At 45.8% G+C, this 288,358-nt stretch overlaps 2 protein-coding genes and 1 long non-coding RNA gene across 3 annotated transcripts; 2 read left to right on the forward strand and 1 right to left on the reverse strand.

Moving 5' to 3' along the window:
* Positions 1 to 269: 269 nt before the first annotated feature.
* On the reverse strand, positions 270 to 210,570 carry B4GALNT4 (beta-1,4-N-acetyl-galactosaminyltransferase 4). Its single transcript, XM_084828719.1, has 20 exons — positions 210,379 to 210,570; positions 102,566 to 102,681; positions 65,393 to 65,503; positions 56,513 to 56,608; positions 55,763 to 55,853; positions 55,156 to 55,256; positions 51,134 to 51,201; positions 42,894 to 42,972; positions 36,448 to 36,514; positions 25,580 to 25,723; positions 24,223 to 24,332; positions 22,100 to 22,200; positions 21,100 to 21,182; positions 17,269 to 18,559; positions 15,793 to 16,106; positions 13,684 to 13,837; positions 10,532 to 10,604; positions 10,277 to 10,430; positions 6,430 to 6,556; positions 270 to 2,247 (listed from the first exon to the last, which is right to left on the reverse strand). The coding sequence occupies exons 1-20, from the start codon at positions 210,527 to 210,529 to the stop codon at positions 2,133 to 2,135; spliced, it is 3,546 nt and encodes a 1,181-aa protein (XP_084684845.1). The 5' UTR covers positions 210,530 to 210,570; the 3' UTR covers positions 270 to 2,132.
* On the forward strand, positions 124,151 to 160,808 carry LOC146357888 (uncharacterized). The gene is made up of 3 exons (XR_014786923.1): positions 124,151 to 124,359; positions 154,809 to 154,994; positions 158,838 to 160,808. It is a non-coding gene; the product is annotated as an uncharacterized LOC146357888 (long non-coding RNA).
* Positions 210,571 to 276,231: 65,661 nt separating the features above from the next.
* Positions 276,232 to 282,017, forward strand: LOC146357889 (interferon-induced transmembrane protein 1-like). The gene is made up of 2 exons (XM_084858259.1): positions 276,232 to 276,548; positions 279,496 to 282,017. The coding sequence occupies exons 1-2, from the start codon at positions 276,291 to 276,293 to the stop codon at positions 279,658 to 279,660; spliced, it is 423 nt and encodes a 140-aa protein (XP_084714385.1). The 5' UTR covers positions 276,232 to 276,290; the 3' UTR covers positions 279,661 to 282,017.
* The last annotated feature ends 6,341 nt before the right edge of the window (positions 282,018 to 288,358 follow it).

The raw sequence follows: 288,358 nt of genomic DNA on the forward strand, positions 1-288,358 counted from the left end.
TGGAAGTAAATTCCATTGCATTCAATGAGGCTTACTCCCAGATAAGTGGGTACAGGATTGCAGCCTAAACCTGCAGAACATGTGGTACAGCACTTCGTTCTGGGGTAAGGTCATCCTCGTCATCTATGCGAGGCCATGGCTGAGCGTGCCAGTACTGGCACAGCACAATTCAGCTATACTGCTGCAAGCATGGCTAGGTGGGAAACAGCACGTGCTGCCACTATGATGCCTTCAAATGCATTTGCAAACCACCAGAATGGAAACCTGGGAAAATCAGAACCAAGATGTTTACTTTATTTTTTAATAACAATATCAATAAAAATAAAAAAACAAAACCAGACGTAACTTTCTGAAAACAGCTTTCTACCTCATAATTTCACAGAAATTAGCTTGGAAATATTGTTTTTGCCCTCCCCTCATTTGATTCCTGCATCATTCCTTTATGATACTTCAACTCACAGCAGACTGAAGATGAAACTGGAGAGTAGTGAAATCTCACCTATTCTCCATGCTTGGGGTGTTTGTGTGTAAAGGGAGGAGGTTGCTCCAGAAATAGCCATGGTTGGGAAAAAACATGAGCAGCTTCCCGATGAGTCCATTAATTCAGCCCCTGCCCTGCATTACCTCGGTGCCCTCTCCCCAAACTCAGTGACAGGGCTTATTTTTGGGTGGTGGCAATGCTCACAGCATAAAGATGTGGCTGCCTTTCTCCCATTGGCATAGCCAGGTGAGTGGTGAAGGGTGGGCAGGAACAACTACCTTAGGCTCACTTAGCAACTACACATTCATGGGTTCAAGGGTTTTCTCATTAGTTCCTGCCTCTTCTCTGCTGACAGTTATGTTGAAACTCATCCATTCTCTCCCCCACTGTGGCCATTTCAACCACTCCTGTTCCACACTTTTCAAAAAACAAACAAGCACCAAACAACAGATGAAGAAAGAAAGGGGATGGGGAGGGTATAGCTGATTCAGATGCGATAATCTTACGGAGGGGAGAGGAAGTCAAAATGCCTCGTGCTTCCTGTTCCTCTGCCGTTTCTATTGTGTCTGAAAGAGAACTGCAGTAACTGCCCCAACTGGGAGATGTCCTCCCGTTGGGAGACTGCGCATATCCCAGACAGGGCTGAGGGGCGAGTTCTGTTTCAGATGAGATGTGGAAGAACAGGATGCACAAGACACCTGCGCTCCCAGTTCCCTTGGTAAGGTAACTGCATATGACGCAGCTGGGATCTGAGAACTGTGAAGGGCACTTTCACGACCATTCCCCCTCCCTTTTCAGGGGAACATATTTTCAGGGTACTCCCTTTTCACGGGAACATATTTTCCACACTATGGGAAATGGCTGTTTTCAGCTCTTCCATCAGCCATAGAAGCAGGTATATGTAAGAATATCACAAGGTCCTGAATCTGGGGCTGCGTCCGCCAGAGGTGGGATACAGCTGCAGGGCTGGACCAGCAAAACAAGCAGAGTTAGCATGGACCATAAATCCAAAATTGGATTGGGAAGGCTGAAATGCCCTCCCCCGCCCCACTTTAACCTCTCCTTTTGAAATCCTCTCCAGACACTGAATTCTCCTGAGCTCCCCTCTTGACACCAACGTGTGCAGGGACTCAGGTACCTCAGGAGTGAACGGCGCTCGTCACACTGAAGAGTCTACCTTCTGCTTCAGGGGCTAAAGCTGGGAGACCCCACTATGAGGCAAGTGAGCCACAGAACCACCATGACCTTTCCCTGGCAGTAGCATGAACTTTGGGTTAGCTGCCCCAGCTCCTTCCTGGCTGGCAGTAATACTGGAGGGCATGTCCCACTCTCCCTTTAGCAGGAATCCTCACTTTTCAGCACTACTGAGTTAATAAATGTAATTTCTGACTAAGAAATTAGATCCCTTAAGAAAAGTCACAAAAAATCCCAAAGTAAACATGGTTTGCTCTTTAAGTAGTTCTGTAGAAACCCTCAACTCCAAGTGCCCTTGTGTAAGGCTGGCTGACGCTGGGCCCGGAAGCGCCCCTGCAGCAGCGTGGAAGCTGTGCCGAGTCACGCTAGCAAAACCAAGGTGGCTGCTGCTATGCTCCTCCTCTTCACCTCCCAAGGAGGGCCAGGAGTGGGGTTCCGTTGATGGCGGGGCTGGCGTCTAGTCTTTGGGTGTCTTCTTGCTGCGTGAGTTCCACATGCCGCGTTTGGAATGGTAGTAATGGTAAAAGTTCCTGAGTCGCAAACGTTCCACCTCCAGCCCGCTCTGAAGCACCCTGGAACAACAGAAGTGAACAAGACAAACAGAAGGAAATCAAGAGAAAGATACAGGCCATTTAATTGAGCCCTCCAACTAAAATCTGTTAGGGACTTAGACCATTTCCCCATATGACGCTAAAACACATGTTGGCTCTCACACACTATTTGTGCCACATGTGGATGTCGCTAATGTAGGATGTATATAATATGAAAGAGAAATGGAGTCTACCTTCAAGGCAATCTAGGTTTTACGTTTGTTCTGTTCAGTGGCTGAAGTACAAGCCCCTTTGAAGTGGTGGGTCATGTGTTAAAACACCCTTTAAAGCAGGAGTGGGCAATGTGTGGCCCTCCAGATGCTTTGTCCTACAACACCCATCATCTTTCACCATTGGAGATGCTGGCTAGGGCTGATGGGAGTTATAGTCCAAAACATCTGGAGGGCCACAAATTTTCCAACCCCATTTTAGAATGATGAATGCCTACTGAATGATGAATGCCTTTACATCTCTAAGAGCACACTCTTGAAATGACCAGTACATCAAATGCAAGCATCTAAGTGTGCAATCCTATGCATATTCAGACAGAAAAAAAAGGTCCTACAACTCCCAGCATTCCCCAGCCAGCCATGGCTGGCTGGGGAATGCTGGGAGTTGTAGGACCTTTTTTCTGTCTGAATATGCATAGGATTGTGCCCTAAGGCTATAAGCCTATGCACACTTACTCAGAAGCAAATCTTATTAAACTTTGTGGGACTTACTTCTGAGTAAACCTGTTGCGCTGCATGGTATTTAGGGAGGTATTCTCACTGGCTATTCCAAGCTTCTGCAACTTCTTTTCTCAAGGTTTGCCAAAGCCTGAATGTGAACCAGAGGGCAAAGTAAATTCTTTTGTCAGTTAATACCCAAGGATAGGCAGGAGTTTGTTGTTACTAGCATATTTCAGTCATATGTTTTTCAGATTGCAAGTGTGTTCATATAAATTGGTTTGGTCACAGACTGCAAAAATAAAGAACTCTAATTACAAACCAGCGCTGCCTTCTTCATCCTTCGCCATCAGGACCGGCCTCCAGATGGCAGCTAAGTCAAACATGCTGACTTAGGATGCTGCTGGTACTGTGCCGGCAAGTGGCCCATCTTCATAAGCAGCATCACATCAGAAGAGCAAACATACATAAGGCCATGGCTCTTCTGTGCATACCAAAGCTGCAACCTGCCATTGTTCGGGTTACAGAAGGTAACAGTGTGATCTCTTATGAGCTTGGCCTTCTGACCTAACACGGATTGCAAGAGGAGAACCTCAAACCGTGTGAACTGTTATGGGTGTGTGCGTGTTAGCCAGTTGTATTAACAGCTACACCAGCTTTCAAAGAGCCTGGCAAATGCAAGCAACATGGATGTCCTTAGGCTGTTCGCTATTTACCCAATAGGCCCTGGAGAAGCAGGACCACCCTGGGGCCAAATCAAAAACAGCAATTGTGGTATGGTGGTGCTTCCCCCAGCCAACTTCCAGGCTGACCCAGCCATACATGACCTTTCCATATAGACACAGCCAGCAAGTGCTGCTTTTTGCTCTTCTATTCCTCTCTGGTACTGGGGGACGCTACCACAGGACAAGTACATAGTTGCCTGGGTCAGTTCTGCAGGGCAGATAAACTTTAACAGACAGTTTGGGAAACTTCATTTGGTACAGAAGGCAGTAGGAATAATGCTAGTAGCAGCTAAGCATTACAACTCTGTACCAGTTACACTGGCTGCCGATTTGTTTCCAGGCCTAATTTAAAGTGCTGATCTTCACTTTTAAACCCCTAAATGGTTTGGGACCAGCCTATCTGAAGGACCGCTTACAGCTGTATAAGCCTGTCCAGGCTTTATGATCAGCTACTAGGTCCTTGCTCTCTGATCCATTGATAACAGATGTTGGGTGATGAGCACCAGGGAATCGGGATGTTGGAGAAATTCGCAGTAGATTCCAATGACTTCAGATTTCTATGAATCTGACCTGCGGATTCTGCTGAGGACTGTTTTTTTGCCAAATCGTGCAGCTTCCATAGACTTGCAGACTGGTTTTTAACTTTGGGTGGTGATGGTGGTGGATTTGCCCAAGTCCACACTTGCGCAAATGTGCATTAGAGCAAGCGTGCATTTGCACAAGTGCAAACAGGAATGAAATTCTTATGCATCCTTTAAAATAATCCGATTTCATCAATGAGTGGATGACGGAATGAAAGACGCCTAACAATCTGCGAAACACAGACAGAATGGATTTAACAAAACCCATACATCCCTACCAGGATAGGCCTTTCTGGTGGTGGCACCATACCTATTGAACTCCCTCCTCCAGGAAATGTGTATGCCCCAATCTTGGAAATATTAAAGAAATTTTAAAAAATCATTCCACTTTTTAAACTAATTACTGGGATTGCTTCTCCTCAGTTTGCATATTCTGGTTTTAATTTGATGGTTATATTTTATGATTATTTATACTTTAATGAAATTGTGTACACTGCCTTGGGAGGGGAATCATGCCCTGAAAGGTGGTTTATAAATGAATGTATGCACGAATAAGTAAAATTCAGCAAATGAGGACTGAGGAAGAAGAAAAAATTATCAACATTCCTGTTCTTTAAGACTCTCTGTGGCAGAACAGAAGGGACCAAAACAAATTGGCATGGTAAAGGCATCTGTCACTGACCAATGGTAACATTGGCAAAGGGATCTTTGGAAGCCATTGAGCGCCATGACTCACTTCCTGGCATGGAAGCTTGCTAATCCATTTGGGCTGCAATCCTATGATCCTTGGGAGGGTGTCCCAGGGACCATAGGATGGTGTGCATCTTCCTCTCTGCCTGCAAAGAGGGAGATCCAACCTCAGAAGCCTCTTCCTTGCAGGGATGGAAACTGCTGCCGCCTTGCTGTTGGTAACAGCAGAAAGGAGTCGTTTGGGGGGTATATCCTGTTTTCCAACATACCCATGGAAAAGTGGGGAAGGTATGTCAGCCCTGCAGTTGGAATACTTATTGTCCCTCCAGCTGTCCCCCAATCCCACCTTACACTCTCCAGAAGGACTTTGGATTTGACTTTTCTTCCACCTTGGATTTTCTTTGGCTTGCTCTCTTATTCTGCTAAAGCAGCATCATTAAGTTGCCAGATAAATTTTGACCACTGGACAGTTCTATCAATTTGGTTGAAAGGCAGCATAGAAATAAATTATAGATACTTAGAAACCTAGGTTTTGGCTCTTTTGCTGTTCTTGGAAATAAATGGTGTGAAGTAATGAGAGGATGACATATTCAATGACTGAGGAAGATCTGTGAAAATTTCACCCCTCCCAGTGCAAGGCAGGGACAGAAAGACTTTCTAGGATTCCTGCTGCAAAGCCCTGCTGCAAAAGATTGGCTTCCACTTTATTAAGCAGAGGTTAAAATCAAGGGTGAATGCAGTATTCTAGCCCTTTGTGCCCTACAACAAGGAGCTGGAAAATGGTGTATGCCTCTTGAAAAGAAAATCTTCAAGTAGACTGACAGCCTAAGGGCATTTCTGCATAGTCACAGCAGGCTCCAATCACATTTCAGATTTTGCATGAAAGCCCCGGGCCTTTTCAAAGTCAATTGCACAATATCCTGTCCACATATTATAGATGGAGGCGGTATAGCCTTGCTTTGGAGAGCAGGGGAGAGCTGTACTGCAGTTTGCCCTTCTCCATGAAAAGGGGAGCTAGATGTGTGCTTTAGAACAATAGCAGAAGAACACACAACCTCCAAAGAATGTAATTACAAAATGACAGGGCATTGTTATTAGGAATGGAAAAGGTTAACCTTGTTGCTGTTTGCTACTTTTTCTTTTCTTTTTTAAGAAAGACAGGGGCTAGATTAGGGTTGCTGGAAAATTCCATTCGCTTCCCTGAACAGTTTGGTCCTAAATACACCACACGTATGCAGGAGTATTTAAAGCCGGTTTACCAAACTTTTCTGCATGGTGCTGATTAGTTCTTCCCTGCTACCATCTCCTCCCTGCGATGACTCTGCACAGACAACAGCAGGGTACAGTGAGACCTCTAGACACATCTCTCCTTCAAATACTCCCAGCTATCTGACCAGATTGAGACATCTGCCTTGTCCTGCTGCAACAGACAGAATTCTGACATCTCCTAAGCAGGAAAGGGAATTTGGGGCTCCAAGCCATTACATACAGCAGCCTCACCTGTCCAACAGCTCCCAGTCTTCCCCACCCCAGCGGTCCCGGAACTCTTCTGTGTTCATTCCCCCAATGCGATCGAAGTCAGACTTGTAGATCCCAAAGAGGCCAAAGCCATTCACCTCCCAGTAGCCTGAGAAAAAAATGAACCAAGAGTAATTCCTAGACCTTGACATGGAAGCAAGGCAAAGTTTCAAAGCCTATTCAGTCCTGGTCCTCGACTCATTTTGCTACCCCTAGAAGCCACTGTGTCATCTGTTGGCAGCAAATAATATTATCTTGTGCAGATTACAAAAAAGATGTGGAGATAACTTTTATTGGACCTATTCAGGTGGTGAAAGGGGTATGAAAGCTTTCCACTTGCAGGGAACTTCTCATGAAATGAAATCTCCTCCCCTGCTTTGTTTTCTGACCCCTCTGAATGAATCAGTTCCCCATTACTACACGAGTATAGTTCAGCAATATAACTTTTTCTCTTCCTTGTGGGCACATGAATGAGTGCAGTCTTGCAGGTGTGTTTGTGTTTGTTTCCATTCAGAGTAATTGAGTAGCGGGCCTCTGAAGTGTTCCTTTGCAGCAAGCAAGGTGACCACCTCTGCTAACATGACGTTGGATTAGGTGGAACCAGTTATGGGTATGCACCAACACCTTACCAAACTGTAAGTGGGTCAGGAGAGAGTAAAGAAGCTGAAAGCCATAGGGAGTGGTTTGCTCTGTAATGCATTCTCCTTGCAGCTACCTCCACAGTGGAGGAGATAAGTTCTCCCTAACATTTTAAAAGTTAAATGTCAGCACAAAGCAAGAGCTCTGGCAATAAGAAAACATCAGTACAGTTGGGGGGGTGAGGGAGAACCCAGAGCTTTATGTAAAATATTTGTAAACCACTTTTTTTAGGATCAAACCCGCCCAGACGAACTTCAGTAGTTTCCTCTGCAGTTCAGATCAAGGTTCCACCCAAGAGTCTCCAACAGTGATCAGCCAGATACCTCTGGGAAGCTTTCACAAATGAAGCACGATGCAGACAGTCATGCCTTTTGGCCTTCAATCAGGAAGGTCGGAAAGGAGCTGAGGACACTCTAGGCCAGGGCTGGGCAAATTATGCCCCCCCCCCCGGGTTTTGGCCTATAATTCCCATGATCCCTCATCATTGACTATGCTGCCTAGGGCTGATGAGACTTGTAGGCCAAAACAACTGGAGGGCCATAAGTTGCCCACCCATGCTCTTGGCCATACACTTTGAATATACCCAATTTCATGAAAGCTGAGCAGGATCAGGCCTGGTTAGTTAGTACTGCTATGGGAAACAGCCTGAGAATAGCTGAGAGCTACAGGCTTGGAAATAGGGATATCTGTTGTGGGAAAATCTGGCCCTTTTAGGGCCTGACAGATTCCTGCGATGCCCCCAGCCTGGCTTGCCTTATAGTTACAAAGAAAGGTTTGAAAACATTTAGGCAATGCCTTGGGAGCCAAAAGGAGTGTGTGTGTGTGTGTGTGTGTGTGTGTGTGTGTCAGGGGCGGGGGAGAGATCCGAGGACTTTCAGGGATCATGCATTGGGGCTTTGGTGTCCTTGTGTCTCTCCTAAAAACTGCTGTGACTAAATAAATCCTCTCTGCCTAAAAGAAACTCAGTAGCCTGGTTGCTATGGCATAGGCATGGGATTGACACCACCACTAGAGACCTTTTCTTCTTCTTAAGGTGCCATCTCCTATCGGAGGTTAGCTATCATTACAGCTATTTTTGTTTTTGATGCTGCTGCTCTGAATAGTTGTATAGAAGTACAGCTGAACCATTCCCTCAGATTCTTTAACCACGATGTTAATCTTCTTCCTATTGATCTTTTTCCTTCCATTTTCCCTTGTATAGTAAGTTGGAGCATAGCGTATTTTTGCCTCGGATAATAATGACCAAGGTATTGTAACTTTATTTTTTTGATGGTCTTTCCCAATTCTTTTTGTTTGTTTACTCTGTAGAGTACGTTCTCATGTGTTACTCCATCAGTTCACAGTATTTTCAGCCTGCGTCGGTATATCCACATTTTGAATGATTCGATTTTCCTCAGATTGTTCTTTTTAAGTGTCCAAACCTCCACTTGGTAAAATAATATTGAGAACATGTATTATTTAAAAATGAACAAAAAGTAAGATATTTGTTAAGGGGAATTATTTACAAAAGGGAATAAAGTCTCACTTCAAATAGTTGGTTGAGATGCTTCGATTAAATATGCTTGGTTAGGTTACCATTCCTAATAAGTAAGAGAGACTTCCCCAGATAAATAAGCTCTTGATAGCTTTTCCTTCAGACCAGATTTCCCTAAAGTCCACCCCAATCAATTCCTCACAAACAGGAACAGACACTGTACACCAGCCTTCCTCTGCTTCCAGCTCTTCTGGCTTCTTCTGGCTTCTAGGGTGATTCATAGGTTTCAGGGAGTACTTGTTGAAGTTCCCGCTGGTCAGACATAAGATAGAAATCTAAACTGTATTATGTAGAACTTGGTTTGCTCATAAAATTATCACATTCGATATATTAAAATTATAGTTTATTCAGACAGTAATTACAAATTTACTAGGATTACTTTTAAATGTTTTTAATTTTAATCATTATTTTATGAACAAGCTGTTATACATATCACATTTTACATTCCTAAGGGTGCAATCCTATGTATGTTTAGACAGGGTAAAGTCTGTAGAACAATCGTATGATTGCGCCCTAAAGTAACCTTGGATCAGTAAAAAGCACTAAAAAGTACTGTAATTTTTTTTCAGTTTCCCCCCCAATTTTTGGTCTTTTGAAGGAAATTTTTTTTCCCCTTATGTCTTCAAAATTTAAGAAAATTGTACGTCTCCACTCTTGCCTCGTGTGGCAAAGTATGTGTGGATGAACAGGGAACTGGTATTTGGAAAAATCTCCTTAGCCACTCTCAGTCTGCGTCTTCCCCATGTTGTCTCCCCAGCTGGGAAAAGTCGATGGCACTCACTCTGCTGTCCACCCACCATCCCTACTCAGTGCAATTCTACTTCATGTTTTCAACACATTGGTCAAAAATATGGAACAAATTTCAGGTGATGAATGATTGGCAGAAAGGGAATGCCTACTGCACAAATCTCATGTATCTTGAAGACCTCAGAGAATAAGCGTATGGTTCCATTGATACAATAAAAAGGAATGGCAACGCGACATATTAAAAATAGTCATCTCAGTGTACACTTTCTCTCTCATCCCTATTGCTTTCCACTAAAAAATCCACATACAGGCTGAGACACTCCCCTTTCCCACTCAGCAGCCCCACTTGGCAGTGTTACCATTTAGGGCTTGTCATGTCAAAACCATTTACATAAGAGCAGCAAAGCCGGGTTTCCCAGCAGGGAAGCTGGAGCCAAGACTCCTGGGTTCTATTCTGAACTTGCTGTGCAGCCCTCAGACAAATTGTTTGGCCTTTCTCTGCTGGATTGTGGGGACACAACGCCTTCCTGACAGGGGCTATGTTAAGCCTGAGCTGACGTAGACTAAACAGCTTCGTGAAAAGATGCAGGAGATCCGCTGTGCATTAGTTCTGCTCTTGCATAAGAGCACCGAGTTGTGAGTCATGCCACTTTGCAGAGCAGAAGAAAGTGAACTTGAAGGAGGGTTTCAGGTCAGAGGTTTCGTGTCTGCAAGAGCAAGGGCCGCAGGATTCCCATGAGAGAGCTAGATGGGGCCCAGAGCACAATAGCGGAACCAGCAGGTCTGCCATTTCACCTGCTCCAGCTGCACAACGCCAGCTAGCTGCACGAGGGGTCCAGCCATGCCGCCTCATGCGCCAGCAGCCCCCGCCGTCCAGCCCGGCTTTCCCCAGCAGCGGATGCGCCTTACCGTTGGGTTCTTGCGGAGAGCTCCCGCAGCCCAGCCTCATGACGATGGGCGCGTAGGCCAGCTTCCCCTCCACGCAATGCTTCCGGATGCTGTCAAGGATGTTGAGGGGGAAGTGGATGTGCAGGTCGCACAGGAACACGATGCTGCTGGCATCCTGAGGGGTCAAAGAGCAGCACAGACAGGCCGTGACTGTGTGGCCGACCAGACGCTGAGCAGTTCTCTGGGAAGAGTGGCCCCTTTCCCCTCCGTCCTCACCTCTACGGAGTCCACCCCGACCTGCAGTCCTGCAGAGCGCTCAAAGTTCCCTGTGCGCTTCAAGTATCGGAACCTGCGGGGAAGATACACAGCAGTAACAGCTGGAGGGAAGGAGGCGGGCAGAGATGGCTGGGGGATGGCGAAGCTGGCAAAGGGCAAAGCTCTATGTGGTTATAAGTTGGCTCGGCCGCGCGGAAGCTTCCCAATATCAGGAAGGTGGAAACAGATACAGGTACACCGGCTGAATGAGACCGTTTAGCCATCATCTAGGCCAGGTAGAGGCAAGGAAGAATTAGGGCTGTTCACCAACAAAATCATTTTTAGTTGATTAACTACCTGCCTTTTCAGTCAAGTAAGCTTAAATAAATTTGCATACTACCCAAACCTCACTATAGATATCTTTCTGAGCTATTAGAAAAGGTATGATAACTCACAATTTAATGAACAAAATTAAAGTATTGCTCATTTTTAGAAGCAAAGGCCATCATTCACATTTTCTTGTTCCATTACCTATTTCAACAATTTGCCTGAACCCCAAGACAAAATTGTAAAGTAAGTACCTATCCCTTAATTCACAGCCCCACCAATTAAGATGGACCCTTACTGATTAATCAGCAAGGGCTGCAGGCTTAACAGGGAATAAGTCTCACTGGACTCAGTAGGATTATTCCCAGGTAGACGTACACAGGACCTTGTTACAATTTTAAGTCAATTATAGGCCGCTCCATCAGCTCTGCTGAGAGACCGGCTCCATTTGGCTCCTCCTCTCTCTGAAGGGTTTCCATTCCAACTGGTCATTATAATTTCCCTCTTCCCTCCTCGTCCCTTTTCCCTATTGTGTTGTGCCTTTTCAGCTGTAAGCCTGGGTACAAAGACTGTCTCCTGTGTTATTACGATGGCAGTAGGGGAGCAGGGCAAGGGGCTGCTCTGACTTTTTCTGACACCTGAGATCAACATCAGGCCTTGTGAGTGGCTGAGGCTATGGTGCTGCCCCCCCCCCCCGAACCTGGAGAAAGTGCACCATGCGCACCTTGCGACGTCCTCCAGGCTGGGCTATAAAGTCACAGCCACTGCTGGAGGTGCTGCTTGCTTGCTGGGAGCGCAGCATCTGCTGCCTCCTCTTTCTTCTGTCTCTGTATTAACCTGTGATGAGACAGCAGGTTTGACATGAGGGGACTGAGGAGTATGGTGGCTCTTTGTATCCTGTGGTTGAATCCAACAGTGTCCTTCTGACAGAGGAATGGATGCTGCTGCTAGATTGAATTTCTGCTCCCCTCTGCAGCCAGGGATGTCGGAGACATCTACAAGGGATTCAAATGAGTTCGGATTTCTATGAATCTGACCTGCGGGTTCCGCAGCGGACCGGCTTTTGCTGAGTTGTGTGGACTTGTGGACTGTTTTTAAACTTTTGGGGAGCATTTGCACAAATGTGGACTTGCACTAATGCGCATTGGTGCAAGTGTGCATTTGCACAAGTGCAAACAGGAACACAATTCTCATACGTCCCCCCACCCCCACACAATCCATTTCCATCAGTGAGTGGACAACGAAATGAAAGATACCTGACAATCCATGAAACACAGACAGAACGAATTCAACAAAATCCGTACATTCCTACCTGCAGCCCCTGGTGGATCAGAACTGTTGTGCGTGTGTGCGGGGGGGGGGTTGAAGGGGGCAGGAGGGGGAGGGAAACTCCCACTGGGGGGGCTGCAGGGGGGAGGGAAGCTCCCGCTGTGCAAGGAGACATCCACTTGGGTACCGTTGGAATTAGCCCACTTTATAATCAGGAGTGCCAATGCTTCACTTGGCTTCTGCTGGCCCTGGGGTGGCTTTGTTTCCTTGAACAGTGCGTCTGCATGGCTAGTATACTGGCTGCCGGGATAGGGGTATAAGTGTATATATATTTGGTTAAAACATTGGATGTATTTTCTTATTCCCTTGTTTATTGATATATTGTTTGCTTTGGGCTTCTTTATGGATGAATCAGGGCACCCTTTCAGCAGAAGAATGGGGAGTGGGGGGAACACTATAAATAAACACACACACACACACACACACACAGTGCAATCCTATGCATGCTTACACAGAAGCAAGTTCCCCTGTGTTCAGTGGGGTGTACTTTCTAGTAAGCGTGTTTAGGGTTGCAGCCTTAATCCACCAATTAAAATGATGGGGAGAGCAATCCTATGGCCACTAGACATCTAGACAGCCATAGGATATTTTTGGTTTCTGGAAACTGAGGTCGTCTGATCTTGGTTTCCCCACCCTGTCGTAGCCAGCATGGTTCTTTCCGTGCTGCCGCCATCTCCGCGTTCAGAAATGGAGTGCGGAGGTGGGGTAAAGAGGGCGATCCTGGGGGCAGGGAGGGGAGGAGACTGTGGATGCTGCTTTAGACAGCTTCCTATCAGGTCTCCAGGCCTGTTCCCTCCCCCTCCCCGAAGCTGCGGCTATCCACAAATGCAGGGTGGGCAAGGTGTGGAGGAGGGGATCCCCTCCGTGCTCTGTCCACCCTGCATTGGATAGTCAGTAGCCTCCAATTTCAGAGGCTACTATCTCAACAGGATTGCGCCCTTAAACTTGCAAACATAGGAATACGGTTTGCAGATTCAGTCATCTGCTTGGTATTTGGCAACAGCTCATTAAGCAAGGGTATCATCAAAACACAGATTGAATGAAGAAGTGGCTGTAGCTAGGTACACACACACATGCACGCACGCACGCACGCATGCACGCACACACTCATTGATTCACTCATGTGTGAGCACATATGCTTCATGTTTAATAGCGGATCTAGTTTCCATCCTATTGTTGGCTCCTCTTCTCATACACACATATGTACTGGGGCATTTCTAGTGTTACCTTTTGCTACTCAAGCCTCATTCGCACCCTCAGCAAAACACCCCCCAGGCTAGTCATGCATGATGCTGGGAAATCTGGAGAGGAAATCAAGCATTAGATTTTATTTAAGCAGCCTTAGTCATCTCCCTAGTGGCTATCTGTACCCAACTCTACAATGAAATGTGTTTGGATAGCATTAGTGGTCCAGCTCAGAAAGCAGACAGCTGGGCAGCGTCAAGACTGAGCTCTGTGCGCTTAGGAAAAACACCCGGTGAACAAGGCTCCAGAGCTGTCGTCATGGCTTAAGGTACCTGGGCAGGTGAGCCTCCTGCAGTGCCTTCTCCACATCCATGTCATCGCTATCGAAGTCCACCAGGATAACGTTGAAGTTGGCATCCTTGGTGTTCAAGTATAGGCTGGCCATGTCTGAGATGAACTGCTGCACCCAGCGGGCTTGGTTCTTCACTGCAAGACAGGAGCAGGGACCGTTAGCATTTCAACACACCTTCAGTGCGCCATTCATGGGGCAGCATCTCCATGATGAAGGGCTCGCATTATCGATATGGGCACACATCAGCGGGAGAATAAGCACTCTTCACGTGCGTGCGTGCCTTACATAGCCAAGACTTCAGAGGTATTCAGCCTGTGGCAATTCAGTATTCTACCAGCCGAAGGAGGAAATAATTATAGAGCGAGAGGATGCAAATGTAGAGTTAAGCACTAGTGTCATTTCCTTATCACCTATTGATCAGGATATATTTGACCCTTTCACATTCTCACCACAGAATATGGTTTCTGTATATGCAAATAGAAGCACATTCTTATAACTAATTTAGGTTGTGGAATTCATCTTTTTGGATACAGGACACGGCTTTTTCCTTCCCCTTTTCTCTTTTTGCATGGTATACGCAGCCATCCTTGTAGCATTAGCTTGCCCTGTTGGGTAACACAGCCACCGGGACTTTTACAGAGCAGGAGAAAAACCTTGGCCTCCTCCTGGCTTTATACTTGGAAAAAATTCTTGGCTGTGGCCATGTCAAGTGCCTGATTTCCCCATGTCTGCATTCCGTGTCGCCCTGATGACTTATGAAATGGGGAACTCTCGTTGCTGGGACAGATCTTAGTTCTGCACTACCTTCCCAACCTTTGTCATTTCGTATGTCACCATAGCACCAAAGGAAACAATGGGAAAGCTGCAGCCCAGCCACTTGGTTAACATATGAATTGGGCCAAGATCTCAATCAAAGCCCTTCTTGGCCTGGAGACAGACACCGAAGGCAGTATGAAGGAAGGCTCACTGCCTGCGGTATATATAATCTTCCCACTTTCTCCTCTGGCAAACAGGCTTTGCAGTTTGTTGTACTGTTAGAAAAATCAGCAAAACCTATTTGACCAGAAGTCACAGTTAGGGATGGTGTGAGTGTCTGGTTGGGGCTTGAAGCCCAGCGAGAAATCACTGGTTTGGTCCCTGGGACGCCATTTTGCGGACCTGAGCTCTTGCCTGACTTGCTGTGTGCTGAATCGGGCACGAGTGCAGGCGCCCGGTCCCTCAGCGAGCTGCCTGTCACTGAGAGAGAAAGAAGGGAGCACCCCCTTGCTACAGTGGCAGTGGCGTGGGATAGGCTGGTCGTTTTCCGTAAGTCTCTTACACTTACGTAGAACGGCCAGCCTGTCCCTCGCAGGAGCCACTGTAGCAAGGATGGGGGAAGGAGGAGAGGTGCTGCCTCCTTCCCCTCTTGTCCCCATGTCAGCAGCAACGAGGGACAGGCTGGTGGTTTTACGTAAGCGTAAGAGACGGAAAATGACCGGCTTGTCCCTTGCTGCCGCTGCTATAGCAGGTGGGGGTGGAGGGAAGAAGAAGGCACCTATCCTGTTCTCCCCCCCCCCCCCCCGCCACAGTGATGGCAGCAGCACTGAGGGACAAGCTGGTTGTTTTACATAAATCTCTTACACTTGCATAAAACAACCAGCCTGTCCCTTGCTGCTGCTGCTGCTGTAACAGGAGTGGGGGGAGAAGAAGGGAGCACCTCTCCCCCTCCCCCACTACAGTGGCGGCAGTGGCAGCAGGGATGCCCTGCAGCCGCCCAGGCCTCGATGCGAGCCCCCATCTTGCATACACATGGCTGCTTGCATCGAGGAGTTCTGGGACAGCTCATGCAGCCCCGCTTGTGGGGGTGGGCAGCAGCAGAGACTCTGCAGGTGCCTGCGCTCGGCAGGCACAAGCGAGTTCTCACATCCCTAGTCATGGCAGGATATAAGGAATGTATGTGCAAAGCAAGGAAAATGAAGCCTCTCCCAGACCATTTTCAACTCTCTCACGAAACGTGCTCCTGTGGGTCTCCAGCCGTGCTTTGCCTCCCCCGCCCCCACGCCTAGGAAAGCAGCCACTCCTTCCTGGGATGCAGAGCCCAGGCACTCACCTGGCACCACAAAATGCACCGTAACATCGTGCCTCCAGCTGAGCTGCAGAGGCCGGCACAGGATGGGCTTTCCGTAGAGCAGGCTCCAGGCACTAGGCGGTGGCTGAGATTCAGTGGACGCAGCTGCAGGCCCCTCCGGGTTGACTTCAGTGCTGTCCTCCGACTTGCCCTGGTGCAGCAGGACATAGATGTACTCCGAGAGCCGCACGGTCCTCTGGCCTCTCTCCATCAGCTCCAGCTCCACCAGGTAACGGTTGCCCCGGGCGGTGTCTCGCCGTTTCTCCACATTGATGATTCGCAGGAGGGTGTAGATGCTGTGGGTGGGGGAACATAGAGCAGTCACAGTCCTGGGCTAGGCCAAATCCCCTCTTCATAAGATGCTGCTTTAAGCCAGGTCAGATCCATTGTCCATTCAGCCCCACATTGCCCACTCTGATGGACAGCAGCTCTCAGCCAGAAAGGCCTCTCACATCATCTCCTACCTGACCCCTTTACCTGGCAATGACAGGTACTGAACCTAGGGCCTTCTGCATGCAGGAAATGCGCTCTGCCACAAAGCTACCATTCCTCCCTGCTCCAGAAACCCTCCTCCTCATTTCAGATCTTTAGGGGTGAATTCGGAGTGGCCCCGAAGTACGCAGAATGCTCCCAAGCAGCTGCTAGCGAAAGTGACAAGGACCTTTTTGTGCAGGCCCTGACCCAACATGTCCAGTCCTGAGGAGCTCACCAGGGGCAGGCAAGCCATGAAAGCAGTTACACAGTAACCTGACTTCTCATCACAGTGGAATTCTGCAGGCCAGCCTTCCCCAGCCTGGCACCCTCCAGACTGTTAGACTACAATTCCCAGCATTCCTGACCATTGGCCATGCTGGCTGGGGCTGATGGGAGTTGGTCCCAAACATCTGGAGGGCACCAGAGTGGGGGCAAGGCAGCTGTAGGCAGTCCCACAAATGGGTGAGGCCTTCCTTGAGCCAGCTGGCCTTTGTATGGTAGGACAAATCAAGGGCTTTGATTTGTCAGGAGTGGGACTGAGGAAGACCTGCTGGATGAAACTGGGGCTGACCACTGCCTTAGAGCAGAAAGGTTCGCTGTAAGTCTGGGTTGTCTGAGCCCTTCTGGAAAAACTGTGTTTTGTGGCAATTATCCCAAGATAGTTACTATGGGTTGTAGCCAATGTTAGTATAACTTAAGCCCTAATTTATTTCAGTGGGTCTACTCTAAGTAGGACTAATATTGGATACAACCCTATCTTCCCCTCTGCGTTCTAAAGTTAGTGGTAGTGCAGTTACGTTGGCAGATTTAGTTGGGTTACATTGCTGACTTATCCCTCACCATGTTTAGAAGCAGCTCCCAGCAGCCCAAAAGTAAATCCAGCATTTCACCAATGCACAGTTCCTGAGTGGAACTGAGGTGGGGGGGGGGAGTCTCATTCCAGCCCCTGCATATCGTCTCCCCTTCCCAATTCCCTCTCCCTACCCGCCATTCTTCTCGTTGAGTTTCTCCATATATTGGGCCACCACGTCCACCACCTCACTCTCACTCAGCTGCAGGTTTCCTGAGACGTTGCACCGCAGGTCGTTCCAGTCTGAGCGCAGCAGCTCGAAGTCCACGGCGCTGACGCTGAACGTCCTTTGCCAATTGATGGAGTCCTCCAGCCAGCTCTGCTGCAGCTCAGAGTTCTCATAGCTATAGTCAGACAACTCCTCCTCCACCTCCTCCTCCTGGGCCTTCTCTGGGCCCTTGACCTCCTCCTGCTGAGATTCTGTCATCTCTGACATCCGCAGGAAGGACGTCACTCGCACGCCTTCAGACAGCACCAGCTCTGAAGAATTGTAGTCTAGGGTAGTCCTTGCCGGGGTGGTGACCTCAAAAGTCTCTTTGCTGAACAGCCCTTCCTCAGGCAGCGTTGAGACACTGGGACGCATCCTCTGCTTACCCCTACCCTTGGGGGTCTCTCGATTGTACAGCTGATCCCATTTCCGGCTGGCCTGCTGGCTTTTCCTCTTAGAAGGATCAGTTTCCCTGGAGGCATTGCCAGTGAGCCAAGCTGTCCTATGACCAGGGACAGCATAGAGTTTGTTGGAGGGAGCGGGGTGCCGCTGAAGGATTCTGGAGTTCAAGTGCACCTTCCTGGGAGGCCTGGGATAGAGGAAGACTCCAGGGAAAACATCCTTTTGTGACGGGGCCTTCTTCTTGCTGGGCTGCAGCCGGGTCACATACACCTTCTCTGGAGGTTTCTTGGCCTCTTTCTTGGACTGCTTCTCCTCCTTCAGGCCCTGCTGCCTAGCCTTTCCAGCAAGGAAGGGCACAGGGAGGTGGGGCTGGAGGCCGAGGGAGCTGCCCTGCTTTGATGGTGACAGCAGCCCCAGCTCGCCCTCCTTCCTTCCCTTCTCCTCATCCTCCTCATTCCGTGCCCAGCTGAGGGACCGGCCATGGATCACCACCTGTTCTCCAAGAGGGGCTGCATTGTCATAGGCCTGGAAGCCCTTGGATGGAGTCACAGGACTCAGGCTAGGTCCACTGTTTGTGCCTGTGTGGACAGGCTGCCCTGTCAGAGCTCCCTCTTCTTTAAACCTCTTTTGCTTCTGGTAGATGGTATAGTAGTCCATGTTGTTCCCATAATCCTTTGTAGTTAAGGGCCTCTCTTTCCTCTTCACCCCAGGGAACACGTGTGGATCCAACACGCTGGGGCGCTTGTCCTTGGCATCAGGGAGTGGGTCGGTGGGCTCAGGGCTGTCAGCTCCTTCCTCCTCCTCTTCAAGAAAATCTAGAAAATAGTAATGGGAAAAGCAGATGTAATCTCAAGGTTTGTGTATGTGCTTGCTAGGGAGACTAGTAGGTGGGAAGGATATGGTGGACAGTGGAGCAAGGAAGGAAGCCTCGAGTTGGATGGGGCTATAAGAGGTGGTTGGGGAAGGAAGAGGCTGCAGGAGGCCTCAGGGAAAAAGTAGGAGAAAGGTATTCAGGGTGAGTGTAGGGCACTGGTAGGCAAAGCCTCTGTACCCCACCATATACTGGGATAAGCAACTACCATTGCTGTGACTATAAGGTGCTTAGTGATACACTGAAAAACTGTTTGCCTTAATCCAAGCTGATTCCTCTTCTGTAATTCTGCAAGCACAGAATTTTGTGCACAATCCAGATTTCCAAGGAACTTAACCCTTAAAAAAAAAGGTTCCTGGACTTTATGGTTTTGTAAATATATTTGAAAATATGCAGGCAATGTCTGTGAATGGCCCTAGCATTTAGGGGGTGAAGAATGTTTGTGCCCTGCAGGGCTACTTGTCTTTTTCCCAGGGCCTCAGTCATGTTCCCCAAGCTATATATCCCTATGACCTCCATTTATGTATAACTCTTCCTGTGCCTCTAATCTGACCCGGTCAGCAAATTCTGTGGAATCAAAGTTAAATATGATAACAAAATGACTTCATGCAAAATGTACTTATTTGCATAAATAGTTTTAAATGCAGAACATTGGTCTCTTTGGACAGAATTAGGATTCTGGGTAGCGTGGTCCTCCACGCAACTAGGGATGTACGAAACCCCTCTTACCTGGCTCCACCAGGTTCCGCTGGGGGGGGGGAGGCGCTCCATCCCTCCCCCTGGAATCCTGGCCGGCTGGCTCTGCTCCGCGGGGATTCCGCGGAGCCGCTGGTCAGCTCCACCAGCAGCCGGACATCTGGCCGCTGGCTAGCAGGGACGCAAATGGCAGCGGCCGTAGCTACTGGCGTTTGCGTCCCTGAATTCAGCCGTGATAGGCTGTGTAAAGACTTACGTAGCCTATCACGTCTGGGTTAAAAAAAAACAAAAAACCCCACATACGCAAATGGCGGTGGCTACAGCCGCCATTTGCGTTCCTTATTTTTGGCCATCTTAGTCTACGTAAATATTTACGTAGACTAAGACGAAGACAAGAAAGGGGAACGCAAATAGTGTAGCGGATGCTATTTGCGTTCCCCCTTATTTTCGCCGTCTTAGTCTACGTAAATATTTACGTAGACTAAGACGGCCAAAAATAAGGAACGCAAATGGCGGCGGCTGTAGCCGCTGCCATTTGCGTACGCGTTTGTTTTTTGTTTTTTAACCCAGACGTGATAGGCTACATAAGTCTTTACGTAGCTTATCATGAAGGGGGGGGGGGAACCAAAACAGACTGCAAATGGTGGCGGCAGCCAGTCGGAAGACCAGCCGCCGCCGCCACTGCTGCCAAAGCTGCTGCTGGAGCCGCCGCCGCCCGGAACATCTGCCCCAGGTAAGTCTCGTCCCGGGGGGGATCCGCGGGGGGGCGGGAGGGTGGCAGGCCGTTCCGCCACGGAGTTCGGGGGGCCGAATGCACTGGCATTCGGCCTCACCGAGATCCGTGGCGGAATTCTCTGACATCCCTACCCGCAACCTTCATACATTCCATTCAGATGAATCAAGAGAGAATTTTCCCCATACTAATGATCAAAGCCACATAAATTCACTGAGAAGAGTCAAGGCTGTATGCCAAAGGTGATGAAGGTCTAATATCCTTGCTGCTACAGACAAGATTTAGAGTGGTAAATGTATTGATTGCATTTTAAGGTAATCCCAAGGTTGTTCTCAGCACAAATTGACTCTGGACAATTTTGCCTTTGGACTGCAGAAGCTGCTTGCCTGGGTGAACTTTTGGAAACCTGTGGCAGAGCAGTAGCTAGGAGCAGAGAGACAAGAAGCTCCCCAAAGGATCAGATAGTCTTCTGCCCAGGCAAAGGATGGTGGGCGGGGGGAGGGGGGCTCTGTCCATGGCCTTCTTCAGGGAGGTAACCAGAAGAATGAGAGCAGCTAACAGGAACCGGTGAGGAAGGCTATTAAAAAGGAAGTATCCATGTAAATGCATTCAGAAGTCAGTCTAGTGTTGTGAATATATGAATGGTGCTCAATTGCAGGGAATGGCAGATACTACTTTAATCTGAACAACTGCTTGTGCCAAAAAGGGATGAAACTTAAGAATAGAGGCAGGAGGTCATTCTGTGCAGATCTAATTTGGAGGCAGCCCTGCTCTTGCAGAATGTTCAAAATTTCTTCTCCCTCCGTGTCTTTTCAGTTGCCTGCAGTTATCCTCCCTTTCTCACCCAGCAATCTGTTGAACAGCCCTGCCCAGAGACATAACCTGCCAGGGCTGGAAATGCAAGCCCCGCAAGCAGATGGCACAGCCAACTTCCACGTTGTTACACCAGCAAGAGGCACACTGGGTTCAAATGCTGCTCACAAAATGGACGGAGAGACGCTCCTGAGTGACTCTTTCCTAGCTAGAGGAAGCTGGATTTCCCAGGGACCACTTACTCTCAGGATTCAGGAAGAGAAAGGCTCTCTGGTGCGGATCCTCCTCCTCTTCATCCATCTTCATGTATTTGTAAAAGCCAAATCTGGAGGGGCAAGCAACGACATCTCAGATGCAAGACAAGCACACACAGGACTCCGTTGCCCCAGGATAGCTTGTGGCCTTTAGCTTAGGAGGGGATGGTAAGAGGCATTTAGACTGCTTTTCACAGAGGCAGATTCTAGAGGGGTCATCTACTGTAGTAAAAACAACAACGTTGCAGAAGCTTTTGAGGTCCAGAGCCTCTCGTGTGTGTGCGCGTGTGCGCGCACACAGACACACTGATGGATAGAGGCTTTGTTGAAACTGAGCTTTAGAGCACCCAAGTAGCAGAGGCCACGAATTCTGCCTTCACCATGCTTGCTATAGATGCACGTGGATGAAATATAATGGGATCAGGAAGCGGAGGAGAGGCAATAACTCAGACCTGCAATGCTAGTGCCACAGAGTTCAGAAGGAGGAATTTGCACCTGGCTTTGACCAATCCTGAGGAGCATGAAGATCAAGGGTGGCTGCACAAATATGGCTAGGAACAGTCTGGATATCTCGGAAAGGAAAGAGGGCCAAGGAACAAGAATGGCATTTCCCACCTGCCATTTCTAATCCATCAGTGATAGAAAGCTCCTGCTCTAGGCGGACTACTTGGTAGCCCCTGTAACATGTGGTAAAATGTGGCTGGATAGCCCTCTCTGCCCCATCCCCAATTAACAGTGTCCGTCCACATGACAGACAGAAGGTCAGCTTTGCCACTAGCCCTTCTACGGTCATACACAGCAGAGGGCCCAGGGCCAAATACGTGTTTGTCACACTCATCTTCTGCATTTCAGGTGTACGCTTCATCTGCCAGGAGAGGACAGTCTCCCCATCCCCAACACAAGCCACGTGACAGGTTGTCTACAGCTCTATGGTTCCCTTTGCAACAAGGAAGCTGGCTTCTTTATCACCCTCTCGCTTGACACTTACTTTTCCAGGTAGAGCGGGGACTCCCTGTAGAAGCATTTGTTCTCAGTCTCCATGTGTGTGAGCCGGGTGAAATCATTGGGGTAAACAAATGAGAGGTAGACCTGTGGGAGGGGCAACCTGGTGAGAAGAGTCACAGCAAAGGAGGTACGTTTTCCAGTGTCTACAGAGAGGGTGGAGGAGGAAGAGGGAAGGGAGGCATTATATGGAGCAGGGGCAGGGGCTCCTTCCTGGGGCACATCCTAGAATACATGTTGTCACATGGAGGCCATGTGCACAAGCTCTCCCAACTGGGGCTGAGAGTGGCTAGAATTACACCTGCCTGTGCATAATCAGAAGCAAGCTTCCACTACAGCATGTTGTGCCTGCTGAAGCACAGGAACCAAAAGAGGATTTCTAGTGCTCAGGTGGCACCCAGCACTACTCTGCATCCTTCCCTTTTTTGTCTCTGTACCCTTTCTTCCAATCTGGATTGCACCCTTCCCATCTTTCTCGGTTCACTAGTATTTCTCCCATCCCTGCTAAAACATTGTGATCTCGAATCATGGTGCTGGCCAGCAGGGACCCAGCCATTATGCCTTTTGGATTTGGTTTACAGAGCACTTCGGGAATAACCCCCTTCCCACAATGTACCAGTTTACAGATGCATACGGTCAGACAAAATGGGAGAACATCCGACATAACCCAATGGAATGAAGAGACCAAGTCTCAGGATGTTGAAAAAAGAAATATAGATTTATTCGCTGAAGTAGCCGACACGTTTTAGCCCTGCATGATATATATGGGCCTTCTTCAGTGGCTAAACCAGAAGCAGAAAGGGAGAAAAACACGCGGATATACATTTTAAAATAAAACACACAAGTGAAAAATCATTATCAATATCTCACTGCAATAATGCCTGTGTAATTTAGTATTTCTAAAATTCCCTGTAGAGATCTCTGAAAAAAATATGCCTCCAAGGTGACTCCCGCGACTGGTGACATGTCTGTGCTGAAACATTTCAGCTGTATTCTTCTGGTTATTGATTAGACTGAAGATCTCCCAATTTTGCACAAGCACCATATTCTTAGGGAGTGTCTCAAAAGTCCTGAGATTTTCAAAAGAGGCAGAAACTCTCATTCTTATTAAGGCTTCCAAGGGTCAATGTTTTCAAATCCATTCAAGGCCTTAAAAAAAAAGAAAAAAAAAGTAGGATTCTATTGTCATTTGTAGAAAGTTTTTGCAAAGCCCCAAACCTAGTACCTTTTGCAGGGTGGTTTTGCTCTACAAAATGTCCTACCAAAGGGGTGCCCTACTTCTTATTTCTAATATTGCACAGATGCTCTCCCATCTGCAATTTAAGAGCCCTGGTCATTTTTCCCACACAGAGTTTGTTAGAGGGGCTTCGGATGGCATAAACCACACAACCTGTAGTACAAGTGGTGAGTTGTTTCAGGGCATATTATTTTGGGTTAGTCAGGTCTTTGAATTCCGTCACCTTGCAAAAGTATTTACAGTATACACAATGCCCACATGGATGATGTCCTGTGGGAACCACAGCGCCTGGCAGGACATTGTAGCATCTCTGCTTAACACTCCCTAAATTCACTTCCTATTCGCATGTCCTTGATATTCCTTGTTCTTTTCAAGGGAATCATAGGCGTGTCTTGGCAACCACTAATGTCCTCTATAATGTGCCAATTCTTTTAAATGCTTCCCTGCAAAGTGTTTGTTGCATGATTAAATGTTAAACTATAGTTTCGCCAGCTAAAAGATGCTTCTTTCTGTTTCTTCAGAAGATCAGTGCATCTTGTTTGCCATGCTTTTTTAAATGCTGTCCGCCACACTCCTTGCATTATCTCAGTGTGTTTATTATTATAATGATTTTTGACCTGTTTTATTTTAAAAGGTATATTCATGTGTTTTTGTCCCTTTCTAGTTTTAGCCCCTGAAGAATGCCCATATCTATTATACAGGGTTAATACGCATTGGGCTACTTCAAGGAATAAAACTCCCCCGCCCCCCAATCCTGAGACTGTGTCTCTTCATTACATTGTACAGATGCATAGGGACAAACGATGGCAAAAAAGTGGAGATACCTCTCCACGGACAAAGAAGGGGGGTGCTACAGTCCATGGGACACTTACAAATTGCAGGCCCTGATAGCGGGCAATGGGGAAGTCCTTCACCACATATGTGGGGCTGTAAGCACAGGGCACCAACACATTCTCCACATGGGACGGCTCAATCTGGGGAGCTGAGATAAAGGCAGTTAAGTCAGAGGAAGCCACAGGATCAAGCCAAGAGACCTTCCCAGACCACACAAGGTTCCCAAGTCCACTCAAATTCAACTTGACTCATCACCTGCCCTAGACTGTTGTTATCTTGCATTCTATACGCTGGGTAAATACCAAAATATCCTTCTTCCTGGCTTCTAGCATTCTATGAGGAAACAGTTCTTTTTGTATGGCGGGAGGAGCACTCATTTTGTGAGCCCTTGCCTGCACTATGAAGCGCTATAGTCTGGACACAAATTTACTGTCTCATCTGCTGTTTGAGAGAAACAGGCCTAACATTTCCACTGACTGAGAGTGAGTTGGAAGGTGGGGGAACTTTGGTGCCCACAATAGCTCCTTGCTCCTCCCCAACACAGAATAAATTCGTGGAGCCTATTATTTCAAATAAGCAAATGTACACGATCTCTCTTAATTTGCAAAATTTTTACCGATAGCAGAATTCACTTGTTCTCTTCTTAGCACCTGGTCTAGGTTAGAGTCAACGCAGAGAGTACACACAGACCTGCAGATACTGGTGGCCTTGACTATGTGGTCTGCCATTCCAGACACTCTTCTGTTTTTGATCTAGACTGTGGGTCACCTTCTCCCTAAGAGGCTATGGCTGTGCAGCTAAAATTTACTGGAGATATAAAACATTTTTGGCCAAGAGGCCTTTTTTCAGGGCCAGATCCATCTCTAATATAATCCAGTCATGCAGGAACAGCCCCCCCCCATGCCTATTCCCCCAAATCTCAAGGGCCAACACAAAGGCAATCATTCCACTTCATGGTTTCAGATTATGTATAAATATCCTGCATAAATGCCACCTTCAGCTTATTGCTTAGCTCTCCTCCAAGTGCCTGCTCTTTTTATAATCTTTACAGCATAGTCAGGGGGCTGCACTGCTCTCCAGTTGCCAAGTGTGTTTCTCTCTTGGGCCAGGTTACTTCCTAACAAATGTGCTCCTTCCTGATCTCCACAGACACCTCAATGGAGAATACTGGGTAGGAGAGCGAGGTTAAGGGAAGCTAGAAGGCCTAAATTCTAAGGCCTTCTGGAGTCCAGTCTGGTGCTACTTATCCCCATAAGAAGGAAAAACACCCAACACACCTACAACTTTATACTGACAGAATCTCAAATGCTTTCGATTCCTCCCCAACACCTTCTTCACCGTTAAAACCCCCACGGCAAGCGAAAGGACTGCACCAGAAAGCCCCCTCCCACTTACTAAGGAAGAAAACATCCCGAGGGTCTGGCTTCAGCATGTCTGCTCCATGCTCATCCCTTTGTGCACCCCAGAGGTTGCTGCCAGTGTGGCTGGCAAGGGACTGAGGCACATGTTCCACCTCATTCATTTTCAGACCGGATTCATCTGAGGAGAAATGGGGAAAAAGAAGAAAGGAGGTGCGGTCGGTGAAGGGCAAGCTCATATGCAGGCAGTCTTGGACTTTTGCAAAGCCCAGGCAGCCAATGTCTCCTGGATTTCCCACATAAGTCAGATGTAGGTATGGAGCAAGGAAGTACCTCCTGGGAAGACTCCTAGTGCCCTCACGGCAACAGCTGATCCATCCTGCCGTCTCTCCTTCCCTGATCAAGAATGATTCATGGCCTCGATCTCTCAACAGGTTCCCCTCTTCCCACATTCCCTGTTATTAACTTCTTTCTCTGGCAGGATTTTTCCCTTCTGAGTAATCGTGGTCTGGTCTGGTGGTGCCCTGAACTTTGGCTTGATTCTCCTTGTGCCTGTTCAGCCATGGCTTCCTCCCTCTCCAGTATCCTAGAGCTCGGGGTGGTGGCAGTCACATGTGTGTGTGTGTTTGTGTGTACGTGTACATGCACATGCACACATATGCATGCAAATCTATGTATGCCCCAGCCCCATTTTAATTTGCCTATTCTTTAAGATGAATACCTGACTTTTGGGAGCATGACCGTGCCTGTGTTTTGGATTAGGCACCTGGCTTCTCCCAAGAGCCAAGCCTGGGGCTGAATAATTATACTACATCTAAGGTATAAAGCCTCATGATATGTAGCCACATCAGGGCCACTCCATGCTCCATGAAGAGACTCTTCAAGCACAGGCTTCACAACTTTCAGAAATGGCACGAAATCTCTACCCTGCCTCCCAATCTTGCCTCTGCTCCAGAGGGAAATTGCACCCTCCATTGTCCAAGAGACCCCTGCACCAGCTGTGCCTCTTATACTATCACAAAACCTTTACCAAGCAACAGTCAAAGCTGCTAATGCTGTACAAGGCCTGGCAGCTCACAGATGCCTCACACCCCACCACTTGCTTGGGATCTCATTCACCTACTTATAAATACTGCACCAGGGTTACTCTGAAAATATTTGATCTTCTGAACAAACAGAAAACAAAGCAAAGAATAATTTCTCCTGGGATGAAAGTGCTCAGAAAGGCAAAGCACAGCTCCTCCTCCCTCCCCACCCCCGAACCTGTAAGGCTGCCAGGAACGACATCATCGGTGTCTGGGAGGAACAAAATGCCATATCAATTAAGCGCTGGCTGCCTCCAATGTCATGTTTATTAGATGAGGCTGTCTGTTTTCACAGATCAGTACTAGGTAACTGAAGCAAGGCAAGCACAGAAGTGTAAGAAATTAGAAGTGCTGCCGTCCATTGCTCTCTCTCATCTGGCTTCCCACTCAATCCTAGTAAGTGGGATAGGGGGTGGGGAACACCTGACACGGCAGAGCTGGAGCACAAAAAAGGGCGTTGGCCAAAGGCTCCGCAACTGTAGCTATAACGGACGGCCCAGATGAGGCACTCATGGGAAACTTCCCATCAGCACTACAATTACATGAACAGAGGCAGTTTTGTGGCCGTGCAGCTTGCAGCTGTCATACAGGAAGATGGTATTCAGTTCTAGCCTGTCAAAGTCTTTCTGGAGAAACTCTTTCAAAACTAGTAAGCCACATGGTCTGCAGGCACGTCAGAACTAACATGACGACTGATTGCCTAGAAAGATGGGCGCTAGACTGGTGTGGTGAATAAAGCCAGGAGACATGTTGCACATTTAGGGAATCAGAATTGTCCTAAGAGGGATATTACGTTAATTAACAAGTAGTCAGTTTTCAAAAATTCAGCTCAGGGTGCATTCAGATCAATGTTTTTGTGACACTTCATTTTTATTTCCACACACTTTAAACTCAATGCAGCTTGCCAAAAATAGAGGAGGACAAATAATACGAACCGTGAGATGGGACTGTAAAACAACCTGGTTCTGAGATTGTGACAGAGTAAGGTATTGCTTCTGCTAGATGTCATTAGCTTAAGTCATTAACAAGGTATCTGTGATGACCGGATGAAATCGCACACATTCAGTATTTTTTTTTTAAAGACTTTGGCTTGGATTCTAAGGTAGGTTAACTAAAGGAAGTTACGGAAGGAAAGTTTTCCATCCCCTCCTCCCCTTGCACCTGCACCACCAAAAAGCCGCTCCAGAGGGTCTTGGGGACCATCCTCAACACTGTTTGGCTGCAGAGGAGAGGAGGGGACAGGAAACTTTCTTTCCATTAACATCTTTAAGGGCACAGTCCTAAGCATCTTTAGACAAAAAAAAAGTCCTACAACTCCCAGCATGCCCCAGCCAGTCATGGAAGTTGTAGGGCTTTTTCCTGTCTAAATATGCATAGGATTGTGCTGTAAGTTTATTCATCTTAGGATTCCAGCCCTATTTTGGACAATCTCCCCTTCCCCAGCAGTCCCTTATGCTCCATCTCACATTAGACTCATGGTGTTGGAGGAGGTCTTGTAGACCATATAGCTATTATGAATGTCCTAGATATGGCCATCTGGTCCACCCCCTGCTCAGGAAATCCAGAGCTAGAAGAACCCCAACAGATGACTGTTCATGAGGGGGCCCTGAACCTCCAGGTAAGTTTTTCAGCGGGTGCAGGTAGCTTCAGGGGGGAAGAGGGGCTAGAAAACTTTCCTTCTGTTAAGTTCCTTAAGTTAACTTATCTTAGGTTATACCTCTCTGCCTAAAAATATTATGAAGGAGGAAGGATGGGACAAGGACCAGGAAGATGGACAGTGTGGGACTTGTTGCAAGATCAATAATGGAAGAATCTGTACCTCTTTAAAGAGGCACCACTTTTGGTTTAGGGAAAAATCACCCCCCGGTCCCTCCCGCCCCCCAGCAGTGGAGTGCTGAACACTGATAGATTATGGGGTGCAGAGCAGGCAACACAATTTCCCCATGTGATGTTCTGAAGGAGTTCAGATGGAAAATTGCCAGTCTGGAAGAACTGTCGGCACCTATTGTAATTCCTCCTAAACAAGTGATGCAGGTTTCAGCCAGCACAGCAAACAGTCAGCTTGGCAGACTGGTTGACTCTCTCTCTCTCTCTCTGCAACAAAGACTGGGGGATTCGCATCTGGGCAGGGCAAAAGACAGGCCAGGCTCAAATCATTGCTTCATACTGAAAAGCCAAGGGAACGGACAGAGGCACTGTAGTCATATTGAATCCTCTGGATTCTGGTCTGGTTCTTTGCTTGGCCAATAAATAAGCCAAGCCTCTTCTTAAAAAAAGAAAAAAGAGGAAGAGAAAAGGAAGAACTATATAGCACACACTGGGGAAGTTAATTGCACTGTGTATCATTCCACTGAAAGAGCAACGGTTTGCTCACACAGCCCGGTTGCCTGGGAGGAGGGAGAGGAATTACAATGTTAACTTTCTTTTTTGTGTCAGCAAGAGCCTGTGCACGGCCTGCTGCAAGTCGGACAGAAGCCAGGCAGATGCACCCATCACTAAAGACAGGTGGTGCTCACCAGCTTGTGATTCTTTGAGGCCAAGACAGCCCGTGCTTAGAACACTGGCTCACCTCAGGTCTCCAGGAAGAGGGGCAAATGTGGTTGCCCTTGCAACAAAGATAATGAAAAATGCCTTAAGAGAATATCCTTCGTAGAAATAATGGTTTCTAAAAGTTGCTGTTACTAAACCATATGGCCAAAGGACTGATTATGGCATTTCTGACTGTTCAATGCAGGAGGGCAAGGAACGTTAGTAATTTTGACAAGTTTATTGTTGCTGCTTTGACCTATTTTTGAACCCTTTATGGGCCAAGTGGTATAAGCACTCACCTGCCTATTATTCTCACAACAGCCTTAGTCAAGGAGTCTATGCTATTTCCCATTTCACAGCTGGAGAACAGAGACTGACCTCTGCTTCCTACATAGTGCTCTAGGCTCATGAATGAAGTTGTTCAAGAAAACATGTGAGCACCTCCATGCAGAAGAATGTTACTTCAGAAAAAGGAAGCATCTCAAAAAGGTCCTCCAGGGACCAGCTGCTCATGGAAGCGGGGACAGAAACATTGCATGGATGAGTAATCAACACATAGCATTACTATGCAGAGTCTTGATTTCTTAAAAAAAAAAAAAATCTACAAGCATGGAACATTAGGTCGGAAGTGCTTGGAGAGAAGGTGACTTAGGGTCATTCAGCATGTCCCTAGTTGGTCAAAGCTTTAAAATCAGGTTCCCTTGGGCCATCTTCAGTAGTCTCTCTTCTAGACGATACTAGTCCAATGCGTTTAATAAAAGCAGCAGATGTCTACTTTTCCTGGAAGCCTGTTATCACAACTATTTTAGGAACAAAACTTTTATATCCTATGTTCACATTGAGAAAGTGAACCCTTCTGCTTGGTGCATAGTTCTACTCAGTGGAGGCTGGTGGCTCCAATTTTGGTGGGGCTGCAAATCCATTCTGGGTTTCAATCAGAACCAGCCAGAACTCTAAAGGAGCTATTCAAGGTGCTGAACCTATTGTGTTTTTGCATAAAAAGAGCAGGGCAGAAAGGGGAAATTTAGTGCATTCTTAGCTAACAAAGCCTATAGCTGACATCTATCTGCCTTGTAAACCAGTTTATACTGTTGACCAGAGATTCTGAAATAATGGGCTGGAACGATGGATGCTTGAGGAATGCAGTCATTCAAATTCTGATACAAACTGATCTGATCTGCACCTTCTGGCCTAAAGTGTGGATTGGAACTTAAGTTATTCACTGCCTTTCACACTTCCTGAATGGTCTCATGCCACTCTTGGCTCAAAAACTTTTTTTTATCAAAAAGCTAAAAAAAATGTAAATGCCTATTTTGAGACAAAATTCATTGAAAATTATGTCTTTGAATGTGAATTTTCATGCAGATTAAAATAAAAATATCAGACTAAGGTGGAAACAGTGTGGAATGGACATAGATGAACATATGCAAAAGTGACACAGACTGGAAAGAGACCAACTCATCCATCCCTGGTATGAGCACACAAACAGAATGTGGGGGGATTGTGGGTAGGTTGCCTGATTACTGATAGTGGGATGTTGGAGACACAAGAGCCAATGGATGGGCAGCTTCAGAAATCAAAGGGTGAGACCTTCAATCAGGTCCTCGTCAAAGGCAACATAATCTGGTTAAAACATCTCCTTGCTTGTATCTACAAACGTTTGCTCCTTTTTCTTCTTCAACATTGTTCCAAGGCTGCTAATAATAAGTTACCTGCAAGGCACTTCAGCCTTTGTAGCACAACGCTAAATTAAAAAAAAAAAATCAAATAAACATCATAATAAACTGGAACCATTCTGAAAATGTTAGACCCTTGCTGTGATTAAAGCTTTCCTAGCCATGGTGAGGGAAAAGATGCTTTTGACACAATGAAAGCAACTCCAGTCTCTAATTCCCCAGGTTGAATGCTGAAATAGAACCTCTAAAAAATGCTTAATATATCTCCACCCCTTTCCCTAGGCAGCCTGGAGTAAACAGGACACAAATATAAAACATACTTATTTTGTTTCTCCCCTTTGGGGCATTTGCCCTAAAATCTGCTAGGAAATATCACACAACCACTTAATGACACAAAAATAAAGGATGTGATATAAGAACTTTGATGCTATAACATGAGAGCAAAGTCTTCGCGCTTTGAAGCACTGAAAAGACAGCCATAAAGGTCACTTCACTCTTATTTATAAAACGTGCCTTGTAGATTTTCTAGCCACATCTGTTTAGCTCACTGACAGCGCAGGTTTTCACTCATGTCACTATGGAGCTGATACAGCTGCAGAAAAGCGAGAGGCGGCTTTGCCAGTCAGTCTCCCATGTCAACAACTTAGCCTGCTCAATTCTAATTCCGAGTTAACTGGAGGCACTTTCCAACATGACGAGGGAGGAAATGGACCTGAATTTGTAGAAATTCAAGATGAAGCTATCAAGGTGGCTTGTGAGAAGATTAATGCCACTGCGTGTTAGGCAAAGGACTTGGCAAGTACCATTAATGAACAAGTTAACTTAGTTTCAATCATTGGTCTGAGAAGTAAAGCTTCTCATTATTGGAAAAATGGCAAGCTTTTATTAGATTTTAGAACAAGGTAAGACTAAGAAAATATCAGGCAAGAAATACCAGTAATGATGTAAAGTATAAGGAAAGGACACCTTTGTTACATTTTTGTGTCATGTGAATTAATTGGATTTGGGGGGATTTTGAATTTATTTAATTAAGTAGAACATAAATAGAAGAATGAAAATAATGCTTTAAAGGTATTCTATGGATGATCAATTATTATCATTATGTTTTATGTTGGCTGTATGCACGTGCATTCTTTTTTTGAAGAAAAAATTAATACATTTTAAGCAATAAAAATAGAAGAGGAACCAGGCTTCCTCTGGGAATTGCTAAGGATGAAATTTTCACTTTTGCATGAAAAGTTAATACACAGGCTTTACGTGGGAGATTTGCTCTAAGGCAGCATTCCCCAACCAACTGTCTGGGGATTATCGGAGTTGTAGTCCAACACATATGGAGGGCACCACATTGGGGAAGGCTGCTTTTAGGCATTTTAGTAGCAGCTGCCCAAGCCATTTGCATCCAGGCCAGTTCTTTCCACCCACCATACAAGACCAGTCTAACTCTGCTCTGGCCACAGCTGCTTTCACCCATCCCTTCAGGCAGTATGTGGCACAATAAGACAGGCTGTCTCCTGCCCTGGCAAATGTGAGCCAGCTGTACAGAGTCCTCCTCAAACCATAATGAGCCATTCAATCCATCATTGCTGACCTTATGTGGACACATGTTAGGGAAAGTGCCATGTGGTAATGACCATGGTGCACGTCCCATGATCTGTGGCCCAGTCACACTGCTGATGTTCCCAAGGGAATCCCCTGTGATCAGCTGATTCATGTTTGTTGACTACCAACATAATTGTGTTGCTATATTCTGCACAGGTTAATACGCTGGCAGCTTGCTGACTGCCCAAGGCTGGAGACAGCAATTCTATATCTTTAAAAAGGGGATTCCAGATATGCAGATTAGTGCTTAGACTCCATGACTGAAACGTTGCAAACCATCTTGGGATTTCTAGAGTCCAGAAAGTAACTTTTTTTTTTTGCAAAGAAAATAAAGGATTGAGCAGTGGTAGAAAGGCAAGGAGGCAAGAGATTGGGTAGGTGAAACTTGGGTACGGAAAAGCAGAAAAGAGTAGATCACTGGGTCTTCTCCTGCTGCCCTGCCACTGGATTCCCAGTGCTCCTGCTGGGAAACAAGGTGGGCAGGGAGCATGCACGTTGTTTCCCAGCAAAATAGCACTACTTCCTGCCTGACAAACAGCTGTTTGGTGGTCTGGGGGGTGGATGCAATTCACCCCCCTGGGGAGCGTGCACCTTGTTTCTGCTGGGGAACAAGGTGCATCCTCCCCAGTCACCTTGTTTTCTAGCAGAAGTGCTGGGAATCTGGTCATGTGGCTACTTCTGGTAGTGGCAGTGTGTATGTGTGGCAGTGTGTATGGCTTGTGGTGAATTCCAGGGGGTAATGCAGCATCTCAGCCCATGGAATTTGCCCACCCCTGTCCTAAATGGACTAGGTCTGGAGTATCTCAGGAGACCCCTTCTTGGAGACCCCCTAGCCCAAGCTTTACCAAGGAAGCTCTACTCATGGTTCCATCTTTTAGTGAGGCAAGATTGGCATCTACTAGGAGCAGGTCCTTCTCAGTAGTTGCCTCAATAATATGGAATGCCCTCCCCTAAGAGGCATGTTCAACCTCATGATCTTTTGTAAAGCTAACAAAAACTGAATCTCTTCCATTTAGTCTTTGAGGTTGTTGGTTGATAAACTGCTGCTTGACTGATTCTATTTTCAGTTGTTTGTTAAATTGCTCTAATTATTGTATTATGTTGATACATTTCTTCACTAATTACTTTTGAAAAGTGGAATATAGGTGATGTAAAATAAATAAAATAAAATATTGCATGCAGGTGATGTACAACTGAGCCGCAGTGTAGATTGCATGGATTAGCTGCATGCACCAATGTGAAATCCATCTATGCACTTGTGGACACATCTTAAGAGTCCCTTTTGATATTGAAGAAAGATCATATGTTGATGATTATCTGTGCAGTGGCTGAAAATATATTAAGTGCTACGAGATCATCTTTTAGGCTTCCCTCAAAAGATGGCATGGAGTCTTGTAACTTCAAGTGCAATTACTCCCGCTTAACAACTGTCGCCCAACACAGGAAAGAGTCGCAGGCGGAGAGTGAGATAACAAGAAAATCACTCCTTGTGGGGTGCAAGCAGCAGATCAGAAGGTAGAGGAGAAAACTCACCATGACTGATGGATCCAGAAGGAAATATCCCCCCACAGCCCATCTGTCTTGCAGGCACTTCTGTCAATATCCCAATTGCCACTATCCTTCTCGTGCCAATCGAGCCCTCGTATGGCTGAATGGAAGAGGCTGACCTGCCCAACCCCTCCACCTTATCTACACCTTACACAGGATACTTAATTACAGGCGCCTTGTGTGTTGAGTGCCAGGCAGGGATCTATTCATCAAGTGCCTCCTGCTGCCAGGCCAGGTTATGAGGAAGGAAGTATAAGATCTATGGATTTAATTAAACTCAGCACTATCCATCCCTGCTTACAAGACAGGTCTTCATAACTCAGCTTTGAGAGCACCAGCTGATGGGCCTTTGCCAGGGGTGCTTTTGTGCCGGCCTCTTCCTTTTTGCTCTGAGGCAAAACAAGACTCAAGGTGAAAGGTCCGTGGGAACCCTTGGAAAAAGAAGAGCACGGCAGCTGCTTACACAGGGCACCAACAAAAACTGCTGCTTGTGTTATGCCCAGTAAAATCTATGCACACACACTCCTTAATCCCCATTGGCTTTTCGTGAAGGATCATGACTACATGCTATTTTATTTGTAGTTCTTTGGTTTGTTTGTTTTTCAAAGGCTGGGACTGCATGCCTTTCATGGCTCAGTTGCTTGATCCACCTGGCACTGTTTTATCAAGTGTATCCCCCACCCTACAAGCATGGAACAGTGGCCCAGCTCTTTGCTCATGCCCCACAATAAAGTGAGCATTCTGGGCTGCCAAAGGTGGTCAAGTAAAGATGGTCCAGCATAAAGGGTATTGGACTAAATGACTTCAAGAGGATTTCCAGTCTACCGGCAATATCCTATTCAACACTAGTGCTAACGTGATTTACGTTGTGCTAGCACAAGCGACCTCTAGCAGAATGCTAATAGCATTTGCTAGCGTGCCAGGTGTCCCCGGAAAACCCTCTTGGCATTGCACTAGAGGTTGCTTACACTAGCACAACATCATTTATGTTAGCACCAGTGTCAAATTGGATGCTGCCCCTACAAATGATTATTTCTCTCTTTTTCTTTTGAAAGAAATAAAACAAAACATATTTACATTTCAGTCTTATGTGTGTTCATCCAGAACTAATTCCCCTGGTGCTCAGTGAGGCTTACTCCCAAGTAAGTGTGCACAGGACTGCAGCTTTATTCACCCTGATGCCTCTGTACCTACCTAATTCTGTTCAGAAAAGCCAGAATTCACCCTCAACATGGATTGTAATAGTTGGCTCTGTGCCTGAAAGGCAGGTGATGTCCCAGGATGCTACAAATTTCTCAAGCTGCTGGTTGTGTTCTTCAGAGGGACTTGCAGCCAGAGAACTGTGGCAGGGTGGCACCGCCAGCAAAGCCCAAGAGTGGCAACTGTCAGCCTGGCCCAGTTCTCCCAGTTCTCTCTCTTGAAGAGTAGCAGCTAGCAGGACCCTAAGGCGGGCAGCAGGAGATGGGCTGAAAAGGCTGCAGTCCAGCTGGTGAGGCAATCAGAGGGTGATGTCTGGGGAAGGAGAAGGCCAATAAAGGCAGCTGGGAGAGCCCTGAAAAGACTCTCTGAGGGGGAGTTTATTTAATGAAATGAATGTATTTAAAGGATTTCTACCCCACCTTTTTACCAGAATGGCCTTCAGGACAGTTTATATATTCCATAAAGAGCCATGTTATTAAATAATAATAATAATAATAATAATAATAATAATAATAATAATAGAACCACAGCAGTTATATGATTAAAACAATAAAAGGCCAGAGAGCATAAACAGAAAACCAACAAAAACAAGCTAATCAAATCAAGCAGCAATAAAAACAGCAAGTAGTAAGACCAAACAAATTAAAGAACAGTATAAAAGAGAACATATCTATATCTATATGCCAATCAAATTTAAACACACACTCACACACACACACACACACACTCACAATAGTTAACTAATGAAACTACTAACTGCCAAAAGCTCAGGTTAGCACACTTTATCTGACTCCCAAAAGACAGCAAGACAAACGTAACTCGGGAGGAGTTCCTTAATCAGGCTACAACAAAGAGTTAAGCACCCTTTCTGGCTATTGTTATAGGTCATGGGAGGTAGTGGGTGTGGTAGATCTCCCCGTTTCTGAGGCAAGGGAGTGTTTGTGTGCGTGTGCGTGCTCGCGCATGTGTGAGTGTCTTTGCACTTCTATCCCACTTGTGGCAAGCCATGCTTCTTAAAACACATTATGCTAAAAAGGTGAGCCCCTCGCCTGGCACAATGGTGCTTCTTGGCATGAAAAAAGAGGGCTCAGTACAGGCAAGACAAATTAACAATGCTGAATCTTGCAGGCTATGCACACAAATGGCTCCTTATGCATGCTTCCTCTGTCTTTCCTTTACACACACATTAACAACACACACTGCAGTCCAACCTGCTGGTATGCAGGACGAATTGTGTAAGGCTGAAAAGCCTCAAGGAAAGAATTTACCTGTATAGAGTGAGATGTAGGGGGAATCAACCACCTCAAACTTGAAACTGGGAAGGAAAACCCGCCACTGAAAGAGACAGGAGAGCAGTAAATCAATCAATGTGCATATATTTGTATGCTCATGCATGTGGGGATAGGGAGTTTGGGAAGAGCAGCTGGCACGAATATGAAGAGGGAGGAATATAGGAGAGTCCAGAAGATAGTTGCTGAAGTTCCCACTCATTGCAAATTCACAATGGCGAGTGTTTTTCCCCCATGTGGCTCTTCATCTGTTCTCCAAAGTAATTCCTTGGGAGAATAAGCTGCATGAAGGAAATGTCTGTTCTACTCCCAACCTGTTGTTCTTGGACATTATTGACCAAGAATCAGGGTGCTTCCAGATGGACAGCTCAGAGTGCTACCAATCAAAAGATACTGTGCAGCTATTCCGTCTTTCCCTCCTTTACAGATTTTTTTGTGGGAAGAAAAAAGATGGAAGGCATGGGAAAACACAGAAGGGTTACAAATGGAATATGACATTGTCTGCCCACCCTCACTGTAACAGTACATGTTTGAGGCAGGGCAATTGCACAATAAAAGGTTTGTCTGAAAGCATCAGAGCTGGTAGCTTGACTAGGCAGATCTGCTCCAGTAAAAGCAGAGAAAGGAAGAAAGATACAGCACACAATTCAACGTTCTCCCTACTAGGTGTATGTCTTCTGATGGAGCTTCTGGCCTTCATAACTCAGGTGTGAATTTACACGCATATCAAATCAGTACAGCTTCCTTTGCTTTTTAGTAGTAGCAGCTAGCAAAACAAACAAAAAAGGCCTGGCCGCATCCTGGCACTGATAATGCAAGAGCATGCACTTCTATTGAATCAGCCTGGTAATTTTCCAGACAATATTCTTTTCAGTTATTGTTTCAACTTGCAGACAACTTGAGCAGCTGTTACTCAGCTGTTGCCAGGAATCCACTCAACTTTTAAATGTATTAGTTCTTTTGTTACAGGGATATTGTATTTTCTGAGCACTCAAGCTGCAACATTTTTTTTGCTAGAAAAATGAGGAGTGAGTGCTGTGTGCAATGTAGTTGCCTGTGTGTCACAGCTACCTATTGGATAGTGCCTGTGACATCACTGTGATGAATGCCTCCTTCACTGCCCAACACATGACATTTGGTGAACAGTTTTCTCCTGAAGGTGCAAGAGAAACAGGATTATTTTTGTAAGCAGGTTTAGCTTGTTTTCAGCATGTTTCCAGCTCCATGCAAATCTGTGTGCCATGTGCACAGACCTTGTAGGAGAAGAGAACCCCATCCTCAAAAATCATTTGGGTGATGTCTCTGTGCTCTTTTGACTTTCAGCAGAACCCTTGTTCCTTCTGGCATGCTGTTGCTTCCTATTAAAAAAGAAGCAAGCTAAGGGTGTCTACAGACACACTAAAAAGAACAGGAGTTGCAACCCATTTTCTACCAGTAGGGTGAGCCTGGCTTCCTCTTGCATTCAGAATGGAAATGCCAGATATTCTAATCAGTAAACCGAATACTGATTCAATTGACTGTACTGGCCTTCCCCTGATGCTCATGCAACTATCTACCTCCCCACCCCTCAAAGAACTGCATGCATGATTCTTGAATTCAACATATATTGCTGTTGTGGTTGTTATTATTACATTAACATAGTTGAAAAACTGCTCTGGGCAGGGGAAAGTGGTTACATAAGGTCACTGGCTCTAGCCGATCAGAACTCGGCATATCTAGCTTCTGCTGCCAACACACAGAACGAGTTTCTACTGGGCTTAATTTAGGAGAAAACAAGGTGTGTTTAACAAAATTATGCGCACCTATAGTGGGCTCACCACTGAAATTACATATGTCTGTATGCACCCTAAGGGAGAATGAGAGAGAGAGAGAGAGAGAGAGAGTGCTTACATGCCATCCTTGTGAGGAATATAATCCAGGATTTTAGCAGAACAGAGTCAAAGAGCTGCTATTCAGGCCCACTGCTAATGTTCTTATATCTGGGCTGAGCTATGGTGTTGCTGTGTTACAATTTGAAATGTCTGAACACAAAGCAGCACCAGCGACTTTGGGTTTGTAATAAAGGTGACTCCTTTTTCTCCCACTGTAGGCCAGAGATGTATTGTTAATCTGGGTCCCTGGAGGGCCTCAGTGATGACTGACAAGCTTCTGGACATTGCGCAAAATGACAAAAGCATTAATGTGTCAATGTTCATCTATATATTTTACACGCCTGCTTTTAGACAGGCCCATATGTTTCTCACCCCTTCATGGATCACTGCCTTGTTGTGGCGAAGGGGCTTGTGTAACTCAGTGAAGCCATAAGCTATGCCGTGCAGGGCCACCCAAGACGGACAGGTCATGGCGGAGAGTTCTGTGGTCCACTGCAGAGGGAAATGCCAACCCCCTCCAGTATTCTTGCCAAGAAAACCCCATGGAACCTATCACAAGGCTAAAAGAGATGACGCCGGAAGATGAGCCCCTCAGGTCGGAAGGTGTCCAATATACTACTGGGGAAGAGCAGAGGGAATTTCCAAGTAGCGCCAGACAGAGTGAAGCGGCTGGGCCAAAGGTAAAAGGACACTCAGCTGTGGATGTGTCTGGTGGTGAAAAGAAAGTCCAATGCTGTAAAGAACAATATTGTTTAGGAACCTGGAATGTAAGATTGAATCAAGGTAAGCTGGAGGTGGTCAAACATGAGATGGCAAGATTGAACATCGACATCTTGGGAATCAGCGAACTAAAATGGACTGGCATGGGTGAATTTAATTCAGGTGACCATCATATCTACTACTGTGGGCAAGAATCCCTTAGAAGAAATGGAGTAGCACTCATAGTCAACAAAAGGGTGGGAAAAGCAGTACTGGGGTACAATCTTAAAAACGATAGAATTATCTCAGTATAAATCCAAGGCAAACCATTCAACATCACAGTAATTCAAGTCTATGCTCCAACCACTGAGGCCGAAGAAGCTGAGGTTCTACGAAGACCTACAACACCTTCTAGAACTAACACCAAAAAAAGATGTCCTCTTCATCATAGGGGATTGGAATGCTAAAGTGGGAAGTCAAGAAATCACTGGGATAACAGGCATGCATGGCCTTGGTGTACAAAATGAAGCAGGACAAAGGCTAATAGAGTTTTGCCAAGAGAACACGCTGATCATTGCAAACACTCTTTTCCAACAGCACAAGAGGTTACTCTACACATGGACATCACCAGAAGGTCAATATCGAAATCAGATTGATTATGTCCTTTGCAGCCAAAGATGGAGAAGCTCTATACAGTCAGTAAAAACAAGACCTGGAGCTGACTGTGGCTCAGATCATGAGCTGCTTCTTGCAAAATTTCGGCTGAAATTGAAGAACGTAGGGAAAACCACTAAACCATTCAGGTATGACCTAAATCATATCCCTTATGAATATACAGTGGAGGTGAGGAATAGATTTCAGGGATTAGACCTGATAGACAGAGTGCCTGAGGAACTATGGATGGAGGTCCGTAACATTGTTCAGGAGGCAGCAACGAAATCCATCCCAAAGAAAAAGAAATGCAAGAAAGCAAAGTGGCTGTCTCATGAGGCTTTACAAGTAGCTGAGGAAAGAAGGGAAGCAAAAAGCAAGGGAGAAAGGGGAAGAGATATCCAACTGAATGCAGAGTCCCAGAGAATAGCAAGGAGAGACAAGAAGGCCTTCTTAAATGAACAATGCAAAGAAATCGAGGAAAACAATAGAATGGGAAAGACTAGAGATCTTCTCAAGAAAATTGGAGATCTCAAGGGAACGTTTTGTGCAAAGACGGGCATGATAAAGGACAAAGAAGGCAGGGACCTCACAGAAGCAGATGAGATTAAGAAGAGGTGGAAAGAATACGCAGAAGAACTACACAGGAAAGATCTCAATGTCCCTGATAGCCATGATAGTGCGGTCACTGAACTTGAGCCGGAGATCCTAGAGAGCGAAGTCAAGTGGGCCTTAGGAAGCATTAGTAACAACAAAGCTAGCGGAGATGACAATGTTCCAGCTGAGCTATTTAAAATCCTAAAAGATGATGCTGTTAAAAGTGCTGCACTCAATATGCCAACAAATTTGGAACACTCAACAGTGGCCACAAGACTGGAAAAGGTCAGTTTACATTCCAATTCCAAAGAAGGGCAATGCCAAAGAGCGTTCAAACTACCGTACAGTTGTGCTCATTTCATATGCCAGCAAGGTGATGCTCAAAATCCTACAAGCTAGGCTTCAGCAGTATGTGAACCGAGAACTACCGGAAGTACAAGCTGGGTTTTGAAGAGGCAGAGGAACTAGAGATCAAATCGCCAACATTCGCTGGATCATGGAGAAAGCAAGTGAATTCCAGAAAAACATATATTTCTGCTTCATTGACTACGCTAAAGCCTTTGATTGTGTGGATCACAATGAACTGTGGCAAATTCTTAAAGAGATGGGAGTACCAGACCACCTCACCTGTCTCCTGAGAAACCTGTACGAGGGAAAAGAAGCAAAAGTAAGAACCGGACATGGAACAACCGATTGGTTCAAAATTGGGAAACGAGTATGACAAGGCTGTATATTGTCACCCTGCTTATTTAATTTATATGCAGAGTACATCATGAGAAATGCCAGGTTGAATGAATGACAGGTCGGAATTAAGATTGCCGGGAGAATTATCAACAACCTCAGATACGCAGACGATACCACCCTAATGGCAGAAAGCGAAGAGGATCTAAAGAGCCTCTTGTTGAGGGTGAAAGACGAGAGTGCAAAAGCTGGTTTGAAACTCAACATTAAAAAAACAAAGATCATGGCATCTGGCCCCATCACTTCCTGGCATATAGAAGGGGAAGAAATGGAAGCAGTGACAGATTTTATTTTCTTGGGCTCCAAGATCACCACAGATGGTGACTGTAGCCATGAAATTAAAAGACGCTTGCTCCTTGGGAGGAAAGCTATGGCAAACCTAGACAGCATAGTAAGAAGCAGAGACATCACCTTGCCGACAAAGGTTTGTATAATCAAAGCTATGGTTTTCCCAGTAGCAACGTATGGCTGTGAGAGCTGGACTATAAGGAAGGCTGAGCGCCGAAGAATTGATGCTTTTGAACTGTGGTGCTGGAGAAGACTCTTACGAGTCCCCTGGACTGCAAGGAGGTCAAATCAGTTGATCCTAAAGGAAATCAACCCTGACTGCTCATTGGAAGGACAGATACTGAAGCTAAAGCTCAAATATTTTGGCTACCTAATGCGAAGAGAAAACTCCCTGGAAAAGACGCTGATGCTGGGAAAGATTGAAGGCAAAAGGAGAAGGGGACGGCAGAGGATGAGATGGCTAGATAGCATCACCGATGCAATGAATATGAATTTGAGCACACTCTGGGAGAGAGCGGAGGACAGGAAGGCCTGGCTTGCTATGGTCCATGGGGTCACGAAGAGTTGGACACTACTTAATGACTGAACAACTACAATATGTTTCTCATTCTGCAAATTTAGTATTTATACAGACATGCTAAGTAGCTGATGAGCAGGGAGAACAACCCTGCATGCGTATGTGCTTCTTACTCCCCAGAGCAGCCAAGTGATTGGCACATATTATCTTAAAGCAATGATAAGCCCATGCAGCGTTTTTCATATTTCCTGTGCTCAGGTGACCTAGAAACCTTTGGCAGGGACTTCACAGCAGGGACGAGCAGCCATTGGGAAGGAAGAGCATTTACACTGAGCAGCTCTTCTTCCTTTTAATTTAGAAGTGGGACGAATGGAGCTTCTTTAAAAGGACTAATATTTCACCTCCAGCAGCCCGCAGTGCAACAAAGGCTTCTGTAAAGGGAACACAGCCCCACTGAGAGGCACGGAAATTAGGCTATTTTAAAGTTTCTAGGAGATGTGAGACATTTTATCTTGAGAATAAAATAGTTTAAGAAATTACCAGCTAGGAAGTCCTGCTCACACACTCTCTGGCTCTTTCCCCAGAGAAGGACACAATTAATTTTAAGGAGAAAAGACATTCTCAAGCCCTGCAGCAGGAGAGAAAGGGCTTGGGGACTAATCTTCCTCTTTTCTTTCTCCTTCCCACTGTCCTCTCCTTTCTTGTAAAACTGATTAAGGAGGTTTTTTTTAAAAAAAAAACCACACGTTTCCTTCTGCTTGGTTTATCTGACAAACATGGACCATTGGGGCACCCCAGGGCCAGATACCTTTTTCTTATCAGGTAACCTGCAAATGAGCCCTGCATTAATAAGGGTCCAAGGATGAATTTCTGCTGAAAATGTCAGTTTGGCTCGAAAGTTTTCTTTGATGGACGTGGAAGATTTATTTGCTGTCAAGATTTTTTAGTCAGAGACAAGAAAATAGAAGGCCAGAGGTGTTTTCTAATTTTCAAACCCTGTTTAATTTTCCTAACAGGTGACTGTACCTGAAGGGGGAAACCATCCAAAGGGATTTACTCACACCAACTTCCACGTGGTCTGATCCACGGTCATCCTGCTTGTGGAGGAGCTCGAAGTAATAGCGCCTGGAGGAGAGGATGCTGCATGGGAAAGAAAGGAGATCATTAGAAAATAACAAGGGCAACTCCAGGGTTACAGGACTTCTAGGACTACCATGCTTTTATTCCTGGGGAGCCCTCAGCTGCAGGAGATGTGGGCGGGGGCAGGGGAAGGAGTAGAAACTTCATATGTGGGGATCTCATAAATAATACTAGTGAAACCAGTTGCCAACTTCACATTGACTCTCCGGCAATAAGCACTGTGTGTACCCAGAGACAGAAAAAGGCAGGTACGACAATGAAGCTATTTGCTGCTCACTTTGCAATCTCCTCACTCAGAAGCACTGAATAGGCTGTATCAACACAGGGAGCTTCAGTGTGATCCAGTTGGTACCAGAGAGAAATATATTTTTTAAAAGCATCTGTAGCCAACATCCTCCTCTTCCCAGTATCTCTCAGTTCTGCTGGGTCCTCTCAGTAGGCTAACCTGAAAGTGGCTGTGTTGGAAGCTGGCTCAAATGCATACTCCATACAAAATCCTGTACTCTCCCTCCCCTTGTCAATCTGTGCAAAGCATACCCAAATCCTCCACTCACAGATTAAATGGCACAGATGTGTGTAAAATCACACGGTCTGCATAACAGATTATCATGGGAACGTTCACATTTTCACAGAGTTACGAGTTCTTTGGCAATAGCTGGCGCGACAGGGACAAGAGGAAGGGATGGTGGTGCAGTGGCTAAATGACGGAGCTGTAATTTGCAAAGTCAGTGATTCAAAGGCCACCTCAGCCATACACTTGCCAGGTATCTTTAGCCAGGCCCCCCCCTCTCGGTCTCAGCTCCCTCCCGTTTCCCCTCTGCAATACAGGGCTATTGTAAAGATTACCAAAATGAAATGGGCAAAGTGCTTGAATATGTTGTATAAATGCTAAGGGTCAAACTAGACTTGGTCTTTAATCACATGCCTGCCCTATATAATGTATAAAGCAAGAGGTTGGGGGAAGTCTGTTTATAACTTCAAAAGAGGCATATGAGTGAAGGGAGTTGTACCCTTCCTCACTTTGTCTTTCTATGGTCCATCACCCCGGGCACTTTTTCCCAGCCCAGCTCCAATACTGAAGGTGAATTGCCTGAGGTAATGGGCTGTGGCAAGATAAAGTGGGCAAGGTTACTGATGTAGGTCTCTCCTGATGTTAAACGTCAGTCCCCCACTTTACATGTGAACAGGGCACTAATGAGATTCAACAAATGTGATGCCTACCTTGTTATGCCTACTTTGACCCTAACCAATATTCATATTATTACAGACAGCAGGAATTGGAGCAGGGATGGGGTGGGGGGAGAAAGCAAGATGCAGGGGACAGGGGACATGTGCCATAGAGAGAATGGGGAACAGACATGTGTAGCACACAGTAGAAGTCCTGAGTTCAGCCTTCTTTGGCACCACAGCCTGCACTAGACACTGCCCATACAGGTTCAATCCTTTGCCCGTTTAGGTTATACACAATTATGAGAGCTCTAAACATTTCTTCTTTCTCTCTCTCTCTCTTCCCTCAACTGAAGTCTGAATATCTTCAGATGTTAAATTTTGTGCCAGATTCCAAATCATGCCTAGGGTAACACACAGCCTTGATGATGGGTTCTCAACACAGGTACAAAGCAAAAATGGGATGGGCTATGGCAAACTTTCAAGCCTCTGGAAAGCAATCAACCTTGCTGAAAAGGAGAGGGCCTAAGTACGGAAGTAAAAGCTGGAAGGGTTTAAGGATAAAAGATGCCAAAGCGGAACATATACACAAAGAGAATGCTGTCAACAGTTCTGGAGATAATAGATGCCCACACCCAGTTGACAGAGTCAAGACACTGAAGCTGCAGTTGCAGCTGAGACCCTGCTGTTCTATCACTGCTGCCTGTCAGTCCTGATCAGTGAGAGCAGAGGGCTCCTAAAATCCTTCTCTCACACACTTGCTGACTTGGTGTGTTGCATGTCACTGCTGCCATGGAAACCATATCCATCTCTCACACAGTGAGACAGAAGGCTCTCTGCCTTAAGGTGCCCAAGACACCAAATGCTTTGGATGCTGGGCTCATTTCACAACAACACAAACTCCCCAGGGCTAAGAGAACTTTGGGACTTCATGTGCAAGGGGTTCTCAAGAAAATATGGTGAATGGGGAGGTGGTGGGTGGCTAAAGACTTTAGCTGGTGCCTGCTAACTCAACCACAACAGTGGCCTAAAGAACTGGTGGCACTTCAGGAGTCTTTCAGACCAGTGACGAGCAGAGATCCATACACCTAATGGCAAAGGTAATGGGCCATGTGGAATCTTGCTGGGAACATGGACTTTAGGGCGTAATCCTGCTGGCTGGGGAATGCTGGGAGTTGTAGGACTTCCTCTCTCTCTAAACATGCAAAGAATTGTACCCTTAGCGAGTCTACCTCCAACACGGTAGCAAGGAGAGTGTTCTAACTGCACCATTCTTTAGGGACTGAAAAGAGGGGCAGAAAACAGAACCCTTACTTCATACCATCTCTGCGATTCAGCAAATGACTGCTGGAAGCAGGTTAGATGCAAGACAAGTACTTCCAGAGGTACAGAAGATTACTGGCAGGACCTCTGAAGGGAGTTGTCTAGAAAAACTAAATTAATTCCATGAAACAATGTTTTCAGATATTTTGTAATGTTTTGATTATTTATTATTTTCTGGACTGCTATGTTGTTTTTAACTTGAACCGCATAGGGATTTTAATATATTAAGCGGTATAGAAGTATCTTAATTAATAAAAAAATAAAAAGCAAAAGGCAGCTGTTTTGGCCATAAGGAAAAAAAACACACCCAAACCCATAGTAGCATAACGCCTTTATTAGGCTAACCAAAAGATCACAAAAAATGTGCAAGTTTTCAAGCTCTCCAGATCTCTTCCTCAGGCAATATGTTACAAAAAGCAGAGGGGGGAGAGTGGTGAAGTCATGGTGTCTGTATGATGGAGCAGAAGGGTCTGCAGACATTCAAATAAGGCTCCAGCAGGTGATGTGATGGGTTCAGGTTTCACCTGGAGCTGGCCCTAGGACTGCTAGGAGGAAGCGAGGCTGCAGCATAGTAACAATTAAAAAAATTAACCCCCCCCCCAAACTAGGCATGTATACCTCTTTCCTATCATATTACATCCTATCATTTAGTGAGGAACATGAAAGAAATCTGATCTGTCCCTCTGACTGCCCCTTCTGCCATGTGTAATGTGTGTGCATTGCTATGTGTAACCAGGGCATGTAAACCAGGAACATCAAGGCCTGCTCACCGCAGCTTTAGTTCAATTGCGGAAGAGAGAGAGAGAAAAACCCGCTCCTTATTTCCCTTAGGAACCCCAGGACATATACCAGGCTTTTGCTATCTAAGCTGGCTAGGTTCCAATCAGCTGCATCATTGAACTGTGTATGGTGCGCCCAAACTATTCTCACCACCACCAACACTCCCCACCCTTCCCTCCCACTTTCTTTCACTAGCTCCCTGATTAGATTACCACACGTAATTGTCCCCAGCTAATCATCTGCAAGGGAATCTGCAGTGTATTAACACCCCACACTGAGCACTTTTAAATGTAACTCCACTCCCCCAGGGCGCCAGAAGTCTTGTAAGGCCCATGCATGCCTTCTTTGTCAACCAGTCACAAGCCTCTAGGAACCAGCTCCTCCTGTTTATAACAGCAGTTACAAGAAAACCTTGGGCTGGAATCCAACAAGGTTTAGATTGTGTCAAGTTATCCCCAAAAGGAATGAAAGGGAAAGAAATAGGGTAATTTTTAAAGGGCAAAGGAATCTTGGTTTTAGGCATATTATTTGGAATTCGTTTATAAAATAAGCTTCAGAATTTCAGAGAAAATGGCTTGCAGATTGATTCATGTTAAGAACCAGAATCTAGCCCTTCTCTGCTCTGCTCTTAATTTTCCTTGACTGGAAGGTCATTCTACCACATATGTCCATTTCAAAAGAAAGCTGTGTGTGTGTGTGTGTTTTAAAGGGTAGCCATTTTACTCTGCTTCATCAAACACAATAAAGAGTATTGTGGCACCAGTAAATGCCAACAGTCCTATTGTGGCATTCAAGCCACAGTATATGTATGAGCCATTTTGGTGCCACAAGACTCCTTTTTGCATTGTTTCTAAGACACCTCGTGGCAGATCTCAACAGGCACCACAACCTCGTGAGTGATTTGGCAGAAAAGGGGGAGGGGCTCTGAGTTAAGTGCTGTGGGGTTGCGGAGAGAAGATCCAACTCATGGCACACAGAATCCCCACCTTCAGGCCCAAAGAAATGGCCACCTCCTGTAATGGGAGACTAAGACCCCCTTTGATAAAACACAGTGCCCTCCAGACGTGTTGGACTACACCTCCCAGCATCTCCTAGCCTGGGAGTTGCTGTCTAACACATCTGGAGGACACCACACTGGGGAGGTTGCTCTAGAGCAAGGGTGGGGAACGGCCTTCCAGATGTTGTTGGACTCCAGCTGACATCACCCCTGACCATTGGTCATGCTGGCTGGGGCTGATGGGAGTCCAACAACATCTGGAGGACCACAGATTCCCCACTCTGAAGCTGCTCTAGAGAGAAGCTTCAGAGGGCTCTGTGTTATTGCAGAGGCCATGGGTGTGTTCCTTTCTTCAGGGCGGCAAAGGCCAAGGAGCAGTGGTTTCAGGCATGCCGCTGTGGACTTGGGCTCTGCTGGCATGTGGCGCACTGGAGAGAGAGATGCTGGTTCTGAGCTGGCCAGCCAACTCCCCTCTCCCTGACCAGGGTGGAAGGGAAGAATGATAGGCTGCTTGATTTTCTCTTCAGCTCTAGGCGAGGCAGCTGGCCAGCACAGCAGCTGTGTGTGACTCTCATGCTTTCCAGTGTTCCAGTTCAATGCATTGCTTCTTGGCTGGGCTGCTCTTCAGCCTTCCCCGTGTTTGCAGGGACAGGGGGACCAGTTGCAGGGGGAATGGAAATTTTCCAGTTGGACATTTCTACTCTTCACAGCTCATTTCCAACATTATTGCCACTGCTCCCCACAAGATGGAAACACCACCACCAGTCAAACGTGGTGGGTGGAAAAAACTGCCCTGAGCCATTATCCTTACTGCCCCCGCCCCACAGATGCACTCCTTCTTTGCCTTACTCCTCTTTCTGCATGATCCTCACATACTGCCATGCTCACCCCCATCTTGGAAGCATGCAGTTAGCCAACCCCATCCCCCAGTTACAAAGTTTTTGGGGTGACTGTAAGATACCAAAAAGGGACGACATTTGAAATGAATCACATATATTCAAATAACAGGCATATCTGTGTTCAGAAGTCTTCAATAGTCTTCTAAACACAAACCGAACCATTGGCAAGGCATGGGTGTATGTATGTATCCTTCATGAGGCAACTTTAAGAAAAGGTCACCTTGCAGTGGAAGAAAATGGTTGTGAGAATCAAGTGAAATGCTCATTTCTCGAACCATGATGCAAAAGCACAGCTCTGCAAAGTCTGTTCTTGACTTTGCTTTGGGATTCTCTGAGAAAAGCTAGGCAAGGCACCTCATTTTGCTCTGCTTCGCATCCCAAAAGGAAATTACATTAACAGTTCCACTTATGTGCTGGATTATGGTTAGGCTCAGTTCACTTCTGTCTCTAAAGTGCTTTGAGAACCTACAGCACACGTTATGGCTGCTCAGCAGAATGGGGCATAATGGGGGAGGGGGGAACTAACCTAAAAAACAGATGGGATTTGATTGCACCAAATTCCAGTGCTCTGTATGAGGTGCTTATGTTGCCGAATTCAAAGAAACCAGTGAGAGAAAAACAGTTAAACCCATTGCTTTTTTGAGCTGAAATGGGAAACTAAACTAGCCTTAGTCTCACCCTGTGCCTTTAACTGCCACACAGAGGTACACAGGACACAGCCCTCTGGATTCATTTATTGAACTGCTGAGCACCTCTATTAAGAAGGCAAAAGATTTCCCAGCATGCACTGGCTATTAACAAGTCCACTGCTTAAAGTTGTGCCATCTCACTGAAAAGACAGGGAGAGAAGCCTCATTTATTAGCTTTGCTGAGGCACTGGCATGATGACACTCATACTGGAAATCTGCCAGTATGCCCAGTAGTGAGATTTGGTTTCGGGCTTTCTATTAACTGGGCAGGTGTTTGCCCATTCATACTCCTTTGCATTTGGACAGCTTCCCTCATTTCTTTCCTCCAGCAGCTGGGGGAAGCAATAAGAATTCAGCACACATCTTCGCTATTATTTTGGAGCTCTTCATATCCTGACCCTAGCAAGAAAACTCTGCATGCCCCGTTCTTTGCAGTTGTCCTTCTGCCAGTCTGAGGGCATGGCACAGGATATATCACAGAGAAACAAGAGGCTATGCCAAAAGGTGCACACAAATATATTTATACAGGGCACATGACAAGAGTCCACAGGCCACCACCAGAAAGGGAGCAGTTCATAACCCTGAAGTATCTTTCTCAATGGCCTACTTGAATAGCACTGTCAGAAGCTCTGTTTACAACATGGAAGCTATGTGCTGAATAAACCTCATTGCTGGTGAAGGACAAAGTGGTCTACATGCGTGAAAAGAGCACGGGCTCAGTTGTTTACTGCACATGAAAACAATGCGCAATGGTTTAACGGAAGATAGGATAGGGCTGCCATGCAGAAGATGGAACAGATGTCTTCTCTGATGCTCCAGAGGGCAGGATTAGAACTAATGGATAGAAATTCCAAGGAACCAGATATTGGCTAAACATTAGGAGAACTTTCCTAATGGAAGCAGCTGTTTGACAGCAGAACAGACTGCCTCCAGATGTAGTGGACTCTTCTTCATTGGGGGTATTTATGCAAAGACTGGATGGTCCTTGACAGGAATGTTGTAGTTGCATCCTGCATTGTAGATCCTGTACTGAGCAGGGGATTGGCCTAGGCAACCTCCAAGGTCCCTTCCAACCCTAAAATGCTATGATTACAGCATCATATAATATAAAACAGGGAAAACATGACAGGGATGCAGAGTGGAAGGGAAAGAACACTGCTGCAAAGCACCAAGGAAGGTCCTGCTTGACAGTGAATTGATGGAGCAGGCAAAGACAGGCCAGCAGTGAGCTGCCAGCTCTGTCCAGTTCCTTCCAGGCAGAAAATGGCTTCAAACTGACAGGCCTCAAAAAAGGACACAGAGGTTGGAGGATGGAAGGGAGTGATGGAATGGGGAAGGAAGGAAGGAGGAAAGGGGAAAAGCCTATTGAAGGCAGATGTTTACAGAAGGAATGATCTGTCCCAAAGGATATACTTGGCCTTGGATTTGGGCAGCCTGGGTTCAAAGTTCACCATCTGCCAAGAACACAATGTGTGGTCTTAAGCAAGTCACCATCTTTCCGCCTCAGCCCTGATATATAGATAGACAGATATGGATATAGATATATAAATACAACCCAGTACGATAAAATCCTACTTTATACTAAAAAACCTCTATTATCTGATAAGGTGTCTGCTACACTGACTACCTTGATCCTTCCCATTTCTTTCGCCCAGGGTGTCCTTGTAGCTAAAGCATGCCAATCTGTAAAAAAGAGGACTTCTTGATTAGAACAGGCTGCTAATTACACCATACACGTTTCTTTTCCCCATAAGCTATGTTTGCTCTGGTGGAGGGCTACAAGGAAACCTGGAAAGGGAACAAGCCAACAGAGCAATCCTATCCCAGCTTCCAGCCCTGCCTACTGGAGGCTGGCTGAAGAGAGTTAGGATGGGGTGGAAGTGACCTTCGACCTGTGGGGCAGCACATCCAGTCCAGAGGCCCCCAGTACGCCTGCAGAAAGCTCCACAGGCACAGAGCTGCCACCCTCAGTTGTTCTCGTTAGTGGAAGGGGGCCAAACAGGGTATTCTGGGGGTGGGCATAGATCTGTTGGATTGAAAGCCCCCTGGCTTTCCTTACACAACCTTGAACTACGCCAACCTGAGTCTGGCTTAGTCATTTGCCCTCCCATTCAATGGTGGGGATAAAAAGATCTGCCAGGGGAAAAGCTGCTCCCTCACCTCCTGCCCTGGTTGCAGTGAGCTGGCAGGGATTTGGATGTGGTAGACTGTATGGCTTATAACTCCTCCTCTCCACCCCACCCACATGCTTAGGATTGCTGTTTCAGTTGTCATGAAGGATGGAAGGATGTGGCAGCAATACATACCGGATTGGCTTGGAGACTTGTGAGCTGAATTTTGTGAACTCTCCTGGGGCAGTCCACTCAGAGCCCAGCTAAAGAAAAACAGAAAGGATGTGAATATGGGTACCAAATTCAGTGTTTGACAAGGGCATATAAAATTCCCCCTCCCCACCACAAAAAGTAATGAAAATCCAAAATGGTGCTGGTTGAAGTTTATTAGAAAAACACGATCAAGATGGTTTGGAGCACAACCGGCTTGAAGATTATTCCCAACTACGAAGTCCTAGCCATATAGTAAGAAAAATATAGAAAAATCCTTAGCATAAGTCTATCAATCTTCAGCTGGTAGACCACAGTTCTTAAGGCTTTTCTCCCTGTTATTTTGTAATCTTATTTCCCACCTTCTGGTTTGTTTCTGATCTCGTCGGTTTTATCCCTAGTACTAAGAAGTGGGTGTTTTTTAAAAAACCATTGAGAGCAGAATCCAGTGGGATACTTACGCTCTACCGATTCTCTTGTGCCCTGCCAATTCCCATCTGCAAGTGGTGCCCATCAAGAAATGAGCATTTCCACTTGTTTCACGGCTTCCTCTTTGAAGTGTTACATCTCTGTTGCCAAAGCAGCGGGTCCCACTTTCACAACAGAACTGGCGGGACCCACCACTTGCACAACAGAATCTGCTGCAGCATAAGCACCCCATTGGATTCTGCCCTCAGGTTTTCTTAACAATCTCAATGGAAATTAATATCAGCTGTGCAAGAACTGAGCTGCTAGATCAAACAAGAATTCCTTGCAAGAGGTTACCCCTGAGATAATTAATGCAAGAAAGCTAAGCTTTGTCCCACAATGGGGTCTCCGTGACTAGACAGCTCTGTAATGGGTGGGTTAAATGGAGTTGCCACAGCCCCACAGGGGTTGTGACTCTTTCCCATTGTAAATGTATGAGATTTAGCCTAAATGAAATTTAGCCCTGTATGCCTTCATTGCAAATGCACAGAAGGCGTGAGCTACAGCGGTCCTGGAACCGGCAGCATTGCATTTCTGGACTGCGCATGTTGAACATTTCACTGTAAAGGAGGATGTAATTTTGTTGACTTTTATTTGTTAGCAGAAAAGCCAAAAGGGGAAGGTGGCAAGAGGAAAAAATTACGATCTTGGCACGGCAAGAGCCTTATCCACCAGTGGCTGCAGAGTCTCACTGCAGGCTACAAATCTATTTGGCACAGCCTGATGGTGACAACAGTTTCAGGTATCTGAAAGGCAGCCTTTGAAGAACATTGGGACTGGCAATGAAAATGTCCATAGAAAAAGAGAGCAGATGGGAAATCTGTACAATTTCACCCGGAAGGGCAGATGCTCACCATAGTAACTGAGAGTCTTCCTAGTGAGTATCTACTTCCTAATGCCTTTAGACATTATACACAGTTGCATGTTTCTTTCTTTCAATGGTTCCTCCCCTCCTTCCCCCACTGTCCTTTTTTTTTTTTTGGTAACTGAAAAGCAGATTTAGAGCACAATCCTATGTATGTTTAGAAGGAAAAAAGTCCTACAATTCCCAACATTCCCCAGCCAGCTATGCTATGCTGGCTGGGGAATGCTGGGAGTTGTAGGACATTTTTCTGTCTAAACATGCACAGGATTGCACCCTTAGAGTCTCTGATAAGGGGTGGAAGAGCAGTGGGGGAGGTGCAGCTTAACCCTTTCCCATCCCGCCACTTTGCTGCTCAAAATCATCCTGCCTGGGCTATTTCTCTCTTTGCAGGGAAAACAACATGGCTCTATATCTTTTCTTCTGCTAGTGGGAAAGCAAATAGGATTTGGGGCAAATGGCAGGAATGAGTTAAACAGCTCCTCCGCTTCACTGCCCTTCTCTTGATTGGACAAAGGGATTTAGGACTTGCCCATCCAGAGAGCCATTTCCTTGAGGGGTCTAGACTAAAGCACTCAGACATGATAGTCTGGGTCGTCATTTCTTTTGTACAAATAGTGAAGTACCTGGAAAAAGTGGCAACACCGTGGCAAAAAGGAGAAGTAAGGCTCAAAATACACATCATAACAGCAGGCCAATGTCTTTAAACTTGGGTCTGCCCTGAGAACATATTAAGCTGTGTCTGTGTGTGTGTGAATGTAAAGTGCCAAGGGGTAGAGAGGAGTGTGTGTGTATGGCTCGCAATTCCTCCCCTATCCTTCACTCACACACCCACAATCCATCCGCCAAAGTCCTCGTCTCCCTCCCAAGTTCTGATACCAGAACTGAACTTGGCTGGGAGAAAAACATTGGGGGATGTGGGGGGGGGGAGCTGTGGAGGGGAAAATTGCAGCTGTGTGGGGGGATGTTTCTGTATGCATACTTCTTTGGGCTTAAGTTGCACTCCACTCCTACCTTAGGCATGATTGGGGCAGACACAGACCTGCACTGGCATGTGATTTTTGGGCCTAAAGCCTATTGTTCTGGGGCAGGGGTAGGTAACCTGATGCTCTCTGGATGTTTTAGACCACAACTCCCACGATCCTTGACCACTGGCCATGCTTGCTGTGTCTTATGAGAGTTGTAGTCCGAAATCATTGAAGGACATCGGGCTGTCTACCCCTGGTCTAGGGGCATCATACTCAATTTGTGTGAGAGGTCCTGAGTTCAAATCAGATTAAGTCTGTGCATCTGGGCAACGGGAGATGTACTTTTAAAACACAATATGGAAGATAGTTGTTTCAGTGGCTGTTAGCTATAAGTCCTAAAAAATATACCCTCCAACATTTTACAGACAAAGATGCCCCCCGGTTTGTGAGTAGGTGGGGCTAAGAGAAAGGTTCAACAACCCAGCAGCTCAGCCTGGTGAATCATGAGAATGGTCAGATTCTTTACACACATGGGCACACAGGCATTTGCAATATATGCAGGCCCCACTAGCCTAGGAAGAATTGTTACAAAGGTATAACCTCGCACTCTGAAATCTTTTGCCGATTCCTTATCGCTGCCAGCATGCTGTTAGCATTAAACACAAGTGCACCACTAATATTGAGCAAGGGATACCCTGAGGCTTTGCTGTCCCTGTCAAAGAAGTAGATTTTGCTGAATGGCAAAAGAGCACTAAGGCCTTAGAAATCAAAACAGCCTGAGTATCTGCAACCGTTCTCTCTGTATCCATTATCTCCATTTCTGTGTCTATATATGGCAAAGGAATGCACTCTTCGCAGACTCAGAAAACTCGAAGCCCCAGGGCAACACCAGAGGGGATTGCAGACAACATAGATGAAGGAACACTTGCTGAGCAGCTTTCAAGCATTTTGAAGGCATCATACCAGAGAGAAGATTTAAAGGGAATTTCGAAAAACTGTTGAACTGTCTACCTGATACTATTTTCATTAGTTCCTAGCTTTAGTTCTTAGTCCATTTCTTCCCAGCTTAGCATGAGCCAAGTTTAATGTTTTAGATCCAAACCATTTTGCCAGCCATCAAACTGCAAAAGCCAACCCCTCCCTTATATGGCGAAAAGGGCTCCCTTTGTTTCCATGATTTCTTTATTCTCTAACCTCTCTGTAAACAGGCTCTCTCTGCACCCAATATGGAAATGACAGCTTTACCTTCCATTCAGAGCAAAATGGAGAAATATCCACCAAATCTGCACATAACCTCTAAATCAGTGTTAGTGAGCAAACCAGGTTGGTTCAGGTTGTGAACCACAGCTGCAGAAAAAGGGGCTTTAGCATAAAACATCACAATCACAACATGACAGCATTTGGAACGGACTCATACACACATATTTGTGTAATAGATCCAGGTTTTAATTATGCAGCCTCCAGATGTAAGGATCACAGCTGAGTTGGCTCGAGGTTTATATGGCTCCCAGTGGCAATACTATTGGTTCTATTTACATTTAACTACCCCAGCAAGGAACCAGGGAGAGAAAGCCAGACGGCATTGCCTGGAAGAAGACAACAAGAACCACATCCATCCATGGAAAGGTGCCACGAAGCCATTGTCATGAGTCTATGGGTCTTCTTATTACAATGCTAGGAGCTAAGAAAATGCAAAAGTCAATGCCCACCTTGCCCACAAATGCCACCAGATGTGCATTGGCTGGAGTCTCATCGGAGCTGAGCCAAAATTCAGAGTTATCATCCGAAGCTACCGAAAACTGGAAGTCCCCTACAAGACAAAGAAAACAACTGAGCTTTGAGAGGGACAGTAGTGCCACGTAAGAACAGGAGGGCAGACTGAGAGTGGAAAGTGTTTCCTATGCTGGTGGGGTGAGGCATGTGAGTTAGGCTGCCTTGGATGCATCTTTGCAAGTCACTGTGTCTAGTGTCCTTACGTGCAGTGGGTCTCAGAGTATCTGGAGTGATACTTGGTTATTTAAAAAAAAAACTGAGGGGAAGAGATTGTGTTTTCTCATATCATCACTCTAAACAGGGACAGCCAGCTGGAGGCTTTCTGAAGGCATAAAGCCTCCTGACTTAGGGAGGACAGTAAGGAGCAACTTGTGCTATACAGTAAATCCTGGCAGAGACTGGCTCCCTCTGCAGCTGCCCAGTATCTCCCATTGTGAGAGATGAGGGGGAACCATATGGGGACAGAGATATCCCTGCCTGAAGGGAGTAAGAGGGACCCCACAATCTTTGGAGGCAGAGTTAGGGGGTGGTAATTCTACTCACCATCTTTGAAAGGATGAATGTATCCAAATATGCGTAGCCCATAATTCTTCCACTTGGGTGACACGGCCAACTTCTTCACTGTTGTGCGGGTCTAAGGACCAGAAAAGAAGGGAAAGAGTATTTGCGTGTAACACTCCACAATGCAGATGTTGGGCAAACGCTGCCCAAATATTTTGTGCACATGCTTGCACACTGGAAAGCAGAGAATATTTTATCTACACCAAGCCTCCTCTTCAAATTCCCCCTCCTGCTCAGTGTATCTTTCAGGCGTGCATTCAAAGGTTACATGTATAGCATGACCCTTCAGCAGAGAGATCACCGGAAAAGTAAGGTACCATTAAAGGTGTACTTTGAAGCCGTGCTGACATGGGAGTAAGTTCCAATATCAGCTTCTGATTTTGTGAGAGCTCCCAGATGTAGTCTGTCTGAATCCACTGGGTTTCATAGATATGATAATAGGTATGGGATACCATACCGGGAGAGAGCGCAGGACAGGAAGGCCTGGCGTGCTATGGTCCATGGGGTCACGAAGAGTCGGACACGACTGAACGACTGAACAACAAATGGGATACCATACCAGTATGCTGCAATCAGTGGAAGGAATTCCACTTGTCAATTTAATTAGCAAATTGCAAATTCAGTGCAATAGTTGCTAAAAATATTTACTGCACAGAGAAATAAACAGAAACCGCCTTCCTGGAATTTATGCAGGAAATGGCATGTTCATCTTGCAGAACAGTTTGTACTCACATGAGGATAGAGGGGGAAATGCAGATTCTGCCTTAGATGTCCCACGGCTCCTCCACACCAGTCTTCAAATACGTGCAGGTTTGCTTTCCCTTTGTACTGCAGAACAAAATGGCAGCATTCAGGCTACATGTAAGCTCTCTGGTCATTCTTTAGTGTGCCTATATATACACAGGCACATACAAGGGTGTCTAAAGATGTGGGTATGTCTTCCACACTTTACATGTTTATTTTATTTATTTACTCAATTCCTATATTGCCCAGTAGTGGAAGCTCTCTGGGTGGTTCACACAATGAAGGTTAAAACCATAATACACATAAATATAATAAAAAATATAAGGTCTAAAACAGCCCACAGAATAAAACCACAGTAAAACCAGCAGAAGAGGACAGCAGCAGTGCATGGATCTAAAAAAGCACAAATATGTTTTCAAACTCAAAGACTAAAAAGCCTGGGATAATAAGAAGGTATTCAACAGGTATCAAAAAGACCATTATGTAGGCACCAAGTGAGCCTCTCTGGAGAAGGCATTCCACTTACCTGGGTGCCACCATGGAAAAGGCCCTCTCTCTAGTTGCCATCTGTCTCACTTCATACAGTGGCGACACTGGAGAAGGGCCTCAGAAGATAACCTTAGGGTCTGGGTATGTGCATACGGGAGGGGATGCTCCTTCAGGTAACTTGATCTCAAGCCATTTAGGTTAATACCAGCAATCTGAATTAGGCTTGGAAACGTACTGGAAGCCAGTGCAGGTCACAAAGGACTGGCATAATATGAGCATATCACCCAGTCCCAGATAACAGCCTTGCTACCCTGTTTTGGATAAGCTGAAGTTCCTACCAGAGTGTAGATGACCGTAGCAAGGCTCTCGCTGTCCAAATAGGGGTGCGGTTGGTGCTCTAAGCCATGGAGGCCACTTGTGCCTCCAGGAACAATGCTGGATCCAAGAGCACTCCCAAACGAAGAGCCTGATCCTTAGGGGGAGTGCAGCTCCCTCCAGATCAGGCTGAGCACCAGCCAGCCAGGCAGAGAAATGCACTGGTGGGGAAAAAGCATTATTTCTTTGCTACACCATCACTGCCACAGCATAGGCTTGATAACGAGCTCTAGTCTGTGTTCAGCCAGACTTGGCACGAGTCTTCCTCCACCATCTCCCTTCTTGCTTTGTTGGCCTCTTGCCTCAGGAGTATACCAAGGAACTGCCCAGGCTCTGCATAGAGGGAGAGGGCACTTTGGTGCAATAGGGTTAACTGCCTGGGTCATGTTCGTATCCCACAGAGTGCCCGGGGCATCAACAGTCATACCAGACAAAACTCCCCCAGAGCCCTCTGAAATCCTTAGGAATCCATTTGCCTCCGCAGGTAGACCATTTTCACAGGTTCTCCACGCTTGCAGAGGGAGAAGGACAATGAAAGTCTGAAGCTCACTAGGAAGTGATCTGACCTTGACAAGGGAATAGATGTTAAATGCCCCCCTGCCTGTGCTTTCAGATCACGAGTGGGCAGGGTTCTCCTCACCCAGGCAGCTCCCCCTTCCAGCTGAATTGTGGCAGTTTGCCACAGGGAATTTCAGTGGCACAGTGATGTACCCGCAGCAAAGGACTTAATTTATATAAAAATATATTTTTACCCCATGTCATGCCCAAGAGGGGCAGGGTGGTATATTTATACCACAGTAAAGAGCATCCTTGTGAAAGTATAAATCTTTCACTACAGCCTATCCTAAAGATATGTTTATTTCTTCATCCAGGTTTTCATCTAGTTCTTCTTCTCCATTACTAGCTCTCCAGTATTACTGTGTGTGTATACATACACAATATTTTAAAATATTGTGTGTACATACACACACAACATAAAATAACACAACTGAAAAACAACACTAACAAAAACATAATTGTAAATGAAAATAAAATATTTTTGTAACTGATTCAGATATTTGTAATCCATATTAGGAATACAGAGGACACTCAATACATAATAAACAACAGATCTCCGTGCTTCAAGCAGTGGAAGGCACCATGCAACAGAATCCTGTCATAATATTAACTGGCAGATTAACACATTCACACACTTTTCTAGGGGAACTATATGATCGCCCTGAGGGGGGGCTGAGGGACCATGAGATGCTGTGGACTTCTGTCTCTGCCTGCAGGGGTGGAGCTTTCTGCTGCTGTGGCCGCTGTTGCCAGTGGTGATCTTCTGGTAGGGAGTCAAAATGGGGCAGTTTCGGGTAGTGTCAGGGGCAGCAGGGTCCTAGGCCCCATCGATCCCCTGACAGCTGCTCCCCTATGCCAATCTAAAAGCTGGAGTAATAAATTTGCTCCCACTGGAGGCAATGGTGAGAGGGCTTGGGGGAAGAAAAGAAAATGGCCACTCTCCCTTCTGTCCTGGCTGGTGCAAGCTGACAAGACTTATTCATTTATTTTATTTATTTGTGATATTTACATACTGCTATAATAAAATCCCTAAGCAAGTTCACATATGAATATGAAAATCACATTTAAAATACATTATTAAAAATACAACATTAAAAACACATGCACACACACAAATATATTACAAGGAGCAGTACGAAGGAGCAGCATGATTAATTTAATTACAACCTGGGGGAAGCCCGGGTGAACAAGGGCATTTTTAGGAGGAGTTTGAAGGATGCCACATTTTCTGCCTCCCGAACTGCATGGGGGAGGGTTTTCCAAAAACTGGGTGCCATTACTGAGAAGGCCTGCCATCAAGACATTGCGTGGCAGAATTCAGTTAATTTCAGAATGACCAGGAAGATTTAGGAAGTGGCAATTCCTCTGCTACAAACTCCTGTGACCCATCCAACCTTAGAATTGCTCTATGAACCTTTCTTTTTCTGAGTTTGGATGATGCCTTCCAGTGTTTTGCAAATACCAGTCTCAGTGCAGTTAATATATACCTGTTTAACATGGCTGAAGAGGCACACTGTGTATTCTGGTACTAACTGTATTTCAGATTTCTCATTGATAACTCTTGCCACCATTTCTCAAAAACACATGGCCCCACTCTGAGTGCAAGCTATTGGGTTCTCATCTAGTTTTTCTTCCCTATAACTAGCTCTCCAGTGATAGCTGGCATTGAGTGTCATTTTGGGGGCACATCCTGTATTGTGTACACGCCTATGATGTAATCAGCACAACAGAAGCTGGGTCAAGGATGATATTTGGTCACATGGATCAATGCCAAGTCCTTAACTGCTGCAAAATGTTAGGTAGATGTTTCCTGGCAAGGCATAATCTGATTTAAAAATCAGAAAGGAAGGCTTCCTTCCCCACATGGCTCTTAACTGCTCACAGCCAGCACTTCAGCTGGCACTTGGGATTGTCATGGTCTCCTTCTATAAATAACAGTCACACACTGACAGTAGCTGTGCTTTGTCAACAATTGTGCCAATACTGGTACTAAGCTTAGCTGATAATCATGCCACACCATCTATGTCGATCAGGGCTCCTAAGGATGAATAGTGACTAGTCCACACCACTTTACTATGAAAATAAGCCTGCCCAGTTTCAGCTATGTCTAATCCACAAATATGTCCAGTGAATGCTGTCCATCCCCCAAACTGCCCCTACCAAAAATACCATTCCATTCGAAATAGCAGGCCTGATGTGGGTGACCTGTCTGTCCAGTTAAGTGGTATTTAACTAGTTCTGGTGGGGGCTGCACTCCCCCTAAAGGAGCAGGTTTGTAGTCTGGGATGCTCTTAGCTCCATGATTGCCACTAAAGGCAAAGGTGGCCTCAGTGGCTCAGAGCATTTTTTTATCAACTTAGGCCGATATACCAACTATGACCCTGTCTGGACAGAAATAATCTTGCAACAGTTATTCACGCTCTGGTAACCTCTCATTTGGATCACTGCAATGCTTTATATGTGGGGCTGCCTTTGAAAGTAGTCCAGAAACTTCAGTTAGGCCAAAATAGGGCTAGACCTAACTGGGGCTGGCTGATGTGATCATATTTATGCCAGTACTTCTCCATCTGCACTGGCTGCCAGTCTGTTTCTGGGCTAAATTCAAAGTGCTGGTTTTGACCTTTAAAGCCCTAAATGGCTTGGGCCCAGGTTACCCGAAGGAATGTCTCTCCCCACATGTACTTTAAGATCATTGTCTGAGTCCCTCATATAGGTGTCCCTGCCAAATGAGGTGGGTGGCCACAAAAAGAGGGTCTTTTCAATGGTGGCACCATGTTTGTGGAATAGTCTCCCTAGAAAAACTCACCTGATGCCTACTTTTTGGTGCCAGGTGAAGACGTTTTTATTCTCCCATACATTTGAAGAACTATTTTTAGTGCTTTCAGTACTTTATTCAACTGCTGGCTTTAATTTGATTTTGTATGCTGGACTGGTTTTATCTTTTGCTGCTTTTAATAAATCTTGATTTTATTGTGTTGTTTTTTATTTTCTGCATTAATGTTTGTATTTTTAATGTATTGCATACCACCTACAGAACTTTGGTTATTGGGATGTTTACAAGTACAATAAATAATTAAGTAAATATTGCCATATCAAACCAGAAACCATTATACTACAACCATACGTTGGTTTTATAACTGTTTAATTCTTATTGCAATTCTCAAAGACCTATGGGAATTGTAGTTTTGTTCAGATGCAGACAATATGCTGCTAGAGAATCCTAGCCCACACACAGATCTATAATTTCTGAGTTCCTTGGGGGGAAGCTGTGGCACTTTAATTGGTTTAGGTTTGTAGTGAATATATGTCCCAATTCTAGCAGGCTGCTTTTTTCTGCCAAAACCATGTCTCATTATTTTTTAATTTCTTTCTCATTTTTTCAACCCTCTGAAGTTTGTTCTATTGGTCAAGCACAATCACCTAATTAATTGACCATATACCCAATATACGTATTCTTTCATTGTTACTATTGGCTACCCTTTCTGCAGCATGAAACAAAACATGGGATTGGTTCACATAACATGGTTCACATGGAGGTATACTTGCACTACATTAGCAAGACTGCTGCAGTTTTGAATGGAAAGGTTTCCATCTTTGATGCCAAACCTGCACCAGGTCAAGGGGTTGTACTTTCTAGACTAAGTTGGTTTGAGACAACACTGTGCTTTGCCTCTGATCAAGCTATTGTATTCTGCGCTTCTCTTTGCACATTTGCAGTCCTCACGTGAAACGTACAATGCAGGAATAGTTAAGGAGATACAATGAATGATAACTGGCAGGCTGGGGCATTTATTCAGGAGCAGGTCTTCTACTGGGTAGTTGCTCCAGTCTGCTTCTCGAAACTGTAGGCTGGGCCCTTAGTTACAATTAAATGTGCTTGTGGGCAGGCCAGCTTGCCTATGGAAACACAAAGCTGGAGCACATATTTGTGAGTTCATGTGCCCCTCATAGTGCATCAAAGAGAACTCTAGTACAAAATAATACTTTGTGACATGCTGGCTTTGTAAAGACAAGGGGAATCTGACATAGGGACTCGGCTACTGAGGTGATACACCTTGTGAACTAGAACTCCACCATGGGCAGCCACATATGCATGTACCAGCGTCACATGAGCAAGAAATGTTGACATCAGAAATGGCCATTTGTTATTCTGAGTATGTTCCAAACCATCTAGTCCACTGGTGGTGGAACAGATAAGGTACACTTTTGGTATGGCCTATGGCACAGCACCATCTGCAGGCATCAATATCCCAGCTCATGCTACTTAGGCATCCATTTACAGAAGGTGGAAAGAAGGCAGACATCCAAGCTAGAGACTCAGAGCAAGCTTGCTGGGAGTTGCAGGCCTTTTTTTCTGTCTAAACATGCATAGGATTTCCCTCTTAACTTGTGACCATATGAACTGAGGTTCCCCGTATTGGCCCTCTTGTTCTATCACTTTTAAATTTAAAATTTCTAAGCCACCCATTTGCCCATAACGACTCCTCAAGACAACTTACACCAGTAAAGCATACAAAACCTCCCCAAGGAGTGGTTCAGCAGTTAAAACATCTAAAAACCCAACTAAAAAATATCATCCAGTGTCTCATAGATAACAGCAGCATCATAAAATTATTTATAAAACCGAATAATCAAATTAAATGAGTCAACTGCTCCAAATGCCTTGGGTAGCATAGAAAGTTCTGGAGCAGCTTTTTAAAAATCATAGTGAACTGTTCAGCTTCTTCTGGAGGAGAAGAAGGATTGGTGCCAACTCAGAGAAGGTCCTGCTTCTTATGGTAACCAGTTTTACCTCTAAAGGCAAAGGTGGCAAAGCAGGGCCTCCAAGATGATTGCTGTGAATGTGGAGGGTTATACAAGAGAAGAGTTTCTTTAAGTATCCCACATCCAGTCTGTGTATAGAGATGGATCTAGTGGGAGAGCAGAGCCAGCCCTACCATAAGGTAGGGTGAAACAATAGCCTTAGGCAGCAGATGCTAGGAGGCAGACAGTGGCCGTGAAGCATTGGCGGAGAGAGCTGTGTGCGCCCCATGGCCTTCATTGTGCCTCCTAAGCTAGCCTACTTCTTTCAGGTGCAGTAGAGGACACTGTCCTGTCACCAGGGTTGACGTAAGATTCAATTGTCAGTCCAGTCATCTTTGGTGTATGGAATGGGGGTGGGGTGGGGGAGAGACACCCTCTTGTCCTTTGCTGCCTGAGGCAGCAAAATGTCTTGTGCTAGCCTTGTAGGAGAGTCCTTTTCCTGCTTTCCTCCATACTCCTGGCACAGAACGAGCTGCTGTGCCACCCATGTCTCCCCTCCACTGCACGGGATGGCTAACACTTTATTCCAAAAATTCCGGCACCGTATGCCGAGTGTCAAACCCAGGTACCACTACAGTTATGGAAGCGGGGGGGGGGGGTCATTAAGGGAGTAAGATGTGAGCCATCCTATAGTGGTTCCTGAATCTGCATCCTTCTGGGATGCTGACAAGGACCTCCCCTCTCAATCTTCCTCTTGTAATCACAACACGGTTCCCATCCAAACAGTGATTAATGGCCTGGCCTGCTTCCCAGATTCAGGTCTGTGGAATACAACTCGGCACATCTTGGCTGCCACTCTCTAGGCATTATTGTGACGCTTAGAACAGTGGCTGGATCATCAGCTGGTGCAGATATGTTGCTTCGGTAAGTCAATGGTGCTTAACTAATCCACAGGAGCTGAGGATCTGGGAACAAAAGAAGCTGCTGGGAAGGATATCAAGGTGAGGACCACCCCACCCCCTCTCACAAAGCTATCATGTAGCCCCATCAGTATGCATTGCGCCAGGCTGTAGTAAAGGACATTCCCCACAGGCACCAGGGAAACTACCCCTCTTTGGGAACGGGAGCTAAATGTTCTAGGACCGATTCTTCAATAGGTGTTATGTGCATCAGGCTTGTTACTTTCCACAAAGCCACTGTGGGATGCTGACAAGCCTCCCGTGAAACCTCACAGATAATGAGACCTAAGCACTTGACAAATCAATGAACAAAGCCTATTATGCACTGCAGCATGTCCCAGACTTCTTCTGCCCAGTTGCTGATGCTGCTTACTGATCTGTAGGATTTGCTCATTTGTGATGCAACTCCCAGGTCTGGCTCTGTGATCAAACTACTTCCTTCTCCCTTGAGCATCACTCAGCACCACCCCTCCCACTCTCCCAGCCATCTGAATGCATTCTGCTCACAACCTTGCTTCTCCGCCACAACACTAGTTCTCCAGGGGCTTCCCCGTGCCTGTCATGGTCGCAGCCCAAATGCTGGCTGAATAATGCATGAGTTCATTAAGCAAGCAAGTGCCTGGGCACAGGCATCCAGCTATCTGGGGTGCAATCCTAGGCTTTACCCCCAAACTGAGTACAATAAAACTCTGCTGGGGAATCAGTGGGAAGTGGGCTGGACCAAAGATGACGGAGTAGGATGGATTAAATGGTAATTGATCTCTGATCTGCCTGGATACCTGGGCAAATTGTGGGTTTCTGAAAAGTCCTCTATATCAAGAACGAAGACCTGCATCCAACCATTATGAGAATGAAGTTCAGGAAGGAGTCAAATACTGTCTGTGAGAGGGGAACTGCTTATTAAAGTTCCATCAGATCATAAGATATGAGTGGACCCAGTGGATCATTCAGTCACATCTCCTGTCCTTAAACTGGATCTCCTCTGTTTAAAACAACAGTGGGCAACATGTGGACTGAGGGCTGCACATGTCCCCACCCATTTCAGGGATATATTTTTTTAATGGCATCTCTAGTGGCGAAGAAGTGCCAAAACTGTCAAATGTAGCTTGCAAACAAGCTAATTTTGATCCTTTTGCCAGTCTGTAGCCACTTCGAACACCATCTTTTTATTTTTTTGCAGCCGTGGGGAGGGTGTTGGGGTTCTGGCCCACAGCAGCAGGGGCCAAAAATGGCCCGCAGACCTTCCACAGTTGCCCACCCAGTTTAAAGCATCCTTGGTAGGTGTGCTGTTTTGCGGGGGTGGGCAAAGCAGAATTGAAGTCAAAGGACAAAATCAGTTGTGTTTGGTGAAAATACCACTGAAATGAATGGGAATGGTGAAAGAGGTCTGTATTTTTCTTACACAGCTCTCATTCATTGCACTGCAACTTAAAAAAGACTGCCAAGTACAGCCTTCCCCAATCTGGTGTTCAACAGATGGTTTGAACTACAACTCCCAGGATTCCTTGCCACTGGCCATGCTGGCTAGGGCTGACGGAAGTTGGAGTCCAAAACATCTGGAGGGCACCAGGTTGGGGGTGGGGGCTGGCCCACTGAATTGTGTCTAAAATGCTCAGTGATTTCACCTTTGTGTAAAACCAGTAAGTGAACAGCTAGTCTTTGAACAGCTTTCCAAATGCTCTCCCTGGAACTCACCACCTGCAGATTATCTTCCTTCCTTGCAGATGTGGCTTGTCCAGCTTACCTGTTCGGTCCATGGCAAAACATGTCTGGTTATGTTTGGTTTTGGGGGTCTTCCAGCTTGGTCAAGGCCACGTCTTTTTGCAAACCACCCATCAACCTCTTGCTCCTCTACCTGTAAGAAGAAGAAACAACCACAAATGAAGTACTAATAAGTGGGATACAGTATATCTCATTAAGGTGCAAGGTGAGAGAGCAATACAGAAAGTACCAATGTCATTGCTATTATTAGCCTTTGCCAGAACAACATGCTCTCCACTTGACAGGATCAATTATCTACTGCAGTAAATTGCTGGGTGTTCGCTGAAGTCATCCCAACACCCAATATATCACTTCATGTATTGATGTCAAATAGAACACGTCCCCCGGTCCAGGGTAGAACACTGCAATTACATAAAATTATCCCAGCCCAGTATGTTGGGGCAGGAAGGGCTGGGGGATTTTATATCTAAACAAAGATGAGGAGAATACAATTACCAAATGGCCATATAATCAGAACACTATTAAGACCAGCACAGGTTCTGCTACACCAAGGTACTTTACCACATATGAGATGAGATGATGAGCAAAATACAACAAATTGGAGATTATACTGGTCAATATGATAAGCAGTGTTTTAAATTCCCTTTTTCCTCCCATGATATAATAGGAGAGTATAATGATGTGCACCAAGGGCATTGTGTGTTTGTGTGTGTATTTCATTGCTTCCAAGGATTATGTTTGGGGGAGCGGAGGCAGTGGGGTCTTACGACCATCCTACATATTACTGAGGAAAAGGTGGAGAAAAAATGGATAGGTGGAGAAAGGTTGAGCACCTCACTCCCCCACTGCTTTCCCACCCCCAATTGCCCCTCCCCGAAGCAGTTTCCCCTATTAATAAGGGGAGGGGAGATAGGTGTCAGGAGCACCCTAGCTGCCTCTTGCAGTCCCCACCAATAGCCAACTCAGGACACAGACGATGAGGATTCTTTCCAAGGCTTTATGCCTTTATTACTTTATGACTCTTACAGATACTAATCACTAGCGACAAAGCAAGGAACAGCACTGGGGAAAGATAGCAGAGTAGCCTATGCTCCAGGTAAGGCAGTTGGTCCCCGTTTGAAGGAGAACCGCGGGAAGACTCTGAACTTATGGGCTATGGAGAGATCCTCCCTCTTTCCCTTGGGTCCTCGGGACGCGACCGTTGTTTGAGCGCCAAACGAGCAGAACGCCTCCTCTCGGCGCCCTCCATCTGTTGTTGTTCCCTGCATCTGCACCGAGCGTCCAGCAAGCCCCCCTCCAGCGCTCTCTCACTGCCAGGGTCACTATCTATCCCAGGAATGATGGCAGGGGGAATCTCTGCCAGCTTCTGTGCCTGTGAGGGATGAGCTGGCTCCTCTTCCACGGATTGCTGTTCCTCTTCAGAATCAGAACTGCTCTGGGGCTCTGTGGGCTCAATTTCCACCCTGACATCATCCCCACTCCCATGAGGCCTCCCCTCCTGCTCCTCCCCTGGGGCCCTGGGTTTGTGGGGGTACAGCTGGTGGAAACACCTCAGCAGCAACGGAGCATGCACATTTTCTGCAGGTTCCCAGGATCGCTCATCTGGCCCATACCCCTTCCAGTCCACCAGATATTGCAGGCGGCCGCGAGAAAGGCGGGAGTCCAGAATCTCCGTGACCTCAAACTCCTCCTCCCCCTCCACCAGCACTGGCGGCAGGGGGGAGCCAGCCAAGCAATGAGGGACGCCAGAAACCAGGGGGGACAGCAAGGACCGATGAAAAACAGGATGGATCTTCATGGAGGGGGGGAGAACCAGGCGAAAAGCAACAGGGTTAATTTGGGCCGTAATCTGGAAAGGCCCCGTGCGGCAAGGCGCGAGCTTCTTTGCAGGCGAGTGAGAGGGGAGGTATTGGGTGGACAATCAAACCCAGTCCCCCAGTTGCAGAGACAGACCCGACTGACGCCGCCAGTCCGCAGAGGCCTTGTAGGCTGTCTTGGCTTGCTCGAGGGAGTCCTGTAAGAGGTGGTGTACCGCTCGCAACTCTTCTAAAAACTCATGGGCCGCCGGCACCAAAGAGGGAGCTAAGGTGGATGGGAAAGCCTTGGGGTGGTAACCAAAATTGGCAAAAAATGGAGTTTGGCAGGTGGAAGCATGGCAGGCATTGTTATAAGCAAATTCTGTGAGAGGCAGCAAGGAAAACCAGTCATCTTGCTGGTAATGGACATAACAGTGCAAATATTGCTCCAGAGTTGCATTGGTGTGCTCGGTCTGACTGTCCGTCTGTGGATGGTGGGCAGAGGACAGACGGGGTGTCACATGGAGAAGCCCAAGTAGCTCCCTCCAGAAACAGGCAGTGAATTGGGCCCCCCTATCCAAAATGAGACCCTCGGGCCATCCGTGGAGCCAGAAAACTTGCACCAAAAAAAGCTCCGCCATCTCCCTGGCTGTGGGCAACCCAGAGCAAGGGATGAAATGGGCCATCTTAGAAAACAAATCCACCACCACCAGAATAGTGGTCTTACCATGTGAGCGAGGCAAATCAGTGATGAAGTCAAGGGAGAGCTGTTTCCAAGGTCCTGAGGGGGTAGGCAGGGAGTGAAGCAAGTCTGTGGGCTTGCCTGAGGGCGCCTTCGCCCACTGGCAGGTTGGGCAGGAGGCGACATAGGTCTTGACGTCCTGACACACATGAGGCCACCAAAAATCCCGCGTCACTCCGTGCAGGGTCTTGGCAAAGCCAAAATGCCCAGCGGTGGGGGAATCGTGGCACTGACGGAGGACCTTCTCGCCGAGGGGTCTAGAAGGCACACAGACCTGACCGGAATGGAAAAGCAGGCCACCTCGCAAAGAGAAGGGGGTAGACTGGGGGGGGCAGAGGCTAGCCCCAATTCCTTCACTTTTGTGCAGACAAAGACATCCTGAGCCTGTTCAGAGTGAAGGAGCTCCTCCCAAGAGTGAAGTACCGCAGCTGCCGCCAGGCTCTGGGGGGGAAGAATCAGAGGGGGGGGGATTTCTCTCATCCCCTGACTGGAGGTCAGGCTTATGAGAAAGAGCATCTGCTTGTAGGTTGTTGGAGGCTTTCACATGGCAAATCTTAAGGTGAAACCGGGGGGAAAAAAGCGACCACCTAATCTGCCGCTGGTTTAGGGCATGGGCTGTCTGAAGATGTTCCAGGTTGTGATGGCTGGTTCTAACTTCAACTGGGTGCTGTGCCCCCTCCAGAAGATGACGCCAGGTCTCCAAAGCGGACTTGATGGCCAACAGTTCCTTCTCCCTGATGGTATAATTCCTCTCAGACATGTTCAACTTCCTGGAGTGGTAGGTGCAGGGTTGCAACCCGCCGCCCGCCTGATCTTGCTGAAAAAGCACCGCCCCCACCACAAAGTCAGAGGCATCAGTTTGCACTACAAAAGGCTTCCTTGGGTCGGGATGTACCAGGATCGGCTCAGAACTAAAAAGCTTCTTAAGTTCCTTGAAAGCCTGTTGGGTAGATGCCGTCCAATGAAAAGGAGATTTCCTGCCCTTAAGGAGGTCCATGAGAGGAGATGTCAGCCAAGCAAAGCTGGGCAGGAACTTTCTGTAAACATTTGCAAAACCCAGAAAACATTGCAAGTCCTTCTTGGTGGATGGAGCCTGCCAGGAGAGGACAGCCTGGACCTTTGCAGGATCCATCCTGATACTGTCAGCTGAGATAATGTAGCCGAGATAGTCCAAAGAGGTTAGGTCAAACGCACATTTCTCCAGCTTGGCATAAAGATGGTGCTCGCGGAGGTGCTGGAGGACGGCAGAGACATGGTGCTGATGGGCGTGGGGGTCCTCAGAAAATATAAGTAAATCATTGAGATAAACAATGAGGAAAGTGTCCAAATAGTTCTGGAAAATGGCATTCATAAAACGCAAAAACGTGGGGGGGGGCACAGGCGAGCCCAAAGGGCATCACTAGGTATTCATACGCTCCGTACCGGGTGCCGAAACAGGTCTTCCACTCATCCCCTTCCCGGATGAGAATCAGATTGTAGGCGCCACGCAGGTCCAACTTTGTGAAAATCTTGGCTCGCCCCAGGCGCTCCAGCATCTTCGGTATGAGGGGGAGGGGATACTTGTCGGGGATCGAGACTGAATTCAACTCTCGGAAGTCATGCACCAGGTGGAGTTCTCCCCATTTTTTGTGCACAAACATGGTAGGTGCGCAGGCGGGGGAGGAGGAGGGGCGAGTGAAGCCATGGCTGAGGTTTGTGTCCAAAAACTCCTGCAGAGCAAAAAGTTCCGGCTTGGATATCAAATACAGCCGGCCGGCGGGGATGGTCGCCCCAGGAATGAGGTTAATGGCGCAGTCAAAAGGGTGGTGAGGGGGGAGCTGGTCGGCCTCTTTCTTGTCGAAAACATCCCAAAAAGCCGCATACTTCTCTGGGAGGATCATGGTAGCTGAAGAACTACCAGAAGCAGACAAGGACGGGGAGGAAAGGGTTAAGGCCTGCGCTGGGACTGACACCTTGGTTGGGAGGCAATGCTCCTGGCAGTAGGGAGACGAGACCTCCACTTGCTGAAGCCCCCAAGAAATCTGAGGATTATGCTTAGAGAGCCAGGAAACACCCAGCACGATTGGGTATTGGGGAACCTTGGCCAAATGAAACTGAATCTACTCAATGTGGGACTGGGCGCGCAGAGTGAGTGGAGCTGTAATCCGGGTCACCGCGCCCGAAGAAAGAGCACACCTATCGATGGTCTCCACTGCCAAGGGGGCAGGAAGAGGCTGGGTAGGAATCTTGTGGAGGTGAGTGAACGTTTCATCCATGAAACTGGTCGTAGCCCCAGAGTCCACTAAAGCTAGGGCTTCCACCCCACCCCACTGGGAGGAGCGGAGGTGAACATGCAATAGCAGATGGGAGGGTGGGGGGGTTGCGGAAGGCACCCACCTGGTGGGGAACTGACCCCCACACTGGAGACCCCCAGCAGGCTTGGGGAGCAGTCTAGTCAGGCCTGGGGGTGAGGAGGAGGAGGAGGAAGGAGAGGAGGAAGAGACAGTGGGGCTGCGGGTCTGGCGCGGCAGGTTTTGGCGAAATGTCCCAGTGAACATTTTCTGCACTGACAGCATCGGTGCTCCACGTGCCGCCGCTCTGGTTCCTCCAGTGGCAGCGGGGCTCGGGTAGCTCCCAGCTGAATCGAGGTCTCCTCCGCCCCCACCACAGGGGTGGGGGAGGGGGAGGGGGCAGGAAACGTGGGGGAATTGGAGGGGGAAATCTCGGCCCCCGGCACCCCGCCGGGTCTGCCGGTGCCCCTCCAGCCGACTATCTATCCGGAGGCAGGTCTGGATGAGGTCCTCCAAAGTAGGCAGGCTAGGCGTACGTGCCAACTCATCCAAGATCTTGTCGTTCAAACCATCCAAAAACTGAGCCACCAGCGCGGCATCATTCCACTGTAAATCCTGCATCAGCAAGCAAAAAGTTGTTGTGTAGCTGGAAACTGAGTCCTTGCCCTGCCTGAGGCGGCGAATCTCCTGAGAAGCCGTCTGCGTGCACAGGGGGTCACCGAAAAATCTGGCCATCGCTGTCATGAAACCTTGATAGTCCCCGAGCAGGGGGTCACCAAAAGATCTGGCCATCGCTGTCATGAAACCTTGATAGTCCCAAGCAGGGGGTCATTTGTGAGAAGAAGTCCTGAAGCCCATTTAGCTGCCACGCCTGAAAGTAGGTTAATGATAAAGCCCACATGAACCTGTTCTGTCAGGAAATCCTCAGGTCGAAGGCGCATGTACAGCTCTGATTGGTCACGGAAAATCTGAAAAAGTCCTTTCTCACCAGAAAACGACACTGGCAGAGCCACCGGGCACTTGCGGCAGTGGGGGGGAATTGGGGGTGGTGGGGGTTGATCCGCAGCTTGCAGAGCCTGTACAGCAGTTGTCAGTTGAGCCACTTGATCACGAAGAGGTTCTCTTGCACGAGAGCTTGCACCGCCGGGTCCATGCCACCCTCCAGAAGCAGTAGAAGCAGAGAAAAAAAAAGAGGAACGGGGACCAAGCTGACAGGAGTGCCCTAGCTGCCTCTTGCAGTCCCCCCCCCCATAGCCAACTCAGGACACAGATGACCAGGATTCTTTCCAAGGCTTTATTCCATTATGATTCTTACAGATACTAATCACTAGTGACTAAGCAAGGAACTGCACTGGGGAAAGATAGCAGAGTAGCCTAAGCTCCAGGTAAGGCAGTTGGTCCCCATTTGAAGGGGAACCGCGGGAAGACCCTGAACTTATGGGCTAGGGAGAGATCCTCCCTCTTTCCCTTGGGTCCTCGGGATGTGACCGTTGTTTGCGCGCCAAACGAGCGCTACACCTCCTTTCCGCGCCCTCCATCTGTCGTCGCTCCCTGCGTCTGTGCCGAGCGTCCAGCAAGCCCCCCTCCAGCGCTCTCTCACTGCCAGGGTCACTATCTATCCCAGGAATGCTGGCAGGGGGAATCTCTGCCAGCTGCTGTGCCTGTGAGAGATGAGCTGGCTCCTCTCCCACGGATTGCTGATCCTCCTCAGAATCAGAACTGCTCTGGGGCTCTATGGGCTCAGTTTCCACCACGACAATAGGGTATCATTACAGGTGGTGGCATGTAACATGGACTTTGGCCTTTAGAAGATGTGCTGCTCTGTGTCTAGTCTGATGATTACTATTTTGTGCAGCTAGATCTCCAGTGTGGCTTGGGCTTTTGCTTCATGTCAAGCTGTGAGCTGGCACAAGCTTTTCAGGTTCAAAGTGCAGGGACCAAGGAAGATTCTATCAGCCATTTACCACCCAACGCCAAAACAGATGGAGAGCTGTTTATAAACAAACAGTATTTGGGGAGGGATTGGCCATTGGACTGGTCCTTCTTTTCATTGTCATCTGGGAACACTAAGGATCAAGGATCACATATTGGAAATAGAGGGTATGAGACAGAGGTAATACAGAAAGAGAGCTCATGACTTTTGCCGGGATGCTTCCTCCTATCTTCACAGTTTGAATTACAGACATACATACCATGCTTTAGATGGGCTGCCGATTCTTAAAACATGTTTTCAAATGCCACCGGTATGCCTATGGGTGTATGCATTTATCCATTCATCCACTACTTTATTAATAAGAGAAAATAAATGAATGTGAAACTGCCCTAGGACTTTGGAGGGGGTTCTTGGTGACATCCCAGGGTGTTAGCAAATCTGCACTGAACAAACTCAGCTTCTGCTATGCACTTACAGAACCACCTTTTTCAGAGTTCAAGATAGAGAGGAAAACTATGGTTGGACTCAACATAGTGAGAGCATTTCCATATTGGGCTCACTACTCCAAAATTTTATGTCTGTTTTTAGCCTGTGGGTACAAGACTATGCACAAATTTGGAAGTAAACCCTATTGAAATCATTGGGATGTATTTCTGAGTAAACATGCATAAGCTTGTGTGACATGGCTGTGATCCTAAGCTTATTTATTTGAAAGTAAATTTGTGCTGGAAAAAATGGAACTTGCTTCAAATAAATACATTTAGGATTGAGCTTTAAGGCGGTTTCTTATGCAATTCCCACATTTGTCAGAGGGAATGCCTAGAACAAAAGACAGATATACATCATTGGTGGGGCTGTGGAAAATGGGAGTTGTAGTCCAATACATCTGGAGGTCACCAGGTTGGTGAAGGCTATGTTACAGACCACAGTCACTTCTGAAAATACCTTACCTTGCAAGATTTCCCCCACTATCTCAGCTGGACACTTTGTATCCTATCCTGTTTCATAATACATTGTAAATGCTTGTTTCTGAACTTCAGTGACATACAGGACTGGTTCACCTATAATGCTAACCCATGATTTGGCTTGTTGAATTCTGAGTTATCATGATGTGTGAATGCAGCCATGCTAACAAATCATCATTTGTTAGCCACAGAAGACAACAACATGGTTTGTTGTTGGGCTGCAAACTCTGGATTGTTTAAACCATGGGTTCTCGTTGTTCAAGGGTTGTTTCCCCAGACTACAGAGGAGTGGGGCAGGAGTGGTAAAAAAAAAAACGCAGCCGCTTTACATGCCAGTACTACAGTTGCGAAGAGAAAACTCTCTGGAAAAGACCCTGATGCTGGGAAAGACTGAAGGCAAAAGGAGAAGGGACAGCAGAGGATGAGATGGCTAGATAGCATCACTGATGCAATAAATATGGACTTGAGCACACTCTGAGAGAAAGCGCAGGACAGGAAGGCCTGGCATGCTATGGTCCATGGGGTCACGAAGAGTCGAACACGACTGAGCGACTGAACAACTACAGTTCCACAAAGTCATCTGCAATACAGGAAGCGGCCGAAGGAAAAGGGAAACAAATAACCCAGGGATTGACAAACAAACCACAGTTTGTTTGACTATCTGCCAGACAAGCCCTTGGTAGGGCAACAGACTGCGGGTTAAATAAACCATGGATTAGCATTATGTGCAAACCAGGCCATGGAGTCAAGTCAATTGGAAGCATGTAGAGCTAGAGCCAGAGACCCCAGGCTCAGGAGTGGGCTTCAGGACAAGAGTGAAGAGAACCTGACTTGGCAGAATAAGGCTCATCAGGGAAAACAAACAACATTCTGAATCAAGGGCCAGCACAAAGGTGCACATTTGGCATTTATGCATACAGATCAAATAAGGAGGATACACAAAAATTGCTGGAGAACATGTGTGGAAAGAATGATACAGAGTGCCCTCATGCTCTCTTGGGCCTATTTGCGTGCATACTACTGTCATTCCTAAGACTCCAGCACGGAGGAGGCCAACAGGAAATGAGTCAGGCCTGCCCAAATCAGGTTGTGCCATCCATTCCTCATTATGGAGAGACAAATTACTCAGGCGATTAGGGTACTCAAAAAAGGAAACAAAAGCCTTAGCCTGTGATAAATGACTCCTTGTCAAATTCCTCCTCTGGCAGAATTAATTCTCAGCCAGCTGCAACTAGTGAAGAGAGGAAGCCTAAACTACCTCTGGAGCTTTGAGAGCAGCAGGGTGCCACATGGCCTTCTCCCCAATGCCGGACTGCACTTGAGCGTAAACTGCACAAGGATGTTACTGGCATACAAAAAGAACAAGAGACTGGAATGAAAAAGAATCCTGCTGCAATCAGAATGCTCAGTGACTGCCGTGCAATTCATGCCAACATGTCGCATGACTTTGAGAAGGTCTGTGTCCCTCAGAAACAGCCTGTTTCCCTCACATTCCCTACATCTGAAGAATGGGGACAACATTAAGCCCCCCTCCCTTTTCTCCCTTTGAGAAAGTTGCCATACGTTGGTGGAATATCGGTATGCTGTGTCCTTTGTCCCAACCTCAAGGTCTCTCTGTACACGTCTCATCCCTGCCGTTATCTGGCAGCAAGATGGCTCCAATAGCCTCTGCTTCTCAGCATGTCTCTTGGCTGCACACTGTGAGCTTTCCCCAAAATATTGCTCTGCATCCTCCCTCTTGGTCTCAAGTGTGCGATTAAACCTCCAAAAGAGAAATCTTCACACATGCAGGCAGTAGAGATTATTATGTCATCATCCAGCCAGGGCAAGGAACAAAAAAGCCTTTGATGGCAGCCGCATCTAATACTATTATTTCTGAGCTGACTTCCACTTAGTTCAGACATCTCAGAAGCAAGCAAGAAGCCGCCTCTTATGCAGAGGCCAAAGACATTTTTCCCTGGGAACTGATATGACACAGGTCTTGGAGTGGGTGGCAATGGGGATTAATATGAAAATGTCCCATTTCATGATTTCCACTCTTGAACAGAGACAGGCCTCATTCCAATGCAACAAAACCCTCTGCTCTTTAAACAGCATTCTAACATCATTTCGCTTTGAAAGCAGGTAGCCATTCTCAGGGTAAACATGCATGGCAACTATGTACACACTCCTGAATATTTACACATTTGGGAAACCTAGACAGGGCAGAGAAGAAAAGTGGTCTGGTGTGAAAGAATGGCAGGAAGAAAAGGGCACCTCAGGGTGTTCTCTCAAGCACTGAGACTGTGGATGGCTGCGACACAATCCGCCCCCCCGACACAGCTGCAGTCACTAATGTTACACCAGCAAACTGTGACTCATGGTCCCAGCACAGGAACCCGATGAGGATTTCATAGTCATCAGTTGAAATACTTTGACAGACACTGGGATTCTCAAGAGTGACACAAATCTAGGTCTCAATGACTGTCTTAACAAGCAGTATCAGAACGTGTGATTACTGAATGCTCTTGCCACAGCTTCTCCCAGGCAACCAATGGGGAAAGCACTGGACAGTATCACTGTCTAATGGCTTTCTTGTACATGCAGGTGACAGTCAGACCATCTAGGTTCTAGTTAGTTACCACTGTTGTTGTTTTAATCTCAAAGATCTTTATTGCAGCTATACAGCAGATGTAAGGGCCATTCTTTCATCACAACCACAGACACATACCAAAGCCCTTCACAGCCCATGTTGGTCCAACTTGCCTGGTTCTAATTGTTGAGTTGGATTTTAAACAAACTCAGAATTCAACTCATTAGGCCTACAAAGGTGGATGTAACCCAAACAACTGTGGACAGGACCCAGCCCTAATTCTCAAAACAAGATTATACATTTATTATGTTATATCCTGCTTCTCCTACAATGAGCTCAAGGTGGCTACATGGTTATTTCTCCCACCCCCATTTTATCCCAACAACCCTGTGAGGTAGGCTAGGCTTACTGACTGGCCCACAGTCACCCAATGAGGTTCATAGCTGAGTGGAGAACTGAACCTCGGTCACCCCAGTCCTTGAATGCTCCTCCATATGAAAAAAAAGTCTTACACATAGAAAAGTAGCATGGCAGAGAGAAGGCTTGACCAAACCTCTTTTCCCTGCCATCTAATATTCTCTGTGAAGCAATTAAAAAAACATTCAATCCTTACAGTCTGCAGTCTTGAAGCATTCAATCCATACACTCTGCAGTCTGAACTGGTACAGCCCAGGAACAGGTAAACCACTTCATCTTGGAACTAAGTTTGAATTGGTCTGAGTTTCTCCCTCATCATATGTAGTTAGGCAAGAAAACTGAGGCTCATGCATGACTCCCATTTCAAGTGTTCAAGCATCAGCTGTTCTGCTTTCATTTCCTTAATAAGCAAAGCGAAAGGGGGGGGGAGAGCATTTGATTGTTTTTTCCTTGATAGATTAGGACCACCCACCCACTCTAAGAACTCTCTATTCCTATCATTCATGAAGACTAGTGCCAGGAGACCTTAGAAGAATATGGTCTTGGAAGACTGTTAGAATATATATCAGCACCTACTCCATTCTAACAGTGGTCATATTCTAGGAAAGAACAAAGGCTCTTGTACAATACTCTTAAGGCTGTTTCACTTCTATGAAGGAAACAGCATGTGCCCCACATATACAAATCACATAAACCAGCTGCAAGAACCCAGTGCTAATTGGTTTTTCATCACATGTACATGCAACAGAACAGGCACACATGTTTGTCACATGTGACAGTGTACATGTCATTTTGTCCTTTTAGTACTGTGTACACCATTTAGTGATATAACTTTTTAAATTATTTCCTATATAGAAACAAAAATTCATGATATGAAAAGTGGCACTGGGATTAGAGGGGAAAAGTGGCAGCCTTCTCTCTTCGCAAATCAAAACATAAGCTGTTGTGAAGTGAAAACAACTGCTGATTTTTTTTTAGTTCAGAGTTAAAATAATCACCCATTTCAATAGTTGCAATGAGCTGAGAAAAATTATCATCTCCATAAAGGTTGAAAGCTATAGAAGACAGGGTAATAATGGTTATCTATTTCAGGTCGGATCCAGGATCTGCCTTCTGTGAGAGGAAGGGACCTTTTGCAAGAGGAAAAGCTCCACTTGCGAAGGTCCCTCTCTGCCCAATTGGGGGGATGTCCTGCTCCCCCTCACCTCATCTCACCCCATTCACCAGGGTCTCCTGTCTCTCTGTGTAGCATTTTCAGGGGAATGGAGTAGCTGCCGTGGGAAGAAAGGGTTGGGGAAGTTATTTCCATCAGTGCAGTTGATCTGGCTTAAAACTGGATTCAACTCAGTATCTGTAGCACCAAAAACATGCACCCTCCTGCATTAACAAGGGCAGGAACTTGTTGGAATCAAGAAAATTCACTAAGATGCTTCGTTCACTCACATTTTATAGTGGGCGTACATGACATCTTCATGCATTTGTAATCCTGTTTTCCCAGTGATTCTTCCATCTTTTCCCCTACCACTGAAAATTCTACTTCCCACAGGTGTGAATGGTCCTTCACTTGTTGGATTCTAACAGCAGCAAATATGACTGGGCCTTTACAGCAGAGGCAATGGATTTCAATGGTGGTTCCAATCCCCTTTATCCCCCATTCTACACATTAGTTGCCTTGTGACTGCAGGGGGAGAGGAAGGGCACACTGGCCACTGTCACTTGCCAGAGGATAAAGAGCCACTGGGAGAATACACCAGCCTGATTCCAAAAAGATCCCCAGAATGGGAAGGTCAACCTGACCTCAGCTGGGTGTAAACCACTGGTTTGCCTCCTCTACTGTTTCCCTCTGGTCCCTCTTCTGCTGAGAATCTTGTCTTTCAGTCTGTAAGCCTGAGAACGGGGACTGTGTCTAATTTTCATTTATGCCCAACCACCCCCCTCCAGCACCACTGCATGTTGCATTTTAATTATCATCAGCTGCTTTGGGAGATAATTTCTGCCTGAAAAGCAGGATCAAAACATAATAAATAAATAATAACTCGCACTAATAATTGCTACAATAGGCATCAGGACTTTATTGCATCCTAGCAAACTACAGTTACATCCCTGCTGCATAAATTTAAGAAGCTGACTTGCACTCAGACCAATCAATAGTCCATCTTCCAGCCTTCACAAAAAGTGGTTCTACAGAGCCCCTCAAGCAGAGTCCATTTCTTTGCCCTCTGGCAACCTAACACAACCTTTCATTGAAGATGCCAGGGATAAAATCTGGAACCTAGTACATAAAATGCACATGCTTTACCGCTAGGGCTGGCTTCTCACATCAACTCAGTGGTGTGGGACGCACCAGCGATGCTGCTCCTTCCTGCACTGCCAGAGTAATGAAAGAAGTCTGGGACTATGCAAGAAGAGCCCACACTGTGGTTCCTCCCATGACAGCATAACAGTGTTAATGGCTGGCTTGGCATCAACACCTGGAATGCTAGGGTAGCTGCTAGGGCCCGACACCTGCCCTGGATCCTGCAAGCCAAGTGGCTGAGTCTGTGAGCCTCCATTTTAATTTCCCACAACGTCCTGGAGTGACACTCTATCAGGTGGTCTGAGGCATTGTGGGAAATTAAAATGGCAGCTCTGAGCCACCTCTGAAGTGCTGCAACCATCACCATTTTCAGGTAAGTTCGTGGGGGCTCATCCATGTGGGAGGACACTATGCCCAGGGCCCCCTCCAACCTGGAACTGACCCTAGTTAATCAGCTCCTCCAGCACAGCACAGGCCCTCTCACATCACATCAGTGGTACAGAAAGGAGTGACGCTACTGCAGCTCTCACACCACTAAGAGAATGAAAGGTTGCAGAGTAAGTTGCAGCCCTTCTGCAAGCATACACAAGCAGTTAGAGAACACAACATGGATCTCCTCTGTTTAGAACGAGCTATAATACTGCTGGGCTGACTGTGCCATCTGGAGATCTGCTGTACTGAAATCAAGTGCTTGAGCTTTCAAAAACAAACTAGAGAGCAGGATAACATTCAATATTTTGCTCACTTTCACCATCTCTCCCTTTCCAGCTTTGAATTTAAAACTGATTTGCTCAGTAACCATTGGACTCTGAAGAGTGTCTTATTGATTGTCTGGGTGATAATTGAAAGTGGCTAGTAAAGGGCACTGGTAATCTATCCATTTACTCTTTCCACTACCCGTTCATACATAAACACATAAATGCTCCCTTTTAAGTTTCACCTTGTCATGCATCTACCTGTCACTAGCAGCATCCTGTTTTCTTGAGTAGGGGGCCACATCCCCAGAGATGCATCAGTAGCTCTAGGCACTTTCGGGTTCAATTTTTAGAGTCTTTATAATATGGATTTTCCTACACCAATATACTCTGCTGTGCAGCTTGCTGGAATCCTTGTTTAAGTCAGGGTAATATTGATAACCCAATTTCATAAACAAGAAGAAACACAGGCCCACTGAGATTCACTGCAAGGTCATATGGAGAATGTCTGTTATAATTATGAATGTATTTTATGGTTTCTGTTGTGAACCACTGTGTTTTTTACAAACAAAAATGCTATAAAAAAGTAAAAATGCTTTTTGTTCTGCTTAACTTCAGGGAGAGCAACTTGTTCATTGCTGGAAAAATCTAAACTGAAATGTTGGTCAACTTGCATATTCTTTGCAGTCCTGAGGACTAAAAAATTACTTGAGACAGAATGTGGTGATGGTCACTAACGTTAGGAAATTCAACATTATAGAATGCAGGAGCTACTGCAATTTGCATTGTAAAGGTAAAGGTAAAGGTGTCCCCAACCAGTCGTGTCCGACTCTAGGGTGCGGTGCTCATCCCCGTTTCTAAGCCGAAGAGCCAGCGCTGTCCGAAGACGCTTCCGTGGTCATGTGGCCGGCATGACTGAACACCGAGGTGCACGGAACGCTGCTACCTTTCCCGACGAGGTGGTACCTATTTATCTACTTGCAATTTCTTGCTTTCGAACTGCTAGGTTGGAAGAAGCTGGGACTGAAGACGGGAGCTCACTCTGTCACGCAGCACTCAGGTCTCGAACTGCTGACCTGCCGACCTTCCAGTCTGCAGTTCAGCATCTTAACCACTAAGCCACCGCGGTCCCAATTTGCATTGTAGTTGTCTGAAATATATTCTTGACTCCTGCAATCAGTTCTAGTAACCCAAAGAAAATAAGCCATTGCAAACTTGTTATCTAGTAGCAAAAGATGTGGTCAAAAGGTGAAGCACCATCCAGTGATTGGACACAGCAAAAGCTAGTAGCCTATGGAGCGCCACCTAGTTACAGCTCCCTTGGGGAAATGCTTCCCAAGCCTCCATTTATTAAAGAGTTCAGAACATGTAGGGAAGCAAAGTGCCTTCCTAGGTTCCCCTTCTTTTAAAAAGCATTATATTAATTCGATTCTGAGTTTGTCTCTGATAATGGAGATGGAATAGTTTGCGGTTTAAATTAAGGAATATATAAGAAGAGGGAAATATACACATTATTTCACTGTGCTACCTGCAGAGTACATTGACATAATTCCCAAGCCTCTCTCTGAGAAATAATAAAAATGAAACAGTTAAAGCTTATTAACAGCAAGATTAATGTCTGTATCTGTGGGGTTTCTTGAGGCAAAAACAGCCCTGATTCTTCAGAAGAGCTTAGGGAAAAGAGCTTCTCTGGTTCAGGTTCCAAGTAGTTGCAGGCTCATTCTCCATCAGATTACAAGGCTAACCAGCCTTTTCTTTAACAGAAAGGAATCTTTGCAGCTAGCTGTTTCTATCAAGAAACTTATTCTGTGCAAAGGCCAAACAACTCGATAGTTCAGCTATGATGGTGGCTCTAAAACCGTTCTGCCTTTTAGAACTATTATGTGGGATACAGTAGGTTTGTATCAGCAGCTCATAAATGTTGCCTGGAAAATAGTTTGTGATAACATGCTATCGAATACCTGTGTACATAATACAAGGACTGCCACCAGGAGATATAGTGTGGGAAGGGAGAGAACATACCTCTGCACTCAAAAGCTAGTGCAGCTTTCTGAGTCACTTTGAGGCAGGAGGGAAGCACAAACCAAAAACCCACACACCACCACTTGACTACTGTATGCACTCATGCAAGGTTAGGTGGAAGAAATACCCACGACCACCTGCTTCAGCAGGTAGCAAACTTTATGGTGACTGGCCCTGCTCATGTGGATGTGATACATATTCACACATAGCCACATAGGATAGCATGTGTGTGGTGTATAGGGGATTTTGCTATCCAAACAGGGTGGGATTAGAGTTAGTATACAATTACTTTTATATTTACAGTGCAGTTCTATGCATCCTTACTCAGACGTCCCGCTGTGTTTAATGGGTCTTATGCCCTAGAAGGTGTGTTTAAGACTGCAATCTTAATGTGTAATGTTCTTTACAAGCTGTATCTGGTTGGTAAAATAGAACTGGTTGGATTTTTTAAAAAATCAGAATTATTCTGCTTTTTCTTTTTTTTTTAGTCTAGCATATGTGCACCACTGCCCTCTGCTGGTTGGAGCTAGGCCCGTTCAAAAGTTTGCAGCTCATGTTTTGATAGAGCACATCTGATGTACACAAGTGGAAATGAAACTTTCAAAGGTTAAAACACTAGACACCAGTTAGAGTAAGTACTGAAGTGACATATACAGTGTTTATACAGTCACAATGTCTCTCTCTCTCTCTCTCTCTCACACACACACACACACACGCGTATATATGTGTGTGTGGGTAGGCAGCCTTGTACCTTCCAGATGTTTTGGACTACAACTCCCATCAGCCCTAGCCCGCATGACCAGTGATAAGGGGTTATGGAAGTTGTAGTCCAAAACATGTTAAGGGCACTAGGCTGCCTACCCTGCACGTGTAATTGTAGCACAAAATGTCTATACAAAAAGAAACAAATTAATTTGATTCCTTTCAAATAAAAAATAGATCTGGAAGTCCAGACTTCAATGAAGACCAAACTCAATGCCCACACAGATGTATCAATATTTTTATTTGTTACATCTGTGCTCTGCTCATCCTCCAAGGAACTCAGAGATGTCTTACTTGGGGTCCCCTGGCATTGCAATCTGAATCAGTGCAGCAGGGAGCATTAACACTGCTGTAGCAGTCTTTCTAAGCATGACTGTGTCTCTCATTTGTGAGCAGTATCTCGAGCAATGGGCTACCCTTATTCCTTACACCACAGGTGAATACTAATAAGCACTGTTTGCTATTAGCACATCCCTAATGCTCTGAGACTAAAATCAGCAATGTGCCTGTCCTTGATGTTGAACCTTCTGAACTCTCAGCAAGAAGCCACTGATGTATGAGGTCACAGACTGGGTCCTTTGCACTGCCATCTTGTCTTTGACCTCTGCTCCTACTGAGCTCTGGTGCCCCTGGTTCACTGGTTTGCTATACCAAAGGAAATAAGTAGACCCAGATACGTTTCTTTGACATTACATCAAGGTGGAAGTTGCCCCGGCTTAAAAGCATGTCATTTGATAATGAGAAATGTTAAGAGAAGCAGAAATGGTTCTTTTGTCAAAGCTCTTGACATTTTTGAGCGGTGTGCAGAAATAAGGCCTCCAGGGGACAAAGTAGACCCATTTTTGGATGCAAAAGTTTCTATTGATTTTTATTTCAGAGAGACACTGTACATTACATGACTTTAGAAATGCTCCGGAGTGGAAGAAGCACAACTGTACATTCCCACACACAGCCACCTCTAAGCAAAAGCTTTATGAACTCCTACATCGCCTTTCATCTGACATTGCCAGGATGTGTTGTACCACAGATGGACTAAACCAGTTGTGCCTCCAGGAGTCAGGAAAGACTTTATTGCCCCTGTTTTCATAGAGGAAGAAAGTGGGCTGCAATGTTGCCATGCAGAAAATTAATGAGAGAGAGAAGTAGTGATGGAACTACTCAAGACCTCATCTGTTCCTTCGTTCAACCTACAATATCAAGCATACAGCCATAGGTGGTACCAGTTAATAAGAACTTGCAGCCTTTGTCCATAGGTTTTTGCAGCCTTAGGTGTGTGGCCTGTAAGACCGGGGGCAGGATCCAACAGTGCCCTTGCGCCGGTGGCCAGGTCTGCTGGTTCTGGTATTCATGCAGCCCCTACTGCTGGCAGCTGTGATGTAGTGCTTCTGGAGGAGAAAGCTCATTTCTGGAAAAGACAGGTCACACCCCTTCCGGGAATGAGCGTTTCTGTTCCTTTCATGGCTACATTGTGGCTACCAGAGGTAGGGGCCGCCCATGTACTGGCCGCCCATGTACTGCACACGTACCGGGACCAGCAGACCTGGCCACCGGCGCAAGGGCACTGTTGGATCCTTCCCCAGCACTCTGGCTGCTCTAAGAAGGGCTCTTATTGCTATGAAGGAGGCCAAATGGAGCACATAGTTTTATGAGCAAGAGGAGCTGTCGGGGTGGGGATAGGAGACTGAGTCATGGGTCTATGGAGTGCATTTTATTGTGGGTCACACAGGGAAACACAGTGTTGCATTAACTGTAGGATAGTGCAAGGTGTGAAGCTACCAGCATAACATAACCTGGCTGAATTGCAGGACGCTTCCAGGAAGCCATAAAAGCTCCCAGAGGAACAACCTATGCTTCCCTCCCCTTTCCTGCTTTTGAGCATGCCTGTGAAACCCATTTGGTATTGCAACAAAAGAAAGGAATAGATCTAAGGGTCTTTTCAAGACAACAGGTATATGGGGGCGGGGGGAGGTGGAAACAGCACTAGCCTGGATTCAGCACTTAGAACTTGAGCCGCATCACCAAAAAGGGTGAATTACTATTATGTGATGAATAATGTTGAGCGTGATTTCTGGAAAGGTCTATGCCTCATGAGATGGAAAACAGGTGGTAGACCTGCAGCAATCACAAGGTTTGTATGTAAACACAATTTTAACAATATCCCCATTCATTTTGTTTTGTCAAGATTTCTGTGTGCGAAATGTGCATTAATGAATATTTTACAATGCTTGAGAGATAAATTTTTGTCAAAGGGTAACCAGATGTGCATACTTGACTCTGCAGTAGAAAGAATGAAAACTTAGTAAGGGTTAAAAGGCATGTAAATCGTTTCCGTAAACAATAAGAGAATAGTAAGGTTTTCCCAGGGTCTTACTGCTTTTACTCTTGATCTCTTCAAAAATTGAATACATATTCTTAGAGATTGTCCTACATTAATTACAACACCGTTGGAATGTTCTATGTATGCTTTGATATACTTGTTCTAAATATCCCAATCAATGTATTCCAATTTTGTTTCCGGGTATTATTCAAAGTGTTGGTGGTGATGTTTAAAGTCCTGAATGTTTTAGGAGCAGGATATCTGAAGGACTGCTTTCTTGAGTATGAACTTGCCTGCCTACTGAGATCCTTTTTGGAGGTCTTCTTGTCAACTGTTGGCCATATTATAACCTCATCTGCAAGCTACTGAAAGAGGGCAGTGTTGCAGTTAAGTTATGGGAATTTAGGCTACAGCTAGCCTTAGGATCTCTATAGCCCACAGTGTGGTTTCCTGTGATTTGTTCCTTTTGCTCCTCCCCCTCCCCTCTCTCTGACCTTCCTCCATTGCTGGGAGCACTTGTGTTTGCTCTCTTCCTCCTGCCAATGTTATAGAACACAAATGGACTGAACAAGTTCCTCTTTTGAAACTGTATGATGTACCAGCATATTGTATGCAAGATTATATTGTGAGTAAAGCTATTTTACCTTGCTTCGCTAAAGAAGGGTGTGGTCTCCTTTTTAGTCTTGTGTGCAGTGGGACTGGTAAACACTCATTCTGTTCTGCCTTTTATTTTTCTCTGCTAACTGCCTTTCTATCAGGAGGCATCAATACTAAATAATTCCCATCATCAACAACCTCTGAGATGCATTTAGGTGGGACTAGCGAGAACCTTTTTGGAGGCTGTGCCTAGGCTCTGGAACTCCCTTCCAAGGTAGGCCCCTCTCACTTCCTCCCTAGCAATCTTCTGGAATTTGGTGAAGAACTTCCGTTTTTAGGAAGGCCTTCAGTGTGTAATTTTACTTGCTGTTTTAATCACTCTCCACTTGTTAAATATTTTCACTTGCTGTGGCATTGTGTCTTTCTGCTGCTGGTTTTATGTTGTAATACAGCAATATTTTAAATTGTTAAATTATTTGCTTCGTGTAAGCTACCTAGAAAACTCTTCAGAGATAAGGCAGGACAAAAATGTTTTAAAATAAATCATGCAAGCAGTTATTAACAGTATTTCCTGGAGGTGTGAGTGAGCAGACTGGGTCTCATACTCCCCTCCTGCTGATGCTGCTTTAAGCAGGTTGCTTCACCTCACTTCATGACAGCGCTTACCCTGGGTGAAATTTAAATATATTATGATTATATACCAAACTGCATGATTGCTGCAGGTCTACCACCTACTAGCTGTCTCTTGGGGTACAGAACTTGCCAAAAATCACATTCAATATTATTAATCATATATAAGAAGAATTTTCCTCCTGCTTTTTGTAACTGGGGCAGCTCAATATTGCATCCTCATACAATGGATATCGTTTGTGTGTGAAAGTGTGTGTACTCTTGCTGCAAGGAAGACAACTTCTTTAGAGGAAGCGTGTTTGTTTTAAACAGGGGAGCGATGGGGACAGAAAAACTCACAGGTTAGAACTAGTTTCATTTTTAAAGAAAAAATACATTAAAGAATGGAATAGTTGCAAAGGAGGGAGTGGTTTTGCTGGTGTCTACGTGGTTTTGTCCCCCAATCAGGGCCTTTTGTGAGAATAAATGCAAGAAAATATTTTTAAAGTCTCAAAATGAAGCATGAGTGTGCGTCAATCATCACTTGTGAGTTCATGTATACAAGCTAATAGGGGGCCATGATATTTGTGTAACCATGGGACACATGACCCATGCTAAATGTCAGTGTTCAAACTAGCTGGAGGTTTTTACGCTAAAGGTAAAATACTGCCGCTTAATACTGGCACATAACAGATAGACAAGCCAAGGGGAAAACTTTGGATCTCGTGCAACAAATGAGTAACAACTGTGTATTTATTGTTGAGTGCCTGGAAACTCGAAGCCAGAATGGGTGAGCTCTGCAAGAAATAGCCCAAGCAATGCCACTGTACCCTAAGACAGAAAAGCTCAAGCATCCAAGAGCAGCTCCCTCCTTTTGCCCTTCCCTCTTAAACAAACAAACCAGTGGGATTCCCACAAAACCTGAGAATGTACTTGGATCAGAGCAGCCTAGCTCTGAATAGCTTCCTCTGTGAGTTCAGGAAGCGGGGAAAGTTCACTCTGCTTTAGATGCAAGCTCCCAGGGTCCAAAACAAATACACCTTTAAAGAGAGGGTGGGGGGAGAGGGAGAGATGGGAACATTTACCCTGCTATTACTAAATTCAGCGAAGCATTAATTTGCAGAGGCCTGTCTGTAAGGAACAAACTTATAATAGCTCTGGCATAGACGCGTTGCCTGGGCTGGCTGCGCCTCCTCCTGCAGAGCTCACACACTCTCGTTTCTCCTGGCAGCTGCAGAGGAAGCTTTTGGTCTTTTCTGTTGAAGAACAGAGAGGCTTTTTAGTCTGCCACTGCTTCAGGCACACTGGAGAAGGAGTGGGGGGGGGAGTGAGGCAGGGGAGTCAATTTATTCAGCTTCTACCCGGCCTGTGTTCGTCCTCCACTTTTTGAGGCCCAGCTGTAAACTACACACCAATTAAGTTGTGAGGAATATAGGATTCTTAATGGCCAGCTTGAAGTTGCCAAGTCTGGTCCTTTCGTGAGGGTCCCGGTGGGCCTTTGGGGTCGGTGCTGTAGGAAGCTGCATGTGTGTAGCTGTCCCCCACTGCTGGGGACAGGGGTATTAAACAGAATGTGCCATGTCTGAGAGAGAAAGAGACCCCTCCACATCCACCAGTGCTATTCCCAATGACAACCCACATCTTCAAATGCAGCAGCTTCTCGAGACAAACCTCTTCTATACTTACAGCTAAAATTCCAAGGCAGCGGAAGAAAGTCTTCCGTTCTGAAACAATCACAGTACTATTATCCCGTCTCCCTAATAATGCCTTCAGAGGACATTGTCTTCCTTCCCTTTGGGGCTTTAATTAGCTCACTTCCACAAAGTTGGCTAATTATTTCTTTGGCACTCTGCATCCTAATGGGCTCCCTTTTGTTTACAGCATTTATTATCAGCCACTGCCACTGTCCTCCCCAGCCTCATTCCTCCGTGTGGCTGCCTTGGAACATCTTTTTTAAAATCTTGGTGGGATTTGGATATATTCGATTACCTCACATTCCTGCATGAAAAACTAGCCCTCTAGAGCAGGCATTTGGGCTGTGCCAGTGACTTCATGCAGCTCAGATCTACCTGTGGGTAGACTGTTGTTTAACTTCTTCACACATGATCTGGAGTCTGGTGAGCAATGGAGGTGGGCCAAGGCTGTGGATGGCGCCAAATTCTTCAGAGTGATGAAACCCAAGCAGACTATGACTTGGTTTGCATATAACAATCCACTGGTTCAACAACTCATGGTTTGTCGGGGATGAGAGAACGTGTGCACCCACCCACCACTTCTGCTTTTCCTCCTTCGTAGGTTGTGGAGCATGACATCCAAACCCAGACTGCTGGAGGTTTTAGGGGCTAAACAACCCAGCAGTTAGCCCATGGCTTGTTGAGTTAACCTCTGGGTTGTCATTACGTGTTAGCAGCCTCTAGGAAGAGTTCTACAAGGAGCTCCACAAACTCGTCAAATGGGTAACAAACTGGTAAATGTGGTTCAATGTGATGCACACTGGGGCAAAAAATCCTAACTTCATATATACATCAATGGGGTCTGAAGTGGCAGTGACTAACCACCAGAGAAGGGAGAGGGACTTCTCTGTGGATGCACCTAGGCAACGGAACTCCCTTCCTAGGAAGGCTCATTTTGCCCCCCTCTCAAATGACCTTCCACTGCAATGTAAAGACTTCTCATTCCTGGCAAGCAGTCACTGATCAGGCTTGCACAATCACCGCAGCTCATCATGGTTTATTTAAGCTAGTCGGTTGCAGTGCCTGCCAGCAGTCATTTTGAATAATCAAGCTGTGGTGGGGGGTCACCATGGCTTACTGTGTTGTCCAAACTCGGTGAGGGTAGGTTGTTGGTGTGGTTAACAAACCACCCACAACCCATGGGCTGTTTTAGGGCTGTGAGTTATTTGTTAACCATGCCAATAGCCCACACTTGCCTGGTTCGGATGACATGCTGCAGCAGTCTGAACGTGACGTGCCCGAGGCATGGACTGGGTTCGGACGATTGCAGGGGCAAAAGAAGCCATCATGGCTTCTTCTTCCACGCATGTCACATGAGTGACTGCAATTTGCATAATTACCCGCAATGCAGTGTAGGTTGCCATGTCATCTGAACCCAGTGTGAGGTGCATAGCAGGGATGGCTTCTTACCCATGCCACAACACATGGCTTGTAGTAGGGTTGTGCCAAGGGTAAGAAGCTTCCCCTGCTGTGCACACATTCAGACAACATGGCAACCCATGCTGCATTGCAGGTAATTATGCAAATTGTGGTGACATGTGTAGCATGTGTGGGGGCAGAGGAAGAAACCATGATAGCTTCTTTCACCACTGTGATAATCTGAATGCAGCCATTGACTGGGTTCGCATATCATGATAAGCCATGGTGGTTTATGAGGCTTACTGTGAGGCTTACTGTGATGTCTAAACTTGGTGGGCGATAAAGCGTGGGTTATTTTTAGCCAACGAGCCATCCTGAGAAGCCATGGCTTGTGGTAGGTTGTTGAGGATAGCTTATTCTCAGGGTGGCTTGTCATGACGTCCGAACTTGGCACTGCAGCTTGTGCCAAGTGGATAAAGAGCCACTCAGCAAGAGCAGCAAGAAACTCCATGCCGCTCCTTGCAATCTCGCCAGTACCACCTCCAGCCTCCCTCACCAGTGGCTGCCCCTCCATAGATCCCAAAATGGCACTTTGGAAGGACCGTCACTCATTTGCTACTTTTTTTTCAGTGCCTCAGAATTGCACAAATGGGGTGGTCTTTTTTAATTATTATTTTTTGACCATCTTTTGCACAAAAATGCAGATTCGGCTATCCAAAATGTGTAGTCTTGCCTGGTCAATTTCCTTGTATGTTTCAGCTGTCAAAGACAGTGCCAAAGTAGGGTATGTAACATACAAGGAAATTGACAAGATGAGGCTGCATATAGGCTAATTTGTATACAGTTGGGAAGGTCCTGGGGAGAAAAAACAGTAAGAGAAAGGAAGGACCCAACAGCACAGTTCAGAACCACTGAAAATGGGAAAAAAGGTGAATGGAGTAAGTGCACCAAAAACTCGCAGGGGGATGATGACAGTATCTCCCCCTTAGCAATGTAATCCTCTTGCTCTTGTTGAACTGACACTTCCCCGAGTCTCCAACCAGTCTAGAAATGGGTGATATTACCTGCCCCTTTTCATGGCTCCTTTTCAGAGCAGTTACTGTGCTTCAGTGGATATGCTCAAATCTCCCTAACAGCTTTTTTTTTTTTTAAACAACCCTTAGAAGGTGGCTGCACGGGATGGAGTGAATGGGCCCCATGGAGTGGGTGGGTGTAAGTACTGCTGGTGTGGATGCCCCATTTGCTCTGTCCCATTCAGCCACCCTCTAAGGGTTTGTTTTAAAACTGTCAGGAATATTTGCACAAATTTAAAGGCTGGGAAGTAAATAAAGGGAAATTTGTGCAAATTTAAGGGCTGAGAAGTAAATGGAGGGGAAATTTGCGCACCTGCAGTAACTGCTCTACAAAGGAGCCGTGAAAAGTGGAGGGGGGAGTTAATAACTCCCATTTCTGGAGTAGCTGGAAACTCAGGGACATGTTGAAAGGGTGGAGTACACTGAGAAGTGTCTGTTCAACACTTAAAATCAAGAGAATTACATTGCTAAGAGTGATATATAGTGTCCCCTCCTTTTGGTGCACTTACTCCTTTTGCCTCCCCCCCCATTTTTGGTGCTTCTGAATTGTGCTTCTGGGTCCCTCCTTTTTCTTACTATTATTTCTCCCCTGGACCTTCGCAACTATGTGCGTATTAGCCTATATGCAACCTTGTCTTGTCAATTTCCTTGTATGTTACCTACTCCACTTTGGTGCTCCCTTTGAGACATTGTTTTTTTTTAAGGTGGTGAATGAAGTAAATACTTCAAAAAGGGGTAGTGATTGAAGTGGAGAGAGGACTGGGATGAGGAGGTGAAACAGGTTGTACTGCAAAGGACACTGGGATACGTGCAGGGAAGGGGTTGGAAGACTAAGGGGACCAAAGGGAAAACAAGCCATGCCAAGCTGCTGTCCACCCGATTGTCTGTCAGAAGTAATGTGGGCCGGCAAGTAACATGGGTTGGCTTATCCTCCAGGGTGGCTTAGAGTTACATGTAAACCCACTGTGGCTCGAATATTCAAAATGGTCACTGAAACATGTCGCAACACACCGTAAGTTAAATAAGCTAAAGTGGGTTGCGATGATCATGCGAACCAGCCTCTGTTGATTTGTTCTGGCATTTTAATTTTAATGTGTTTTATTGCCTGTTCTACCTTTGTTATTTTGTTTTATTGTTATATTTATTGTTATTTTTTATTGTGTTATTATGTTGTAAACCAGACCCGGGGCATCAGCAATCAGTACCCTTGGGCAAACTCTGAGGCCCAAGCACCCCAGAGGACACACAACAGATGATGCCAACATCTGCTTGTTTTTATTTTTAAAAAATGTTTAGGGATTGATAGGAGTTGCTGTCCAACACAGCTGGAGGGACCATGTTGGGGAAGGCCTGTATGGAGCTATGATCCATTTATTGTTCTGTTTAGTTACGTCAAGGATGAGGTGCCTCAAAAAGATTGAGAAGCGATTATTAAATTGTTAACAGCTGCCAGAATTGGATGCTCCATCAATAAGGAGGAGGAAGGTGAGGGTCTGGGAACTAGCATTTGTGTTAAAACTCACATTAGAATTAGAGAGACTACACAAGGCTTTTTTTTAATGGAGAACTGATATTTTTGTTATGTTCTGGAATAATAAAGTGTGCAATAATGTGCAATCATATGATGTATTAGGAATTTTGCAAAGAGGAAATATTAAGTATAGTGGCAAGATAATATGGAGGATTGTATAAATGGAAATTAGCATAAAATCTGATACAGAATTGTATTATTTATAATGTAATAATAAAGTTCTGAAAAATTAAAAACATGGTTTTAATAAAATAATAAATAACCAAGGAGGAGATTTTGGACTCATGGAGACTCACGCCAGTGCACTTTTGCAATAAAGAAAGCAAATGCCATGCTGGCAATTATCAGAAAAGGGACGGAAAATAAATTGGCCAATATAATAATGCCCTTATATAAATCCATGATGCAGCCACATTTAGAATACTATGTGGAGTGCACTTCTGGTTGCCCCATCTCAAAAGAGTATCCTAGAGCTGGGAAAAGTGCAGAGCCAAAATGATTAAGGGGCTGGAGCCTATTCCATGTGAAAAAAGACGGAAAGTGTTTGGGGCTATTTAAGTTTAGAAAAAAAGTGCCTACTTTTGTTATCTCAGCTCACTATAGTTGCACCCTGTTCATAGGTAATACAAGACTGGTTTGCAAAAGCAAGTACTGCCATTAGGCATGCCACCGTTCATGGCCAAACCAGATGTGAATGCAATTAACCTGCAGGTTTTTCATTATGTAAATACCAGGCAAGGACAAGCCTGACCAGTCGAGGTCGCATGATCAGAACAGCCCACTATGATCAAACAGCCCACCCAACAACAGATCATGGGTTAAGCGAGGGTTATGTAACCCTTGTGTAACCCACAGTCCCCGGCTTCGCACAACACAAGCTGCGGCTAGACATTGAATATTCAAAATGGCTGCACGCACAGGCATGCACCGCAACCCACCATGGTGGGCTGTGAACCAGCCCAAAGAGCTGAACTCCCTCTCTCCAGGTCCTGCTGCTAGTTACATAACAAAAAGCCTGTGTGTTAATTGTATTCATGCAATTAATGTCATGTCTAGTTTGGTCCTCAATCTGCATTGAGGTGGTGGGTACTGGAATGATACGTCACAGACTTTGCTCATGCGAAATAAGGCAGAAGGCCCATTCTATGCTGAGGATATTGCATTTTCCCCAAACATTTTTTTCCTAGGAAAAGGAGATTATTTCCTTACTCACTGTCCATGCAAATATTACATTAATTCTGCACAAAAGATGAGTGGCCTATCAAAGATGTTTGTGATTTGCCTACTTCATATACAGAAATGTTTTTTCCTTTCTTGGAACTGTGAAATATTTATTTTATAACTGTGCACTATTTTATACATACACAGAGAGAAAGAAATCTATCGTGTATGTGTAATCCAGTCCTTTATTGATAAACTATGTTAAAACAGAAGATATTTCTTCCATGACAATGAAAAAGACTAGAGGTACACATTTGTATAACTGTCTTAAAATGATATACCTTCCATTCGCCAAGACTGACAACAGAACAATAAAGTGATGATGATGATAATGATAATAGTAACAGGAAGCAGCAATGTATACAACAACCACAGTCAATGCCAAAAAGTAGGATGCCAGAAAACGAAACAATAATAGTATTCCTGGATCCTTGGGTAGCCTTTTGGCATTTATCAGCCTTATTTGCTTTATATGCTACAAAAACACTGGTGCCAGTAAAATCAAAAAACAAAAAAAAATTGTGATAGTAGTTTTGGAAATGCTCCAATTGGCAGTGCTGCACAGGAGGCTCTTAACTCTTGAGTGTGTGTGTGCATACATGCCAGAGAGGCTGAAAGCATAAGCAATTGTTACTGAAGGATGGGGAGATCAATTCATGGCTTCTTTCCCCTAGTGTTACTAACTGCTTGCTATACTGTTCCCAACCTATCAGTGGAAATAGGGTGTACAATCCACTAAACACTGTGCACTCTCATTTCATTTTAATGAAGCTTGGGTGCAGCCATACAGCAGCAGTGCTTAGGGAACTACTGAGTCCATCATGCATCTTCTCCCTTCATCTTGGGTTGCAGGCCTACACCAATGCAACTGAGGAATGTTTTAAGATACCATCCACTCTTTTGATGGTTTTCTGCAACATAGTCAATTCCTGCCCTTTTAACCTCCACTTTGGGTGGCTGTGATCCAGATAGCTGCTGCTCATCTGTAAAGAGGAACCAGCAAAGTCCCTGCAATCAAACCATGGGCCAATTCTCAAATTTATGCAGGGAAGAACGCGATCTCATGCCAAGAAGTTTGGTGGATGCTGGCACCAGGAGAGCGAAAATTACCAGGCTTACATTTTGTAATGAACAAGGGCTGTGAAGAATGTTGGCCAGACAAGCCAAATGACAACAGAATGATGTCCTGTTGTAGCATGTGTAACTTACCCCAGGAAGAAGGAACAAAAGCAAATTAGCTTTGAATTATTTCCTGGAATTTTATTCAGCACAATGGCTTTAAAATGGGCTTCAAACGATCCATATGGAAGCTATTCTCTCTAACAATTACTTTCCCTTGTGCAGCAGTAGGCAATCTAATTGGAAAATGGAAATAAAAATGTTTTTTTGTATACATCTAAACAAAGCTGAAGTATTAAGAGAGGCTCTCACAGTCAGTATGTTCACACAGTACAGCCCTCCTAGAACTGTACCAATTCAGAATGCAGGTGGGGGAGAGCACACTGGAATACTGTCCACATAAAAAACTCCCTGGTGGTACATAGGGAACTAGCATTTCAGGGAGGAGTCATGGCAAAGTCAGAATCCTTCTCCCTTGACATACCAGTTTGCTTCATGCAGGGAGGGAATTTGTTTATAAATAAATAAATAAATATTAGTTTGTTTGTTTTTACACAGGAAGCATTCCTATCTGCAACTTCAATGGGGACTGACTATTCCTAACTTCAACAGGGATTGCAGATTTTTCCTAACTCTCCAGTTTCAATATCATTCCCATGATTGCATTCAGTTACATACTGAATAGGTAAAGGAACAACAGTCATTGCTGTAACTGTTATAGTTTTCAAGAAAATTTCCTTAAAATTAGTCTAGCAACAGCATTGGCTGACAGGACTATGACTGGTTCGAATGATCGTGGGCGTGAAAGAACCCATTGTGGCTTCTTCCCTGGCTCCTCCATGTGTCATCGTGATTTGCATAATTATCTACGATGCAGCGCAGGTTGCCAGGTTGTCCGAACCTGGTGTGGTGGGGGTGGCTTCTTACCCACACCACAGCCCATGGCTTGCAGTAAGGGTTCTGGGGTGGGTGAGAAGCCACTCCCACCGCACACTCTGCCAGGTTTGGACAACATGGGCACCCACGGTGCATCACAGGTAATTATGGAAATTGCAGCCACGTGCACAGCCACGAGAGGCCCTTTTGCCCCGTGATCATCCAAATGTGGCTTATTTCACATCACCATTCTGTTCCCCCAGCTACTGCTGAGAAAGCTTACAGCTCATTCTTTTGGATTTCCACTCTCTTTTCAGACTGTTTTCTTTGACAGCTCTGCTATCACCTGTGAGCCCCAGAATGTGTTGTTGGGCTGAGCCCATAATTAAGACTAGTGCCACCTCATGTGCAGAGTGTCTTCCTTTCATCACCAGTAACTGTAGACTGTCCCCACACATTTAGGATTAAAAAGCAGAGCTTCCAGTGCAAACGGCACCTTGCTTTTGGCAGAGGGAATCACTATCTCAATTCAAGCACCAACCCAGGTTTGTCTGATCCTCCTTTTGGGACCAAGTGAAGTGCCCTAAAATCCGTGCCACCTGCCAGGATTAAGCTAAAATCTGTGCCACCTGCCAGAATTAAGCAGAGCTTCCAGTGCAAACAGCACCTTCCTTTTGGCAGAGGGAATCACTATCTTAATTCAAGCACCATCCCAGGTTTGTCTGATCCTCCTTTTGGGACCAAGTGAAGTGCCCTAAAATCTGTGCCACCTGCCAGGATTAAGCAGAGCTTCCAGTGCAAACGGCACCTTCCTTTTGGCAGAGGGAATCACTATCTCAATTCAAGCACCATCCCAGGTTTGTCTGATCCTCCTTTTGGGACCAAGTGAAGTGCCCTAAAATCCGTGCCACCTGCCAGGATTAAGCTAAAATCTGTGCCACCTGCCAGAATTAAGCAGAGCTTCCAGTGCAAACAGCACCTTCCTTTTGGCAGAGGGAATCACTATCTTAATTCAAGCACCATCCCAGGTTTGTCTGATCCTCCTTTTGGGACCAAGTGAAGTGCCCTAAAATCTGTGCCACCTGCCAGGATTAAGCAGAGCTTCCAGTGCAAACGGCACCTTCCTTTTGGCAGAGGGAATCACTATCTCAATTCAAGCACCATCCCAGGTTTGTCTGATCCTCCTTTTGGGACCAAGTGAAGTGCCCTAAAATCCGTGCCACCTGCCAGGATTAAGCTAAAATCTGTGCCACCTGCCAGAATTAAGCAGAGCTTCCAGTGCAAATAGCACCTTCCTTTTGGCAGAGGGAATCACTATCTTAATTCAAGCACCATCCCAGGTTTGTCTGATCCTCCTTTTGGGACCAAGTGAAGTGCCCTAAAATCCGTGCCACCTGCCAGGATTAAGCTAACAAGTGAAAGGAGCTTCAATCCCACCAGAATCATCATCTCTTCATAGTTCATAGGCAGCCCTCCTGCTCTGCTCGCACCTCCTTTGCGCCAGAACCCAGGGGTTTCCCCTCTGCAATACGGGAGACAGTCAGGACATCAGGCTGCACACTTGTCATGGTTTCTCCTTTTGCTCACATCTAGTAATCTCGCTCCCTGGATGCTGTATCTTGCCTTCTGTTCAGTGATAAGGGTAGGAAAAGAGAAAGATTCTCAAGGCCTGGAAACCCTGCATATCCTTATAGCAGACCATGGCTTATGTGAAAGTTGTTTAACCCTCACATAACCCCCACTCCCTGGGTTCACCCAACAAGCCAAACCTCGAGTGGGGGTTGCATATTCAAAATGGCGGTCCTACCATTAAATAACCCATGGTGGGCTGTCATGTCATGCAAACAGCCCCACTGTTGGGTTAAACACTTAGTTGGTTAACCTTAAATAACCCAGAGTTCTGGGTTTGGACATATCAAAAACCCATTTCCTGGATTGTTGATGAAGACTGATTCAAAATGGAAGTGGCAAGCATGTGGGAGTCAGTGTGGTTGTTCCCTTGCTCTCAGCCCTGACAGTACATGGTTTAAACAACCTATGGGTTGTCATTACATGCAAACTGGGCCTGTGTCTCTGATGCAAGGCAGAGCTGATTTAGGGGTATGGAGGGAGGCCCCTCCACTTGCGAAGCAACTAAAGTTGGCTGATCTTGTCTCTGGATCAAGGGGAAAGGCTTTGGAATGCCCCCGCCCTCCGGGAGCCAGGAGAGAATGTGTGCCTTTCATCCCTGGACGTTTCCTTCTGCAGGAGCCCTTAAGGTCCTCCACCCCATTCTCGGTTCCCTCATTAATCTCCAGCATCCCAGCTCTTAAAATAACGACAAAACAACAAAACAGAATGGAAGCAAAATTTGAGGTTCTATGGAAAGCCAGTTATATAAACACATCTTGGCAAATTAGCTTAAGTGTGGATAATTAATTTGTAACGAAAAACCTGCATTTCCTTCCAACAGAAGTTGGATTTTTTGTTTCAGAATAAACCGCTGGGATCATATCCTAAACAGTCTACAAATATTTGATGCTGCTATTAAGGAACTAGTGGGACCCACTGGAGCAAATTACTGTTGATGCCCTGGGAACAGGAATTACACAAAAGAAAATTTATTATCTAGTGATCGCAGAAAGGAATGGCTCTCGGGAGTATTGGTTTTTATTCACAGCTTGGTGGCCACCTTAGTGAAGACACTGCTCCTATGCCTGCATTTACCTTTCCTCATTTGATTAACTGAAACCTATATATAGGACAGTTTCAAAGGAAAAAACATCAGAATGCTTAATAGAGTCCAGGTCTGAAAGCCTTATGCTTCAAGACTTCAGCCAGAGTGTGTGGGCTGAAATTAGGGGCAACAGAAAATGACTGAATTGCTAGTGAGACAGTGGTGGCTGGGCCTTTGTCTGGAGTGTCTCATGCTTACCTCTCTGAGAGGCAGGCTGGAACAGTTAAATGGGCTTGGCTTCTGCATGAACACGTACATTCCCTTTAAGACTTGTTCTTCCCTAGTCTCTAAGGCCACATAATCAAGGCATTGTTAAATGTTAAGAGTTATTGCTCCTGCACAGGACTCAATTAGCATTTGTGCACATATGTAGGTGTGTAACATACCATGCTCTCATCAGCTTATGCTAATTGTTCTGCATTATTTCTAGCCTGATTTTGTTGATATTTCCTGCACCGTTCCAAAGGTGCTAATACCTCACATAATCACCACTATCATCATGTGGGAAGCAACACTGGCAAATGCTGACAGATGTATTTCCCTTCCAGATCTGGTACTTGAGTTTGCCAGCCCACTTGCCATTTACAACCTCTGCTTGGGGAACTGACCCAGTACTGGATATAGCCAGAGCCCCATCATAAAGCAATATGCTAAAGTGAATATGAATGTCTTGCTAACCAGCATTATGGGGGAGCTCACGGGGCAGCTCTGCACCTTCAGCAGACAGGGGCACTGCTAATTTCCCCTTATCCTACCACAGAGCTGCCAAATCCAATGAATTGCTGCTCAAAGGGCAATTGCTTTGAACCCCCTAAAATGCACAACAATAAGTGCAACAGATTACTGCGATGTGCTTTATGTGGGGCTGCCCTTCAGGGTGGCCAGAAGCCGCAGTTGCTGCTGAATGCTGCAGCTAGGTTGATAATGGGAGTGTCTTATCACCAGCATATTAATCTTATGTCAAGGGAACTGCACTGGTTGCCCATATGTTGCTGGATCAGGCTTAAGGTTTTGGTACTTGTTCACAAAGCCCTAAACAACTCAGGACCAGGATACTTAAGAGACTCCCCACTGGCCCGATGGGTTGCTGCTCTCATCAGGAGACACCCTCCCAGCAGTACCAAAAGTTTCAGCGGTTTAGTCCATCATGGCTTGGAACAGGGCCTTTAGCGTTGTAACGCCCGCTCTCTGGAACTACCTACCACTACACATCAGGCAGGCATCAACCCTTCTGGGTTTTCGGTGCCTACTAAAAACATACCTTTTCCAACAGGTGTTCCTGGGAAGGTAATATTGTCCTCTGTACATCACTTAGAAATTTCTTTACACAATCCATAAATATCATTAAACACAGAAATACATAACCACGTCCCATGTGCTGCAGTGCAATCTAGGCCCTTTAAATTCACTGTGATATCTCTCAAGGGACACAGCCCTAAGGCCCTGTGGCTGAACAGCCATTCACTGCTGTCACAATTGTTCTCACACCTACCTTATATTAACTGTCAGGGCAATTCATCCCAGCAACCATTCCTATACCCTCTTCACCTAGGCTCTGTTCCTGCCCCTCTGCAAGATACCCACACCATTATCTGGTCTTGGGAGGCGATATGGGCTGAAGAAACAAGGGGGCTTCCCTGAGAGAGAGGCCAGGGAGCAGGATGGAAAACATTAGCAGAGGAGGTGTGGAACTGGGAGGGAAGACTACTTTTGGGGTGGCTTCTGCAGAGATTTTTAATTTGGTTTGATTGTATTCAGTTAAACGTAAAAGACTGAAACACCTTTCTACAGCAGTCCTGTTCCTTTGGGATAGGGTGAGTAAAAGCCTAAATAACAGCATAAATAGCCTGCTATGGGCTTTCAAAGAACAAATCAGTACCTCAGACCCCAAGGCATCCTAGTCTATATACCCCAAAGTAAGCTGTTACAGGGGTCTGCAATTAGACTTGCCAGCTCGCCAGGGGTGAGCACATATTTTGGCCTGGTAACAACCCCTGCAGTCCCCCAGAGCCTGTTGCTCTGGCCCTTGGGGAATAGCAAGGTGCCTCACTGCTTCCCAATTGTTTCCAAAGACAATGGCAGGTCAGGGAAAGCCCCTGTCTTTTTCTAGGCTGCAGAGAAGAGCAGGGTCTCTCATTGACTTTGTGCTGGGCCTGCCAGGGTGGGGATGGTGAATCCTTACCTGCCTTAACAGCTCTAGGCCGGGGAGGAACATGAGGCCCTATCCTTGCTGTTACTCCAAGCATTTCTTCAAACACACACAGCCCTCCTGAGCTCAGAACCAGGGAGGAGAGGTGGGCAGCCTCCTCTTCCACACAATTACACAGGGCTTCAGAGAATCTCAGCATGATATGAGAAACAAGGCTTCGCCCCTTCCTCTAGTGTGAGGGAGGCAATATGATGCCCGTGGTCGCCAGTGCACCCCCAGATACCATCGTTGGCGCTCACCAAGGTGCCTGACTCCCTCCCACTGTGTGTGTGTCTGTGTGCGCGCGCATGCGCGCTTGCACTTGTATTTCCAAATGGATGGGGCTGCATATGTGTGACAAAGAGAGAGGGAGAGAGAATGGGCTTAAGGGGGATTTTGGAGGAATCCTGGAAAAGAATGAGTGTGGTCTTTCATGTGCTTGCAGTAAGGAGGAGAAGGGAGGGCTATGGATATGTATGCATGCATGCATGCATGATGGATACATGGTGTGCGTGTGTGTATGTATGTGCATATATAGAGAGGGGGGGTACAATCCAAAGTGAGAAAGAAAGAGATAGGCAGAAATGGTTGGTTGGCAGGGGGTGGGGTGAGAAAAAGAGTTTGCCTTCTGTGAAATGGGTTTCTGTTTCTGAAAACTGGATTGAAAGGAGTTGTTTAGTGTGTTGGGGGCTTCAGACTCCACCTCCACCTTGTATTCAGTCTTTTGGACAGGTTACTTGTCCTTTGTGACTAGCCATGCCTTCCAGGGCAGCCCTTTTGTGGTAGTGCCCAGGATAGTTTTTCAAATGGCCAAATGTGCCCCTGGGACTAAAACACTGCCTACTCCTACTCTAATGGGAGGGGCTGGATATAAATCTAACATAAAAATGGCAATTTTGAAAAGTGGGGGACAACGACGGGACATTTCAGCCTCCTAGAGTAGTCTGCTGTTGACCTTAAAAGTGGCCACTGTGGAGTAAAGGAGCAGCAAAGGAAGACTATAACAAGAAACTGCTGAGTTACAATTCATCAAGAAGTTCAAATCTATCCTGCAGCTTGAATTTGGATAGGGTTTTTTTTTTTTTTAACCTACTGTATGTGATAATTAGCCTACACAATGGGCTGGTTCGCACATCATGATAAGCCACGCTGAAAATAAGTCACAGTGGGTTGGTTGTTCACTCGTTAACCCACATTACTCCCAACAGATGATCAGGTGCTCTGTTGGTTGCCATGGCTCATGTCCCTTCTAGTCCTCCTGCCCAGTTCCAGCATGTATCCCATGGATCTTTGCAGCACAGCCTCAGCAGCCTACTTTGCTAATGAGCACAAACATGTTTGTTAGCGGAGGAGATTTATTTGTAGAATTTTATTTTCACCTTTGGGGAGATTTGTACTAATGTGATTTTTTTAAACTTTTAGGGAGATTTGCGTATATTTAATGTTACTTTAAAAAAACTTTCGAGGAGATTTGCACAGATTCGCTAAAGTGCAGTTGTTACTGCAAATAAGCCCAGTAATTACTACCAATTTTGCACAAATCTCCCCAAAAGTTAAAAAAAGAAGTCAAATTTGCACAAATCCCCCTGAAGGTGGAAAAAAATATGTGAAAATCTCCCTGAAGGTGGGGGGCAGGAAAAGGTGTCACTGTCTAGTGAGACGATGATGTATTGGAAGAGGAGCAGATGGTGAGGGAGGTTGGAGGATGGTGGTGGGAGGCGCACAAGTGAGATCACAAGAAGTGACAGGGGGGTTTGCCACTCCTGCTAGGTGGCACTGAAGACCTTTTTGATAAGCCATGCCTAACCCACTCTACCACGTTTGTACGTCATGACAAGCCACTCTGAAAACAAGCCACCCTGAACATCCCAACAACAAGCTATTGGTTCTCATGGTGGCTTGTGTGTGGTGTGTGCTGAGGAAACTGCGCCAGGTTCAGATGTCATGACAAGCCACCCTGAAACAAACAATGGCGGCAACCTTCTGTGGGTTGTTGTAGCGTGTGAACAAGGTCAACATGAGGATGTTTGTGTTATCCGCAGTAAGTGTTTTGTAAATGGCCACAATTAATAATGTGATTGTCACTGTCTGTACTTTCTGCATTTTGTTTCCCTCTGACCTCGCTGTTTTCTTCCCAACCCCTAAACCATGTGTATAGCTCAAGATAATACTTCATATTAGTAGACACTAGTCCATGAAAGCTTATGCCATAATAAATTTGCTAGCCTTTAAGGCAGGGATGCAGAACTACTTTTGGGTGGGGACCTGGATGACTCCTCATCCAGCCCTCTGCAGGCAAGTATGTCAAGTGGATGTGGCCACACTCCTGACATCACTGGGTATGGCTATGCCCACCTGACATCATTTGCTCCCTGGCCCAAGCCCTGGGTGGACCAGGCTTCGCTGTGTGCGGGCTTTCTTGGTTAGGGAAGCCCTGCATGCAACACAGCCCCTGTTGTTCCTCTGATGGGGAGCAACGGAGACTAAGCTGGCTCAGCCCTGTCCTCATGTGTCCTGCATTCTTCCCACAATGGAGGAAGGAGATGGATGCACGAAGGAGAAACATCTGAGTCCCCTTTGCTTCTCCAATGGAGGAGCTAAGGGGATTCAACTGCTTCATGCGCCCAACCTCCTTCCCCCATTGCAGGAAGGAGGCAGGCTAAGCAGAAGGGGAAGGGTGGCCACTTTTCCTAGCATGGGTAAGTGCTACCCCTCATCCTCACTGCTATTTCTGATCTCAGATTGGGAATTAGCAGCGGGGATAAGGGGTGTTGGGACTCATGCACACGCGGGGAGAGCAACCACTTTCCCTGACACAGCAAGTCCTACATCCCCATTGCTATCTCCACTCTGAGATCAGACACAGGGGAATCCCCACTGCTATCTCCGATCTTCAGCATCTGAGGTGATTCCTCCAGGTGGCGGGGCTTGGAGCCTAAGCTCTGCCCCCTGGAGGAGCCACAAGAGGCTGTGTGGGCCAGACTGGGATACTCCACTGGCCGGAAGTTCTGCACCCCTGCTTTAAGATTCTCTGTTGTTTTTGCTGCAACAGATTAACCCAGCTATCGCCCTGGAAATGTTGGGCTGCCAATCAAGGCTGGCCAAAATTTGGGAACCCTGAGAATTCATCTATACGTCATTAACATAAGTTGCCATGTGATACTGATAAGGGTGACTCTGCCTGCTGTTGTGAAAGGCATTTAAAATAATATGTCCCAATCTCAGAAGCCGTTCAGCATAGCACCCTCCCAGCCCCCAAGGACACTGGGATTAAGAAGAGTCACATCCCTCTTCTCTACTATGCATCGTAATCGCAGGGAGATATCTCTTTCTCCAGACAAACACACACACACGCACAGCAAGAAGCCAGGCGCAAGTGAGATTACCATCTGCTCATCCTCCCGGCTCTCGCTGGAGTCCTCCGCCTTCCTCTGAGGAGAGGATGCATGGGCTCCAGCCGCTCGCCTGCCAGGGTCTGTCACCTCGCCCAGTCGCTCACCATCTGCAAAAGAAAAAGCAGATGCACCGCAGGGCATGAGAAGACGCAGGGCATGAGAAGACAGAGGCCATGCCTGCACCAGCCCTCACCCGACAGCCATCAACATCAGAAACTCTCTTTCAGGTTCACCGTCAGAACAGCTCAACCCCCTCGTGCCTCAGAGGAGACTGGAACTGACCAGGTCACGAGCTGGCAGCTCACATTATTCTCCTCCTTTCCTGAAACTGGGGCCTAAAAGAAACTGCAGTAACAAACAGGTTAAAACACCTCACAATTCCTGAAAATGCCTTCCGTGCTTGGGTCACTGGCCTCTTTCAGCTATCTAATGACCTTTCCAGATGGTCAGTTTATAGTGCAATAAACGCCAAGTTACTCTCATTTGGTGTTTGGAGTGCGCATACATCTTCCCTCTGAGCAGTGCCTTTGTTGTGGGGATTTCACATTTTCTTCAGTAGCCCAACCACAATATTTTATCACTGGGAAACTGTGTTTTTTCTTCCCAGGTAGGGCACCATTGCTGCACAAATGTCACGGTCCCTAATTTGCATACTGCCTGCAGCCCTTATTAGTGACATGGGGCAACCCCCGTCCCACTCCCAATGCTCCCAGCATTCTGTGACCTTTAACAAAGAAGGTAAAAGTTTGTCATCCCCCTATTTTTCTTGAAGGTAGAGTGCTCCCCAGTGTGTCACTTAAGAAATATATTGCTTTTTAAAAGCAAGTGGTAAACAAGGCTTCTCTCTTCATCCTCAGCAATGCTCTGGCACTGCATTAACTTGCTTTTAACTTTATTTTCAGGTTTTAAAAAAATCCTCGAAGGTTGTGTACTTCCCCTCTATCAGCCCTGAAATGCCCATCTCTCCTGATGCAAAGAAAATAAGGGGGAGAAAAGGAGGATGGAAGAAGTGGAATGCACAGTCTCTGCTGCAAAGCTTCTCTCCTGATGCAAAGAAAATAAGGGGGAGAAAAGGAGGATGGAAGAAGTGGAATGCACAGTCTCCGCTGCAAAGCTTCTTGCTCCCCCCCTCACCCCCAAATGTATTATATGGGGAAGAAATATTAGGTCACAGTCACTTGGTAGAGGCTGGTGTGAGTACAGTGAATACATCCCTGCATGGTGATAGCTTTGTAAGGCCACTAGATGGAGAAAGCAGGGGGAAAGAGTGTTCGTATCATAACAAAGAAACAACTTCACTTGAATAGCAATCACACCCCTGTTAGGACAGTTTTATATTGTATCTGCCCAATTAACATTCCTCATAAGAATGTAAGAAGAGCCCTGCTGGATGAGACCAAGGGTCCATCTAGTCCAGCATTCTGTTCACACAGTGGCCAACCAGCTGTCGACCAGGAACCCACAAGCAGGACACAAGCGCAACAGCACCTTCCCACCCATGTTCCCCAGCAACTGGGGGTACATAGGGCTCGCTGCCTCTGGTACTGGAGGTAGCACATAGCTATCAAGACTAGTAGCCATTGATAGCCTTTTCTTCCAGGAATTTGTCCAACCCCCTTTTAAAGCCATCCAAGTTGGCGGCCATCACTACATCCTGCGGTAGTGAATTCCATAGTTTAACTATGCGCTATGTGAAGAAGTACTTCCTTTTATCTGTCCTGAATCTCCCACCAATCAGCTTCTTCCTGGCTTCATTCTTTCACAAGCTTCCTTGCATCCCTTGGAAGCCCTAGATCCTAGCAACTAAACTAGCCCAGCTGGAGGGATTACAGATGCTGCAATTATTAATGAGAAATCAAGATACCAGCATCAACTTCATGTAAACATCTGCTGCTTAGTTCACTGAGTAGTGGTAGTCCAATCTTCCATACCAGAGTATGCCAGTGAAACAACATATGGGCCCATAAGGGCTTAGATGCTGCATAATCATCCCTTTGCTGCATAAACCAGTGCCCACTCTGCCCAGATTTACTGATCTGTTTTGGCATTTCATGAAGACACCTGTACAAATGAGGAAATCTCATTCCTTGGGCCAGGATTTACTGAAATACTAGCACCTGTTTTATGGGGTACATTAAAACAAGCAAACACTTGCTAGGTGATGTAATTTGTTTGCCCCAAAATCATGCAGATGAAGACTCCTACCTTTCATCACGGTTCTACTGTGACAGAAGAAACAGGAAGGAATGGCAGCTCCATGCTGCGGTAATCCCTGCCCCTCACCTGGCATTCATGTGCAATCCATACTACATTACCTCTTTGGGAGCACAGGATCTGGTGCAGAACTTTCCCCACTCTCTGGCCAGCTTGGCCAGCCCCCACCACTCCCAGCATCCATTCAAATGGCAGTCAGGCTGCCAACCTCTGTGCCACTTTTTCGTAGAAGCCATTAAAGCATTATAATGTGACTGAGATGTAGGGTGGATGGAGAGAGGGAGGGAGGGGGGGGGAGAGAGAGAGAGAATATGTCTCCTTCAGAGGTTGGGTGTGAGCCAGCAAGAAGGGGCCACCCTAGCACAGGGCCTTGGCTGCCATTAGCTTGCAGACAGTTGGGTTTGGCCCAGCTTTGGGGAAAAGGCACTGCTCTTGTAAAAGCCTCCCTCATTACACTTGTTCTGGGCAGCTTGCCTTGGCTCATCAGTGTCATGTTTAATTACATTTAATGCAACAGTTACATAAGAGCAAGGATAAACTCCAGCCATAACAGGGATTGTTAAGAACTCCCTTCCAGCACATGGCCATATGCGGAGACCTGCAACACGGTGGGGGCGAGGGAGGTGAATACCTTCTAGCAAACCTCTCTTTCTTATTGGCTGCTGCTAGCAAAGGCGGATACTCCAAAGGTTGTCTCTCGCACTGAGTGCCTTCTCCCTTAGGGTTAGCACCCCATGCATTTCTTTGTTCTCTGTGCCACAGCATGGCATACAATTCGGAAAGAGCTATAGGATTAGGTTACCATATAAACAAAAGAGCAAGGGAATGTTTGGAGTTTTATCACCTTTGCATATGTAGTGCTATGGGGATGATAAATTGATATCCATTATGTTCTAGACAACTGTTGCGTTCTGGCATAAAATAAATTCTACTCAAAGAAAGGTTTGGCAGCCTGATATGGGATCCAGATGTCACAAACCTACTTATCTCAGGAGATCTGAGTACCCCTTTAATACAAGGTCTTGTGGGTTCTCTAATAATTCTTCCTCTGGCCTTATCCACAGAGGTGGAATAGGTGCCACAAGCCCATCAACATCTATTTCTCCCTCAAGGTGCAAATCCTCTTCAGAGGGATTTCTAAAGATTGAGGGCATATATCCATGTCTGTGCTTGGTCTTTCCAACCTCACACAGTACCCATTCTTCAGACCATTAATGATAGTTAAGTGTCTAGCTATGTGTGGTTATTAGTTACATTTGTTTACAGAGTTGCACAAACCTCGAGATTTAACCAAACAGGTATTTTATAGATAAAGCACAAAGAGAAAAGGGCAGCAAACAGGCAATTTGTAAAAGAAATCAAAAGGTAAACAATTATGTGGTACATGGGGGGGGGAATAGGAAGCACAGCTAAATTTATGTTAGGTTATGACATATCATTAGGCCCAATTGTTTTCTTATTAGCATATGTGAAAGAGGTAGTATTACACAAACATCAGGAGATAGCTTGGAATTTGTGGCAGTCAAAATATTAGTAGCCACCAAATGGAGAAATAATGAGATGCTTACTGTTAAAAGTTCTTGAAAGTATGGGAAATAGCAAAAATGGTAAAATTAGAAGAATATGTACAAATAAGAGATGGGAAGAAAAAGGAAGACTTTTTGTTCAATAACTGGAAACCCTGTTTAGACTTTGAGTCAGAAAATAATTTGGAAATCGGTAAATATAAGATAAATCAAGGAATAGTGAGATTTAGATTACAATAGTAAGATTTAGATTAGTAAAAAGTGGACTCAATTTATGCACTGACAGTAATTATATAGTATTTATATTTTAATGCTTTGATAGATTGCTTTATGTGCAGAAGCATTAGTCATGATATGTAGAAGCAATATTCACTTTACTTTTTGTATATATTGGAATATATACCAATTTTGTAAAATGTTACTCGACTTAAAAATTTACCAAGATGTATTTGTATTTCATAATATGAAATTAAAATCATACTTTTTAAAAAGGTAAATAATTCTAATTTCTGTATTATGGCTCACCGTTGATGGCCCTAAGACTTAATTAGTAATCTAAAACACAGTATGCTCCCATGTTGATATCAAATGGATATCAGATCACCCTGGATGGGTAATCTGAGCCACACTCACCACAGAAGAAGCCTGTATTTTACAAAAGGACACTTTGGTGGATGAAGTGTTGCTTCTGGAGTCTAAACCGATCAAGTATGGGACTCAAAGCTTATTTATTACAGAAGTTTATATACTGCTTTCCAGTAAACTATCAAAGTAATTAACGTAACAATAACAACATAAAATATAACAATAATGCACAATAAAATAATCACTGGTCAAGAATAAAATTATAATTATACCAACTGGGTCATGCCTTGGAGAAGGCCTGAGTGAAGAGGTGGGTCTTAAGGAGTTGTCTAAAGATCAAAACTGAAGACATTTGCCTAATTTCAGCAGGTACTGCAACACTGAATGCCCTGTTACAGGTACTCCTGGGGCAAACCTTGGGAACATGTGGCACCACCAAAAGCGTTCCTCCTAAGGATGGCAAAGACCAGGCAAGGGCATCAGGAAAGAGGCGATCCCTAAGGTAATCTGGTCCCAAGTTGTTTAGAGCTTTATAGGCTAACAACAGAACTTTACACTTGGCCCAGTGGCTTACTGGCAGCCAGTGCAGGTTTTTTTTAGCAGAGGTGTGTCACACTGTTGAAAAGAGGGCCCTGTTAGCACCAGCTGCAGCTTCTGGACCAGGCCCAAGGGTAACCCCACATAGAGCACATTACAGTAATCCAACCTTGAGGTTACCAATGCCCATACCACCAGCCTAAGCTATCGCAGTCAAAGAACAGCTGTAGTTGGCAAACCAGCCGAAGCTGCTACAAGGCGCTCCAAGCCACCATGGCCTCCTGAGCCTCCAGTGACAAAGATGGATCTAGGACCACTCCCCAAATGATGCACCTGTTTTTTCAGAGGGAGTGAAATCCCATCCAGGACAGGCAATTAACCTATTTCCCGAACCCATGATCACCTACCCACAGTGCTTCCATCTTGCCAGGATTCAAACTCAGGTTATTGGCCCTCACGTAGCCCACCACTGCATCCAAGGACCGGTCTGGAGCCTGCACGGCCACACCTGATTGAGATGTTAAGGAGAAATAGAGCTGGGTGTCATCTGCATACTGATGACGCCTTGCTCGAAATCCCTGGATCCCAGTGGCTTCGTATAGATGATAAAGAGCATTGGGTGCCAGGGGGCGAAAGCACACTCCCCCAACATCCCTCTCTGAGACTGATTCCAGAGGTAGGAGCAGAACCACTGAAGTGCAGTGCCCCCAATACCCATCCCACAGAGCTGGTCCTGGAAGATACCATGGTCGATGGTATCAAAAGCTGCAGAGAGATTCAGTAAGAGGAGCAAGGTCTGACTCCCCCTGTCACTCTCTTGATAAAGGCCATCCATTTATCCTGTTTAGTGACACTTGTTAATTGGGGCCAGTCCAATGGGAGGACCATGGGAGTAAGAGAACTACCTGTGGAAATGTGCTTTCCTGGAAGGGGATTAAGGGCACAGTCCTATCCTGATGCTTGTAACTTTCCGAACTTGGAGGCTTACAGGCATCCAATGCAGAGAGGGAGGAGAGACAGAGGCGATATTTGCCTCCCTGCTCCTCCCGCTCTGCATTTTCACTAGACAGACTTTCTCGCCTGTCTAGCTGGGGTGCTGTGCAGGGGGAGGGAAGGAGTCTGGAGAGGCCTGGGGATACTTCGTATGCTGGTCTCTTGTCTCCTCCCTCCCTGCACACAGAAATGGCCCCTTTCCTCCCTCTCCGAGGTTGCTTTTGCAACCTCAGAGAGGCAGCCAGCACAGTTCTCTCTATGCTGGCTGTGAGGGGGCAGGGGGATTCCTGGCTCCAAGGTCGGAACACTGTCTCTGACCTTAGATCCAGGGATCTGAAATATCTTATGGCTCCCCAGATGCTGTCATGGGGCCACAGGATTGCTCCCTCTGTCAGAATGCTTTCATAGTGACAGGTGGCATATAAATACACATATAAATGGAGGGGGGGAGAGGGAGGGAGAGAGAACCCAACAACAGCAAGCTACATGAGATTCTTGTCCTGACATCCCCACCCTGCCCAAAGCAGCAGATCTGTGGGCTAGCATTACCCACATGGCTCTCTCAGTCCAAAAGCGCTTTTCTGTAGAGACTGCAGTGCAAAAGAACACTCAGCTTTACACCTTTTTCCTGGGTCCTATTTTTGGCTTACTGCTGAATCACACATCTAAGAGTGTGGAAAACTGCTGCCCGGACACAGACTCTAGCTCCAGATAGGGAAGGACTCAGCAGATTCTCCCCAAAAGCTCAAACATCTGTTCTCTCTATGTTAGCTCAATTGAATTTTCCTGGGTTTATATCTGAGGTAGAATTCTGGCTCCAAGAGGCAGTTGGGATGGGAGGCACATGCATGCACTTGCTCACTCTTAATGTCTGCTGGAGGCAAGGACAGCGTTGTGCTCATAAGCCTTCTTCGGAAATTATGCTCAGTTTTGATCACACTCATGCTAGCTATTAAGAAGTGTTCTGAAGGGGCTGGAAGAGTCACCCCAGCAGACTAAATTGGGATGGACACAGTCAAAAGGTTTCTTAAGACACCCGACTTCGGCTGGGCTGCAGCCATCACAGACGGATCTTAATTGTATATTGGCAGGAGACTGTTCTCCTGTGTAATACGAATCTCTTAGCCAGAGAGCTCCCATCACTCAAACTCACATTTACCACACTTGAAAGGAGGGAAGGACTCAATAAATTGCTTCTGGGAGGAAGATGCTGCAAACACAGCCCTCACTCACACTAAGTGGACTGAAAAGACCTATCCACTCAACGTATTGAACTTGGCCTACAATTTGGCATAAACAAGACACTTCTGGCCTTAAAGGGACTGAACAAAACCGAGGGCCTGCAGCGTGGCATGGGTGATCCGGACAAGTTTTAGGTGGCAGCTCCCCCAGATATACATTGAAGTAGCTGAGTCATTTCCTTCCAGGCATCAAAACAAACCAAACAAATGAACAAACAACCCCACGCCCAAACAAAGATAAACTAATCTTGAAATCTGTATCAGATTTTTACATGAACATAAATAAACAAGATGTCTGTATTTTTTAGGCCTGAGAAAGAGGGTCCAAGACCCGCTTACACAGCATATATATAAAATCATGTGTACTACCAGCAAACGTTGCTCTAGAAAGCCCTTAGAACAACAATATTATTTAAAACCAATTAAAATAATATAAACCAATAACCATATAAATTATGCACATCATCATCATTATAAAAACAGTATTATCAGGAGAGCAAACTAGAAACATCTATCTGGCAGATTCAGGACAAATATCAATGACAGCTCATATAGCCAGCCAAGCTTCACCCCACAAAGTCCTGCTGGGGAAAAAAAACCTTTACATAAGCCTTCTAAAGGTAAAAACTGGGCTAGCTTGGTGTCGTCCTTTGGAGAGAGAGGTGCCAATACTGAAAAAATACTGCTACTACTTGTCATTAATCTAACCTCTGACAAAGATGGAACATACAGCAATTATACTGATGACACCTCACCCCAAATTTCTGGATGACTTCTCCTAGAACATGGGATATAAGGTAGATCCTTGTAGCACTCCATAGGTTAAACCCTACCACCACCTTCCCAACACTACGGACCCAGGCTACCAGACAAATAAGAGTGGAACCACCATGATTTACTAACTCCAACTCCCAGTCGTCCTATCAGGTGGTCAAGAAGGATACCATGGTCAATGGAATCAAAACCAGTTGAAATGCTGAGACAATCTATAAGGTCACACTCCCTCTTGTCTATCTCTTTGACCAGTTCATCCATCAAGGTGATCAAGGCAGTTTTAATTCCAAAAGCAGGCCAGAAGCCAAACTAATACGGATCAAGATAATTTGAAGCATATCGAAGGACCTGGACCTGTGTTCCCATCGCCTCGCCCCAAAATGGTGGATTAGAGACTGGCTGGTACTCTTAAATCCTGAGAGTCTAGACAGACAAACAAACAAATTGGCAGGGGTCTTACAACTGCCTCCTTCAGTTGGTCTGATCCACCCCTTCTCACAGAGATGCATTTACCACAACATGGACCATCCTGGCCAGCCTGTCTTGACTGGGAGGAATCAACCAGAAACGGGAAGGTTGAGTACACATATGGTTGAGAACACTTCTCCAAGGACCTTGTCTACATCCTCAGGCACTTGACAAGCAGAGGCCATGGAGAGCACCTGTTGAGGACCTGTGCTCAATGCAACATCTAATTCAGAATGAAAACAAGTTATTTCATCTGCAAAGTGCCTTGCAGGCATGTCATCAAGGGCTGGACTTAATAAAACCCTGAGCCTTTAACCACTCTCAAAAGCAGTGCTGGAAGGTACAGTGTGAATGCAATGATGGTGGAGATGTTTTTTCACCACCATCACTGACACAGAGTAAGCCTTCAAATGGGCTCTAACATGTTCAGTTAGATGCATCCTAAGTTTTCTGTCACCATCTCTTGAGGCATCATCCCTGCTGTTTTATTGTCTCAGCTCCCTGGAATACCAGGAAGATACATGGACTTTAGCCCATGGAAGAGAGTGCCTTAGAACTATCATAATAAAAGGCTCGTGGCACCTTAAAGACTAACAAATTTATTCTGGCATAATAAGCTTTCATGGACTATAGTCCATCAGATGCATTATGGAGAGTTTGTTTTGTTACACATTTCATGTGGTGGGGGAGGAGGGAGGGGGGAAGAATTGTAAACAAGTAGGTCAGAAGGAAATTCTGTGTAGACAGTACTGGTGGTGATAATCACAACACAGCTACCCCCTCGAAATTAGAACTATATTGTCTCAGCTCCCTGGAATACCAGGAAGATACATGGACTTTAGCCCATGGAAGAGAGTGCCTTAGAACTATCATAATAAAAGGCTCGTGGCACCTTAAACGTGTCAACTTTTGCAACAATTGCAAAAACCTTGCCAGGTTCATAGTCTCCTTATGATCTCTGAGCTTTTAGCCAGTACTGACTGCACATTCTTCAAGCTTATCAGGAACAACTCTGGGGGCTAGCAACTTGCTTTTGTTTTAAAAAGGCAGAAGATGTTGTTCACATTGTGAACTAAGGACAACTAGATTGTGTGCTGACCCATTATACAGATCTTTGGGCCTCCTTATTAGAAATCATGGATGTTATTAGCTTACTCTGAGATGATTTGCAGCTGCTTTTTAACTTCCAATGAAGCCAGTGGGTGATCTCCCTTTGACTTTAGGCTACAATCATAGTGTTAAGGAACAGTAACTGGAAAGAAAGCATGGAACGAAGGGGTAAAATCATTGGTAGTTATTAAAGAGCCTAATTCTAGGTATCTGCTTAGTGCTGTTCTAACACTAAGAACACTGGGATTCTGAGCCTACTCTAACTAGCATTTACCAGAATAGTTATCCCCGATCCAAGAATTTCTCCAAAAGCCTACTACACTGATCCTTCTACTCTGCTATGAGGCCAGTCTGTCTACACACACACACACTTTACTTGCAGCATTAAAATGATCTACTCCCCCAAAATAATAACGCTGGAAATTTAAAATGTATTAGCTGATAATTGTTACATACTCTGCCTCCTTTATGAAATGTACACCTAAAATTCTCTCAAATTATCAGTAAGGCTATGAAACAAACCTCAGCAGAATGGCCGGGGAAACTGCAAGGAATGCAGCTCCCATTAATCATATGCCCTCTCTATCCTGACTTGATCAGAACGGAGGCGAAAAGACAGAATGAAGCTGAGTTTTGTCCTGTAAAAAGAGAGAAGGAGAGGCCAAGAGCATGAACAACCATTTTGACATTTTGTGGAGAAAAATCATAGGGACAAAGGCATTTAAAAGTAATAATTGCCAACATAAAATTGAATCAGGTGCTGTGTTTTGTGAATATACCAAACAGCAAAAAGAGTTCAACGACCACTTTATACAGAAAGTATAGTAGGTGCATTACACAAGTCTTCAACTGAAGAGTGAAAATTAACCGTTAGAGTGATAGTACTTGGGTGGGTGGGAGAAAGCTACTAGGTAAAAACAGGAAAAAGAATTTCTCTCTCTCTCTCTCTCTCTCTCACACACACACACACACACACACACTTTTTTTTTAAACTACCTTTGCCAGTGCATAAAGCTCTTTCCTTAACAGCCCGCTATGCTTGGTTTTATGATGCTAAAGTGTCCATTTACTGGGCTGAATTTTTTTTCCCCATATCCCCAAGTGTCAGCACTGTATGTGCAGGCAGCAGTTCTAGGCAGGGCTGGAAATGGAGCATAAAAAACTTTCAGGTGCGCCCAAGTGTCTGAGACTGTTGATGCTCTAACTTGTTTTCTTTTGAAACAAAGTACCTCTCCCCTCCATTACATTCCTTTAGTTCTTCTCTAGCTCAGAAAGAACAATTTCCTTCAGTTCACTTTCTTATTTGGCAAAGAGCCCCAAAACGTTTCTTCCAAAACTGGGCTGGGGGAGGATAAATGGGAAAGATGGATTTATGTTTATGGTGATTCATCCCCCAGGCAGGAGACAGCAGAAGATATATAATGGACTAGTGCTGTATTTTATAAGTGTCGTACAGGACTATTTCCCCATAGGAAGCAATAAAACTTCCCATGAGACATTCAGGAAGCCCAATTTCTGTCCGGCTTCATCTCAGGAGATACATCTTCAGTACCTGTCTCTCCCTCTGATCTTCCTTCCTTCATGCAGGGAATTTCCTGCTCTACCACTTTAGAGCCTGTATTCTCATCTATCTGTATCTCTGTTTCAGAGTGCTTTAGTTACTAATAGCCAACCCTTTCTACAACATGTAGCTTTTGAAGCTATCAATCCTTCATCCAAATGAAGAGCTTGCGGGGGACAGGGACTTCCTTTTGATCCTATTACCCAGGCTCTTCCAAATGAGAAAGAAAGCGGATTGGGGAGAGATGCATCAGATAATCAATCTATTCACTTCTTCAACCGGAATTGCATTAGACACCCATATGCCCTAATGAGGATAATTACTCAATTCAACAGTAATCTGGTATGCTTAAATGCTTGGAACATAGTTTTTAGATTGCCATTACTGTAGTGAGGAATCAAGAGCTCTGAGAAGCATGCAAGTAGAACCATGCTGGTTAGCCCCATACCAGCACTAGCAGCATCATACTTTGGTTCCAGGCCAAAGACAGTGAGGACAAGATTTGCCCTTTTAATTTAGCAATACATTAGAAATGATGGGGCATTACTGCATGGGGAAGGGTAGAGTAGCCTTGCTATTTTTAAACTCCTGGTCTGAATGACTCTGTGGGAGAAGACACGCCTCTGCCAAATGTTGCTAAACACATGCACAAAGATTCTTTTATGAATGCATCATGATACTATTGATGCAACAGTAGTTTGTATATTCCATGAAATAAACTTCAACTTGGAACAATAATAACAATAAAATAATGCATTCACAAATAGCATAAGCATGGTGAGCTCTTCAACAGTGGTCTCATCAACACACAACCACATTCCACACAGCACTCATTGCAACAATTGCCACCACTAGCTGCGCTGAGGAGTCTGGGACATACAATCACATATCTCCCTATGGCAAAGTATTGCAGTTTATCTACTGGGAAAATGCAATTTCTCTGAAATGGAAACACTTTGGAGAAAGACATCTGAATGTTCTTCAGCAACCAAATAACAGCTCCACATTGATGATGCAATAAAGCAATACATTTTAGTCTTGTGACTGGTTCAAGTAGTAGGACCAGCTGTTCAGGGGGTAATAACTATGACTATGGGGGCATAGAGAGAGAGAGAGAGAGAGAGAGCACCAGCATGTTTCAGTCCTGGGACTTGCTGATTATTGTGTCCCCGATACACAAAACAGAAAAGGTGAATGCCCCTCATATCTAAAGCCCTTGTCCCACTTCTCTGCGAAGCAGCCATACGTACCTCCATGGTTCTGATGCCATTAGCATTCTAGAAGCAACCCACTCCCTCCCCCTTCCCCCACCACCCAAGCCCCATCTCCTAGGAGACAGAAGCAGAAATATCCACACAAACAGGAAATTAAGTCTTAAAGTTCCCTCATCCTGTGCCTAGCCATCACTGAGCCCTGACAATCCAATTTCTTTTTTCACTTTTTTGGCAACTGTCTATATTGCTCAATCCCCTGTTAATTCATCTCATTCCTCTCCTTCAAAAATATGCTATGAAACTGCTAGAGATAGGGAGGGTGCAGGAAGTTACCAGGCTTTAAAAGGTGAGGCACCAGGATTTTTTTTTTTTTTTAATCAATATGGGGAGGATAGAATAATTATGGTTCAGATACTTTTCAGTCTTCATTGTGAATTGCTGTCCTGTTAGAGCAAGTCCTACACCTACTGGGGGCCTTCACAGTCAAGATGGAGGAGGAAAGGGGTAAGAGCATCAGATAAAAGATTATGGTGTTGAATATTCATTAAAATGTTATCCAGTAGCAGTAAACCATCTGTAAAACTCATATTCAAACTTACCAGGCTGCCGCCAAACCAATACTGTTTGTGAAGAGACCACAGATATGCAGGGCCAGCCAGAGAGATTTTGTTGCCTGAGGCTGAGCAGCAAATGCCACCTGCCCCCACAGTCAAAGCACATAGTACTCAAGGCTGGTCAAGTTATTTTGGCACCTGAGCCAGAAAATCTCACAAGCACCTTTTCCTGGGAGTAAAATACAATAATAATACATTTCATTTAGTTTCCTATATTTCTGAATCGCCCAATAGCCAAAGCTCTCTGGGCGGTTTACAAAGATTAAAGCCCTAAAAGCATGTAATACAAAACCAATGTACAAAAATATAACAGTTTTAAAACAATCAACAGTCAGTCCCAGGACTCATTAAAAAAAAACCCTTATCATTAAAGGTGCTGCCCTTTCATGATAACTAGTACCAGCCGCATGAGGTAGATACCTCACTCTGCCTAAAGACAGGGATGGCCCTGACAGAAGTTTACCCCTGAACAGGGGAAGCCTCCAGTATACTCCACCACAGGAGTAAGAGCAACATATTGTTCAAATGCTACTGGTGCTGCAGTGAGGCAGAATATTCCCTACACATTCCAAGACCAATAGTCCCCTTTGCCTTTCTCTTCCATTTCCCCTCTTATTCTGTCTTCACTTCCTTAACAGTGATTAAAAAACCCATGGGGAAAGTGGTTTAAGTGGGAAAAGTGGTTAGCCACTTGGAAAGTGATTACCCACATGGGAGAAAGCTTCAGCAGCGAGGGGAACAGAAAGAATAGCACAGGTTCTCACTGGCGCAAGCCCAGCACAAATACCCTGATGTGTCTGCAACTATTAAAAGCTTTCATGAGGTAGGTCAGCAGTGCTTCATTTCCAAAAGAAAGAAGTGTGGGTCTCAGATTTGCTGGAAGGTCAACTATTTGACCATTTTTTACTTTTCCCATAATCCCACATTTGGGGGTGGGGGAGGGCGCATGTGATTGTTCAGAAATGAGAAAGAGGCCTTTTGAGCAACTTCACAGGCCCATTTTATGTATATGACAAGAAGGTGAGCATGATGGGAAGGGCCATATATTGCAAGGGCCATTGTGAAGTTTGCACAATGCAATTCCACCTCATCCCCCTACCTAGCCTGCTCGCAGAATCCCTGACACTGGAGACAGGCTCACCCAGGGCCCAGGCTTGGCTTCCATCATAGCAATGTCTCCAACTGCAGTGCTTTACTTTGCTCCCCACCAGAGCAAAAGAGAAGGACAGAATTTAAGGGCAGCTAGTTATCCAAGAGAAAGAAAAAGGATGGCACTCAGGGGCATGATTCATGCTGCCCTTGAAGTACCCCAGCGGGGTGTGGGGATAGGTATCTCTCTGCTTCAAGAAGCATATTGAATGGAGCATTTGTACCAACAGGATCTCCTGCCTGTTCTTGGGGGGGGGGGAGCAGGCAGTGCTCAAGGAGGTAATGTGTAAGTAATGTACACTGGTGACCACTGAGTCTGGAGCAGGATAGGAGTGCCCTAGACGAGCTGCCAGCAGTTGGCACCCTAGGCAAACCATGCAATCGGCACCCCAACCCCAAAACCTCAAGGGCAGATCTAGGCTGAGGGTTTTGGTAAACATTTTGCTCCTATTTTCCGTTTAACCCACCCACTCCACCATTTTTGGAAGCAGAAATATTATCATTTATAATAAAACGTGCCCAAAATGTTTTTTTGTTTTTTTTAAGTAAGAACTGTATCAGCACAGAGCGTCTGATAAAAACAACAGCGATGAGCACAGCCATTCACTGTGCAAAGGAACAAAAGTCCCATCCACAACGCCCAAGGGAGGTCCCTGGAAGAAGGGTCCTGGTTGCATCCTCGGGCGACATGGCCAATATGCCACTGCCAGCCCCTAGGCTCAGCCCACTGAAGGCAAAGAAAGCAGCTGCTCTTGGGGGAGCCTCCCACCCCTGCCTTCAACTGGGAGCAGCATACTGCAGCCCATTTAGTTACGTCTGTTCAGCAGTTCTTGCCAGAACCCCAGCCCAGATCAATCCGTATCTGGATTCAGTTTCTTTATTGCTTCTTTTTTTAAAAAAAGTGTTAGTAGCCCTATACCGAATAGCATTCAGGGTGACATATGAGAACAAACTCAAATAAAACCCATATAAGTCAGATCTAAACAACATAATAAAACAATCCAGTAAAAACAAATAAAATAGCAATTAAAAGCAGGAGAGACTAAAATAACCACCACAAACCCCTAAAAATACCACAGAGATAAAAGTACTAAAACACACAACACAGCAGCAGAAATGCAAGAAAATTAAAAGACCTGAGAGAATAAAGAGATCTTTGCCTGGCACTGGAAAGATAACAAAGTAAGTCCCAGCCAGAACTCTCTGGGGAAGGTATCCCACAACTGGGGGGCTACTACTGAAAAGGCCCACTCCTGAGTGGCCATCTACCAGCCCTACCTTCGTATGCAAGGACACTTGGAGTAGGGCTTCCTATGATTATCTCATGGGAAGAGCTGTTCCTTTAAATATTGTGGCCCCAAGTCATGAAGAGCTTTATAGGTTAACACCAGTTCTCTGAACTGGGCCCAGGAATGAACTAGGAGCCAGTGAAAATTATACAACACTGGCAAAAAATGATCACAATGCTCAGTTCCAGTCAGTCCCCTAGCTGCCGTATTTTGTCCTAACTGAAGTTGCTCTACTGTCTTCAAGGGCAGCCCCACGTACAACACGTTGCAGAAATCTAAACGGGAAGTTACCAGGCCATGCTAGCTGTGACAAAGATATTAAAAAAAACAGTTCCTGGGTTCTATATCAGAAGATAGCTTTTATAACAGCCTTGTATGTCTTAGGTGTCAAGACAATCAGGGCTTTTGAGATTACTCTAGAATCAATAAAGCGTAAGACTGTTTCACCTGGTGTCATCATCCGCTCCACCCATCCCCAGACAAAAGACAGTGGGTCATGCGTTAGGAAGCAGGGAAAAAAGATGTGGAAGTGTTTATTTCCTTCTCACACCCACCATTGGGATGTAGAAGGTCTGCTTGCTATTACATCTCTGCTTAGCCCCAGGGCCAGAGGCATTGTGGTTATTCTGCATTTGCGTTATTAAATAATAATGCAACTCAACCGCCATGAGTCAGGTTTGGGAAGTTTAACACAGCTCTGGGGAGCTCAGAGGCTGAAGCATGGCCTGGCTACACCAATGCCTGCTATCCTCAGTTCACCCCATCGTTTCTGAGCAGTGGCATTTGAGAGATGGATTTATGCGTGAGCAGCATTCTCTTTGGTCATATTAAGGCTGAATCTTATCCAAGGTAGTCTTTTGGACAGCAGCCAGGACCAGAAGCTTCCAAGGAATAGCACAATAGGACAAGGCTTTAATGGAGCAGTTCTGCATTCTGTCAGATCTGATGCCAAGTATAAACACTGCATTCCCCCCCACTCTTGTCTGTTCTATCAAGAGGTAATTGATATGTTTAGCTCTAAGTAGCTGCAAGTTTAACTCTAGTTTGCAGTGAGTGTTAATTCACCAAAGGTAAGTGGGGAAAATCTAGTCTACCCCTAGCATAATGGATTTCAAACTTCCCAAAGTACGCTGAGGAATCTTTTGCGCATCTGCCATGGAATTCCAGCATGCTGATGAAGACTATGGAGTGCATTCTAGGGTGCACATTTTCTTTCAGGGTGCCAGTCTTGAGCTGAGCTGTTGCCCTACACAAACTAACTATGCATCTTGGAAGGTCTCCAGCACTCCAGTCAGAAATATTTCCATCCTCAAAGAATTATCTTACCCTCTTATGAACCATTTTACTACAGCCTGTTGTTTCATAAAAGCCATAGGCATTTTTTATTTCATGCACCATTTACCCTTGGGTCTTCAGACCTGCTACCTTTGCATGCATCCCACTATGGAGCCCAAATCTAGAAATGTAACATGGGCACCATTTTGTCAGAAATAGCCTTAAATACCACAGAAGGAAAAAAGAAATCCCCAAACACAACACTGTAGTCTCCAGTAGTATAGCAGCTGCTGCAATTCACCCAAGTGAAGTGTAAATCTCAGGGGCTGGAAAGTGATTGGGGTCTAAAGGCAAGAGACGCATGAGGCAATATCTAGATGTACATTTTTTAATTTATGCTGGTTTTAAAAGCATGAGTTCAAGCTACTTCAGCCTTCCACTCAAAGACAGACACAAGACAACCAGCAATCCCTACCATTCCTCAGAGGAACTCTTAAATCCACATATCTTTTAAGAGGATTTAAAAAAATGCACCAGTGCCACCAATAGTTTTCACATTAATGTGACAGACAGGAGGAGCTTCCTTTTTCCCCAGCCTGGAAGAATGAGATAAGACATCCATCACAGAGAGCAGCATTCTCACCCCCCTAGACATCACATGCTGGACTGCAGGGCCTGCCAGCCAATGTGGATAAATCAAATTAATTGCCCATTTGATCATCATTACTGCATGTGAGAATGGACCATCCTTTCAAGGTGTGGCCAGCTAGCGTAGTCCAGTAGATAGCATGTTAATTAGACTTGGGCCTGGGACATGTGGGTTAAAATCTCAGTTCAGCCATGAACACACTGGATGGCTTTTGGCAAGTCATTCTCTCAGCTTCTATTCCCACATTTGGAAAAGGATAGTAGTGGCCTACCTCACAGAGATGTTGTAAAAAGAATGGAATACAATTGTAAAGCGATCTGCACACACAGGAACCTCACAAATCACCAGTATTACTGACACATTCCATGTAAATGCACAGGCTTTGGGGATAACCGAGGCAGTGAGATCTGGAGCTGCAGCTTGGGAGGCACTGTTTCAGGTGAGGGACAGCTGTTCCAACCAGGGTACATTATTCCATCTGCTCTGCCCTACCCCCATGCCTGGGAAACCTTATAAGAAGGGTTGCTCCAGCTCTCCTTTGGCATTTTTGCTGATTGGTTTTTGTTTCTGGACATGAGGAAGGGTGTGTTTGGGCTTTAGGATTTTATTTTTAGTTTTAAATAGTCATAGTATTTTATTGTACAGTTTGACTGTTGTATTTATATACATTTGTGAGCGGCTTTGGGGGCTTTTTGGCCAAAAGGCGGCATAGAAATAAATAGTAACATAATGTATTATCTCCAATTAAGGAGGCCAAGCATTTGGCCAAGCGTACTACAGTTTAACATTTAACAACAACCACTTTCTCCAAAGGTTATTTCTATGGCCATATGCACTGTGGACAAACAAAAATTAAGCCAAATTCTCACAAAGTCCATATAATCTACTCTAAAATTATGATAATATAAACAAGTTTGCATATTTCTACTTATTTTGTATAATTTCTTCTGCTTTTAAGATTCAGATTTTCAAAGAATTTAGAAATAACAGTAATAATAATAATAATAATTTATTGCTTCAAAGACTTGAGGAAAACAGGTGGAGGAAAGGCCCATATGAATGAGAAGAGACAGGCTGTAGGGACAAAGAGCTGCATACAGGGTATTCACTGAAGCCTCACACCCTGGCCAATGAAGTCTTGCCCAGTTCTTGCCCAGTTCATTGAGAGGTTTTGCCAAATAATGCCCACCTGCTGCTTTCAATCTTTTTCCTACTGTCTTCCTTCATGAAGGACACTACCCGCTGAGTCCTATTTTATATGAACCTAAGGAGACTGTGTCCCTGTGGATGTGTACCCAGATGTACATTATACTGTTTGCTTGTTTTTAAAACTCATCTTGCAGAATGTAGGAAAACAACAATTGAAACACTAAACATACTCCCCACCTCCCACCTGCCCAACACCCTGGCTTTACATTTTGCTGTTCTGGCAACTGGCCACAGAGATGAAATATTGGCTGTCGGGCAACCCTACAGTCTTAAGGATTGCGAGGGGCGGAATGTAATTTCTTTCATAGGCCACTCATGTATGTCCACAGGCAGCTTCCCCCCCGTCCCCCAAATCATGCTAATCTCCCCACCACCAACACTACCCTGAACTGAGAGTAAAACAATAACAAAGAGATATAGGGCAGTTGCCCAATATCACATAACCTGTACAGCTTTTTTACATTATAAAACCAGAACTGCTTTATATAAACTCATGCAGCTTAAATTAAAATCACTTTAATAAAACAGGTAGCAATTCCTAACTAAACACTTGCAAAAAACAAAAACAAGCCCCCAAACAAATGAAAACGCAAAAATTACCTAATATTTGCTCACCTCCTCTCTTTTATTGCCCAGCAAATATGTTATTTCTCCCCAAGTCAGGGAAAGGGGGTGGGGGGCAGTGGAATCAACTGATTTTTAAAAAGATACCCTGATGCCATTTGCATTTTAAAAGATAATGGATTGTATCCTCTGTGTCAGCTTACGTGGTCAAAACTGGAATGTTTGATCCTTTCCTGGATAATTCCTAGGCATCATGTTAAGTTTGCATTTAGAATCAACACCGCCCCCCCCTCCACCCCCGCCTGTGCCAAATCTCACATATAAACAATGATGAAATAAGCATCAGGTCAGCTCCTGACTCCCAAGAGAGGCCCGCTTTCTTGCAGTTGCAACCACTGAAGCTCTGCTTTTCACAGCATGTATAATATTCCCCACAACTATTCCGTTCGGCACAAAAGGCAAAAACAGCCCGCCCCTCCCATCTCTAGCACGGCCTGGCTTATAAGGGAAATGAAGCTTGCTCCCACTGAGGCCACCTGACATTTTGCTCCTGTGGATCAGAGGCAGCAATTGTCTTGCATGCCGGGCTCGCTTGGAGTTATGCACACACGCAAACAGGCCTGCCACCGCGGTGTCAGTGACTGACTGCTTTGTTGGCTCTGTTCCCCAGGTTCCGCTTTGCCAATCAGTAATGAAGCAGACAGAGCATGCCTGATGAAGAAACAAATTTGTCTTCGACCCACAGTTCGTGCAGGACTTTCTGCTCACCCAGTGCTCAAAATGTCAGCTACGGCTCAGTGCCCCAAAGGCAGGATACCAGCCCTGTCCTCATGGCTAGGAAGTGGGTGTAGCACAATCCAAAACAAAACTGCTTACATTATCAGACACTAAAGTATCCGGTCTCCTAGGAGTTATAATCAGGATGGCTCGCTTACAGTGAATTTCTATGCAGACAGCTTTGCCTGGAATTTGTTTCCCCACAATAGATTCCACAGGATTTCCTCCTTAAAAAGCAAGTTTCTAGCCCTCATTATTGTCGAGTTATGTTTGCAAATGCATCAAGTATGTCTCAAAAAGGCTTTTGAATTCAAGGGGCAGTATTTTCATGCTTGGCATAGCTATTTCGCTGTCTTGAGGCTAAATCTTTTTTCTGATAAATCTACTGTCTCTCTAGAACAGGGGTGGGCAAACTTGGCCTAATTTCAAAAGCTCTCTGTAAAGGATCAGTTCAGACCTCTGGTGAGAATGATCTGCTCCTCCTCCAACAACTCACTGGGCAGGGAGGAAAAAGCAGAGAGGGCGGGAGACACAAAAGGGGTCGGCAGTGACACTAGTGCCACCCACCATGCAGCCCCCAAATGGTTACCCAAGGGAATGAAGCCATTGACGGGGAAAAAAACCTCACCAGCCCTGCTGTAACAGCTGCATGACAGGCAGGAATCCAACAGGTGAAGCTTCACCCAGCATGGAGATGCATTGATCATTCATTTCATTCATTTGTTTATTACGTTTCTATACACTGCAGAGCCGAAGCTCTCTGGGTGGTTTTCAAGGAAATACATTATACATAGTATTAAAAACATTTACATACAAACACATGAACAGCACACACAGAGGCACACATATACCTAAACCATTTTAAAGAATCAACAATAAGAAAAATTGTTGGGAAGCACCACTCACTGCTATCCCCATTATGTAACATAAAAATAAAAATCAAGTATCAAGTTCAAAACAAAGTCTCCAAATTGGTAACATTACACTAAATACACATTACTGCATATTACTGATTTGTATAATTTATTCAGAGTACAGAATTCAGATTTCCTTGGTTCAGAATTGGGATTTGAGAGGACACATGACAGAACGAAGCAAATGTAATGTTATGCCCACTCCTCATTTCTGAGGTCCTTCAACTCCCCAAGGAAGATCAGGCTTCACATCCTTAAGGCCATGGTTGTGCTAATTTGTTATGACGTCGGCCCCATTTCTCACTCCAGTACTAAACTATCTAGCCACTATATAAGACCATATGCCAAGTAGTCCATCTGTACTCTCACCATCAACCAAGCAGCTGCCCTCACTACCTTCATGCCATATTTCCGCAGCTACTGTTCCTGTCCTCTGCAGAGCTCTTAACCTTAGTCCCTCTGCAAGTTCCCTACCTTTCAGTCCTACAGTCATCACAGTCCTTGCCAGCTTTTTTTTTTTAATAATTTCAATCTTGGAAGCAGAATAAATAAATTGTACACATACCTGTGTGTACAACTGTATTCTAGGTACAGAATGTGTGTTTCTTTGCGACAGATTTCTAGGCAAAAGACACACAGCCCTGCCTATTAGATTTGTCTCTTTTTTAAAAGTCTGTCTTCTATTCCTAGTCTGCATCATAAACACTGCTATCAAGATTAATGGGCTTGCATTGTTCAGTGAGACACACCATCCTATGTGTGTTCAAGCACCCTAATGCATCACATCTGCTGCCTTCTTTCTAGCCACTGATTTAACATTTCAGTTTAGATCAAGATTTTATCCAGCAGTTCTTTGCCAACAATATACACACTCAGTTGTTTGCTGTGGGCAGCTCCAACCCTTTTTATATCTGACCAAAGGTAGTTTGATGCTGGGAAAGATTGAAGGCAAAAGGAGAAGGGGACGGCAGAGGATGAGATGGCTAGATAGAATCACCGATGCAATGAATACGAACTTGAGCACACTCCAGGAGAGAGCGGAGGACAGGAAGGCCTGGCGTGCTATGGTCCATGGGGTCACGAAGAGTCGGACACGACTGAACAACAACAACAACAACAAAGGTAGTTTCTGACAAAACAGCCAGAGCTCATAGGTACAGTTTAAGAATTCCAGTGCGGCAGCCAACCTAGTCTTGTTAAGCAAATACCAAAGATATGATCGCCTTAAAGGCTAATATATTTATTGTGGAATAAGGTTCCATGGATTAGCCTCCACTTCATCAAAGGAAGGAAGCATTGTCCTTCAAAGGGAGACTTCAGCTTGAAATTGCTGAACTAAAAGTTATCAGTGTTTGATTTTATTAACAAAGGACTCAAATGAACCCAGGCTTCAGGCTTTTCTCCCCTTACGGTTGTTAAATTAGAACAGCAAAGCTAGGGAAATTGTGATATTGTCAATTACTGCTGCTGTGAATGGTCACTTATTTTGTATACATATCTTTATATAGAGAGGTTTGTATAGAACTATCATAGCCTGTGCCTCTTGCATTTCAGGGCCTTTTGGCTCCACTGTCTACTCCTTATGTGTGTATCTGCCCAACTGGACAGCATTTCATGTTTCTGATGAAGTGGGTTCTAATCTGCAAAACCCTTTGGACTGACAATAAATCTGCTAGTCCGCAAGGTGGCACAAGACTTTTTAATTAAGCAGTCATGGAGGCACTTCCCTGTTTCATTGGTATTAGTCCCCGTGCAACTTTTTCAGGGCTGCAAGACCACGTTCAAAGATACACCTGGAAAGACTGCACTGCCCACATAATGATTCCACATGGAAGCACAGACGTGATTCCTTTTTCAGTCACATTTGGATTGAGCTCCAAACATTATGTCAGAAATATCTCCATGGAATCAGATATCATGCTGAAGGCACCATTATATAGTGGGTAAATAGGAGTGTAATTGGATTAAGGTCACAAGAATCAGGCTTCTGTGCATGAATGTCAGGGCCAGCCCAAGGTTGCTGCCTGAGGCAAGGGACAAAATGGCGCCCACCTCCATTCCATGTACAGAAGCTGACCAGACTGGAAGGTGAATCTCATTTCAACACTGGCAACAGGACAGGCTCCTCCACCACTTCTGACGAAAGCAGGCTAGCTTAGGTCACCCGTGCCTGTGTCCTCCAACACTCCCCAACATCTGCTGCCTGAAGTAACTGCCTCATTGGACCTAACGGTAGGGCTATCCCTGCGTAAAAGTACTAGATGTGCTCTCAAGTAACGGTTGCCTGCTCTGGCCTTCTCTAGAAAGCAAAGAGGTACACAAAATGTTCTGGACATGAAGAGCCTTGTGAACAGGCTAATGTGTAGTCCAGCCTGAAGAATTAATTAAAGGGACACTGCATTACCACTTTCCCCCCAAATACACCCAATACTCTTCCACATCCCTAACTCTCAGCTGTGACATAGTCATGTTCACTTCTTTTCTCATATCCTTCTTAAGTGGATTTGGTGGTGGGTGCGGGTCACTTACCACCCCCTTGCGACACTAGGATAGAGCTAACCCCCATCTGCTCTGCATCAGTCACTGTCATACCATGCTCTTATTCGTTTTACAAGCTCCAACAAGAAATCCCCGATCTTTTTACTGTTGTTACTGATAAACTTATAATTTAACTCTTGACTAATCTCCTGTACAGAATAACGTTTACCAGATGATGAGACATATCTCCACTACCTGCCATGGAAAGTGAGTCATACCTGCAGCTGCCACAGTGCTTCCTGGTGTTTATATGTGCAGCTTTCATTATCTATGACAGCTGCACATGGAGCTTTCTCATTCTGGCCTCAGAGAGCTACTGACTCATTATGGCTAGAAGGGAGACAAACCAAACCAAACAAAACCTGCACACAGTCTCCCTAGTACCGTCCTGTTTAATGAAGGTCTATGTAATGGTGGATGCCTGGCTTTTTCCATCCCCCCTCTTAGCATTAGAGCTACTTTTCCTTCAGCTGTAGGGGAGAGTCAAAGAACTGAGCATGAAGCTTCCACAATGCTGCCTTTTGTCAAACTCTTCTCTAGTGCCAGTCCTGGGTGGCTTAGCCTCACAGTGACAAGGGAAGGGAACTGGGTGCAGCAGCGGCTGCAGCGCATGGTAGTGAAGCATTATGGGTGAGTGGAGCAGGGGGTGGGCCACCATATCCTGAGCAGTTATTTGCAAAGCTGCACTAATGGAGGGGGACAGACGAAGAAGGGAACAATCTGGAGAGGGCATGAGGCCAAGTCATTCTACAGGCTGGCAGGACACTAATGAAACTGTCATTAACTCAGCAGGACAGCTGTCAAGCTACAGGAGTGCTGAAGCAGGTCATGAAGGAAGCTGAAGGAGTGCCCTTCAGCTACAAGCATGGGAGATTAGCAGTGATGGACAGGGATACCATTGACATGACCCCCTCAAGGAGCTAACCTAACAGGAACTTCAACAACTGGGCACCCTGTGGACATGTGGGTTGTGGGACACCTGCTATGCCCTGGCTATGCTGGGGAAATTCTGCAAACCTACTAGGGTAGAGTTAATTGCACAGTTTTGCATCTCAATTAAGGCACACCAGCAGTGATGTTTAAGTAATGCCAAGGCGGTGACACTGATCACATTAAGTCAGCACATCCAGCGTGGCGTGAAAGCTCTCTCCGCTCCCCTGAGAGCAGAAGAGGTCATAGCCTAGAATAGTAGTACTCAATTACTTTTTCACAGAGAGCAGACAGGAGAATAACCAACTTCTGTCTTGAAAAACTGAAGTGCCTTAAACTTCTAAACTTCACCCCCACTCTGAGCTGTGCACCCTCCCACCAGCATTCCATCAAAACTCTCACATTAATTTTGTCAGGCAAGGCTGTGACAAATGGTAATGAGCTAACTCTATTAGTGCGGGGTGGGAGTGGGAGGAGAGGACTGGTCACACAATAGGGGACTAATCCAGCTTTCCTGACCCCCTAAACATATTTAACTAAGGAGATGCCTGAGCAAATATCAATTCCTACATTAAAGTATCACAGACAGGAAACTACAATTAGAAACAAAGGTCTAGATATAATTTATCAGCAGTTGGCCCCTGGATATCTAGGGAACAGCTTCCAGAAACAGCCAGGGATTTGCATTTGAAAGGCACAATACCAGACATCAAATCAACTCCCACTAGATCCCAAGATGCATTTTAACATGCATATAGGTCTGGCAGCCAATGTGTAGGTACTGCAAGTCCATTCTCATACTAAGCAAGTGAACAAACAACTAAAACTGCATATTGGTCTTGGAGAAGAATAACCTCGCCTGAATGTTTAAAACGATAATAGCAGCTATACCCTTCACACACTTCAGAGGGAAGCATCAAATCAGTCCAAAATGGCCAAGGGGAAGGGAAAAATTAAGACATCATGAGAATGGCAGATGAGAATGAATGTTCAAATCATGCCGGTTTTTCCGCTGTGCAGCACTGTTAAGTGCTACACACGGTCCATTTTGTAGCAAGATTGTCCTGCAGCCAGACAAATCTTTTATGTTCAACATAGGTTTTAGGCAAAATTCTTTGTATTAATCCAGGAGAATTCCTGCTTAGACACACATATTCTCTCTCTCTCTCTCTCTCTCTCTCTCTCATACAGACACACACGTGCGCGCGCGCGCACACACACACACACACACAGACATAAAAAATCAGAATATAAATTGAGACAGAGAGAGGTGAGTCACTACTTGAGTGCAATGCAACTTGAGTTCACATGAAGTAGCAGCATTGGTGTGTGTGTGGGGGGGTGCACGTCGTGTGCGAATCACTTCCAGTTTGCAGGAACAGCCTACAAATGCCCCATTCATAGGTTGTTAACATGACATCCAAACCTGGACACTTTGGATTATAGATGGTTAAACAACCCAATGTTAACCCATGGTTTGTTCATGGGTGAACTTTGGGGTTATTTAACCCACGAATAACCTGAAGTTTCTGATTTTGGACATCATGCTAACAACCTACGAATGGGGTATTCATAGGTGTTGCTGCAAACTGGAAGTGAATCACATGCAGCATGCATCCCTGCAAATTACGGGTTAATTAACCCACAATTTGCCACTGAATGCTGCCATTATGTGTGAACAGCCCCATTCAGAGCCATAGCCAGCTAAGTACCTTTAGCACCTAAATCAAGCCCACAGTGCACACACAAGTCTCCAAGTAAGCCCCACTGCAAATTCTCAAGCTGAACTGGCCATTGGAAGAAAGTGGGATGAAAACCATGGAGCTATGAATCTGCAGTAAGCGTGGACTTTGGCACATGCATAGTGGGGAAAAGCCCAAGGGGGGAAGTTCAGCTAAAATAGCAGGCACAACTTAAAAAGTAGAGATCATCTAAGAACAGACAGAGCCACACAAAATGGAAGCAGCACTGACTTACAGATCTTTGGCATAACTGAAGGGATACAAAGCCTTTGAAGAACTCAGGAATGTTAACATTGCTCCCACCACACTTTCAATCAAGACAAGAGTCAGCATGCTGCCCAGACATTTGCCTGTTATGGGGAAAGGGGAGGCAAAATTAAGCATTGTGCCTCCAGTCACCACACTTGACAAAACACAGGCTTGAGTTTGTATTTCTAACAAGAACTAACTGACCCACTTCCAGATTCTGGATAGAGACCTCTGTCGCCCAACTCACTCTGAAAATGGTGCATCTACCACCTGTTCCCAACAGTGCAAATACATCAATTCTGATGAATCGCACTATGACAATATACTGTTGGAAACATATTTCTGTGATGTGCGTTCTGTCTTAATCTGTGTCCATAACCCACCAGGACAAGCATAGAATGGAACACTAACTACAGAAGATATATGGACGGATGGAACATTCCGGCCATATGCTTCTTCATTGCTGAACTTCCCACCAATCAATAGCCTGAAATCTGCCCCCTAAGCAATCCACTGGGGAGAAAAAACGCTTACTGTCTACCTCAAGAATGTTTCTCTTCCTCATCAAAGATGCAATCTGTGCCCTCATTAGGCAGTAATTATCCAAGCCCAGCCAGGATGAGCCTCAGGAAGAACGCCATTTAGCTGTCAGGCCCTGGCAAATGAAGGGGGAAGGGGCAGAATAAAGAACTGGGCCCAGGGTCTTAATTAGCAGCTCTTTGGCAGAATTTCAGCCTTTTACTGGGCCCTTTTAGAGATTTACAGAAGAGGTGACAAGAATATCCGTCCCTTGATAACTCTGTCCCCCCAGCATCATGAGAATCCAGAGTACAAAACCGCCGCCACAACTGATTACTTCTTGCCCATAACACTTCAGCATAGCTTGAACTCTGCCATCCAACTTCACACATCAGCTTCATTCCAGACAGACATAATTATCCCAGCATGGCTTAGGAAGACAGGAATGAACATCGGTCCCTCCCACACCAACTTTGGTGCTGTGAACCTGGTCTCGTTAAATCACAATTCCCTGTTGCATCCAAAACCACAGTTTGACCTTGGTCAGTAAACTGAGATTAAGCCACAGTTCCCTGGTTGGACATAATGGGCAACTACGGTTTTTAGGAGGCCAGGATACTAAACCTGGCATGCAGTGGGAAAGGGGGAGGGGTAAGGGAGGAGTGTGCTGGCCCAGTGCTTGTTCCCAGCTTAATAAACATTCATCTGAATCAGCCTATTGTGCTCCATCTCAGAAGGCTTGCTGTGGCTGAAGTGGAAGGGAACTGCACCTGGGCCTCTAAACTGAGTGGCCTGGTTTGCATGTAATGCCAATTCATGGGTTGTTTAACTCATGGATTTGTGGGGTTGTGCCAGAATGAGCACGCTGCCTCCCACCCGCTCACCACTTCTGGTCTGCATCCGCTTTCTTGGGTTGTTTGATGTGATGTGCAAACCCAGAACTGTGAGGTCTGAGCTGAAGGCTGAGAACATGAGGGCTCTCAGCTGGGGGGCAGCAGTGTGACCTCAATCAGCATCACGGGGAAAGATCCCACACTCACGCTTCATGGTTAAAGAAGCAATAGTCTTTGGGTTACAGTTTAGTCTTGGATTTATTCCTGTTAAAATATTTGTATTGTTTATTTTAAAGCTATATTTTTAATCCCATTTAGTTTTTTTAAATCATAATCATAATTTATTACATTTCTATCCTGCCCCATAGCCAAAGCTCTCTGGGTGGCTTACAACAATTAAAAACCATTACAGATACAGCATACAAAGTTTAAAAATCCATTTACATAAAAACTCAACAAACAGACAATACACACAGAGACAACATATATCTAAAAACAACTTTAAGCAATCAACCATAAAATAAATCCAAATTTTAGCTGAGGGGGATGTGAAATCTCAAGAAACCTGCATAGCCTGTCCTCCCTCCACCCCCCACAGCCTTTAGTAATTGAGCTGGACTGCATTTTAACTTGGTTGTAACTTCTGTTGAATAGGATAACCATCTATGATAGGTAGAAAAAATCTTGTCCTTCATCACTTAAGTATCCAACCTAATCCTAAGTAAAGCAAAATAGATGGCTTTGTACATCAAGAGGCTGTACCTCAGACACTATATATTTATTCAATCCCAACAGCAAATAGGTTTGCACCTTTAGCAGATGATGATAGGTCATGTTGGATGGAGACAATGTCTGCATTTATCCCTTGGTGGTATTTATCCCTTGGTGGATAACTATTGCGGACTCTCCTGTGTAGAACTTCTGGCTGAGCAAAGTCTGCCAGCTGCTCCAGCAATCCAGCAATCCAGCACGCTGGTTCACAAATTGAGGTGGTCATGAAGATTTGGAATCATTTAGTTTCTTTAGTTGCTCTCAAGAATTTGGTTAAGCCGATTTGATTAACTGTGACCCTTCCCTATCCTTAGGTGATTTGGATGGACCAAGCAAGACTTGCCAATTAGAATTTGATGTGCGTCAATACCCAAAGCCCTTTCAGGAAACATTAATAAACATCTGAAGTGAACAATTAATGAAACAACGATACAGATAAAGATAACAATGACTGTTATGTGGAAATTCCAGAGTCATATTTAACTTGTCTCAAAAAGAGAGACACCAGTGTGACCGAGAATCAGCTGTGGTTAGGCCCAAGCATGAGAGGGGAAGCGAGGGTGGAGGGATGTTCAGTGACTGATTGGTGCACGTTTGTTAATTAGGCATCCCAGCAAAGCTTCTTCAGCAATTTCAGTACTGCACGTTTAGGTGAAATCTTCTGCAGAAGATAAGGAAGGGATATCCCCCACATCTGCCCACTGGGGAGGACTGCAAACACTCTTCATTCATAATTTAACACTGGGAGGATTTTTAAAAATAAAACTATCAGACTACTATAAAGGGGACACAGTACTAAATGAGAACCCAGAGAAGGAAAATCGAATCAGATTACTGAATGCCATCCCATATATTATGGGAGCACCCACAAAAAGAAGATTATAAAGCTAACATGCTTTAACCACCCTTGGATTATTAAAATGGTGAAAAACAGTGGATTTGTTTCCTGCTCTTGTAAGGCAGAGCTGATATTCCAATCTGGCTCATCAGTGAGAAAGTTGAGACAGAAAGGCCCCCTCCACTGGCTCCTGCTATTTCAGGACTGTCCCGTTCATTCCACAGGGCCGCTTTGTAACATTATGTAAGAGCTTGTACCTATATCGTAACATTACGGAAACGCTCGTACCTATATTATTTTCTTCTTTTTTCCTTGTTCCCTTTTCCTTTTTGTGGCTAGTATTCAACTGTGTCCCAGCACTAGCACTAATGACACTCAATCTATCAATCTAGTTTTAGCAGACTGCAAGCCGGGGGGGGGGGGGGATTTTAAGCTACCTTTGAGTGTATTGACAGAAATATATAAGTAGATTGACATATATGTAGCAAACAAATACAATTTGGAATTATCCCTCTCAACTGCTAGACTTGTGATCCTCACATTGTGAAACTAGTTATATGCAATGGAAACCCATGAAATAAACCACAACAAATTCAAATTGGCAGATTGCCAACGTAATGGTAATCTCATTTTTGTTTACATTAAATGCGAGGATCTTGAATTGTACTCAATGGGTTGGATCCAAATTTAGTCATGCTTAGAGCAGACCCACTGAAATCAATGGGACAAGGGAGTCATGTCTAAGTTACATCTCATTGATTTAAATGGGTCTAATCAAAGCATGACTAAGTCTGGATCCGATCCAATGGGAGCTTCCACTAATGCAACTGTCATCCTAGCAAAAAGGAACTAAGGATACAATATGCAAAAGTTACTTCTTAAAAAATAAATCTGAAAACAGAAATCAAGCATAGATGCATTTGATACTTCCTTCTATAAACGAACAGTTCCTACTTTCTTATGTTTTCGATTTCCCATGTGCACTATAGGAGTGATAATTCTATGGCTGTCAAGGAAAGAAGGAGTGGGAATATTACAGGAACTCTCTACCTTTGGCTTCTCAACCTGTGTCACATTTAGCTAGGAAAGCAACAACTGAGGCATATTCAAGAGTAACTAAGAAGGCAGTTTGGCTGGCAGTGTTCACTCTTGCCCTCAGCCTGCAGAAGAGTAGATCATCACTAGAAAAGGGGAAGGCATACAAACCTAAAACATTCTTTGTGTGTAAATCATATGGAAGCCCCTCGCCCCAGTGAAAAATACAGTTGTCCCATTGGCATGCAAGCACTGGCAGTCAACTTGAGCACACACAATCCTTTTTATTGCACTGACCAGGACTAGATAGCTTCAGTTGTTACACCACTTCTCAGTTCAACAAAGCAACAGGGAGGAAATGAAGGAGCCATTTGTGAATCCCCTGGCAATTATCCAGGTATCCTGAGGAGAGAACCTGCCTTGCACTTTGAGAATAAGTGCTCCAATGTATTGTAATGTTTGTTCACATTGCAGTGCAGCACTTTCCTTTTAATAATAATTTTTTAAAAAAAGATCAGCAATTCCCTGTTTCTCAGAAGATACTGGTGCTGTGTTTGGCATTTTTAAACATTCACATCAACAACAGTTGAAGAAGAAGAATCGTCATCCTAACCTACATTTACTTGTCTCAGTTCCCCAGAAAGTGGAAACAGAAGGAAAATGCAAAGAGAATGGGGACAATTAAAAGAAACTGCTGGAATGCTTTTAATGACAGGTCCACAAATGCTCTCACCAGATCGCAACTAGCAACTGCATTTTTTATTCTGGCAAGATCCCCTAGCACCACAGCTCAGTGGTAGAGCACCTGCATTGTCTGCAAGAGCTCCCAGGTTCAATCCCCAGCATCTCCAGCTTCCGGAAGACTCCTTCCTGAAACCCTGGAGAGCCACTTCCTGTCCGTGCAGACAATACTGAGCAAAGTGGACCAATGGTTTGACTAGGTATAAGGCAGCCTCCTGTATTCCTAGACCTTGCACTGTGCTGTAGAATGGCTTGCAAAGCAAGCAAGCCACTTTGCTGCTTTCGGAGCCTCTCGGAGGCTCAGCATGAGGTCTCGGAGACTCCACTGCCCTTCTTCTGAGTCAGGAGCAGGGCAGGAAGAATCCCAAAGCAGGACAATGTTCAGCACTTTGCAAGCCTCTCTACTCAGCTAAATGCTTACAGGAACAAGGTCCAGCGCCCCACCCACCTGACATGTGGGAGGAGAACAAGGGCTTTGCTCCTATACTTGTGCTAGGCCATAGGGATGCATTAGCACTTCTGAAGCTCAGTGTGATGTCACAGGCAAGATCCTGCCCTTCCACTTGGAGGGGGGGCATGGCAGGTTTGTGGTGATTGCAAATTTTGGCTAGCTACCAAGGCCCCTAGTTTTAACAAATGTGTCCATCCTGCCAGCTCTCTCAAGACAGTGGGAGGCAAAGCTGAAAGAGCAAGGGGTGCTCAAACTGAAATTGCAATGAAATAGCATGAAGACTGAAACATTTCCTGTGGAATTTCAGAGTTACTTTCCATTACTATGATCAGGCAGGAAAAAAATGATGCAACACAGCAACCTAGCAACTCCTATATGTGCCACTTGTAAATCCTGAGAAAGCACCCCCCACTCTCTCTACAGGTAGGTTTCTACCTACTTCCTATCCTGGTTTTCTCTTTTGTTTGCTAATGGTGCAGTACTCTCATTTTATTACACTTCCTTTGATTGGATTTTTGCAGTTGGGATTCCCCATGGAGTGTTTCCAGAAGTGTCAATTTGTTTTTTTTCTGTAACCGCATGATTATGGCGTTTCCCATCTCGATTGCTCTAAATTCAATTCCACTCAATAAGAGGTTATTACACACACTCAAATAACATGATTTGTCATATTCCTGAATGAATGTACAAAAAACCATCGGGCGATTTAGTTTAAATGATTCAGGTAGAAATCCTTTGGCTTTCATGTCCACTGATATGCCCTGCCCTGCCTATTAAGGGCTGAGAGTTAAACAGCCTCTTCGGATCTTGCTGGACTACAGTTTCCGTCATCCCCACCCAACATGGCCAATTATCAGGAATGGTGGCAGTTCTAGTCCCACATCATCTGGGAAAGGATGACTAAAGGGCATAACTCTTCTTTTCAAAAACTTTGTAGGAAGGGATAATTACACATACGAAGCAAACACGGAGCTCCAAACTTTGTAATGCTAGCGTGTGCATGTGTATATATGCGTGGGGGCGGGGGCACTGAAACCTGCCCCTACTGTATTCTCCACCACTACAGCTTCCTCCTGGCCCCTTTCCCCCCTGCTTCCCACCCTCCACAAGCTGGGCTCCAAAAACAGTTGAAACATGTTTGATCCACAGAAAGTTGCTTTTTAGGAAGAAATGAAAAGATTTTACAAGAAAAGGGTAGGGTGGCCATGAATGCATTGTCAAAAAAGGAGGAAGTGCATCACCAAAAAAGAAGAGGAAAGGCGACACAGATTTACATAACATGTGTATATGCTAATTTAGATGCATAGATGCAAATTTAGAAATAATTGCAATGCATCTCACCATTGTGGGGAAGACTCTGACCAGGTGACTAGTGTCCTTGCTCAGTCTGCTGCACAGGTGCTAGCTGGTGGTGGAACTTCAAAGCCTCTGCTCTCCTTTCTAATGGTTTATGGTGGATCAGACCTGGACTGGCCAGCCCTTCAAACAGAGGGTTGCTCTCTGTAAAGTATAACACATGGTCTTCCTAAAGCAGGATGCTCTTTTTCATATGAAGAGTGTCAGTAATACTATCTAATAATGAAGAGATACTTACCTTAGAATATTAGGTTACCTAAATAACCACAGTGTGAGGAAGAACTATGCACAATGGGGCCGTTCACACGACATGACGCTTAACCCATGGTGAGGCTGTGGCAATGTGTGCCCACCATTTTGAATATGCAACCCTTGCTTGGGGGCTGCTGTGTCATGCGAACCTGGTGAGCATAGGTTATGAGAGGGTTAAACCATCTCTGCATAACCCATGGCCTGTTTTAGGGTTATGTGAGGGTTGTCTGCACAACACGGCAACCCCCAAGTGGGGGTTGCATATACAATGTGGGTACTGCAGCTCATCCAAACCAGTCAATATCCCTTTGGCTACAACCAAGTCAACTGGTGCATGGGACTCAAAAGGTATTTATAAAGTTTTCCAGCTAGGACCTTTTACTTTAAATCTGGGATTTAAGCGTCTTTGAATAAGGCTAAGGCCAGAACCATACTGACAACAAAGGTCCATATAGTTAAAGCAATGGTATTCCCCGTAGTAACCTATGGCTGCAAGAGCTGGACCATAAGGAAGGCTGAGCGAAGGAAGATAGATGCTTTTGAACTGTGGTGCTGGAGGAAAATTCTGAGAGTGCCTTGGACTGCAAGAAGATCAAACCAGGAAATAAAGCCAGACTGCTCACTTGAGGGAATGATATTAAAGGCAAAACTGAAGTACTTTGGCCACATAATGAGAAGACAGGATACCCTGGAGAAGATGCTGATGCTAGGGAAAGTGGAAGGCAAAAGGAAGAGGGGCCGACCAAGGGCAAGATGGATGGATGACATTCTGGAGGTGACGGACTCGACCTTGGGGGAGCTGGAGGTGGCGATGGCTGGCAGAAAGCTCTGGCGTGGGCTGGTCCATGAAGTCACGAAGAGTCGGAAGCGACTGACCGAATAAACAACAACAAAGGCCAGAACGCAAGACTGGAATCATGAATCAGAAGAACTGGATTTTTAAAATACTTTTATTATTCAGCAAGATTTTGTAAGATTACCTTCTTGCATTGATTTTTGTGATATTGTTGATTTTCAGTGCATACAGTTTTCATTGCCTTTTGATTGATTTTAAATGCCAATTAATCAAACCATGTAGTTCAGTAGTCTTGCCTTCTTCAATCTTTCAGCAGGGCTGTTCCCTTGTGCTTTTTACACATATACATTAAAAAAAAATACAACTGCAAATATATATAATTTATTAAATTTATATCCTGTCTTTCCACCCAAAAATGGTGCTCATTTTAGAGACTGATACAAACTTTCTCTGCAGAAGAGAAGTACATTCCTAAAATCACAAATTTCATCCAATGTCAAAAGCCAGTTTCTGCTACAAACTTGCAGAACTGTTCCTCCCTATCCTTATCCCATCCCCAGGGACCATGGAAGTACATCTGAACTGAACATGGTGAAGGCCACTTCCGATCTGGCCCCATCACACTATATGTGTTGTGTCTGCCTTTCTCTTTATAAGCCCCTCTTTTCCTTCAGGACATTTTGGTATCCAGTCCTTTGTCAGTCAGTATAATACTCTCAAGTCACATGGGAAACCTGTTTCTTCCACCTTCTCTCCTTGGAAGAAAATATATTTCCAGAAATTATTACCATCCTCTTTCAACCTGCCCTGGCAACTCATTCTCGGAGACACCTGCCAACTATGGCACACCAGTTGCTGCTTTCTCATTTCTCAAAGCACAGGCCACAGCTCTGCTCACCACTGCTAAACAAACTATTCTGAATGTTGGGGCTTTGAAAGCTGTTAGGACAATAGCTAAACTGGATGGAAGAAGGAGATCATGAGGCATGTTGGTGGCATAACTGGCAGTCAACACAGGTGTACTTTTGGGGGGAGGGGAGCTAGAGATGAAGGATCCCAGAGCAGATAGAACAAGGGGAAGGGAATAGATACTAAAGTGAAGAAGGAAAGAGAGACCCAAGTTGATAATCAAAATATCCAGGAAACTCAGCTCGAGTCTCAGCATTATTACCAAATTATGTCCTAGGATTCTTTAGGGGAAGCCATGACAGTTAAACTGATATAAAACTGATTATCCATTGTAGTGTAGAAATGCCACTAGAAGGAGTTCTCTGTGTGCCCCCTCAATCAGAAGTTTGTAGGGTGGCTGTAAGAGAGAGGGCCTTCTCAGTGATGCCCTGTGCCTCCTCAGTGTTGGAATACTCTCCCTAGGGAAGCCCAACTGGCACCTATATGGCTGCCTTTTTGGTGACAGGTGACCTTTCATAATCTTAGGCTTTTAAAGATCTGCATTTAAGTCTCTGTGGTTTGGTTTTCAACTCCTGTTCATGTTGGCTATTTTAGCTTTTGTAATCTAAGGTGGATTTTATGGTATAATCCTGGTATATGTCTATTAAAGTTATTATCTGTGCCAGTTTTTAATTCTTTCTGGACTGTATTTTATTGTGCTTTTAATTTGTACAATGCCTACAGAGACTTCATCTATCATGTGCTTAAGAAATTTAGTAAATAAAATTAAAGATAGCATTTGCCAATTGCATGTTTAGCAGAAGATGCCTGAAGAGGCACCAGGAAGCTAGGATCAGAAATATGAAGAGAGGGCAGCCCTTGTTCTTGTTCAGTCATTAAGTCGTGTCCGACTCTTCGTGACCCCATGGACCATAGCATGCCAGGCCTTCCTGTCCTGCGTTCTCTCCCGGAGTGTGCTCAAATTCATGTTCATTGCATCGGTGATGCTATCTAGCCATCTCATCCTCTGCCGTCCCCTTCTCCTTTTGCCTTCAGTCTTTCCCAGCATCAGGGTCTTTTCCAGGGAGTTTTCTCTTCACATTAGGTGGCCAAAATATTTGAGCTTCAGCTTCAGGATCTGTCCTTCCAATGAGCACTCAGGGTTGATTTCCTTTAGGATTGACTGATTTGACCTCCTTGCAGTCCAGGGGACTCGTAAGAGTCTTCTCCAGCACCATAGTTCGAAGGCATCAATTCTTTGGCGCTCAGCCTTCCTTATAGTCCAGGTCTCACAGCCATACGTTGCTATTGGGAAAACCATAGCTTTGATTATACGGATCTTTGTCGGCAAGTGATGTCTCTGCTTCTTACTCTGCTGTCTAGGTTTGCCATAGCTTTCCTCCCAAGGAGCAAGCGTCTTTTCAGTCTAAACCCTGCAGAAACTGGTCAAGGAGGCCGGAAGTGGGCTGTGTTTCCTGGCAAGGGCCTGGTTGACTGCAATAATCTTGGAATAGTTATTAAGCCTAGGGATGCTGGAGAAATTAAAGACAGATTAAAATGAGCTCGGATTTCTAAGAATCCGACTTGCGGAATCTGCTGCGGAACGACTCCCTCGGGCCCTGTAGAGTCCGTCGACTTTCAGATGATTTTTTTACTTTTCCAAAATTTACGCATATAAATCAGTAGAAAAATACATAAGTTTCTGCTGAGGAAACGTAGAATGGAATAAGGGACAATACACTGAACGTTACGTACTGGGGTAAATTATGTAAATTCTTATGTAAATATCTCCGTATTTTTCCACAAGACGAAAAAAAAAATTCACATCCGTCTGTGGGCAGATGATGGAACAAAAGGCACCTGACAATCTGCAAAACACAGACGGAGCGGATTTCACACAGTCCATACATCCCTAATTAAGCCTGGCCTGCAAGTAGCTTCTTGCCTGGATGCTTCTGTCAAGAAAGAATTGCCTCCAGGCAAGGAACTTTACCAAAGTGGCTTTCTTGCTTTTTTCAGGGGACAAAATACATAGAGCTAGTAAATGTTTTAGTGGGCAAATAATGTTTGTAGGTTTATGTGAAGGTTTGAGGCCTACAGAGGCAAGGAAAAGAAAAAGTCAAGCCCAGAAGTTAAGTTTCATTTTCCTGAGTTAGGTTTCATTTCTCCATGTTTGAAACAGTTCTTTCGATTCTGGGGAAGCGGGGGGGGGGGGGATAATAAGGGAGAGAGAGCCAGTGAGGGAGAGAGAGGAAGACCAGAGCAGGAAGAGACAGCAGGAAGAAGCAGTCTGGAGAAGTCTAAGTGCAGCTAGGGTAAAGGAAGTTGTGTTTTTGCAGCTTTTATTTTCTCTTAATGCCTTTTGTATCACTCAGCGCTATTCTGTAAATACCTTTAGTTGTAATTTGCTTGCTTTAATTTACCAGTAAACTGTTGTGGTTAAAACCCAAGTGTCTGAAGTGCTAATCACCCCATGTTTAAACCCCACATTATTGGGAAAGGGACGTTTAAAAGAAGGAAGGTGGGACTCTTGAGGCAAGAGTTCCTTAAGGAGTTGCTCAGAGGGTCCAGGTTATAAGGAGAATCCTTACAGCTTATATTTACAAGGTTGCATTAAAACTCCTTTAAGGAAGGGAGGGCAGGTTTGACAAGTTCCTGCAGCTGACTACGTTCCTGCTCCCATCCTCTCCAAATATCATGTCAACCTCATTCTCAACAGTGTGGCAGAAAAAGAACTGATGTGTGCAAAAACAGCTCTGCCCATATCCTAAGCCAGTGGTGACCCTGAGAAGGAGAATATTCAAAGCATGGTGTTATTTTAATCCATGAATGGCCAGGAGGAATGAAGCCGAGGCCAGGAGCCAGCTGGTGCCCTGCATGAAGGCATGAGAAAAAGAGAGAGGGATGTCTAAGCAGGCAGTGGTCTGAAGTGACCTTTGAGTGCATATTGGCATTTCACTCACCCTCTTGGGAAAAAAGACTCTCCTTCGCCCTGAGGTGGGGAGCAGTGAGCCCACCTCTGTCCATGAAGGTGGTGGGAATGAAGCATTGCAGTTGCTTGAAAGAACTGGCAAGCACCTTCTCTCAACAAGCAGGAAAGGAAGTCACTGCAAGGCTAGCTATGAACACATATAATATTTGCACAAAGACTTTGATTCATCAGAAAGTCAACGCTCATGCATACACAGCAAGGCCCCCTGGAATGCCACGTGTGAAGTGGTAGCAGCTCTACAGACAAAGAGAGTGCGGTGTGGGATAGCAGCTGTGGCAGGCATCTCAGGTTCTGCTCACGTTCCCAAACACCAAATGTGAAATTAACAGAGCTTATTCCAGGGTGCTGCATTTTCCTGAAAAATCAAGGTCTAGCAAGGGCTCTACACCCTTAAACAATTATTCCATCAGTATTTTTCTGTTGTGTCTGAGCATAATGGGGTCCCAATCCAGGAAGCTAGTCCACTCTAAGGGGCCATTCCGTAGCGTTGTATGTCCTGCCCACAATTGCTGGGCTGTCCTTATGGTACATAAGGGCTGAATTCAATTTCAGAGAAGCTTTTGGGGGCCGCATTCCAGTAGTGGGTGAGGCCACAAGCAGGAGGGGTGGCGCCAAAAATATAAAAAAATACCAGCACGTCATAGCTTGAAGCGCTTACTGCCAGTAGCTCAGTTTTAGGAGAGGCACTTCAACCTTTTAGAATAGGGAAAACACCGCACAAAATCTGGGAAAACACACAATGATTGGTGGTTAGGGGAAAAGGGGGTGTGGCCATCTGGGGGAACCCCAGAAGACTGAAATGGAACCCCAGGAGGGCCATATTTGGTCCTAAGGCCTCTAGTTCCCCATCCCTGCATTACATCCATGTTATATTAGTGAAGCCTGTGATGCACGCTGGGTGTGCGAAGACCAGAGTTGTGCAGAAAAGAGAGGTTGAAGTGTATCCCAACTTCCTTTCCCACCTAAGCCCTCTACCTCTGGGACACCTATATGCAAAAATTCAATCAAACTTTAGAGTGCTAAGTTACGGGATCAATGCCTACATTCACCACTTTTGGCTTGGTTTATTTTGAGAGCTAGTGTGGTGTAGATTGTTGGGCTAGGACTGGGAAGATCCAGGTTCAAATCCCTACTTGGCCATGAAGCTCACTAGTCATCAGCTTCCATCCTAACCTACCTCACAGGGCTGTTATGAGGATAGACTGGGGGAGGACCATGTATGTTGCCTTGTGGTCCTTGGAGGAAAGGCAGGATATAAGTGCAATAAAATAAAACAATAGAAATAAAGGTTTTAAAAAGATCTACTTCCCAACCCCTCACTTTTTCAACTGTTCCTAAAATTGCTGTGCAACACAAGGTGATCCATGCCTTTAACAGATGGGGGGGGGGGGGAATTAGCAGTCACAGCTTCTCTCTGCAAGTGCTACAGCGGTGGGGGAAAAGTATATTGGCAAAATTCTTACTTCTAAGCAACTGTTCAACAATTAATTCTTGTCCACAGACTCTAAACCTGCAGTTGCACCCATCTGCAATGCTGACCACATGAATCTGTTGTATGTTTTTTGCACATCCAATGAAAAATAAAACAGTGGAATTGCAAGAATGCCAGATGCAGCACTCTACTGGCCTTTTAAGAACAGTTGAGAGAGAGACTGGAACAATGCAATTACATATGCAACACACAAGCATACAGAGGGCAATGAAAGACAGATGTGGTTGGAGCTTGTCATACTAGTCACCATGACCCATTCATGAAACCAGCGGCGCACATTCGTGTTTTGTGGCATAGCAAGTTGAAGCAGGCAACATTGGCCTACACCAAACAATAACAATAACGTTAAAAATAGATGGATGCGCAGTAAATAATTAGTATAATCAAGACCTACAACCAGTAACTGAGAAAATAACTACTCAGCATGGAAATGATAACGTGGAAGGTTTCTGCCCCCACTCCTGAAGACTTCAAAAGAATTGGAATTCCCTGCATTGTAGACATGTTATCAGAGGTAGTGTATACAAGCTAATTAATAGCACTGGTCTTAATGCAGATCTCTCCTTCCTGTCCGAAGGCTCTTGACTGAAAGCAAAGAGGGAAACTAGGGCCAGCAGAAAGTCTCCTAGTCTTTAATTAACACTAGGGAACCAAAGCCAAAAGGATTTTGGCTGGTTATGTCCAACTTAAAATGCAAATGATACACACCCCTCCCATTTCGTAGAAACCCTAGGCTATCTGCCCCTACCATTCTACCAACAGCACAAAGTATGTCCCCTATTTCAAAGATACCCTTATTTTTGAAATGTTCGTCTGGCAAACCACAGAGACCTGGTTTCATGGCCAGCAGTATGGAAAGAGTGAAAGCACCGTATGGTGGATGGTGAGGAGGGCATAAATCTACATTTAATCAAAAAAGGAGAGAGAGAGGGAAACAAGCAATAAATGCGATTAACAATATAATTAGAGCAATAAAACAGGGCAATCAAACAGTGAGCAACAGGCCAATGAAGGGCCATAAAATTAAACTCATTAGTGATCTTCGAGTGGCTCTATTATGGGATTCTCCGCTAAAGAAAATGGCAAACCACAACTGCAAACCCACACAAAGAAAAGTCAGGGCATGCTAAGTATAAAAAGAGTGACCCCACCCAAAGTTGTCCTGGGTACTGGCTTGACCAGGGTGTCGGCACCAGCTTTCACAACAGTAGATGCTGGGAAAATACAGAGCTGCTAGGTTGCAAGTCACTGTCCAAGTGAATGGCACTGGAGAAAGTGCCAGGATGATGGGATGGACAGAGTGGCTCCCATGCTACAGTCTGAACAAAAAGGTGCGGCAAATAAGCCAAGGCAGCACTGGACTGCTTATTAAAGACCAAGACATAATTACTGCCAATGTCAGCAACTACTATCACAGGGGACCCATCATATCCATTGCACTCTACAATAAATTCAACCCTGGTTAACATTGTCTAAAAGACCTGATAACCTCTTTTACCAGGCTGCTTAGCTTTTAATAGCAAATCACCATATCAGCTAACATGTACCACGTTTTTAGGACCATACAAGCGGAAAGGATGGCACCACAAATGTTGGACAGGCAGCACTGGCTTCTCTTCTTGTTTTCAGTGCCAAACATCTTTAAACGTGGGTGCTTATGGGCCGCAGTTCTTAAAATCTGCACTCTTGTGCTGACGCCAACCCTTCTCTGCTGTGGGCCACTATCCTACCATCAAGGGCCTCATCTATCCAGAAGCACCATTATCAGCCAACAGCAGGAACAGCACAAAGGCAGTGTCTACATGAAACCTTAGGGAACAATCAGTTTATTCTCACAGGTTGCTGCCTATGAAAGCTGGCACCATTTTGTCTAATGTGTGACATTCAATAGTCAACAGTGGACTATAGGAGCAGATTCCAACTCTTGGAGGCTGAGGTACTGGAATATAAGTTGATGTGCACTGAAAGAGGTGGGCTCAAGCAATTTCATTGTGAACATGGAGAGGAGCATAGGGAGAGAGCTAGGAGACTCCCTTACCCCCATCTTATTCAATGTCCTGGGCTAGCCCCAAGCAATATGGGACAAGCAGACAAAGTCAGGAACTTTGCCCACTGTAGCCTCCTTGCTAAGGAAGGCAAAGCTAGCCTGTTTTTTCTCTTCCTGAGAAGCCTTAAAGGTATAGGCAAAATGTACCCACATGAGAGGCAACAATGCCAGAAAGGAGACATTCTGGGTCAACGGTGCACAGAATGATCCCAGATAGTTCTCTAGTCAATGAGAATCAGATGAGCAAAAACGTATCCAAGCAAAGCAGTTGAGGTCAAAATTTCAGCTTCTCCCAAAGGTGTTAGATGCCTTTAAAAAAAGCTAGTTGTGTCTGACTATGGCAGTAATTAATAGCAGAGCTGGGCAAATTCTGGTTAGCAAGCATGTTCCAGTAATTATTCCCACATGAGGACTGGTTCATTGTGAATGCAGTTCCATCACCACCAAGGCACGCATAGGAGCTTAAAAAACAGAATGACATGCCATGAGCTTGTCAAGGGCGAGGCCACTTTACAGAGCCTGCCGCGTACACATGCACACATGCAACCCATGAATACATACATACATAAACACACACACCTACCTCCTGAACATCTAGTTCCTGAAGGGGCTCTCCCAGTTCAAGAGCAGCAGCACATATAAACACTCCCAGGGTAACAACTCCAGAGCCAAGCAGATTGATTAAGACAGGGAACTCCACCCTTGTTTGGCCTGTGGGCACATCTGGAATCTTGATAAAGTGCCACGGGCACCAGTGACAAAATGGCCACCGTGTAGGCATGGCTACTCATAAAATGGCCGCCATGGAGGGGGCGTGGCTACTTACAAGATGGCCACCGTGGGGGGGGGTGTCAGGTCAGACAGACAAGACTGCAAAATAGTTCAAATATGAAATAATTTACTAACAAATAAATAAAACAGAAATACAAACATCCAAATGTTCCTGCCATAGAAATACAAATAGCCAAACTTGCCAGCACAACCCCAGCATGCACAGAAGGGTCAGAGGCATGGCTCATGCTTTTTATATGAGATCTCCCTCAAACCAAACTGAAATTGCAGATCACATTGCAGATCTGTGATTTTTAAGGTGGTTTGGGGGAGACCAAATGTAGAAATCATGAAGCAGAGTGTGCCCATTTTAAATCCTACTGGGAAACTCAACTTTAAAAACAACATTGAGGCTTGTGTGGTGCCATAGAAAAAAAAGAGTACTAACATGTTAGTACTAACTGGCATAAACTCTCATGGGTTATAACCAACTTCAGTCACACACAGAGAGATACGCCATCACACATAAGATACTCCTCAAGGGCGCACACGCGCACACACACACACACACACACACACACTGAAATGTGCCCTTGAGGACTCTCTGAAAACATGATGGTGGAAGGATACAGCTGAAACAGGGATGCCGCTCTGCCACTGGAAAACAGACTTAAGAAGGCACAGAGGAGAGCCAGGAAAATTGGGGCGGTGGTGTGGATGGAAAGAAAATTGAGGGAAGAGAATGGGAAATGCCCCTGCATTGCCACTATCCCAAACACAAAAGCCTAGAGGTAAAGCAACATGGGCAGATGAGTGAATGTGCTGGAAATTCCATTGCTTCACCCACCCCCAACAAACAGAAAGGCACAGAGGACAAGCACCATACCTCCCAACACAAAAAAATAATGGATTGGAATCCAAGCGCTGCACCATCCCCCTCACCTCCCAAAAATGCAAACAGGAGGGTGAGCGAGCAGGCAGGAAATGCCCTCTCTTTGCCTGTGCTCCCCTCTCAGATGGAAAAGACCCCAGCCCACTTGGTCTCATCCCTGTACTACTGCTTTTCATTCCAGGGGAACACTTACCTTTCCCTTCTGACACAGCCACCCACCTGTCATGCCTGCTCCTAGCAGGCACAGGAGTAAGGATGAGGAAACCTATTACTTTGGCCAATCAGAGAGTGTCTGATGTGTCAAAACTGCAAGTAGAGGTTCATAGACCTAAAAAAATAGAGCAACCAGGACCATAGACTTAAAAATATGGAGCAACCAGGAAGTTTGCAGACGTGCCTTGTATACATATAAATCACCTTGAGGGCACCATTAAAGGCCTTGCAGGCTCACCTGTGCCCTCGGGAGCCCTGTTGGGGGCCCCTGGATTAAGGATCATCTCTCATTAAAAAAAAACTAATAACAATTATTCCTGCCTTCTGCTAACCTCAGCGTTATCTGCTACGGCTTCCCCCTCCAGTTATGACAAGATAGGAGTAACAATAGAAAAAAGAGGCTCGGAAGTTGCCAAAGGTGTCTCTTCTTTCTGCTATAAACCTGATGCCCTCTGGCAGAAGGCTGTCACCAACACTAGCTATGCATTAGGGCCCCAAAGGAGGTGAACATCCTCTACCCAATTTCTTCTCGCACACAACTCAGGCCAATTACTTATGGCCCAGTGAGCAGCCTCTCTATCTACCATTGGGGAAAAGCAAATAAATGAAGGTTAATATCCCTGGCAAACTCACTTGATACACTGCATTGGTGGTGATGGCAGTGGAAAGAACAGGCTTAATAAAGTATTTTCACACCACATAAACTGTATTTTATGCACGCTCGCCTCCTCTTACCACCGAGGCTAAGAGGCAGCAGCACTTGGGGGTTTTCTGCAAAATGTCTCCATCAGAGAAGGGAAGAAGATGCAAATAACCAAGACTCCAGGCCTGGGTATTATTTTTCCTGCACTGTCAGGCTCCAAGAATTTTTGGTGAAAGAAATAGGTCTGCACAGGGGGCCTGCTAAATATTCATGGGCTCCAGTGATGAAGCCTTGTCCAAGACTCAGCCTGGCTCAGAGGGAAGGAAATTAACTACCACTCTTCGTTCATGTTGCTTTTCACCTTGTAAAGGTGAGGTAACCAATCCCTTCCTTTGGTGTCAAAAACATAAAGGTGTCCAACACCGCCCCTTAATGTGATGGCACAATAAAAATGACAATAGCTCACCTTCTGAAACAGTGAAGCAGGCCTCCTTAAAGAGAAGCAGGCACTTGCTAAGTGAAATTAATGATGCTCTGACCCTCCTCCCAGCCTAATGCAATTGGGGGGGGTATCTTGATTGGTTCAAGAAATGGCAACCTCAACCTTCTCTCTCCTTTCCAGTCAGTGTACCAGCTGTGGGACTCTGTCCCCTTCTTTCTATATTTGCTCACAATTCAGGGGCAGAGGGCTTTTTCTGGATGTTTCAGCAAAGTGAGGGAGGCGGTGGCTTGTGTTTTCTCCAGGGCAGAGAACAGACTCATCCATTCAGCCATCTCTAATGCATCTGGGGGTGCTTCTTGATAAGGATTTTATCCTGCATTTGCCCTGCTTCAAATACGGAACTTCACAGGGGGTCCATATTAGCACTATGTCAAATTTTTTGTCCTATTTATTTTTGACCATTCGTTGTGGAGAGGGGCAAAAAGAACTTCCACCCAAAAATGGTGGGAAGGGGTGAGAACTTCAGAGAAATTTCTCAGGGTGCAGGGCTTCATTGCGTACCTTACTGTAAGGAGGTGGCAGAGGGTGTGTGTGTGCTCTTTCTTTTACTACCACCCCCCCCCCCCGGTCCTTGCAGCCTCTCCGGCTGCTCGTGTTTCTTGGAAAACCCCCTGGGGGACTTAGCCAGGACTTCCTCCCATGGGGCTTTGCAGTGCTGTTGCCTGCTGAGTGCCTGAAAGCTGAGAGGATTTGTTGTTATTCTTGTTGTTAAAAGGACTTTTAATAACAAATTAAAATTTAAAAAATACCCCTCTTGGTTTTCAGGAACTCTATAGGCAGCAGCATTGGAAAGCCCCATGAGAGGAAGTTCTGGCGAAGTGCGCCAGAAGACTTTCCAAGAAGCTCAAGCAGCCGGAGAGGCTGCAAGGACAGAAAGGGGGGGAATGGTAAAAAGAAAGAGCACATAGGAACCCCTCTGCCACCTCCTTCCAGAAAGGTAAGCACTCAAGCCCTGCACCCTGAGAAATTTTGGGGAAATTCTCAACGTCCCCAAAAGGCAGAAAAATGACTGCCTGTTTCCCAGGGAAACAAAGAGGTTGTGAAAGAGCAGGTGAGGTTGCGAAACAGGACTAGTCCAGATGTTGTCATCATTCATATGGAACCCACCCATGTTTGCCCACCGCTCCTTCTGTCTTTTTTCTTACCACAAAAAATCGGTTAAGGATGAAAAGATGGAATAGCTGATGTAATCCTCCCCCCTGCACTGTTTTCCTGATCTAAATCTACCCTTCATTGCTATTTGCCCTTTGTATATGTATGGTTTCCCTAATGGGACAGGCAATGGGTTGGAGGGGGGGAGTGTTAGATCAGGAACAAGGCACGGGGGGAGGGGAAAAAATCCTCCCCTTGTACTATAGTCCCAATACAATCCAGGGTGTGCGTGCTTCTTCCGTAGGAGAGAGGTGAGAAATCCAATCACAAATCTCCAGCATTTCATCTAGTTTAGCCAAAATATAATTATGAGCTTTTGTGGTCAAAGAGCCTGCAAGTTCAATCCTAGCCTTTTATGACCTACTTACATCACCCAACAGGGCCTTCATCTGTTCAAGGACCCAAACACATCATTATGCACTGGCTCCCCAATCCATGGAAGGTAAAATCCTGAATGTTCCAAGAAAGGTCTACCATTGTAGTGTCAAAGCTGTGGAATGGCCATTCCAATGAAGTCTTTGCTTTGTACCTTGCACAGAGTTAAAGTTTTTGCCACATGTTTTAAATTAATGAATGAATCCTCAGAGTTTTACTCTTTTGTTGTCACAACAAAATAACAATGTCCCAGGACTATTTCTTGCCGCCACGTCACCAAATTTCAGTGGCAAATGGCCATTTTTTTCCATTGCGCTAGTTACATTGTGCAAGCATTGGTTTATGTTACTGCAACATCATTAGTAGTACCTTAGTGCTACGTTAGTGCACCATCTGCTGAGACACCACTGGATGTTACCGTCTTAACTTTAGTTTTAAATCCTAAGGTTTTTACCTCCATTATTTGATTCTCTGTGTTATTTCACTCAACTGTTGTGTCATTGATTTATTATTGTAGCCATATGCTTTGTGATGTATTTGGGAAAGACAGTATATACATTTTGGAAATAAAATGCCATTGAACTAAACAAAGCCTTGCTTTTTGTGACAACAGAAATTGTACAGACAATACTGGCCAGGTAGGATTAAAATGTTTACAATAAACGTTTCCCATTTATACAGCCCTGTTAAGGGCAAGACCAACATGATGACAAATGCGGATTTGCCACTCAAAACAACAACCCTGCTTCTAGCTCTCCCTTCTTCACACATAACGTGATGTTATGGACATTTGTAATGTGACATCAATACTTTGTGCATATCCCAAACCTTTTTCCACATTACTGGTTGCTTTAGTGGGGAGGGGAAGGAATGAAACCACAGAATGTGGACAACAGATCACAAGTTTCTTTAACAAAGGTGATGGGGGAGATGGGGAGGATGAACAAGAAGTTGTCTTCAGCAATAACCCCATGGTCTTGTCAACTTCCACTCTGCCCAGAGAGTGCAGTGATTTACATTTCACCTGATCCATCCTCATAACTACCTCCCCCCTGCCCCCCTTGTGGCAATAGGAAACCAATGTGAGCGCAGGATTTCTCCCAAAACATTCAGCAGGTTCATGGCTGGGTAGTCAACTGAACAGGTCCCAGGCTGGCACTTCATCTGTTTTTTATTAGAGCAATGGCTATGCAGATGGACATTTACACATAGTGACATTTTCCTTATACAATGAAAGCATTTCAAGTTTTCCAGCTCTCCAGCCAAACCAGTGAGATGTGAAAGGCCAGCAGGGGCAGGGATCTGTATACGCTGAGAATCTGAGATCTCTTCCCTTCCACCCCTTCCTCCATTTTGCCTCTTGAAAAAAACAGACGCTTTTGTCCTCTTGACTCACACTTCCAAAGTATGAAAAATAGTCCTCCACGTGCTATGACAGCAAAGTGATGTATGGCTAATGCAGGCCATGGGGGTTGGAGGGATAATTACCTCCGCATCTCGTTCTCTGGCAGACATCAAATACTTTTCTAGACATTTAGCAGAGCCGCCAATTAATCCAAGTCCTTGCCGGCCCCACAGCCTCCGTAGCTTCATCCAGGAAGGCTTGATAGAGTGAGTGTCAAAAGCCTGGCACTCATGTTCTGGGGGCAGAATGCACTTCTCTCTCTCTCCACCCCTTAGCAGGAAGGGAGCCCATTTCTGTCAGCATAACAAGACTAATAAAGATATGCCTAGCACCACGTTCTTACATTACCTCACCAGCATAGGAACTGCAGCAGCACCTCTCCTTCCCAGGCTGTCAAAGTAACTAGAGAGGCCTGGGAAGAGCCATTAGCCTTAGCGTGGGGAGGAGACGCAGGATGGGCTCCTCTCACAGGTACTCCAAAGCTTCTCACATCACTCTGTGGGTGCAGGACAGAACAGCATGGCTGCAGCTCCCAGGCCACCAAAGAAATGTAGGAATCTAGTCAGAGGTTCCCAACTGCCTGCTGCAACAAGTTTTTGTGTGTGTGTGTGCTCTGTTATACTCAAAATTAAAATAAACTTTTTATTCATAAATCACTCTCTTTCTAACTCAGGCACTTCAACCAATGCCCCAAGTGATGCTTTAAGATAGGGCAGCCCCCTTCCCACCTAGGAGTGGTGTTTCCATTATGTAGCCGCCTTAGGCTAGCATATCCTGCTTTTCCACATAAATCTGGAGGGGGGCGGACCTGTGGCCCTGCAGACATTGTTGGATTGCAACTCCCTTCAGCCTTACCTAGCATAGCCAATGGTGTAGGATGATGGGAGGTGCAGTCCAACAACATCTGGAAGGCCACACCTTCCTCATCCCTGATGTAAGCACTGCAACAGGTCCCTCTCTCAATCTCCAACTCAGAATCACAGTGAGCGAGAAAGAAAGGAGGTTGGTATAAGGACCACTGAATTCCTATGGCAATGGCCATCAATTCAAATGTTAGGGAAAATCTCAGAAGGAAAAAAGGCATCTTTGTCTAGCACCCTCCTGACAGAAATGGTTCCAACAGATTACCATTTTTCCTATTCCTGGCTCCATTGGGTATGAACCTATGGTCCCGAAAAGCATATCTAAATGGGCCCAGGACTGGGTAGCCATGCTGACTTTTTGTGCATGTCAGGGAACAATCTCTCTGGTCTCTCTAGAGCTGGTCCTCAGGCTGGTCTTATTGCCACTTCTCATGGTCACCACACCTAAAAAAAGATATTGCAGAGCTGGAAAAAGTGCAGAAAGGGGCAACTAAAATGATCAAGGGACTGGAGCATCTCCCCTATGAGAGAAGGCTACAACAGCTGGGATTGTTTAGCCTGGAAAAACAGAGGGTAAGGGGAGACATGATAGAGGTGTACAAAATTATGCATGGTGTGGAAAATGTGGATAGACATTTTTCTTCCTCTCTTATACTAGAACCCAGGGTCATCCTATGAAGCTGACTGGTGGGAGATTCAGGACAGATGAAAGTACTTCTTCACGTACTGCATAGTTCAACTGTGGAATTCACTACCACAGAGTGTAGTAATGGCCACTAATTCGGATGGCTTTAAAAGGGGGTTAGACAAATTCCTGGAGGAAAAGGCTATCAATGGCTACTAGTCTTGATGACTATGTGCTACCTCCAGTATCAGTGAGCCTATGTACCCCAGTTGCTGGGGAACATGGGTGGGAGGGTGCTGTTGCGCTCATGTCCTTCTGGTGGGTTCCTGGTTGACAGCTAGTTGGCCACTGTATGAACAGTATGCTGGACTAGTTGGACCCTTGGTCTGATCCAGCATGGCTCTTCTTATGTTCTTATGTTCAATTAAGAAGATCCCAATTCTTGTGGCCCTCCCAATTTTTTGGCCTACAGTTCCTGTGATACAACACCACTGGCTATGCTGGCTAAGGCTGATGGGTGTTGTAGGCCAAAACATCTGGAGGGCCACAAGTTGCCCACCCCTGATATACAGTGTGGAAAATAAGCTGCTCCACCTGGCTGTATATGGAATGCTTCTGAATCCAAGATGAGATTCCTGTTTGACCTGCTGCGCTGAGGAATGCAGATTTTCAACCATACTGCAAACTTTCTTTGCTGTAGTCCCAATCTCAGTTATCTGTGCAGCAAATTCTTTATTGTATTCTGGTATATATACTTCATTTGATTTATTTCAGAAATGTATACTCTGCTCTTCAATGGCCAATTAATATTCCCATGGCAGTTTAGTACGAAGCAAAAAAAAAAAAATGCAAATGCTATAAAAACATCTAACACCACAACACCACTGTGGAAGAGAAAATTCCATTCAATAAAACCTCACAGCAGCTTGAAAGAATCAAAAACTTTGTTAAAGTTAGCAATGTTAAAAAGCTTGGGGAAATAAAAAGGTATTTGCTGAAAAGATAACAGCGTGGGCAGCTGGTAAGCCCCTCAGGAAGGCATGCCACAGACAGGGTTCTGCTACTGAAAAGGGACCATTTGCACCTTGCTTTGAAGTTGGGCTTCAATTTCTGTGCCCATTCTTGTAATTTAGTTTGCACTGTAATTTCCTTGAGGCAGTAGGTTGAGAGTGGGATAGCTAATTGGGTGGGATAGCTAATACCCTGAAAGACAGAAACAGAATTCAAAGTGATCTTGATAGGCTGGAGCGCTGGGCAGAAAACAACAGAATGACATTTAATAGGGAGAAATGCCAAGTTCTGCATCTAGGAAAAATAAACCAAATGCACAGTTGCAAGATGGGTGATACTTGCCTCAAAAATACTACAAGCGAGAAGGATCTTGGAATTGTTGTTGATCACAAGCTGAATATGAGCCAACAATGTGATGTGGCTGCAAAAAAGGCAAATGCTATTTTGAGCTGCATTAATAGAAGCATAGCTTCCAAATCATGTGAAGTACTAGTTCCCCTCTACTCAGCACTGGTTAGGCCTCATCTGGAATACTGTGTCCAGTGCTGGGCACCACACTTTAAGAAGGATGCAGACAAACTGGAGAAGGTTCAGAGGAGGGCAATGAAGAAGATCAGGGGACTGGAAACAAAGCCCTGTGAGGAGAGGTTGAAAGAACTGGGCATATTTAGCCTTGAAAAGACTGAGGAGAGATATGATAGCACTCTTCAAGTACTTGAAAGGTTGTCACAGAGAGGAAGGCCAGCATCTCTTCTCGATCATCCCAGAGTGCAGGACATGGAATAATGGGCTCAAGTTACAGGAAGCCAGATTCTAGATGAACATCAGGAAAAACTTCAAAAACTTCAGAGCAATACGACAATGGAACCAATTACCTAGGGAGGTGGTGGGCTCTCCCACGCTGGAGGCATTCAAGATGCGGCTGGACAGCCATCTGTCAGGGGTGCTTTGACTTGGATTCCTGCACTGAGCAGGGGGTTGGACTCGATGGTCTTATAGGCCCCTTCCAACCCCACTATTCTATGATTCTATGAGTGTTGGTGCAGGCCACATGTCTGGGTCCAGATGTGAACATTAGTTTTGCAGAACTTTTATTTTACTAGAAGAAATTCTCTAAGGTTAGTAAATCTCCTGGAAGTGATCATATTTAGTTACTATGGGATGGGGTTTTTCTAGGGTTCCTTAGGTTTTGAACTTTGAATCTCCAGTATTCTTTATTAAAGTCTGCTGGGAATTAAGGGAGCCACACCTTCAAACCACTCTCCTGTCCTGGATGAGAACTCTGTGGATTTGTCTGGATATTATTACAGAGTTTCAGGAGAGAAAAGGGGCTGTGTAGTTTACATACACTTCCTGTTCTTTGTGATGAGAGAACTTGAAGAGAAACCCTCAAACGTGCAATCCCACCACCACAAAAATAATCACTAGTGATTTTTATTTTTTTTTAATGAAAAAAGGAAGCTTTAAAAATGCGCATCTTTACATACGCACAGTTTGGGGCCGGGAAAGCTTAATATGCACATTAGAGGCGAGCAAGGGCAGGGGCTCGGCAGGCACAGTCCGGGGGTTGTAGGTGGGGTGGGATCCCAATGGACTCCCAGACCCAGTCAGGCATCCACAACATCCCTAGCCACACTTGCCATTAATTTCAGCTTACCCATCTTTGTGGGGTGCTCAATGCTGCCCCACAAAGGTAAATTACATCATTGCCAGGTGCCTCCAGCCACTGTTGTGAGCTTGGTGTAGTTGCTTGCTACCCACTCATATCCCCGCAGGATAGAGCTGAGGTGCTACTGTCGGTCAACTGTGGGGAAGCCAAGGCAGCTGAGCCTGTCCTCTGAATGTAGCTGTTGACAGTGTTGTTCTGGGATGCTGATTCCTCCTTCTCCTGAAGATTAGGGTTTTATTCTTACAATAATATCCTGCCATTTCCCCTCTTGCAAGGAGCCCACGGCAGCTTATGTGGTCCTCTTCTTCTCCATTTTATCTTCACAAGAACCCTGCGAGGTAGGTTGATTCCAGAACCTGACAACCCCCTTCCACTACCTTAAAGAGATTCAGAGAAGGGGAAATACTGCCAATTTTGGCTCCTCCTGGCAAGGTGGTTACGTGGTGAGGAAAAGGCATGCTAGATACAAGTTCTATGCCACCCTTTAAAATCATAAGTGTTCTGGACCTGGCAACCCTACCACAGATTGAGGTACCTGGGGTGCCTCCATCAGCAGCAGCAGAGGGCAGAAAGAGCGAAATTAGCATGCAGGAGCATAATTAAAGACACCGGCATAATTTAAATGCAGTCAGGAGGTCACGCCATCCTAAGTGCATAGCTGACAGCACAAAGCACGTCTGCTTAATTGCACTCATAGTTCCAAGACTCACTGCCTTCCTTGCAACGCTGTTCATTACAGTTTTCGCCTTTGTGTTTCCACATATTATGCAAACACAACAGCAGGCAGCTATGATGATCTGTGCCTTAGTCACTGAAGATCTCCAGCGCCTGTCGCGTTTACAGAATATTCCATCTCTCTGCAGGTTTGTACATCTGGGACTAGCTTCGTTTGGCAGAGAGGGGTGGGTGGGAGTGATTTCTTTCACAGCCCATATGAAGGACAGATTACAATATATCCTTACCTCATTTTACCCCTGCAGCCAAAGACAACACCACACTGGAATATAAAGGGGATCATCCAAGGTTCTCAGTGGAAACAGAATCAGATGTGGTCCAATCCTGAAGATTCCTGTATTTTGACTGGCTATCCCATTTGCACATGTGTGATTCAGCCACATGTGATGCACTCAAGAAAGCATATATCCTTTCACAATTAAGAGAGTAAAGTAAGTCATGTTTTTATTTGTCTTGGTTATGGGCTGTAAAAACACCCACCCACACCAACAGCCGCAAACATGGGAAAGTATTACTTACATAAAATTAAAAATAAATACAAATTCAATAATCCAGGTTACTGTCAACTACACGGGTATCAAAATAGTTTTGACTCTGTCTTGCTGCCTCAAAGGCCAGAGAAACCACTTTGTCTGTTGTCCCTCTGCCAAGAGAGTTTACCTCTTCTGAGAAAGACCATTAAATTCTTGACCCTGAAAGTATTTATGGTTCCCAATTAACACTACCTTAATCATAGGAGAAACCCACATTACCAGCCTTACAGACTGCTATGTACAATGCTGCACCACTCCAGGCTCTTGCAACTATCCTAAAATTCTGATCCAGAACACATTTATTTCAGGAGCGTCTTGAAACTTACTTCCAAGGCAGACCACAGTCTTAAGCACATTTTCTTGCAAGGAAGTCCCTTCAGGGGAGGGATCAATAGTACTGATTTCCCACCCCCTCAAATTGGACTTCACACTAACCATGTTAACTTAGTGTATGTATCGTTCCTTTCAATCTTATCCTACCTTGTAGTTTGACTTCCTGTTGGATTCCTAGTTGAATAAAATGATACTTACCATGGTTCCTGTGAGTTACTTTAAGCTACAGATGTAACAGTCAGATTCAAGTGATAAGGATCACAATCTAACATGTTTGGTTGTACATAGCAAAAACATGGATAAGATGTGGTTCAAGAGCCCTTTCACCAACACGATGACCTAGTTCGCACATAATGACAACCTGATGGGTTGTCCTGCACAAGAGGGATCGGGCAGGTACGCTGCCTGCAGCATGTTCGCCTCTTCCACTTTTACTCAGCAACCCATGATCAGCTCCTGCTTAGCATGACGTCCACACCCAGACCACTGGGTTATTTAGGGGCTAAACAACCCAGTGATTAACCCATGGTTTGTTGTTCTTTCTCGCTTTCTCCATACAGTTATATACCTGCATGTGTTATCATATGGTGACATTTAGCAGTGTGAACTAGCCTGCTTGCTTTTTTTTGGTGTAGTCATAGATTTTGATTCTGCTGCTACATGCTATTTACAAATCCTACCAAAAACGTTTAAACTTGTCATTGTTGGTGGCTAATCCTGAAGTTTACTATAGGCGTTTAGATGCCTACCCCTTCACTTATTCTTTGTTCAGTGATGTAACAGGTACACCCATCATAGACCTAAGGAGACCTTCTTTCAACAATACATGATGAAGTACTAATGCTGATTACACCCCATTATGAAGGTTCACTGGCACTTTGTGTGCCTTGCTTTTAAATCCCTTTCAGCTGGGAGACAAAAACCCATGAGCCCACTTCCAAATGCTTTTTTCATGGCTAAAAATAAACTCTGGATTTTGTCTTCATGGTGCCACCAGGTATTCCATTCATATATTTTCAGCTAAGCTGGTAGTGCAGAGCAAAGCATTTGAAAATTCCCCAAACCACTGCTTCTCCTCTCCACCCTTCTCTGATTAAAGCGGCCCATTCTGGGAATTCTTTGATATGACAATTGCACATAGATCAGCCTTCCCCAACCTGGTGCTCTCCAGATCTGTTGGACTACAACTCCCATCATCCCCAACAAGCATGACCAATTTGGCCTTGCTAGCTGGTGATGATTAGGATTGGGAAAGGCTGATCTAGGTGCTTCTTGCCATTCTGAGCAGCGCACACAGCATGAGAAATAATCACTGTACCCAGACAGCTTTATAAGAAAGATATTTTAAAAACAACAGCAGCAACAACATTTATTTAGATTTTATGGTACAGTGATGTAATGACAGCACTTGACAAATGTGAAGACCAAGACTTTAATTCCAGTGGTGCCTAACGCTGTGCAAGACAAGCCAGACCATTGCATGGGATGTGGCACATTAAGAAAACAAACTGGCACCATATCTGTGGTAGCTGCTACATAAGACATAAAAACAACTGTACCCCATACCAGTTCATCCAGGTAAAGTGGTCTGTATGGAAGGATAGGACATGGGATGATAATTTGGCAGCGAAGTCAGGAGATGCATGAAGCTAAGCAGTTGAGGCAGCAGTGGACATGGGAACACTGTGGTTTGGGATGGGATTTGTGGGAAAGGTGACATCTGAAGGGCAGGTATGACAGAAGTGAGCCAAGATGGCCCACTTCTGCAGGGAACAGGAGAAAGTGATAAAATAGAAACTCTCAGCAGCCCATTGCAAGTCACAGCCAGAATTAGAGCAGAGCTCAGTCGCCCATTTGCTTTCACAACAGAATGTGGTAATACTATACTATCAGAAACACAGAGCAAAACAAGGTAAAGTAAGATGTCCGCTCCCAGTCGTTGCTCAAAACCCCATAGGCTCCTGCCTTCCCTGGCCCAGAGGAGTGTGTATTTAGAATTCTCTCTAATGAGGAAGTAGGGACAGGACAGGAGTAAACTGGCAGCCAAACACCTCTGAAACGTCAAGGGATCCAATGCCTGCTCAAAGCTGCAAGTCTTTCTCCCTAAAGGGCACAAGGCTGCCCCATCTGGGACTTGCTGGGAGGCTCTTTCTAGAGCAATTCCTCCTCTGACAAGAGGCTCTCGCTTGAGCATGTCAACGAGGTGTTTCCAGTCGCTCTTATTCCAGCTCTCTCAGGCTGACAGCTGAGCACAGCAGACAACTAGTGACAGGCACCGTAGGAACCTTTCCAATAAAATAAGCTAAGAGCAAAAATAAAAGGAAAGACTGTGCAGACTGGACACACACACACACACACACACAGAACAAGAGTGTGCTGTGTCAGCCACCTGTGTGCAGCATGGATGGTTTCAGGAGGAGACAAGACACTTCTGATTGTACTTTGCAGATGACATATCACCACCGGATGGGTCTGTACATCCTAAAGGTGTAAGGGGGCTGGTGGCTCTAGATAACCACTACCCTTGACAGAAAACCCTCCATGCAGCTCTATTCTGGATTGCTGCAGGAGGGAGGAGAGGTCTTACTTTGAACATGTTTGCTTCCCCGTCGGTCAAGATCTGAGCCAACGCCTGCAGCCTCGTCTGAAATCAATAGCGAATCACTGTGCTCAGTACTGCAGCCTTGCCTTTTGAGGCATTCACAGTAGGGGATACTTGCTCCTTGGGCCTAGCCATGGAAATCTTGCATACTACCATTCCCTGAGCTACAGAGTAAATTTCTTCTGCCCCCTTTTGTGCAGGGCCTGCAGGCTCTTCTCCCCAGCCACCCTGAAGGCTCAGCCCGGTCTGGGCAGAATTCTGCAGCACCGCTTGGGTCTTATGGGGAAGACCTGGCTCCTGCAAGCTCCTCCCCTTGATGCCATCCTGCATGTCAAGGGGGGCTGCTTTTCCCCCAATTTGGGTCAGAGACGTACATCACTGCTGCCTCTCCTCTGATGCTGGCTCGGCAAAGAAAGAGGCCAAAGCAGATCAAAACAGAGCAGAGGCCTTTAGGTTTGACGGTGAGAAGACCATTTACTTTAAAAACCCCTTGAATGACTTATTAGTAACTTTTTAAAATAAGAAAACGTCTGTATCTGATGTGTCTATGGATCTCAGGTTGCATCTTATTCAGCAAAAACGTTTGTTTTGTGTCTATTGGACGCTGCAATGTCTCTTTAATAAGGGTTTCTCTAAATTGCCTAATTGTTGGAGGTGTAGCACAGCTAATGCTTCTTTTAAGCATATGCCTAGTAGTTGCCCCTTTTGGGGAGGAGGTCATTATATGGATAAATTTTGTATTGGAACACTCTTTAATATTTATTGATGTACATGCTCTTTTAAATTATCTACCTACTTCCTCACAGTTAACACATGGTCAGTGCAAATGGATTTTCTCTGCCCTTCTGATGGCTAAAAGACTGATATTACAATAATGGAAGGATAAACGCTTACATCCTATAATGCAGTGGATTGAAGACCTTACAATGCTTTCAACGTTTGAACAGCTGGTGTACAGATGCCACCTGCGAATGCATACTTATTTTGATATTCTTTTGTTGAAGTTTATGTATAGTTCTTAGAAACCTGTATTTTCATTCATTCATATGCATTCACGCACGGACGCACTTCATATGCCTGCCTGCCTGCCTGCCTGCCTGCCTGCCTGCCTGCCTTCCTTCCTTCCTTCCTTCCTTCCTTCCTTCCTTCCTTCCTTCCATTTCTATACTGCCCAATAGCCAAAGCTCTTGGGGCAGTTTACAAAGATTAAAAACCATTAAGAATTCATTATACATAGTACAAAAACATTTACATATAAACATAAATGGACAGCACACACACACACACACACATATCTAAACGATTTTAAACAATCCACAATCATATGCTGCCTCATCATATGCTGCCAAATGGCTGAGAGAAGAGGAAGATCTTAACCTGGCACTGAAAAGATACAAATGTTGGCACCAGGTGGGCCTCATCAGGGAAAGTGTTGCATAATTGGGGCCACCACTGAGAAGGCCCTCTTGTTGCCACCTTCCAAGCCTCCCTTGGAAGAGGCACGTGGAGGAAGGCCTTAGATGAACACAGTGTATGAGTAGGCTCATTCCAGGAGAGGCACTTGGTCAGGTATTGTGGTCCCAAGCCATGTAAGGATTTATAGGTTAAAGTATCTTCCACTCCCAACTCAGACAATTGTGCCAGAAGGATAAGATGGTCATGAAGCCCGAAGAACGAGGCAAAGCAGGCTTATTCAGAGCAAAGTCCTTGTGATACAAAGCGGGTCAGAACAGTACCGAGGTGCCCCTAGGCAAAGCGCCCCCCTCCCACAAAGCGCCTCCTCCGCCTCGTATATTCAGAACTCTGCTTAATGCCTGAGCAATCCAGACAGGCTGTCTCCAAAATGTATCAACTACTGAAAGTTCATGCAGAGGGGCGGGAGGAGAGAGGGGAAGGCGAGTGGACATGGGAAGCTGGGGGAGGTGGGAAGGCGAGTGCAGGAGCTGGAGGGAGTGTGCTTTGGCAAATAGGAACTCTTGGCCAGAACCGACACCAGCAGTCTCCAATCAGAGAGAGTAGTGGAGGACTATATACTTTGGTGAAAGGCTGCATTCGGTTATTGCACTAGCTGTGTCTTTGGGAGAGGTGTATGGGTAGATGATCATGTGTGTGTATGCGTGCATGCATTCCTTGGAGTTGTTCCTTCTATTTCTTCAATTCTGATTGCATTTAGGCTTTCCTCAATATTTAAATTAAAAGGAAACAGCTTGGTTGTAGTGGGATCGTTCCCTCACTCCTTGCTCGTCTGTCCCCTTTGGGACAGTGTCTTTGCAGCACCCCTTACAGCCGCCTTCTCCTATTTCTTTCTACCTCTGACTCGTTTGTTATTTGTATTAGATATATTCATCTCCATATTTTTTCAAACTAACATAGCTTTTCCTCACTTGTTGCTGCTACGCTCCCGTGCCATTCCTGTGTTTGCTTGTTTATGTTGCTTGGACTCTGGAAAAGGCTGTGTTTATTGTTTAAGGTCAACCCGCACTTCTGCTTTCTCCATTTTATTTCCTGTCATTTTTGTCAGTCAACTCTGTCTCTTTTAGATTTTTACAGACCCAGTCTTATTTCAATTGTTAAAAGCAAACATTGACTTCTGGGCATGTTCCTCCCCCCCTTTAAGTCATATTCAAGCAGTTAGGGGTTTTTGCTTTCTAAATTCTTAAAGAAAGACATATTACAGCAGCCTATGTGTGTAGTATTTGGCCCCACCCCATGCTGAAGTGAACTGTCTGTGTCTTCTCTGTGTTGATCCTCCCAAAACAGAAATTAAAGGTTTTTTTAAAAAAAATATTGTTCTGTTGCTCTTGGCTCTGATCTTATCACATGTGCTGTTGTCCTGTATTTCTCGAAGTTAACCTGCCTTCCATAAAATAATATGAAATATAGAATAATAAATTAAAGACACCTGTCATTTGCTTAGGTAGTTCTGCTTTTCTTTAGCTCTTGTGTGTCTGTGTCCATGTGTGCGTGCATGCTAGGTTGTTGTTCCACCAACACGATATGTCCAAATTTCAAGGCAGTGTTGAAAAAGCACAAGACACATAGTATTTATATTAATTACCTTCTTATTCCAATAACAGTCCACCGCATGGCAAAGCAATCCAGCACAAAATGAGGCATCTTCAGGTTGTTGGCAGGGGCAGAGTTGGGCAAGGTGCTGCTGTCGCCAGCAGCGCCATTAGGCAAGCTGTCTGTCCTCTAGTCCAGATAGTGCGTCCCAGTGCAGTAGGGCAGCAGAGTGTGGAGGCCAGTTGCAGTGCTCAGACATCACTATGCGAGGAGGCTGGCGTGGGCAGGTGCAGTAGTCGCACTCCTGCCCAAGGCGGAGCAGCATCTCCTTCTGCAGTGGAAGAGCGGAGCCCGCTGATGGGCGTTAGGTCAGAGGTGTCTGACGTCCTCAGCATGGTGGAGGGCGAAGAGGAGGAGGTCCTCCAGGGTGTGTTGGAGGAGGAGCAGCAGGCAGAGGCTCCAGCACCCGACCCCTCTTCCATGGTTCCCGCCACTTGTGTGGTGCCCCCGCCAAGTCAAGGCAGGCAGTCTGCGTCTCCTCCTCCCCCGAAACATCAGGGCAGCATTGTGCGGGACCACTTTTGAGTTGGGAGCGGATCCCAGCCACCGCAAGGCGTCTCTGAGCAGGGGGAAACGGCCAGGGCACTACAGCACCAGCAGCCTGCTCTGTCACTTAAGGAGGCAGCACCAATCGGTCTTGCTCGGGGAAGTGACCCCCACGCCCCAGCAGGCCAGCAGCAGGGGCAAGCAGAAGGCTCATCGTGCCTCCAGAACTCCTGCAAGCTCTCCTTCTCTCACCCCTAAGAGGCTTAGGCAGGCCACCACGGAGGAGATGGGGTGGGGGAAGTATGGGTCCAACATTCAATGTTTCCAGCATTCAAAACTCAGTGGCCCTTCTGGGCTAGGCACTGACCGTGTTCATTCAAGAGACATTGAAAATGCTCATTTAGTGTGTGCTAGAAATAAACAAAAGCAGATAAAAAAAAATAACCTCTTCCAGTCTGCCTGCCAGGTAATGTGTGTATTCAGCCATAAAGAGGCTAAGCTGGTGATTCTTCTGAATAAGGGTTGTTCTGTACTTCAAAGAACCCTGCAGCAGAGATTAGGGATCGTGACCTCTGCTTCAACACACTTTCCCTTCTGAGTTTGGTCTGAGTTTCTGGGAATATCAAATTCAACCTGCGCCTAGCACACAGGCCAGTGGGCCACACTGCCTGGACTTTGGCGGGTAGGATGCCCTTGAGGGGGGCTGGGAGGGGCCCAGGTGTCATGCACATCCGTGGAAACAGGGAGAAGTTATAGCTCTTTGCTTTGGGGGTTTTCCTGGAAAAACTCAAATTTCACCTGTGCCTAGCACACAAGCCAGTGGGCCAAACTGCCTGGGCTGTGGGGGGTGCACTGCCCCTGAGGGTGACTGGGAGAGTCCCAGGTGTCAAGTGCGTGTGTGGAAACAGGGAGAAGTTACAGTTCTTTGCTCTGAGAGTTTCTGTGAAAAACATCAGATTTTTACTCTGCCTAGCACAAAAACCACTGGGCCAAACTGTCTGAAATTGTGCAGGTGGCCTCCTCTCCAGGGAGGTGGAGAGGCCCCCATATTTCATGCCTGTACCATAAAAACTCAAAAAGTTATGACCATTTGTGTTTTCCCATACAAGTCGATGGGAAAACACCAAAAACGGGCGATCCGGATATCCGAATCTCAGTTTGGATTTGGATCTGAGTCGAAGCGGAGGGAGTCCTAATCAATCCGAGGCAGATAGGGGTCACTTCAGAGGATCTGAAGTGGCATACGAAGCAGACCGGGGGTCCGTGCTCAGCCCTAGTTGATGGTAGGGCTGTGCAGGGATCCCCTGATCTGCCCCGGAGGCCACTTCGGGGCTTCTGAGGCAGGCTCGATTCACTTCGGGCTGAATGAGGGGGGCGACTTACTTCAACCTCCGGAGCCAAAGCAGGATTCAGATGGCTGCATCCCACTTCGGGAGGGGGTGACCTGATGCCCCCAATGCACTTCTTACCTGGGCTCTCGGGATGTGTGCCAGCAGCTGTCTTCTTGTTCCCAGGAGTTGTTGCCACCGCCACCAGCTCCTGGGCCCTTGGGATGCATGCTGGCAGCCATTCTTTTGTTCCAGTGAGTCGCCATTTTAAAAATGGCAACTCCCTGGAACAAGAAGTCAACTTCTGGCATGTGTCCCAAAGGTTCAGGTAAGGAGCTGGGGGCTGGGCAGTGGCAGCAGCACAGCTGGGCTTCCGGATTGTGTTTAAGCATACCGAAGCACTTTGGAGCAGCCTGACCCACTTTGTGCCCCTCCACCTCACCTCAAAAGCAGCACAAAGTGGCCCACTTTGGCTTGGAGTTCGGGCTTCGGACCAAAGCAGTGCACAGCCCTAGTTGATGGTACTGAAAGCCACCAAGAGATCAAAGAGAATCAACCAGGCCACAGGCCACTGTCTTCCTACTGACATAGGTCATCATTCAATGTATGCACAGAAATTGATATATTCATATCTATATAGCCACATCTTCTCTCTCTTTTTTCTTTTTCTTCTGTTGAAATTTTACAATAACATTAAAAAAGACAAGACAAAACAAAAACACGAGTCAACAACCAACTCACTGGCCCAGTTCAGACATAATGTTGCGGTTCCTTCTCGTGCTGTTGAAGTGGGAACAAGCAATGAGCTTGAGTGCTCCCTCTCCTGCATGTCTGGCTTGAAAGGATTCCCTGTTTGTTAAACCATAGTTTTCCCATGGCATATGAGCAAGGAAACTGTTGTTTAAGTATTGCCTACAAATCAAAATTGAAATCGCAGTTTGATCCTTTGCAGTTCTTGTTAATAGGCAGCACTTGTACCACAGTTTCCTGGCTTAGCAGTCAAACTCAACTGTGATTTAACAGTTCAGGAAGTGTCCTCTCAAGTTGGGTATTAGGGATAGGCGGATTCCCTACCTGTCAGTCCGTAGGGAATCCGCCCGCGGGGGGCGGGGGGGGAGGCGATCCGTTCCTCCCCCCAGAATCCTCTTCGGCCGGCTCCACTCTGCAGTGATTCCGCGGAGCCGCCGGTCGGCTCCGAAGTGCCAGCGATACGGCCGCCATGCCGTATCGCTGGCTGAAGGGGACTTGACTGATTGCGGACGCAAATGGCGTCCAGGACCCCATTTGAGGCTGTAAAGGCCTTAGTTTAAGGTAAATGCAGCCATAAACATTTGCGTCCACAGTCAGTCAAGTCCCCTCCAGCCGGCAATACGGCATGGCGGCTGTATCGCTGGCAATCCGGAGCCAGAGGATCCGGCCGAAGAGGATTCCGCGGGGAGGTGGAGGAAGTGTTCTGTTCCGCCATGGACTCCGGGGGGCTGGATTCTAAAGTCTCCTCATTGGAGTCCATGGCGGAATTCTCCGCCATCCCTACTGGGTATGCAAGGAGAAAGAAGTGCTTTTGCTCATGGTTCCAACTACAACAAACCACAGTTTGTTGGAGTGGCAGTATTATGTCTGAATCAGGCCAGTATTTTGGATGTAAATATTTCTCTTCAATAGAGAACAGGCTTTTTCTGTTCCTGACTTATTAATCCTCATGACTCTATAGAAATAGGTCAGACTGAGAGGTCATGACTTGCTCAGGGCCTCTCAGTGAATTTTATGGCTGCTACAGGATTTAAAATTCAATCTCCCATGCCCAAACCCAATATTCTTGGTCTCTGAACCATAATCACTGGCAAACTGATTATGTCCTTTTAAAAAAAAAAAAAGGCAGACTACTGGAAAAGGTTAAATGTTGTCTAACATTTAACCTTTTCCTGTAGTCTGCCTTTTTTTTTATTTAAAGGACATAATCAGGTTGCCAGTACAAGGTACATTTACCTGGAAGCAAGTTCCATTAAAAACAAACATGTTGAAGGAAGCCTAATTTATTTTACATTCAGCATGCCATGAAAGGAACACCTAGTATAAATACTACTTAAGGTATTTTAGAGACAGATCCTCTAAAGTTATGATTTTCTTTTAGTTTCTCTGTTTGCCATTTGTATTTGGTTGCAGGAATCTACTAATTTCCATTTCAAAAGTAATGGATTTTCAAAATGTAATATCTGAAGAACAACGTATTTGCTACCTTTTTTATCATGGGCCATATAGGCTATATCCAGATCACATAATTTTATTTAAATTTTAAATAATCCCTCACATAATCTCCTCCAATGACAAATAAAGGTGGAAACTTACAGGATCAAGCTTAACATCACACTTCAAGTTCAAGCTATGCAAACCATCCCACCTGCACTTTTTGAGCTTATTTTACAATGGCTTAAACCAGTGTTACACTTCCCCAATCCAAGCTTCAACTGAAGGATATGGGCGGAGCGGGGTGGAAAGCACTTAAACCAGAAGGCAACTAGAATCCAACATGTCTGAGCTTATTACAGGCCCCAATCCAGCTAAAATAAGCTTGATTAAAACCCATTAAATGCAACTAACATGCGCCCCATTGATTTCAATGGAACTCGCAGATCAATCCTGCAAATGTTCAGCTGGACATATGTCCCATTGTGTTCAATGGGACATACTCAGAGGCAAGCGTGCATAGGACTGCAGCCTTGGCTGGACTGGGGATTATAGCTGTTGGGCATTTCTGTATGCTTCTTTTAAAACTACTTCCACCAGAATGTGTAGGCACACAGAATGGTTTGTTTTGGCTTTGAATTCTAAGGGAGAAGAATCTCTGTAAAAAATTAAACCAAAATTCAAGCTGACATCTTTGGCTGAGAACAAATGCCACGAAAGAGGAAACATTACATTTCTATCCCTATATCAGAAGCAATTGTACAGATACCTGAAATTCTTCAACAGTGATTTCTTTAGTGTATGAAAATGTCCATCTGCCAACCCTCAATACCCCTCTGCCAGTCTCCAATATAGAGCCTGTCAAAGTCATTTGTTGCACATAAAGCAAGCAAGGTATAAAGCAGAGGCAAGCCATTCAAGGCTCACAACTAGATGCTTTTGAGTGCACAGTCCTTCAAGGGACATCCTCATCTGATCAGAGGAGATATATTCTGGCATACATTATGCGTTGCCACCATTACTCTGCTTTACTATTGCACTTTGAAGTGTGTACCCGCTTTGTGCAATGCTTTTCATGGCCACTCAACAATTCTGTGCAATGGGCTGCATTAAAATTTACTCCTGTTTTACAGATTCCTGGTTAAGTTGTAGCAGGGAACTCTGGCTTAATGCAAACCAAGATCTTCACACCAAAGCTGGTGCTTGATCGGAGGAGGGAAGAGCATTCAGCCATGGTTGATTGTCTGAACGTGGCCAGCATCATGCTCAATTATCACAAGTCACTGCACAGCAGAGAATGAATTTAATCCTGGTTTCTATGTTATTCACTGGCCCACAGTGGCTCTGTTCGCTACCGAGTTAACCACATTTAAATATGATATCAGCAAATATCAGATTGCTGTAGAATGGCATCAGCTTTATTCACCCATATAAATTCCTCCATTTCCTCCTCTGCCATCAACTAACTCTGAGCTTTAATGCAAGGACTTCAAGCACTTGGGAATGCACTGTACTTCGTCTTCTGGAAAGTGTCCGCCCCTTCCCCAAGCACTTCCAGATGTATGGGGTCTATGCGCCTCAGAAGTGCAACATTAAGCTAATGAAAACAACATTCCTTCTTCCCAGCTTATGTCTGAATCTATCCCCTTCTTCTATTACATCACATGACACACGGGGGGGAAAGCTTCAGAATGGAAATGCAGACCGTCCCCCCTGCCCCCGGTTGGGGCACGGCACCTTCCAAATCTCTCCTCTCCCCTTGATTTACCACTCTCCCCACAACCCAGATCAACTCAACTGGATTTAACCTGATTTACATCCCAGTCCTGAAGCCTGCTAAACCAGAAGGAAATACTTTCAAGGAGGTGTACCCCATAGCTGTGCCAGTGCAGTGTTACAAACACATGACAGCACAGATGCTTATGATCAGGCTACCAGTTCCACTAGGATAAAATCCAAATCCTTAGGGCATTTGCTGATCACAGTTTTAATTTGTCCACCCACACGTCAGACTGCAACTTCTCAAGCTCACACATAAAGTTGTCTTTAGAAGCATTTGGAAAGAGTTCCAGACAATTAATGAGCCCACTAGATAAACTGCAATTGCAACTGCATTTCAATTAATATCTGTTTCACATTCTCAAGGATCACAGCCAACCTTTGTCTCAACATGGATTCCTATGTTTCACTTATTACAAAAGAGGTCAAACCACAGGCTGGCTGCTGCTTAGAAGTTCACCTCCTTGTGGTTACATATAACACTAGACAGCATAAGTTACCCAAATGCCATAGGGCAACTTCAGACGTACAATCAGCAGAGTTTTCTGGTTAAAAAAGTAGAGGAAAGCAGTATGAAATGCACCATACTGGGGTGGTAGGGGTGAGGAGGAATGTTTGGGGAAAAGACCCCAAACGTTACAACAGAAGTTCTCGAAGAGATTGTTCTTCAAAAAGGGAGGAGCAAGAGAGGGAATGCAAAGACGCTGTGGGACAAATAGCATGAAAAATATAGGAACAAAAGACCCATTAACATATAGGATGAAGCTCAAAAGCTAAGAGCCAAACAAGGATCAAGACATGGTAAGAACTGTCATGTTAAGTTAGGCAGCAGCATCACCAAGCTGAACGTTCAGTCTACTGACAGCAACCACCCAGGTTTAATGCCTAGTCAGTCCTGGTTTTGGATAGTCTTGCTGATTTATATCAACTAGCAATATCACCTTTCGAACATTTCTTTAGTATTCCTTTAATATTTCAAGGCATTCCATTTTTCCTTGCCCACTTAAACTGTGAGTGCCCTCCTACCCAGCAGTAAGTTCAGGAGAAATAATCAGAAGTATTTCTTCATATATAAAATCAGGCCTCCATAAATTTGGCTGGGTTTGGTATTACTTTCCGCTGCCACAACACCCCCCTTCTCTCTCAGGAAGGAGAGGTATAGGGTGCCTGGGGCAGTGAAAGACCAAGTGCGAGTATTCAGACATGAACTGAGTATTCAGGGAAAGGGGCTTCACTGTCGCTTTATCCCGGTCTTTTGTCTTCTGAGTTTTGGTAAACTGCCTTGGTTGGTTTCAGAAAGGCAGTATGGAATTAAATAAATAAAATAAACGTTGAGAACACTGAAAGCAATGTGTGGCCCTTTCATTGCTTCCGAAGATGCTAGAGGATATGAGCAAAGTGGGAACTGTCTCATACCAAGCATGAGCTGAAAAATGCCCCCCCCCCCCCAATTCCAGGTTTGCTGTGATGTGTGGAAGAACTTGTTCTTCCCAGGCTTTCCCAGGTTGTAATTAAATTAATCATGCTGTTCCATCTTACCGCTCTGTGTATGGTACTATTTTTTTATTGTAACTGGAATTGTTTTTAATTGTTTCTAATACTGTATTTTGAATATGGTTGTAATATTTATATGTGAACTGCTTAGTTCACAAAATTTATTATGTTTACTGGTATATAAATATCACAAATAAATACATAAAATAAATAAACTTGGGGAGGGGAACGGAAGGAGTCCCAACCTCATGGTGAACAACTGGAGAAGGGAAGGGTCTTCTTGATTCGCTTGCAGAGTCAGAATTCAATTTAAACATATAAATCCAATTTATAAACCCAACTGGTAACTTGTTGTTGTTCAGTCGTTCAGTCATGTCTGACTCTTCATGACCCCATGGACCATAGCACGCCAGGCCTTCCTGTCCTGTGCTCTCTCCCGGAGCGTGCTCAAGTCCATATTCATTGCATCAGTGATGCTATCTAGCCATCTCATCCTCTGCCGTCTCCTTCTCCTTTTGCCTTCAGACTTTCCCAGCATCAGGGTCTTTTCCAGAGAGTTTTCTCTTCGCATTAGGTGGCCAAAATATTTGAGCTTCAGCTTCAGGATCTGTCCTTCCAATGAGCACTCAGGGTTGATTTCCTGTAGGATGGACTGATTTGACCTCCTTGCAGTCCAGGGGACTCGTAAGAGTCTTCTCCAGCACCACAGTTCAAAAGCATCAATTCTTCAGCGCTCAGCCTTCCTTATAGTCCAGCTCTCACAGCCATATGTTGCTACTGGGAAAACCATAGCTTTGATTAGACAGACCTTTGTCGGCAAGGTGATGTCTCTGCTTCTGACTATGCTGTCTAGGTTTGCCATAGCTTTCCTCCCAAGGAGCAAGCGTCTTTTAATTTCATGGCTACAGTCACCGTCTGCGGTGATCTTGGAGCCCAAGAAAGTAAAATCTGTCACTGCTTCCATTTCTTCCCCTTCCATATGCCAGGAAGTGATGGGGCCAGATGCCATGATCTTCGTTTTTTTAATGTTGAGTTTCAAACCAGCTTTTGCACTCTCCGCTTTCACTCTCAACAAGAGGCTGTTTAGATCCTCTTCGCTTTCTGCCATTAGGGTGGTATCATCTGCGTATCTGAGGTTGTTGATCATTCTCTCGGCAGTCTTAATTCCGAACTGTGATTCATCCAACCCGGTGTTTCTCATGATGTACTCTGCATATAAGTTAAATAAGCAGGGCGACAATATGCAGCCTTGTTGTACTCCTTTCCCAATTTTGAACCACTCGGTTGTTCCATGTCCGGTTCTTACTGTTGCTTCTTGACCCTCGTACAGGTTTCTCAGGAGACAGGTAAGGTGGTCTGGTACCCCCATCTCTTTCAGAATTTGCCACAGTTTGTTGTGATCCACACAATCAAAGGCTTTAGCGTAGTCAATGAAGCAGAAATAGCCGTTTTTCTGGAATTCTCTTGCTTTCTCCATGATCCAGCGAATGTTGGCGATTTGATCTCTAGTTCCTCTGCCTCTTCGAAACCCAGCTTGTACTTCCGGTAGTTCTCAGTTCACATTCTGCTGAAGCCTAGCTTGTAGGATTTTGAGCATCGCCTTGCTGGCATGTGAAATGAGCGCAATTGTACGGCAGTTTGAACACGCTTTGGCGTTGCCCTTTTTTGGAATTGGAATATAAACTGACCTTTTCCAGTCTTGTGGCCACTGTTGAGTGTTCCAAATTTGTTGGCATATTGAGTGCAGCACTTCAACAGCATCATCTTTTAGGATTTTAAATAGCTCAGCTGGAATACTGTCATCTCCGCTAGCTTTGTTGTTAGTAATGCTTCCTAAGGCCCACTTGACTTCACTCTCGAGGATCTCCGGCTCAAGTTCAGTGACCGCACTATCATGGCTATCAGGGACATTAAGATCTTTCCTGTATAGTTCTTCTGTGTATTCTTTCCACCTCTTAATCTCATCTGCTTCTGTGAGGTCCCTGCCTTCTTTGTCCTTTATCATGCCTGTCTTTGCCCAAAACGTTCCCTTGAGATCTCCGATTTTCTTGAAGAGATCTCTAGTCTTTCCCATTCTGTTGTTTTCTTCGATTCCTTTGCATTGTTCATTTAAAAGGCCTTCTTGTCTCTCCTTGTTATTTTCTGGAACTCTGCATTCAGTTGGATATATCTTCCCCTTTGTCCCTTGCTTTTCGCTTCCCTTCCTTCCTCAGCTACTTGTAAAGCCTCATCAGACAGCCACTTAGCTTTCTTGCATTTCTTTTTCTTTGGGATGGATTGAGTTGCTGCCTCCTGAACAATGTTACAGACCTCCGTCCATAGTTCCTCAGGCACTCTGTCTGTCAGGTCTAATCCCTGAAATCTATTCCTCACCTCCACTGTATATTCATAAGGGATATGATTTAGGTCATACCTGAATGGTTTCGTGGTTTTCCCGACGTTCTTCAATTTAAGCCGAAATTTTGCAAGAAGCAGCTCATGATCTGAGCCACAGTCAGCTCCAGGTCTTGTTTTTACTGACTGTATGGAGCTTCTCCATCTTTGGCTGCAAAGGACATAATCAATCTGATTTCGATATTGACCATCTGGTGATGTCCATGTGTAGAGTCGCCTCTTGTGCTGTTGGAATAGTGTTTGCTATGATTAGCGTGTTCTCTTGGCAAAACTCTTTGTCCTGCTTCATTTTGTACACCAAGGCCATGCTTGCCTGTTATCCCGGTGATTTCTTGACTTCCTACTTTAGCATTCCAATCCCCTATGATGAAGAGGACATCTTTTTTTGGTGTTAGTTCTAGAAGGTGTTGTAGGTCTTCACAGAACCAATCAACCTCAGCTTCTTCGGCATCAGTGGTTGGGGCACAGACTTGAATTACTGTGATGTTGAATGGTTTGCCTTGGATTCATACTGAGATCATTCTGTCGTTTTTAAGATTGTACCCCAGTACTGCTTTTCCCACCCTTTTGTTGACTATGAGTGCTACTCCTTTTCTTCTAAGGGATTCTTGCCCACAGTAGTAGATATGATGGTCACCTGAATTAAATTCGCCCATGCTTGTCCATTTTAGTCGCTGATTCCCAAGATGTCAATGTTCAATCTTGCCATCTCATGTTTGACCACCTCCAGCTTACCTTGATTCATTGATCTTACATTCCAGGTTCCTAAACAATATTGTTCTTTACAGCATTGGATTTTCTTTTCACCACCAGACACATCCACAGCTGAGTGTCCTTTTGGCTTTGGCCCAGCCGCTTCACTCTTTCTGGCGCTACTTGGAAATACCCTCTGCTCTTCCCCAGTAGTATATTGGACACCTTCCGACCTGAGGGGCTCATCTTCCGGCGTCATCTCTTTTAGCCTTGTGATAGGTTCCATGGGGTTTTCTTGGCAAGAATACTGGAGTGGGTTGGCATTTCCTTCTGCAGTGGACCACATTTTGTCAGAACTCTCTGCCATGACCTGTCCATCTTGGGTGGCCCTGCAAGGCATAGCTTATGGCTTCACTGAGTTACACAAGCCCCTTCGCCACAACAAGGCAGTGATCCATGAAGGGGAACTGGTAACTGGACCCCTGTAAACTATCAACATATGGAATTCACTGCCACTAGATATAGCAACCACTAGTTTGGATGGATTTAAAAATGAATTAGACAATCCATGGAGGATTGGTTTACTTATTTCGAAAAGCAAGGCAATGCTTATGCACATATAAAGGGATTTCTATTGTTTTAAGTGTCGGTGGAAAGTCCTGGGGGACTTTCTGGGTGCCTCAGCTAGGTGCAGGTCAGCAGCATGGTGCCAAATCGCTTCCTTCCCTTGTGTTCAATTTTGGACTGTAAGACCTAGGTAGGACCTGTAAAGCACCGTGCACACGGATGGTGTAATAATAATGGTCATACACAAGTTGCTGCTTCTGTCTCAATTCCCCTTGTCTACCAGCCATCAGATTCCGACTTGCCACTCATTCCATGATAGCTCAGAGGCCAAGCCTAAAGCTCTCACTTACACAGCTCTCTAAGCCTTAGAAACCTGATTTTCAGTTGTCTGACTGCAAGTGTTTTGGGAAATAGCAGAGGCAACAAATGAGGGCTATTTTGGCTTCCTGCTGCGGCATGAGAACAAATAAGCCATAAAATAAAAGATAAGTTAAAAGGATGACAAGAGCTATACATTACTGCAACTTTAGCCCTACAAATAAGGGGCTGAAAATGTTTTCCCAGACTGCTTGCGAGCTTCCCCTGGGCTATTAGCATACAGTCACACTGCCAGTCAGCACTAAGGGAGAAGGAGCCCAGATAATGCACTAAGGGATAGAAGGTCTGCAGGACAGAACATGAACAAGGTAAACAGAATGGTTTGGGGTTGTGGAAGATGCATTTCAAGGTGATTCAGCAAGGAAAAAAGAGGGAGAGAGATGCAAGGTGCCTCACATGGAATATTAATTTGTATTTTAATTGCTACTGTTTACTCATACAGTCCATCTGGCTGATGGGCAAATGTACTCCAGTAGAAGATTAAAAGGAAAACTGCTAAGGAGAGCACTAAACAGAAACAAAACGATAGTTAGACGCTGTGCTCCAACAGTGGCCAAAGCACTGCGCTGAGATGAGAGACAGGGAGATGAGCCCAGAGGTTCCACTCTACTACAGAGTAACTGGGGTGGAAGCTGGTAATCCACTGCTCTCTAAAAGAGAGAGACTGCAAACTAAACCAATCCAATAGGGAAGCAAGACAGGAATATTAATGTACCAAGAGGCCGTTATAAAATGCAAGAGATAAAAAGAACAAACTTCACCAACATGCCAGACCCAACTGTGCAGCCAAGGCAAAGGCAGAGAGGAGAGCCTGCAGAAAATTAGAGTAGGTCTCTTGGTTGCTCAGACCTGCAAGCAAGCCTAGCTCAGGTACTCTTTTGGGATCAGGGGAGTATTACCAGATCCCACTCTGGCCTACTGGTGCAAGGATGTGTTCTTGGCTGGTGAAGTTTGTTCCCTGCAGTTCTCATCCAGACCATGGTGCGTTCAATGGTTGAATTCCTCCTTACATCCTTCAGGTCACTGGCTCAAGATCCACTGCAGGCTCCTTAGCAGTCCACAAATGCCATGAAATCTGGCGCCCCCATCCCTCTGCACACACCTTAAAGATCACAAGCAGGAAGTAAACAGTGCAAATCTAGACACACAGACCAGACATAGCAAGTATCCATGGTCCATGTATGAACTACCACCAATCTCTTTTGGCTCCAGTGGGAGACACCCCGCAATGATTTCCATTCCAGAATGTCTTTCAGATAAGCTCCTGCACTCCTATGAGGCTGTTTCATGGCTTATTTTACTATAGAAAGAAACATAATAACACATATGCCCCATTTCCAATTTCCTTTGCCTAGCCAAAGTGTTGCCCAGACTACTGTCTTGCCACCTTGCAACCTCCCTACTCCTCATCTCAGCCAGAACCCACAAGGGAAGAGAGAGGTGTTGACCATGTAAAGGAAAAGCATGTGCCTGTCCTAGCAAAAACCTGTGTGCCGTCTGTTAAAAACTGTAATTTAACACAAGTATGGCTCACTCACCCCTTCATGGACACTGCCTTGTTGTGGCGAAGGGGCTTGTGTAACTCAGTGAAGCCATAAGCTATGCCGTGCAGGGCCACCCAAGACGGACAGGTCATGGCAGAGAGTTCTGACAAAATGTGGTCCACTGCAGAAGGAAATGCCAACCCACTCCAGTATTCTTGCCAAGAAAACCCCATGGAACCTATCACAAGGCTAAAAGAGATGACGCCGGAAGATGAGCCCCTCAGGTCGGAAGGTGTCCAATATACTACTGGGGAAGAGCAGAGGGTATTTCCAAGTAGCGCCAGAAAGAGTGAAGCGGCTGGGCCAAAGCCAAAAGGACACTCAGCTGTGGATGTGTCTGGTGATGAAAAGAAAATCCAATGCTGTAAAGAACAATATTGTTTAGGAACCTGGAATGTAAGATCAATGAATCAAGGTAAGCTGGAGGTGGTCAAACATGTGATGGCAAGATTGAACATCGACATCTTGGGAATCAGCGACTAAAATGGACAAGCATGGGCGAATTTAATTCAGGTGACCATCATATCTACTACTGTGGGCAAGAATCCCTTAGAAGAAATGGAGTAGCACTCATAGTCAACAAAAGGGTGGGAAAAGCAGTACTGGGGTACAATCTTAAAAACGATAGAATGATCTCAGTACAAATCCAAGGCAAACCATTCAACATCACAGTAATTCAAGTCTATGCCCCAACCACTGATGCTGAAGAAGCTGAGGTTGATCGGTTTTATGAAGACCTACAACACCTTCTTGAACTAACACCAAAAAAAGATGTCCTCTTCATCATAGGGGATTGGAATGCTAAAGTAGGAAGTCAAGAAATCACCGGGATAACAGGCAAACATGGCCTTGGTGTACAAAATGAAGCAGGACAAAGGCTAATAGAGTTTTGCCAAGACAACACACTGATCATAGCAAACACTCTTTTCCAACAGCACAAGAGGCAACTCTACCCATGGACATCACCAGATGGTCAATATCGAAATCAGATTGATTATGTCCTTTGCAGCCAAAGATGGAGATGCTCTATACAGTCAGTAAAAACAAGACCTGGAGCTGATTGTGGCTCAGATCATGAGCTGCTTCTTGCAAAATTTCAGCTTAAATTGAAGAACGTAGGGAAAACCACGAAACCATTCAGGTATGACCTAAATCATATCCCTTATGAATATACAGTGGAGGTGAGGAATAGATTTCAGGGATTAGACCTGATAGACAGAGTGCCTGAGGAACTATGGATGGAGGTCCGTAACATTGTTCAGGAGGCAGCAACTCAATCCATCCCAAAGAAAAAGAAATGCAAGAAAGCCAAGTGGATGTCTGATGAGGCTTTACAAGTAGCTGAGGAAAGAAGGGAAGCGAAAAGCAAGGGAGAAAGGGGAAGAGATATCCAACTGAACGCAGAGTTCCAGAGAATAGCAAGGAGAGACAAGAAGGCCTTCTTAAATGAACAATGCAAAGGAATCGAAGAAAACAACAGAATGGGAAAGACTAGAGATCTCTTCAAGAAAATCAGAGATCTCAAGGGAACGTTTTATGCAAAGACGGGCATGATAATGGACAAAGAAGGCAGGGACCTCACAGAAGCAGATGAGATTAAGAAGAGGTGGAAAGAATACACAGAAGAACTATACAGGAAAGATCTTAATGTCCCTGATAGCCATGATAGTGTGGTCACTGAACTTGAGCCGGACATCCTCGAGAGTGAAGTCAAGTGGGCCTTAGGAAGCATTAAAAGGTAAAAAGGTGTCCCCAAACAGTCGTGTCCGACTCTAGGGTGCGGTTCTCATCCCCATTTCTAAGCCGAAGAGCCAGCGCTGTCCGAAGACACTTCCGTGGTCATGTGGCCGGCATGACTGAACACCGAGGTGCACGGAACACCGTTACCTTTCCCGCCAAGGCGGTACCTATTTATCCACTTGCAATTTCTTGCTTTCAAACTGCTAGGTTGGCAGAAGCTGGGACTGAAGACGGGAGCTCACTCCGTCATGCAGCACTCGGGTCTCGAACTGCTGTCCTGCTGACCTTCCGGTCTGCAGTTCAGCGTCTTAACCACTAAGCCATCACGGCCCTTTAGGAAGCATTACTAACAACAAAGGTAGCGGAGATTACAGTCTTCCAGCTGAGCTATTTAAAATCCTAAAAGATGATGCTGTTAAAGTGCTGCACTCAATATGCCAACAAATTTGGAACACTCAACAGTGGCCACAAGACTGGAAAAGTTCAGTTTACGTTCCAATTCCAAAGAAGGGCAATGCCAAAGAGTGTTCAAACTACCGTACAATTGCGCTCATTTCACATGCCAGCAAGGTGATGCTCAAAATCCTACAAGCTAGGCTTCAGCAGTATGCAAACTGAGAAATACCGGAACTACAAGCTGGGTTTCGAAGAGGCAGAGGAACTAGAGATCAAATCGCCAACTTTCACTGGATCACGGAGAAAGCAAGAGACTTCCAGAAAAACGTCTATTTCTGCTTCATTGACTACGCTAAAGCCTTTGATTGTGTGGATCACAACAAACTGTGGCAAATTCTGAAAGAGATGGGGGTACCAGACCACCTTACCTGTCTCCTGAGAAACCTGTACGAGGGTCAAGGAGCAACAGTAAGAACCAGACATGGAACAACCGATTGGTTCAAAATTGGGAAAGGGGTACGACAAGGCTGCATATTGTCGCCCTGCTTATTTAACTTATATGCAGAGTACATCATGAGAAATGCTGGGTTGGATGAATCACAGGTCGGAATTAAGATTGCCGGGAGAATTATCAACAACCTCAGATATGCAGATGATACCACCCTAGTGGCAGAAAGCAAAGAGGATCTAAACAGCCTATTGTTGAGGGTGAAAGCGGAGAGTGCAAAAGCTGGTTTGAAACTCAACATTAAAAAAACGAAGATCATGGCATCCGGCCCCATCACTTTCTGGCATATGGAAGGGGAAGAAATGGAAGCAGTGACAGATTTTATTTTCTTGGGCTCCAAGATCACCACAGACGGTGACTGTAGCCATGAAATTAAAAGACGCTTGCTCCTTGGGAGGAAAGCTATGGCAAACCTAGACAGCATAGTCAGAAGCAGAGACATCACCTTGCCGACAAAGGTCCATCTAATCAAAGCTATGGTTTTCCCAGTAGCAACGTATGGCTGTGAGAGCTGGACTATAAGGAAGGCTGAGCGCCAAAGAATTGATGCTTTCGAACTGTGGTGCTGGAGAAGACTCTTACGAGTCCCCTGGACTGCAAGGAGGTCAGATCAGTCCATCCTACAGGAAATCAACCCTGAGTGCTCATTGGAAGGACAGATCCTGAAGCTAAAGCTCCAATATTTTGGCCACCTAATGCGAAGAGAAAACTCTCTGGAAAAGACCCTGATGCTGGGAAAGTCTGAAGGCAAAAGGAGAAGGGGACGGCAGAGGATGAGATGGCTAGATAGCATCACTGATGCAATGAATATGGACTTGAGCACGCTCCGGGAGAGAGCGCAGGACAGGAAGGCCTGGCGTGCTATGGTCCATGGGGTCATGAAGAGTCGGACACGACTGAATGACCGAACAACAACAAATGGCTCACTCAACAAGGCTAGCAGCACTGTGCACACGGGCAGCGAGATCAAAATTGGTATTATGGAACCTCACAAGTGATGTTTCCTGTAAGACATTGGGTTGCTTCCAGCATTAGTGCTACTTAAGAGATGACCCATTGAAATGAATGGGACTTAAGCTGGATATGAACTGTTGGATACAACCCAGATTTTCTACATAGGAGTCACTACCATTTAGGAAATACCATGAACACAGTCATGTGGCAAACACTGCCAAGTGCAGCAAAACAGATAATATTCATTAATTTGTGGTTTTAATTTAAAATACATTTCCTTAGTCCGATCTGGAACCTGAACCTTTTATTTTTGCTTATCCATTATTTATTTATTTGTTTGTTTTTGCACGTACATTATTTTGCCAGTTCAACTGCAACAGAAACAATAAACCTGCTTCGGAATATATTTGGTCAGTGCCAACTGGGGCATGTGCTTGTGAGAACAAAGATTTACATGCCTATCTGTCAGGGGTGTTTCTGAGTGCAGGGAGTGGGATAGCAGTTCAGATTCTGAAGGAGAACTATCAGACATGGGGGAGGTGTTTTCCCAGGCTAGTCCAGATATGAGTAGGCCGGCTTTTCAGGTTACAAACGTACAGATTGGGTCCCTCCTCACCCCACACCCCCCGTGAGAGGCAGCGAACAGGAGACTGACCTAATAGATGCCAGGCACAGGCTCAGAGCAAAGAGAGAGAAGGCAGGAGCAGAACTTACATGGTCTACCCGATTGGCCTTGCATGAGAGGCTGCGCTTAGAGGCCTCACCAGAAGAGAGGGACCTCCCCCCTTTACGTTAGGCTAGCGAGACCACCTCTCTCTTCAAACAGCCGGCAACTCTCGTAAATTCCATTTGGATCTGCTGAAGGCATTCCTTGTACATGGACAGTTTCTCTGAGAATTTGCATCTGTATGACCCTGTGAAGTAATGGATTAAAAGCTGCAGACTGAAGCCTCTCGTCTGTATGTTTGGGCATTTGAAGTGAAGTGGGGGCTAAGGGAATCGTGACACTGTCTGTCTCTTTTGCATTGAACAGGAGTTGTGCTAAAGTCTTTTTAGCCAGTTACACTGACCAATTAAAATAAATATTACCCTGGCACTAGCTTAATACAAGGGACATTTTAAGGACACATAATTAAAATAGCAGTATCTCTTGAGTAATATATAAAAGACACCATGTGTTGTCTGGTAAATTCTCTTAAAGACATTTCTGAGCCAGGAGATGTACACAGATTGTTTGGGGAAATGGCATTAGCCCTGAGCATCTTCTCACAGGGGACTGGTACATTTAAAGCAAGGTTTCAATCCTACATTATTCATCTGCAATTAGTAGTAATACTTTCAGCCTTAATTTGCATACTTTAATGCCTGCCTCTCCCCCCGCCCCAATATCTAAGGGATACTATGATGAAGGAGGATGTTGCTTACAAAAGCCCCTCCTATGGATCAACATGCCTATTGGCTACTTACTCTTCAGCAATTTGACAAAGCCTCTGAGTCTAATCTTCAAGCACAGATAAATCTGTTCATTGTCTGCCTCTCTCGCACATGCACGCGCGCGCGCGCGCGCACACACACACACACACAAGCTGCTCTAACTGCCACAAACGACACTTAGATATGATGAGTGTAGGAAATGAAATTTGCTGCTTTAATACAAATGCACACACTCATTTTTCAGTGAAGGCCCTTTATCATTCAGACACTTCACTTCAAATCTTGCTTCACCGCATTTGCCAATACTGAGTGTCAGCTAGAGATCTAATGTAGGTTAGGCAGTCCAAAGGCAGAAAAGGCTAGGTTTCAACCCACTGCAGAGCTGACACACAGCTTTTGGCTCTCCAGGCCCCACCCAGATTTCTCCAGTGCAGTGACTGATAAAGAGATTTGGAGATACCTTTTTGTCAGCTATTTAACAAACAGCAGCTCACACAGAGATAAGTTAACCAGAGAAGTTATCCAGAGACCTGAGACAATCCAGGAATGACTGCCCAAGGCAGAACCAAGAGCTATGCTAACCATTTATATTCCAAATCCTTATATCATCTAGTCATAGTTGTGAAGACATGATTTTCACATTAGGAAACACCCTTCCTTCCTTCCTTCCTTCCTTCCTTCCTTCTTTCTTTCCTTCCTTCCTTCCTTCCTCTCTCTCTCTCTCTCTCTCTCTCTCTGTGTGTGTGTGTGTGTGTGTGTGTGTGTGACAGAGGGAGATTCATGTCAGGGAACTGCCACTGGACAACAAGTCCCTAAGTAACCCGAGGGGCCCAAGGCATGGATGGATGATGCTCTCCAAATAAAGAACAGCTTTAAGACAGTAATTATGAACAAGCTTTAAATATTACATACAGAATTTAGAAATGGTTACCTTGGCAAGATTAAGTTAAATACATTACCTTCTTACTGCAGTGCTCAAAGCACCATGTGAGATGCTCACACACCCCAAAAATAGTGGCAGAGGGAATTATTATTGCTTTACCCTTTTTAAAGCTAAACACACACATATGCGTGCGCAACTGGAAAATAAAGAGTTAAGAGGCAGTAAACATGCACTGTACTGCGTTCATTCTCCACTCCAGCATGCACATATAAATGTAAAAAGAAATTGAATTAATGGCAGCTACAAGGTCCTCAAAAGAGAGGGGCATCTTATTGATGTCGAGATTTCACCTGCATTGCGTTCAGTTGCAATGGAACAGGTCACAGAAATATCTTGTAGCTTAAGCTAAAGGTTGGATCTCTTAGGGCAGAAAACAGTCCCAGAGTAGAGCATCACTGCATTTCCGAAGTGTGTGATTTTTAATCTTAATTGCATTGGAACTGTGAAGGCAGGGACAAAGTAACAACTTAACAAAAAGATTTTTCTTCTGCTATTGTATCTGCTATTTTTGAAATTGCTATCATTGTTGCACAGCATGCTATCATTGTAGCACATCACAATTTCTTTGGATTATATAAAAATGTCTTCACTTGTGCCGGTGAAAAGCCTCCCCACTTGGGCAGAATGATAAGCCACAGGGAGAGTCGATAAGTAGTGCAGAATCCACAAGACACAGCGGCATAACAGGACTGGCATTCCGTGGTGGAAGTGTGAATGCCTTGATCCATGAGAGAGGTGCAAGAATGCTGAGGTCAAGAGCTGCAGCCAGGAAATACGTACATCGGTGATGGGGAATGTGTGACTGTCCAGATGTTGTTGGACTGCAGCTCCCATCAGTCTTCACCACTGCCTATGCTGCCTAGGGCTGAGGGGAGTTACAGTTCAACAACATCTGGAGGGCCACACGTTCCCCACCTGACAGGCATGAAACACTGGCCAAACCCGATGAAAGACAACTCTTTAATGTACCCTAATGTTTCCAGTTTGCAATAGTTCAACAGCATTACGTTATCCCCACGTTAAACAAGGGAAGGGGAAAGGGAGCCAAGTGGAACCAAGGAATACATGTTAGGCTATGGACTCATTCACAGGTTGCCCAAGTGCTATGGGGATGCTTCTGCTTGGCTTGTTCTCAAATTGCTCTGCTAACGTGTTAGAGAAGCCTTCCTCATCAAGGTGCCTTCCAGATATGGTGGGCTACAACTCCCATAATCCTTAGCCAACATGGCCGATGCTGGCTGGAGGTGATGAGAGTTGTAGTCCAACACATCTAGAGGGCACCAGGCCAGGGAACGCTGTGTTAGAAGAAAGTATCAGAAAGTGCTGGTGTGGGAAAGAGCCTGAGCCATACAGCTCCACCTAATGAAGGTTAGTAAAGCAGCTATCGGAATAAATCTGTATCAAGAAGCATCTGTTGCACAGGGCTTCAGCATAGCATGTCTGTCCAGAAGCCTGCTAAATTGACCTTTTAAGAGAAAGGTGAACTGTACATCAAAGTTGGCCAGATCACTGCCTTCATCACTCAATCTGTCTATAGCTAATAATAATAATAATAATAATAATAGTTGTAGTTGTTGTTGTTGTTATTTCTATCCACAAAAAGCCATCTCAAAGGGACTAACATATACCACAAATACAGAAATCCATGATTAATAGAAGAGAAAAAAACCAATAAGTCATAATCAACACAATATTGCAAGTAAAAATAAAAACTATAAAACATAATCCAAAAGCAATATTAAAACTGTTCAGCCACAATACACAAATATCCCCCCACAACTTAGAATGAACACCACAAAGTGTGTGTGTGTGTGTGTGTGTGTGTGTAGAGGGGGGGTGGTATGAAAGGATGACCAGGGAAAACCTACTTTGTCTGAAAAATAGGACTTCAAACATAAATCAGAAACTTTCATGTAGCTACAAATATCTGTCCTGATCTGCAGCAGCAGATTGTCTTCTGGCACCTTATAGGCTAACAGGTTTATTGTGGGCTGAGCTTTTGTGACTACAGCCCACTGCATCAGATGCATTTATTATATCTCCAAAAAGGCCCTTCCCAAGTCCCAAGTTTCTCTTAAATCAGATCACAGTATTACTTCAGCAGGAGGTGAACAAATCCCAATCATCCACCACTAATGTGCTACAAAGTAGATTAAGCTGTTGTACACGTTGCAAGTGTGCAAAGAGGCAAAAAATTGGGAATGTCTCAGGGAAGCAAACTCAGATGAAGGAATAGTCAGTAAATTGTCTTCAGTCAAGGGCACTCACACCAGCAAGTCCAGACTAAGCCGCTCTCAAAGAGCCCCTGGATTTCAGAACCTCCAGGTGCTGTCTAGAAGTAAAGCTCTTCACCAGACTGTCAAGGCTTGTCTCCTTCCATATGTTCATGAGATAGAAGTTTGTGAAGAGCAGGAATAACAACAATAAAAAGGAGAAGTCTCTGATACCTCCTCCTGTCATGATTTACACACACAGGTCTTTTTTCACAATCTCACCTCTGGTCAGACAGCTTGAGTAGATTTTTTAAGTAAGACAAACCCTGCAAAACTTGTTTATCAGAGGTGAAGGTGGGACGAGTGCACACACTGCAAGCAGCAAACTCTCTTTTCAGCTCTGGGGATGGGGGAAACTCTATCACCTATCTCCCAGTTCAGTTTACAGAAGAGGGCTGTACAAAAATGAAAATAGGTAATTCTCAAAACAATTTCTGCCTGGGTGGGTCTATGTGTTCTCAGAGCAAATGATGATGTCACTGGCTACCACCTTCCTCTCTCACGCTGGTTTTCTAGAATAAGCAGCATTCACTCCCCCATACGATTAAGGAGCTCTTCATGGTGGATTTAATTTACTTTTCCACAACTAGTTTCATTTGGTTCACAGGCCCTCTTATATAGGAAATTTCCAAACTCCTACCCAATAATCTCCACCACATAAAATAGGCTAGATTATTGAAAGTAACAAGTAAAGCGTTATCATCTAAGATTTATAAGCAGCTTCTGAGTGTTGGCTTTAAAGAAGACAGGTATAAAAATAAATGGGTTCTAGATTCAGATGTTCCAATAATAGAAGATGGGAACTGACAGATGACATGAATCTATTAGATCATACTTCTTGTCATTAAATTTGAGAGAAATATAGTACAAAGTTATGTATAGAGGGTACTTCATACCAGAGTCTGAATAGAATTTATAAAATGATATTGTTCCATTGGGTTGATCTAATTAGTGTACCTCCACTGAAGGAAAACTCTTTGATCCATTGGAGGTTTCTGTCAGTGGAATAGGGATGGAGGTGAATTTCAGCAATTCCTCCACTCCTGTGTGGAGCAGATTTGAGGGGGTATGCAGGGGGGAGGGGAAATTAACAAAAATGGCCTCCTTCTCCATTCTTCTGACAGAAGCTTCTGCTGGATCCAAGAGCCTTCTGTCAGCAAAGGGACACTAATTGGATACAACCCATAGTTAGAAATATGTCACTGATGCTGGTTTACTGAACATATGCTGATATTGTCCCATTGTTAAGGATGTTTGGGGGGCAAGAGCGATGAAATATTTTCTTTTACCAACTGGCATTATGCTGAAGTGGGGTCCTCTGGTAATGCTGTTATTAGGGGGATTACAAGCTTGAAGTCCCAGTTCAGATGCAACAATAAGCTTTTCCACCCTGATAAGTTCCTGCTTGTTTATCTACTTACACTTACGGGAGGAGCCAAGTGGGAGTGATCAGGCAACGTGACCGCACACTTGCTCGTAAGCAATAAACTAGGATTCTGGTGAATTTTGGTTTAGCATGTTGTACAAATGCAGCCAATGTGCAATGAGACATCTACCTCCTTTAATTTAAGTTCTCACTGTCTCAGTTTTTGCAGAAACAACAGAAGCCGCTATTTTGCAGACACAGGTGGAGTTGTCTTCAACCTCCATCCATATGTTCTCTTCAAAGTATGGTGCTCTCACCTGACCCTTTATCTGCAATGTCAAGATACAGTTTAGGGCTTATAACAGACAGCCAATTCATGGGAGCACCGTCACCTGAAAAACCTTAGCTAAACAAATACAGAGGTATCAGGGGAGAAGGAAAAACCAGCCAGAGAGGCAGGAACTAAGTGGGTCACAACAGGGAAAAGGAAGAGTGAAGTCAGACAGAGTTACTGTGCAGGCATCCTTGGTGGGCAAGGAAGAAAGAGATAATGGTTAAGAGTGCAAGAAATAAAATGACATCTGGAAGGCGGGAGCCAGCCTCAGGCAACCCACCAACTCTCCAACATGCCAGAAAGCCTCACGACTGCTGGGATAATTTGCTGTCTTTCAGTGCTGATGGTGCTGGCATTTTACTACCTGAGCCATTAGAAGTGCTGTTTGCCAAAATGGGATGGTGATGCATAATGCTTCCAATGCAGCCTCACCCATGACCAGGGATACTTATATTTATGAGCACCAAGCATGCTGTACTTCTTTTGTTTGTTTTTTGTATGGGTTGAGAATAAATATGCATGGAGGACAGAAGCAGCTAATTAAAGAGTAGAATAAGGACCAAGCTCCTTTGGACAGACAAGAAGCTGAGGAGTTTACAAACAAAAATTCTACACGCTGACCTATAATCAGAAATTCTCTTTCTGGGTCTTTACCACATACTAGCTGCAAACTCTTGGCAACCATATGACCAGAAGCTTATGTAAAAACATTTGAGCTGGTAAGGACAGATATTGCCACCATCCACACTCCAAGATCTAACAATAGAACCATAGGCTTCAGAAGTAACTACGCCATGTGATATGATAAGCCATATATCAAAATACATTAAGGGCACAAACCTATGCATGTTTAGACAGAAGAACATCCTACAACTCCCAGCATTCCCCAGCCAGGACATTTTTTCTGTCTAAACATGCATAAGATTGCTCCCTAAATGTCAAGAAAACAAGGATCAGTTTAAATTTAGCATGTTTATCCTGCCACCCCACAAAATCACCTGTATGATCAGGAGTAGCAAACTGCCAGGATGGCCTTATGAAAATGGAAGGAAATCCATCCCTCATTCACACAGCGGGCCCTGCAGCAAGCTTCCGGTTGCCACAGCAAGGGGAGGGTGCTAGAGCGCCAAACCTTCCACCCAGGTGGTTCACCAGTGCTCTTCTCACTTTACGGAGATTAAATAAAGCCACAGAAAGGCAAGTTAGCTTTATGTTTCTGATAACCATAAGGCACAGTGCGCGGTGTTTTTCAAAAAGCACATTACCAGTTCCTCCACTTTTGTGGTCTGTGGAGGAGGATTACCATATAATTTCAATACATTTTTGAGGCAAAGGAAGTGAGAGGTGTGTCAGTGATCATCATCATTTTTTCTTTTTTCCCTTATGTATGCTCTCTCCCTCCCTCTCTCCCTCCCCCCCCTCTCTCTCTCACACACACACACACACACACACACACGTCATCCTACTCTTAACAAGCGACAGTGGGTATCAAATTATGCAGAACTCTGAGCAAGCAGAGAGCTGGCCCAAAGATGAAGCACTTGATATTCTGGAGATTTATGGTGGCAGGAGGAGGGTTTTCTTCTGGGAAAGAAGCTTTAGTCATCCCACAAATTATCACTCAGCAGCATACATGGCTTGCATATCCTGTACATCACTGACCCTGATCACAATTTACCCACTGACACTTGTACTGTAAGAGATCTAACAGAAGAGATTTCTTCCCAGAGGCCAGAAGAACTACTAGTTACCGGTAAACCTGGAATATACTTGCTTGCTATGGTTTAAGGCAGGGATAGAGAACCTGTGGCCCTCTAGATGTTTTTGAAATTCAACTGACATCAGCCTTAGCCAGCATGGCCAATGATCAGACATGATGGGAGCTATGGTCCAACAATATCTGCAGGGCCACTGGTTCCCCAACCCTGGTTTAAGGAAAGAATTAGCAATCAGTTCCCCCATTCCAAAAGTGTGGGCAAGCATGTTATAAAAGCCTTTAAAAAGGGGGGTGCCAAAACACCCCTTACCCACCCCAAACTCAAGACACCTTCTAAGTGGGCCCCAATGTAGCAACACCCTTCTCCAGCATAGCAACAGGCAATATCAACAACTGATATCGCTCATATTTTTGCCCAGCAAGTGCAGAGACACATTAACAAGATTGACAGTCAGCACTCAGCTGCCACTCAATGCCCAGTGGGCAGTATAGAAACTGTCAAAAATGATGCCAATTCCTACTGAAGAAGGCATCTAGCATTAGCTGAGGCAGACACAGTTGGCAGTTATGAAGTAAACATGCACACAGAGGGCTCCAGGAAGGAGCAAGTGGTCTCACCCCATTGCTACCATCACATATATCATCTGTTTATCCTTTGTATTGTGGAAACTCCCAGTAGGACTCTGGAAATTATATTTTTGTATTACTGCTTAAATTTAGCCAATAAACTCCATAAGGAGAAATAAAGGGGAAGTACAGAAGGAGTAGGCCCAATTTCTGCTTGCCAATGCAACAATTCTCACAAGAGCCATTTCATTAACGTTGAAGAGGGGAGATGAGATCCAGAAGAACAACAGAAACCAAGCCTTGCCAACATATCTTTAGGAGCAGTCCCACTTCCTCTGAATAGCCCACAACAGTAGAAATAAAGTAAGAAGTTCTGATAGCAATGAATGAGGAGCAGGGAAATAGCTAGGAAGAAGCATGATGCAAGTTTTAATCTACAGTAGAGAGGAGCAAACCCGTCAAGCCTGATTTTCTCAGGTTCCCCTTTTTCCACTTAAGTTCATTCCATCCCCCTTTCCACACAGGATTATGAATTTTTATTTTTAGTCCACATGAAAATCTGTGTGCATTTTTTAAAATACAGTTTTTGTATGCATTTTTTCCCAAATGTATGCATTTTTGCAAGCAACTTCTCCCATTAAATAAAGCATTTGTGCTCATTTTTCAAAATATACACATTTTTTGTACAACTCTTTCAAATGTACGCATCTTGCATGCACACTTTTTTATTTGCAAAGTTCATCACAAGCTTCAGGAAAGTATCAGGTTCAACATCCAACTGCATTCTGGTTCAAATGCAAAGTGAATGAAGTTCTCACCCACCCCGAGTATACACAACAGTTGTGTAAGTCTTTGATGAGGCCATACCTTAGGACCAGAGCACATGCTTTGTTTGTCCAAGGTCCTAATCTCTTCCCTGCCATCTTCAGCTAAAGCAGCCTTTCCCATCCGGGTGCCTTCCAAATGTGTTGGACTACAACTCCCAGGGATGCTGGGAATTTTAGTCCAACATATCAGGAGGGTACCAGGTTGAGGAAGGCTGAGCTAATGGGTCCCAGATAGCAGGTTTCAGAAAGACCTCTGCCTGAGACTTTAAATAGCTGCTGCCACAGAGTGGACAAGAATGGGCTAGATGGATCTATGGTCTTGATTTTGCATAAGGCACCTTCATATGTTCACAAGAAGAGGGCAGGCGGAAAGAAGAAAGCCAGGAGTGACAGTTCTCAAGTCCCCATCTTCCTTGTGTGAATTGTAAGCCACAAATTGCATAAAAGAATGCAGGTCCTCAGTTTTCTACCTGCCCAGAATGCATCTCCGAGAGACTGCTGCTCCAACTATAATTTATAGACCAAAACCTCATTGTGTTTTCCTGCTTTCCGACAAGTACCTCTCAAAATGCATTCATTCATATGTTGGCAGAACTCCCCTCCCTAAATCCATGCCCCTTCACCCCACTGCTGACAGCCAGGACATCAGTATTCTGCAAGTGAACCTATTAAAGCTGCTGTTTACAGCTCCTCACAAATAAAACCCGTCTCCTGTTTGACTCCTGCAATAACCTAAGTGCTAAATCACTCCCTTCAGCGAGGCGCCTGCCAGGGAAATCTCCAGCTAGCAAAGCGCTGGCATTCCCCATTAAGAGTCATTTTATTTTTTTAATTGTATTTTTTACCTGGCCCATGCTACAGTTTCCATCCCATTGACTTGGTGCGCTTTGCAGCCTGGAGAGTACTGTAATGGCCTCATTATTTCTGTTGAAGAATCTCTGTGTTAAATTAGGCAAAGAAGGGTAATTATCTACTTGTAGGAGATAAGAAAGAGGTTTATTTTATCAGGAACATAATGCTATTCTGGTTGGAATCCAGCTCTCCAAATTGTACAATGCTGAATAGGAGAGACTGGCATTTCCCCTGCATGTGACATGTAGTGAAATGTGCACACCTAGCCACTTTGATTTACAAGCACCCTAAGCAGAGAACATAAGCTAGGAATTTAAAAAGTAAAAAGTGCTAGAACTCCATGAAACCTTTCCCCCGCCCAGCCCTTAAGGTTGAATCTTATTTCCTACTTATCATATGTGCCGGCATTTCCGAAACAATTCAGTTGACAGCAGGAGATACAACACATGCCCAAACCCTCAGCCTATATAAAGTGCATCTGCTTAGAACTGGCTAATTTAACAAGTAATTAACCTTTCTGTACATCCTCCTCTTGGCTGATCTGAGATCAGCAATGTGAGCCATAACCAGGGAAGGTTTAGACTGTTCCTCATTGCAGCAGAAGCCCATCAGTCTTACTAGGTGCAAGCAAATGTGCATGCCACACTCCCTGGAGACAATGTCCACCTTTGGCTTGAAAAACAAAGGGGGAGTAGACAGTGCACTTGAAAGAAACTTTAGAAACTCAGAAGAGATTCTTCTGTATCTCATATCATTAAGAATAATCCTCAGCATTTGTAGTTGAGAGGCCTCCCTGGAATCACAACTTGCACAATGTCCATCCTTCTGCATCCTTCTTAGAGTCCAACCATCTGCCACCATGACTTAACTGTGGTACATTCAAAATAACTTTCCTCCTGCTGACATGTACTGGACCAGGCTTGGCATGGTGGGGCAAATGGCGGGGCACATGGGCCCTGCAGCGCATTCCATGGCAGACCCCAGCAGCACCATATGTGTTACGTTACAGCAAATTTTAAAGGCCTTGGCACTGCAAAGAGAAGTGCTGAGCTGGCCAACTGCAACGGCCACTGTCTCCCCCTGCCTCCAGTGACATTTGGGGGAAAGAAGATGGTAGCCACTTGGCTCAGTGCTTATACTTTCCGTGCTGGGCCCTTGAAAGAAAGAAAAAGTTGTGCCAGAACCACAACCACCCCAAAGTGCTCCCCTAGCAAGCTTACCCAGCCTGACTTTTGTTTGTCTTTTAAGGCTTGGTGCTGAGAGATGCACTGGGCCACCCAGCTAAAGTGCACTCACCTTACTGCTTGTCTCTGCCGCTGTCCACCCCCTCCACCCAGTAAGCTCATGGGGAGGCTGCCAGGGCCATGCTTGGGAGGAGTGGAAGGCCCCTTGTCTTGGGGGCCCTCAAACTGGTGCCGGCCCTGCACACTGGTCTATCCTGCCCAGTTTGATCTCCTCTAACAAGCACCAATTCTCCAAGGTTTCTGGTTAAAATATGGTTTTTCCCAGCCACCCATCTCTTTTATGCCTTTAATTCTTTTCTTTTAACTCTTGGGGACTGAACCTGGGCCTTTCTGCATGTAAAGCATGTGCTTCACCACTGACCAATGAAGCTTTGTAAATGGGCAAATATACCTTCCTACTGGTGGCAAGTGCACCGGGGCAGCTCCTTAAGTGTCTTGATCCTGCTTAATCTTTTGAAAACTGCGTGCAGCCTACCGTACTGGAATGAGATGTTTCCTTCCACAGAATCTATCCAGAGCATATTTTCCACTTAATGCTGCTCTAATCAGTATAGATTCAGGCTACTCCAGCCTCCCACTCAAAAAACACAAAACAACCAGCTATTCCCCAGCCCCACTGCAAAGCCATATATCTTTCCTTGGGGCTGAATTCTTACTATTATAAACAAACCACTTGGCAAGCACATCTTTTAACCAGAATCAGGGACAACGGTTAATCTTTGCCTGAGCCCAGACTCTCCCTGCCACGTCTGCTGAGCACTGGAGACTCATGTGCCACTTTCTGAGTGTTTAGGAGACTTAGTACAACAGGGATGAACCCTCCTCTCCCAGCACAGAACTGGGAAGGAAGGCAGAGGCTCCCCCACCATCACCATTGCTCAGGGCCCTGACCATGGAGTGATGTCAGACAAGACCTTGTCCCCTCCCTCTGCGGAGCAAGGGATGCATTGTGGCAAAGATACACTTTGGCTGGCTAACCAACATTTGCAGAGCCCTCCTACTATGGTTATTTTTCTCCTGAGTCTGTAGCCAAAAGCAAAGTCCTAGGAAGGGAGTCACCACCACGCCCTTCTCAAAGTCTGAAGAAAAACTGTGGCCTTCTTCACTGCAGTTCACAAAAGGAATCTAAAGCATCCAACACAAGCTCCTTTACCTAATTAACAAACAACTTTGATTCAACATAAATAATTACATTCTGCCACCAGCTTTATATATCGGGGGAATTTTCAAAGTATTATGACACTTTCAACTGGGACCAGATATGCAAAACCAAAACAGAGCTGTGGTTTAAGGACAATTTTCAAGGGACTTCATCAGCCAACCCTTTGGATTTAATGTTAAACAGTTTGATCTTTTCCTTGCATCAGAGAAGAGCTTTGAAGAACTTGAACATTCTCAGAAAAGCAGCCCCTCTTTGGGGCATTAGCATCATCAACCTATCCAGCACGTGAGCCAAGACAACTTCCAAATCCTCCCAACTGCTATCCATGCAGCCTGTCAGTATGCAATCCAAGTGTCTGAAAGCAACTTCTTGCATCTGAGAAATAGCAGTGCCTCATCCAAGCTCAATGCTTATGCAGTAAGCAAAAAGGGACGTGATATACAGAGATTAAAAATAAGACAATAACTCTACAATTGTCCTGTGAAGACTATGATCTGGCTATTTTAAACATGACCTTAAAACAAATCAATGTGTTTCTAGCTCTCATGAATGTGGAGAAAATCTTATATTATTGCTTTTAAAAAGCCACCAGGCATAGAAAATGTAGGCGACATTGTTTTCTTCTTGTTGTAACTGACAAATGGCTAATACAGATAAGTGTGGAGTAGGTGAGCTAGTAAAACTGGGTGTCTAACTCCTGTGAACATATTTGCAAGGATGGCTTCAAGATTTTAAACAAAACAAGACATGAACCGTATTGGTATTGTGATAGCTTAGCCAATAGACTGTAGTGCTTCTAGTGCTCAAATGCAGCACTTGTATTTTCTGTTCACACTTCTGCCCCCTATTCTCTGCCGTACTCTACCCAATTCCCAGAGGTGGGCAACTGTGACCCTCCAGAACATTTGGCCTACAACTCCCACAATCCCTTATCACTGTCTATGTCAGCTAGGGCTGATGGGAGTTGTAGGGCAAAACATCTGGAGGGCAACAGGTTGCCCAACCATGCATTACCCAACCCACCAAGCACCTCTTCTTCCATTGTCATTCAATTCCCTACAGAAAAAAGAAGATTCCAGCTTCTGTTATCATGTTTTACCATTAGCTATAGGGAAGATTAGATAAGTGTTGCCACCTATTTGTGGTCAAAAAACTAATGGGGGGGGGACACTTTTAAAGACCCCAGCATCATGGGCATCCCACCAGTCTAATTTTTTAAGAACTAGGAATATGCTTCAATGGGAGAATAAGTGTGCATGGGGGATGTTTTGGAGACAATGTAGACAGAAGTCACTCTGTGAATAATGGCCAGAGTTGCTGTACTGCAAAGTCTGAAGAAGATAAGCTGTGAACAAGGTTTCAATCCACTGGCTCAGAATCTCTCCCCTCCCCTCCCCACCCCCCCACCCCCAAGACCACCCCCTCACCCCCAAGACCACCCCCTTCTTCCAGTCTATTAGTACTAAATTAAATGGATGTCAGATCTAAATATCCTTCCCTCTGCTACTACAGCCAGCTGACAACTGATCTCTCCGCCAGCCTCAACTGTACAACTAAGCTACCCAGTTGGTGCACCAGATGGCCATCTGCATCTTCCTCCAGAACTGGAGGTCAGAGGAAGGTTAGCTTTTCATCATCTGGCATTGGCACAAGGTCAGCTACGAAACAAACAAGGAGAGGCAGCCCAGAAGCTGCACTGCCACCTGAGCACTCGACACTCTGAGTACTGCAAGCTCCAGGCTGCTCAGGAGAGAGAAAACCTCAACTTGAAAAGACAACCAATAACCACACTGAAATGGCCTCACTGACATTTAGGAGATGGCTGTCCATCTCTTGGTCCACTTGCCTTCCACCTTCTCCCAAACTCTCCCCATACCATGTGGTGACCAGTACCAGCAGCCTCTTGCTCCCCACCACTGCTGTGTGCTCTCCCTCTTTCTTTGCTGGTAGAAATGATAGTACCGTGCTGTATTTTCAAGGAAGCTCTGTGGTACCTGCCAATTTCATTCCCCCCCTCTTTTGCTAGGAAAGAAAAACAGAGAGAAAGCGCTGTTTGACCAAGCACTGTTTGACCCATGCAGCCACAACAGTGCCACACTGTACTTCCCCCACCAGGGCAATGCCACATGGTGCCATGAAACTACCGATCATGTCTGTTTGACTGTCTCACTCCTGGCAGAAGAACAGTATGCCTATGCACACCGCTTGCTGGGGATCATGGGAGGGAGGGTGCTGTTGCACTCATGTCCTGCTTGTAGGTTTCCCGTGGGCAGCTGGTTGGCCACTGTGGGAACAGAATGCTGGACTAGATGGGCCCTTGGTCTGATCCAGCAGTTCTCATGTTCTTATGTTTTTAACAAGAGTGCAAACCAGTGATATGGGGCGGAAATTTTTCCAGTGCTTTATTTTTCCATGGAAAATTTTCTATTTCATAAATTCATTAGTAAAAAATAAATGTATGCCCACTGCAAATACAGTATTAGGCAAGCTTGGCAGTTTCAAAGTTGTAGTTAATATTTTTCAGGTGATTAACCTTAGCAAGTATGTAAGAGAATACATACGTGTCACTGAAATACATATATGTCTCAGAGTGAAATGGAACTAACAAACAGTGACAGCGAAACTGAAGGTGCCCCAACAATCTTAGTAGAAGAGAGCTAAGCAGCTGAGTGTTTCTCAGCAGATCATCATAGTTCTTTGGGATGCTAAATTTAATTAGTGTGTCCACTAATTAAGTTTTTGGTACCTTTGTGTTTTTCTTTTTAAACATAAAAAATATAATGGAAGTATGCCGGGTTGGATGAATCACAGGTCGGAATTAAGATTGCTGGGAGAATTATCAAGAACCTCAGATACGCAGACGATACCACCCTAATGGCAGAAAGCGAAGAGGATCTAAAGAGCCTCTTGTGGAGGGTGAAAGAGGAGAGTGCAAAAGCTGGTTTGAAACTCAACATTAAAAAAACGAAGATCATGGCATCTGGCCCCATCACTTCCTGGCATATAGAAGGGGAAGAAATGGAAGCAGTGACAGATTTTACTTTCTTGGGCTCCAAGATCACTGCAGACGGTGACTGTAGCCATGAAATTAAAAGACGCTTGCTCCTTGGGAGGAAAGCTATGGCAAACCTAGACAGCATAGTAAGAAGCAGAGACATCACCTTGCCGACAAAGGTCCATCTAATCAAAGCTATGGTTTTCCCAGTAGTAATGTATGGCTGTGAGAGCTGGACTATAAGGAAGGCTGAGCACGGAAGAATTGATGCTTTCGAACTGTGGTGCTGGAGAAGACTCTTACGAGTCCCCTGGACTGCAAGGAGGTCAAATCAGTCCATCCTAAAGGAAATCAACCCTGAGTGCTCATTGGAAGGACAGATCCTGAAGCTGAAGCTCAAATATTTTGGCCACCTAATGCGAAGAGAAAACTCTCTGGAAAAGATCCTGATGCTGGGAAAGACTGAAGGCAAAAGGAGAAGGGGACGACAGAGGATAAGATGGCTAGATAGCATCACCGATGCAATGAATATGAACTTGAGCACACTCCGGGAGAGAGCGCAGGACAGGAAGGCCTGGCGTGCTATGGTCCATGGGGTCACGAAGAGTCGGACACGACTGAACGACTGAACAACAACAACAACAACATGCTATTGTCTTTAACTTTTTTACAAGTATTCTAACACAAATTTCTACATAATATAACATTTAAATCACATTAAGGGTGCAATCCTATGCAGATAGGCAGCCCCCTCTGAACTTGGAGGCAACCGCCTATCCAATGCAGGGCAGGAGAAGCATGGAGGGGATCGTTCCCTCCGCGCTTCTCCTGCCTTGCATTTTTGGCTAGACACTGTCTACCCATGGGAGGGTTGAGAGGGGGAGGAGGCTGCCGTACGGCACATTGGATGTGTCATACAGGCATTTCTGCCCTCCCCGCCCTGGAACGCCCCGAGGGAACACCCCATTTTGGCTGCTCTGCGCTCCTCTTGCGAGCGCGGAGGACAGGGCTTTTCCATGCCGCCTCACAGGCAGCATGGAAGTGGGGGAAGGTCGGCTCTCCAGGAACCGACCTCAGAGTGTTGGCTCCGAGGCTGGTTCCTGGAAAACCAGATATCCTATGGCCGTCTAGCCACTGACTGGCGGCCATAGGGTTGCTCCCCAAGTGTGCTTTAATCCCACACACACACACAAATGTTTCAGATCAAATACTTGTGGTGTATTGGGACAAAAAATTGACATGGGGTACTTTTTCTTAGCTTTGTTTACTAAATACAAGTAAAATAAACATGCTGAATTAGATCTCTCTAGGGCATCAGAACATTTTCCAACGCAAACTGAAAATTTTCCTATGCAAATGACCCTAATTTGCACTGGAAAATTTTCCAATTCAGAATTTTCCAGAAAATCCACATCACTGGCATAGACACACATTATCCATAAGGCTGTGCTGTATTTCATCTTCCAAGCGTAAGTAGAAGAGAGAATCAGCCTCAATGACACGTTTTCTGGCCTTCAGGGGCTACTGGATCCTCATCTGAAAAGACAGACAAGGTCCTACTTCCACAGTTGGTCTCTCACACTGGAGAGCCAGTGTGGTGTGGTGGCTAGAGTGTTGGACTGGGAGTCAGGAGATCTGGGTTCTAGTCCCCACTTGGCCATGGAAGCTCACTGGGTGACTTTGGGCCAGTCACAGACTCTCAGCTCGACCTACATCACAGGGTTGTTGTTGTGAGGATAAAATGGAGAGAAGTAGGATTATGTACGCTGCCTTGGGTTCCTCGCAAGAGGAAAAAAGGCAGGATATAAATGCAATAAGATAGATAGATAGATAGATAGATAGATAGATAGATAGATAGTTGAAGGTTCCAGCTTGAAAGGTCTGGGAAGGCTCTGAAGACAGGACTGGTTCAACCTTAGCAGGAACAGGCAAGTGTCAGCAGTGAAGATGGGGAGAAGGAGAAGTTTGCAACTTGACTGCTCATATGCGGTGAATTGTTACTTGCCTCAGGCAAATAACATTCATACAAGCAGCTATCAGTCTGGAAGCCAGAGCATCCTACTGGTTTCTCCAGGCTGCTGCCCATAAGATTAGCTTCTTCAAACTGGAGTAGAGTCAGATTTTGGCTCTAAATGGAAGTGGATTCCAAAATTGGATCAATTAGCACATTCAGTCAGTTATAGAACAAGGCTAAAGTTTCATGCCAATTCTGAATTTTAACAGCTCATTCTCCTTATTTCAACCATTCCAGTTTAAAGCCTATGCACAACTGCCCTAACAGTCCTATGGATGGAAATGAAAGCACAAGCTATTTAAAGAGCAATATCCTAGAGGAGCTATAATAGATGCCACTCTGAACTGCCTGTGGAATCCATATGACAGCCCTCTGTGTCACAAAGGTATCCATACCTCATAAATAAGAAACCCAGAGGGGCCCTCCAGTTTACAACTCTGTCTTTGCCACAACTTAATATTTGCTTTCCCTCTGCCTTAAGGCATTTTATCTAACCTCCTCCACCCTGATCCCAAATCCCTCCCATCTGTCTATGGTACTTTATTTTCTGTTAAGAGGCTGAAGAAATAAAGTGGCTTGAAAAGAGGCACATTCAACTATACTTTCCCCACCTCACAGTGTCTTTTAGATGCTAAATATGCTGCTCTACATGTTTGCAAATGCCATCTCAGGTCTCCTGGGTGTATCTGCTGATATACCAAGATATCCAGTATTTAGATAACAGCCATTTTGGGTCCCAATCAAACGAAGATATCCTTGTACCACCTTTCAAGTCCTGGTATCCTTACTTTAGAGAAGAGGCAGGACTCTCTACTTTCTCAGAGCTCAATTCGTACAACTGCCTAAAAGCTGAGAAGGAAGGAAGGAACCAGGAATTATGACCACATTTGCCTGGTTCTGGGTTAACATGCAAAGCAGGACTCATGGATCTCACCTTGAGTCCTGCTTCACATATTTAACAGGGAAAGATGAAACAGAAGTGACTCATGTTTTCTTTCCCTGTTTATAGGCAGCATATGAACCTTCTTCCAGAACTTTCCATCGGAACCAACAACCACATAGACCCCCAAAGAGGCTCCCCATATTAGATCACTGGGCCCAATTTTGTGATGGGCAAATTTATCCTTTTGAAAATAGTCTGCTGTAGCATTCATCTGCACCATTTGACAATCACAAGCCTTAAGGTACTGCAGAAGAGGTTCACCTTTTACACCGAAAGGGATGGCCATTTCTGGAGTACTCACTTAAATTAGCTGCCCATTTAGTTTTTTTCTCTTCCAAATAACTCCAAGTATAACCACTTAGATTTGACTTGCTTTTTCTTCCATCAGTTTAATCACTCCTACCCTTAGAGGCAAGGGAAACAATTGGGCCTGGTCTACACATGCAGCAGAATGAAGCAAGAATGAAGTGGTAGAGTGAACTTTAGACTGCAGGTGGAGGATCACGGTTTTGAATGCTTTCGTACATAAAGAACTCCCTGCAAGTAGAAAATTAGCATAGGAAGGAAGCATGCTTAGCTACAACCATTCTCCCTGATGTCTCAGGATTTGAGCTTGTTGTTACCTTTTACTTGCAGGGAGAGTTTTTTTAAATGTACAAGAGCACTAAAAATTGCATCTCCCACTTGCAATACTAATATATTACCGTCCATTCTACCATCTCATTCTGCTGCATGTGTAGACCAGGCATTGGTTGTTGTTCTAACTAGAGTCTTATGTTTCAAATCATGATTCATCCCTTTCTTTCATCTGGGCTAAAAGACCTAGTCTCTTCACAACACTGAATTACAAACTCTTTGCCACTTTCATTATTCCTCAATAATTTTACTACTTGCAAACATTCTCATGGTTGCATGACAATCGGAAACAAAAACAAAAGCAAGAGTGATCCAGCAGAAGCCTGGCTAATCTTAAACACAATAATAGAGACATGGCATATTTTTTTTATAAAGAATGTTTGGAAATAAGTTTTAAAACATTAATTACTACCTTTTGTGAAGCAATAGCATGATACTGTTGCCTCATTCCTACTTAAAGAGACAGCTGGAGAAAATGTGCCTTTTTTTTTTTTTTAGTTTACATATAAATGATTTTATATCAGTAATATTTTAGATGTGTCTTTTTAAATTTGGTCTCAACCCCAAACTAATTCCCCCCCTGCCCAAATCTTTTCAAATGCTCTTTTCATTCCCCAGAGTGTTTACAAGCTCTCCTAACTTTGTGCTACTTGCAAATTTGATCAGCAGATGCCCCAGCCTTGCATCTATCCCTGATCTCCAAGGATGAACTTTTGCAAAACCCCAGCACAATCTTAACTTTATGGCATAACAGGTGGTCAGTCCACTCTAGCTCAAAAGGGGAACCATCACATTTGAGCTACATGCAGTTCTGAAATCATAATTCATCCAGTTGCACTATCATTAAGCTAAATCAGGCTGTGGTATTTCCTTACCACTGTAGGTACCACTTTGAGTAAAAAAAGCACACCAGCTGCCAGATTTGGAAGGCAATCCTCAGATCTTACTAAGAAAGGTTTTGTTATGAGAAACACTGTCAGCGTTTCTTTCTGAACGCTTGCGTTCCTGAGAACAGGATGTGCGAGGAGTACGTGCAATAATGGGTGTTTGAGTATCCACATCCTCTTCTCTATAGCAGCACATGTAGTCAGCCACAAAGCCACCACAACAGCAGCTGAACTGAAACCCACTGGTGTCAATGACTCAGATGACCACAGCATATTCCAATATGTCTTCTGCCAGACACTCCGTTTAGCTGCACAGATAACGCTCCATGTACAGGTCAAGGCACATTTAAAATGCTGCAGTACATTTGAACCTCTGCCACTCATGTCTAAGAGCTGACACACGGTAAGTTTACAATGGTTTAAAAAGTAGTTCTGAAACGCATGTCACTGTCTCCTCTACAAGTCAAGATGAAGCCCCAAAGATGTAATTACTGGGCTCAATGGATGGTGCTTGCTGTAACAATGGAATCAATGGAAGGGATGCTGGCTGTATGGAACTCACATTTAAAGGTTCCCAGGGGACAAAAAGGTCATAAAACATGATCAAGGCCTACTTCTCATGGAGGTGTTATACCTGTGTCTGGGCTGCACAACTTCAGATGGCAGAAGGACAGGTGGGGGAGTCACACAACTGAGCGCTCATTCAAAAACTATTTTTGTTCCACATATCTCCTTGACATCTTGTTTTCTATGCAAAGAGAATAGTTTGCATGAATAAACAATCAGTCACCTGCGATGTCACCTGTAGTCTGAGATGGTACAATCCAGATGGCCTTCGACAAAGTCCTCCATCAAAGATGCCTAAGCAAATGTAGCTAGCATGGAATAAGAGAAACGGTCCCCTTATGGATCAGTGACTGGTAAAACAATAGGAAGCAGAGTAGGAATAAATGGTAAATTCTCCCAGTGGAGGGATGTAAACAGTGGGGTTCCACAGAGATCTGTATTGGGACCAGTGCTTTTCCACTTGCTCATTAATGATCTGGAATTAGGAGCAAGAAGTGAGGTGGCCGAGTTTGCAGATGACACCAAATTATTTAGGGTGGTTAAAACAAAAACTGATTGTGAAGAGCTCCAAAAGGATCTCTCCAAACTGGGTGGATGAGCATCAAAATGGCACATGCAGTTCAATGTAAACAAGGGTAAAGTGATGCATGTTGGGGCAAAAAATCCCAACTTTGCATATATGCTGATGGGATCTGAACTAGCCATGATGGACCAGGAAAGAGATCTTGAGGTTGTGGTGGACAATGAATATGACAGACCAGTGTGCAGCTGTTGTGAAAAAGGGAAATTTCATGTTAAGCATTAGGAAAGGAACTGAAAATAAAACTGCCGATAGCATACTGCCCTTATACAAATCTATGGGGCAACCACACTTAGAATACTGTGTACAGTTGTGGTCACTGAATCTAAAAAAGGTTATTGTAGAGTTGGGAAAAGTGCAGAAAGGGGCAACTAAAATGATCAAGGGGCTGAAGTAATTCTCCAATGAGGGAAGGTTATAACAGTTGGGATTGTTTAGCTTTGAAAAAAATGCGAGTAAGGGGAGACATGATAGAGATGTACAAAATTATGCATGGTGTGGAGAAAGTGGATAGGGAGACATTTTTCTCCCTCTCTCATAATATTAAAACATGGGGTCATCCCATGAAGATGGGAGATTCAGGACAGATAAAAGCAAGGACTCCTTCACACAACACAACACATAGTTAATCTATGGAATTCACTACCACGAGATGTAGTGATGGCCACTAATTTGGGTGGCTTTAAAAGAGCATTGGACTTATTCATGGAGGATAAGGCTATCAATGGCTACTATAAGCTACCTCCAGTGTCAGAGGTAATATGCCTATGTATACCAGTTGCCGTGGAGCCAGAGTGGGAGGATGCTATTGCACTCATGTCCTACTTGTGGGTTTCCCACAGGCAGCTGGTTGGCCACTGTGTGAACAGAATGGACCTTTGGTACGATTCAGCATGGCTCTTCTTATGTTCTCATGACATGTTAGCCAGTGACTGAATAAAGCAGGCTGGATCCTGAAAGTGAAGGGCTTGGCAAGCTCTACTGAGCCAAACAAAACTGTAGCAATAAGATTGCTGTAAACAATAGTTTACAGGCAAAATCCCCTAGCTATGCAACACAGCAAAACAGACCAGGTTTCTAAAAGAATAAACCACTACTGCTACAGAACTTACTGAACATGGTAGCTGTTTCATAAACAAAAAACTGCAGGGTAAAAAGGAAAATTATTTCGCTTCACCTAATTGCTAGGCAACATTCCTCTTTCCCCCTGCCCCCCAGTACCCTTTTACACCCAAGGCTGATGCATCTAAAGCTGTTAATTAGTCCTGCACAAAGTTACCCTTCCTACTGCAGGTACTAACTCCTTTAAGGACTCCAAAAAAAAATTGACCCTTAGCTTGCACCTTTTATTCAAACAAGACACAGGTCCTTCATTTAGTACATCCTGAGTGAGAACTAGACCTCAGTAGCACCAGCAATGAACAACAGAAGTATTGCCAAGAAAGATATGGGTGAGGGAGTGAATATGAGAAGATGGAAAATGTCAACTTCTGTATCTTCCATTGCTGAAATGTGTGTGATGGTTCAGGAACTTCTGTCATGATTCACTAAAAAACATTCATTAAAAAGTTGTCAGGGTAGGGAGTGGGAGAAAAGAAAACTTGAGCTTCCCCTAGCAATTGGCCATCTCCTCTGCAGGCTTTGAGAAACATGGTTTAGGCCCATATTCTATTTTGCCAGTTTGAGTATATATATAAGGCTACAAGCTGTAACAAAATCTTCAAACGAGATCAAGCAGATAACTTTGACTCTAGGTAGGGCTGCATGCTATTCTGGTCTGTCATTTGCACTTGATCCAGAAGCTGAGAAGATAGTTCACCCAGAACGGTGGAAAAATGTGCCCTCAATGCTTCTTACAAAAGCATTTTTATTACCTATTCTCCATTCCCTCTTCCCTACTGCCCCCACACCAGAAGACGTAGTTTCATATGCTGCTGGATCTCCAGTCACTTTGCATAGCATCAAAGCAGAGTGGAACTTTTGCCTCTGTTGGTTGAAAGACTCAGGTATTGGGAAAATAAAAGCATTTCATTTTATGAGCCAGGGCCTGCAGGAGAAGCCACCACCACCACCACCGGGGAAGAGGCGTCCTTGCAGCCGCTGGGCCTGCTGCTGCCGCCGCTGGGCCTGCTGCCGCCGCCGCTGCCACCACCACCAGGCCTTCCTTGTGGACTTCTGCCTGGCAGACCGCCAGTCCCTGCAGGGCCAGGCCCCCAGGTACCGAGCCAGCTGTGCTGCTCCACCTGCCCCTCCCTGGAGGGGCTATATAAGCTGGCTGGCTGAGGTGGCCTGGGAGAGCCAGGGCCTGCAGGAGAAGCCACCACCACCACCACCACCACCACCACCACCAGGGAAGAGGCGTGCTTGCCGCCGCTGGGCCTGCTGCCGCCGCCGCCGCTGCCACCACCACCAGGCCTTCCTTGTGGACTTCTGCCTGGCAGACCGCCAGTCCCTGCAGGACCAGGCCCCCAGGTACCAAGCCAGCTGTGCTGCTCCACCTGCCCCTCCCTGGAGGGGCTACATAAGCTGGCTGGCTGAGGTGGCCTGGGAGAGCCAGGGCCTGCAGGAGAAGCCACCACCACCACCACCGGGGAAGAGGCGTGCTTGCAGCCTCTGGGCCTGCTGCCGCCATCGCCGCTACCACCGCCACCAGGCCTTCCCTGTGGACTCCTGCCTGGCATTTTTAAGGGGATTTTAATTGTTTTGTTTGTTTGTTTTATTTTGTTGGGGGGGGGTTTTGTTGTGTTTTTAGGGGTGGGTAGCCTGCCTGATAGGCGGGAGCAAGGGGGCATGTGTCCACCTGATGGAGGCAGTGGGGGGAGTGTTGGGGGCCAGAACATACCGAGGCTGGGCGGCAGGCGCTGGCGGAGCGCTAGGGGCAGGCCATGCCAGCTAAGGGGAACGAGGGAGAGATGTGTAGTATCTGTCCCCTGCTCCGGGCCTGTCCAGAGCCAAAGGATGGCTGGGGGAGGCGTGACCCCATCTTCTGGCCTTCATTTGCTGCTCTGCAATGCCAGGTCTGTTACCCAGAAAACCTCCCTCATCCATGACATGATCCTGGATGAGGGTGCAGACCTGGCATGTATTACGGAGACCTGGCTGGCCGAGGCTGCTGCTCCAACCCTTGCAGCCATGTGTCCAGCTGGATTTTCGTATGCACAGCAGCCGAGGGCTGGGGATCGGGGAGGGGGAGTGGCTGTTATCTACCGAGAGTCCTTGGTCTTCACCAGACCCCCTCTCCGGGAGACCAAGGTTGTTGAGTGCATGTACTGGAGGTTGGGCCCCAAGGGCAGTCTAGGGATTCTGCTCGTGTACCGTCCACCCCGCTGCACGACTGACTCCCTGGCCGAAGTGCTTGAGGTGGTCTCTGATGTGCGTGTACAGTCCCCTAACTTACTGGTGTTGGGGGACTTTAACGTACATTCGGAGGCCATCCTCACAGGAGCACCTCGGGACTTCATGGAGACCATGGCCTCCTGGGAGCTGCACCATATTCTAACTGGGCCCACCCATGTAGCCGGTCATGCACTAGACCTTGTGTTTGTTTCTGGAGAAGCGGGGAGTGAACTGGAAGTCGGGGGTATATCCACCACCCCCTTGTCATGGTCAGATCACTATCTGGTGATGTTGGACTTCTCAATTCCACAACCCCTCCGCAGGGGTGGAGGACCCATTAAAATGGTCCGCCCCAGGCGTCTTATGGATCCAAATGGATTCCTGAACGCGCTTGGGGATTCTCTGGGGCATGCCAACGGCCACTCGGTCGAGACCCTGGTGGGTGGCTGGAATGCCGCAATCACTGGGGCATTAGATCAGGTGGCTCCGAAACGCCCTCTCCCCCTGAACAGGGCTCGGACTGCACCATGGTTCAATCCGCGGTTACGAGCTCTGAAACAGGAGGTGAGACGGCTAGAGCGCCGGTGGCGGAAGTCTCGCTCCAAAGACGATCAGACACGGGCTAGAGCTATATCTTCAGCCTATCACGTGGCGGTGAGGGCAGCAAAAAAGGAATATTATGCTGCCTCCATCGCGTCTGCAGAGTGCTGCCCCAGGAGGCTGTTCCAAGTGGTCCGGAGCCTGGTCGGTCCTGTGGCTCCGGAACCACTGGAGCATTCTAAGGCCTCCTGTGAGGCTTTGGCAAGGCACTTTGCAGATAAAATTGATCAGATTAGGTGTGTTACTCTGCACACTGTGGATACAGTTAGTGAGCAAGAGGCGGCCTGTGGCAAACCGGTTTTGTGGGATCGGTTCCAGCTTCTTCCTCCTGATGAAGTGGACAAGGTGCTTTCATCTGTAAGGCCAACCACCTGCTTACTTGATCGTTGCCCATCTTGGCTCATTATGAGCTGCAGAGAGAGACTGGGTGAGGGGATCAAGGCGGTGGTGAACGCCTCCCTTGAGGAGGGAGTGATGCCATCAGCCCTCAAGGAGGCAGTGATAAGACCGCTCTTAAAGAAGCCCTCCTTGGATCCTCAAGTTCTGAACAACTTTCGCCCAGTCTCAACTCTGCCATTTTTGGGCAAGGTGATTGAGCGGGTGGTGGCGGTGCAGTTGAAGGCACACTTGGAAGAAACTGATTATCTAGACCCATTTCAGTCGGGCTTCAGGCCTGGGCATGGGACAGAAACGGCCTTGGTCGCCTTGGTGGATGATATGAGGAGGGCTCTGGATAGGGGTGAATGCTCCTTCCTTGTTCTCCTCGACCTCTCAGCGGCTTTTGATACCGTTGACCACGGTATCCTCCTGGACCGCCTGGAGGGGTTGGGCATTGGAAACACTGTATTGCGGTGGTTCCAGTCCTTCCTCTCTGGCAGGTACCAGAGGGTAGCACTGGGAGAGGAGGTTTCGGACCCATGGCCACTTACTTGTGGGGTGCCACAGGGTTCCATCCTCTCCCCGATGCTATTTAACATCTATGTGAAGCCACTGGGGGCTATCATCAGGAGGTTTGGGGTGCAGTGTCATCAATATGCGGATGACACTCAGCTCTACCTCTCATTCAAATCTTCACCAAGGTTGGCCGTAGAATCCCTGTCCAAATGTCTGGAGACCGTGAGTGGCTGGATGGGGAGGAATAAGCTGAAGCTCAACCCTGACAAGACCGAGGTACTTTTGGTGGGAGACAAGAGGAAGCTGGGGGATGTTGACCTGGTGTTGAATGGGGTACAGCTACCCTTGAAAGACCAGGTCCGCAGCCTGGGGGTCATTTTGGACTCCCAGCTGTCCATGGAGGCTCAGGTGTCAGCTGTGAGCCGGACAGCGCTGTATCAACTCCATCTGATACGGCGGCTGCGCCCCTACCTTCCCGACCATCTGCTCCCATCGGTAGTACATGCCCTGGTCTCCTCTCGTTTAGACTACTGTAATGCGCTCTACGTGGGGTTACCCTTGAAGACGGTTCGGAAACTGCAGCTGGTACAGAACGTGGCGGCTCGCCTGATTAAAGGCAGCCGCCAGCGAGATCACATCACTCCAGTGCTGAAGGAGTTGCACTGGTTACCAGTTGTTTTCCGGGCCAAATTCAAGGTGTTGGTTTTGACCTTTAAAACCCTATATGGTTCCGGCCCAGCCTATCTTAAGGAGCGCCTCCAGCAACACCAGACAGGCCGCTTAACAAGATCAGCCTCGGATGGCCTTCTCTCTGTCCCATCAGCCAGGACAGCTAGACTGGTGGGGACGAGGGAGAGGGCCTTCTCTGTGGTGGCCCCCACTCTGTGGAACTCCCTCCCTAGGGAACTCCGTCATGCCCCCTCTTTAATGAGCTTCCGTCGTGCATTAAAAACGTGGTTGTTCAGGCAGGCATTTGGGGTGGGTTAGGGTATTTTTTTAAAAAAAAATGTATGGTAAAATTTTATTGTTTTAAATTGTTTATGGTGGGTTGTACATCGCCCAGAGTGGCTGGGTGACCAGTCAGATGGGCGATTAATAAATTTAATAAATAATAAATAAATAAATTTTAGGATGTGCATAGCCCAAATTCAGTTAATACAAGAACTTAACAAGCATCCTAGCTTGAGCACACATACTATTGAAACACATAACCTTGGAATTCACATGATGTTGGTAAAGAGCACCATTAAGTAGCCTACATTCATGGTAGTTCAGTGAACAACCAGTTATTTTATCTAAGAATCTTTTCTCTCTACAGCTTGCAAGAACAGGTGAAAGTTCAATTCCTTTGTACCTCAGACATTATAGACTAAAGCCTAATCCTATGCATGACTGATCACAACACAAGATTACATACAAGAACAGTAATGCCGGTGTAATATTACAACTCATGGCACTGCCAATACTGCAATTTACTCAAGATGTTCTATTGATGTAGCAACATAGGTCAATTTTATGACACCACCAATTTATTTATTTTAAATATTTTCCAGCCACTTTTTTAGGGCTATGCTCTACATAAAGTAATGAACAGAAGAAGCAAGAAACAAGGTACAAATTACAGATGATCACATCAGGATAGTGTCCAGAAATTGGTTACGAAGCTGTTCTACCAACATATGGAATCAATCTGAAGAGAAAGGTCTTCAAAGCCTACCTAAATGCCAGAGCTGAAAAGGCAAGGTTTAGGTCAACTGGGAGGGAGTTCCAAAGATTTGGGGCCACCACTGAGAAGATCCTGTTTCTAGTGCAAGACATAATTAGTGGTTTTAATAGTGGGCACTCAAAATGGAACCCCAAGGTAGATTTTAGCAATTCAGGGCCGGCCCAAGGTATTTTGCAGCCTGAGGCAAAGGACAAGATGGTGTTGTTCCCCCACCCTCCCAATTCCATGTACAGATGTTGACTAGATTGACAAATTGAATCTTATGTCAGCACTGGTAATGGAATAGTGTCCTCCTGAGGGCAGCAGCCTAGCTTAGGGGCAGAGGGCAGACCACATGGCATACACAGCTCTGTCATCCAACATCTCACTGCAACTCCCCAGCATCTGCTGCCTGAGGCGGCCTTCCTCTGCCTGCTGGTACAGCCAGCCCTGCGTAGCATACTTGCAGAACTGTATGGGCGAAGGTAATTCTTCAGATAATCTGGTCCCACGGCACGAGGGCATTCAAAGTTAAGACCAGCACTTTCATTTAGATCCTCACCAGCATCCAAGCAGCTGCATTTTGCACCTGCTGAAACTTCTGGACTATCTTGAGAGGCAACCCCATGTAAAGCACGTTACAGGAGTCTAGTTTGGAGGTAACCATAGCATGCGTAACTGTGTATGCTGGAGCTTATAAAAAGCCATCCCTGTCACTGCAGCCACCTGTGTGGCAGCAACAAATCCAGGTACACCCCAAACTTCACACCAGCTCATTCAGAGAGAGTGCCACACCAGTCAAGACTAGCTGTACATCACTATCCGGATCAGGCAGCTTCCCAACCCACAGAATCTCCCATCTTTTCCATTTTAGCTTATTCTCCTTCATCTGTCCCAGATCCAGACACCTGTTCAAGAGTTCTGCAGCCCCCCTGTAGCTGTTAGCTAGAAATAAGAGGTAGAGCTATGAGCCATCAGTGTATTGATGACATTGATGCCTGGACCTCTGGATGACTTCTCCCAACAGCTTCATATAGATGTGAAAGAGCATTGGGGAGAAGATGGAACCCTGTAGCACCACACAAGCCAAAGGATAAGGGGAGGAATAGAAATCACCCAACACTACCTTCTGAAACCACCAATCTAGGAAGGACTGGAACCATTATAGTACTGTGCTTCCTAAACCCATGACAGGCCATCAGGACAGGAAGATACCATGGTTGATGAAAGTAAGACTGAGAGGGCTGCACTCTCACCATTCAGTTCCTGACATAAGTCATCCACCAGGGTGACCAAGGCTGTTTCCATCCCGATCCAAGATCCACTACTCCGAGATGAAGCATTCTGACCGTCACTGAACTGCCTATGATAGCTCGTTGTTGTTCAGTCGTGTCTGACTGTTCGTGACCCCATGGACCATAGCATGCCAGGCCTTCCTGTCCTGCGCTCTCTCCTGGAGCGTGCTCAAGTCCATATTCATTGCATCGGTGATGCTATCTAGCCATCTCATCCTCTGCCGTCCCCTTCTCCTTTTGCCTTCAGTCTTTCCCAGCATCAGGGTCTTTTCCAGGGAGTTTTCTCTTCGCATTAGGTGGCCAAAATATTTGAGCTTCAGCTTCAGTATCTGTCCTTCCAATGAGCAGTCAAATTTTTAACTGCAGTTATAATGGGATTGGTGCTGGAAAGCACTGTAGCAAAACAGACTTGTCTCCATATCTCTTATATAGGATAGTTCTGTAGCTCCTTCAGCACAGCTATAAGAACAGGGTTCCCAAGTAATTGCTAGTGCTTACTCAAGACATCACTTTTAAATTGAACCAAAAATCCAACACAGTACATACACATGAGGTTGCAAGTTCAATATGCATTAATTTACTAGCTTGCTCAATAAGAGGTTTGTTGAGAATTTTGGTACAAACCCAACAATCATCTATAGAATAGGCTCAGTGTTTAAACCTACAACTTCTGTTATAAAATCTTCTGAGACTCAAACCTCCATCTTCAGTGGAAAGAAAACTAATTTTGTGAAATATTCACACATCCTCACTTCAACCAAGGACTGGGAAAACAGCATGTTTGATTTTTATTAATGTACAACTTTACACATGCAGTTCTCCTTTGATTATTTCAAACAAGCATTTTTATGATGGTCACAAGAGTAGTATAGGAATAGTGTTTAATATTTTACCAAAAAAATCTTTAAAGGGTCCTTTAAAAACAAGGTCAGAGTTTGACATGCCTAATGCACTTCTTGACCACAGTGGTATAAAATATCTGAAGTAACTCCATCAAAGTTGGAAGTTTTTACTAGTGGGAAGAAAAGGAGAACCAAATCCAATACTATCAAGTCACATTTCCCCTCTGAGAAAGAAAAATAGTTCTTACAAGAAAACAGTGAGGAGATAAAACAACCCCATCTTTTTCAAGGCACCTCACTTTCTCATATAAAATTGTTTTAAAAAATTTAAAAGAGCTGAAAATTAAAAATATGCTGAAATATATTCCCATCATCTTCTATGGTATGATTTTCCTGTCATAATACAGGCAATGGTCCACAGCCAATGCTTTGTAGTCTCTGAGATCTCATGTGTTGGAAGCAGTTGTCATGAATGAACAATTTTTCCATTGCAAAAGAGACCCAGAATTAAAATGAAAGAAAAAAAAGTTGTCCTACTACAGAGGAAAATAGTGAACTGCACACAAAGATATTTCAATATCTCCAAGGTATTTAAAGGGGTCTCTAATCAACTCTTAGCTAAAGCAACATAGAGCTTGTATATTTGGCCTTTAATGCTTCTCTCCTAGACACCGTGAAAGCTCCAAACCTTGGCTTTCATTTTTTTTTAAAAATGAAAGCACATCTTTAGTCCTCTTGGTTTCTATCTAAGCTTGAAAATGCCTTTTCAGAGGATTCTGAAGGCTCAGAAGCTATATACAAAGTTTCCCAAAGTATTGTTTAGTATATCTAATGAATTCAAAGCCCATTCCAGGATTTGTGAAAGGCGGATTCAATTTTTTTGAATTTGGATTTAACAATTCCAAAAGAAGACTTAAGTATTGGAAATTGGCCAGGTGTACATGGCTCACCATTATTTCCTGTTTGGCAAGATATATGCAAATTATTATGCTCACACCTGTAACTGGAAATACACAATTGTGAGATTCTTGTTCATTCTAGTCAAAGACTGAAAGGGACATTTTTAAATTTATATTTTTAAATTAAACACTAGGAGTTCCCCAACCTATTCCATTCATTTTTGTCCTCACACTGTTTCTTCCATGCGATTTGACATAAAATCTCACGTTACCCAGCATGGGCCAGAAAACTATTAGCACAGTAAGACAAGCTCTACCATCCTGCCTCAGTCACTACAAGTGCAAAGACCCCCTTGGCACTCACAACATTCCAGTGGCATAAAGAACAAGCTGTTGCTATATTGCTTCAAGGACTCTGTTTTAACAAGCCTGTGCAAAGCCTGGCAACTGACCTGGTTAGAGAGAGAGCTGGATTTTCCATGTGCTTTGGAATTCTTTCCCCAAAATATACAGTGAAGCTCTGTGCGCTGGATTCAGAAATGATTACACAGCCCCGCTCTAAAGAAATATTGAGCTGCTGCTACAAACACTTCGCCACGAAGACTAAAGACCTGGAGGGATTGGACAGTTTGTTGGCAATTATAGCCAAGTGCCTGACCTGAGCTTTGGAAGCCAGCTAACTGCACAGAAGCTTTTCTGTATGGCAATCTGGGTCCAGAGAGACAAGACAAAGTCTGCAGTACACTTACTTAGGAGTAAGTCCCATTGAACACAGCAGCGCTTACTTCTAGGCAAACATGTGTACGATTCCAACAGCTATGCCCCATCTAAAGAAAACAGGGGGTATTCTGAGTAACTGGGAGAATGTGAGCCCCTTAAGAGATCATGGGCTTGGCACAAAATAAAAGCTTGGCAGTCATCCTTGAACTGAGATCAATTCAAATAATCATCGATCATGTTTATGAATACCAGCATATGTTCTCTCTGACACCTCTTTAGAAGTTACAGAAGGGAATCTTAAGGCATGAAGACATTGCAAAATGCAGAGCGTAAGGAGATCCTAGCCTCCCCCAGCCCCAAGAGCTCTGCCTTTCAACTGACAAAAGGACTGCATCACTTCTCAAGCACAGATAGGAGTTGCTGATGGGAGTTTCAATCCAACAAGATTTCCCTGTAGCCATATGTCCCCATTCCTGCCATATGGAAAAGGGGCGAAATGATTTCCTTACATACCAGGCTTCAGAGCCTGATCCTGTACATCTTTACTCAGAAGCAAATCCCATGGCATGAATGGAGCTTTACACCCAAGTGTGCAGCCTCAGGAATTAAAAGTTCAGAGCTGTCAGACATTGGAAAGAGGGTCTGAGTGTCTATCCAGGTTGCTCCAAATATTCCACCCAGGGCAGGGAAGTAATTGAAAAGGCAACATGGGAAAATATATAACATGCCTTTTGGGGGCTGGCAACCTCTGTGCAAGAAGAAAAAGAGACAAGACAGGAGGCGGCCCTACCCTATGGAGGCCCAAAGCGCACACATGCAGAATGCACATTCGTTACCCCTTCATACTGCTCAACCACCCTATCGTACCACAACCTGTCCTTCCTTTCTCTATATGTGATCATGGGTGCGCTCTGATAGTATTTAAAACAGGGGTGCTAATTATTCCAGACTAATTACTCCAGGGCAGCAGAGCAGGATCTTGTGCAAGCGCTGTTTAGGTTACTCATCGCTTGGATCCAGAAGCAGGAGGAAAGAAAGATCTTCGACTGATCTTCGATCTTCGACTGATCGAAGAGCTGGAGGATCAAGGGCTAGACAAGAAGACCCCACTTGGGGCGAGGACCGCCCCCCCCCAACCCCGGAGCTGGGGACGAGGCGAGGCACCTCCTGCGGGGCCTCGCGGGCCGGGCCGGGCCGTCCTTACCCCTGCCGTAGGCGAAGTGCAGGCGCAGCGCCTTGCCTTGGCGCACCAGGCTGATGTGCAGGTAGGTGAACCACACGGCGAAGGTGAGCAGCACCACCAGCAGCAGCAGCTTGAACTGCTTCCGGATCTTCTTCACCGGGAACCACAGCATCCTCCAGGCAGCATTCCCGGGGGCTCAGCCTGCCCCCGGGGGGTGAGCGATGGGCGCCCCGCAGGAGGCGGGGAGGCAGGCGGGGGAGGGGGTCGGCGGGCGCGAGGAGCCCGCGCCTAACCCGGCCGCCGACTCGGCCCTTTGCCGCTCATCTCGCCCCCGGGCCGCTCCCGCCGGAGCTACGCGCTCTCCCCACCGGCCGGCCGCCCGCCGCCCGCCACCTGCGGCGGCAACTTCGGCGCCCCGGGCTGGCGCGCAAACTTCGCTCCGGCGCTGTCCGGCAGGGCGCGCCGACGGAGGAGGAGGCGGAGGACGCCGCCGCGAGGTGCCTGCCGAGGATGCGGGGAGGGGGCGCGCTCCTAGCGCTCGCCCCGGAGAGGAGCCCGGCCGCCTCCCGCCAGCTCTCGGCGGGAAGCGAGAAAGGCATCCAGGCAGCGGCGGGGCGGCATCTCGAGGCTCCCGGCGGCCGTGAGGGCGGGCGGCTCGCGCCCGCGCCCCGTCTCCCCCCGGGCTGCGCGCGGCGAAGCAGCCCGCGACGCCCCCCGCGACGGCGATAACCCGTCCTCGGCAGGCGAGGAATGGAGGGCGCGGAGCAGCCCGGAGTTTCTCCCCCGCCGCCTCCACGTCCTGGCTGCGGGCTGCTATCGCATTGCCCCGGCTGCTCGGCCCGCGCTGCGCTCAGCCTTCCTTATGGCTGCGAAGCCGCCGCCGCCGCCGCGATTACTACGGCCGTCCCGCGCGCGCGGCTTGCAGCGATGCTCGGGCGGCGCCGCCGCCTCTTCGCCGCCGCCGCGCTGCCTCGGCTCCCGGAGAGCAGCATCCCCACGCTGAGATGCAACCGAGCCTGAAACGGGGCGGCCGGACCGACAGCCCCGCCGGACCCAATCGGAGCCCCGGATTTCTCCGCCCGTCCAATCGCCGACCCCAGGAGGCGGCGACGAAGGCGAGGTTTGGCTGTGAGCGGCGTTCATCTCCACGCCAACGTGCAAACATCCACCTGGGGAGCGGACCCAGCGGCTGCCTTGGCAAAGGGGGGCGCCACACCGGCAAGGGGGGGGCGCTCTTCCGCCGTCTGCAAAGCTCGTAGGTTTTGGCCGTGGCTCGTGAAAGAGAAACGCGGCTTCGCTGGCTGCAGGGAGGAAACTCTCCCGTATCCTACACGTCGTGGCTTGCTCCTTTGCAAAGCCAGATGCATCCCCTTCATTGGGGATGGTACCTTCCCAACAGATGCAAGCTGAGACTCCACTGAGGGGGCTGCAAGGATGCTCCAAGATGGTTAAGGCTGAGGAGGAAGGAGCGACGCTGCTTTCCTCTGAGGCTGCCGCAGGTAGAATTGCACGGCCGTGCTCGCTCGTGGCAGGAAACTGGCGGTTTAAATCTCCCCCATGTGTGCAAACAGTTGTTGTTGTTGTTCAGTCGTTCAGTCGTGTCCGACTCTTCGTGACCGCATGGACCATAGCACGCCAGGCCTTCCTGTCCTGCGCTCTCTCCCGGAGCGTGCTCAAGTCCATAGTCATTGCATCGGTGATGCTATCTAGCCATCTCATTCTCTGCCGTCCCCTTCTCCTTTTGCCTTCAGTCTTTCCCAGCTTCGGGGTCTTTTCCAGAGAGTTTTCTCTTCGCATTAGGTGGCCAAAATATTTGAGCTTCAGCTTCAGTATCTGTCCTTCCAATGAGCAGTCAGGGTTGATTTCCTTTAGGATGGACTGATTTGACCTCCTTGCAGTCCAGGGGACTTGTAAGAGTCTTCTCCAGCACCACAGTTCGAAGGCATCAATTCTTCAGCGCTCAGCCTTCCTTATAGTCCAGCTGTCACAGCCATACATTGCTACTGGGAAAACCATAGCTTTGATTATACGAACTTTTGTCGGCAAGGTGATGTCTCTGCTTCTGACTACGCTGTCTAGGTTTGCCATAGCTTTCCTCCCCAGGAGCAAGCGTCTTTTAATTTCATGGCTACAGTCACCGTCTGCGGTGATCTTGGAGCCCAAGAAAAAATCTGTCAATGCTTCCATTTCTTCCCCTTCTATATGCCAGGAAGTGATGGGGCCAGATGCCATGATCTTCTTTTTTTAATGTTGAGTTTCAAACCAGCTTTTGCACTCTCCACTTTCACCCTCCACAAGAGGCTCTTTAGATCCTCTTTGCTTTCTGCCATTAGGGTGGTATCGTCTGCATATCGGAGGTTGTTTATAATTCTCCCGGCAATCTTAATTCCGACCTGTGATTCATCCAACCCGGCGTTTCTCATGATGTACTCTGCATATAAGTTAAATAAGCAGGGTGACAATATGCAGCCTTGTCGTACTCCTTTCCCAATTTTGAACCAATCAGTGGTTTCATGTCCGGTTCTTACTGTTGCTTCTTGACCCTCATACAGGTTTCTCAGGAGACAGGTAAGGTGGTCTGGTACTCCCATCTCTTTCAGAATTTGCCACAGTTTGTTGTGATCCACACAATCAAAGGCTTGAGCGTAGTCAATGAAGCAGAAATAGACGTTTTTCTGGAATTCTCTTGTTTTCTCCATGATCCAGCAAATGTTGGTGATTTGATCTCTAGTTCCTCTGCCTCTTCGAAACCCCGCTTGTACTTCTGGTAGTTCTTGGTTCACATACTGCTGTAGTCTAGCTTGTAGGATTTTGAGCATCACCTTGCTGGCATGTGAAATGAGTGCAACTGTACGGTAGTTTGAACACTCTTTGGCATTGCCCTTCTTTGGAATTGGAATGTAAACTGACCTTTTCCAGTCTTGTGGCCACTGTTGAATGTTCCAAATTTGTTGGTATATTGAGTGCAGCACTTTCACAGCATCATCTTTTAGGATCTTAAATAGCTCAGCTGGGATACTGTCATCTCCGCTAGCTTTGTTGTTAGTAATGCTTCCTAAGGCCCACTTGACTTCACTCTCTAGGATGTCTGGCTCAAGTTCAGTGACCACACTATCATGGCTATCAGGGACATTAAGATCTTTCCTGTATAGTTCTTCTGTGTATTCTTTCCACCTCTTCTTAATCTCATCTGCTTCTGTGAGGTCCCTGCCTTCTTTGTCCTTTATCATGCCCGTCTTTGCACAAAACGTTCCCTTGATATCTCCGATTTTCTTGAAGAGATCTCTAGTCTTTCCCATTCTGTTGTTTTCTTCGATTTCTTTGCCTTGTTCATTTAAGAAGGCCTTCTTGTCTCTCCTTGCTGTTTTCTGGAACTCTGCATTCAGTTGGATATCTCTTCCCCTTTCTCCCTTGCTTTTTGCTTCCCTTCTTTCCTCAGCTACTTGTAAAGCCTCATCAGACAACTACTGTGCAAACAGTAGCCAGCCCAAATGTCGGACACAGGCTTGTATGTGGGCGCATTCGGGTTTCGCTCAAGGTTTGTTATTGTACGCAGCAGTGGAGCAGAGAGCCTGCCCTGCCTCCTGCTGTCAGGCCAAACCCTGGTGGAACCCTGTGGGAGTTGAACACGACACAGTAGGTCTTGAGAGAAATTGTTGTTGTTGTTCAGTTGTTAAGTCATGTCCGACCCATGGACCATAGCACGCCAGGCCTTCCTGTCCTGCGCTCTCTCCCGGAGTGTGCTCAAGTCCATATTCATTGCATCAGTGATGCTATCTAGCCATCTCATCCTCTGCCATCCCCTTCTCCTTTTGCCTTCAGTCTTTCCCAGCATCAGGGTCTTTTCCAGAGAGTTTTCTCTTCGCATTAGGTGGCCAAAATATTGGAGCTTCAGCTTCAGTATCTGTCCTTCCAATGAGCAGTCAGGGTTGATTTCCTTTAGGATGGGCTGATTTGACCTCCTTGCAGTCCAGGGTGGGATTAATGTGCCTACTAATCTTAAGGGAAATGGATTTGCTGGTGCTCTTTGGAAATCCACTTCCAGCATATAGAACAATCGAATCCCAAATCATTGCCCCATGTGTGAATTGCAGCATGGGGTGGGGGTGGGGGTGTTGTCTTCAAACGTATGGTTGAGGGTTTTTCCCCCTTATTTCATAGGTGTCATAGGTGTTAAGTATGATGTTGTTAGTACCCAGGAGCACTGCCAGGTTTGAGGGGACCCTCAGGAAGATGGTCTCCAAGGAGGCCCACGCCACCCTGGCCACTCTCCCCTGCAATTTGCAGCTGCCACTGCAGTGTCTCTCCCCAGACCCTCTTGCCATTGCCCTGCCTGCTGCTGAGATGTTAGTAAAACTGCCTCCTAGAGACCTGCAGCTGGATTTTAAAGTGCATTGTGTTCCTTCGCACTTAAAAATCCAAGTGGCGGTTTTGCTGAGATGCCACTTTAAAAAATTAATATTTTATTGTGAATTTTTTTACAAAACAAACTGAAAAATATTACAAAACCTAAAAAAGAAAAAGAAAGTGAAAAAAAAATACCAACAACATATTCAAAATCCTCAGTTTCTAACATTACAATATTCAGAAAAAAGGAAGGGAAAAAAAAAGGTTACACATAAACTTCAGTAAAAGCAGACCAAATATCCACATATAAGTCTATTTGCAAGTTACGCCTATATACCACTCTTTCAAATGTTGCTAGAGCTGTTAAATCTTCAGTCCACTGCGTTATAGGCAGTGAGCTTTTATCTTTCCAATATTGTAGCATCAGTCTTTTAGCAACCAAAAGGGTGCAAAAAGTCCATTTACGCTGACCATGTGTTACGTTTCAAGAAGCAGGTAAGTAAGAGAACATTTACATCCGTAAATATGAAAGAGCTTTCCAATACGAAATTTATTCGTACAATGACTTCCTCCCAAAAGGAGGCAGCCATTGGGCATTTCCAAAACATATGAATGACGGAAGCATTGGCTGCATTACGCCTCCAACAATTAGCCGAATTTGACAAGCCTTATACTGAAAAGAGGTTGTGGCGTCCAATAGACCCAAAACAAAAGCTTCTGCTGAATAAGGCGTAACTGCAGATCCATTGAAATGTCCAATGCAGACCCCCAAATGGCAGTGCGTTGATTAAGCAAAATAGGATGTTCCAATTCCCTGTTCCATTCCTGCTGTAAACCGCTTGTGTCATTTGCTGAGATGCCACTTGGCATCAGCCCCGGGTGGCCACTTGGCTCCATCCCGGGCCAGAGAGGGCAGAGTGCTAGAGCAGTTTGATTTCTTTCCCATCAAGACAGGAGGGGATGTGGCTTTGTGGTAGAGCAGGCGCTTTGCATGCAGAAAGTCCCAGGTTCAGTCCCCGCCGTCTTCAGGTAGGGTTGAAAAAATTCCTCCCTGAAACCCTGGAGAGCCACTGCCGCTCCGTGCCAGTGCCACTGGACTAGATGGACCAATGGTCTGAGTCAGTATAAGGCAGCTCCCTCTGTTCTCCACACTCGAGCCCCAAAGCCTGTGCCTAGTAGCTCCATGGTTAGTACTGAACCGCGAGTGCGAATATTCCCATGCGCTTTCTGTTTCTGCTGCAAGGCTCGCTTCTCTCCTTTCATATCCGTCACAATGCAGCCCCAGTACAGCTTAGATCTTGTTTTCGTCAACTGTATCCAATGGTCCCTGCAAATAGACAACAACTCTCAAAAGGTTGGAATTCTTTTCAGGAGGAAACACCCATTTTAACTCCCTTGTCCATAAGAGCTGAGCCTCCTTTGGAGCTGAATCAAAGGAGAAGTAGAACTACTGGGCTGAGTCAAAGGGCAGGGAGCATCGCATTGGTTCAGTGGGGAAGCATTAACACTTGGCCACCTAGGATGTCATGTACGCTCAGGACCTGGGGGTCTGTGTTGAGGAATGTAGATCCCATTGGTCCTTGCACCTTTTTCTGCCCCATTAACCACTCGTCCATCCATTCCTTTGTTTCTGCCCCTTCGTTTTATTTTGATTTTTAATGCTTTTAATTTATCTGTAAGATAAATGTCATTCTCTGCTGCCATGGAGTGTTTCTTAATGAAGATCTGGGAACATTTCTATTCTTTGATATTAGACACCAGCCCCCATTTGTCTCCTGATTTTTCACGGAGCAAAATATCTTCCTTTGCTTTTCTACATAAGGCTGCAATCATAGAAGCATAGGGTTGGAAGGGGCCTACAAGACCATCGAGTCCACCCCCCTGCTCAATGCAGGAAGCCTGATTCCCAGGCGCTCCCCCATCCAAGTACTAACCAGGCCTGCCTATGCACATTTGCCTGACAGTGACCCCTATTTAAATTAGTGGGACTTTCTTTCGAACTAATATGTATAGCAGGGGTCACCAACGTGGCACAACCAATGGTGCCTGCAGAGCTCTTCACTCCCTGCCCCCTCCCCCTTTAGTTTTGTTTTGTTTTTTGTTTTAATTTTTGAGAATGGCCACATTCAGATGGAACAAGTCACAGCAGACCTTTCCCTCATGAGCCCCACTTCCCCTCTCTTCCTCTGGCAGGGCTACAAGGAGTTCAGAAACTTACATTTATTTTTCCCCCTTAATGACAGCTTGCTGTCTTGTCCGAATCCAGCAAACTGTGGTTGATCTTAACTACTGTTAGTTTCAAATAAGTGAATTCCAAACTATAGTTTATGGTGCTCGCTTTTTTAAATTAAATTCTTTAAAATACAAAATTGAAAAACATTAGGGTGCCAGGTTCTCCTTCCTGTTCCTGCCACTGATCAGCTGTTCAGCAGGCAGGAAGAGAAAACAAAGGGTAAAGGCAAGAGAACGAGCGAGGCTAGGAGCAGGGTGAAACAGTGAAGTAAAGGTGGAGGAAGAGAAATGGTGAGGTTGAGGCTGAGGGTGGAGAGAAACAGCAAGTTAAAGGGGTGAGTGGGATGGAAAGAGCAAGGTTAGGGGCTAGGAAGGGAGAGAAAGAAGAAGGGTAGGGTTGGGAAAGGGAGTGAAATAGCGAGGTGAGGAGTTGCGGGAGAGAAATAGCGAGGCTAGAGGCTAATACTGCACAAAGGGGAAAGGTCTGTGTGCATGGAAGAAGATTAGGCAGGGCAGGAAGCAATTCTTTCCATTTCCCACTCCCTCCCAGCCTGTAGCCTCTCTAGTTCTCCCCTCATCCACCTCTTGACTAGCCAGGCCCCCACAGCAGCCATTATGTGACTAGCCACATCATCCATGGGAGCCATTTTGTGGTGGTGCCCACAGCAATTGTTCAAATTCCCAAATGTGCCCATGGGTCCAAGAAGGTTGGGGACCCCTGATGTGTAGGATCTGGCTGCATAAATTTTGCTGTAATGTCAAAGGGTTTATCTATTAGCATTCTTAAAGTTCATATTTTAACTGCATATCTACAGCATAGCCTAAATCTAGTTAGATATTAAACGTTGCAAAGCAGAGGGGCTGCTCCAAGTCCTTAGTGATATCAAAGTAGTGTCTGCACGTTTACGTATTGGTTGTCTGACTGTTCATTTGCTTTCATTTGGGGAGATAGTAGTGATCTGCCAAATCCTTCTTCCTTAAATCTCATCAAACCTTCTGACTTTTCTAGCAAGAAGCAGTGCATCTGGTATTCTTTTGCCTGAGAAGAAACATGCCAGATAAAGACATGCTTGAATCAGCTGACAATGGGGTTTACAAAGAAAATGTTGCCTCATTCATGACACTATAATAAACTGATGCAAAGATAAAGATGAAAGCAATTTGTTTGTCTTCATGATGACACTGTATTCCAGTTATTGCATATAGTAATTTTTATCCAGGCTTCCCATCTGACTGAGGCATGACCAATGGATTATTTTAAAGCAAGTTCTAAAGTGCAGTTCAGCTTATTTAAGATGACATTGTACAAATACTTGGAATTAGGAGAGCTTTCCCTTCAGACCGTAATGACAGTATCTCCATTAAGCTTGGGAAACGTTGCCCTCAGAACTGGAACACTCAGTAAGGGAACCAGTGTGGTGTAGAGGTTAGACTGATGGACCGGGACTCGGGAGATCTGAGTTCTACTCCCCACTTGGTCATGAAGCTCACTGGGTGACTTTGGGTCACTCACTGACTCTCACCTAATCTTCCTTACTGGGTGTTGTGAGGACAAAATGGAGAGGAGGATCATGTAAGCTGCCTTGGTGCAAGAGGGGGAAAATATATATAAATGTGATAATAAATAAATAAGAAAAAAAGAAAGAAAGAAAAGTTGCACATACAGAAACAGGCATAATCTCTGGGGTTAGGGAACCAACACAGCAGAATTCGTGTGAGATATCTGTTACTAGGTAGCTTTTAGAGCTGATGTCTTATCAGTCTTTGGGGCATGGGAGGCTACATGGCTGGGTTTTTAGTTATGCATTGTCTTAGGGAGATGTTGGGTGAGATGTACATAGGGGACAAGTCTGCTTCTTAGCCATTACATTACATCAGCTCTGCGTCCCTGATCAAAGAGACTGAGCTGTGAATCAAAAAGCCCCTCTCACAATTCCTGTGATCCCAGGTGGCCTCAGGCAAGCCACTCTCTCTCAGCCTCAGCCCTTTGCCTGCAATATGGAGATAATATGCACCTACCATGCAGGGATGTTGTTAAAATTACAACAAGATCATATATGTGAGTCACTTTAGATAAAACTCTTTTTTATTTACCCATTCTGAGCACTAGAGTGTAGGGTGGGCTTTCCCATGAGAGAAAGGGCCCTTAACTAGATATGTTGGCAACTCTGTGAACAGCTTGTAAAAATTAAATTGCAGGTGCAGGGCCCCCAATCAGGATTGGGATACTGCTGTGAGTGGGGGTGGTGATGGTGGTGGGGTTTAACCCTTTGCCCCCTACTGTGGTCCCAGTCCAGATAGGGTCCCCTGCAACTGCTATTTGCATGTGGGGAGAATATCCCACTGGAGTGGTTTGGGACTGCAGCAGCGGGGGGAAGGTTAAAGCCCCCTACCTCCCCATGCCATGGTTCCAATCCAGATCAGGGCCCCTGCACCTTCAATTTAGTTTTAAAAAGCCATTCACGCAATTGCTAATGTCTCGTCTACTTTGGCTCGAACGCTACTTTCACTTAGTGCTTTACGGGCAGCAGAGATACTGAGCATCTCTGTTCCACACAATGCTAGCCTTGCTGCAGGGTGATAGAATAGCATTTCTTTGACTTTTTACATTGTTGGGGGCATATGAGCCAGTGTTGGTGAAATTGAGCGCACAGCCTCCAAGGGGGGAAAAAGTGAGAGAGAACAAAATACAGAGATGACATTTTAAAATGGTGGGGATTCAAACCACATTTGCCCACAGTGACTGTTGGAGGCCTGAGTTTTATTCTCTTGTTTTGGCCAATAGGATGTCTGTCATGCCTCCTTTAACAAGCATTTCTAAGCTAAACACTGCTGCACATGGGGTGGAAGTCATTATGCTGCATCTGGTTGAATGGAACTCCCTTCATCTCCAGATGCTGCTGCCATGAAGAGAACAAGAGCTGAAAATCTCATTTGAGGAGTGGCAAAAGCGCCACAGTTGTTCTCCTCAATGGAATAATGTGTTGCTATGGAGCAGTGGTCCCCTCATATTTGCACTTTGGGAATAAAGCTGCTCATACCGCTCATGTGCACCTCTGGAGAGCAGTCCAGCTGCCTGACCCTTTCTTATGTTTACTTAATAGTGTGAATACACATGAATGCAACATATTTTCTTCTACCAGGGCTGGATATGGTGCAGCAACACTCTTCATCGTGTATCATTTGTGGATATTCATCCCCTTGGAATGAAGGAACCTCTGCCTTGCTAGTTGCCATGTAGTTTTGTAACTAATGCGACATTCCCATTGTTACGTCACCAATAACACAAAGCTTCTGTTCTGCTCCTCTTCATCTCCTTGTTTGCCCTGATTGTGTTGCTTTTGTTAAAATTAGCTAAGTATGAGTGAGAGGTGCCAGCCTGCGACCCCTGCAGGTGAATATCAGCAGTCTGCATTCAGACAAGAGCTACAGCAGAGGCGATGTTGGCACTGACTTTCTCAGTTTCCTCTTCCTGATGTTTCCCACTGAAACTGAGACCGAGTGCATTTGTGAGTGTTGGAATTTGTGGAACCTGTCCCAATTTATGAGCTGTCCCAATCAGACAACTGCTTAGGAAGGAGCACCCCGCCTGTTACAGTTTAACAAAGTTGCAAGGATGTATATTAAGTTCATGAATGCTGATCTCATTAGGTTATCATGTCATAAGATTTGTAGAGGAGTAGCCGAGTTAGTCTGTTGCAGCAAAAACAACAAAGACTCTTGGTGCACCTTAAATATTAACACATGTATTATGACGTAAACTTTCGTGGACTACCACCCTCTGTGAGAAAAGCTACTCCACTGATTTTCACACATCGCTTCCTATGATTCCCCCATCTGTCATCAAAGGTGTTTTGTGCAGATCACCCAGATTATACTAGTTTGTGAGATCATATTTGCAGGGTAAGAACAGAGAAGGATTCAGACCAGCGACTGTGGATTTTGGCTTCAAAAGGCTCATATAAAATATTACTTTGAGCTGAGTTGCTTAAGTACTGTAATAGTAATTGTGGGAATGTTGGAAGTTGTAGTCCATCACATCTAGAGGACACAAGGTTGTGGGAGGCTACCAAGTCCTGTGCTCTCTCATAGACAGGGCAGGAGCAGCTATTTTAAATTTCCTCCCTCCCACTGAAGTCAATGGGAGGGAAATTTTATATGCCAGGTCTGGGCCTGCTGTGAGCTGTGCTGCTGATGGAGGCATGGCCATGGATGGAAGGGGTATAATAGGCTATGGTGTGAGTGTGCTCTTCTCCATTTCCATCCACTTCCCAGCCACCACTTCACCCCATTTTGGCCGTTCCACCAGCATATATGTCATGGCAGTGGCACATTTGGCATTTTGTTGGCATAACGGGGCTTTTGCTGAACCATATAGCCTCTCGGCCAGTGGATTTCAGTGCAAGACTGCACCCATATTTATTGTGTTTTTTAATCACACACCATCCTGTGCACTAAGTATGGGTAACAATATTTTGAAAGCAAATGAGGAAAATTAGGGTGCAATCCTATGCAGATAGGCGGCCACCTCCGAACTCGGAGGCAACCACCTATCCAAAGCAGGGCAGGAGAATCATGGAGGGGATCATCCCCTCCAGCTTCTCCTGCCCTGCATTTTTGGCTAGACATTTAGCCGCAGGAGGGCTGAGCAGGGGAGGAGGCTGCCGGATGACACATAGGATGTGCTCCTCTTGCGAGCACAGAGGATGGGGTTTTTCCGTGCTGCCTCCAAGGCAGCACAGAAGGGGGGGAAGGTCAGTTCTCCGGGAACTGACCTCGGAGCGCAGGCTCTGAGGTTGGTCCCTGGAAAAGCAAATATTCTTTGACCATCTAGCAGCTGATTAGTGGCCATAGGATTGCTCTCTCCAACTCTTAAAAATATAACCTATAACATAAGTGGGCTCCCATATGGGACACCGAATGATGAATGGGTATAGAGTTGCACAAAGAGCAAAGTATAATTAAAAATAACTTTCTCTTAATGTCTTTTCATGTCTAGATTGCTCAAGGCACTTTGCTAATAAGCATCTCTAATTAAGACAGCATAAAATATTCTATTAAAAGCAACAGCTGTGGCAATATAGTATGTTCTTTTTCTTTTGTAGACAATTCTTTATTGTAGGTGTTGTTTTAAGTACATTTTTTGTTAAGGGAGCTACTAGAGCAGGAGGATTTTGTGTGAATTCTTGCCATTTTGCTCACTGCATGAGCATTTCATCATCAGATGTGTGAAGGGTATAAAAGTATTCTAAAAAATCTTATAGAGCAATATCCCATATGAGGAGGATATGGGTGATTAACATTTACTTGAAAATAATCAGGTGATTTCTCAGCAGAATCCTGAGTGGCCTATTAACTCTTGATTGTCATAGAAGGAGCAGAAGAGCTCAGAATCCCATACAAGAATGAACCCTGTTGTAGTATGTGAAATCAACATCTTGGTGAAAGTGATGTCAGTAGCAGTGCAAGGAGCTGGTGATGGTAGCTCTCTTAGGGTGCACTCCTATGCATGTTTTGCTGGTTGGGGGATGCTGGGAGTTGTAAGACTTTTTTTTCTGACCAAACATGCATAGGGTTGTGCCCTTAACTTAGATTTCAGGGACAAGAGTCCCTGTGCTTCCAAACAGGCCTTCACACATTGCCTAGCTGCCCTACCATAAATGGACCGGCTCCTCCTCCGAGTTCTATCAGCTCCCCAGTCACTGCCTGCTAAGATTTCATTTAACCAAGTGGAAACTGGTCCCCCCTGATCAGGTGAAATTACTCTCAGTTGGCACTTATCTGCCTCTAGAAATCAATGTGTTGGATAGATGCTGAGGACGGATTCTTCTTCCTTTTAGGTTCCTTTTCTGTTGACGTTTTAAGCTGCTTAATTGATCAAACAGCCATTTCTCCAGAGTCTGCTCCATATTTAAACTACTTGGCCTTGATGCCTTTTCTCTTTCTCTCTCCCTCTGCCTTGCAGCAGAGAACAGCAAAAGGGACACTGGTTTCTCTGACTTTTCCATAACCCTTGGAGTGCTAGTATATAAAACCTAGAAGAATATCCTGGATTATCCTTGCTTTGGATGGATTCACATAGCCAAATATAACCTTTTTGTTTCCATTGTGAGGTGGCTTCATTTGCCGTCACTTTGTGGCAGATATCCTCATGTGTCTCAAAAGCCTTATGGCTCCATGACAAAATCACCTTGCAGTGGAAACTATAGCTCAGCAAGTCCACTCTGAGATGAGGGCTGCCTCTTACAGTCTGCAAGGGACTTGATGGTGACTCAGAGTTGGATTCATTTATTACATTTATATCCCATGTTTCCTCTAAGGAGCTCAAGGCAAATTACATGGTTCTCCCCTCCCACTTTTGATCCTTAGGACAACCCTGTGAGGCAGGACCGGCTGGGAGAGAGTGATTGGCCCAAGGTCACCCAGTGAGCTTCATGGATGAGTGGGATTTGAACCTGGATCTCCGCAGTCCCAATCCAACATCCTCTACGCACTCTGCCATACTCGCAGTAGACAAAAGGGAGCGTTCTCAACTTCCCTGTCCTTCCTCTCTACGTATTGTTATATTCACCCCAATTCTCTGAGCAGTAACAAGTGTTGGGGCACAGTGCTTAGCTGATGTAGGGTTTCCTTTGGAATGAAGTCCCAAGAGACGTATTGGCATTTTGTTAGATTAGCATTTATTTACAAATATACAGGCTGAGCATAGATGGAGGTACAGCTTAAACACTTCAACAGACACCCAGAGTCCACATCAGATCTGTAGGGGGATCATCAGCCCCTTCAAGATGCTTTTACAGAGCCCAAACTCCGCTGTCTTTCTCAGCTCCTGACTCCAAACCGCAGTCTGCCCTTCAGGAGGACAACTGGATTACAACATCCTTAGCTGGGAGGGTGGGAGGAAGAAAGGCACAACCCCTTTCAAATGAGTTTTCCCTCTTCAGATAATTCTCTGTCTATTTCCCAGTCATTGAGGAAGGTGGTCTAACAATTCGTTCCCATGGCAACATATCACATAAATTTGCTAGCATAGGAATTAGTCCAGTTAGACCTGTCCAACCAGTTTAATCCCTTTAGCAGTCCTCCTCCTGTCCAGACCACCAATCTTACAATCATAGAGCTGGAGGGGATCTTGGGGATCATCTAGTCCAGCTCCTGCTCACAATGATATTCATGTCATGCTCTTGCATCTTGGACTCTTCCAGGAGGTTCATAAATAACATTTTGATAAGGGGGATGCCAACTCCTTTGCACCCTGAAATGTGAAGGAGCCAGAATAACCTAGCATAGAACTAGGGGCTTAGATTGGGTGTTCCACCAGTGGATAGCATACCACTAACTAGCTGTGTCCATCAGGATTGGTGCCGTGATGTACAAAGTGATGAAGGTGGTGAATGAGACATAAAGTGCTCCAGAATGCTGGTGGATCTAACACCAATGGCTACTCTGCTGTGCCCATATATAGGCAGAGACTGGTGTTACAGGGTTTAAGCACAATCCTACATGCTACTAGCAGCTGTCTTCAGCTTATCACACCACTGACTACCACCTTGGATGGATGAATGGATGGATGGATGGATGCAGGTCTGGTGTCAGCATCTGGCATACTGGGGCATTTGCTGGGGCCCTCGTGCCTTGGCAGGGCTTGCTAGGGCTGACACCTTGACTGGACCCACCCCTAGCACCCGGCACAGTCGGGCCACTAGTAGCAGCTCTCCCGCAGATGCCACCTTGCATTCATGAGAGTGTGTGCTTATTTGACAGCCACGGCTCTCTACAGCACTGCTGCTGGGTAAGCTGCTTGCAAGCAAGCACAAGGGGGAGGCTGGCAGCTGCTCACCCCTCCCCATAGCATGAGCAAGCAGGCTCACCTGGTGGCAGGAGTCCAAGTGGTGGCCGGTGCTGGGGGAGCCCACTAAGAACAGGCTGCTCAGGGCCCTCCAGAAGCTGGAGGTGGGCCCCAGCTGTATGGGAAGTTCATAGCCATCCCTTTGCCCTCCTTGCCTCCTCCCAGATGTTTCTGTTCATATAGCTTTTACACAGACAAAAATGCTTGGCTGCGTGCAGACCTAATATGTATAATGTTTGCCCATGAAACATACATTATTGTTGAAGAGGGAGGGGACCAAGATGTGCTCAGAAGTCAGCGTGGTGGCTCAGACATTGCTCTACATCCTATCTCCTCAAAATAGGATCTTGTTGGAGGTTTGTTTAGCAGGGGGTGGAGAAGACGGTTATGCGGGTAAGATTGCCCCGGCTGCTGAAATTGCTTTGCTGACTCCTTCTGCTGAACTCCAAAATAAAAGCCCTGGAAATATTTAGAGCAATAAATGCAGTGTTGTCAGTTGTTGCCTTTTCACTGCATGCAGCCCTGATGTCTTCCCTTTAGGTTGCCCTTCGGTTGTGCAACTATATTTTGTTCCTAGGAAACACATTTTTTTCTCCCAGGTACTATATTCATTGCTATTACTGTGTGAAACATGATAGTGATCAGAAAGATGAGACATCTGTTGGATATTGCCTGCAACATAGGGGGAAGAGGCGAATGCCTTCCATTCCATGCCTCTGCCATTTTGTGACGTTTAGACTGCAATCCTATAAACCCTTACCTGGGAGTAAGTCCTACTGAGCTCAATGGGATTTATTTCTGTGGAGACATATATAGGATTGCACTGTCAATAAAATGTTTAAGGGCACAATCCTATGCATGTTTAGACAGAAAAAGTGGCATGGGGCATGCTAGGAGTTGTAGGGCTCTACCCCCTACAATATCATGCCGGACTGAGCTTTTTATCTTCCCTCTGTTTCATTTTGTTTGTATTTTTTATTGTTGCTTTGTTAAAAACCTTGTAAACCAGCTTGAAATATTGGTAAAAGGCCAATATAAATGTGTTAAATAAATGTGTAGCCTTTTTTCCTAGTGGTGAACACCACAAGGCTAATCCCTCTGCCACGCAGCCATTGATATATGTTGATATTGATAAATTGTCTCTCCGTTAAAACACCATGGGCAATGCACAAAAATATAATAGCGCAATAACATATCTGTGTACTTTCTGCTTTTGTGTTATTCTTAACATGAAAACAGAGGCTTGTGTATTCCTCTCCCCAGTTTGCAGAGCACATCTGCTTTGAATTACAAAAAGGAGTAGTGAGCAGTATTATGGCTCTTCTCTGCCCCGCCTCCAACCAACCCCCCTGCCGCACACACACTATCCATCTTTTCATTCCCAGCCATTAGATATCAAGTTATTGCTTTGGAATGGGGACTTCATTGTGCAAAGCCTAAAATGCAGCTGGGCCATGGATTCACGGATATAATGGACTGTGATCCTATGCAAATGTAACCACTGAAAAAAATGGGACTCCAAGTAAACATGCATCGAATTGGGCTTCCTGTTAAATGCAGAGGGCTTTACTTCTGAATAAATGGAGAAGCTCTGTACAGTCAGTAAAAACAAGACCCGGAGCTGACTGTGGCTCAGATCATGAGCTTCTTGTGGCAAAATTTCGGCTGAAATTGAAGAACGTAGGGAAAACCACTAAACCATTCAGGTATGACCTAAGTCATATCCCTTATGGATATACAGTGGAGGTGACAAATAGATTTAAGGGATTAAACCTGATGGAGTGCCTGAGGAACTACGGACAGAGGTCCATAACATTGTTCAGGAGGGAGCAACTCAATCCATCCCAAAGAAAAAGAAATGCAAGAAAGCAAAATGGCTGTCTGATGAGGCTTTACAAGTAGCTGAGGAAAGAAGGGAAGCGAAAAGCAAGGGAGAAAGGGGAAGAGATATCCAACTGAATGCAGAGTTCCAGAGAATAACAAGGAGAGACAAGATGGCCTTCTTAAATGAACAATGCAAAGAAATGGAGGAAAACAGCAGAATGGGAAAGACTAGAGATCTCTTCAAGAAAATCGGAGATATCAAGAGAACGTTTTGTGAAAAGACAGGCATGATAAAGGACAAAAAAAGGCAGGGACCTAACAGAAGCACATGAGATTAAGAAGAGGTGGAAAGAATACACAGAAGAACTATACAGGAAAGATCTTCATGTCCCTGATAGCCATGACAGTGTGGTCACTGAACTTGAGTCGGACATCCTCGAGAGTGAAGTCAAGTGGGCCTTAGGAAGCATTACTAACAACAAAACTAGCGGAGATGACAGTATTCCAGCTGAGCTATTTAAGATCCTAAAAGATGATGCTGTTAAAGTGCTGCACTCAATATGCGAACAAATTTGGAACACTCAACAGTGGCCACAAGACTGGAAAAGGTCAGTTTACATTCCAATTCCAAAGAAGGGCAATGCCAAAGAGTGTTCAAGCTACCGCACAATTGCGCTCATTTCACATGCCAGCAAGGTGATGCTCAAAATCCTACAAGCTGGGCTTCAGCAGTATGTGAACCGAGAACTACCAGAAGTACAAGCTGGGTTTCGAAGAGGCAGAGGAACTAGAGATCAAATCGCCAACATTTGCTGGATCATGGAGAAACCAAGAGAATTCCAGAAAAATGTCTATTTCTGCTTCATTGAATATGCTAAAGCCTTTGATTGTGTGGATCACAACAAACTGGCAAATTCTTAAAGAGATGGGAGTACCAGACCACCTTACCTGTCTCCTGAGAAATCTGTACGAGGGTCAAGAAGCAACAGTAAGAACCGGACATGGAACAACCAACTGGTTCAAAATTGGGAAAGGAGTACGGCAAGGCTGTATATTGTCGCTCTGCTTATTTAATTTATATGCAGAGTACATAATGAGAAACACCAGGTTGGATGAATCACAGGCTGGGAGAATTATCAACAACCTCAGATAAGCAGACGATACCACCCTATTGGCAGAAAGCGAAGAGGATCTAAACAGCCTCTTGTGGAGGGTGAAAGTGGAGAGTGCAAAAGGTGGTTTGAAACTCAACATTAAAAAAAGAAGATCATGGCATCTGGCCCCATCACTTCCTGGCACATAGAAGGGGAAGAAATGGAAGCAGTGACAGATTTTATTTTCTTGGGCTCCAAGATCACCGCAGACAGTGACTGCAGCCATGAAATTAAAAGACACTTGCTCCTTGGGAGGAAAGCTATGGCAAACCTAGACAGCATAGTAAGAAGCAGAGACATCACCTTGCCGACAAAGGTCCATATAATCAAAGCTATGGTTTTCCCAGTAGCGACATATAGCTGTGAGAGCTGGACTATAAGGAAGGCTGAGCGCCCGAAGAATCGACGCTTTCGAATTGTGGTGCTGGAGAAGACTCTTACGAGTCCCCTGGACTGCAAGGAGGTCAAATCAGTCCATCCTAAAGGAAATCAACCCTGAGTGCCCATTGGAAGGACAGATCCTGAAGCTCAAGCTCAAATATTTTGGCTACCTAATGCGAAGAGAAAAGTCACTGGAAAAGACCCTGATGCTGGGAAAGATTGTAGGCAAAAGGAGAAGGGGAAGGCAGAGGATGAGATGGCTAGATAGCATCACCGATGCAATGAATATGAACTTGAGCACACTCCGGGAGAGAGCAGAGGACAGGAAGGCCTGGCGTGCTATGGTCCATGGGGTCACGAAGAGTCGGACATGACTTAACGACTGAACAACAAATAAGCCTAAGATTGCAGCTTGTCACAACTAACTTTGGTTAGAAAAGGATCACTCTGTCCCTTATCTGACCAAAGATTAGTTTTGACTAACTACAATCCTAAGCATATTTACTTTTGTATTTAGTGAGCATAGAATTTCAGCTTTACAGTGCAATCCTCTGTATGCCTACTTAGATGTAAGCCACTCTGCTTTCAATAGGACTCCCACATAAGTGTGTACAGGATTGCAGCCTTGGTCCTATTGAAAGCAATGAGACTAAAGTTTATCACAGTGAGCCCGTTCTGCTGGTTTCAATCTGAGTAAGGGTATTGCTACATGAGACTTTTATTGTGTAATCGCCCTGCCTAAAACACGGAATTTTATTGGGGTGTGTGTGTCTAGATGATGTTGACTTTTATTTGAGACCCATCCACCCCGTTTTCCCACTGCTTCTTTCATCTTTTTCCTTACCAGGAAAAGTCAGTTAAGGAGGAAAAGACAGAAGAGGTGCACAGTGCCTTTTGATTTGTAGTGGTAGGAGCCCTTCATCTGGAAGCACCCTGAGAGTGCTATCCTATGCGTGTCTACTCAGAAGAAAGTCCTATTTTGTTGAGGGGGGCTTATGCCCTAGTAAGTACTTATAGGATTGCAGCCTTAGTTATAACTAACTTTAAGTGGATAGGACAATTGTTGCTAACTAGCAAGGTATGTATGACAAGGTCTTCATTGGGTATACATGGCTTTTGCTACTTCAGCAGCAACATCGAATCATAGAATAATAGGGCTGGAAGGGGCCTACAAGGCCATCGAGTCCAACCCCCTGCTCAGTGCAGGAATCCAAGTCAGAGCATCCCTGACAGATGGCTGTCCAGCCTCATCTTGAAGGCCTCCAGTGTGGGAGAGCCCACCACCTCCCCAGGTTATTGGTGCCATTGGAACATGGTATAAGGGAAGGTGAAGAACAGCCAAAGGGACATGTAGTTTGCCTCTGAAACCACAGTGTGTGTGTGTGTGTGTGTGTGTGTGTGTGAGAGAGAGAGAGAGAGAGAGAGAGAGAGAGAGAGAGAGACTGAGAAAGAAAGAAATGGATCCTAATGAATTCCTAGGGCATCCTGTGTTGCAACATCATCATAGCTACCATCATGGTTGAAAAAATTTGGCTGGAGAGAGATTGCCCTGTTTAATGTTGTCTGTTACAGGCTGAGGATGATTCAGTAGTACAGCCCACCTGGGGGATGCTGGGAATTGTAGTCCAATACATCTGGAGGACACCAGGTTGCAGGAGGCTGCCGGAGCAGATTCCTTTCCAGGCAGCCATGTCCCCACAACCCTGCGGCTGATCGCACAAGAACCTTCTTATTGTTTACTGTTTTTACATGTTCTTAACTGCTTTTAAGTATTTTTTTAATCTGGCTTTTATATTGTTATGTTGTATTTTAATGGAAACTGCTTAAGGATATATGCTTTGATACGTGAAGCAGGATAGAAGTATTGTAAATAAATAAAATAAGGAAATAATCATGCAGGGTGTTTTCCCTCTGTCCCTTCCTGTGGCCCAGGGCAAATGCTTCAGCTTATTTTGTACTGATGTCTGAGCAAATCAATGAGGCTGGGACATCTCGAATGCCACCTGCAAGAGAAAACTGGCAGGATGGGATGCTGAGGTTGCTTATCTGTCAATCTAGAGAAGGAGTAAATAGTCTTTTGCATTCAATCATCCTAGAGCTTTTTCTGGGAATGGTGAAGATTTCCTCCTCTTTAAAACAGCTTTTCTGTTGATGTAGAAAAACAGAAGTTGGCAAGAAACAAGCAGCCTGAGTGATTTTCCCCATCACTCCCATAACATTCAGTTGTATTTCTTCTTCTGTCCTGACTCCTGAATTGTTTTTACTCTCTCTTTCTCTGCATTATATGGGAGGCAGGAAAACTCAGTGGTCTGACTTGATTCCCCTACCCCCTGTTTTTAAAAAATATACCTTTAATATTAAAGAATTAAGAGCAGCAATCAGGAATCTTGGGTTTTCATTCCTGCTGCTGCTACAACATTATGCAGGAGCAAACCTAGGTTTTCCACTGAATCTACACTCATAGAATCATAGAGTTGGAAGGGACCATTTAGGCCATCAAGTCCAACCCCATGATCAGTGCAGGAATCCAGTTTAAAGCAAGTATAGGAACATAAGACACTGCCTTATACTGAGTCAAACCATTGGTCCATCTAGTCCAGTAGAATTGACATTGGTCCATCTAGAATTGACATTGGTCCATCTAGTCCAGTAGAATTGACATTGGTCCATCTAGAATTGACATTGGTCCATCTAGTCCAGTAGAATTGACATTGGTCCATCTAGTCCAGTAGAATTGACATTGGTCCATCTAGAATTGACATTGGTCCATCTAGTCCAGTAGAATTGACATTGGTCCATCTAGAATTGACATTGGTCCATCTAGAATTGACATTGGTCCATCTAGTCCAGTAGAATTGACATTGGTCCATCTAGAATTGACATTGGTCCATCTAGTCCAGTAGAATTTACATTGGTCCATCTAGAATTGACATTGGTCCATCTAGTCCAGTAGAATTGACATTGGTCCATCTAGAATTGACATTGGTCCATCTAGTCCAGTAGAATTGACACTGAGTGGTAGCAGCTCTCCAGAGTTTCAGGCGGCAGGAATTTTTCCAGCCCTGCTTGGAGATGCTGGGGATTGAACCTGAGACCTTCTGCATGGAAAGGAGGTGCTCTACCACTAAGCTTCAGCTCCTCATAGATCCCAGACAGATAGCTGTCAAATCTTTGTATGAATACCTCCAGCGACAGAGAGCCTTCCACCTCCCTAGGCAGTTGGTTCCATTGTCTCACTGCTCTGAATGTTAGGAAGTTTTTCCTGATGTTCAGCTGAAATCTACCTTCCTGTAACTTAAGCCCATAATTTCATTCTGTTATTTTCTGCTCAGTTTTCTAACCTATCAAGTTCATTTTGAGTTTTGTTTCCATCTTCTAAAGTATTAGCTATCCCACCTAATTTTGTGTCATCTACAGATTTGATAAGCATCCCCCTACTTCTTCCTCCAAGTAATTAATGAAAATGTTGATGAGTACAGGGCCCAGGACTAAGCCCTGCAGCACCCCACTCAATGCCTCCCTCCAGTTTGATGAGGAACCACGGACGAACACTCTTTGAGTATGGTTCTCCAGCCTAGTAGTCCACATTTAGCTAGCTTGCTAATCAGGCCATCATGGGGACTTTGTCAAATGCCTTGCTGAAGTCAAGATATATTCTGTCCACAGCATTTCCAAGGTCTCCTAAGAAAGTTAGGTGATCGAAAAATGAAATAAGGTTAGTCTGGGAGGAGTTGTTCTTGACAAACCCATGCTGATTTCTAGTGATCACAGCAGGAGTAACAAGGTGCCTACAGATTGAGCACTTCATAATCTGCTCTAGAATCTTCCCAGGCATGAATGTCAGACTAATTGGTCTATAATTCCCTGGAGCTTCCTTTTTGCCCTTTCTGAAGAGAGGGACAGCGTTTGCCTTCCTCCAGTCAACTGGTACTTCACCTGGTCTCCAGGATTTCTCAAAAGATAGAGGCTCTGCAAGTCCATCTGCTAGCTCCTTCAACACCCTAGGATGCAGTTCACCTGGACCTGGGGACTTGAAAAGGTACTCAGGCATTCTCTGACCATGTCTCTGTCAATCTCAACTTGCACACCTACCTCCTCAGCCTCTTTATTACATATGGCAGATGGGACACAGATCCTCTTTTGGGAGAAGATTGAGCCAAAATAGCTGAGCAGTTCCACCTTTTCTTTGTCTTGAGAGAGCTGCAGCCAGTCCTGACTTGCTGAGGGGTGTACATGTATGATGCATGTGTTTGTTGCATTCATACTTTCTGTCTTAACTAATACATGAACTGTGGCCCTAAAAAGAGCCCTGCTGGATCAGACCAAGGACCTATTTAGTCTGAAGTGGCCAGCTAGACACCCATGGGAAGCCCACAATCAGGACATGAGGGCAATAGTCTTCTGCTGTTGTTCCCCAGCAACTAGTATTTAGAGACAGGCTGTCTTTGATCCTGGAGGCACTTTATAGCCACCATGAATAGCAGCCATCCATTTCTAGCTTTATCTTCCACAGATTTGTCCAATCCCCTTTTAAAGCCATCCAAACTGGTGGCACCTTGTGATTTAACCAACGACGCACAGTTTTAACTATACACTGACTGGGTTCACATGATCACAGGGGGGTAATAAGCCAGGGTGGCTTATTTTCCCTCGCTGCACATGCCAGCCACGTGTTGGAGGGGGGATTAGCAGAATTACCCCTGGCAGCACAGCACGTTGTGTGAAGCTGGCCAGGGTGGCTTGTAAGAAGCCAGCCATAGCCCTTCAGGAGACCATGGGGTCCTCTGCTCTAACACATATCTCTGCCAAAAAGAGATTGCATTAAACTACATCCATTAAAATTACATTTGACTGTGACCCCAGCACAACTGATGGGACTAAATGTACTCACTTGACCAAATGATTTTCCAAAGGCAGATTTTTCACTTGATCATAGGGTAGCCAAATGACCAGGAAAAACAAAACAAAACCTAGTCTGCTCCTGTGCCCTGACATCAGCTGGTGAAGCTTTTCACAGCAAGGAAATAAAAAATTATCATTTGCTAATTGCTGCAGAGTGAAACCATTGTTTAAAGGCACAGCCATGGGGCCTGGTCCAAAACTTGGCAATCTTATTAACAAGAAGGCCATTTCTACATGAGGCATTTATCGTGATTGGCCAGTCATGGAAGTTCACAGGTCCTTTACACGATGTCATCAACTTCCAGGACATCTTCAGTGGTTTTCCCCGGTTATCCCGCCTTTAAAAAGACTGGCAATAAACTGGAATATATAAAAAAAACCCTCAGCCATTTCTGCAGTGTGTAGGTCCAGCGTACTGTGATAATTCTGCCACTAGATGGCACTGTTTCATTGAAAAATATAGAAAGCCCTGGCAAGGCTGCTGAGAAAGGGCATTTTCAATTCCACGTCAGGTTTGTTGTCTAAAGGAGCCAATCCTAATTGCTCCACAGAAAGGCAAGCAAAATGCTCTGGTAGGGCTGTGGATTTTCCTTTAATGTAGAGTTACCCAAAGTCCAGTTTTCCAGTTGCACTGAGCACTCAGAAATTCTAACTGAATCCCAATTTGGAAATGCCATGACAAATAAAGTATTGCTTTGACACAGGATCTTCTCCTTCTCCTGTACCTTCTCAGGTGACCAGTGCCTGCCACAGCAGAGGAGCTACATGTACTGGTACTTTGTAGTCATGTTGTCATGGTATACACAGAGAGTTAGGATGAGGGGGGTTGGACTCGATGGCCTTGTAGGCCCCTTCCAACCCTACTATTCTATGATTCTGTGAGAACTTTGGCATAAAGTTCTCATAGCAACCAGAGTTCGATAGCTGATGCTTCACCGATAAAGCAGGAGAACAGCAGCAACTCAAGTCCCGCACCTGAGCAGAACTCGACGAGGCAGGCAGACGGCCCTGGAACAAAGTCTGATGATCCTCAAGGAGATGCAAAAGAAGAACCAGGTTCAGAAGGTAATTCATATAAATGTACTTATGTGGTCTTATTAGGACAAACAGACCTTCCTGTTCATAACTGGTAGATAAAGTCCATTCCTTCACATGTAGAAGTTAATCTTCTCATGTTAGCAGACCTGCTGTGTCTTTCACTGGGGTAGAAGATTCCTAGTTTTTAAGGTCTGCCCCTCTTCCTACTGCATTGAAAACAGTGTTCTTTTGTTCTAGTTACATTTTGCTTGCATTGTAACTTTCCGTAATTATTGTCAGTAATACCTTTCACTGAGCTGAACTTGTTAGATCAAAGTAAAGGCCTGAAAGGTGTGCAAACTTCACAGCTCACTTACAAATTCAGGAAGCTCTATTAAAATCTAGATCCATTTCAATAGGGCTTCAGGCCTGGTTTTGGAATGGAAACTGCCTTGGTCGCCCTGTGGGATGACCTCTGCCGGGAAAGGGACAGGGGGAGTGCGACCCTGTTGATTCTTCTGGACCTCTCAGCAGCTTTCGATACCATCAACCATGGTATCCTTCTGGATAGGTTGTCTGGGTTGGGAGTTGGAGGCACTGCACTACAGTGGTTCCACTCCTACTTGGATGGCTGATTCCAGAAGGTGGTGCTGGGGGATTATTGCTCTGTGCCATGGCAATTGTGCCATGGGGTTCCACAGGGCTCTATTTTATCCCCCTACATGAAACCGCTAGGGGAGGTTATCTGGAAGTGTGGGCTGAGGTGCCATCAATATGCGGATGACACCCAGCTCTACCTCTCTTTCTCATCAAAACCAGGTGAGGCAGTGGCTGTTCTGAATCAGTGCCTGGGCATGGTAATGGACTGGATGAGGGCCAATAAACTGAAACTCAGTCCAGACAAGATGGAGGTACTGTTAGTGGGTGGTTCGTCTGCCTGGCTAGGTGATATTCAACCTGTTCTGGAGGGGGTTGCACTCCCCCTAAAGGATCAGGTTCGTAGTTTGAGGGTGCTCTTGGATCCAGAACTGTCACTTGAGGCACAGGTGAACTCAGTGGCATGGAGCACTTTTTATCAGCTCAGGCTGGTATACCAACTACGCCCTTATCTGGACAGAGATAGCCTAGCTACAGTTATCCATGCTCTGATAACTTCTCGTCTGGATTACTGCAATGCGTTATACGTGGGGCTGCCTTTGAAAATGGTCCGGAAACTTCAGCTGGTCCAAAATAGGGCAGCAAGATTGTTAACAGGGACTGGCCTGCGAGCTCATATTACGCCAGTACTTTTCCAGCTGCACTGGCTGCCAGTCCATTTCCGGGCCCGATTCAAAGTGCTGGTGTTAACATTCAAAGCCCTTAACGGCTTGGGGCCAGGTTACCTGAAGGATCGCCTCCTCCCATATGTGCCTGCCCGGACCTTAAGATCATCGTCAGCGGCCCTCCTCCGTGAGCCCCTGCCAAAGGAAGTGAGGTGGGTGGCTACTAGGAGGAGGACTTTTTCTGCTGTGGCACCCCGGCTCTGGAATGAGCTCCCTGGTGAGGTTCGCCTGGCACCTACATTGTACTCCTTTTGGCGCCAGGTGAAGACCTTTTTATTCTCCCAGGCATTTTTAGCATTTTAGCTTTCTAAACTTTTATCTTTGCTGTTTTAAATCTGTATTTTAAACTCCTGCACTGCTGCTAGGTTTAATTGTGGTTGTATTGTTATATTGTGGTTTTAATGTTCTGTATATTTTAACTTGTTTTATTGTGTGCTGTTTGGTTTTAATTTTTGTGAACCGCCCAGAGAGCTTCGGCTATTGGGCGGTATAGAAATGAAATGAAATAAATAAACAAACAAACAAACAAACAAACGTCAGTCATTGTTATTGTGATCTTTGAAATGGCTTGAAGTGACTGTGGTGGAATGTCATGTTTAGTGCCCTCTAAGCATTTGTTGAAGGGCACAGCTAGACTCAGACAACTAGCTTCCTTTCCTCCCTTCTACTTGGTTTTGGAAGCTATGCTACTCTTACTCCAGATAGGGACCCATCACCTGTATCCAGATGGAAACCCAATATCTCCCCTTTCATGCCTGAAAGTAAAGAGACTAATGGCACAATCCTATGCATGTTTAGATAGAAAAATGTCCGACAACTCCCAGCATTCCCCAGCCAACATTCTGTCCAGGCCATGTATTAATTCCATGAAACCACAAAGGCATCGATGATGCCATATCATCAAAGGTTCAAGACACAAGAGCATCTGACAAATGCTCTTCCCAGTTCACGAGGAGGTGCTTGCAGTCAGAGGAAGGTCGTTTCTCACAAGGCCAAATCATGTGTGACCAGTGAAGCTTGACTGTACCTTGGAAGCACTGCCTGTTCTTAGAAGTCAAGCAAGCAAGGAAAACCATCAATGGGTCCGGAGCATTCACAAGTGGAGCTATGGTCAATAACAATTCAGGGTGCAATCCCAACTAGATAGGCAACTGCCTCCAAACTCGGAGGTGACCACCTATCCAAAGCAGGGCAGGAGAAGCACGGAGAGAATCCTTCCCTCTGTGCGTCTCCTGCCCTGCTTTTTCAGCTAGACAGCCGACTGTGGCTGTCCTGCCACGGGAGCACAGAGCAGGGAAGGAGGCTGCTGTATGACACATTGGATATCATATGCTCTCCCCGCCCTGGAATGCCCCCAGCCACGCCCCTTTCCGCCCACTCTGTGCTCCTCTTGCGAGTGTGGAGGACGAGGCTGTTCCGCGCTGTCTCTGAGGCAGCATGGAAGTGGGGGGAGGTCGGTTCTCTGGGAGCCGACCTCAGAGCGTGGGCTCTGAGGTCATTTCCTGGAAAACAGCATATCCTATGGCCATCTAGTCACTGTGTAGCGGCCATAGGATTGCTCCCTAAAGCACCAATATTGCATTCAGTCAGCCTTCCAGATGTTTGGGACTACCACTGGCCACGCAGGCTGGGGCTGATGGGTGTTGAAGTCCAAAACATCGGGGGGGGCACCAGGTTGGGGAAGGCTGCTTTAGGTAGCCTTCCAAACAGGTAGGAGATACTTCCATTTTCATAGCTGGGGAACTCAGACCATGACATAGTTAGTGTCGCGCCTTTTCTGCCACATGAGTCTATAGCCACATAGGGATGTCCCTTGTGTTGTATTCAGGCACAGTGAATTGATTGTGTACTGTCCCGTTAAGTACAGCCCAGCCTCCAGAGTCCCCAAAGGGGAAGGAAGATACTGCCCCTGACAACACCTGTGTGCTTATTATGTCGGGCTGGCCTGCACTGATAGGGTGATTCAGGCGGTTGTGTGAATGCCTGGAAGGATTAATGATTAACTGGGCCATCTGTACAGTCTCAGTAAAGGTGTGATCTTTACATCTGGTCTTCCTGCCTGGTGGCGGCGCAAAGAACCCTTATGTTGCTTCTGATCTCACATGCATTTTATTTTTAAGGTTCTTGTTGCTGGATTATGGAGCCTTAGTGTCATCCGCTGGGTATTAGGAGTAACTACACATACTTGGAACCTTTAATTTTTAGCCCATGAAGGTTGGTATAACTTCTACAATTACTACTGAATAAAATCGAAATAGTAACAAATGTGCCATCACCTATCTGGCCTCCCCCCCCCCCCAAACAGAATAACATTATACATTCTCTATGGAATAGCCATATAGTTTGTGCCTCTTAACAATCTTTTGTTAATTAGTACTACAAGGCACTGGGGCCAGGGGGCGTGGAATGGTGAAGGGTGTGTTGTATTCAGTGTTACTGAAGTTACCATGCACTGTTCTGTGAAGGACATCCCAGCCTCCCTTTGATGAGGAGAGACCCTGGCCCCCAGCTGCAGGCCTGTGTTAGGAGCCCTGTTAGGGAGCTATATATAACCATATCAGGGCAGGTTCCAGGTGTGTGGGGGCCCTTGGCATAAGGCCATCTGGTGGGCCTCCTATGCCAAAGCCCCTCCATGAGCCCCAGTGGGCTTACCTGGTAGCAGACAGCAGCACTCCCATGAGCACTGGGGCAGTCTGGACACACCGCTTAAAATCTCCTGCGATGTCCCAGAGCATCCCTGGTGCAGCATCCCTCTGGGGTATTGTGGGAAATTTAAATGACGGCCCTGCAGCAATGTTACATTTGGGGTACTCCAGGCCACCCTGAGCAGAAATGGCGGGCACTCCTGGCAAGTGCTGAAGGGTAGTTGGACTGCAATGCCCATCATTCCCACCCATGCCCTGAGTATGATGGAAGCTGCAGTCCAACACATCTGTTGTAAATACATCGGTTAGGTTCCCAGCATCTGTGTGGAGCAGTGTGGCCACTTATAAGCTGGCAAAGCAGAGGAAAAGCGTCACCAAAAAAGAGGGCAGTGATTTGCACATGGTGATTTATAGATGCAAATTCAGACATAACTGTTACAATTTAAATAATAGCAATACAGGTCTGGAAGACTGTCCAGGTGACCTGTGTGCTGCACATCCAGCCTGCTCTCCACGTGCTCTCCGTGGGTGGGCGACAGTTCATCCTCCTCAAACTGGGATTGGACAGGGCAGCCTCCGGACAAAGGGCAGCCCCGGCAGCCCTTCCCACAAGAGGATCGTCCTCTGCTGGACAAGCAACACAGGCAGGACACACGCGGGGAGGACAGTGGCGTTTCCCCAAAAGCTTAGCCTGTGACTCAGCCGAGGAACAAGGAGCGCCACCTTTCATCTTTGCTCTCCCTGTTTAGACACTGACCTGCTGTCTGATACGCTGTCGGGGCGTGTGTGGTCTGTTTATATGTTTGTGTGTAAGTGGTTTTCACTTTGTGGAGTATGTTTATTGGTTTTTACTCTTTGCAAACTGCCCAGAGAGCTTCAGCTGTGGGGCAGTTCAGAAAGGTAATAAAGGGAATGACCCGGTCTACATGATCGCTGCAGCCCACCATGGCGTATTAGCGTGAGGACAGTCCTCTTATTAGCTGTGGTGGGTTGCAGCACCTGCGGGTGCCCAGTTGCCAGTTCGAACCCTGGCGTCGAGCACAAGGCATCTTGCATTGTATGAATCCAGCAAGGGTGGCTGGTTGGGGTGGTTAAGAAGCCACTCCACATCCCTACAACAGGCCACGGGTTCTGGGTGATTCCTTAACCACCCCAGCAAGCCACCCGTGCCGAGTTTGGATGACATGAGAAACCACACGCGGTGAGGGTAATTATGCAAATCAGCTGGCACACAACCTGCATGCACAGGGGGGTTAACAAGCCATGGTGGCTTGTTAACCACCCTGTGATCGTGAGAACCGGGCCATTGCTTCCATTTCCTGCTAAATCAGAGCTGAACTAGGACACTGGTGGCATGCCTGGGCCTGGATGCTCAGGTCACCCATGAAGGGCTACATAGCAATGGAGGGGGAAGCTGTGATTTGCAGAGGAGAGGCAAGAAGGGGTGCAGAACACTTCTCTGCACATCACTTCCCCGCTGCAACCTTCTCCTCCCCGCAGCCGCTTTCCCCCAAGAGGTATAAAACAAAGAGCCCCAGCTGGGAGGGAAGCAGCTCAGGGGAAGAAGGTGCCGTGGGGAAGCAGGAGGCAAGGAAAGCCTTGTTTAAAACATTCCTGGCTACTTTTCCAAAGCTTAAAACTGCCTGCCACAGCATTCACAGTTTTTTGACCATCACTTGACAACATTGCTAACCAGCTAAACCAAAAGCCCCCTGAAAGAGAGTTGCCTTACTGCCCTTTCTGAAGGCAAGTTAAGAGCTATAACTCCATGCCTTGGGGGGGGGGGAACCACTTCACAGCTTTGGCACCATCACTGTAAAGGCCCTGCTTCTGGCATCTACAGTTGCACCATAGTGTGAGGCTGATGCAGAGCACCCACTGAAACTTCACTGCTCAGAAAACTGGGGTAGATGGAACAATATAATTGTGAACTAGACACAGCACACAGCCCAACCATGTCCATTTTATTCAGAAGACAGACACACCGATCTCAAAGGGAATTATTTTTAAGTAGGTATGTATAGTACTGCAACCTGAAACATCCACTCTTGTATTACTTGTCAGTACTGGCAGGTAACCCTGTTTTCTGCAGTGTTTCAGATCTTTAAAAGCTCTCTCCTCGGGGCCAGCACAAGCCTTCCTACCGCCTGAGGCAGGAGATTACACACACACCCCGCCATGCCACCCATCTCCCAGCGAACTTTCATTGCTGCGGCCACTGTTGCTATTGCAGCTGCTCTCTGAAGAGCCGTGTCAGCTGTAAAAAGCAGCTGGTGTGGCTTTGCAGAGAGAAAGCCAGGCCTAAATGCCTGGCTCTGAGGGTCCTTCCCTCAGAGGGGTGATCTCCAGGGACACTCCCTCCCACAATGCTTGGGTCTAAGGAAGAACTCTTCAGAGCAAGGTATTTGGGCCTGGCTATGCTGCGCTGGATGTTTTTTACAGCCGCTGCAACGCTTCAGAGAGACCACCCACCTGCACACCCTCCCTCTGGATTGCCCTGAGAGGATCCTCAGAGTGAGCCAGAGGGCAGGTGGCTGCTGTGGGGAGCCCCACTTGATTGCTCTTTCCCTGCAGCATTTGCTACAGTGGGAGAGTGGGGCTGTCAGGACACTCTGGAGCACCCACTGTTGTGCCGCAAGGCCAGGAAGCAGTTCCAGAAAGCCCCATCAACTCCACTCTCCTGCTGTGGCAAATGCCACAGAGACAGCACGGCTGGCAGGGCTCTCCAGAGCACCCACCCCTCAGCAGCAACAGCCACTGCATGGGGGGGCAGTGCGTAATTCGCCACTCCTCCTGCTCCACTGCCTGAGATGATGTCAGGGTGGACACTGAGCCCATAGAATCCCAGAGTAGTTCTGATTCGGAGGAAGAGCAGTCGCTCCTGGGAGAGGAGCGTGCCCCTTTTTCCCAGGGCCCGCAGCTGACAGAGATTCCTCCCACCCACCTTCCTAGATTAGAAAGCAGTCCAGGGAGTGACCCAGCACCAATAGCAGACTGGTTGGATGCGCGGCGCAGACGCAGAGAGCGGTGCCAAATGGAGGGCGCGGAAAGGAGGCGTAGTGCCCGGTTGGCACTCAAAGAACGGTTGCGCCCAGAGGATCCAAGGGAAAAGGGGAGGGATTCTCCCTAGTCCTTATATTCAGGGGTCTGCCAATAATTGCTTTTCAAACAGGGACCAACTGTTCCAACTTAGGGCATAGGGATGCTGCTGCTCAGATCTAGTTGCTACCTGTAGAGCTGTTAAGTTGTAAAAGAAGAATAAAGCTTTGAAAGGAATCCCTTTGTCTGTGTCTGGACTTGACTACTGGATTAGACTGAGAGCCCTCCAAGGAGCCCTTGACAGACAGGGGCTTTTACCCTGCTTCATGGGATGGCTGGCCCTGTCTTTTCTGGGGACCATCTAACCTGCAGTGTACCCAAGTGGTCTTATGCCTGTACTCTTCCTTAGATTTGTTTTTTCTAGTTCTAATTACAAGCCAAGCTGTGTGTTTTTGTCTTAGGCTACTTCCAGGTGGGAGGGCTCCTAGTGCTATCAGTCAAAAGATATTGTGCAGCTGTTCCATCTTTTCCTCCTGAACAGATTTGGCAGGGGTGAGAAAAAAGGTGGAAGAAGCAGTGGAAAAAACACAGGGGGGTTACAAATGGAAGATGATGACATCTGGACCCCCTGTAAAATTCTGTGAATGAGGCAGGCAGCTGCACCACAAAAGCCTAGTATGGAAGTGTCCTGACTTAGGATCAAATGGGTTTTGCTCCCCCTGACAAAGAATGTCCACTGTGGAGCTGTATATGTGTAATGCAGAACTGATGACACCAGGGGGCACCATCACATAACAGAAGAGTTCCAGAGGCAGTAGCGGAATGTGTTTAATCAGAATGGGATGTCCTCATTGATTGGGGGTGCTTCAAGGCGGAGGGCGCCTAGTGCTACCAGTCAAAGGCACTGTGCCGCTATTCCGTCATTTCTTCCTTAACAGATTTTTCCTGGTAAGTAAAAAAGACAGAAGAAACATAGGAGTGTTACAAATGGAAGACAATGACATCCAGAACGCACTCCGTCCCTGTGAAATTCCAGGAATGACAGGAAAGGAAGCGGGTGAAAAAGGAAGTCATTGTGATCCTGCATTTAAAACGGAAGCAGAAAGCCCCATCTTAAATGCAGGATTTTAGGATGGTGTAGAGATGGCCTGTGGTGCTGGAGAAGACTCTTACGAGTCCCCTGGACTGCAAGGAGGTCAAATCAGTCCATCCTAAAGGAAATCAACCCTGACTGCTCATTGGAAGGACAGATACTGAAGCTGAAGCTCAAATATTTTGGCCACCTAATGCGAAGAGAAAACTCTCTGGAAAAGACGCTGATGCTGGGAAAGACTGAAGGCAAAAGGAGAAGGGGATGGCAGAGGATGAGATGGCTAGATAGCATCACCGATGCAATGAATATGGACTTGAGCACACTCCGGGAGAGAGCGCAGGACAGGAAGGCCTGGCGTGCTATGGTCCATGGGGTCACGAAGAGTCGGACACGACTGAACGACTGAACAAAGAGATGGCCTGAGACTTCCATTATCTTTCATTGAGCTCACTCCTCTTCTTGCTGCTTTTCTTCTTTTCATGGAAGGATCTCAAGCACAACACAATGGGGTAATTTGATAGCTCATTATCTGTGATCTATTTAAAAATAAAAGGGCATTTAGTGCAGGAGATGCCTTGGAGGTTCACGGCATCATGTAAAGAGCCTGCAAACTTCCATGAAGGAGCAATCTCAATCGCAGGATAAAAGCTCCATGTGAAGAAAGCCTCTGGTAGTCCCAAACATTTTCTTTCTTCTGCCAAATTTTGGTGTGTGTTTGTGTGTGTTTAAAATACAATAAATACCATAAATAGTAATCAAAGTAGTCCCCTTCAACAGCATAAATGTTTAAGTTTTTGTTGTAAATATTTTCTTTGCTAACTTTAATCCCTACTGAAGAGGGGTTAGTTGGGTTTTCTTTTCTGTTGCACGATTAATGAAACTAGTTCAATCAAGAAAAAGTCATGACCACCAAAATAAGCCATCTGCATTAAGTGTTTTATGTTTTGTGTATGTCTATATGTTTTGTACTGTAGGTCTATTATGTTATGTGCAAATGACTGGAACCAGGGAACAGTGAGCAAATCAGATTATCTCCTGAATTTACAGAACCCTGGAAGGCTAATCTCATTTGCTGGCAAAAATAGGCATTTGCCTGAGTAACCAGAAGCATTCTATCCATTGGAGAAAAAACAACAGCCCTTCACTGCACTCAAAGCAAAACAAAATCACTGATCATTGTATTGATAGCTGCATAAATGGCAGATCCAGACATTTTAGGAATACCTGAAATGCTGTACTAAATCAGACAAAGGGCCTGCCTAGGAAAGGCTTCCCAAACTCTCTGAATTCAGTGGGACTTGCCTCTGAGTAGACATTCATAGGATCGGACTGCACACCCTTGAATGCAGAAGCATTCAACAGAAGCAGCAGCTGCTGGATCTACAACTCTCCACCAGTTGCCCGCTTGCCCTGTTTCAGGATAAAATTTAAGATTTCTGCTCTGACCCCAATAGGCAAAGGAAATATATCACTGAAACCACTTGATGGGAGCTGCTGAGCAAATAAGGGGACTGAGGGAGGGATGAGTATAGCATGAAATGGCGCATCCCCATAAGTTGAAGGTGCCCATGCTAGGTGGGGGGCGGGAAGCACTCGTGGGAGGTATATCACTTGTTTCCCAGGCAGGTGTGTTATTATTTGGGTTGGGTAGCCCTCCGGATGGAAGTAACAAGATTCATTCTGTGGTTTTCACTGGGATGTTGCGTTAGTTGTATTTGGGGGCTCAGAGCTCATAGATTTTAAGCACATCATTTTGCTTATTTGTATTTGGATAGCCAACCCGTTCAGCCACCACTGCTTCTGTCCCTCTAGCAGCAGCTTGATCCACAGAAACACAGGGGATTTTGTTTAGCACCCTACTGCAAAAAAAACTTCACGTACCCAGTGGAGGTTGGTAGCTCCGATGTCAGTGGGGCAGTGATCCACTCCGGGTTTTGGTCAGAACTCTAAAGGAGCTATCCCAGGTGCTCGGATAGCTCCTTTAAAGTTCTGACTGAAACCTGGAGCGGATTCATGGCCCTACTGACATCAGAGCCACCGGCCTCCACTGCCCGTGCCCATTTTTGCCGAACAAGCCCTTATGAGGGCTGAGGGCACTGCAGCAAGCATGGCTGTTCTCTCTCTGATCAGCAGGCAACTCCTCCTGCATGTCCGGAGATGATTTCGTATGGTAAACCTGCCCTTAGCCTTCAGGAGAGAGTGATATAAAAATCTGAATATGCAACATAAAATGCGAAGCAAATAATGATTACCGCCTGTTGTGGCCCATAGCAACATGTGCTTTTCTAAACAAAAAGGTGCCATCGTTTCGCCACTCCTTGATCATTTTCCCAGCGTTGCTACACTGAAGAGTAGCACACCTATGCATATGAAGGTGTCAGCCTGAAATCTTAGCTTTGGGGGCCACCCAGTCTCCTTCCGCTCACTGGCAGTTCTACCATGGACTTCACTGCCTGTGGATTTCACCTTCCTTGGGGGAACTGACAAATGGCCTTCCCTGCTAATAACAATGGATATAACCCCACCAAAGCTAAGGCACTTCTAACAGCCCAAACCTATGCAGGTTTACTCAGCCAGCCACACTTTATTCAATAGGGCTTGCTCCCAAGTAAGTGTGCATGGGATAAGGCGGGGCTGCCAGAGGCTGCTCGGGAAGGAGGACCAGCCAGCAGCTGCACTGGGTGAGCCTGAGCCTGGGCCTGCTTCTGCCCCCACCCGCAGGTACTTATGGCGGGGCTGCCAGAGGCAGCGCCTCGGCATGCGCCTCGGCGTCGCGCCAAGTGCGACACTAAGTGCGCACTTGACGTCGCACTTGGAGTCGCATAGGACCTGAAGACCTACCCACCTGCTTCTCCAGAGACACCAGCAGCCACAATACCAGCAGCAAATAGCGGCAGCAGAGGGCAGCAGCTTTAAAGACAAGGGGAAAGGGGCAGACATGGACTTTATCTGCTCCCTCTTAGCTGCTGTTCTCTTTTATCTCTTTTATCTTTTATATTCTTTTAAACTGTTGTGCTATTTATATCTTAACATTTTAATATGTGCCTGGGAGGACTATTGGGCAACTCAGGGAGTCAGAGAGGTGCCACCATAACTGTGGTCACGGGCAGGGGGAGGTATGACGTTGGGGGATTAACAGGCCAGATGAGGAGAAGAGGGGCTACAGCTGTCGCCTCTTCTGGTTCTTCCCCCAACCTGATGGTTCCTGGCAGCCTTACCAGTCTGCCCTCGGGTCTGGTGGTGCTGCTGCTGAATGCCAGGTCGGTCCAAAATAAAATCTCCCTCATCATGATTTGATTGTGGATGAGGGGGCTGACCTGGCATGTATTACTGAGACCTGGGTGGAGGAACTGGGAGGGGTCACTCTCTCCCAGCTGTGCCCTCCTGGGTACTCGGTGCAGCACCAACACCGACTTGAGGGTCGGGGAGGGGTTGCTGTGGTCTATAGGAATTCAATCTCCCTCTCCAGGCTTCCTGCTCATTCGAGTGCAGATCTTGAGTGTTTGTACCTTGTGTTGGGTACCCGGGACAGACTGGGGATTCTGTTGGTGTACCGCCCACCCCGCTGCCCATCAGACTCCCTGCCTGAGCTGACGGAGGTGGTCTCGGACTTGGTGTTGAGGACCCCTAGGATGATGGTCCTGGGGGATCTCAACTTCCATGCCAAGGCCGCTGTATCCGGGGCGGCTCAGGACTTCATGGCCGCCATGACAACCATGGGGCTGTCCCAACATGTCATCAGCCCAACGCATACAAAAGGACACACGCTTGAACTGGTTTTCTCGACTGGGCAGGAGGATGGTGATCTGAAAGTGGAGGAATTAACATCTGTCCCTTTGTCATGGTCAGATCACTTCTTGCTGAGGTTTAGACTCCTGGCAGCCTTCCCCCACTGCAAGGGTGGGGGACCTATTAAAATGGTCCGCCCCTGGAGATTAATGGATTCCGATGGATTCCAGAGGGCTCTGCGGGATTTTCCTGCTGGTATAGCTGGTGCTCCTGTCGAAGCCCAGGTCGCTCTGTGGAATGCAGAGATGACTCGGGCGGTTGACACGATCGTGCCCAAGCACCCTCTCCCTCTGAGCAGAGCCCGGCCAGCTCCTTGGTATACATCTGAGCTGAGGGCAATGAAGCAATAGGGGAGACGGCTAGAACGCAGGTGGGGGAAAACTCGTGCTGAGTCTGACCGAACACAGGTAAGAGCCCACTATCGAGCCTACTCTGTGGCGGTGAGGGTGGCAAAGAGACAGTTCTTTTCCACCAGCATTGCATCTTCTCAGTGTCGTCCAGCGGAGCTTTTCTGAGTGGTTTGCGGCCTGTTACATTCTGGGCCAGGGAGAGAGATGGTGGAACCTTCGGTAGCACGCTGTGATGAGTTTGCATGGCACTTTGAGGATAAAGTCGCTCAGATTCGTCATGAGTTGGACACCACCATTAATGCAGTTCCATTGGTAGAGGCGTTCAGCGCACTGTCTGGTCCAGTTTTATTGGATGAGTTTCAGTTACTGACGCCTGAGGATGCAGACAAGGTGCTTGGCCAAGTCCGATCGACCACTTGTGTGCTTGACCCTTGGCCTTCATGGCTTATTAAATCAAACAAGGAGGGGATGTCCGGCTGGGTCCAGGAGGTTGTAAATTCCTCCTTGAGAGAGGGAGTGGTGCCTGCTGCTTTAAAAGAGGCAGTAATTAGACCACTCCTGAAAAAGCCTAACCTGGACCCAGAGGATGTTAACAATTATAGGCCAGTGGCTAACATCCCCTTCCTGGGCAAGGTGCTTGAGCGGGTGGTTGTAGGACAGCTCCAGGCACTGTTGAATGAAACGGATTATCTAGATCCATTTCAATCGGGCTTCAGGCCTGGTTTTGGAATGGAAACTGCCTTGGTTGCCCTGTGGGATGACCTCTGCCGGGAGAGGGACAGGGGGAGTGTGACCCTGTTGATTCTCCTGGACCTCTCAGCAGCTTTCGATACCATCGACCATGGTATCCTTCTGGATAGATTGTCTGGGTTGGGAGTAGGAGGCACTGCACTACAGTGGTTCCCGCTCCTACTTGGATGGCCGATTCCAGAAGGTGGTGCTGGGGGATTACTGCTCTGTGCCATGGCAATTGTGCCATGGGGTTCCACAGGGCTCTATTTTATCCCCCATGCTGTTTAACATCTACATGAAACTGCTGGGGGAGATTATCCAGAGGTGTGGGCTGAGGTGCCATCAATATGCAGATGACACCCAGCTCTACCTCTCTTTCTCATCAAAACCAGGTGAGGCAGTGGCTGTTCTGAACCAGTGCCTGGGCACGGTAATGGACTGGATGAGGGCTAATAAACTGAAACTCAATCCAGACAAGACGGAGGTACTGTTAGTGGGTGGTTCGTCTGCCCGGCTAGGTGATATTCAACCTGTTCTGGAGGGGGTTGCACTCCCCCTAAAGGATCAGGTTCGTAGTTTGGGGGTGCTCTTGGATCCAGAACTGTCACTTGAGGCACAGGTGAACTCAGTGGCATGGAGCACTTTTTATCAGCTTAGGCTGGTATACCAACTACGCCCTTATCTGGACAGAGATAGCCTGGCTACAGTTATCCATGCTCTGATAACTTCTCATCTGGATTACTGCAATGCGTTATACATGGGGCTGCCTTTGAAAACGGTCCGGAAACTTCAGCTGGTCCAAAATAGGGCAGCAAGATTGTTAACAGGGACTGGCCTGTGCGCTCATATTACGCCAGTACTTTTCCAGCTGCACTGGCTGCCAGTCCATTTCCGGGCCTGATTCAAAGTGCTGGTGTTAACATTCAAAGCCCTTAACGGCTTGGGGCCAGGTTACCTGAAAGATCGCCTCCTCCCATATGTGCCTGCCTGGACCTTAAGATCATTGTCAGCGGCCCTTCTCCGTGAGCCCCTGCCAAAGGAAGTGAGGCGGGTGGCTACTAGGAGGAGGGCTTTTTCTGTTGTGGCACCCCGGCTCTGGAATGAGCTCCCTAGTGAGGTTCGCCTGGCGCCTACATTGTATTCCTTTTGTCGCCAGGTGAAGACCTTTTTATTTTCCCAGGCATTTTAGCATTTTAGCTTTCTAAATTTTTAGCTTTGCTGTTTTAAATCTGTATTTTAAACTCCTGCACTGCTGCTAGGTTTAATTGTGGTTGTATTGTTATATTGTGATTTTAATGTTCTGTATATTTTAAATTGTTTTATTGTGTGTTGTTTGGATTTAATTTTTGTGAACCGCCCAGAGAGCTTTGGCTATTGGGCGGTATAGAAATGAAATGAAATGAATGAATGAATGAATGAATGAATAAATAAATAAATAAATTGCAATCTTATCTACACCTACTCAGGAGGGAGGACCACAGAATAAAATGAAGCTCATTTCAGAGTACGCATGCAAAGGATTGTGCAGCTAGGCCCTCTGATTCCAATGGGAAAGGGCAAAAGCAGCGGTTGCTTAAACTTCCCACTGAAATCTCCTCTGTGGCATTAGATTTTGCAGAAGCAAGAACCTCAACACACCTCCCTCACCTTGAAATCAGTGGGTTGTAGGCTGCAATCTTATATCCTATAGGACTGGAAGCAAGTCCAGTTGAATTCAGTGGGACTTACGGCTGAGCTAACCTGCATAATATTGTCCTGTCAGAAGCTTAGTTTGGCTGAATCGTGCCCACCATTCATGAGGTGGTGCTGATTTTGTCACTGATTTGTGGCAACAGGAGCACAGAAATCTGACTTTGTGGGGTATTAAGTTCTTTGGAATGTTTCTCATCTTGTTGTAAAGCACCTCCTGTAGGCAGTCAATATCGAACATAATTCAGCATGCTGCAACTTCCTCTGCTTCTGTTTCATCTCTTGCTAGCAGGAAGAGATGCCTGGACAAGCTGGAGTGAATAATACTCTTGGTTTTGCCAGGAAAAATTGGCCTGGAATGCTGTGTGTGCGTGTGTGTGTGTGAGAGAGAGAGAGAGAGAGAGAGAGAGAGAGCGCCACAGGAGAGTGCTTGTGTTGAAAACTGAAGGGTCCGCAGAAGCTTGTGGAGGGAGGGAACTGCTGTAACCCACACCCTCTGTTCATACAGCACACACCATTGATTCCTGCAGTCACCTGCACTCATGCGTATACATATCCGCACGGCCTCCATGGCTGATGGAGGACTGCCGAGCAGAATAGGCTCTGCTTTTCCTGCAAACAGCACCACTTTCGGGGGCAAATTGCAGCCAGGAGGGGGTGCTTTTTGTCAGGAAACGAATGCAGGAGCCCCCAGTTTGCAGTGGAACCATGTTCTAGAGCAGGGCCCCATAGCAGCTATTTTTGTTTCCTTCACAATGAAAGCAGCCAGTTTAGAAAGGATGTTTATCGGAACATGTAGTTCAGCCATTTGTTGGTGTGAAGATGCCCAGGGGCAGGAATAAAGTGTACTTCCCAGTACTGAACTGGGAGTGCAGGAATGTTCTGTGTGAGCATGCCTTATGCCGACAGGGAGGATCCTACATGTATTCTTATGGGGGAAAGATCAGCAAAGGAATTGTTTGGAGGAGACCTGAGTCTCTGTAAAAAAGCAAAGGCAGCTGCTATGTGGGCCATAAGAAAAAATGGCAACATTCATATTAGGGCAATACCTTTATTAGGCCAACCCAAAGGCCACAAAATAGTGTGCAAGCTTCTGAGTTCTCCAGAACTCTTCATCAGGTTAGATGGTAAGCAAAGCAAAGGGGGTGGGTGGAAGGTGACTTTTGTCGCATCCATATGCTCTGCATTTAATCTCAATCTTAAAATGGGAAGTGGGTTGCAGATATTCAAATCAGGTTGCTGTCTATCGAGCAGCTGTCCAAGGTACAGGAGGGACTTGTTGGCAACCTCACTCAAGACCCTTCCTTTTCTTCTGCTGTAGCAGAGTAGGTAGGTAGGAGCTCTTCCGTGGTGTCTGCAGTGCAGATTCAATTTTTTTTGCTTCTGATGTGACTGTTGCTGTCTAGACTCACAAAAGATGAGTGGGTTTATATCCCGGCCACACACACCTCCCCCTTCCATCTGGTAAGTCTCAAATATGCCTCTCCAGTTTCCCAACCCTGTGCCTCACACCATGAGTCACTACAGGATGCTTCTGTTAGAATGTATTCTGGTTTTGTTTCCTTTCCTTTCAATCTTCCCTTTTCCTGCTTAACAGAAGACTTGGCTAATATTCCTCCATCACCCCCTTTTCCCACATGGTTCACCCCATGGTTTTCTTATGGTTCTGCCAATGGTCCAGAAACTTCAGCTGGTCCAACATAGGGCAGCAAGATTGTTAACAGGGACTGGCCAATGAGCTCATATTAAGCCAGTACTTTTCCAGCTGCACTGGCTGCCAGTCCATTTCCTGGCCCAATTCAAAGTGCTGGTATTAACATTCAAAGCCCTAAACAGCTTGGGGCCAGGTTATCTGAAGGATCGCCTCCTCCCATATGTGCCTGCCTGGATCTTAAGATCATGCTCAACAGCCCTCCTCCATGAGCCCCTGCCAAAGGAAGTGAGGCAGGTGGCTACTAGGAGGAGGGCCTTTTCTGCTGTGGCACCCCAACTGTGGAATGAGCTCCCTAGTAAGGATCGCCTGGCACCTACATTGTATTCCTTCTGGCACCAGGTGAAGACCTTATTTTCCCAGGCATTTCAGCGTTTTAGCTTTCTACACTTTTAGCTTTGCTGTTTTAAATCTGTATTTTAAATCTTTGCATTGCTGCTAGGTTTTATGCTGGTTTTATTCTGGTTGTCTTGTTATATTGTGGTTGTAATGTTTTTATCTTTTATATTGTTTTACTGTGTGCTTGTTGGTTTTAATTTCTGTGAACCACCCAGAGAGCTTTGGCTATTTGGTGGTATAGAAATGAAATGAATAAATAATATAAACTCCTCATAGCCCTTGGGTATTGCCTCTGAACTGCAGTGCCAGACCCTGGTGTGCTCCACCCATGTCTTCATTACATGACCTGCAAGCATCAGCACACAGTTTTCTAGCAGCAGCAGTTTCACTTCTGCCTGGCCAATGCCCCTGCAGGCCCAGGAAGGCTTTCAGTGCTAAAGAGAATTGCACAAAAGTGTGAAGGAGGGGGCTTCCAGACAAGGATTTTACTGTGCAATCACCCTGCCTCATTCACAGAATTTTATAGCGGGTCCAGACATCGTCTTCTACTTTTGACCCTTCCATGTTTTCCCACCGCTTCTTCTGCCTTTTTTCTTAGCGCATCTGCTAAGGAGGAGAAGACAGAATTGCTGCACGTCTTCTGATTCATAGTGCTGGGATCCCTCTGTATGGAACCACCCTAACCGGGGCCTCTAACTGTTTGAGACCCCTGGGCCTGGCTCCCTTAGCAAGTAGTAACAGGTGGTAAGTTACCACTTGGCTCCTGACTGTCTGGATTCATCCATGTTTGTGTGCCATTGGTTTCTTCACCCCAGCAGTCCTAGGCACAACTGGAAACCATCACAGCACCTACTTGAGCCTGATTTAAAAGTCTGCAACCTCCCCGGCTTTACCTGCATGTGACCTGGTCCCCACTAGCACAGAGCAGTTAATAAGCCACAGTGGCTTGTTAACCCCCCTGATTGTGCCGGCTGGATTGGTACAATTACCCTCGCCAGCACAGCTTCTCATGTCCTGTGAACCTGGGGTGGGTAACACACCACCCAGAACTGATGGTCTGTTCTAGGGTTGCTGGGTGGTTTGTTAACCATTCCAACCACTCACCTTTGCTGGGTTCAGATGTCAAAACAAGCCACAGGGGTGAGGGCAAGTATGTAAATCTGGCCAGCACATGCAGGGTGGTTAACAAGCCAGCCTGGCTTATTAACTACCCTGCAGTCATGCGAACTGGCCCAGTGTGTTCGGGAGTGCTTCCCCTATGCATCTCCTTACATGGGAGGCCCTGCTCCCAGCTGTTGGGGTAACAGAACGTTTCAGCAAGACAGTTTGAGCAAGGCACAGCATTCACAGCCAGCCAGGGTGCAGAACCTCTTTCAGCCCGCACAGCGAAATCCATGTTGGAAAAGCTCTCCTGGGTTGTGTTCCAGTGCTGGGTGGGGCCATTGGCAAATGGGGCAGGGCCCAAATGCCAAAAATGCCAGCACATGTTAAGTTAAAGATCTTACTGCAAATAACTAAGTGTGAGAAGAGGCCTTTAAATCTTTCAGAATGGGGGAAAAACTGCACGGAAGGAAGGGACCCCCCAATCAGGGGGTGGAGCCAGGGGAAGGGGCAAGGCCTTCAGGGGAGCCCCAGATGGCTGGACTGAGACCCCCAGAGGGCCAGATTTGGCCCCCAGGCCTGAGGTTCTGTCCCCCTGGCATATAGCAAAGGTGGGGGCAGGGGAGACATGGGAGAAAATTGCAACAGTTACACTTTGTAACCCCTTTCCTTACTTACCGGTGTGGGGTGCTCCATTTTGGCATCCCCAGCTGTGGTGGTGGAGCGGGACTTGCTCTTGGGTGTTTGAACTTGAACTCTCAAGATGAAGTAGTGGGGTACCTGTAATGCTTCTAAACAGACAAGTGTTAGCAACGTGCTTAAGTTAGCAACGTGTACACATGAGACTGGCTGTTTTGTTCGAAGTGTCCTTTCTGCTTGTTTTCAGTTGCCAGAGTTTTCCCTTGTGTGCTCTGAGTGGGCATAATTGAGGCCAGAGAGATCATGCCCGGGTTCGCACGATCAGCAGGGGAAACCAGGCAGCATGGGTTGCTTCTCCTGCTCCTGCACGAGCCCGCCATTTGCTGGATTGCCCATGCCTTGTAGTAGGGGTTGTGGAGTGGGTTAGAAGTAGGCTGACCATGCGTACCATTTTAAATGGGACAGTACCGTTTTTTTCATATTTCCCAACCGTCCCGTCATTTTAATATAAATGTCAATTTTGTCCTGTTTTTATTTTTTTGTAAAAAACTGAATGCGTTTATCACAAGGCTCTATGCTAATCAAATGATTAGCAGATAATGAGCCCATTCTCAAATTACCCCGTTGTGTTCCGCTTCAGTTTCCTCTGTGAAAAGACTTAAAGCGGCAAGAAGAGGAGCAAGGTCAATGAAAGATATGGAAGACTCAGGTACAGGGAGAAGGGTGCGGGGGGAAAGAAGCACATGTAAAGGGAGTCAGCAGTGATCCTGCATTTCAAACGGAAGCAGAAAGCCCCGTTTTAAATGCAGGCTTTTAGGATGGTGTAGAAATGCCCTTAGACTGTCAGAAAAGCTCTTTTAATTGGTGTCAACTCCGCACCATTCTGGATGTTCTCCTTTGTTGATATATTTTCTCTGCCTTCTTTGTTTAGAAGGAAGAATAGTCCATGATAATCAATCACATCTTTTAAAGTCCTCTGGCAACTCACAATAGCGGAGTCACGGTCACTGTCATAGCTGGGTCTGGCAGACTGGAGCTTGGTCCTACACAGAAGTTTAACAATAGCACCTAACAATAACAAACCAACAACTAGATCTATCTTCCCCCATTGCTTTTGTCTGCAACACCAAAACAATAAACAAAAATGCTCCTACATTTAAAGAACAGAACACAATTATAGAAATTAAGGATTAGGAAAAGAAACATTGTGACACACATAAACTACATGAAGTTATATTAATTAGGTCAAATGTACCATAGAAACTGTAAATGATATGGTTATGAAGTGTGCAGTATGGTTTGTGTTTTTTATTTCATGTATAAAATCCCAAATGTTTCTATGTGGGTGAAGAACAGAGTGAAAACAATGAGAGAAAACTGTAATGGTGGTGTGTATACTTGATAAGATATGAAGAACTGAATAGCAAGCTTTTACTTACCCCCTCATCCATGCACACATATTTGCTGATTATGAAAATACACACACGCACACAAAACAATTTTGGATTGACCCAACATATTGGTATAAAGCATTGCTAGCAATATGTCTGTTTAGTAGGATCCTAAAAAAACCCAAACCCTAAGGGAGCAATCCTATGGCCAGTAGACACTGTTTGGAGGACCATAGGATGTCTTGGTTTCTGGGATCCGAGGTAGGAACCAGGGATCTGATCTTGGAGCCCAGAAACTGGACTCCTCCCCTCCTCCCCTGCATAACTGGCACAGTTTTTTCCATGCTGACTATGTCTCCAAGCTCGGAAACAGAGTGCAGAAATGGGGAAAGGGGTGGTTCTAGGGGTGGGGAGGAGAAGAGACTACAGAAACTGCACTATGCAGCTTCCTATGCACATCCTGGCCTCCTTCCCTCCCGGAAGCTGTGGCTAGACAGGCAAAATCACCCATCTAGCCCAAAATGCAGGTGGCTGGAGCATGGAAGCAAGCCGACTTTGGAGGCTCCCAATTATTTCCATAGGATCGCACCCTTAATTAATACCAATCATTTTGCCAAATAGCATAAATGCCAAGAATTTTAGTGAATTTTCTTAATGAGCTCAAAATAAAATCTTCCAATAAAACAATAAAAACAACAACAAAAATGCTTCTTTTTATTTTGGAAAGCAAATGTCAAAATAAAACAATGAAATGTCCATATTAATATAATATACCAGACTTATATTACAAAACTTATAGACACACACAGAACACATAATGTACATGGCTTATTTTTCTGGCCATGACTTTTTCTTGATCAAACTTTTTTCATTAATCCTGCAACAGAAAAAAAACACCTTTCTTTGGTAGGGCTTAAAAGTTAGCAAAATAAATATTCACAAAAACAACAAGTTGAACAATTATGCGCTCTAAAGAGACTACTTCAATTACTATTTATGCTTTTCTTTTCTTTTCTTTTAAAAAACCCAACATTTGGAAGAATAAAAAATGTGTGGAAGCAACAGTCTTCTCTCTTTGCATTTGCAAAAATGAATCTCAACCTTATAGAGCTATTAAGCTTGAACAATCACATGAAAGTGTGTAATAATTTTTTTTCTAGTGATACCAATACTAAAATTGTTGTAAAACATTTAAATAGTTTTTAAAAATTGAAGAACAATTTCTTTCTGTGTGTAGAGGCACTCGTTTTTCTATCATCCCTCCCTTTTCTGATAAACTGTGTCTCAGAAAAGAGGAAGAACCATTTGAAACAGAAAAGGATGTGGTAATGAACTCAATTTCTCCTCAAATTAGTAACTCTTTTCTTTTACCCAAGAGGGAAACAATGAAATTAAATAAAATTCTGTCCATACCAGCCTATTAAACTAAAGCTTCACAGGTAACCAATTTCTTGTTTAATAACCTGTCCTCCTTACTTCAATTTTTATTATTATTATTATCATCATCATCAAACTCTCCTATTATCTTTCTGACTCCATTTCAATCATCCCCACATTCATTTTCAGGCAGTTACACATACTTTGACTTTTCTTCTGGAGATGGGATTTTAACAGTTTACTGATATCTAGCAACCCCCCCCCCCCACAATGCATGACATATTATGGAACATAATTTGACAAACATCTGGCAACATTCCATACACACAATTAACAATAACTTCCATACAGTTCCTTTAATCTTAACAAACACTTGAAAAGCCCATAGATTCATTTATTTTTATTTAAACTATTTTATTCAGTGGACATCAACTTATTTAGTCCTGTGAGGCTACTCACTACTGGGTTGGCTGCCAAGGTGTGGCTACCTGTGTGATAGTTACCGCAGCCATCATTCTTGTGCTGAACTCAAAGAAGGGTGACTTCTTCTCTGGGCTAACTTAATGATTTCCTACATTAATACTTCTGATGGCTATTTATTCTCATATTTGCACCCAGTACCTGTAACTGAGCCCAAAGGTAAGTTTATACTTGGTCTGGGAGAATTATATGGGCTTTTTCTGGGATATGCATAACAATCCTTCAAAGAAAGGGTTAAAGAACATAAGAACATATGAAAACCTTGCTGGGTTAGACCAAAGTCCATCTATGATAGCATTTTGTTTACACAGCTGCCAACCAGCTGCCCACAGGAAACTGACAAAAGGACATGAGTGAAACAACACCCTCCCACATATGTTCCCCAGCAACTGGAGGTAGCACATAGCCACCAGGAATAGTATCTAATGATAGACTTATCCTCCATGAATTTGTCCAATCCCCTTTTAAAACAATCTAAGGGAGCAATCCTATGGCTGCTAGTCAGCGGCTAGATGGCTATAGGATATGTGGTTTTCTAGGAGCCCGCACTCCAAGCTTGGTTCCCACAGAACTGACATTCCCCCCCTTCCACGCTGCCTCACAGCCCCGCACTTGGAAGAGGAGCACATAGCGGACAAAACGGGACATTCCAGGGCAGAGAAGGTGGAAATGCTGGTACAACACATCCTATGTGTCATCCGGCAGCCTCCTCCCCTGCTCTGCCTCCCCGTGGCTAGACAGCCAAAATTGGCTGTCTAGCCTCAGATGCAGGGCAGGAGAAGCGCGGAGGGAACAATCCCCTCCGTGCTTCTCCTGCCCTGCATTGGATAGGCGGTCACCTCCAAGTTCAGAGGTGGCCACCTATCCCCATAGGATTGCGCCCTAAATTGATGGAGATCACCACATCTTGTTAAGTGAAAACTACTTCCCCAATGGTTTTGTAGTGACAGTTGCAATAACATCTGCTTTTATTCTTAATTACTTATTTGACCTTTTCATATATTTATCTATTTATATCTTGTTCTTTAGAATGTCCAGTGATCTCCCCCCCCCCCGCCCCATTTTTGGTCTGGACCATTACAGAAAGAAACACGCAAAAATGTACCGTGAGATACTGCCATTATACAATATATATAACGTTGTTATATTTTGAAGTTGATGTAGGCTCTCTTCCCAGTCTGTTGTTTACATGTTTAACCCCATTAGGTCCCATATTGTTTTAAAAAAGACCTTTCTCTCTCTGTCTGACTAAGTTTGACCGAGTGCCAAACCACTTCCTAGTTTCATTAACTAGAATAACAGAAAGGGTAGTATCCAATGTTAGCCCTACACAAAGCAGACTCATTAAAATAAATGGGATTTAAGTTAGTCATGACTAATTTAAGTTTCATTCATTTCAGTGGGTCTACTCTATGTAGGACTAACACTGGATACTACCCAAAGAAACCCATGAGTTGCATCGTAGAGAAGCAACCAGGTTTTGTCCTACATAGTTACAATTCTGATTCATCTTCATAACTACAACTTTAACATATAGAAAGTAAACTTTAGTATAAGTAGTGAAATTACATTTTAGCTCTTAATATTATTTACAACTGGAGGGTGGAATCCTATGGGGATAGTAGGCCGCCTCTGAACTCGGAGGCGGCCGACTATCCAATGTAGGGCAGGAGAAGCATGGGGAGATCTTCTCCTCCGTGCTCCAGCTGCCCTGCATTTGTGTCTAGATGGCCAACTTTGGCTGTCTAGCTGGGGAGCCTCAGAGAGGGGGTGGGTGGGGAAGCCAGACGGCACATAGGAAGCATCGCACTGGCACTTCCGCCATCCCCTCTCCTCCCCCAGGAACCTTTTCGGCCACTCCACACTGCTCTTCTGAGCGCGGAGCTGGGGATGAACTGCAACACCTATGAGGCAGTGCGGGTGGGGAGGTGGTTTTGTTGGAACCGACCTCGGAGTGCTGGCTCCGAGCTATGTTCCCAGAAAATGAAAAATCCTATGGCCGTCTAGATGCTGTCTAGTGGCCATACGATTGTGCCCTAAGTTACATATAACAAAATTAACAAAGAAATGGATAGGACACTAACAGAAAGGTGACAAGGGGTATAATTTGCATTTCTGCCACCCTTTTTCCTTCTCTAACCAATTTTAACAGCATTTTAGACTGATATCCTATTCAGCAATGTATTTTAAAAGAAAATTCAACTGGCTTGCTTCAACCCTTAAAACCAGATTCTTTATATGTACACTGTTCTCTAGACTGTCACAATCTGGACACCCTTAACTAAAGATACACTAAAAATGCCAGATTACTTTCAAGTTACAAATACTGCCAACCACCACAATTTTTAATTTATGACAGTCATATACCAATAACCCGCAAAATGATGGAGCAAGATAAAACATTTTTAAAGAAAGTGAGAGGAAACTTCTTATCTATAAAAAAGTTTTTTAATAACATTCAAAGATCTAACTTTGATATATTGCTATTTAGCTATTTACACTATTTTACACCAGTTGAGCTCACCAATACCAAAACTGCAACTAATCAAACAGATTATCTCTGGGAAGCTGACACTGAATCACTCCCAATTCCTGCCACTCCACTTTCTCTAATACTGCAGTTTATTATGGCGCCCATACAGATAAACACACATTGAAAGATATTGTCATCTTTCCTGACATAGGCAGTACCACCCTTTAGGGACAATTGTCCATCCCCCCAGACTCCAATTTATTTATCTTATGTCTTACAGTTACTCAAACAATGAGTACATTTCAAAAGCTACAGTATGACTTGAAATAGATACTGGTGGAACCTCCATTATGTAGGAATCCTTTCCCCCTCTGGGAAAAAGTGTTAAGGTAGGGAAAGTGTGGATAATATGAGGTGAGATGTGCTTGTGGAAACTAAGGACTTTGGGGTTTGTGTGCATAGGGGATTGAAATAATTTGAAAGATCCTTAGATCCTTGCCAAATTGACCCTATCATTCAATTTGAAAGGACTTTTCTAAATTGTCCCCTGTTCAATTCGTTTTTAACTCATTTGAAAGGTATTCTAGATACCTTCACCCAAATATAATACAAGTAAATAATTTGAAAGGTATTCTGAATACCCTTGCCCAATTTAAGTCAAGATAAATTGGGCAAGGGTAACACCTATGAAATTAAAAGACGCTTGCTCCCAAGGAGCAAGCGTCTTTTAATTTCATGGCTACAGTCACCGTCTGCGGTGATCTTGGAACCCAAGAAAGTAAAATCTGTCACTGCTTCCATTTCTTCCCCTTCTATATGCCAGGAAGTGATGGGGCCAGATGCCATGATCTTAGTTTTTTTCATGTTGAGTTTCAAACCAGCTTTTGCACTCTCCTCTTTCACCCTCAACAAGAGGCTCTTGAGATCCTCTTCGCTTTCTGCCATTAGGGTGGTATCGTCTGCATATCGAAGGTTGTTGATAATTCTCCCGGCAATCTTAATTCCGACCTCTGATTCATCCAACCCGGCATTTCTCATGATGTACTCTGCATATAAGTTAAATAAGCAGGGTGACAATATGCAGCCTTGTCGTACTCCTTTCCCAATTTTGAACCAATCGGTTGTTCCATGTCTGGTTCTTACTGTTGCTTCTTGACCCTCGTACAGGTTTCTCAGGAGACAGGTAAGGTGGTCTGGTACTCCCATCACTTTAAGAATTTGCCACAGTTTGTTGTGATCCATACAATCAAAGGCTTTAGCGTAGTCAATGAAGCAGAAATAGACGTTTTTCTGGAATTCTCTTGCTTTCAGGTAACATGTGATTATTCCCGAAGAGGCTTACAGGTCAATGTAGAGGAGGAGGAGGTGCCTTTTCCTGCTGGAAGTTTTCCCTCATTCAAACTGCTTCTCCTTATGCAGGGGAAAAAGCACAGGCCCTTTGTTTCTTTTTCCCTGCAGGGGCAAAGGCAGCAGCATTGAGCTTGAGGGGACAAATGGCCAGCAGGGAAAAGGTAAAGCATAGGGCTGTCAACTGTTAAATCCCCTCCTCTGCCCCCACTCAAGCTGGACCCTTAACAGCCATTGGATCTGGAGCCATTACCAGGTAATCATGTTTATCTGCATGAAAACCTTAACCTGCTAATTCACGCATAGCAAGCTGTTGTTAAATAATGACATTCGCCCAGGCCAGGCTGTTTTTATTTTATTGTTCTGATGAGCCAACTGTAGTCAAGCATCCCCTCCCCACCTACTCTTCTCTCACTCTGGACTGCAGCTTCAAGCATCTGCTTTTCATTAAATAATAATAATAAAAAAGGTTGGAAGGAAAATTACATGGAATGCCATGGGAATATGTTGTTTGGCAACGAACTGCAACAAATGCTCTTGAAATGCTTTTCTGAAAATGTAATACTGCTGAATATATCAAAGAACTGGTCATTTCTGTGTATTCCACCCCCCACAAAGGCTCTTTACATCCCTGCCAAATGTTTACTGGCCTCTGCTCCTGTGCCTTAAACAGAAGCTTTATCCACAGACATTAGCAGATGATCATGGCTATCTCCATTCTGTGGAAAGCTTTACCTGCTAATTCTTGCATAGCAAAATGCTGTTAAAAGCACAAGAGCAGGCCAGGCCAGGCCAAGCCTTTTCTGGTCAGTTGGCAACCTCACCCCTTCCCAAATCTTGAATGGCATTCCTGCCCCCCAGAATCAAAACACAACTAGAATACAACCAGAAAATTTGAGGTCCTCCCCCACCCCCCACTGTGAGCACCGATTTTCTTAATGCTAAGCTTGAATGTGTGATCGTTGCCTGGATATTTCAAGACACACCAACTCTATCTGGACAGATAAAAAACAAGTTTAATAGACTGAAAAAATTGAGTTCTGTTGTGACTCATACATTAGACCATGACCAAAATGAACATTACTTTAAATGTGTGTCTAGCAGCAACATCTTTTTCTCTCATTTTTACTTTAGAATGGGCACAAGGTCTCCGATCCAGATCAGGGCCCTAGCATAGGGGTAGGGGGGCTTTTAAGATCTGGATTGGTCCCCCTCCACCTACTCCAGAATAAAATGATATAGGGCAGTACCCAATGCTGCTGCTCTGCTTTAGCCACTGGCATAGAGCTAGTGTGAGCAACCCATGGCACCAGCAGACGCTATATTGTTGGCCTGGAGGTCGCTCACTCTAGCATGACATCAATTGTTTAAGTGGAGCAGCAGCACTGGATATTGCCCCTAGCTGCTAGACACATATCTAAAGAAACTACTGTTTTGGCTCTGAAGGTCTCAGAGTAGGGATGTACGAAAGTTCCGCCACAGGTCTCGGGGAGGCCGAATCCCAGCTCATTTGGCCCCCGAAATTGGTGGCGGAACGGCCCCCCGCCCTCCCGGGACAGGACTTACCTGGAGCGGATCTTCCTGGCAGCGGCGGCTCCAATGGTGGCTCCGGCGGCGGCGGCGACTGGTCTTCCGACTGGCTGCCGCCGCCACCATTTCCAAGTTTAAAAAAAAAAAAAATCAAAAAAACATGATAGGCTACGTAAAGATTTACATAGCCTGTCACGGCTAAATTTTAAAAACACCGTGATAGGCTACATAATGGGCGCCGCCATTTGCGTACACGCGTTTTTGTTTTTGTTTTTTTTAATCAGCCGTGATAGGCTACGTAAACATTTACGTAGCCTACCACGGCTGACTCCAGGGATGCAAACGGCGGCGGCTATGGCCGCCGCCATTGGCATCCCTGCTAGCCAGCGGCCGGATGTCTGGCCACTGGCAGAGCCGGCCAGCAGCTCCGCAGAATCCCTGCGGAGCGGAGCCAGCCGGCCAGGATTCGGGGGGGGGGAGGGACAGAGCACCTCCGCCCCCGGCCAGAATTTCGGGGGGAGGGACGGAGCGCCTCTCCCCCATCATCAGCATAATCCGCAAACAGGTAAGTGACTTTCGTACATCCCTATCTCAGAGTTTGTGTCAGTTAAGCACAAACTGAATGGCCCCAATGATGCTAGCCAATTTGCATATTAGAGGATCACAGTCTCCCCAAGGACCCGACTCAAAGGCTCCTTGTACTTTTAATAACTGTAGAATGTGTCAATTTTCAGCATTTTTTAACTTGCTGCAATAGTCTAAATTGCTGCCTATTGTCTTTTTTTAGTCTGCCCTTTCTTCCATAAGAAAGAAGTTCCAGTATTTCTCAAAGAACATTTATTGATCATCACATTCCCAGCCATTACTAGATTTCCATACTTGCTTCCCCTTCCCTTCCCTTCCCCTACTGCGCCCCATAGAATCATAGAACAGTAGGGTTGGAAAGGGCCTACAAGGCCATAGAGTCCAACCCCCTACTCAATGCAGGAATCCAAGTCAGGGCATCCCTGACAGATGGCTGTCCAGCCTCGTCTTGAACGCCTCCAGTGTGGGAGAGCCCACCACCTCCTTAGGTAATTGGTTCCACTGTCGTATTGCTCTAACAGTCAGGAGGTTTTTCCTGATGTTCAGACGGAATCTGGCTTCCTGTAACTTGAGCCCATTATTCCGTGTCCTGCACCCTGGGATGATTGAGAAGAGATCCTGGCCTTCCTCTCTGTGACAACCTTTCAAGTACTTGAAGAGCACTATCATATCTCCCCTCAGTCTTCTCTTGTCAAGGGTAAACATGCCCAGTTCTTTCCGTCTCTCTTCATAGGGCTTTGTTTCCAGTCCCCTGATCATCTTCGTTGCCCTCCTCTGAACCCTCTCCAGTTTGTCTGCATCCTTCTTAAAGTGTGGTGCCCAGAACTGGACACAGTACTCCAGATGAGGCCTAACCACTGCTGAGTAGAGGGGGACTAGTACTTCCCGGGATTTGGAAGCTATGCTTCTATTAATGCAGCCCAAAATAGCATTGGCCTTTTTTGCAGCCACATCACATTGTTGGCTCATATCCTTCTCAAGATCCTTCTCGCTTGTAGTGTTGTTGAGCCATGTAAGTAGTAAAGGAGGGGGACCCACATCAAACTCTAAACCACGCCCCGTTTGCGAAGGTGACAATTGCGCCGCCCCCCGTTGAGACGGGAAGTCCCGCCCTAGCCGGAAGCCCCACATATGACCTTCAGGGTCACCTGACAGGGGTCATGTGACCCCTCTATGAACCCGGCACGCCGCCGTGGACCAATAGGGATTGGTTTTAGAGCCCTAGCGGGTACGGGTGCGGAGATGGCCCGCGTGGCCTTTTCCAAGCCACGCCCGGATTGGTCCTGCGGGGTCATGTGACCCCTCTACGAACTCGCAGCGCCGCCGTGGACCAATAGGAAGAGGTCTTAGAGCCTAGCCCTGTAAGGTCACGCCCCACAACCCCATTGACCAATAGGGACTGCCTTGCCCCCAGAAAAACAGCCTTTTATCATGCCCAGACATGTTTTCTGCACAGAGAATGTGGCGCAGCCAAGAGTGACTGAGGGACCTACAGGTTTTACTCATCTCCCAGTACCCTTGTGCATTCAGCCCAGAAAGATGGAAACTGCACCTATGAAACCTGGAGTCATAAACAGTAAACCAGGGAAGGGAGCTGATGTCACAGCGACTGTAACAGATCGCTTACCTTTAGCTGTATTTCCCATGGGGCAAAGAACTTTTCCTGAAACCGAGTTACGTGCCGCTTGGAGTATGGATAGTACTGAGGTGAAGCCTGTTGAAGACATGGATGGTGGGGTGCTTATGAAAATAGCCACCTCGCCTTTAGAGAAAATGGAGCTGGGGGATTCTGACACAACCTGGTCTACTTTCCGCACATCCCTTGAGGATCTGGAAGAGGAGATGGAAGTTGTGGCAGAGAAAGGAGGCACACCAGTAAGTGTTTATTTCTGAGATTTGTTCTTAATAGTATTTAGAGAGCAATTCCAGGGGTGGGGGTGGGGGTGGGGGTACATGCTGCTGACTCTAAGCTTTTCATTGTTTTACACAGGAACATGGAATGTGCGGTGATGTCGAGAACCTGAACATCGAGAATTCACCGACAGTCAACATTTCCTGTCTGTCAGTATTGCCCCAGACACGGTCATAGAAAGATAATGTTTTCTGTGGTGGTTGTTTCTTTTGCTTTGTAGTAACCCTAAGCGTCCATTCTTGCGTTAACCTACAAAATGTCAGAGCATGAAGAAATCCTAAAGAAGATTTATTATAACCCCGGCGAAGTTGGGAGTTTGGGTGGAGTGAACCCCTTATTTCAGGAGGCAAAGAAACAGAGCAAAACGTTGCTCAGAAGAGAGGTTACCAAGTGGCTCTCAGATCAGGAGGCTTACACACTGCATAAACCAGCCAGGATCTGTTTTAAACGAAATAGGACCATAGTGTCTGAAGTGGATGCACAATGGCAAGCCGATTTAGTTGACATGAAGCAATTTTCTCAATACAACAACGGTTACAAGTATATTTTAACAGTGATAGACATTCTGTCTAAATATGCCTGGGCTTGCGCTCTAAAAGGCAAAACGGGCAGGGAAGTGTCTGGAGCTTTTAAAGCGGTTTTCACACAAGACGGAAGGCAGCCTATCAAAATACAGACGGACAAAGGAACGGAGTTCCTAAACAAGGATGTGGGTCGTCTATTCAAAAAACATGGGGTACATCATTTTGTTTCCAATACTGAGGTAAAAGCAGGTGTAGTTGAGAGATTCAACAGGACATTAAAAACAAAAATGTGGAGGTATTTCACAGCCAACAATACCTTCACTTATATAGACGTGCTACCGCAATTCCTAAAAAGTTATAACCATAGCTTTCACAGAACCATCAAAGCTAGGCCTGTGGATGTTAATCATTCTAACTCCCTGGCCATTTGGAAAGTAGTCTATGGGAGCTCTGTAAAAAGGAAACATGAGGCACCCCTGCTCAGAAAAGGGGATTATGTGCAGATTTCTAAAACCAAGGGTGTCTTTGCAAAGGGTTACAAACAGAATTTCACCACAGAGTTATTTATAGTGGATCAAGTCATCCAAAGAGCAAAGAGATCTGTCTACCAGTTAAAAGATTATGAAGGAGACACAGTAGTGGGGGCCTTCTATCCTGAAGAATTACAGAAGGTTAATGCCACGGAGGATAGGGTGTACAGGATCGAAGAAGTCCTGGCTACAAAAGGTAGGGGTAGGAGAAAACATCACCTAGTGAAATGGTTAGGCTGGCCTAGCAAGTTCAACAGTTGGGTGCTCGCTTCTGATCTTTGTGAACCTGTATAGAAGGGCAGAACAGGATGGGTGACAGTGGTTTTTACATTACCCTGCCTAGTAATGCCTGTGCAGAGGTTTTCCCACAGAACACCATCTCTGCATTTACTATATGCCTAGCAAGATATCTGGACCTTCCAGGGTCAAGGGAAGTGGGTCTGGTTGAAATACAATACCCTCACAGCTGGTACACTCTAACTAGCGATGCACACATTGAAATTCATCAAAGGAAAAGCAAGTGGACCTTTTTTCTGCGCAGTGGCTATTATCCGAGCATTCCTGATCTGGTCGAAAACATAAACAAGCTTATACTAGATAAACCAGGTGGCCTGGAAATGATTATGCACTACGATGTGGTGTCTGGAAAAGTTGTTGTTAAAGCCACAACACCGTATAGCGTAGAAGCCAGTACAGAGCTGATCCGCATACTGGGGCCATTAACTGGAAATACTGACATTGTTGTTCAGTCGTTCAGTCGTGTCCGACTCTTCGTGACCCCATGGACCATAGCACGCCAGGCCTTCCTGTCCTGCGCTCTCTCCCGGAGCGTGCTCAAGTTCATATTCATTGCATCCATGATGCTATCTAGCCATCTCATCCTCTGCCGTCCCCTTCTCCTTTTGCCTTCAGTCTTTCCCAGCATCAGGGTCTTTTCCAGAGAGTTTTCTCTTCGCATTAGGTGGCCAAAATATTGGAGCTTCAGCTTCATTATCTGTCCTTCCAATGAGCAGTCAGGGTTGATTTCCTTTAGGATGGACTGATTTGACCTCCTTGCAGTCCAGGGGACTCGTAAGAGTCTTCTCCAGCACCACAGTTCGAAAGCATCAATTCTTCGGCGCTCAGCCTTCCTTATAGTCCAGCTCTCACAGCCATACATTACTACTGGGAAAACCATAGCTTTGATTAGACGGACCTTTGTCGGCAAGGTGATGTCTCTGCTTCTTACTATGCTGTCTAGGTTTGCCATAGCTTTCCTCCCAAGGAGCAAGTGTCTTTTAATTTCATGGCTACAGTCACCATCTGCGGTGATCTTGGAGCCCAAGAAAGTAAAATCTGTCACTGCTTCCATTTCTTCCCCTTCTATATGCCAGGAAGTGATAGGGCCAGATGACATGATCTTAGTTTTTTTAATGTTGAGTTTCAAACCAGCTTTTGCACTCTCCTCTTTCACCCTCAACAAGAGGCTCTTGAGATCCTCTTCGCTTTCTGCCATTAGGGTGGTATCGTCTGCATATCGAAGGTTGTTGATAATTCTCCCGGCAATCTTAATTCCGACCTCTGATTCATCCAATCCGGCATTTCTCATGATGTACTCTGCATATAAGTTAAATAAGCAGGGTGACAATATGCAGCCTTGTCGTACTCCTTTCCCAATTTTGAACCAATCGGTTGTTCCATGTCTGGTTCTTACTGTTGCTTCTTGACCCTCGTACAGGTTTCTCAGGAGACAGGTAAGGTGGTCTGGTACTCCCATCACTTTAAGAATTTGCCACAGTTTGTTATGATCCACACAATCAAAGGCTTTAGCGTAGTCAATGAAGCAGAAATAGACGTTTTTCTGGAATTCTCTTGCTTTCTCCATGATGCAGCGAATGTTGGCGATTTGATCTCTAGTTCCTCTGCCTCTTCGAAACCCAGCTTGTACTTCCGGTAGTTCTCGGTTTGCATACTGCTGAAGCCTAGCTTGTAGGATTTTGAGCATCACCTTGCTGGCATGTGAAATGAGCGCAATTGTGCGGTAGTTTGAACACTCTTTGGCGTTGCCCTTCTTTGGAATTGGAATGTAAACTGACCTTTTCCAGTCTTGTGGCCACTGTTGAGTGTTCCAGATTTGTTGGCATATTGAGTGCAGCACTTTAACAGCGTCATCTTTTAGGATTTTAAATAGCTCAGCTGGGAGACTGTCATCTCCGCTAGCTTTGTTGTTAGTAATGCTTCCTAAGGCCCACTTGACTTCACTCTCGAAGATGTCCGGCTCAAGTTCAGTGACCGCACTATCATGGCTATCAGGGACATTCAGATCTTTCCTGTATAGTTCTTCTGTGTATTCTTGCCACCTCTTCTTAATCTCATCTGCTTCTGTTAGGTCCCTGCCTTCTTTGTCCTTTATCATGCCCGTCTTTGCACAAAACGTACCCTTGAGATCTCCAATTTTCTTGAAGAGATCTCTAGTCTTTCCCATTCTGTTGTTTTCCTCGATTTCTTTGCATTGTTCATTTAAGAAGGCCTTCTTGTCTCTCCTTGCTATTCTCTGGAACTCTGCATTCAGTTGGGTATATCTTCCCCTTTCTCCCTTGCTTTTCGCTTCCCTTCTTTCCTCAGCTACTTGTAAAGCCTCATCAGACAGCCACTTGGCTTTCTTGCATTTCTTTTTCTTTGGGACGGATTTCGTTGCTGCCTCCTGAACAATGTTACGGACCTCTGTCCATAGTTCCTCAGGCACTCTGTCTATCAGGTCTAATCCCTGAAATCTATTCCTCACCTCCACTGTATATTCATCAGGGATATGATTTAGGTCATACCTGAATGGTTTAGTGGTTTTCCCGACGTTCTTCAATTTAAGCCGAAATTTTGCAAGAAGCAGCTCATGATCTGAGCCACAGTCAGCTCCAGGTCTTGTTTTTACTGACTGTATGGAGCTTCTCCATCTTTGGCTGCAAAGGACATAATCAATCTGATTTCGATATTGACCATCTGGTGATGTCCATGTGTAGAGTCGCCTCTTGTGCTGTTGGAAAATAGTGTTTGCTATGATCAGCATGTTCTCTTGGCAAAACTCTATTAGCTTTTGTCCTGCTTCATTTTGTACACCAAGGCCATGCCTGCCTGTTATCCCGGTGATTTCTTGACTTCCTACTTTAGCATTCCAATCCCCTATGATGAAGAGGACATCTTTTTTTGGTGTTAGTTCTAGAAGGTGTTGTAGGTCTTCATAGAACCGATCAACCTCAGCTTCTTCGGCCTCAGTGGTTGGGGCATAGACTTGAATTACTGTGATGTTGAATGGTTTGCCTTGGATTCGTACTGAGATCATTCTATCATTTTTAAGATTGTACCCCAGTACTGCTTTTCCCACCCTTTTGTTGACTATGAGTGCTACTCCATTTCTTCTAAGGGATTCTTGCCCACAATAGTAGATATGATGGTCACCTGAATTAAATTCGCCCATGCCTGTCCATTTGAGTTCGCTGATTCCCAAGATGTCGATGTTCAATCTTGCCATCTCGTGTTTGACCACCTCCAGCTTACCTTGATTCATTGATCTGACATTCCAGGTTCCTAAACAATATTGTTCTTTACAGCATCGGATTTTCTTTTCACCGCCAGACACATCCACAGCTGAGTGTCCTTTCGGGTTTGGCCCAGCCGCTTCACTCTTTCTGGCGCTACTTGGAAATACCCTCTGCTCTTCCCCAGTAGCATATTGGACACCTTCCGACCTGAGGGGCTCATCTTCCGGCGTCATCTCTTTTAGCCTTGTGATACGTTCCATGGGGTTTTCTTGGCAAGAATACTGGAGTGGGTTGCCATTTCCTTCTCCAGTGGACCACATTTTGTCAGAACTCTCTGCCATGACCTGTCCGTCTTGGGTGGCCCTGCACGGCATAGCTTATGGCTTCACTGAGTTACGCAAGCCCCTTCGCCACAACAAGGCAGTGATCCATGAAGGGGCAGTGATCCATGAAGGGGAATACTGACATTAGCGGTGGATTAATACCTTATATATCTACACAGATATCGTGGAACATCAGATTGTTGGGGACTTTTATGTACCTTTACTGCGTTGTGTGCCGGTGCGTGGACAGAACAAGGAATGTGTCAATATTGGGTATGACAAGCCTCACTACATACCTGTGAGTAAGCATCACATCGACACCATCACTGTTGAAATAAAGACGGATCAGAACAAAAGTGTACCATTTTGTTTTGGTAAGGTTGTTGTAAAGGCGAGGTGGCTATTTTCATAAGCACCCCACCATCCATGTCTTCAACAGGCTTCACCTCAGTGCTATCCATACTCCAAGCGGCATGTAACTCGGTTTCAGGAAAAGTTCTTTGCCCCATGGGAAATACAGCTAAAGGTAAGTGATCTGTTACAGTCGCTGTGACTTCAGCTCCCTTCCCTGGTTTACTGTTTATGACTCCAGGTTTCATAGGTGCAGTTTCCATCTTTCTGGGCTGAATGCACAAGGGTACTGGGAGATGAGTAAAACCTGTAGGTCCCTCAGTCACTCTTGGCTGCGCCACATTCTCTGTGCAGAAAACATGTCTGGGCATGATAAAAGGCTGTTTTTCTGGGGGCAAGGCAGTCCCTATTGGTCAGTGGGGTTGTGGGGCGTGACCTTACAGGGCTAGGCTCTAAGACCTCTTCCTATTGGTCCATGGCGGCGCTGCGAGTTCGTAGAGGGGTCACATGACCCCGCAGGACCAATCCGGGCGTGGCTTGGAAAAGGCCACGCGGGCCATCTCCGCACCCGTACCCGCTAGGGCTCTAAAACCAATCCCTATTGGTCCACGGCAGTGTGGCGAGTTCGTAGAGGGGTCACATGACCCCACAGGACCACTCCGGGTGCAGCTTGGAAAAGGCCCTGTGGGCCATTTCCGCACCCGTACCCGCTAGGGCTCTAAAACCAATCCCTATTGGTCCACAACAGCGTGCTGAGTTCGTAGAGGGGTCACATGTCCCCTGTCAGGTGACCCTGAAGGTCATATGTGGGGCTTCCGGCTAGGGCGGGACTTCCCGTCTCAACGGGGGGCGGCGCAACTGTCACCTTCGCAAATGGGGCATGGTTTAGAGTTTGATGTGGGCCCCCCTCCTTTACTACTCATGTATCCCCCATCTTGTAACTCGTTTCTTTTTCCTAGGTGCAGAACTTGGCATTTATCCCTATTAAATTTCATTCTGTTGTTTTCATCCCAGTCTATCAAGATCACTCTGAATGTTGCTTCTGTCTTCCAAAGTATTAGCTATCCCTCCCAATTTTGTGTCATCTGCAAATTTGATCAGCATTCCCTGCACCTCCTCCTCCAAGTCATTAATCAAAATGTTGAAGAGCACTGGGCCCAGGACTGAGCCCTGCGGTACCCCACTTTCCCCAGTTGGAGAAGATCCCATTGATAAGCACTCTTTGAGTCTGATTCTGTAGCCAACTGTGGATCCACCGGATCGTTGTTTCATCTAGCCCACTTTGAGCTAGTTTGCTCATCAGGATATCATGGGGCACTTTGTTGAAAGCTTTGCTGAAGCTGAGGTATATTATGTCTACAGCATTCCCACAGTCCACAAGGGAGGTTACTTAATCAAAAAATGAGATCAGATTTGTCTGGCAGGATTTGTTCTTGACAAATCCATGTTGGCTTCGAGTAATCACTGCATTGTTTTCAGTGTGCTTACAGATGGATTGCTTTATAATCTGCCCCAGAATTTTCCCAGGGATTGATGTCAGACTGAGTGGTCTGTAGTTCCCAGGTTCCTCCTTTTTACCCTTTTTGAAGATAGGGACAACGTTAGCCCTCCTCCAGTCATCTGGCACTTCACCCATCCTCCATGATTTCTCAAAGAGAATAGACAGCGGCTCTGAGAGTTCTTCTGCCAGTTCCTTTATTACTCTAGGATGCAGTTCATCTGGCCCTGGAGATTTGAACTCATTCAAAGTCATTAGGTGTTCCTAGACCATATGCCTATCTATCTTAAGCTGCAATCCTGCCCCTTCAGCCTGTACTTCGCCTTTGCCAGGGGGGTCATAGACCCTCTTTTGGGAGAGGACTGAGCCAAAGTAGGAATTGAGCACCTCTGCCTTTTCTTTGTCATCTGTTTTCCTTTTGCCATCCTTATTTAATAGCTGAACCACCATTTCTTTCCTCTGTCTTTTAGGACAGAGTCTAGAGTCTTGAGAAGATTGTCCACCTAGGACAATCTTCTCAAACTCATTGACCAGGTTCCGAGGACATGCTGCGGCTTGTCATGGGTTATTTAACCATGATGAGGCAGGTTGCATATGAAACCCCTGCTCGGGGGTTGTCGTGTCGTGTGAACCTGTGAATGTGGATTATGCAAGAGTTAATAACCCTCGCATAACCCTAAAACAGATTATGTTTAACCCTCACATAACCCACACCTGCTGGGTTCACAGGACACACCCCGAGCAGGGTTTGCATATTCAAAATGATGACCACACCACACCCCCATGCACGGCAGCCTCAGTATGGGTTAAATAACACATGGTGGGCTGTCATGTCATACAAACAGCCTTATTGTTAAAACAATGCAACATCTTTTTGTCAACCAGAAACTTGACCAGCGCTATGTAAGAAGCTTCTTTCCTCAAATTGGGGAAAAAATAGAATGTGGTTAATAATAAATCTATAATTATAATACAAACATTAATTTAAATCGATGAAACATTGCAAATTGGACGTGCAATACTTGAAGTACCTTAAAAAAGAAACTCTGTAGCCCTGTTCCCACAACCAGTATAGGTAAAATCAGCACATGAAGGTGTGGGATTGAGTCCACTGGATCTACGCCCAATCTCTGTTGGGGTCTTCTGATCCCAAAAGAGATTACGGCTCAATCCTGCTCCCTGCTCTTCCATAAGTTGATTCTACACACACACACACACACACACACACACACGTGTGAAAAGCACTTTTGTTGCATGCGAATAAAGCTACTGTCACTGTATTGGTGCAGACTGCAGGTTAGCTCTGTATCTTGGTGCGGATTCTGTTAGTCCATCAGGTCAACCCCCCCCCCCGCCTTATCTTCTTGAATGTGTGATTTGTAGACAACTGGCACTCGGATTCACGTGCAATGCTATCTGTTGTGAATGGTACATTTCAATGACCAGTTTTCTTGTAATACATATGGAAGAAGAAATCTGGGAAGTCTATTGAGCCCCAATATCCAAGTCATATTAAAATCATAATTTATTGAAGTCATAATTTTAAACACACATGCAGCATTCACAGAGAAGACGCTGGTTTGATGATCCTGCTACTGTCTTTTTGCCATTTAAATTCAGCAACTTTTGTACTGGAATATGTACTAAAATATGAATCAGACCTATATCTTGTCCATCTCTCACATGGTTAAGGGTGCAATCCTATGAATGTTTAGATGGAAAAAATCCTACAACTTCCAGCATTCCCCAGCCAAAAGTAGGACTTTTTTCCCATGTAAACATGCATAGGATTGTGCCCCAAGATGTTTAATCACATGCCTGTTCCATCCTTTCCCCTAAAAATGTATTATTTATTCCTACTACTACTCGGGATCATAGAGAAATCTGCAACAGAATCAATTGAGTTTGGATTTTTATTCATCCATCCTGTGTATTCCACAGCAGACTGACTTTTCCCCAGTTGGGTGGGTTCTGCGGACTGGTTTTCTAACTTTCCGGAATTGTGTGCAAATTCAGTAATAGGAAAATATGCAAAAATTTAAAAAGCAGTTGACAATGCATATTACCCCCATAGGCTAAAGTGTGAAAATGTGCTTGGGGGTGGGATTTGCACATTTTCCCAAGTGCAAATTTGCACATGTGTGAATTTGCGCAAATTCAGAAACAAAAAAATCTAATGCCATCGATGAGTGGACAACAGAACAAAAGGTGCCTGGCAATCCGTGAAATGCAGACAGAATGGATTTTACACAGTCTGTACATCCTTTGCTGCTGCTGCTGCTGCTACTACTACAGAGAATAGGATTGTAAAGAGATATAAAGGGGTTCTCATTGTACGTTACCTCTGTTTTGGGAATGAGTTTCTAACTAGACCATTTGAGAACAGGATTAGGGCTGCAAAACTATGCACACTTACCTAAGAAAGTAATTCACTTACCTAGTGAATTCCACAGGACTTGCCTTGGTCTAATCACAGCTACAGTGCAATCCTATACATGTCTACTCAGAAGTAAGCGGTGCTTCCTCTCAGTTAAGTGGGTATGGGATTGTAGCCTTAAGATTGCACTGCAAGGCAATATCATGACCACGTTTATCAAGATACCGTTATTGGAGCAAGACACAAAGTTATTGCATATGCTTTGCCAGCATGATACTTTTCTTGTCTGATCAGTGGTGTAATGGCACCAGAGCTTGCAGGGCACAGCACTTTTTGACTGGCAGGGACACTGATGTCATCTGCCACCCCCCACCCCCCACCCCCCACTTCCTTCTATCCCCTGAGTTTAGCTGCAATTCTCACAGGAGCTGAAGGGAAGTGAATTTTACCAGAAACAAAACATTGTCCCTGTTGTAATGCAAAATATTTTGGGATGACTTGGTCTTGAGTGGGTAAGTAAAACCCATTAGCTTTCCAAAAGACCTGCCTCTGGCAGACATGCCAGCACTGGTTTGTTGGTATGGATCAACACAGCTGCCTGCATTTTTGGACATTCCTGGGGTGTGTGGCTATGGAGAGTGTCATGATGAGTGCTTGCACTTCAAAATTTACCACTACATCACAGTATGTGACCATTGCTTGTAAAGGGACATGGGACATCATCCAGCAAAAACAGCAACAAGAAAACACAAATATTCCATTGGAATAACATTTATTTATTCTATCTCTATACTGCCCAATAGCCAAAGCTCTCTGGGTGGTAACATGCACCCCAAGGGAAGAAAGAGGGATGGTGAAGAAAAATATCAGAGGAAGGAGTGGGCAGACAGATGGCTGGGTGAAGGTGTACAAGACCTAACAGCTGTTCATCAGCAGAAAAACAACAGTGTGATAGCATTGCCTGGGGACAGTTTGATTCCCTCCCCTTCCCAGGCAAAACTGCAATGCCGTAAGATGCGGGAAAGCTGCACTTTCAGTTTCCTCAAAATTCTTTCTCAACAGAAAACAGGTGCCTTTGTGTGGGCGGGGAGGGATAACAAAGCTGGCCATCTGATTCTGCTTGGTACAGTCTCTGAAACGAGACACTGGAGCTACGGCTCCAAATAAAAGAGGGTATTACTTTCTAAGGAAGAGCCATACAAAGAAAGAAGCATGGGTTAAGACAAACATTTTCTGGCAGGGCTCATGTGCCTTTAACAGCTCACAGTGAGTGGAAAAATGGGAGGTGAAGCTTTTCTCAACACTGTATCTGCAGATGCTGGTGAAAGGCTCAAGCCTGTTTTAAAGCTGCTAAAGGAGCCAGAGTTGTGACAGGAAATGGAAATTTGGAGACCTAGATACGATGGAGAACAGAAGGGCAGGTCTCATTCCCCTTGCTTTAGAATGCAGTTTTGCGGAGAATGTTTTCTCATGTCCCCCTATGTCCAATAGGACTTGCTCTTTAGACCACTTAACAGATTTTATTGTATTAAGTGGTATAGAAGTATTAATTAATAAATAAATAGTGCAGACATAGGCAACATGATGCCTGCAGGCACCAATGCACCCCGACACTTCCTGGGGCCCACCAAGGTGCCCTAGCCCCACCTTTTTCTAACCAGCAGTTGGAATCACTGAGAAATAGGTTTCTGTTGGTGCTGAAAACTGAGGGTTCAAGGGACTTATTTAGTGTGTTGGGGCTCAGACCCCACCTCTGCATTGTGCTCAGTCTTCTGGGCAGGTGACTTGTCCTTTGCCACACTCCCCATGGCAGCCATTTTGTGAGGGGTGCACAGGGCAGTTTCTCAAATGGACAAATGTAGCCATGGCCCCAAACGGTTGCCTATGCCTGCTCTAGTGACACTACACTTCCTCAGTCTGTTGAGAAAGACACTTATCTGGGAGTAAATCCCATTGAACTCAATGGGACTTATTTCTAAGGCAAGATGTATAGGATTGCACTGTTAGTGTGCTTATAATCTAAGCATTCACAGCTTGATCTAGCAGGGCTAAATGCACATGAGGACAGGGCTCCTACACCTTTAATGCTTGTGTGGAAGAGGGAACTTCAGCAGCTGTAGGTTGTCATGGTGTTAACTGCTTGACATGCAAGATACACCTGTTGAAATACCCTCTTCTGCACAACCATTGAAGGTGGAGGATCCTCTCTGGCTATGCTACCTTGATCCCCTGGTCCTGGGATACAGAACCTCAGGGCCAAATTCAGCCCTCTGGGCGTTCCCAATCTAGCTCTCTAGGGTTTCTCATATCCTCTTCTCTTGGCCCCACCCCAGCTTTCTGGAAGTCCTCAGGACCTCTTCCCCTTTCCCCCCAACCACTGATGGCTTGCTAGTTTTCTGGATTATGCGAAGTTTTTCCCCATGAAAATGCCTCTCCTAAAGCTTAATTGCTGGTATCTTTAAGTTAAGATATGCTGGTATTTTGGGCCCCACCCACCACTGGAATGTGCCCCCCACACACACACACAGCTTCTCTGAAATGGAATTCAGCCTTCAGGCTGAAAGAGGTTGTGCACCCCTGCCTTAGCCCTTTATTTGGATGTAACCCTCACTGATTGCTATAGACTTACTTCAGTATTCTTAAATATATTTACCACTAGGTAGTAAGAGCTGGCTCACAACAGCATGGGAAGACTGCAGGCTCATTAGCATGTGCATATTGGATTGACGGCATCTTCAGAAGTCCTCCTTTAGATGCCCCCACCAGTGGAGGTGAGATGGATGGCGACCAGAGAGAGGATCTTTTCGCGGGTGGTGTGTTAACAGACCTTCCTCCCCAAAGAACTTCACTTGGTTCTAACCTTAGTATATTTTCAGTGTCCATGGATATTTTATTTTCCCAGACGTTTAAACAGTATTGTGAAATGTTGTATTGCTTTAGCTTGGTTTTTGTATTTTATTTTTGTTTTCGTAAACTGCCCGGGAAGTTCTATAGTTTTGTTTTAAAAAATAAATAAAAATGTGTGAACAAACCAGTTACATACTTCGCAAAAATAAATAGCGGACTTCATATTTCGCTTAACTAGGCATGTGCCATCTTCAGTGCGCGTAATATCTAATGTTTGTTAAATGTATGTATGGGATCGGTAGTTTTTAACAGCTCTTCTGTATTATTATACGAATTCGTTTTGCGGGTGTAATGTGGACATGTGGTTAAGTAACAATAAACGCATCTACTTGAGGCTTCGGAGAACGCGGTAACACGCGCAACCGCGTCTCAAGCGCCGCAGCCGGAAACCCCGAATCACGCCCAGCCCAGCCCAGCCCAGCCCAGCCGTTTCCAGCGGAGTCCAGCCGCACGCGCGGCTACTCCTCGCGATCGCGTCCCGGGCCAGCTGTGCGCAGAGGTAGAGTTTCATTTCCTCCAGCCAGCCGCGCTCCTGGCGGGAAAGCGAGAGCGCAGCCCGCCTCCGAGTACAAAAGCGGCGCAGCCCCGCCTCTGGCCTCGGCACCAGCTTTTCTCCGCGCCGCCCGGAGCGCCCCCGCCAGCGCGTCCCGCCGAGAAGATGGCCAGCGGCGCCCCGTTCCCTTTCCCCGCCCAGGGCAGCGGCGGCTTGCCGCGCTACGAGCACCTGAAAGACGAGCACGACATGGGGGTGATCGACGCCGCGTGCGCCCCGGCGCGCTCCGCCGTGATCCATATGCAGCAGGAGCAGCAGCTCTACGCGAAGCCCCCCAGCGACCACTTCCTCTGGTCCCTCTTCACCACCCTGTACTGCAACTTCTGCTGCCTGGGCTTCATGGCTCTGGCCTTCTCCGTGAAGGTGAGCCGGCGCGCCGGCGCCGCTTGGCGGCCATGCGCGCTCCGTTGTGGCTGGCGCCCGCGTCCGCCTTTCCCTGCGCCCTTGATCGGGGGGGGGGCCTTGATCGGGGGGCGGCGGTTACATTCCAAGGTTCGGGCGCCTAAAAGCTCCTCTGGCCAAGTTGCTCAGAAGGGAGCCCCGTCGACTTTCGTGGGACTTCATATTGCGTACGGCTGCTGCCCGAGTGGGTGCGGTGGCGGACTAGCCGTGGCTACTCGGGGGCAGCAGAGTAGGAGGTGGCTATGTTATTTCTTCGGGTGTTCCAGAGCTGTGCTCTGGGTTCAGATTACACCGGGGGGGTAGTGCGTGCGTCCGTGTGGGAGGGGTCACTTCCAAATACTGCGGGTGTAGCCTTGCCTTCCGTTAATTTTGCCCATTTAAGTCCCCAAACAAAAATCAGACCGAGAACAAGAGCTCGGCTAGATTGTGTGAGAGCAGCTGCGCGTTTAGTCAGTGTGTCTGTCCCCTTCATGTAGAAAGTGGGGGTGTCTTTTTCCCCCAAGAAAGAGAGCATGGTGGGGGAAACAAAGCCCCCCTTCCCTTGCTGTGTCCTGTTGCTCCTTTTGTCCCCAGTTGGCTCCCTTCCAACCTGTGGAAAGTTTCAAGCAATAGAGCGCAGTGAAATAAGGCGCGGGAGGGTTTTGCCTTGGGGGCATGTAAAGTGGCATGCCTACGGCTGCCCTGCTCTGTTTAGTTTGGTCCTTGGCAATGCAACAGGAGCAGGCAACCTTGAGGACTGAGCGGGTAGCTGCAGCCTGGTGGTTTATGGGATAGCTCTATCCCATAATTTGGCAGCAGTTGATCAGATAAGTCAGCACAAGTGCTGTGATTCAACAATACAAATTTTTGTACTCTCCACCACAGCTGAGTCCTCCGGTACCATTTCCTCATTTGAAGAGGAGTCACGTTTTTTCATTCTCTGTTAGGACAGGTTTAGGCATGCACAGGCTGAACGCTTTATGTCTGGGTAGCTGAGTGTCTTAAAAAGAGTTGTGTGTTGATATGAAAACTGTATCCGTGGTGTTTGATCTGCCACAGATCATTCACACAGACATGCAAATCAAGTGTGACACAGCCCTTAGCTGAAGTCTTATTTACAGGGATAATTCAGAGAGATGGAGGGTATCCGTGTGGCACTTCTCTCCTCCATGTTAGAGACAAGCCCAATATCCTTATGCAGTCCAATTGTACGCAGAGGGTCTTAAGATCTCAGTGGCTTGAGCTCTGCCTAGCCACATAGTGTTGGGCTACAAATAAGCAATTAAACAACAAACAGTGACTTTAAAATGCGGAAGCAAGAAGATACTAATTCTGAGGAGCCCATAACCATCCCATCCAAGTGAGGAGGTTCCATTTTGTTTCAACAAGGAACTGAAATCTTAGAAGATGGTGGCAAAGGGCTAGAGGTCGAGGGGGTGCTATGATGGGTCAACGAATTCAAGTTCATATTTATTTGTTTTGTAGGAGGTCAATTCTGAAGGGTTGTTGGTCCTGCCCAAAGGCTGCAATCCAATACACAGCTATTTGGGAGTACATTCCATTGAATTCAGTGGGACCTACATAAGTAGACATGCATAGGAGTGCGCTGTAAAATCTTTTCTGTCCCTAATGAGATCAGTGTGTTTTAAAAAAAAGCCTACAGACATTCATCAGGTCCCTCTTTGCACTTCCTTAACTTCTAAACTTGCACCAACTCTTAATAAATGCAATAACTAATCCAGAATGACATTTCACCAACTGTGTTGCCACTTTTCCTATTATTTGAAAAAAGCCAATGTGTTTCCTCCCTATCTGTTCCTGTCTACAGTCTTGTTTCCTGAATGTGGGGAACAGCAGTGAGAAACATGCAGCTTGATCCCAAACATATCTCTAGAGTTGTGCCAGCTCCCACCCACTTGGGGCAAAAGGAAAATGTGTTCTTCCTCCTCCTGATTGATAGATCTCTGCAACAAAGCCCTTTGTATGCTGTATTAATTCCTGGATCTTGATCTACTCAGGCCCCAGTCAAACCAGTTTTGAAGACTTCCAGAGTGAAACACAGATGCATCAAATTAACAGTTTATTGATCGGGTCCTCACAGCACACAGGACATTGCCCCATGGATCAACAAATTCCTCCAGGCTGGCAGTGTGCATTTTCCTCTAGATTGAGACCAAATTGGTCTGCTCTTAGCACCAGCTTATATAGTTATCTCCCATGTTCCAGAAGGTGCCTCAAACATCACAGACTGGGTGATAAAATCACCTTTCCCTGGGAAAGCAGGGCCTCAGCTATCCAACTAGGGAGGGGGAATTTCTCAGCTTTTTGGTTAGAGAGGTCGAAACATCCTTATCTTAGAGGGATGAGGTAACTTCGCAGAGGCCAAGCAGCTGTAAGGCTGTTTATATGTGCAGTTGTAAATTACCTTGTATGAGAGGCCTGCTTGGATAACTGCAAAAGTGCCTGTTATACTAGGCCATACTTGTCTCCATGCACTGAGCATGCTGTACAGGACATGGCTGTGGGAGCTCACTAGACTCCTTGCCAGTCTTCCGGTGTCAAACCCACTACGTATGCCCTCTCACAGTTGGAGTAATGCTGTTGGAGGGAAACTTTCTTGGGACTCAGATACACTTTTTCGGCATATTTTAGCCTAACAAATGATATAAGACCAGTATTTTGGCCTGTTCTGATCTTCGCTATCCATAGCATAAGGTAGTTGCACAAGATGCACAATCGGCACATGATGCAAGCATAGGATTCCTACATGCTACGTTCTTCCTGTTTTGTTTTGGGCTGGGGTGACTTTTTCTGTCTCATTTGGTGCTAAAGCTCCAATCCAGAAACTGGGATTAACACTTCTACAAATGCATCAGCGGCATATCTTCCTGTTTGCTTTCCATAGTTGATATTTCTTCTCTCCTAACAGGCAAGAGATCGCAAAATGTTTGGTGACCACAGTGGAGCTGGGAGCTACGGTTCTACTGCCAAATGCTTGAACATCCTGGCTTTGGTGCTGAGCTTACTGGTTGTCATCACTTTCATCACCCTGGCTGTGACGGGGGTCATTGCTATCTTTCACATGCCACAATAGCCCCTTTGAAGAGGGCCGCAAACTGACTTCCTTTTGAAAACCCTTCACCACCTTTTCTTTGCTTCACAGGCTTCCACTCAGTCTCCTGTTTAGTTTCCACGTGTAGTTTGCCAAAGAGCAGCCCTTGCCTTGACACAGTGTGGCATTTGCTGTGATGTCACTCTTGCTTTTGCCAAGATGGAGGTGGACAAGTGTCCATTTCAAGAGCTGTCATGCTGTTGACTTTGTTTTGTCATATCCCATATGGCCTTGCTGCCTCATCTGTACCCTTTGAGTTAGTACTTCTACTGATTGTAACCAGTCAACTTTCACTTCTACTGAATGTAACCAGTCCAAAAAGTCATGATGAGGCTTGGGGGAAGAGGTCAGGGTTGGTGCACATGAGAACCCCGTGACGGGAGGGTTTTCCAGCTCCTGATGCAAGGACGTCAAGATTCTGCAGTCATTGTAATACTTTTGTACTAAGATATACCTTGGCATCAAGTGGTAGAGCTTGATTTTGTCTACATTAATACTCTTAATACATTTGTAGAAACAAAAAACACTTGCAAAGTGTTTTGTTCTTGAGGCTGTTTTGTAAACAAAGGAGCTACAATCTCTACCCCCCCCCCCAAAAAAAAGAGGGTTCCAGCTACAGGGACATTTCCCTTAGGGATTTGTGTGTGTATGTATGTATGTATGTAAGTATACACTCTCTCTCTCACTCCAGAGCCAGTCACCTCGTGGAATTCACATGACATGATCACTTGGGATCCTCCCCCCACCCCTGAGCGCTGCACAGCCATCATTGCACGCTCTTACCCTCACAGCCATCTTCCCAGCAAGCATTTGTGGGAATTGCTGGGGCAAGAGTCACAGTTTACCACAACTTGGGGCTTGCAATTTCAACACTAGTGAAGAGCAAGTGTAGCTCTCACAGCTGTTTCCCCGGAAGGACTGTCTTTGTGTTGGTGTCCTGGGAAACAACTGAATGGTGCAAACAGATGGTGGCCATGCTGGCTGGGAAAGATGGGATGTACAGTCTGACAAACCTGTATGTCTGCATCTCTACCCTGTGAGAAAGGACAGGCTGCAAGATACCCTTTTGCCTATATTCCTCAGAGGTTCTCTCCCCGCCCGCCCCCCGGTGTTTTTGAATAGTTTTAAAAAGTAAAATCTTGAACTAGCTCACTAACCCTTTCTTATCAACATCCTAAGAGTAACTCACCAAAGCTGCTTACAGCAGGGTATCCCCCGGGCCTCCAGAGCAGGGGTATTTCTAATAGGGGTAGGTAACTTTGGGAGGTCTGGGAGCTGTTTTTGCTCCCCAGACCCTGCACCCCCAGGTCACACCTCCCCACTTCATGGTGCTAAAAAAATGGTATCCAGAGCAGCTGCGGAGTGTCAAAAGGATCAAAATAGCTTGTTTTCAAAGTTGATCTTTTTGGTGCTCTGTAGTAGCTATGGGGCACTCAAAGGGCCCCAAAAGTTTCAAAATGGACTCTAGATGCCATTCGTTTAAAAACAAGGGTTTGGGGACAATTTTTGAGCTCACGACCAGGATATGTATGCGTGTATGTATGAAAATTCAGAATTATTAGATTTTATTTACATTTCACTAATGTTAGCAAAAAATAACGAATAAAGAGTGCCTCTGAGTATGTGCAGAATGCTGTTCTCACCATTGAGAAATTGCAGCTTACCCCTCCTGACACAATAGTGATGGAATACATCCCACACTGTATGGCTGTGAGAGCTGGACTATAAGGAAGGCTGAGCGCCGAAGAATTGATGCTTTCGAACTGTGGTGCTGGAGAAGACTCTTACGAGTGCCCTGGACTGCAAGGAGGTCCAGTCAGTCCATCCTAAAGGAAATCAACCCTGACTGCTCATTGGAAGGACAGATAATGAAGCTGAAGCTCCAATATTTTGGCCACCTAATGCGAAGAGAAAACTCCCTGGAAAAGACCCTGATGCTGGGAAAGACTGAAGGCAAAAGGAGAAGGGGACGGCAGAGGATGAGATGGCTAGATAGCATCACGGATGCAATGAATATGAACTTGAGCACGCTCCGGGAGAGAGCGCAGGACAGGAAGGCCTGGCGTGCTATGGTCCATGGGGTCACGAAGAGTCGGACACGACTGAACAACAACAACATCCCACACAGATTAAAGCCTCAGTATTCCTTTTTTAGATATTAAGCACTGACCACACCTGTTGCAAGAAAGTTGCATCCAGATTACATACATTCTGTTCCCCTCCCAACAACAATGCCTAATTTTTCCATCCTGCAGCAATGCATCAAACAGATGCTACCTCTGTGTTATGTGCAAGCTTGCTTTGTCTCCTCCCCATAAATTAATTTATGCCAAAACATCACCACGATTAAGCCAAGGAGTCTGTTTTCAATAATAGGCTAAGTTATTAGAAAAGTACCTCTGACCATGTACAAAGTGCCTTTTTCTCACCACTGAAGCTAGAGTCCATGACAAAACACAAATGACAAAACATACCCAGAATTGAGCCAAAAGGGTAGCCAAGTCAGTGGAGTGGAATGGGGTGGGCAATTCATTAAACCCGCAGTACCATCCTCACAACTCAGGACTTCTGAGTAAACATGTAGAGGATAAGGCTGTAAAAAATAACTTGGACTGCAATCCTATGAACACTTTCCTGGAAGAAAGCATAATTGAACATAATGGAACTTACTTCTGAGTAGACATATAGGATTGTATAAGTGAGCAGTATTTCTCTTCCTGCCCCCCCCCCCACTCCTGTTTTTATTCAAGCTTATCATTCCATTGCCAGATAATGGCAACTGACAAAGTAGCCCCGGATTCCTTCCTCTGCAACCATGTGAACACTTTCCCCAAAGAGTTGGATGAGGAGAGAAATAAATCCTCTTGACTGTCTGCATAAAGTCTAATACAAATCAGAACATTTATCCCCACCCCTACCACGAGAATTCCAAGACTTGAAATGGGTGGAATAAAGAAGAGAAAGACCAGGATAGAGTAAGGGAGGAAAGAAGAGGAAAAGAAGAATGGTGATTGGAAACGGAGAGGGGAAGGAGAGGGAGATTTCCCAAAGCCAAGTAGCTCTTTTCCTGCCCTTCCCCTTTTCTCTTCAAACTTGAATTGCAAGCAAATTTCCAGCAGTGGGCATGTAAGAGTAGAAAGGGAGAGAAAAAACAAAACAATGAGCAGACAGTGGAAAGAAAGGTGGCGGTGTCTCCTATAGTTTAAAAGGCTTCTGCCTTCATGCTATATCCCCTCTTGGTCTGCCAAGGGAGTGGGTCCCAGAGCACATCTAGACGTGCCTTTTACTCCAGGGCTGGTGTGAGTGGAGGTCCTTTTGATTAGATGATGCAGTCGCCACCTCGCAGTCTTCCGTGGTTTCCACCCGGAAAATGCGTATTTCCAAGGTTTAGTTTTCCTCTGAATTTTTCAGCTGCTGTGGCTTCACCATGGCGGAGTGCGCTGTCTAACCATCCCTCAGGGTGACAGCACAGTTTGCGGTGGGCGTGGAGTGGGCGGGGAGTGACAGTGTGATGCCTTTTTCCTCCTCCCCTCTCTTGCTTCCCAATTGCTTCCCATCCTGCCCGCAGTTGTGATGGGAGAGGGGATGGGAGAAGGAAGAGGTGCTTCATGCCGCCGCTACGAGCAACTGCGTCCCTCTCTGCCGGGGCTCTGCTTGGCAGAGAGGGCCACAGCTGCCAAGGGAGAGGGAACCAGAGCTTCGTGCCGCCGCCACTGCGAGCAACTGCACCCCTCTCTGCCAGGTGCCATTGCTCGCGGCGGCAGTGACCGCACTCGCCGGGCTCCCGTGCCACAGCAAAACTGTGCAGGAACTAGCCCCAGTATATCTAGGTCATTGAGCATCCACAGCACAGGATCTATGCAGCTCCAACGATGCAATAGACCCAGTTGGCGCCATGTAAATGGGGCCCTAATGTCTCCTTGTCGCTGCAATATATAGGCAGGCTTGTACTGGGTCAGATGATGTCACTGGTGCATCTAAAAAAAGAGAAAAAGATCCAAGACCGTGCCCAGGTGTGCCAACATTTAACAATGCCCATGCTCCAGAGCATGGAAGAGTTTTGTCTTGTCTCTTTGCCAACTACCTGAAAGATAAAATCTCCAAGAGCCAAAGTATTTCTATGGGGCTGGGCAGTTCCTAGGGAGGAGATTTCAAACCCTCCAGTCAATATCCTGGGAGGGCCTGGCCACACATCCTTCCTTTGTTCCAAGATATTCCTAGAAAGATGAAAGGGGGAGGGAGAGGTTTGGTTCCTCATACATTCTGACGCATCTAGAAGGCTCCATTTTAGGGAAGGATGGAGGCCAAGGAGAGGGGCAGAGACATTAGAGCAGGGGTGCAGAATCAGGCCTGGGGCTCATACCTAGCCCTCTGGGTTCTTCAGAAAGCCATGCCCTCTTCTCCTGGTCCAACTCCCTTTCCCCAACCACCAATTGTTTGGTGGTTTCCCAGGTTTTTTTTTTTTTTTTGGCAGTTTTTCCCATTCTGAAAGGTTGGTATGTTTTTCCTAAGTCTTAGTTACTGGCAGTAAGAACTTAAGATACAATATACTTATTGTATCTTAAAGACAGCTTGGCCCTCAGCTATTTAGGGTGCAATCCTATGCATGTTTAGACAGAAAAAGCCCTACAATTCCCAGCCTGCTGGGGAATGCTGAGACCTGTAGGACTTTTTTTCTCAGTCTGAACATGCATAAGATCTAATTGCATCCTAAGTGTACCAAAACTGGGCAAAAACAGTCCTAGCCACAGCCATGACCTGGGTATCCAGTCTCAATGCTTAGGTCCTAGAAGCACACCCCAACTGTAAATTTCAGTCCTCAAGGGGAGTGCTATTCCATCCAAAACAGGTTAGCCTTATTGCTGAGTTCTTGTTTCACTTACCAGGGGCCAATCTACACGTCCGATTTAATGTGGTGGTAGACTGCATTGCGGTCATTTGTGACAGATGATGTTGCTGCCAATCCACCACCATCCCACCACATCTGTCTTGAAAATGCATATTTTCGGAAAGTCCTTTTACTCCGGAGTGGTTCCACGGCAGTGTGCTCCATCCCCCTGCATTAAATCCTGGGCATGCCTCTGTGACCTGGCTGTGACCTGCAAGTGATGTGGTCAAGGGGTGGGGCTGCCCCCCCCCTTTCCCCCATTTGCAGTAGGGCTGCTTTCACAATACGTAACCTCTTTTCCCCATTCATAATAGCAGTAGCACTGTTTCATTTACAATAGTGGAGTAGCCTGTTTATATGTAGTGCGCAATAAAGAATACACAGAGCTGAAGGAGACAGGGCAGCCAGCAGCAGGAGCCTGCAGCCATGGTATTTCACAGTCGCATTACTGCAATACAGCTACAACTTTGCAGTTGCACAATACTCCTACAACTAAGGAATACTAAGAAGGAGAAAGGGCAGCCAGGGCAGCCAGGGAGCATGGACAGGGCTAGGAACAAAGTTCCCCAATCATGGAATTGTGCTGGGTCGCCCCTTCAGAGTAATGCAGCAGTTTGCTTTTTCCATCCACAGACAGCAGCCACTAATTCATTCATGTCTCCCCTTCAGAATAGTCCCGTGTGTGTGTGATTCCCTGCGTGTTTGTGGGGAGGAGGATGCTTAGTTCAGGTTGGAGTGGAGGCAGCAGCAGCAGCAGCAGTGTACTCCAGAGGGCTAGCAGAGGGAGGCAATTCCAGCCCTTTCCCTCCATGCAGGATCTAGGCGCCTCCTGTCTGCCCGCCCCTTGGTCTGTCCCCAGGCTTCCATATTGCTGGTTCACAGTTGGTGGGTGCGAGTGGGAGAGGTGTACGGTAAACTATCCTATTACTTATCTCTTCCATTAAACTTCCCTGAGCAGTGGAGCACGGAGGGGGGGGGGAGCAAGCCTCTCTCACTGGCTGAGCAGGATCTCTGGCACTGATGACATTCACTTCTACTAGCGGGACTCCGCCCATTCAACCACAAAGTAAGGTGGATTAAAGTGCCGTTTGACCCGTGAAAAGGGGGGGGGGGTTGCTTCATGTGCCTGGGATGGATCAAAAGCAATTTCATGAAAATCTGGATGATACCGGAAACACTTCTCATTCTGTTTCCATTTAGACTCCCCCCAGGAGCACCTCTGTCTGGTGTGAAGTGAGCTTCAGTTTATTTGTGCTCATGCAGTCCATTATCAATGCCAGGTAGGGATATCAGAGAAATCCACAATGGAATCAAATGAATCAGCAACAGATTCCGCAGCTGACCAGCTTTTCCCAAGTTGCATGGATTCTGTGGGCTTGCGGACTGGGTTTTTTACTTTCTGGAATTTTACGCAAATGTAGTCATAGAGAAGAACATAAAATAAAAAACACAGGCTGAAAATGCACATTTCCCCCATAGGTTAAAGCATGCAAATGTGCATAGGGGGCGGGGGGATTTGTGCATTTTTGCAAGTGTGAATTTGCACAAATTTGGGAAACTGGAAAAAATCAGATCCCACCAATGTATGGACGATGGAATGAAAGGCACATGGCAATCTCCGAAACACAGATGGAACGGATTTTACAAAATCCACGTATCTCTTATGCCGGACATTGTTTTACAACCTCAACAGCTTCCTTGGACTGAGATGAAAAGGTGAGAGTTGAGCATTATCTGTATGCTGGTGGCACTGAACATGGATACCTTCCCCCAGCAATTAAACAGCATGGGGAAAATAAATAACACAACTTTATGGGGCACCACAGAACAGGGTGGGTGACCTGTGGCCTGCCTTGGGTTGCCCAGCTCCACCCCCAAATTCCCCACCCACCCACCACTGCTGCCGCCATTGTGCTGGAGCAAAAGGCATGTGGGGATGACTCTCCCTGAGCACCCTCTTCCCCAGCGCAATTGCGCTCCTGCCAGCCTGCTCTTTCAAAGGCTGTTGAGACAGTGATGATGCTATTGAAGTGAGTGCATGAGGAGAGCCATGCCCCAGCACCATCTTCATCAGGATCACCGGGGGGGGGGGGGGAGAGGAGAGAGAAGGTTAGAGCCTCTCCCTCCTCCCCAACATCCTGATCAGGATCCTTGGGAGGGTGGGGGGGTGGAGAAGCTTAAATCTCTCCACTTTCCCTCCATCACGATCGCTGGGTGGGGTGAGGTTAAAGCCTCCCCTCCCATCCTGATCAGGATTGCTAAGGGTATAGAGAAGCTTTAAGCTACCCACAAGCGATTCAGATCAAGATCACTAATAGCAGCGTGGAAACAGCAATCTTTCTCTGTGCTAGGATCTTGGGGTGGGAGTGGGGAGAGCGAGACAAAGCCTCCTCCAGTGATCCCGACCAGGATTGCTTGGTGAGGGGAGGGTTGAGAGGAGTGAAACACCCCCCCACACACTGCAATCCTGATCAAGTTTCCTTTGGGGGGGTGAGGTTAAAGGCTTAAGACTTAGAATCATAGGGTTGGAAGTGATCTACAAGACCATCGAGTCCAACCTCCTGCTCAATACAGGAAGCCTGATTCCCAGGCGGTTTCCCATCCAAGTACTAACCAGGGCTGACCCTGCTTAGCTTCTGAGATTGTGTCCCCAGCCTGGCCACTTGTGTTCTATGCCCACCCCTTCCATAGAACAACATCTAAGGTGGCAAACAGGAGTCCCCCATCCCCACTGCCTGGAATCATTCCTGCCGGAAGCATCAGAACAATGGGAAAACAGTGCCCTCAAGTCCCATCTGCCCCAAACAACCTAGAAGAATGCAATGGTATTGACAGGTGCTCAGAGGTTCAACAGAACCAACAGATTTGACTGGTTCTCATTATGCATTGTCCACCAAGGTGCCCAAAGCTGTCAGTATCCCATAAACTGGCCTGAAGCTGATTTATTTATTTATTATTTATTGTATAAATTTCTATAATGCCCAATAGCCAAAGCTCTCTGGGGGGTTGATGACAGCTAGCTGGAAAAATGCCCTCTTGTAAGGAGGTATTCATCACGCCCCTTACCAACTCAACCAGTCCCTCTCTGGCCACACTTGATCTATCTAGAGCCCTTGATCTATCTAGCAGAGTTCTTAAATTCTTTACAAATTGTGGTAAATGCAGACTTCTCACATGTGCTGATGTCCTTGTATTGCTGCCAGCCAGCATAATGCTGGTAGTAAACATGGTGTGGGAGGACATATTGTGCCACTCTTAGAGCTGATTCACACATGCTGTTCATCCCTTGACTTGCACATGTGAATGAGCCATCCCAGATCAAACATCAGACATGAGAAATTTCATACCACCTCAGGCACAATGCTTTCCAGTGGAATCCGTTCACACATTCATCTGCAAGTCATCAAGAGTCGTTGTGATGAAGAATGTTATATCCCTGCATGTGAGAGCTGGACCTTACTAAGCATACCTCAAATCTTATTCTGTAAATCAGTGGAACTAATCCAGAGTATGTTGCATGATGTCCACAGCTTTAGTTATCAAATCACTGGTTGAAACTGGGCCAGTGACAGGGGAGAAGTGTTAATTTTCAGTATCTCTTTACCTTCCAGTTATTGTTGTTCAGTCGTTAAGTCGTGTCTGACTCTTCGTGACCCCATGGACCATAGCACACCAGGCCTTCCTGTCCTCTGCTCTCTCCCGGAGTGTGCTCAAGCTCATATTCATTGCATCGGTGATGCTATCTAGCCATCCCATCCTCTGCCGTCCCCTTCTCCTTTTGCCTTCAATCTT

Source organism: Heloderma suspectum, chromosome 1 (assembly GCF_057233095.1).
Source record: "Heloderma suspectum isolate Gila_16-S chromosome 1, 16-S_ref, whole genome shotgun sequence".
Taxonomy (NCBI): Eukaryota; Metazoa; Chordata; class Lepidosauria; order Squamata; family Helodermatidae; genus Heloderma; species Heloderma suspectum.

What these genes read in the sequence shown, in the direction of transcription:
- LOC146357889 (XM_084858259.1), top strand. Translation starts at nt 276,291, where the DNA reads ATGGCCAGCGGCGCCCCGTTCCCTTTCCCCGCCCAGGGCAGCGGCGGC. An exon ending in CTCTGGCCTTCTCCGTGAAG is followed by an intron (nt 276,549 to 279,495) that starts GTGAGCCGGCGC and finishes CTCTCCTAACAG; the next exon opens with GCAAGAGATCGCAAAATGTT.
- B4GALNT4 (XM_084828719.1), bottom strand. Translation starts at nt 210,529, where the DNA reads ATGCTGTGGTTCCCGGTGAAGAAGATCCGGAAGCAGTTCAAGCTGCTG. An exon ending in GCCGGGAGGATGAGCAGATG is followed by an intron (nt 65,504 to 102,565) that starts GTAATCTCACTT and finishes TTCTTCTTACAG; the next exon opens with GTAGAGGAGCAAGAGGTTGA. An exon ending in GCTATCAGGGCCTGCAATTT is followed by an intron (nt 22,201 to 24,222) that starts GTAAGTGTCCCA and finishes CCCCTCCCACAG; the next exon opens with GTCTACCTCTCATTTGTTTA.